General features: G+C 49.1%; 2 protein-coding genes across 4 annotated transcripts in view; one reads left to right on the top strand and one right to left on the bottom strand.

The window, feature by feature from the left end:
- Window positions 1–89,991, bottom strand: part of LOC140467991 (adhesion G protein-coupled receptor E3-like) — a 91,785-nt gene extending 1,794 nt beyond the window's left edge. Inside the window, exons 1-16 of one of the 2 annotated variants that reach the window (XM_072564114.1) lie at window positions 89,887–89,991; window positions 79,278–79,608; window positions 63,238–63,315; window positions 45,728–45,844; window positions 41,491–41,607; window positions 38,055–38,089; window positions 33,222–33,344; window positions 31,710–31,884; window positions 29,901–29,996; window positions 28,321–28,508; window positions 24,641–24,823; window positions 22,980–23,171; window positions 16,935–17,155; window positions 15,953–16,019; window positions 3,724–3,815; window positions 18–186 (exon numbers count right to left, since the gene is read on the bottom strand). In XM_072564114.1, the coding sequence (XP_072420215.1) occupies window positions 18–186; window positions 3,724–3,815; window positions 15,953–16,019; window positions 16,935–17,155; window positions 22,980–23,171; window positions 24,641–24,823; window positions 28,321–28,508; window positions 29,901–29,996; window positions 31,710–31,884; window positions 33,222–33,344; window positions 38,055–38,089; window positions 41,491–41,607; window positions 45,728–45,844; window positions 63,238–63,315; window positions 79,278–79,308 (1,884 nt within the window). In that variant the 5' untranslated portion in view covers window positions 79,309–79,608; window positions 89,887–89,991. Of the gene's footprint in view, window positions 1–17; window positions 187–3,723; window positions 3,816–15,952; window positions 16,020–16,934; window positions 17,156–22,979; window positions 23,172–24,640; window positions 24,824–28,320; window positions 28,509–29,900; window positions 29,997–31,709; window positions 31,885–33,221; window positions 33,345–38,054; window positions 38,090–41,490; window positions 41,608–45,727; window positions 45,845–63,237; window positions 63,316–79,277; window positions 79,613–89,886 lie in introns of those variants that run through there. The other variant, XM_072564115.1, reaches the window with a different exon arrangement.
- Window positions 89,992–134,176: 44,185 nt separating this feature from the next.
- On the top strand, window positions 134,177–284,859 carry LOC140467989 (adhesion G protein-coupled receptor E3-like). 2 transcript variants are annotated; one of them, XM_072564113.1, is made up of 19 exons: window positions 134,177–134,244; window positions 136,157–136,274; window positions 149,827–149,889; window positions 153,985–154,019; window positions 154,182–154,266; window positions 155,383–155,493; window positions 161,337–161,527; window positions 164,581–164,748; window positions 166,462–166,639; window positions 169,180–169,296; window positions 171,414–171,595; window positions 175,515–175,685; window positions 177,206–177,406; window positions 179,950–180,170; window positions 182,612–182,678; window positions 182,869–182,960; window positions 186,176–186,344; window positions 189,549–189,617; window positions 284,355–284,859. In XM_072564113.1, the coding sequence occupies exons 2-19, from the start codon at window positions 136,211–136,213 to the stop codon at window positions 284,391–284,393; spliced, it is 2,223 nt and encodes a 740-aa protein (XP_072420214.1). In that variant the 5' UTR covers window positions 134,177–134,244; window positions 136,157–136,210; the 3' UTR covers window positions 284,394–284,859. The 2 variants fall into 2 exon arrangements, with proteins under 2 accessions (XP_072420214.1, XP_072420213.1); XM_072564112.1 differs by having other exon boundaries at window positions 134,225–134,305.
- The last annotated feature ends 3,499 nt before the right edge of the window (window positions 284,860–288,358 follow it).

Here is a 288,358-nt window from a genome sequence, read left to right as displayed (position 1 = left end):
GTATCTAAGCCTGTTACCTGTTTGCTTTTCACACAGTGCAGCAGGAAGATGAATGTTCCCTGGAAACTGTTAACGATGGTGAAGATGTAAGCCAGGGCCGCAGTCCGTGCCTGGAAATGGAAGACTCCGATGATCCAGGTACAGCCCAGCAGGACCAGTTGAGCGAAGGCTGTGACAATGAACATTCTGAAGAAGGTAGAGAAACAGAGGGAGAGAAGTGAATGATGTCTGTGTGAGAGTGTGTGTGTGTGTGTGTGTGTGTGTGTGAGTGAGAGATAGTGGGGGGTTGGATGGGGTACAGTATGTGTGTGAGGGTCGGGGTTTGGATAGGGTACAGTGTGTGTGTGAGGGTGGAGGGTTCGATGGGGTACATTGTGTGTGTGAGGGGTGGGGGATTGTTTGGGGTACAGTGTGTGTGTGTGAAGGTGGGTGGTATGGGTGGGGAAGAATGTGTGTGTGAAGGTGGGGAGTTTGGATGGAGTACAGTGTGTGTGTGAGGGTGGGGGTGAGTGAATGGGGTACAGTGTGTGTGTGAGGGTGGGGAGTTGGATGGGGTACAGTGTGTGTGTGAGGGTGGGGGTGAGTGAATGGGGTACAGTGTGTGTGTGAGGGTGGGGAGTTGGATGGGGTACAGTGTGTGTGTGAGGGTGGGGAGTTGGATGGGGTACAGTGTGTGAGTGAGGATGGGGTATTGGGTGGGGGACAGTGTGTGTGTGAGGGTGGGGAGATGGATGGGGTACAGTGTATGTGTGTGAGGGTGGGGGTTTGGATGGGGTATAGTGAGGATGGGGAGTTGGATGGGGTCCTGTGTGTGTGTGTGTGTGTGTATGTGTGGGCGGTTTGGATGGGGTACAGTGTGTGTGCTAGGGTGTGAGTTTGGATGGGGTAGAGTGTGTGTGTGTGAGAGTGGGGAGTTGGATGGGGTACAGTGTGTGTGTTGAGGGTGGGGAGTTGGATGGGGTCAGGTGTGCATGTGTGTGAGGGTGGGGGTAGGATGGAGTCTAGTGTGTGTGTACGTGCGGGTGGGGGTTGGATGGGGTACAATGTGAGAGTGAGGGTGGGGGGTTTGGATGGGGTATAGTGTGTGTGCGTGAGGGTGGGGAGTTGGATGGGGTACAGTGTGTGTGTGAGGGTGGGGGTTTGAATGGGGCACAGTGTGTGTGTTTGTGAGGGTGGGGGGTTGGATGGGTTACATTGTGTGTGTGCATGTGAGGGTGGGGAGTGGGATGGGGTACATAGTGTGTGTGAGGGTGGGGGTTTGGATGTGGTACAGTGTGTGGGGGGGTGGGGAGTTGGATGGGGTACAGTGTGTGTGAGTGTGAGGGTGGGCAGTTGGATGCGGTACAGTGTGTGTGTGTGAGGGTGGGGGGTTGGATGGGGTACAGTGTGTGTGTGAGGGTGGAGGGTTTGGATGGGGCACAGTGTGAGTGTGAGGGTGGGGGTTTGGATGGGGTACAGAGTTGTGAGGGTGGGGGGTTGGATGGGGCACAGTGTGTGTGCGAGGGTGGGGGTTTGGATGGGGTACAGAGTTGTGAGGGTGGGGGGTTGGATGGGGCACAGTGTGTGTGCGAGGGTGGAGGGTTGGATAGGATACAGTCTGTGTGTGTGAGGGTGGGCAGTTGGATGGGGTACAGTGTGTGTGAGGGTGGGGGTTTGGATGGGGCACAGTGTGTGTGTGTGTGTGTGAGGGTGGGGAGTTGGATGGGGTACAGTGTGTGTGTGAGGGTGGGGAGTTGGATGGGGTACAGTGTGTGTGTGAGGGTGGGGAGTTGGATGGGGTACAGTGTGTGTGTGAGGGGTGGGGGGCTGGATGGGGTATAGTGTGTATGTGTGGGAGGGATTTGGATGGGGTTCCGTGTGTGCGTGGGATTGGGTGGGTTTGATGGCCTACAGTGTTTGAGGGGGTGGGGTGAGTGAATGGGGTACAGTGTGTGTGTGAGGGTGGGGAGTTGGATGGGATACACTGTGTGTGAAGGTGGGGAGTTGGATGGGGTACAGTGTGTGCGTGAGGGTGGGGTGTTCGATGGGGTACATTGTGTGTGTGAGGGTGCGGAGTTGGATGGGATACTGTGTGTGTGAGGGTGGGGAGTTGGATGCGGTACAGTCTGTGTGTTAGGGTGGGGGGTTGGATGGGGTACAGTGTGTGTGAGGTTGGGGGGGTTGGATGGGGTACAGAGTGTGTGTGAGGGTGGGGAGTTGGATGGGATACTGTGTGTGTGAGGGTGGGGAGTTGGATGCGGTACAGTCTGTGTGTTAGGGTGGGGGGTTGAATGGGGTACAGTGTGTGTGAGGTTGGGGGGGTTGGATGGGGTACAGTGTGTGTGTATGTGTGAAGGTCGGGGGTTGGATGGGGTACAGTGTGTATGTGAGGGTGGAGGTTTGGATGGGGTACAGTTTGTGTGTGAGGGTGGTGAGTTGGATCGGGTACAGTGTGTGTGTGAGTGTGGGGTGTTGGATGGGGTACAATGTGTGTGTGAGTGTGGGAATTTGAATGTGGTAAAGTGTGTGTGTGTGTGAGGGATTGGGTAGGTTGGATGGGGTACAGTGTTTTTGGGGGTGGGGTGAGTGAATGGGGTACAGTGTGTGTGAGGGTGGGGAGTTGGATGGGGTACAGTGCGAGTGTGAGGGTGGGGGATTTGGATGGGGTACAGTGTGTGTGTGAGGGTGGAGGGTTGGATGGGGTACAGTGTGTGTGAGGGTGGAGGTTAGTGTATGGGGTACAGTGTGTGTGTGTGAGGGTGGGCAGGTGGATGGGGTACAGTGTGTGTCTGAGGGTGGGGGTGAGTGAACGAGGTACAATGTGTGTGTGAGGGTGGGGGTGAGTGAATGGGGTACAGTGTGTGTGTGAGGGTGGGGATGAGTGAACGAGGTACAATGTGTGTGTGAGGGTGGGGGTGAGTGAATGGGGTACAGTGTGTGTGTTTGGGTGGGGAGTTGGATGAGGAACAATCTATTGCAGTTTGGGTCTGAAGGATTTGGGTGCTCTGCGAAGAGACCCTCTGACTTTGTTAAGTATTTCCCTCCTGACTCTGTTTATTGAGATTAAAACAAGTAAATTTGTGTCACTTCAATAGCTAACTAACTAATTAACTGACTCAATAATCAGGTAAATAACTGCCTCCTTTTAACAGTGACATGATGGATCACTCCTGAACTTTATTCTGTCCTGTGCAATACAGAGGGTTGAGAGGTGCACTGTCCCATAATCATTACTGCACGTTAGATGGTGCTTCCATTCTCAGACTTGGGACATGTTCAAACCAATGGTTTGATGTTGGTAATTGTTTCTTTATTGAATGTGTGATGAAGACATAGAGGTTTTCAGCGCACCGTCCTGTAACAATGCAAGAAACATCCCTGGGCCCAGACTGGTCGAGAATCTGAACTGAAGGTGGACTGAGTTGGACCTTTATCTGTTGCACACAAGATTGACTTTGCTGCATACGGGAACAATTCCCTGGACAGTCACATCCTGCTACCCAACTGACATTTCAGTGAAACCCCCAGGATTTGACACAAATGTGCCTTGGACTTGGGCCTCCCCTGGCTCTGAGATAATGACGCTACCATCACACCGCAATGTTCCTTGATTCACATCGGAATTCACTCCATTTGAATATGGTACCAATCGAAGTGGCTCAGGGTAAACGTCAAGACTTGCAGACATCAGCCTGGCGTGCTGTTTAAATTAGCGGACTTGCGTCGCAGCGTGAACCCTCTTACCTCAGCTTTTGTAAGTTCGAGAGGTCTGGGTTGATGGTGTGAAATTTCTGGGCCAGCCTCCATATCGTCAGAATGAGGAAAACAAGATTACTCTGAAAATGAGGAAGAGTTAATATTAGAACGATTCTAAATTTATCAGTGTGCGTGAGAGTCGGTATTTGTGTGTTAATGGATAGGTTTGTGTGCAGGTTGGTGTTGGTGTTTTTTGTAATTCATTCACAGGATTAAGTTGCCACTGACTAGGCCAGTATTTATTACCCAGAAGGCAGTTACTAGTCAACCACATCACAGTGGGTCTGGAGTCACGTAGGCCAGACCAGGAAAGGATGGCAGTTTCCTTCCCTAATGTGAACTAGATGGGGGTTTTTTTGACAATGGATTCATGGTCATCATTAGACTCTTAATTCCAGATTGTTATTGGATTTAAATTCCAACATCTGCTGTGGCAGGATTTGAACCGAGGTCCCCAGAATATTCCCTGGGTCTGTGGGTTAACAGCCCAGCAATAACGCCAGGAGGCTGTTGCCACTCTTTGTGGATATGTGCACGTGTGAGAGAGAGAGAGAGAGAGAATCAGAGAATCCGGACAGTGTGGCCATTTGGCCCAACAATTCCACACTGAGTCTCCAAAGAGTGTCCTACCCAGTCTCATTCCCCTACCTTTCCCATGCACCGAACCTACACATCCCTGAACACTATCTGGGCAATTTTCCATGGCCGATTCACCTAACCTGAACATTTTTGGACTGTGGGAGGAAACCAGAGCATCCGGAGGAAACCCACGCAGAGAATATGCAAACTCTACACAGACAATTTGCCTGAGGCTGGAATCGAACCCAGGTCCCTGGCGCTGTGAGGCAGCAGTGCTAATTGCTGAGCCACCAGAGAGAGGGACTTCTCTCTGAATTGCCAAATCTCTCTTCAATGACTTAAGAGTGTAATCTTATGTGACATTGTGAAAGATGCTGCACAATCTCAGGACATCTGACATAATTTCACTGCCAATGAAGTACTTTCAAAGCAGGCTTAGTGGTAAAGTACTGTAACAACAACTAATTTGACCATCATAACTCCCAAAAACAGCACCTTATTTGAAAACAGAGCAATATTAGCTCAAACACAGCGATTTACTCCAAGGGAATAGTCACAGAGTTATACAGGAAGGAAACCGACCTATTAGTCCAAAAGGTCCGGGCCGCAAATAATCCCAAACTAAACCATTCCCAACTGCTTGTGCTTGGCCCATATCCCTTTAAATATTCCTTATTGGAGTCATAGAGTCCTCCAGCACAGGGAGAGGGACTGGCCCTTTGGTCCATACTGGCCCACACTGACCAAAATGGCCATCACCGCTAAGCCCATTTCCCTGCACTTGGCCCATAACCTTCTAATCCTTTCCTATCCATGTATTTTCCGAATGCCTTTTAAATGTTGTTAATGTACCCGCCTCAACCACTTCCACTGGCATCTCATTCCATATGCGTGTCACCCTCGGTTTAAAATAGTTACTCCTCAGGTTCTCTTTTATTCTTTCCCCTCTAACCTTAAACTCTCGTCCTCTAACCTGCCCTCTAGTCCTCGATTCCTGAACCCTGGCAAAAAGACTGAGTGCATTCACCCTATCCATGCCTCCCATGATCTCATACACCTGTGTAAGGTCCCCATCAGTCTCCTACTCTCCAAATAAAAACGTCCTAGCTTGTCCAACCTCTCCCTATAACTCAGGCACCCAAGTCCTGGCAACATCCTTGTAAATTTCTTCTGCACTCATCCCAGTATTATAACATCCTTCCTACAACAAGGTGACCAACACTGAACACAATAGTCCAAGTGCAGCCTCACTAACGTCCTGTATAACTGTAATATACCTTCCCAACTTCTATACTCAATGCCCTGACTGATGAAGGCCAGTGTGCCAAAAGCCTCCTTCACTGCCCTGTCTACCTGGGACTCTACTTTCAGGGAAGCATACACCTGAACTCCAAGGCCCCTCTGTTCCACTACACTCCTTAAGGCCCGACCATTCACCATGAAACTCCGACCTGGATTTGACTTTCCAAAATGCAAGACCTCACGCTTATTTATATGAAACTCCATTTGCCATTTCGCTGCCCACTTGCCCAGCTGATCAAGGTCCTGCTGCAATTTCTGAGAACCTTCCACACTGTCCACAATGCTGCCTATTTTAGTGTCACCTGCAAACTTACTAATCATGCCTTGTCCATTCTCATCCGAATCATTGATATCGATAGCAAACATTGATATAGATAAAGCCCCAGTATTGGGACAAGCACCAACCCATGAGGCACTCCACTAGTCACAGGCCTCCAGTCCAACATGCATCCTTCCACTGTTACCCTCTGCTTCCTACCATCGAGCCAATGGCGGATCTAATTTTCTTTTGGGGGAAGCTGGCAAATTGGATACACAATTATTCATGAAATTATCCAAATGTCTTTTAAATGTTGTAACTGGACCTGCATCCACCACATCCTGTGGGAGCTCATTCCACCCACGAACCACTCTGTGCACACTGGTTGGCCCTCATATGTCTTTTTAAAATCTTTTTCCTCTCACCTTAGAAATATTCCCCCTCATCTTGAAATCCCCCACAGTAGAGAAAATATACCTGCATTCACCTTATCTACACCCCTCATGGTTGTATAAACCTCTCTAAGGTCAGCCCTCACCCTCCTATGCTCCAGTGTAAAAAGTACCAGCCTCTCCATATAACTCAGACCCTTCATTCCCGATGCCATCTCTTCTGAAACCTCTCCAATCTGGCAAAGTACGCCCCCCGCTGGCCTAGCAGGGAGGGGTTTCTTGGTGCTGCAATACCAGCCTGCTGCCACTGGCACAGAGACATCCCCCTCTACAGGCCGAAAGAGCTACTGCAGCATTGCTACTCTGAGCTGAGGCAGTCACTCTGGACTCAATCTATAGGCAGAGTGCAGCTCCGTGTGTCTTAGGGAGAGAGAGAGAGAGAGAGTGAGTGACTCTGTGTGTGTGAGAGAGAGAGAGACAGAGAGAGTGTGTACATGTGTGTGTGAGAGAGAGAGAGAGAGACAGAGAGAGTGTGTACATGTGTGTGTGTGAGAGAGAGAGAGATAGAGAGAGTGTGTACATGTGTGTGAGAGAGAGAGTGTCTGTGTGTATGTGTGAAAGGGAGAGGCTCTGTGTCTGTGAGAGTCTGTGTTTGTGTTTGTGAGAGAGAGACTGAGTGTATAGGAGCGATGGGCAGGAGAGGTAAAATGGACATTTTTGGAAGGAAAGTGGGAAAGATTCCTTCACCCACCAACAAAATGAAGCCCACTTAATTCATCATTTCGAGAGTCCAAGGGTTTCTGACTGGACACTCCTCTTTCTAATCCACTCATAGGATGTGGGGCCTTGCTGAATCTTTATTGGCCATCCCCTATTACCCAAAAGGCAGTTTGTTAAAGACAGCTCCCTGCAGGACGTGACTGAACCAGAGGAGTCTTTACAATGGTCAACACTTAGCATTTTATTCCAGGTTCTTTCTCCCCTCCCTCACTCTGTTTAAATCTGACCATCTGCCCTGCTGTGATTTAAACCCACTCCCTCAGAACGTGAACCTGGGGCTCCGGATTCACGAGCCCAGTGACACTACCACCTCCCTCTGTGTGGGGCCGAAGCTGGCTGGATGGAGTAATGATTACCATGTCACCGAGCGATAGAACAGGCAGGAAGGGGACTGAATGGCCTCGTCCAGTTCCCAGGGACCGCCCCCCCCCGCCCCCATAGCAATGACACTGAGCAACCTCATGCCACCCAGGGGGCGCTGGGTCAGAGGGAGACCCCAAATGCTTCAAAGAGAAAGGGTAGATCCAAAATTTGGGGAAAGAGTGAGATTCCGATATTGGATCAACTCTGTCGAGGTATCTCAGAACAGGGCATGCTGTCTGGAAGATCAATTGTGTTTCCTGTTAGTTTCAGCTTGAAAAGTGATTTTTCCTTTGGGCTCGGAACATACGTTTGAAGATGACAAGTTGGTGAAGGTACCTGAGAGAGTGAGGAACTGTCTTGCTCTTTCTGTAACCTCCAAGTCAAAATGTTTCGCAATGTAATGTTTTTGATTAAACGCACCAAATAAAGAATCCTTTTGGACAAAGTGCTCAGATTGTTATAGGGAGGGGCGTAGGTGGATGGTTGATTGCCCCTTACTGACCAATGTGATCCTGGAGGTTTAACAACACTGTAACTGTTGGTCCTTTCCAATCTTGCACACCTCTGTTCACTGCATCTTCACCAGACTAATCCTGAGCAATCCAGCCCTGTCCCTAACCAAACCACCCCACCACCAAAACCTTCGCCTCGGTCTCTCTGTCCTGACTTGCTCTCACCGTCCGGACCCTTACCTCGTGGTCAGACTCAGACAATGTTAACGCACAGCAATCTCCCTGTTGTCAGTGCCCAACATTGACCACTTGTCCCAGTCATGCTGACAGTTTTAAACTTCTTGACATTGTTTGCAAACCCCTTCCCTATCTCCTGTATCGCCCATGTTCCTCCAAGCCCAATCTCTTGTACAAACGCCTTTGACTCACTGTTGAAGGCCGTGCCTTGGGTATTATGTGCTGAACTCTGGATGACCCATCCTGAATTCTGTACGGAGCAAATTACTGTAGATATTCAGAGAGTCATAAAGTCCCACTGCACAGAGACAGGTCCTTTGACCCAAACTGGTCCATGCCGACCAAAATGTCCATCCATCCATCCATCCTAACCCCATTTCCCTGCACTTGGCCCATATCCTTCTAATCCTTTCCTATCCCTGTATTTGTCCAACTGCCTTTTAAATGTTGTTGATGTACCCGCCTCAACCACTTCCACTGGCAGCTCATTCCATGTGCGTACCACCCTCTGTGTAAAAAAGTTACTCCTCAGGTTTCCTTTTATTCTTTCCCCTCTAACCTTAAACTGATGCCCTCTAGTCCTCGATTCCCCAACCCTGGGGAAAAGACTGAGTGCATTCACCCTATCCATGCCTCTCATGATCTTACACACGTCTGTAAGATCCCCCTTCAGTCTCCTACACTCTAAAGAAAAACGTCCTAGCTTGTCTAACCTCTTTGTAGAACTCAGACTCCTGTGTCCAGGCAACATCCTTGTAAATTTCTTCTGCACTCATCCCAGTTTAATAACATCCTTCCTACAACAAGGTGACCAAGACTGAACACAATAGTCCAAGTGCAGCCTCACTAACGTCCTGTATAACTGTAATATACCTTCCCAACTTCTATACTCAATGCCCTGACTGATGAAGGCCAGTGTGCCAAAAGCCTCCTTCACTGCCCTGTCTACCTGGGACTCTACTTTGAGGGAAGCATACACCTGAACTCCAAGGTCCCTCTGTTCCACTCCACTCCTTAAGGCCCTACATTCACCATGAAACACCTACCTGGATTTGACTTTCCAAAATGCAAGACCTCACGCTTATTTATATGAAACTCCATTTGCCATTTCGCTGCCCACTTGCCCAGCTAATCAAGGTCCTGCTGCAATTTCTGAGAACCTTCCTCACTGTCCACGATGCTGCCTATTTTAGTGTCACCTGCAAACTTACTAATCATGCCTTGTCCATTCTCATCCAAATCATTGGTATCGATAACAAACATTGATATAGATAAAGCCCCAGTATTGGGACAAGCACCAACCCCTGAGGCACTCCACTAGTCACAGGCCTCCAGTCCAACATGCATCCTTCCACTGTTACCCTCTGCTTCCTACCATCGAGCCAATGGTGGATCTAATTTTCTTTTGGGGGAAGCTGGCAAATTGGATACACAATTATTCATGAAATTATCCAAATGTCTTTTAAATGCTGTAACTGGACCTGCATCCACCACATCCTGTGAGAGCTCATTCCACCCAAGAACCACTCTGTGCACACTAGTTGGCCCTCATATGTCTTTTTAAAATCTTTTTCCTCTCACCTTAGAAATATTCCCCCTCATCTTGAAGTCACCCACAGTAGAGAAAATATACCTGCATTCACCTTATCTACACCCCTCATGGTTGTATAAACCTCTCTAAGGTCAGCCCTCACCCTCCTATGCTCCAGTGTAAAAAGTACCAGCCTCTCCATATAACTCAGACCCTTCATTCCCGGTGCCATCTCTTCTGAAACCTCTCCAATCTGGCAAAGTATGCCCCCCGCTGGCCTAGCAGGGAGGGGTTTCTTGGTGCTGCAATACCAGCCTGCTGCCACTGGCACAGAGACATCCCCCTCTGCAGGCTGAAAGAGCTACTGCAGCACTGCGACTCTGAGCTGAGGCAGTCACTCTGGACTCAATCTATAGGCAAAGTGCAGCTCTGTGTGTCTTAGGGAGAGAGAGAGAGAGAGTGAGTGACTCTGTGTGTGTGAGAGAGAGAGACAGAGAGTGTGTGTACATGTGTGTAAGAAAGACTGTGCGTGAGACCGTATATGTGTGTGTGTGAGAGAGAGTGTCTGTGTATATGTGTGTGATAGAATCTCTTGTCTGTGAGATAGTCTGTGTGTGTGACAGTGTGAGTGTTTGAGAGTGAGAGAATGAGTGTGTTTGTGTGCAAGAACAAGTGGGAGTGTTTGTGTGTGAGAGAGAGATTGAGAGTGTTTGTGTGTGTGAGAGTGTGTGTGTGAGAGAGAGTGTGTCTGTGTGTGTGAGAGAGAGTGTCTCTGGTCAGTATCTCTGTGTGGGACCTCTCCCTGGTCAGTGACTGTGTGTTGGATCTGTGTCTGTGTGTGTGTGAGAAAGAGTGAGTGTGTCTGTGTGTGTAACAGAGTGTTTGTGTGTGTGAGAGACTGAGACAGTATGCATGTGTGTGAGAGAGAGAGAGAGAGAATGTCTGTGTGTGAGTGAGAGAGGGTGTATGTGTGTGTGAGCATGAATGTTTATGTTTGTGTGTATATGTATGTGCGCATGTGTTTGTGTGTGTGTGTATAAGAGAGTGTGTGTGTGTGTGAGAGCGTGAGTGTTTATAAGTATATGAGTGTGTGTGTCTGTGACTGTGTCTGTATAAGAGAGTGTGTGTGTGTTTATGTGTTGGTCAGGAGCGATGGGCGGGAGAGGTAAAGTGGATAATCTGGAAGGAGAAACTGGGAAAGATACCTTCACCCAACGTATGGAATTCTGATGCCCTCTCGTTCTCGATTCCCCAACCCTGGGAAAAAGACTGAGTGCATTCACCCTGTCCATGACTCCCATGATCTCATACACCTCTATGAGATCCTCCCTCAGTCTGCTACACTCTAAAGAAAAACATCCCGGCTTGTCTAAACTCTCCCCAAAATGCAACATCCTTGTAAATTCCTTCTGCACCCTTTCCAGTTTAATAACATCCCCCCCGTAACAAAGATGGGAAGTGTAGTCAAGTCATCTGGACTCAAACTCTTCACTTGCTCTCTCTCCGCAGATGCTGCCTGACCCTCTGTGATCGCCAGCATTTGTGGTTTTTAGTTCTGGATTCTGCAGGCTTGTCCCCTGTGCAGATTGAGGCCATTTGGCCCCTTGACTGACTATCCAAAGAGCATCCCCCCCCCATAAGGCTGCATTTCCCAGAGTCAATCCACCTGACTTGCACAACTTTGGACTGTGGGAAGAAACCAGAGCACCCGGAGGAAACCCGCCCAGGGGCACAGAGAGAACATGCAAACTCCACACAGTCACCCAAGGCTGGGATCCACCATGCCACCCTCTTTTATTCACTCTCCCTGGTCCAATAGGTTTACTCGATATTACTGACTCCAGGCCGTTCTAACAATAAGATTTATCAAATGCGCTTGATTTAAAGCAATGAAGGCTGAAAGTGCTGCCAAAATCTTACCCAGACAATGTTTACAATCCCAATCCCCTTTTATTTATCTGCCGGGAGGATGTGGGTCCAGTATTTATTACCCGTCTCTAGCTGCCCCTTGAGAAGGTGGTGGTTAGCTGCCTTCTTGAACCGCTGCTGTCCACACTGACACGGGCTTGTCTGAGGACTAGACCAGAGCCGATGCTCAATTCCCCAGTCTGGTCATCCTGCCATCGATCAGAGGACTCCTGTTCCTGAGTATTTAACAGTGCCCAGCTGCAAACTCCCTTTTTTTCCCATTTCCCTTACATTGAAGCCCTTTATTCAATCCATGACGCTCCCCCAGCAGATGGCTGGTTTCACTATTGGCTAGCATTGCAAACGGATTATCTCCCAGTTTGATTAATTAACTCAGGAAGACACGCTGATAGCTTCCTGGAACAAAACTTTTCTCTGGAACGTTGATCTCGGCTTTTGTTTGCTCACCACTTTTATATCGTCGAATCAATATTTACAATTCCATAACAACCACGAATTCACCTGAGAAACAGTCCACAAAATCACCTCCGATTCCATCCTGCTGCTGTAAACAGGACTTGGAGATTCCTGGAATTACTGTGATGGCTCCATCCATTGATGCTGAGTTTGATGTAAACACATACTCAGCGAAACATTAAAAAGCCGCGACCTTTCTAATCGTTAGGGGATCAAGGGTGACAGGGGGAATGAGCTGAGAAACCAATCAGCCATGATCGAATGATGGAGTGGATTCGATGGGCCAAATGGTCTAATTTTTTTCATGTCTATTAAGGTCTTATGACCAGATTTCATGCGATGTTCCTTCTCATTCTAATTTAATTCTAATTAACTTCATTCCTGCTGACCTAGCAAGTTATAATATCTACAATCCTCCACTTTTTCCTTCATCTATCAGCTTCCCCATCACCTTCTTCAAAACCTACCTTGGTCACCATGATCTGCTTGGTCACCTACGGTTAACATTCTCACGTCGCTTCAGAAGGCATATATGATCGCGCTCTTGCGACACACCCCGGAGCATTTTGCCTATCTTTGAAAGATGCTACATAAATGCAGTTGTTTGTTGCTGCAGGCTAACTGGTGATCTGGTTTCCCAGAGATGTGCCTCTCTCAGGTGCTGATTCAAGTCACGTATCAGACAGATCTCGCACACTCACTGACCAGAGAGAGAGCACAGAGAGATCCCACAGAGTCACTGACCAGAGAGAGATCCCACACACAGTCACTGACCAGAGAGAGATCCCACACACAGTCACTGACCAGACAGATCCCACACACAGTCACTGACTAGAGACAGATCCCACACACAGTCACTGACCAGAGACTGATCCCACACACAGTCACTGACCAGAGACTGATCCCACACACAGTCACTGACCAGAGACTGATCCCACACACAGTCACTGACCAGAGACTGATCCCACACACAGTCACTGACCAGAGACAGATCCCACACACAGTCACTGACCAGAGACAGATCTCACACACAGTCACTGACCAGAGAGAGATCCCACACACAGTCACTGACCAGAGAGAGATCCCACACACAGTCACTGACCAGACTGATCCCACACACAGTCACTGACTAGAGACAGATCCCACACACAGTCACTGACCAGACTGATCCCACACACAGTCACTGACCAGACTGATCCCACACACAGTCACTGACCAGACTGATCCCACACACAGTCACTGACCAGACTGATCCCACACACAGTCACTGACTAGAGAGAGATCCCACACACAGTCACTGATCAGAGAGAGATCCCACACACAGTCACTGACCAGACTGATCCCACACACAGTCACTGACCAGAGAGATATCCCACACTCAGTCACTGACCAGAGACTGATCCCACACACAGTCACTGACCAGAGACTGATCCCACACAGTCACTGACCAGAGACAGATCCCACACACAGTCACTGACCAGAGACTGATCCCACACACAGTCCTTGACCAGAGACTGATCCCACACACAGTCACTGACCAGAGAGAGATCCCCCACACAGTCACTGACCAGAGAGAGATCCCACACACAGTCACTGACCAGATAGATCCCACACACAGTCACTGACCAGAGAGAGATCCCACACACAGTCACTGACCAGACTGATCCCACACACAGTCACTGACCAGAGAGATATCCCACACTCAGTCACTGACCAGAGACTGATCCCACACACAGTCACTGACCAGAGACAGATCCCACACACAGTCACTGACCAGAGACAGATCCCACACACAGTCACTGACCAGACTGATCCCACACACAGTCACTGACCAGAGAGATATCCCACACACAGTCACTGACCAGAGACTGATCCCACACACAGTCACTGACCAGAGAGAGATCCCACACACAGTCACTGACCAGAGACTGATCCCACACACAGTCACTGACCAGAGAGAGATCCCACACACAGTCACTGACCAGAGACTGATCCCACACACAGTCACTGACCAGAGAGAGATCCCCCACACAGTCACTGACCAGATAGATCCCACACACAGTCACTGACCAGAGGCTGATCCCACACAGTCACTGACCAGAGACTGATCCCACACACAGTCACTGACCAGACTGATCCCACACACAGTCACTGACCAGACTGATCCCACACACAGTCACTGACCAGACTGATCCCACACATAGTACTGACCAGAGAGATATCCCACACACAGTCACTGACCAGAGACTGATCCCACACACAGTCACTGACCAGAGAGAGATCCCACACACAGTCACTGACCAGAGAGAGATCCCACACATAGTCACTGACCAGAGACAGATCCCACACACAGTCACTGACCAGAGACAGATCCCACACACAGTCACTGACCAGACAGATCCCACACACAGTCACTGACCAGACTGATCCCACACACAGTCACTGACCAGAGGCTGATCCCACACAGTCACTGACCAGAGACTGATCCCACACACAGTCACTGACCAGACTGATCCCACACACAGTCACTGACCAGAGACTGATCCCACACACAGTCACTGACCAGATAGATCCCACACACAGTCACTGACCAGATAGATCCCACACAGTCACTGACCAGAGACAGATCCCACACACAGTAACTTACCAGACTGATCCCACACACAGTTACTGACCAGAGACTGATCCCACACACAGTCACTGACCAGAGACTGATCCCACACACAGGCACTGACCAGAGAGAGATCCCACACACCGTCACTGACCAGAGACTGATCCCACACACAGTCACTGACCAGAGACTGATCCCACACACAGTCACTGACCAGAGAGAGATCCCACGCACAGTCACTGACCAGACAGATTCTACACACAGTCACTGATCAGATAGAGATCCCACACACAGTCACTGACCAGACTGATCCCACACACAGTCACTGACCAGAGAGAGATCCCACACACAGTCACTGACCAGACTGATCCCACACACAGTCACTGACCAGAGAGAGATCCCACACACAGTCACTGACCAGAGAGAGATCCCACACACAGTCACTGACCAGATAGATCCCACACACAGTCACTGACCAGAGAGATATCCCACACACAGTCACTGACCAGAGACTGATCCCACACACAGTCACTGACCAGAGACAGATCCCACACACAGTCACTGACCAGACTGATCCCACACACAGTCACTGACCAGAGAGATATCCCACACACAGTCACTGACCAGAGACTGATCCCACACACAGTCACTGACCAGATAGATCCCACACACAGTCACTGACCAGAGAGAGATCCCACACACAGTAACTGACCAGACTGATCCCACACACAGTTACTGACCAGAGAGAGATCCCACACACAGTCACTGACCAGAGAGAGATCCCACACACAGTAACTGACCAGACTGATCCCACACACAGTTACTGACCAGAGAGAGATCCCACACACAGTCACTGACCAGAGACTGATCCCACACACAGTCACTGACCAGAGACTGATCCCACACACAGGCACTGACCAGAGAGAGATCCCACACACCGTCACTGACCAGAGACTGATCCCACACACAATCACTGACCAGAGACTGATCCCACACACAGTCACTGACCAGAGAGAGATCCCACACACAGTCACTGACCAGACAGATCCCACACACAGTCACTGACCAGAGACTGATCCCACACACAGTCACTGACCAGACAGATTCTACACACAGTCACTGATCAGATAGAGATCCCACACACAGTCACTGACCAGACTGATCCCACACACAGTCACTGACCAGAGAGAGATCCCACACACAGTCACTGACCAGACTGATTCTACACACAGTCACTGACCAGATAGAGATCCCACACACAGTCACTGACCAGACTGATCCCACACACAGTCACTGACCAGAGACAGATCCCACAGAGTAACTTACCAAACAGATTGCGCACAGGGGACCCACAAAGCTCCATCGAAACCCTTTTTCCATCGACAGCCAACAGCTGCGGGGGTTGTGGGTGGGGGTAGGGGTGGGAAGCGAGACAAATGCCTGTTAGTTAAGGAAAGACATCAGAACGGCCTGTTGACTCTAACATCCCTGCTCCCTTCCCCACTGTACCTTACCATCCCCTTCCAGAACTAACCCAGAGAGGGGGAACCAGTTTAAAAACAGAAAGGTTAGATTTGGAAATAGAGGCCTTACACCACTTTGAGGCCTACGACACGAGGTGAGCAATGTATGTCTCAGTTTGAGCGTGGCATGTTTTCCCCTTCTGCAGGAGTTAGCAATTCCCTGAGGACTGGGTCATAGATTCCAACAGTGAGGGAGCAGGCTATTCGGCCCATTGAGTCTGCAGTGACCCTCTGCAGACCATCCCACCCAGACGCAGACCTGCACATCTGTAAACACTATAGGACAATTTAACATGGCCAATCCACCCTAACCTGCACATCCCTGAACACAATGGGCAATTTAGCATGGCCAATTCACCCTAACCTGCACATCCCTGAACACAATGGGCAATTTAGCACGGCTAATACACCTAACCTTTGGACTGTGGGAGTAAACTGGAATAACTTTGAGTAGGTGTTCTGCAAGAAACTGCCCTTTGTCTTTGTAAAACCTAAAGGTTTGTTGCCAGTTATTTTTAGATCAGCTCAGAAGAGTGTGTTTGGGGGGGGGTGGCGGAGGGTGGAAAGGTAAACGAGGTGTACAAGTTTGCAGTACTTGTGGGCAAACCTGATCACCATGATCTCACAATCAAAACCTTTCATGATTATTAAAGAAATGTCTATTAACTCTCTGGAAAGTGGCGTGCATTTGGCAATCACATTTCCACTTGAAATTCCGACTGTGCGGGCGTGGACACGTGTAGCCAAGGTCTAGGTCAGGAAAGGAGAAAAAGATGTTGACTTACTATTCTCTGGTACCGTACCCTCTTGGGTTAGTTGCTGCTGAGATAATGACGATCAGAGCCGGGATGCCATAGGCGATTGGCTGAGTGTATTTCCCTCGGAGACTCTGGACCCAGAAGACCTTGACCACCATCAGGTAAAGCTGGACGCCTTCCAGAAGCATCCACAGAAAACACGCCAGGAAGAGGTAATGAAGGATTCCAGCAATGGCCGCGCACACAGCCTGGGGACAAACAGAATCATTCAAGCAGTTGCTTTACCCAATGGACAAGAGGCTTGGGGCTCCATTTTGAGTCCTTTAGAGTTGGAGGCCTCAAGATGGAGTCTGGTAACCTCGGTGACCATATTCGAGGGTGACGCCATTTTGAAAGGGGGGGGCCGACTCCCCAGGAGGGGGTGTGAAGATCTCAAACCCAATAAATGCTTCACCTCCATGACTCACCACTCTCATGGCTGTGGGTACTACTGCCGGAACATTCCGAGCACTGTGCGGCACCTGGTGGCAAAGCAGGGAAACGTGCCTGGCTGAGAGCCACATGCTCAAAGGTGAGATAAGAAGTCCACGCTAACTTGTCTCTGACTGAGGACTGTGGTGGTGGGGTCAGGGGTCACCATGAAGAAGGATTGGGTAACTGTGAATTGGTGCAGTGAGCAGACCTTGGCACCGCACCTCAGACTGGTCTTGGAGGGAGTACAATGCAGATTTACAAGAATGATACCTGGAATTCAGGGGTTATGACGAGACATTATACATATGAGGCCTGTTTCCTCTAGAATTTAGATGGTTAGAGGGCAATCTGATTGAAGTCTTCAAGATATTAACAGGAAGAGATAGGGGAGGTAAAGATAAACAATTTCCACTGGCTGGGGATTCTCAAACTAGGGGCATAGCCTGAGAGTTAGGACCAGACCGTTCAGGAGAGATGTTAGGAAGCACTTCGACGCACATAGGATGGGAGAACTTTGGTAATCTCTTTCAGTGGATGCAGTTGCTAATTTTTAAACCTGAGATAAATGATTGTTTTGTTAAACAAAGGTAGTGAGGGATAGGGGCCAAAAGCACATTGTATGAATCTAGGCCGCAGATCAGTCATGACCCCATTGGATGGTAGAACAGGCCCGAGGGGCTGAATGGCCTACTCCTGTTCCCATGTTCCCGTGTAACAATCCAGTTCCCACTGGAAGGACCTTCAATGCACCATGGGATACAGCGGTAACTGTGGGGATACAATGTTGAGGTGGATAATCAGCCATGATTGAGAATGGCAGAATAGATTTGATGGCCTGAATGGCCTCCTCCTGTGCTGATTTTACCCCTTCTAGAGGGTGGGCTAGCCTGACATTCAGCTGGATCTGACCAATGAACATCCTATACTGCTTCCTGCTCCGATTCAGGGAGAGTCTGAGTCATGTACCAGGGAACACACTGAGGAAACGATCCGGGAGAAGATTGATAGAAGATGTCCCCTGGGTGACTGTGTGTAGAGGATGTAGAGGGGATTGGGGAGTGGAAACTTTTCTCTAGAGCTTGTTAGACCACGCACAAGGACTCAACAATTTCCAACCTATGTCACTTGAGGACATAGGTTAGGCCACTTGGGGAGATTCACTTCTGGTTTCCCTGGTATAGGAAAGTTGTTGTGAAATTTGAAAGGGTTCAGAAAAGATTGACAAGAATGTTGCCAAGGTTGGAGTTATAGGGAGAGGCTGTTTTCATCGAATCCCCACAGTGTGGAAACAGGCCATTTTGGCCCAATAAGTCCACACCAACTCTCTGAAGAAGAACCCAGCCAGCCCCATTCCCCTACCCTATTACTCTACATTTACCCCTGACTAACCTGAACACTATGGGCAATTTATCAAGGCCAATTCACCTAGCCTGCACATCTTTGGACTGTGGGAGGAAACCGGAGCACCCGGAGGAAACCCACACAGACACGGGGAGAACGTGCAAACTCCACACAGACAGTCACCTGAGGCTGGAATCGAACCTGGGACCCTGGTGCTGTGAGCCACCGTCCCACCCATGGAGTGTCAGAGACTAAGTGGTGACCTGATAGAGGTTTATAAAATCATGAGGAGCATAGATAGGGTGAATACTCAATATCTTTTTCTCAGGGTATGGGAGTCCAAAACTAGAGGGCATAGGATTAGGGTGAGAGGGGAAAGATATAAAAGGGACCTAAGGGGCAACTTTTCCACACAGAGGGTGGTACGTGTATGGAATGAGCTGCCAGAGGAAGTGGTGGAGGCTGGTACAATTACAACATTTAAGCTCAGTGCCGTTCTTACACTGATCCTCTCCTCCAAAGAGTAACTCTTCACACGCATAAAGGATATTGTGAAACTTTGAAAGGGTTCAGAAAAGATTTGCAAGGATGTTGCCAGGGTTGGAGGGTTTGAGCTATAGGGAGAGGCTGAACAGGCTGGGGCTGTTTTCCCTGGAGCGTCGGAGGCTGAGGGGTGACCTTATAGAGGTTTACAAAATTATGAGGGGCATGGATAGGATGAATAGGCAAAGTCTTTTCCCTGGAGTCGGGGAGTCCAGAACTAGAGGGCATAGGTTTAGGGTGAGAGGAGAAAGATATAAAAGAGATCTAAGGGGCAACTTTTTCATACAGAGGGTGGTGCGTGGATGGAATGAGCTGCCAGAGCTTGAACAGGTACAGTGGAGTTTAGAATCACCACAGTGTGGAAGCAGGTCATTCAACCCCTGCAGTCCATAACAACCCTCCACAGAGCATCCTACTCAGACACAGCCTCCACCAACCCCCCCCATCCTATCATTATAACCCTGCATTCTCCATGGCTAATGCACCTAGCCTGCACGCTATGGGTAATTTAGCATGGCCAACCCACCTAACCTGCACAACTTTGAACTGTGGGAGGAAACCAGAGCCCACCCACACAGACACAGAGAGAGTATGCCAACCCCACACAGGTAGTCACCTGATGGTGAAATCGAAATCAGGACCCTGGCGCTGTGAGGCAGCAGTGCTAACCCCTGAACCACCTGAAATCTGATGAGGTGTGAGCTTATTGAAGCTCATAAGATCCTGAGGGGGACTGGACAGGGTGGTTGCTGAGAGGATGTTTGTCCTTGGAAGAGAGACTCGAGTCACCGTTTAAGAGTAAGAGGTCTCATTTTTAAGAAGGCGACAAGGAGAATTTTTTCCTCCTTTTTTTTCACAACAGGTGGCGATAGTGGGGGAGAATATGTTGGCTCCTCAAGGCACTTTCCAGCAGAGGGCAGTGTCTTTGGCAATCTGAGTCAAGTGGAGATTTCCCTCAACCCCTTTGGTGAAGGGCAATTTGTCATCCTTACCTAGCTTGGCCTACCCAACATTCCCTACACTGTCCAAGGGCAATCAGAGACAAATATTGATCTGGCCACTGATGCCCACACCCCATGAAAGAACAAAGGACAATTGGACAGCGCCCAATCATTTGACCACATTTGCATTCTGTTCTGGGGACCGCTACCTGATTAAATTGGAGGTGTAATGGACAGCGAAGAAAGTTACCTCAGAGTGCAATGAGACCTTGATCAGATGGGCCAATGGGCCAACAAATGGCAGGTAGAATGTAGTTTAGATAAACATGGGTATTGCATTTTGGAAAGACCAATCAGGGCAGGACTTACTTAATGGTAAGGTCCTGGGGAGTGTTGCCGAACAACGAGATCTCGGAGTGCAGGTTCATAGCTCCTTGAAAGTGGGGTCGCAGGTAGATAGGATAGTGAAGAAGGTGTTTGGTATGCTTTCCTTTATTGGTCAGAGTATTGAGTATGGGAGTTAGGAGGTCATATTGCGGCTGTACAGGACACTGGTGAGGCCAGGTTTGGAATACCTGTTGAATTTTGCTCTCCCTGCTATCGGAAGGATGTTGTGAAACTTGTAAAGACTTGAGAAAAGATTTACAAGGATGTTGCCAGGGTTGAAGGATTTGAGCTACAGGGAGAGGCTGAACAGGCTGGGGCTGTTTTCCCTGAAGCATCAGACACTGAAGGGTGACCTTATATAAGTTTATAAAAATCGTGAGGGGCGTGGGTAGGTGAGTAGCCAAGAATTTTTTCCCCAGGACAGGGGAGTCCAAAACTGGAGGACATAGGTTTAAAGTGAGAGGGGAAAGATTTAAAAAGGACCGGGGGGTAACTTTTTCACACAGAGGGTGGTGCGTGCATGGAATGAGCTGCCAGATGAAGTGGTGGAGGCTGGTACAATTACAGCATTTAACTTTCTGTCTTCTGCAAAGACCGTTCCCTCCGCGACTACCTGGTCAGGTCCAAGCCCCCAAACAACCCACCCTCCAATCCTGGCACTTTCCCCTGCCACCGCAGGAACTGTAAAACCTGTGCCCACACCTCCTCCCTTACCTCTATCCAAAGCCCTAAAGGAGCCTTCCACATCCATCAAAGTTTTACTTGCACATCCACCAATATCATTTATTGTATCCGTTGCTCCCGATGCGGTCTCCTCTACATTGGGGAGACTGACGCCTCCTAGCAGAGCGCTTTAGGGAACATCTCCGGGACACCCGCACCAATCAACCACACCGCCCCGTGGCCCAACATTTCAACTCCCCCTCCCACTCTGCCGAGGACATGGAGGTCCTGGGCCTCCTTCACCGCCGCTCCCTCACCACCAGCCACCTGGAGGAAGAACGCCTCATCTTCCGCCTCGGAACACTTCAACCCCAGGGCATCAATGTGGACTTCAACAGTTTCCTCATTTCCCCTTCCCCCACATCACCCTAGTTCTAAACTTCCAGCTTAGTAACTGTCCCCTTGACTTGTCCGGACTTGTCCTACCTGCCTATCTCCTTTTCCACCTATCCACTCCACCCTCTCCTCCTTGACCTATCACCTTAATCCCCTCCCCCACTCACCCATTGTACTCTATGCTACTTTCTCCCCACCCCCACCCTCCTCTAGCTTATCTCTCCATGCTTCAGGCTCACTGCCTTTATTCCTGATGAAGGGCTTTTGCCCGAAACGTCGATTTCGAAGCTCCTTGGATGCTGCCTGAACTGCTGTGCTCTTCCAGCAGCACTAATCCAGAATACAGCATTTAAAAGGCATCTGGATGAGTATATGAATATAAAGGGTTTAGAGGGATATGGGCCAGGTGCTGGCAAATGGGACTAGATTAATTTAGGATATCTGGTCAGCATGGACGAGTTGGACTGAAGGGTCTGTTTCTGTCCTGTATGATTCCACGGCTCAAAGTTTAGATTGCTGAGGTAGCAGGTGATAATGATGCAAACTTGAGAGTGACCTTAAATAAAAATGGAAAATGTTGGAGAAACTCAGCAGGTCTGCAAACAGAGAGAAATAGAGTCAACGTTTCCACTCCTGTGTGAAGGGCTCCTGTGTGATTTTCCTGCTCCTCGGATGCTGCCTGAACTGCTGTGCTTTTCCAGCACCACTCTCCCAATTAGGTTAGGCACTTACTTATTGAGGTTTAGAAGAATGAGTGACAACTTAACTGTCAAACAAAATATTCTTCGGGGACTTGTAGGGTGAGGGCGGAGAGGTTGTTTCTCCTTGTGGGACAGTCTGGGATCAGAGTGCAAAATAAGGGTCACACGTTTCAGAGCGGGATGAGGAGGAATTCCCTCCCTCAGAGGGGAGTGAATCTGTGGCTTCCTTTGCCACAGAGAGCTGGGGAGTTAAGTACATTCAAGGCTGAGACAGAGAAACCTTTAATCAGTCGGGGGGTCGAGGGTTCTAGGAATAAAAGTGACGTTGAGGATTATCACGTCGGCCAAGATCTCATTGAATGGCTCGATGGGCTGAATGGTCTCCAGCTAGTGGAGGTGAGGAGAAATGGCCTGACTGTCAGGGAACTTTGGAAGACACTACCCCAGAAGGTTGGCTATGTTTAAGACTGGGGCAGACTGATTTCTGGTCTTACGGTGGGAGCAAGGAGATGGAGGGAGCTGGAGGGAATGCTCAAGGCCAGGCATGATGACAGAGCGGTCTCTGTGGTCTGCTCTGGGTTTCTGACACCTCTGTCACTCACAGTGCACTGTACTCCTTCCCTTACCTTGTTGGTAGTTGCTGAGATCCCAATGAGGAAGAGCAGTTGAGCCACAAACAGACACAGGCACAGGTGGGTGTGGATGGTGGTGCGCGTGCTGTGGATCGCTCGGCACATCGTGAAGGTGACGATAGCGATGGCGAGGCACACCAGTGAGGTAATGATCCCGAGGTAGGTGATGGTGGTTAGAGCAGGACCCTACAGAGGGAAAGAGTGACCGGTCGTTAGACAGACTGACTCTGAGCTCGATGTTTTAACAAAGATGGTGGATTTAGCAGGCAGTCAGTTGTGAAACTGCTGGTCTCCAAGAAACAACTCCATGCTGATCCTCCCTCTCTCTGACATCTCCCCTGTAAGACTCTGTGTTGGATTTTTCCATTTTTTTAACCAAGGGATGTTTAAGACCATAAGACATAGGAGCGGAAGTAAGGCCATTCGGCCCATCGAGTCCACTCTGCCATTCGATCATGGCTGCTGGGCACTTCAACGTCACTTACCTGTATTCTCCCCGTAGCCCTTAATTCCCCGAGACAACAAGAATCTATCAATCTCTGCCTTGAAGACATTTAGCGTCCCCTCCACTGCACTCTGTGGCAATGAATTCCACAGGCCCACCACTCTCTGGCTGAAGAAATGTCTCCGCATTTCTGTCCTGAATTTACCCCTTCTAATTCTAAGGCTGTATCCACGAGTCCTAGTCTCCTCACCTAACGGAAACAATTTCCTAGCATCCACCCTTTCCAAGCCATGTATTATCTTGTACGTCTCTATTAAGTCTCCCCTTAATCTTCTAAACTCCAATGAATACAATCCCAAGATCCACAGCCGTTCCTCATATGTTAGACCTATGGGGATTGTTGCAAGCATTTGGAACAGCATCATTAAGTTGGGTTTTCAGATAGGTTCCGTTATTCCATATTCTGTTTTTCTTTGTTTGTGTTGCATTTGGTAATCTTGTAAATAAACTCTGATTTGTTTAAGACTGAGTGGTTGGAGCAGCTGCATCACCCCTGGAATATCCACTCTACACCTGCTTAAAACAACCAGCCCAGTCAGGGTCCAGGTACATCCCTGAAATGTTTTGAGGGGGTTCTGGCCTGGTTCGTAACACCCAACATTAACAACATCTCAAATAAAAGCAAAAAAACTGCAGGGGCTGGAAATCTGCAACAAACATAGCGTGTGCTGGAGAAACTCATCAGCTCTGGCACCATTTCTGGAGGGAGATACAGAGTTAGCGTTTCAAGTCCAATATGACTCTTTTTCAAAACTGTTCTTCAAAAGGATCAAAACATTAATTCTATTTCTCTCTCTACAGATGCTGCCAGACCTGCTGAATCCTCCATTATGCACTGAACTTGGTTTGTTAACAGCATCTCCCTCTTCAGGTGAGAATCTGATAGCGAATCCAGTTACTATTGGAATACAGGGAACATCCAAAAAAGCAATTTTAAGCCCACACCTCCTGAGCAACTGAGTCGTTTGGAATCGATTCTCGCTCCACATTCCAATCCAATTACCCAGATGTCAGTTCTGTTCAATATATCTGCTTTTGGCCACAACATTAAAAATAGCCTGGGATGGAAGTGGTGAAGAGAGCTGCTATTGTCAGCTACTAACCCCTGATCTGGTTTATACTCATCTTCAGAATTTGCACAAACCCCTACCTCCACCTTGTAGAGAGCGACCAGCACGGCAAAACTGCTGAAGTGGGTGCAGCGACAGACAGTGTGCGACAGAGTCGATGACAATTTGAAACAGCCACTGGTGGACCAGGCATTGATGTGGGTGTTCCAGTACACACAGACAGTGTAATCATCGACATCATCGACATCATCGACATCATCGACCTGTGAACAGACAGCGTTCAGATAACACGACCACAGAACGGGACAGAATAGAACATATAGAACACAAACTGAATTACACCACACACCCTTCTCTGTTAAATCACACACCTCGAACTCTAACTCTCTCATGTACCTCAGGTGCCTTATTGGAACAGTCTCTGATATACCCCACAACCCTCACAGTAAAACTCACTGATAAACCCCACACCCCTCACTGTAACATTCTCTGACATACCCACACCCCTCACTGCAACAAACTCTGATATACCCCATACCCCTCACAGTAAAACTCACTGATAAACCCCACACCCCTCACTGTAACATTCTCTGATATACCCCACACCCCTCACTGCAACAAACTCTGATATACCCCATACCTCTCACAGTAACACTCTCTGATATACCCCACACCTCTCACTGTAACACTCTCTGATATACCCCGCACCCCTCACTGTAACACTCTCTGATATACCCCACACCCCTCACTGTAACACTCTCTGATATAACCCACACCCCTCACTGTAACACTCTCTGATATACCCCACACCCCTCACTGTGACACTCTCTGATATGCCCCACACCCCTCACTGTAACACTCTCTGATATAACACACACCCCTCACTGTAACACTCTGTGATATAACCCACACCCCTCACTGTAACACTCTCTGATATCCCCACACCCCTCACTGTAACACTCTCTGATATACCCCACACCCCTCACTGTAACACTCTCTGATATACCCCACACCCCTCACTGTAACACTCTCTGATATACCCCACACCCCTCACTGTAACACTCTCTGATATACCCCACACCCCTCACTGTAACACTCTCTGATATACCCCACACCCCTCACTGTAACACTCTCTGATATACCCCACACCTCTCACTGTAACACTCTCTGATATAACACACACCCCTCACTGTAACACTCTCTGATATACCCCACACCCCTCACTGTAACACTCTCTGATATAACACACACCCCTCACTGTAACACTCTCTGATAAATCCTGTGTTGGTCTCTTGCTGTATATGATAACTGACTTCCCATTTATGGGGCTGTTTGATAATTGTATACTATTTCATTATATACAAACACCCTATTTGGTGTTGGAATACTAAAGTAATTTTGCCACTTTCTTGAAGTGTTTCGGTGAAAAAAGTTTTCAGAGAGTCTTTTTGGAAGGTTAATCTAACCCTTTACATGTCCAAGAGTAAGTGACTGTGCTCCCCCCCTGCAGTGGGGTTTAGGGCAGGTGAAAGGTGCATTGCAAGGCATTAGCCATCCTTGACTTTGGCTCGACAAAATCTATAGCTTGAAAGCTTTCAGGGCAGTTTTAGAGGTAACACGACTGTGATCTGAATGAAATATAGTTTTTCTCCCACTTTTAGAACAGGATAGTTCAGGCAAAACCCAGATCCCTTCATCTGAAAGCAGCTTGTGATACTTCCAGTTGAGGAATGATCATTCAAATTTTGCAGCCCTTTATGAAGCTAAGAAAGTCTAAGCTCTCAATATGGACTAATGTGAGAAAACTCGCTGTAATAACTCAAGTTGCCCAATTGAAAAGAAACATTGTTTATTGTCAAACACAAAAATAGTGTCACTACTTGCGTATAGGTAGGCTGGTCCCAGTCTGGGACAGACAGTTCTGTACAGCCACCCTGGATCTGCTTTACAAAGGGCTCAGGTGTTGAGTTCTTGCTTATGAATGGAATTGCCTGTTACCAAGAGAACTCATATGCAACAAACTCTACCAGGAGATTAATTTAATGATTCCCCTTGGGCCTTGTAGGAGTTGTTATTAAGAACAGTACAGCACAGGAACAGACCATTCAACCCTCCAAGCCTGCGCTGGCACATCTTCCCCTTCCATACTAAAATAAACTCTTTGCATCTCACAGATCAGAACTGGGGAGTTGCTGTTGAGTCAAACATAATGATTTAATGCAGAAGCATTATACCCCTGGATTTGAATCACTCTAAAGTGATGCATCGGGGACTTTGTGGTTAAAATTTTTCAAACTATGTTTAAGTAGTTTGGTTTGTTGTTTTAAAATTTTCTGTGATGAACATGTATCTTGCAATTACGAAAACCTGCAGCCTTGCGTTCTGTTGGATGACTGTCTTAGAGTCATAGACTCATAGAGCTGTACAGCACGGAAACAGACCCCCTCGGTCCCACTCGTCCATGCCGACCAGATATCCCAACCTAATCTAGTCTCATTTGCCAGCGCCCTGTCCATATCCCTCCAAACCCTTCCTACTCATATACCCAGCCAGATGCCTTTGAAATACTGTAATTGTACCAGCCTCCACCACTTCCTCTGGCAGCTCATTCCATATGCGCACCACCCTCTGCGTGAAAACGTTGCCCATTAAGTCCTATTTAAATATTTCCCCTCTTACCTTAAACCTATGCCCTTTAGTTTTGGACTCTCCCACCCTGGGGAATAGACCTTGTCTATTTATCTTGCCAATTCCCCTCATGATTTTATAAAATCGAAAAGTGTGGTGCTGGAAAAGCACAGCAGGTCAGGCAGCATCACAGGAGCAGGAGAATCGATGTTACAGGCAAAGCCCTTCGTCAGGAATGATAAAGGGCTTATGCCCAAAACGTCGATTCTCCTGCTCCTCAGATGCTGCCTGACCGGCTGTGTTTTTTTTTCCAGCACCACACTTTTCAACTCTGACCTCCAGCATTTGCAGTAAACACTTTCTCCCTGGTTTTATGCGCCTCTATAAGGTCACCCCTCAGCCTCTGATGCTCCAGGGAAAACAGCCCCAGCCTGTTCAGCCTCTCCCTGTAGCGCAAACTCTCTACTCCAAGCAACATGCTTCTCTGAACCGTTCCAAGTTTCACAACGTCCTTCCTGTAGCAGGGAGACCAGAACTGCACACAGTATTCCAAACGCCTTGTTTAATATATATCCTGCCAGATTTCGGTGGTGGCTCAATGGTTAGCACTCACAGCGCTGGGGACATGATTTCGATTCCATCCTCGGGTGACTGTCTGTGTGGAGTTTGCACATTCGCCCCGTGTCTGTGTGGGTTTCCTCCCACTGTCCAAAGATGTGCAGGTTAGGTGAATTGTCCATGCTAAATTGCCCATAGTGTTTAGGGATGTGTGCGTTAGGTGCATTAGTCAGGAGTAAATAGGGTGGGGGAATGGATGTAGGTTGGTGTGGACATGTTGGGCCAAATGGTCTGTTTCCACACTGGAGAGATTCTGTGATATTTCATCCTGGGATCTAATTTGTCCTGCAGCATTATGGATGGGCCAAATGGCCTCCTCTTGCCTCCGTACCTTATGGATATTACATGAGAGTGTGCTTTAACTGAGTTAGTTAACTGGGTTCTGATGAACAGTCACACTGGATTTGAAACACTCACCCTCCCCCTGTGTCTCTGCACAGAAACTGCCTAACTTGTTAAATTTCTCCGGCATTATCATTGCAATGGAAGTGAAGGCTCCCCGAATTTTACCAACCTTTTTGTTCTTGATGGTGAAAGTGGTGTTTTGTTGGGTTTGCTTGGAGCTGGTAACCGTGGCGATTAGCACCTTCGAGTACAGCTGCAAATATTCAGTCCCGTACTTTTTACTGTTCATTTCCAAACCGCTGTCTCCCATGAGTATTTCCATTTTGCTGCAAGTGATGAAGGAAACAGCTGCAAATTCTGTCAGGGGAAGAGGTTCATGGTGTTACTGTCGGCATACAACTTGCCATTGTTTTACTGGGTGGGGTTGGGGGCGGTAGGTATGTGCTGTCTCAGACCTTCTTACAAGTTGCAGTGTTTCTTTATGAAGTGTCTTCTTGGCTCAGTTCACAGCATTCTCCCCTACCTGATTCCAAAGGGTTGTGGGTTTAGATTAGATTAGATTACTTCCAGTGTGAAAACAGGCCCTTCGGCCCAACAAGTCCACACCGCCCCGCCGAAGCGTAACCCACCCATACCCCTACATCTACATCTACCCCTTACCTAACACTACGGACAATTTAACATGGCCAATTCACCTGACCTGCACATCTTTGGACTGTGGGAGGAAACCGGAGCACCCGGAGGAAACCCACGCAGACACGGGGAGAATGTGCAAACTCCACACAGTCAGTCGCCTGAGGCGGGAATTGAACCCAGGTCTCTGGCGCTGTGAGGCAGCAGTGCTAACCACTGTGCCACCGTGCCGCCCACCGTGGGGTTCTAAGTCCCACTTGCGAAATGAGCCCAAAAAACAAGGGCTAACCCTCAGCAAGGGAGTTCTTCACAAAACTGACATCTACTCTCAAAGTTTCTGCCCCTACGGTCTGGAGGGCAGCTATGGTGAAGCAGTGAATGCAGGCCTGGCTAGCTTTTCATAAATTAACAAAACCATTGAAAGACCTTCACGTTTCCTCGGTGTTTGAGAGTCACGTTCAGAAGCCACGTGACGACAGATTGTAGTCCAACAGGTTTATTTGAAACCACAAACATTCAAAGTGCTGCTCCTTGGTCAGCCGAAGGTCACTCTGAAAGCTTATGGTTTCAAATACACAGACACCTTAGAGATTGGTGAGACTGAAGGGGTTTGTAGAGAAAGGGAGGGATGTGTTAGGGCTGCCCCCATGATTGAGCCGTGCAAAATGGCCGATGGCAGCCCATGGCTAATACAGCAGAACATGGCCGACAGTAAAATATTAGGACTATAGCAACTCTATAGCTGAAGCTGCATAATGCATAAGTAATGTCATTTCTTTTTCAAAGTCAGCTGCAGTTCTTTACACACTGGACACAGGTAAGAATATTTCACACTAATCTCTCTTGAATTATTTAATCAATCTGCTACAACCATAACAGCAGGTTTTCATTAAGATTCTTCAGATAATCATAGATATAGGTTCTGAAGTAGTTACAAATCCACATATATATTTAAAAGATCACTAAAAGATTCAAACCACTTTCAGTTAGTAAAAGTGTCCCCTGTATCACTGCAGAGAGGAACAAATACTGAGATTATCAGACATTGGAATGTGCTGTGGAACTTCAAGAGTTATAACTTCTGAGTTTATTTTTCGAGGAGAGGAAAGATCTTACCGTGACTGTATTTTTTCCAGTGAAACTCCATCTCATTCCCATCATCTGATAAGGTCATGGCTCCGTCAATGGTCTGAAGAATCTGAATTTGGACATCTGAAATCCGATAACAGATGACAGTGTTTATCCTTCTCCTTTTCCACCCACTGGCTTAGCCCGGAACGTGGGACTGATTTGAGGTTGACAGGATGAGGCATGCTGAGGGTGGGGGGAGGGGGGGTTGGACAGAGAGAGTGTGAGAGTACTTCTCTGTCCTGCCTGGCTCCCATCTCCTCAAATTCAGGAAGGGTGATTGGCAGCACTCGTAGGGCCAATGGGTGGGTTTGTCCGTGGCCAATACAGAGTCTGGACCTGCACCCCAAAGGGGCAATGTGTGATGATACTGCTCCTTTAAAAAGGCTATGTTGTCCTTGTTTATTTTCGAGAGGGGTTGTAAAGGCAGAGGGACCGATATGTCAGAACTGGCTATGTTAGTATTGGCTAACAGACAACAATCAGGGAGAAGTGCTTTTAAGTCACTTGTATAATGGAAAGGGGGTGACCAGTTCTCCCAGAACAGTTTATTTCTAGCTTGGTTTAGTTTTCACTGGAGACCTGGAGGAACAGCTGCTGGAGTGAAAAGCAGTTCCATTCAGCAAGTGATCCCTGGCTGATTCTCTCTGCCACCCCTCTGTCCTGTAAGAACCTGTGTTTGAATTTACATTTGTTTTTGCCAAGGGATGTGTTTAAGGGAAATCGGAGCAGCTCTTTGTTAAGTTAGATTGCGTTATTCTAACTTCTGTTTTCCTTTGCTTGTGTTTCATTCGGTACCGTGTAAATAAATTCCGTTTTGTTTAAAACTAAGTGGTTGGGCCAGCTGCATCACTCCTGAAATATCCACTCTACACCTACTTAAAACAACCAGCAAAGGTAGGGTCTGGGTTACTTCCATGAGGGGATCAGGCCCGGTCCATAATAAACAGCATTGACAGTGAGCCAGTTGCCACTGCCACTTTAAATCCTACCCCCACCCACTCAGTCTTTGCTTTTAATTAAACTCGCGGTAACCTCGAGATTAGTCAGAGTGGAAACATGCGAACGATGCCAAACCACGGAACCGGCTGCTGCCGGTGGCTCTGGTCCCAGAGCTTTGTTGGCAGAATGACAGAATTGTCACAGTGTAGAATGAGGCCGTTTGTTCCATCCTGCTCTCACTGGTTCTATCCCCTAACGCCAATCTCTTGACTTTTCCCCTTAACCCCGCACATTATTTCTGCCCAAATAAGCATCCAGTCCCCCGTTGTAGACGATAAAGGAACAACGATAGGCCCTCAGTTATAGACCATTGAGATCCAATAGGAAGGCGACCATTTTTGAATGCAGTATTCCAAAAGAGGAGAAGTTTATGTTGAGAAAAGATCTCCAGACTGAGTCTTTGTCGAACACTTTGTCTTGCATTTCAATGGTACACACTTTGATACCAGTTAATCCATGGTTTCCCAGCCTCTAAATAGCTATTCCTTTACAAACCTCAAATCTCAAAATCTCAATTGCCCACAATCAATCAAATCTAACCCTAATCAATCTGAATTGAACTTGACTCTGACTAGTTCCGCCCACACTGTGCTATTTATACCCAGATGAGGAGTTGCTCATAGACTTTATTGCTTGAGGGTCCTAAAGAATGAGTGAAGACCCGTTCCTCTCACCAGGAGCCGTGAAAGGCAATAGCTTGGTTTCCTATATACTGTCAGTGGGCTGAGAAGGAATTCATTCCAGGACCTTCTCATCTATGCTCCTCCACTTACTCACCACAAGCGAGAAGCTTACCCATGTTATTTGTTGTCAGGTTGTAGTCAGTGGTGTTCAACTGTATCGCGGTCAACATGACAGTGCTCTCGAGCGAGCTGAGGAGTCGCGTCACGGTCTTGAGTCTCTGATTGCTGTTCATGTCGAACCATTTGGACTCCCTGTGGCTCATGTTGCTAACAAACTCTGCGATGTCCTGCGGAGTGAGAAGGAGCTCCTGACAGACTTGGGAACTGCCTAGTGGCATTATCACTGCATTGTTAATCCAGAGACCCAAGTAATGCCCCAGGTTCAAATCCCGTCATGGCAGATGGTGGATTTGGAATTCAATAAGTATCTGGAATTGGGAATCTAATATTGACCATGAATCCATCGTCAATTGTTAGAAATCCCTATCTAGGTCACTAATGACATTTAGGGAAGGAAACTGCCATCCTTACCTGGTCTGGCCTACATGTGACTCCAGACCCACAGTAATGTGGTTGACTCTTAACTGCCCAATGGGCAATTAGGGATGGGCAATAAATGCTGGCCTAGTCAGTGCTGCTCTCATCTTGTGAATGAATTTTAAAAAAAATCAGGGGCAGATCATAGCCTTAAGGAATGAGACACCAGGACAACTTGGAGCCCAGGGGGATTTGGGTGGGGTTAGTTTCTGCCCTTTGGCAAGCCATGGGTAAGAGGGTCTATGCTTACGGCATTCAAGGGTTGGAGCACACTGGGTGGGGAGTCTCCAGTGACCAAGGCTGCTCCTTTGAGAAGAAGGCTGGTTCTGTCTCAGTCACCCATGAGGAAGATTGGGCAACAAGCCCCTGTCATCTCTCCAACAGTCATTGGTGCCTCAACAGGGAGAAATCCACGGGGAGCTGGAGAGGAAATGACAGAACCACAAGGAAGAGGGGAAATAAGGAGAGACTCTGCCCTTTGTAGGAGACAGAGGAAGCAGGGACACGGGAGGGGGAAGGAGCAAGGGAGGAAGGAGGACAGAGGAGGAAGGAGGGGATGGGGGAGGTTAAGGGTAGGGGCAGGTGGGAGGGGGAGGAGAGAGGGATGGGTAAAGGGGAGAGCAAGGGATGAAGGAGGGGCAGGTGGGAGGGGGAGGAGAAAGGGATGGGTAAAAGGGAGAGACGGGGACAAAAAAGGCATGGTAAAGGGGAGGGGGTGAAGGGATAATGAGGGGGAGGACGGAGGGATGGGTAAAGGGGAGAGGTAGAAAGAAGGGATGAGTGGAAGGGAAGGGATGGAGTGGGGGAGGGGGAAAAGAAAGGACAGGTGTGGGGAAGGGAGAAAGGCTGCCTGAGGATCTTTGGTGAATTTCTGCAATGCATCTTGAAAATGATACACTCTGCTGCTACTGAGCATCGGCGGTGGAGTGAGTGAACGCTGAAGGTGGTTGGGAAAGTGTCGTCTGAGGAACTTTGGTGTGTTGCAATCAAAGTGACCCTGTGAGCAATGAATGGATTTTCCAAATGCCAGTGAAACAAAGTACCTGAACATAAGATCTTAATAAAAGAAGGTAGCGAGGGAACTCACCGGCAGTGAAGTTTGACTCTTACTGTTGCTATGATTTTGACAATTCATATTGATACCAGAGGCGAATGTTAGGATGGAACAGTAGGGATTATTGGTTGTTTCTTCACTTTGATTGTCATCATCCTAAAATATAAAGAGAAACAATTTAAACATCAGTTTAAGAAACATGCGGAAAAGTTTCAGCGAAACTTCCTTTCTTTTCTAGTTTTCCCGAAATGAGGTTTAAAATTCATCAGAAGTCGAGAGGAAACCTTACACTCTCCTCAAAGGATCAAGGACAAGAGGGCACGGGTTTCATGGAATTTGCAGCGGGCGCAAATGTGGCTTGAGAAATGAACATTTTTACGCAGTGCGTGATTCAAATCTGCCCAGAGATGGTTTCATGTGAGGTGCTCAGTAAGACATCCTTTGTCAATGAGACGTAGTTGCTACGCTCAGTTGGAGAGCAAATGTGAGGGGCCGAATGGCCTCTTTCTGCCTCAGAGCGCTCTACAATTCTGTGGTACCTTCAGCAACTGTGGACGAGACAGCTTGGTTTCTCGTTCCCTGAGGCAAAGTACGAAACTCATTCAATCTTTCCCAATAATTACACAATCTCAGCCCTGCTGACTTTCTTCAAAACTTTTCCCTGACTTTCCCCAGTGAATCTTGACCCCGGTTGCTTAGGTAAGGAACTCTGTGTTTTTGTCGAAAGCAACAGATCAGAATTTTATCGTGACCACATGGAATCAAAATTTCTTTCACACAGTGAGCTTGGGACAGACAACTCTTTGGGATATTCCTCTGAGTATTTGCAAGGCTGAGATAGGTTAGATTCAGAAGGAAATGCTATGAAATTGAAGGCATGTATTATACCTTTAAGAGACAGAGAATGCTGTTCTGAACTTACAAGCACCTGTCTACATGACTGAATGGCAGTCCCAGAGTGTACTGGGAATTTGAAAATATGTAACATTTGGTTGTGAAATGGATACCTGAGCTTTGGTTGCTGTCGTGACAGCAATTCAAATTTAACCAATTAGTTTAAACTATGCCCAGGATACCAGAAGCCAATGGGATTTGAATTTTATTGTTTCGACATCTGAAAATCAGTCAAATTATAAGAATCTAATGTGTCATGGGGGGTTTATAAACCAGGTATTTTGAAAATTAGAGGGAGAGCCATAGAGAGAGAAACTGCTGGAAAGCTAATTGCTAATCTAGCATCTTGCCATCAAAGAAGTTAGAAATTAGTGGGCGGCATGGTAGCCCAGTGGTCAGCACTGCTACCTCACAGCGCCAGAGACCCGGGTTCAATTCTCCCCTTGGGCAACTGTCTGTGTGGAGTTTGCACATTCTCCCCGTATCCGTGTGGGTTTGCTCTGGTTTCCTCCCACAGTACAAAGATGTGCAGGTTAGGGTGGATTGGCCATACTAAATTGCCCGTAGTATTAGGTGAAGGGGTAAATGTAGGGGAATGGGTCTAGGTGGGTTGCTCTTTGGAGGGTCACTGTGGACTTGTTGGGCCGAAGGGCCTGTTTCCACACTGTAAGCGATCTAATCTAAGGTACCATTTCACATGAAACCTACTCACAATGAAAAGAAAGAAGACAACCAGGGAGATCAGCAGTGAGAAGAGTGCAAACACAGAAGAAGACTGAGATTAGTATAATTTTAATAAGTGTCTTATTGGAAGAGCATATTTTTACAGAGTTGGAGGAGTGAATAGCAAGTAGTGAAGAGAAAAAGGGGGTTTGGATTTGTGAATAGTTTTATTTTTGCTTAACATTCACTGTTAGAATTAGAAAAATGAATTGATTTTTTTCTTTAAATAGTCGAATTTGGGTGTTCTCCGTCGCAGACATTTTAAGATTAAAAGGTTGAGGTGAGCCTTTCTGGGTGTCTGGCTTATTTAACAGAGGGATTCAACTTAGCACTTCGCAGCTGAAGAAAGGATGGAAGGTCAAGTGGGAAACTAGAGAATGATGGGAAGGACAGCTATGACCATATGCAATGATGGGATAGGCTGGAGGGTGCCGAATGGCCTACGGTTACCCCTGTTTCTTCAATGTGCATGACCGACACAGAAGGGGAAAGGGATTTTCCAAGGTATCTCAAAGGCTAAAAGACTTCCGACAACGCTCATCCCCCATCATGAGCTTGGGAGAGACACGTACTTGGGGGAAGGTTGTTGCTTGAGGAAGGATTTTGGGGGGGGGGGGCGGTTCTGTTTAATTGTGCAGCTCTGAGAGAAGCGAACATGCCAAGTTCATTGATCAGGGGAACACCCCACGCCAAGGGGTGGAAGTGTGAGTTGGGTGGCTCGTCAGAATGGTGGAGTGCAGCTAGATCTCTTTGCTAGAGTTTGGGGCTCCCTTCGACGGTCTGTGATGAGGCATCCTGAGTAAAGTTCCACAAAGGTTAGATTAAATGAGGAAAAGATCTGGAATGGTGCCTGATGAACAAAAGTCCAGCTCACAGGACCACAGGTCAACACACAATGGCCATGGCGTGGTCAAAGTATCTTATACAGACACAGCCCATAGATTAAACCCAGGACCATCTAAAACTCCAATTCATAGCTTTCTAACTGAACAATCGCAGGAGCTATATACAGGAATTATGACTTTAAAATCATCCCTTTATAATGTCTGGTGTGTAAATTTAACTGCGTTTAAAAGAAAGCTGTGCTAAAAGAAATTGTCTCAACACATTCCCAACGAATCTTGTGTCTTACGTCCTGACTTTACCTGCTAACCCTTCTTAGGTGGGTCCCCTGAGTGTATCTGTCCTGTTCCCTGACCTGCTCTAACCTCGCTTCCCTCCCGATATTCTGGGTAGATTGTCATGCTCACAGCTTCCACCTGGTTTAGCCGGAGTGATTCGTGAACTGGCTGGGTAAGCGATTGATTGGAACACCCAGACCGCGCCTCTGAATGAGAAGAATCAAGTCCCACTCCAGAGCCCTGACCCCATGACCCAGACCCCTCTGCCACTGCACCACTGAGGGAGTGCTACATTATCGGAGCTGCTGACATGTGGATAGGAAGCTCTTACCTGGCTTCTCAGGTGGATTTAGAACATCTTGCACGACTATTTACAAGAAGAGGGGAAGTTACTCCAGTGTCATAGCCCATAGTTAGCCCTTAGTCAACACCATGAAAATGATGATCATGCAAGTTATGAAATATATCGCCATTCCTTCAGTGTCACTGGGTCAAACTCCTGGAGTTCCCTCCCTAAGGGCATTGTGGATCTACCTACAGCAGGTGGACTGCAGCGGTTCAAGAAGGCAGCTCACCCCCACCTTCTCAAGGGGCAACTAGGGATGGGCAATAAATGCTGGGCCCAGCCAGTGATGCCCACATCCCATAAGTGAATTGACTTGCTTCTCTCATTATATTTGTGGGCGGTGTATATGGACAAATTAAAGAGATGGTAGTGTGTTAGAAATAACATAACAACACAGAGTCCCAGGCTGATGCATCTGGCATTAGAATTCAATTAATTAGACATCTGAAACTGAAAGTTAGTCTCCGTAATGATGACCATGACAGCTCTTACTGATTAATACAAATCCAAGAAAAAAATACTCCTTCACTAATGTCCTTTGGGGAAGGAAATCTGCCACCCTTACAGATTTAGGGAAGCACGGTGGCTCAGTGGTTAGCACTGCTGCCTCACAGTGCCAGGGACCCAGGTTTGATTCCACCCTCGGGTGACTGTCTGTGTGGAGTTTGCACATTCTCCCCCGTGTCTGTATGGGTTTCCTCCGGGTGCTCCGGTTTCCTCCCACAGTCCACAGATGTGCAGGTTAGGGTGGATTGGCTGTGCTAAATTGTCCATAGCGATTAGGCTAGACAGGATTATGGGGTCGTTATGGGTAGGATGTTCTTTGGAGGGTTAGTGTAAACTCAATGGGCCAAATGGACTGCTTCCACACTGTGGGGAGTCTGTGATTTTATGACTGGTCTTTATTCAGTTACACAAACTGAATTTGGATGTAATGGGAGGCAATTGTTAGTCTTTTTTTTAACCTAGGCATCTTAGAACGGAGCATGATTGAAATCATAGAATCCTCACAAAGTAGATAGAGGCCATTTGGCCCTTTGAGTTTGCACTGATGCCCCTGAAGAGCAACCTACCCTAACCCTGTAACCCCATATTCCCCATGGCTAAACTATCTAACCTACACTGAGCACTATGGGTAATTTAGCATGGCCAATCCACCTGGCCTGCGCATCTTTGGACCAGTATGAGTTTTGAAGTAGCAATTGTTTGACAATATCTCTGCATAAGCATCATTCACAAAGAAGAGGGACAGACTCAGAGGTTATTGTCCTACAGTCAAATAGCTAATGCTCTATATGGGCATGATAAATAAATAGAAACAGAAACACGTAGAAAATAGGTGCAAGTGTAAGTCATTGAGCCTCTCCAGTAAGTATGATTAGGGTCAATTCTCCATCTCAATGCCATACTCCTGTGCTCTCCCTTTACCCAATAACACCTTTGACATCTTGAAATTTACCTATTTCTTGCTTCACCACACTCCGTAGCCTGTCCTCCACCGTATTACGTGGTACCAAATTCCAAAGGTACACAAACCTCTGAGTGAAGATATTGCTCTCCTCCTCAGAGCTAAACTGGTCTTGCCCCATCCCGAGACCATCCTGGGCTTTCCCAATCCCGGGAGAACATCATTCCAATATCAGGGCCAGCCCTCTCTGTGTTTTGCACAATTTCCTGAGGTCAAGTGGTTGTGATGCCAATGGAAGGCATCTACCGTCAAGGACAGAATAAAACAAGAAACAAATGGCGGTAGAATTGATTATAAATACACCACTGGCCTACCTGATCACACTCTTGATCTGAAGGGCAAGGTAGGCCTAAAACAAAACAGAAATCAACATGTGATGACCTGGGTTTTATTCCATTGGTTTCTCTGAAGCAACGAATGTAAATTGGAGAGGCGGTGGGCGTAGGGATGAAGTCAATAATTCATAAACCATGTGCTAGTGATCTCCAGATGTTTCAGGAGAATTTGGAATTCATGGTGACTCCGGGATGAGTCTTACATTGTTTTGGCTCAGTCCAGGAGGTGTGGGAGGGGTTTTCACTGAGAGGCTGAGCACGTTTTCTCACCGGGACTTACCAAAGGCCCCACGTTGATTACTGACCTCCATACTACTCCCACTCCTCCCCCATGGCATCACTCCAGCCTCTGTCTTACCATACACCATTCCTGGAATAATGCACCAGGTATCTGACACTTTTAAAAAGGCACCCGGGCATTCTGAAGGTGCAGGGTCCATTGGCAGATGGAATCTCAACATGTTGGAGAAGGGGAAGATGGCATTGCGATCCTCCGAGTGTATCGTAGAGGGGTCAGTGTAGCTGCGACAGGTTGACAGAGGCCGGATAACATAGAGAACGACACATGAGCCCACTTGACAAGAGCTCATGGTGTTGGAGGTGGCATGGATTGACGATTGGCTAACAAAATAGAAGACAGAGTTGGGATAAAGGGGGTGGCAGTGACCTATCAGTGGACTGTTAATGCAGAGACCTGGGTAATGTTCCGGGGACCTGGGTAGGAATCCTGCCACGGCAGATGGTGGAATTTGAATCCAATGGAAATCTGGAATTAAGAGTCTAATGGGACCACAAATCTGTTGTTGATTGTTGGAAAAGTCCATCTAGTTCATTAATGTACTTTTGGGATGGAAACTGCCCTAGCCTGGGTTACATGTGACTCCAGGCCCATAACAATGTCATTGACTTTTAACTGCCCTCTGGCCAACAAATATTGGCCTAGCCAGTGACACCCACATCCCAAGAATGCTTTTAAAAAATATTAAGGAATGTAACCTTTAGCCACAAGGTTCAGTGCTGGGATTATAAGTATTTACAATTTATATTAATGACTCAAATGATGGAAGTGAATATACAATAATCTCAAGGACAGAAAAGTAGGAAGGAAAACAAGTGGTGAAGATATAGACAGGGATATAGACAGGGATATAGACAGGGATATAGACAGGGATATAGACAGGGATATAGACAGTGATATAGACAGGGATGTAGACAGGGATATAGACAGGGATATAGACAGGGATATAGACAGGGATATAGACAGGGATATAGACAGGGATGTAGACAGGGATATAGACAGGGATATAGACAGGGATGTAGACAGGGATGTACACAGGGATATAGACAGGGATATAGACAGGGATATATACAGGGATATAGACAGGGATGTAGACAGGGATGTAGACAGGGATATAGACAGGGATATAGACAGGGATATAGACAGGGATGTAGACAGGGATATAGACAGGGATATAGACAGGGATATAGACAGGGATGTAGACAGGGATGTAGACAGGGATGTAGACAGGGATATAGACAGGGATATAGACAGGGATATAGACAGGGATATAGACAGGGATATAGACAGGGATGTAGACAGGGATGTAGACAGGGATATAGACAGGGATGTAGACAGGGATGTAGACAGGGATGTAGACAGGGATGTAGACAGGGATGTAGACAGGGATGTAGACAGGGATATAGACAGGGATATAGACAGGGATATAGACAGGGATATAGACAGGGATGTAGACAGGGATATAGACAGGGATATAGACAGGGATGTAGACAGGGATGTAGACAGGGATGTAGACAGGGATGTAGACAGGGATGTAGACAGGGATGTAGACAGGGATGTAGACAGGGATATAGACAGGGATGTAGACAGGGATGTAGACAGGGATGTAGACAGGGATGTAGACAGGGATGTAGACAGGGATATAGACAGGGATATAGACAGGGATGTAGACAGGGATATAGACAGGGATATAGACAGGGATATAGACAGGGATATAGACAGGGATGTAGACAGGGATGTAGACAGGGATGTAGACAGGGATATAGACAGGGATATAGACAGGGATATAGACAGGGATATAGACAGGGATATAGACAGGGATGTAGACAGGGATGTAGACAGGGATATAGACAGGGATATAGACAGGGATATAGACAGGGATGTAGACAGGGATGTAGACAGGGATGTAGACAGGGATATAGACAGGGATATAGACAGGGATGTAGACAGGGATGTAGACAGGGATGTAGACAGGGATGTAGACAGGGATATAGACAGGGATATAGACAGGGATATAGACAGGGATATAGACAGGGATGTAGACAGGGATGTAGACAGGGATATAGACAGGGATGTAGACAGGGATATAGACAGGGATATAGACAGGGATGTAGACAGGGATGTAGACAGGGATATAGACAGGGATATAGACAGGGATATAGACAGGGATATAGACAGGGATATAGACAGGGATGTAGACAGGGATATAGACAGGGATATAGACAGGGATATAGACAGGGATATAGACAGGGATGTAGACAGGGATATAGACAGGGATGTAGACAGGGATATAGACAGGGATATAGACAGGGATGTAGACAGGGATATAGACAGGGATATAGACAGGGATGTAGACAGGGATATAGACAGGGATATAGACAGGGATATAGACAGGGATATAGACAGGGATATAGACAGGGATATAGACAGGGATATAGACAGGGATGTAGACAGTGGGCGGCACGGTGGCACAGTGGTTAGCACTGCTGCCTCACACTGCCAGAGACCCGGGTTCAATTCCCGCCTCAGGCGACTGACTGTGTGGAGTTTGCACGTTCTCCCCGTGTCTGCGTGGGTTTCCTCCGGGTGCTCCGGTTTCCTCCCACAGTCCAAAGATGTGCAAGTCAGGTGAATTGGCCATGCCAAATTGCCCATAGTGTTAGGTAAAGGGTAAATGTAGGGGTATGGGTGGGTTGCGCTTTGGCGGGGCGGTGTGGACTTGTTGGGCCGAAGGCTTGTTCCCACACTGTAATGTAATGTAATCTAAAAATGAATGAGCAAAAACCTACATGTAGGAAAATGTACTTTGGCTTGAAGAATAAAAGAGCAGAATATTATTTAAATGGAGAAAGTGAGCAGAAAGCTGTTGTACAGAGGGACTTGGAGAATCTCGAGCGCTGCAGATAGCACCTTCCAAACCCATGACCCTCAACACCCAGAGGGACGAGGGTAGCAGATACATGGGAACACAGCCATTTGCAAGCTTCTGTCCATCCTGACTTTTATTAGAAATTGTGCAAGGCACCTTTCCCCCTGAATGTTGACCCCTCTCTCCTTCAGATTTGTGAAACCCTGCACAATCCAACATTGAGAAACAGATATAAAACAATCCATTACTTATGCAGTCTTGTGTATTTCCAAGTTTTTCATTTTCTTTACAGATGCAGACGTGACCAATTGTCCTCAAATCACATCCAGTGGTGTTTCCACACGTGTATTTTTTAGCACAGCCATCTGCAAGTATTAAAAAAAAGCGACACATAATTGACAAGCACGTATTGTCACTTACAGGAACAGGAGGATGACTTTCTGCTTATAACTCCCTAAACTCTCCATCTCTGATGTTTTCCTTGCTTCATCAGTTCACCTCCACCCTCGGGTGACTGTCTGTGTGGAGTTTGCGAATTCGCACTGTGTCTGCGTGGGTTTCCTCCGACTGCTCCGGTTCCCTCCAAAGGTATGCCGGTTAGGTTGGATTGGCCGTGCTACATGGCCCACGGTGTGCAGGCAGGACGGATGGGTGAGGGAAGGTTATGGGGATAGGGTTGGTCTGGATGGGGTGCTCTGTGGAGGGTCAGTGTGGACTCAATGGGCTGAATGGCCTGCTTCCACACTGTAGGGGTTCTATGATAACAAATTTATGGGCTGCATCTGAAAGCTAATGCAGCCTGGCTGGACGAGCTACAAGGCACAGTCTATCTATATCTCATCCAGCTGCATGTCAGTTGGAATTCAAAAACTGACCATCGTGTTAAGAGAACAAATCTTGGAGGGTTTGTCTACACATCCCTGAAGGTGGCAGGACAGGTTAAAAAGAGAAACTTGTCTTTATCATTCGTGGTCTGGATTATGAGAGCAGGGAGCTTATTGTTGGAACCGTTTAGTGCTTTGGTGAGGCCACAGCTGGAGTACTGTGTGCAGTTCTGGTCCCCACACTACAGGAAGGATGTGATTGTATTGGAGGGGGTGCAGAGGAGATTCACCAGGACGTTCCCTGGGATGGAGCATTTCAGTGATGGAAAGAGGCTGGATTCGCTGGGGTTGTTTTCTTTGGAGCAGGGATGGTTGAGGGGGGACCTGATAGGGGTGTGTAAGATTATGGAGGGGAATGGACAGGGGAGATAGGAAGCAACTGTTCCCATGAATTGCAGGAATGATACCAAGGGGGTCAAAATATTAAAATGAAAGGCATGAGGTATAGAGGGATTTTGCAGAAAAACATTTTTACCCAGAGATGGTGGGGATCATCGTGTCATACAGCACGGAAATAGACCCTTCGGTCTCACCAGTCCATTTCAACCATAATCCCAACCTGAACTAGTCCCACCCACCTGCACTTGGCCCATATCCTTCCACATCCTTGTCACTGTACCCACATCCAACACTTCCTCTAGAAGGTCACTCCACACACGAACCACTCTCGGGGTAAAAAGGTTGTCCCTCGTGTTTGCTTGAGCTCCTTCTCCTCTCACCAAAAAAAATGTGTCCTCTACTCTGGAAATGCCCAGTCTGGAACAGACTTCCTGGGAGGGTAATGGGAAACCTCGCAAACGTTTTAAAAAGTTAAAAACTTGAAAGGGTTCAGAAAAGATTTCTAAAATCATGAGGGGCATGGAAAAGGGAAATAGACAGAGGCTTCTATTCCCAAGATAGGGGAATCCAAAATTAATGGGCATAGGTTTAAGGTAAGAGGGGAAATATTTAAATGGACTTAAGGGGTAATTTTTTCACGCAAAGGGTGATGTGTGTATGGAATGAGCTGCCAGAGGAAGTGGTGGAGGATGGTACAATTACAGCATTTAAAAGGCATCTGGTTGGGGATATGAATAGGAAGGGTTTGGAGGGGTATGGACAGGGTGCTGGCAAATGAGACTAGATTAGGTTGGGATATCTGCTCGGCATGGACGAGTGGGACTAAAGGGTTTGTTTCCAAGCTGTACAGCTCTATGACTGCAAGTGTTGGGATAGCCAGTGACATCCACATCCTGTGAATGAATACAAAATAGGGTATATTTACAGGAAGGTAACCTTTAACTACAAGGATCAGTGTTGAGATTATCACTATTTACAATGTGTATTTAATGACTTCAATGATGGAAGTGAATGTACAATGGTGTTGAGGACACAGAGGTGGATGGGGAAACAAGTGGTGAGAATGAATAGTCAACAGAGGCATGTAGAGAGTTAAGTGAATGAGCAAAAACCTACAGGTGGGAAAATGTACTTCGGCTTGAAGAATAAAAGAGCAGTATGTTATTTAAAAGGAGAAAGAGAGAAGAAAGCTGTAGCACAGAGGGACTTGGAGAATCTCGTGTATAAGTTGCAAGATGTTAGCACACAAGTTCAGCAAGTAATCCAGAAGGTAATTGAAATATTCTGGCCTTTATTTGGAAGGGAATGGAGGACAATAATGGGGAGGTCTTGTTAAAACAATACAAGGTATTAGTGAGACCACAGCTGGAATACAGTGAACACTCTTGGTTTCTTTGTCAAAGGATAGATAAACCAACCACACAGGCAGTCCAGAGAATGCTCACTCAGCTATCCCAGGTGTGAAGGGGTTTTCCAGTGAGGAGACGTTGAAGAAATTTGCTTGTACTCAGTGAAGTTGAATGAATGAGAGGTGACCTTACTGATCCATACGAGATCCATAGGGAGCTTGGCAGGGTAGATGCAGAGATGCTGTTTCTGCCTGTGAGATAGTCCAGGAGCAGGGGGGGTATCATCTTTGAGAAAGGAGACGCACGTTTACAACAGAGATGAGGAGGAAAATCTTTTCTCAGAGCCTAGGGAATCTGTGGAGTTCTTTACTGCAGAGGGTTGTCGAGGCTGGGGCATTCGGGATGATGTAGGCAGATTTTTGATCAGGAAGGGAATCAACTGTTACAGGAAAACAACAGTAGTGCGGGGTTGAGGATTCTCAGATCAGCCACGATCTCATTGAATGGCAGAGCAGACTCAATGGGCCGAATGGTCTACTTTTACTCTACAATCGTACAATCTTACACATTGGGTGTGGGACACAGGTCAGCAGGACCTCATAATCTGCTCACATTTCATGATGTATCATTAAAGCTGCTTCTGTTCAGGACTTTGAGTTCAACAAAGACTGATAGAGGAGAAGTCAATGGCAAGAGCGATATTCAGGTTTGGTCTTCTTTGTTACACTGATAAGTGAGTACTGAGACTATATACAACACCACCGGTGGAGTTACGGCCTGGAAGGTGGATAATCTGGACCTGAGAATGCTAGGGAGTCACCATCTTGTCCATGGATGTATCACCGTACTCTGACTGATCTGTGAAGCAGACTGCCAGAGTGCTGTGGTGTCTTCAGAGGAGTGTCCTAGTCTCAGCCATCTTCGGCTGCTTTCGTCAATGACCTTCCCCCCCATCAGAAGGTGGGGATGTTCACCAATGACTGCTCCACTAGCAACTCAGATACTGGGCCAGTCCATGGGTTAAAAACTGACAAGTCACATTCATCCCACACAAGTGGCAGGCACTGACCATCCCTAATACAAGACAACCCCTTGACATTCACTGAGGTCACCAATACTGAGGTCCCCCCCACTATCTACATCCTGGGGGTCACCATTGACCAGAACCTGAACTGGACTCTCCACATCAACACGATGGCTACAAGAGTGGGTTCAGAGGCTAGGAATCCTGCAGCAAGTAACTCACTTCCTGGACTTCCCAAATCCTGACGAGGCAGAGGTCAGGAGTGTGATGGAATACTCCCTACTTTCCGAACGTCACAGCAAATTACAGCAGATGCTGGAATCTGTACTAGAAACGACAATTGCTGGAGATCAGAACAGGTCCGACAGCATCTGTGGACAGAGAGTAAGCTAACGTTTCAAATCTCGATGACTCTTCACCAGAGCGAGACTGAAAGGTGGAGGGAGCAACTGTTGTGCTAAATTTGTGTGTGTGTGTGTGTTTTGGGGGTGGGGGGGGTGGGGGCTGGCCTGGATGAGTGCTGATCGAACAACACTCAAGAAGCTCTCCACCATCCAGTACAAACCAGCCCACTTGATTGGCACCACACCCACAAACATCCATCCGTCCATCTCCAATGTTTAGTAGCAATTCCATCTACAAGATGTACTGCGGAAAACTGCTAAAGCTCCTTAGTTCGCACCTTCCAAACCCATGAGCCTCATCACCCAGAGGGACGAGGGTAGCAGATACATGGGAACACCGCCATTTGCAAGCTTCTCTCCGTCCTGACCTTTATTAAAAATGGTGCAAGGCATCTTTCCCCCTGAATTTTGACCCCTCTCTCCTTCAGGTGTGTGAAACTCCCCGCAATCCAACATTGAGAAGCAGATATTAAACAATCCATTACCTAGGCAGGGTTTTGGTTTCACAGACTTTTTGTTTCCACCACAGACACAGATGTAATGAGCTGGCACCCGTCGACATACACCATAGTCACCGCAAATACGTTTTTCACCACAAATATCTTCAGTTGTTAAAAAAGAAACGAGACATGTAATTGACATGCATGTAGTTTCTAAACTTGTCACTTACAGGAACAGGTGAATGACTTTCTTCTTAGAGCTGTCTAAACTCTCCATCTTAGATGTTTTCCTTGCTTCGTGTCTGGGTCTGTTTTAGACTCATGGGTAAAGACTGATTAATCAGAATCCCATCACTATTGTATGCTGTGATTGGTGAGAACGGAGAGAGAACTGAGCTGAATCACATGACAGAGAACTTGAACTGAGGCAACATGGTGGCTCAGTGGTTAGCACTGCTGCCTCACAGCACCAGGGACCTGGGTTCGATTCCAGCCTCGGGTGACCGTCTGCGTGATGTTTGTACATTCTCCCCCATGTCTGAGTGGGTTTCTTCCATGTGCGCCGATTCCCTCCCAAAACCCAAATTTGAGTCGGGTGGGTTGGATTGGCCATGCTAAATCGCCCACAGTGTGTAGGCAGGATGGATTAGCCATGGGGAAGGTTATGGCGATTGGGTGGGATGCTCTTCGGAGGGTCAGTGTGGACTCATTGGGCTGAATGGACAGCGTTCACACCGGAGGGGCTCTACAATAGCAAATGTATGAACTGCATCTGAAAGCTAATACAGTTGGATGAGCTACAAGGCACAGTCCATCTATACCTGATCCAGCTACATGTAGGTTCAACTTCCAAAACTGACCATTGTCTTAATGCTGTTGGGGGGTTTGTCTCCAGACCCCTAAAGGTGGCAGGACAGGTTAATAGGCTGATTAAGAAGGCATATGGAAAACTTGGTTTTGACCAGACATGATGAGAGCAGGGAGGTTAATGTCGGAGCTGTATGGGACTTTGGTGAGGCTACAGCTGGAGGGCTGAGTGCACTTCTGGTCCCCACACTACAGGAAGGATGTGATTGCACTGGAGAGGGTGCAGAGGAGATTCACCTGGATGTTCCCTGGGATGGAGCATTTCAGCAATGGAGAGAGGCTGGATTAGCTCGGCTTGTTTCTTTGGAACAGAGAAAGTGGAGGGGAGGCACCTGATAGAGAGGTGTGTAAGATTATGGAGGGGCACAGACAGGGGAGACAGGAAGCAGCTGTTCCACTGAATTGCAGAAAGGCTATCAAGGGGGTCAAAATATTAAAGTGAAAGGCATGAGGTATAGAGGGATTTTGCAGAAAAAAACCTTTTTACCCAGAGATGGTGGGGATCACAGAGCATGGAAATAGACCAATCCATTTCATCCAATCCTATTCAGCCTCTCCCTATAACTCAAACCCTCTCAAGCTGCGGCTGTTTTCCTGGAGCATCGGTGTCTTTGTAAAGGTTTATAAAACCATGAGGGGCATCAATAGGGTGAATAACCAAGGTATTTTTCCCTGGATAGGGGAGTCCGAAATTAGGGGGCAGAGGTTTAGGGCGAGAGGGGAAAAGATTTAAAAGGGATCTAAGGGGCAACTTTTTCACACAGAGGGTGGTGCGTCTGTGGAATGAGCTGCCAGAGGAAGTGGTGGAGGCTGGTACAATTGCAACATTTAAAAGGCATCTGGATGGGGATATGAATAGGAAGGGTTTGGAGGGATATGGGCCAAGTGCTGGCAAATGGGACTAGATTAGGTTAGGATAACCGGTCGGTGTGGACAAGTTGGACCGAAGGGTCTGTTTCTGTGCTGTACATCTCTCTGACTCTATGACTCTAAGTACTTGAATGAGCACTTGAAGTGTCATAACATTTAAGGCTATGGGCCAAATGCAGGAAAGTGGTCTTAGTGTAGATAGGTTGGCACAGACGGGCCAAAGGGCCTCTTCTGTCCTCTGTGGCTCTACTTTCTCATAGCTTTTGAGTGCAATTGGTTTAAACTGACTCTCGCCAGGGAGGCACCTGAAACAGGTGTATTTTAATCTCAATTGGGTGAGTTTTTAAGTTGATGCAAGTGAGGTACAGGAAGGAAGGGAACAAAAGGTTTCCCTTTCTCAGTGAGTGTTTTTGCAGTATTGCATAAGGTGAAACATCCTGTGTTACAACAACAGGAAGGTTGCTCTCTGTAATGCCGTTACTGAACTGGAATGTTTCTCTGCAAACTGGACAGATGAAAAGGCTTCAGCAGCACTAAGCAATAGTGAGGGGTGGATGGTATGGGGTTAAGTGGTTACGTGCTGAAAATGTGTTGCTGGAAAAGCGCAGCAGGTCAGGCAGCATCCAAGGAGCAGGAGAATCGACGTTTCGGGCATGAGCCCTTCTTTAGGAATGAGGAAAGTGTCTCCAGCAGGCTAAGATAAAAGGGAGGAGGGACTTGGGGGAGGGGCGTTGTGAATGCGATAGGTGGAGGGAGGTCAAGGTGAGGGGTGATAGGCCGGAGTGGGGGTGGGGGGCAGAGAGGTCAGGAAGAAGATTGCAGGTTAGGAAGGCGGTGCTGAGTTCGAGGGACTTGACTGAGACAAGGTGGGGGGGGAGGGGAAATGAGGGGTGGGTGGTTCAGATGCTCACGCACTGCATTTGCACAACATCGGCTGATGAGCACTGGGTTAAGGAGCTGGGTGGGATCGCTTCAACCCCACGATGAACTTGGTTAGAGTTGGTGTGGCAATTACTCCCTTGGTCACCCTGCCCTCCCAGCCCTGACAGTGCCAATTGTCTGCCCTAGGTGGGATCATCACGTTTTGGACACACACTGGAGAAAGTACAGAAGCGATTCGCAGGAATGGTCGCGGAGATTGAAGAGGTTGGGACTGTCGTTCTCGGCGAGTGGAGGATAAAGCTCCTCAAAAGTGGGCTGGAAAGAGTAAAAAAGGGACAAGCTTTTTCTCATGCTTCGTTAGAAAGAGCAAGAGTGAGAGAGGGAGTCGGTTCCAAATGATGTGCAAGAGAAGTAACTTCTTCACACATAGCAATTGGTGAGGGTGTGGAACGGACTGTCTGGGAATGTGGTTGAGGCAAATCCCATTCAAGTGGGAATTTAGATGGTTAGTCAAATAAAATTAATGGGCAAGAGTATTGGAAGAAAGCAAAAGATTGGTATGACGCTCATTTGAAGAACCCCGATGGGCCAAACAGCCTTCTTCTGTGCCGCAACACCGTGATATTTATCAAGTCCACCTCAGTGACACTGGGATTAATTATGAAGAGGATGATGTCACTTGCCTTGCTTTCTCTCATGTCATTGGAGATCGAGGGCTGATCTGATCGAAGTGGTTGAACTGTTCAAGCTATTTGATGGGGCAAACACATTGAAATTGTTCCCTCTCATGGAGCAATTGAAAATTGAAACAACTACCCAGAGGCCGATGTCCCATCACTAAGTCACCCTTTATTTATTTACTAGTGCAGAGAATGCTGGCTGTGGCCAAACAGCTCTAAGTCAGTCCTCAACTGAGGAGACTCTAATCCTCTGGTTATATTGGTCCAGGAGGTTGCCAGATGGAAACAACCCCAGTCAATAACCTTGTAATTTTAGCAAGGTCAATCTGGTTCCACTTCCTACAAGAATATGGGCACCTTAGCTCAGATTTCTGATCCCAAGGTGGGCGAAAATCTGCCACACTTCCAACTGAGGTAGGCCTCAGGAGGTATGATGAGATGAAATAAAACAAAGGTCTAAATATGTACGGTAGCCTTTGTTATATTAAAAAAATCCTCCCAGTCATGAAAGCCCATTGAAAACCTCTTCATCCCCTCAAAGGCTTAATTATCTATAGGAATAAGGGAACCTCCATCCATAACCTTATATCAAAGATAGGTAATTTATAATACCTTATTTAGACTGTCATTCAAACTGTATGCTTAAGACAGCTGATTATAATAATTGTAGCTTGTGAAATGCAGCTGAGCTTTCATAATAAAACAATGATAGCCCTTAAGAAATGTCAACAAACAACTATTGTAATTGCGAGAACAGAAGGTTTTTTTTTCTTTCACCCTCACTGACACAGTCAGTCTATCGTTTAAACTTTTTAAAGGGTTGGGGATTTATGTAACTTCACATCATGCTAGCTGTCCAGACCTTCATTGGTCGACATTTAACTCAATGCTGGGAAGTTTGTGACTTCAACACTGCATGTGCCGGGCCAGGCTACAGAGATGATGGAGGGGTTCTGTTTGAACTCAACAGTGAAAATGTTTCCCTGAGTGTCAGTCTTCCCTCTCTGTCAATCGTACCCCGCCTCCCTTATAATTGTCAGAAAGTGGGGGTGGAATTTCAACACACTGGGCGCTCGCCACTTATAAAGGTCCATGGAGTCTCCTCAAAATCATACTCATAGCGATATACCTCACGGAAACAGACCCTTCAGTCAAACTCATCCATGTCATTAATTTAGAAGTCCTACATTAATCTAGTCCTATTTGCCAGCACTTGGCCCATCTCCCTCTAAACCCTTTTTTTACTCTCGTACCCATTTGGAGATGCCTTTTTCTTCAACACAGAGGCAGGCCACCAGGATTAAAAACCTGGAAGTGCGTTTTCCATAGAAAAGGTAGGCGAGTTCTAATGGAGGGAGCCAAGACTGAGATCAATAACCAAAAGAGAAAATGCTGGAAAATCTCAGCAGGTCTGGCAGCATCTGGAAGGAGAGAAAAGAGCTGACGTTTTGAGTCTAACTGACCCTTTGTTAAAGCTAAAAAAAGGGGGAGAAATAGGGAGGTATTTATACTAGGCTGAGAGAAGGTGAGTCATGGCTCCGGAAGCAAAGGTAGCAATAAAAAGGTGATAATGGCGGTGCACTGAGAGTTTATAGGGAGATTAGGAGCTGTGAGTGACCAAGGCTGAAGCCAGTGCTATGTGATAAAATATATGGGGGGTGGGGGAGGATGGGTCCAGCAGAGGCAAAATGGAAAACAGGGGAGAAGGGTAGCAAAGGGGGAAGAGAAGAGGAAAAAGGTGATGAGAGACTGGGGAGCTAGAGAAAGAGAGAGAGACAATCAAGAAATAAGAGGTACAGAACAGCGGAAGAAATATATAAAAAAAGGTAAATAAAATAAATGAAATAAAATTACGGAGCAGAATGAAAACAGAGGGGTCGAGATGGGATAATCATCTGAAGTGTTGAATTCAGTGTTGAGACCGGCAGGCTGTAACGTGTCGAATCGGAAGATGAGATGCTGTTCCTCCAGTTTGCAATGAGCTTCACTGGAACATTGCGGCAGGCCAAGGACAGACATGTGGGTATGAGAGCAGGACTGTCAACACAGTCAGACTTTTGGAGGTAGGACTCATTTTACGATATTGCCCAGTCAGTGCCGAGGAGATCAAAGTGAAACATGTCCCGTTGATGCAACAGAGGTGATGCTACTCATCTCTTTGGGTTGTTTGTCATGTCAATTGGGGGGGTTATTCTCAGTTTTTGCTCCCAGATATGTCGAGGATAGCTATACTTGTGGATGTTTTTGATTTACGTGCAGATCCATGGGAATGTTAGGGAGGTAGTTCCAGGACTTTTACCCAGTGACACTGAAGGTGTTTTTAAGTCAAGATGGTGAGTGACTTGGAGGGGAACTTGCACGTCATTGATATTTCCACGTATCTACTACCCTTGTCCTTCCAGAGGGAAGTGATCATGAATTTGGAAGGTGTGAACTGGTGAGAATTATGTTTAGGGTTAGGGTCAGCGTTAGATTTAGGGTTTAGGTGAGGGTGAGGGTTCAATTTATGGTTAGGATTAAGGTTACAGTTAAGGTTAGGATTAAGGTTAGATTTAGGGTTAGGGTTAGAATTTAGGTCACGATTAACATTAGGCTGATGGTTAGATTTTGCGTTAGATTTAGGGATGGGGTTAGAGGTAGGGTTAGATTTAATGTTAAAATTAGGATTTGGGTTAAGTTCAGGGTTACGGTTAGATTTAGAGTTTGAGTTAGGGTTAGGGTTACGTTTAAGAATCGGGTTCAGGTTAGATTTAGATAATGGCTTAGCTTTCAGGAGTGCTGGTGAATTCCCGCAATGCATCTTGTAACAGAATGGAAACAATTCCCTTTGCCTTCAGTTAGTGTGAACCCTCTTTATGCAATGTGGGCCCTCAAGACTGAAGACCCCTCATCCAGGTAAAGGATCATTCCCCAGGATTCCTGCTATCCTTTTGACCAGGAGATTGGAACATGTCAAGTTAGTGATGGTGCCTTTCGATGTGGTTGAGGGTTAGGGTTAGGGTTAGGGTTAGGGTTAGGATTCCGGTTAAAGTAAGAGTTAGGTTTAAGGAGCAATGGTGAATGTCTGCAGTGCGTCTTGTAGATGGGAAACATTGTTTCGACCAAGTGCCAGTGTTGGAGGGAGTGGGGGTTTGTGGATGTTTGAGCCAATTAAGTGGAGGCTGCTTTATCCTGGATGGTGTTGAGCTTCTTGAGTGTTGTTGGAGCTGTACTCATCCAGGCCAATCGGGAGTATTCAATCCCACTCCTGACTTGTGCCTTGTCAATGGTGGACAGGCTTTGAGGAGTCAGGAGTTACTCGCTGCACCATTCATGTCTCTGACATGCTGTGGTAACCAGCTGTGTTTCTGTGGTGGGTCTGGCTCACCCTCTGGTCAATGGTAACACCTAGGACGCTATTAGTAGGAGTTTCAGTGATGGCAACACAACTGACTATCAACAGGCAATACTTTGATTGTCTCTTGATGGAGGTTATTGTTGGTCATTACTTGGCACTTGTTTGGTATGAAGGTTATTTCTCAATCATCCCACCCCAAACCCAAGATGGTGAGTAGTTGTGAAGGAACGGTTACATCAGGAGAAGTGATGAGAATCGATGGACACAGATTTACGATATTAGGCAAAAGAAACAGGAGAAAGCTAAGGGAGATGTTTTTGACACAGTGAGATTTGCTGTCTGTAATGGGAATAGGAAAAGATTCTGTAGTCACTGTCAGAAAGGTAGTTAATATTTGCTTGGAGAGAAATCAACTTGAGGGCAATGGAAAGAACAGAGGAATGGCGATATAAGGCAGTTCCTTCAAAGGACTGGCACAAGACAGATAGGCCAAATGGCCTCTTCCTTTCCTGAAGGATTGTACAATCCTATCACAATATGTTGGGCTCCACAGGTAGGAAGGATGAGTGCAGTAATATTATCAGTGCAGCGGATTTTATAGGCACAACGCAGGGGATTTTAGAGACACAATGTAGGGGATTTTATAGGCACAATGTAGGGGATTTTATAGGCACAACGCAGGGGATTTTATAGACACAATGCAGGGGATATTATAGACACAATGTAGGGGATATTATAGACACAATGCAGGGGATTTTATAGACACAATGCAGGGGATATTATAGACACAATGCAGGGGATATTATAGACACAATGCAGGGGATTTTATAGACACAATGCAGGGGATATTATAGACACAATGCAGGGGATATTATAGGCACAATGTAGGGGATATTATAGGCACAACGCAGGGGATTTTATAGACACAATGCAGGGGATATTATAGACACAATGTAGGGGATATTATAGACACAATGCAGGGGATTTTATCGGCACAATGCAGGGGATTTTATAGACACAATGCAGGGGATTTTATAGACACAATTTAGGGGATTTTATAGGCACAATGTAGGGGATATTATAGACACAATGCAGGGGATATTATACACACAATGCAGGGGATTTTATAGGCACAATGTAGGGGATTTTATAGACACAATGTAGGGGATTTTATAGGCACAATGCAGGGGATTTTATAGACACAATGCAGGGGATTTTATAGACACAATGCAGGGGATTTTATAGACACAATTTAGGGGATTTTATAGGCACAATGTAGGGGATATTATAGACACAATGCAGGGGATATTATAGACACAATGTAGGGGATTTTATAGGCACAATGTAGGGGATTTTATAGGCACAATGTAGGGGATTTTATAGACACAATGTAGGTGATTTTATAGACACAATGTAGGTGATTTTATAGGCACAATGTAGGGGATTTTATAGGCACAATGTAGGGGATTTTATAGGCACAATGTAGGGGATTTTATAGGCACAATGTAGGGGATTTTATAGGCTCAATGTAGGGGATTTTATAGGCACAATGTAGGGGATTTTATAGGCACAATGTAGGGAATTTTATAGACACAATGTTGGGGATTATATAGGCACAATATAGGTGATTTTATAGATACAATGTAGGTGATTGTATAGGCAAAACGTTGGGGATGTTATAGGAACAATGTAAGGGATTTTATAGGCACAATGTCGGGGATTCTTTAGACACAATGTAGGTGATTTTATAGGCACCATGTAGGGGATTTTATGGGCACAATGTAAGGGATTTTATAGACAGCATATAGGGGAATTTATAGACACAATGCAGGGGATATTATAGACACAATGTAGCGGATTTAAAGGCACATTGCAGGGGATTTTAAAGACACAATGTAGTGGATTTTATAGACACAATGTAGGGGATTTTATTGGCACAATGTAGGGGATTTTATAGACACAATGTAGGGGATTTTATAGACACAATGTAGGGGATTTTATAGGCACAATGTAAGGGATTTTATAGACACAATGTAAGGGATTTTATAGACACAATGTAGGGGATTTTATAGACACAATGTAGGGGATTTTATAGACACAATGTAGGGGATTTTATAGGCACAATGTAGGGGATTTTATAGGCACAATGTAGGTGATTTTATAGGCACAATGTAGGGGATTTTATAGACACAATGTAGGGGATTTTATATACACAATGTAGGGGATTTTATAGACACAATGTAGGTGATTTTATAGACACAATGTAGGGGATTTTATAGACACAATGTAGGGGATTTTATAGACACAATGTAGGTGATTTTATAGACACAATGTAGGGGATTTTATAGACACAATGTAGGGGATTTTATAGGCACAATGTAGGTGATTTTATAGACACAATGTAGGGGATTTTATAGGAACAATGTAGGGGATTTTATAGGCACAATGTAGGGGATTTTATAGACACAATGTAGGGGATTTTATAGACACAATGTAGGGGATTTTATAGACACAATGTAGGGGATTTTATAGGCACAATGTAGGGGATTTTATAGGAACAATGTAGGGGATTTTATAGGCACAATGTAGGGGATTTTATAGACACAATGTAGGTGATTTTATAGACACAATGTAGGGGATTTTATAGGCACAATGTAGGGGATTTTATAGGAACAATGTAGGGGATTTTATAGGCACAATGTAGGGGATTTTATAGACACAATGTAGGGGATTTTATAGACACAATGTAGGTGATTTTATAGACACAATGTAGGGGATTTTATAGACACAATGTAGGGGATTTTATAGGCACAATGTAGGTGATTTTATAGACACAATGTAGGGGATTTTATAGGAACAATGTAGGGGATTTTATAGGCACAATGTAGGGGATTTTATAGACACAATGTAGGGGATTTTATAGACACAATGTAGGTGATTTTATAGGCACAATGTAGGGGATTTTATAGACACAATGTAGGGGATTTTATAGGCACAATGTAGGCAATTTTATAGGCACAATGTAGGGAATTTTATCGACACAGTGTAGCGAATCTTATAGGCACAATGTCGGTGATTTTATAGACACAATGTAGGTGATTTTATAGACACAATGTAGGTGATTTAATAGGCAAAATGTAGGGGATTTTATCGGCACAATGTAGGGGATTTTATAGACACAACGTAGGGGATTTTATAGGCACAATGTAGGGGATTTTATAGACACAACGTAGGGGATTTTATAGGCACAATGTAGGGAATTTTATAGACACAACGTAGGGGATTTTATAGGCACAATGTAGGGAATTTTATCGACACAGTGTAGCGAATTTTATAGGCACAATGTCGGTGATTTTATAGACACAATGTAGGGGATTTTATAGACACAATGTAGGTGATTTTATAGACACAATGTAGGGGATTTTATAGGCACAATGTAGGGGATTTTATAGACACAATATAGGGGATTTTATAGGCACAATGTCGGTGATTTTATAGACACAATCTGGGCGATTTTATAGTCACAATGTAGGGGATTTTATAGGCACAATGTAGGGGATTTTACAGGCAGAATGTAAGGGATTTTATAGGCACAATGTGGGCGATTTTATAGGCACAATGTAGGGGATTTTATAGGCAGAATGTAGGGGATTTTATAGGCACAATGTAGGGGATTTTATCGGCACAATGTAAGGGATTTTATCGGCACAATGTAAGGGATTTTATAGGCACAATGTAGGGGATTTTATAGGCACAATGTAGGGGATTTTATCGGCACAATGTAAGGGATTTTATAGGCACAATGTGGGCGATTTTATAGGCACAATGTAGGGGATTTTATAGGCAGAATGTAGGGGATTTTATAGGCACAATGTAGGGGATTTTATAGGCACAATGTGGGCGATTTTATAGGCACAATGTAGGGGATTTTATAGACACGATGTAAGGGATTTTATAGGCACAATGTAGGGGATTTTATAGGCACAATGTAGGGGATTTTATAGGCACAATGTAAGGGATTTTATAGACAGCATATAGGGGAATTTATAGACACAATGCAGGGGATATTATAGACACAATGTAGCGGATTTAAAGGCACATTGCAGGGGATTTTAAAGACACAATGTAGTGGATTTTATAGACACAATGTAGGGGATTTTATTGGCACAATGTAGGGGATTTTATAGACACAATGTAGGGGATTTTATAGACACAATGTAGGGGATTTTATAGGCACAATGTAAGGGATTTTATAGACACAATGTAAGGGATTTTATAGACACAATGTAGGGGATTTTATAGACACAATGTAGGGGATTTTATAGACACAATGTAGGGGATTTTATAGGCACAATGTAGGGGATTTTATAGGCACAATGTAGGTGATTTTATAGGCACAATGTAGGGGATTTTATAGACACAATGTAGGGGATTTTATATACACAATGTAGGGGATTTTATAGACACAATGTAGGTGATTTTATAGACACAATGTAGGGGATTTTATAGACACAATGTAGGGGATTTTATAGACACAATGTAGGTGATTTTATAGACACAATGTAGGGGATTTTATAGACACAATGTAGGGGATTTTATAGGCACAATGTAGGTGATTTTATAGACACAATGTAGGGGATTTTATAGGAACAATGTAGGGGATTTTATAGGCACAATGTAGGGGATTTTATAGACACAATGTAGGGGATTTTATAGACACAATGTAGGGGATTTTATAGACACAATGTAGGGGATTTTATAGGCACAATGTAGGGGATTTTATAGGAACAATGTAGGGGATTTTATAGGCACAATGTAGGGGATTTTATAGACACAATGTAGGGGATTTTATAGACACAATGTAGGTGATTTTATAGACACAATGTAGGGGATTTTATAGACACAATGTAGGGGATTTTATAGGCACAATGTAGGGGATTTTATAGGAACAATGTAGGGGATTTTATAGGCACAATGTAGGGGATTTTATAGACACAATGTAGGGGATTTTATAGACACAATGTAGGTGATTTTATAGACACAATGTAGGGGATTTTATAGACACAATGTAGGGGATTTTATAGGCACAATGTAGGTGATTTTATAGACACAATGTAGGGGATTTTATAGGAACAATGTAGGGGATTTTATAGGCACAATGTAGGGGATTTTATAGACACAATGTAGGGGATTTTATAGACACAATGTAGGTGATTTTATAGGCACAATGTAGGGGATTTTATAGACACAATGTAGGGGATTTTATAGGCACAATGTAGGCAATTTTATAGGCACAATGTAGGGAATTTTATCGACACAGTGTAGCGAATCTTATAGGCACAATGTCGGTGATTTTATAGACACAATGTAGGTGATTTTATAGACACAATGTAGGTGATTTAATAGGCAAAATGTAGGGGATTTTATCGGCACAATGTAGGGGATTTTATAGACACAACGTAGGGGATTTTATAGGCACAATGTAGGGGATTTTATAGACACAACGTAGGGGATTTTATAGGCACAATGTAGGGAATTTTATAGACACAACGTAGGGGATTTTATAGGCACAATGTAGGGAATTTTATCGACACAGTGTAGCGAATTCTATAGGCACAATGTCGGTGATTTTATAGACACAATGTAGGGGATTTTATAGACACAATGTAGGTGATTTTATAGACACAATGTAGGGGATTTTATAGGCACAATGTAGGGGATTTTATAGACACAATATAGGGGATTTTATAGGCACAATGTCGGTGATTTTATAGACACAATCTGGGCGATTTTATAGGCACAATGTAGGGGATTTTATAGGCACAATGTAGGGGATTTTACAGGCAGAATGTAAGGGATTTTATAGGCACAATGTGGGCGATTTTATAGGCACAATGTAGGGGATTTTATAGGCAGAATGTAGGGGATTTTATAGGCACAATGTAGGGGATTTTATCGGCACAATGTAAGGGATTTTATCGGCACAATGTAAGGGATTTTATAGGCACAATGTAGGGGATTTTATAGGCACAATGTAGGGGATTTTATCGGCACAATGTAAGGGATTTTATAGGCACAATGTGGGCGATTTTATAGGCACAATGTAGGGGATTTTATAGGCAGAATGTAGGGGATTTTATAGGCACAATGTAGGGGATTTTATAGGCACAATGTGGGCGATTTTATAGGCACAATGTAGGGGATTTTATAGACACGATGTAAGGGATTTTATAGGCACAATGTAGGGGATTTTATAGGCACAATGTAGGGGATTTTATAGGCACAATGTAAGGGATTTTATAGGCACAATGTAGGGGATTTTATAGGAACAATGTAGGGGATTTTATAGGAACAATGTAGGGGATTTTATAGGAACAATGTAGGGGATTTTATAGGCACAATGCAGGGGATTTTATAGACACAATGTAGGTGATTTTATAGACACAATGTAAGGGATTTTATATACACAATGTAGGGGATTTTATAGGCACAATGTTGGGGATTTTATAGACACAATGTAGGTGATTTTATATACACAATGTAGGGGATTTTATAGGCACAATGTAGGGGATTTTATAGACACAATGTAGGTGATTTTATAGGCACAATGTAGGGGATTTTATAGGCACAATGTAGGGGATTTTATAGACACAATGTAGGGGATTTTATAGGCACAATGTAGGGGATTTTATAGGCACAATGTAGGGGATTTTATAGGCACAATGTAGGGGATTTTATAGGCACAATGTAGGGGATTTTATAGGCACAATGTAGGGGATTTTATAGGCACAATGTAGGGGATTTTATAGGCACAATGTAGGGGATTTTATAGGCACACTGTAGGGGATTTTATAGGCACAATGTAGGTGATTTTATAGGAACAATGTAGGGGATTTTATAGGCACAATGTAAGGGATTTTATAGGCACAATGTAGGGGATTTTATAGGAACAATGTAGGGGATTTTATAGGAACAATGTAGGGGATTTTATAGACATAATGTAGGGGATTTTATAGGCACAATGTAGGGGATTTTATAGACACGATGTAAGGGATTTTATAGGCACAATGTAGGGGATTTTATAGGCACAATGTAGGTGATTTTATAGGAACAATGTAGGGGATTTTATAGGCACAATGTAAGGGATTTTATAGGCACAATGTAGGGGATTTTATAGGAACAATGTAGGGGATTTTAGAGGCACAATGTAGGGGATTTTATAGACATAATGTAGGGGATTTTATAGGCACAATGTAGGGGATTTTATAGACACGATGTAAGGGATTTTATAGGCACAATGTAGGGGATTTTATAGGCACAATGTAGGGGATTTTATAGGCACAATGTAAGGGATTTTATAGGCACAATGTAGGGGATTTTATAGGAACAATGTAGGGGATTTTATAGGAACAATGTAGGGGATTTTATAGGAACAATGTAGGGGATTTTATAGGCACAATGCAGGGGATTTTATAGACACAATGTAGGTGATTTTATAGACACAATGTAAGGGATTTTATATACACAATGTAGGGGATTTTATAGGCACAATGTTGGGGATTTTATAGACACAATGTAGGGGATTTTATAGGAACAATGTAGGGGATTTTATAGGCACAATGCAGGGGATTTTATAGGCACAATGTAAGGGATTTTATAGGCACAATGTAGGGGATTTTATAGGAACAATGTAGGGGATTTTATAGGAACAATGTAGGGGATTTTATAGGAACAATGTAGGGGATTTTATAGGAACAATGTAGGGGATTTTATAGGCACAATGTAGGGGATTTTATAGGCACAATGTAGGTGATTTTATAGGCACAATGTAGGGGATTTTATAGGCACAATGTAGGGGATTTTATAGGAACAATGTAGGGGATTTTAGAGGCACAATGTAGGGGATTTTATAGACATAATGTAGGGGATTTTATAGGCACAATGTAGGGGATTTTATAGACACGATGTAAGGGATTTTATAGGCACAATGTAGGGGATTTTATAGGCACAATGTAGGGGATTTTATAGGCACAATGTAAGGGATTTTATAGGCACAATGTAGGGGATTTTATAGGAACAATGTAGGGGATTTTATAGGAACAATGTAGGGGATTTTATAGGAACAATGTAGGGGATTTTATAGGCACAATGCAGGGGATTTTATAGACACAATGTAGGTGATTTTATAGACACAATGTAAGGGATTTTATATACACAATGTAGGGGATTTTATAGGCACAATGTTGGGGATTTTATAGACACAATGTAGGTGATTTTATATACACAATGTAGGGGATTTTATAGGCACAATGTAGGGGATTTTATAGACACAATGTAGGTGATTTTATAGGCACAATGTAGGGGATTTTATAGGCACAATGTAGGGGATTTTATAGGCACAATGTAGGGGATTTTATAGGCACAATGTAGGGGATTTTATAGGAACAATGTAGGGGATTTTATAGGCACAATGTAGGGGATTTTATAGGCACAATGTAGGTGATTTTATAGGCACAATGTAGGGGATTTTATAGGCACAATGTAGGGGATTTTATAGGCACAATGTAGGGGATTTTATAGGCACAATGTAGGTGATTTTATAGGAACAATGTAGGGGATTTTATAGGCACAATGTAGGGGATTTTATAGACACAATGTAGGGGATTTTATAGGCACAATGTAGGGGATTTTATAGGCACAATGTAGGGGATTTTATAGACACAATGTAGGGGATTTTATAGACACAATGTAGGTGATTTTATAGACACAATGTAGGTGATTTTATAGGAACAATGTAGGGGATTTTATAGGCACAATGTAGGGGATTTTATAGGCACAATGTAGGGGATTTTATAGACACAATGTAGGTGATTTTATAGGAACAATGTAGGGGATTTTATAGGAACAATGTAGGGGATTTTATAGACACAATGTAGGGGATTTTATAGACACAATGTAGGGGATTTTATAGGAACAATGTAGGGGATTTTATAGGCACAATGCAGGGGATTTTATAGACACAATGTAGCTGATTTTATAGACACAATGTAGGGGATTTTATAGACACAATGTAGGGGATTTTATAGGCACAATGTAGGGGATTTTATAGGCACAATGTAGGGGATTTTATAGGCACAATGTAGGGGATTTTATAGGCACAATGTAGGGGATTTTATAGGCACAATGTAGGGGATTTTATAGGAACAATGTAGGGGATTTTATAGACACAATGTAGGGGATTTTATAGACACAATGTAGGGGATTTTATAGACACAATGCAGGGGATTTTATAGACACAATGTAGGGGATTTTATAGACACAATGTAGGGGATTTTATAGACACAATGCAGGGGATTTTATAGACACAATGTAGGGGATTTTATAGACACAATGTAGGTGATTTTATAGGAACAATGTAGGGGATTTTATAGGAACAATGTAGGGGATTTTATAGACACAATGTAGGGGATTTTATAGACACAATGTAGGGGATTTTATAGGAACAATGTAGGGGATTTTATAGGCACAATGCAGGGGATTTTATAGACACAATGTAGCTGATTTTATAGACACAATGTAGGGGATTTTATAGACACAATGTAGGGGATTTTATAGGCACAATGTAGGGGATTTTATAGGCACAATGTAGGGGATTTTATAGGCACAATGTAGGGGATTTTATAGGCACAATGTAGGGGATTTTATAGGCACAATGTAGGGGATTTTATAGGAACAATGTAGGGGATTTTATAGACACAATGTAGGGGATTTTATAGACACAATGTAGGGGATTTTATAGACACAATGCAGGGGATTTTATAGACACAATGTAGGGGATTTTATAGACACAATGTAGGGGATTTTATAGACACAATGCAGGGGATTTTATAGACACAATGTAGGGGATTTTATAGACACAATGTAGGGAATTTTATAGACACAATGTAGGGGGATTTATAGACACAATGTAGGGGATTTTATAGACACAATGTAGGGGATTTTATAGACACAATGTAGGGGATTTTATAGACACAATGTAGGGGATTTTATAGGCACAATGCCGTGGCTTTTATAGGAACAATGTAGGGGATTTTACAGGCATAATGTAATGGATTTTATATACACAATGTAGGGGATTTTATAGACACAATGCAGGGGATTTTAATACCACAATGTAGGGGATTTTATCGGCACAATGTAAGGGATTTTAATACCACAATGTAGGGGATTTTATTGGCACTGTATGAGGAATGTTTTTTCTCACTTGGTGGTATGTAGTTTAAGAAGCCAAGCACAGAGTTCATGTTTGCGGGCCAACTGATTCACAAATGCTGTCTCCTGGATTATCCCTGGAGAGGGGCCAGCATTGTTTCACCCATGAGTATCAGACATCTGACCAGTATACAGCTCCCAATGAATCATAGGGCAATCAGTTCATGGTCTGCAGACCACACATGAATGAACAAATGTGACATGATGTTCCTACAGAGTTAAAGATCACGCAACACCATGTCATCCTCCAACAGATTTATTTGGAAGCAGTAGCTTTCGAAGCACTGTTCCTTCACCACCTGATGAAAGAGCGTCGCTCCGAAAGCTCGTGCTTCCAATTAAACCTGTTGGACTATAACCTGGTGTTGTGTGATTTTTAACTTTGTCCACTGCAGTCCACCTCTGGCACGTAGACATTATGTTTAAACAGAAGTCCCATTCTATTTTACAAGAGCTGTAGTGATAAGGATTCCATGTATCTTCTTTGATCTAATGGACTTTAACAACTTCACGTTTGCAAGGAGGGTTCAGAAAATAAAAAGTAAAATTCACAATTAATTTATTCCACTCTGTTGTGTCATATGGGAATATTATGTTATAATAGTAATGCCATGTTTTTAATCAACAGTTAATTCTTCGCTACTTACCAATGTCGCTCTCCTGATTATTTGATCTTCCGTTGGAATGACATCCAGGAATGTTCCAAATTATACAAATGCTGAAAACTGGCAATGGATGTTGGGAAAGGCAAGGAAGAGAATCAAACATCTTCAGTTTAATAACAGTTGTATTGAGCAATTGTTGTATTTTAGCTTTGATTCTTGACCAGACAGGCCTGGACCTTTAAGACAGTTACATGACCTCCTGGTGGACAAGGTCAGAGGTCACATGACACCCAGGTTATAGTCCAACAGGTTTGCAATCACACACTTTTGGAGTGTGTTTAAATCACTGACATTGTAGTACAAACAAATAAGATTGATTTAGTTTATTTTATCTTAATTTCCTTTGCTCAATAAACTAATGGCTTATTATTAAAGCTAGGTCTGCAGTGTCAGCAACCATGTCAAACAACACACCAGGACTTCCGTTTCCACTGGTTGGTTGAACCTGAATCTACCTCAGCACGGCAATCCTCACTCCCTCCCCCAACTGGTCTCTCCCTCCCCTCCACCTCCTTTTCTAACTCCGCACCTCCCTCTCCCTCCCCCAACCTCTCTCCCTATCCCCACATCCCTCTCCCAGCTTTCTCACCCAACTCCCCCACCTCTCTCTCCCTCCTCCATCTCTCTCTCCCTCTCCCATCTCTCTGTCCCTCCCCATCTCTCTCTCCCTCCCCCATCTCTCTCTCTCCCTCCCCATCTCCCTCTCTCCCTCCCCCATCTCTCTCTCCCTCCCCCATCTCTCTCTCCTTCCCCCATCTCTCTCTCTCCCTCCCCCATCTCTCTCTCTCCCTCCCCCATCTCTCTCTCTCCCCCCATCACTCTCTCTCCCTCCCCCATCTCTCCCTCTCCCTCCCCATCTCTCTCTCTCTCCCTCCCCATCTCACTCTCCCTCCTCTATCTCTCTCTCCCTCCCCATCTCTCTCTCTCCCTCCCCATCTCTCTCGCTCCCTCCCTCCCCCATCTCACTCTCTCCCTCCTCCTCTCTCTCCCCTCCCCCATCTCTCTCACCCTCCCCCATCTCTCTCTCTCCCTCCTCCATCTCTCTCCCTCCTCCACTCTCTCTCTCCCTCCCCATCTCTCTCTCTCCCTCCCCCACTCTCTTCTCTCTCCTTCCTCCATCTCTCTCTCTCCCTCCCACATCAACTCTCTCCCCTGCCTCATCTCTCTCTCTCCCTCCCCCATCCCTCTCTCCCTCCCCATCTCTCTCTCTCTCCCTCTCCCATCTCTCTCTCTCACTCCCCCATCTCACTCACTCTCCCTCCTCCATCTCTCTCTCTCCCTCCCCCATCTCTCTCTCTCTCTCCCCCATCTCTCTCTCTCTCCCCCATCTCTCTCTCCCTCCCCCATCTCTCTCTCCCTCCCCCAATTCTCTCGCTCTCCCTTCTCCATCTCTCTCTCCATCCCCATCTCTCTCCCTCCCCATCTCTCTCTCCCTGCCCCATCTCTCTCTCTCCCTCCCCATCTCTCTCTCTCCCTGCCCCATCTCTCTCTCTCCCTCCCCCATCTCTCTCTCCCTCCCCCATCTCTCTCTCTCCCTCCCCCATCTCACTCTCCCTCCTCTATCTCTCTCTCCCTCCCCATCTCTCTCTCTCCCTCCCCACCTCTCTCGCTCCCTCCCTCCCCCATCTCTCTCTCTCTCCCTCCTCTATCTCTCTCTCTCCCTCCCCATCTCTCCCTCCCTCCCCCATCTCTCTCTCTCCTTCCCCCATCTCTCTCTCCCTCCCCCATCTCTCTCTCCCTCCTCCATCTCTCTCCCTCCTCCATCTCTCTCTCTCCCTCCCCATCTCTCTCTCTCCCTCCCCCATCTCTCTCTCTCCCTCCCTCCCCCATCTCTCTCTCTCCTTCCTCCATCTCTCTCTCCCTCCCCCATAACTCTCCCTCCCCCATCTCTCTCTCTCCCTGCCCCATCTCTCTCCCTCCCCCATCTCTCTCTCTCCCTCCTCCATCTCTCTCCCTCCCCATCTCTCTCTCTCCCTCCCCCTTCTCTCTCTCTCCCTCCCTCCCCCATCTCTCTCTCTCCCTCCGCCATCGCTCTCTCTCCCTGCCCCATCTCTCTCCCTCCCCCATCTCTCTCTCTCCCTCCTCCATCTCTCTCCCTCCCCATCTCTCTCTCTCCCTCCCCCTTCTCTCTCTCTCCCTCCCTCCCCCATCTCTCTCTCTCCCTCCGCCATCGCTCTCTCTCCCTGCCCCATCTCTCTCCCTCCCCCATCTCTCTCTCTCTCCCTCCTCCATCTCTCTCCCTCCCCCATCTCTCTCCCTCCCCCATCTCTCTCTCTCCCTCCCCCATCTCTCTTCCTCTCTCCCTCCTCCATCTCTCTCTCCCTCCCCCATCTCTCTCTCTCTCCTTGCCCCATCTCTCTCTCTCCCTCCCCCATCTCTCTCTCCCTCCACATCTCTCTCTCTCCCTCCCCCATCTCTCTCTCTCTCACTCCCCCATCTCACTCACTCTCCCTCCTCCATCTCTCTCTCTCCCTCCCCCATCTCTCTCTCACTCCCCCATCTCTCTCTCTCCCTCCCCCATCTCTCTCTCCCTCCCCCAATTCTCTCGATCTCCCTCCTCCATCTCTCTCTCCCTCCCCCATCTCTCTCCCTCCCCATCTCTCTCTCTCCCTCCCCATCTCTCTCTCTCCCTCCTCCATCTCTCTCTCCCTCCCCCATCTCTCTCTCTCTCCCTGCCCCATCTCTCTCTCTCCCTCCCCCTTCTCTCTCTCTCCCTCCCTCCCCCATCTCTCTCTCTCCCTCCGCCATCGCTCTCTCTCCCTGCCCCATCTCTCTCCCTCCCCCATCTCTCTCTCTCTCCCTCCTCCATCTCTCTCCCTCCCCCATCTCTCTCCCTCCCCCATCTCTCTCTCTCCCTCCCCCATCTCTCTTCCTCTCTCCCTCCTCCATCTCTCTCTCCCTCCCCCATCTCTCTCTCTCTCCTTGCCCCATCTCTCTCTCTCCCTCCCCCATCTCTCTCTCCCTCCACATCTCTCTCTCTCCCCTCCCCATCTCTCTCTCTCACTCCCCCATCTCACTCACTCTCCCTCCTCCATCTCTCTCTCTCCCTCCCCCATCTCTCTCTCACTCCCCCATCTCTCTCTCTCCCTCCCCCATCTCTCTCTCCCTCCCCCAATTCTCTCGCTCTCCCTCCTCCATCTCTCTCTCCCTCCCCCATCTCTCTCTCTCTCCCTGCCCCATCTCTCTCTCTCGCTCCCCATCTCTCTCTCTCTCCCTGCCCCATCTCTCTCTGTCCCTCCCCCATCTCTCTCTCTCTCTCTCTTCCTGCCCCATCTCTCTCTCTCCCTCCCCCATCTCTCTCTCTCCCCCATCTCTCTCTCTCTCCCTCCCCCATCTCTCTCTCTCTCCCTCCCCCATCTCTCTCTCCCTACATTTCCAGCGCTGCTGGGTTCAGTTTGATTTTGACTTCTTTATTGTCACATGTATCTTGTTACAAAATACAAGTGTTGTATAGTGTCACCATGCTCTGTGCCATCTTAAAACACAGAAAAATAAACCAAAACATAAAATTTAAAGGCAGAAAAATGGAGAAATAAAGAAAAAGTGTCTAATTTTACAGTTCTTCTAGTTAAGCGCCCACCCTGGGCCATTGGAATGGTGGGGGGAGGTGGGATAGGGTGGGTCCAAGCCTCCTTTGCTGCTCTTTGCCGCCATCTTGCATCCTCCAGCAGCCGCATCACTGGGAGTACTTGATGAACCTCACCAATGCAGTCCCCACTGATGCCGCTGGGTACCATTGCGACCCAAACTTGACTCCGCCATCACTATGAGTCCACTTCAGGCCCATCTTGCCGATGCAGCCACTGCCAATGTTACCAAGTCTCATACTGGGCCCAAACTTGTCTCCACAGAACTAACCATTAGTCAGGACTAGGACCACCTCATCGATGCAGAAGCTGCTCGGAACACAAACTCTTTCTGGCACCGTCGACATAAGGCCACATTGGGCCCACAAGGGTCTGTACTGGGCCCACAAGGGTCTGTACTGGGCTGGCTCGAGTCCACTCCAGCCCACACTGGGCCCACTCGAGTCCTTACTGGGCCCACTCAGGTCCACACTGGGCCCACTCGAGTACACACTGGGCCCACTCGAGTCCTTACTGGGCCCACTCGAGTCCACACTGGGCCCACTCGAGTCCACACTGGGCCCACTCGAGTCCACACTGGGCTCACTCCAGTCCACACTGGGCCCACTCGAGACCACACTGGGGCAGACTCGAGTCCACACTGGGGCCGACTCGAGTCCACACTGGACCCACTCCAGTCCACACTGGGCCCATTCCAGTCCACACCAGGCCCACTCCAGTCCACACTGGGGCCGACTCGAGTCCACACTGGGCCCATTCCAGTCCACACCGGGCCCACTCCAGTCCACACTGGGCCCACTCGAGTCCACACTGGGCCCACTTGAGTCCACACTGGGCCCACTCGAGTCCACACTGGGCCCACTCGAGTCCATACTGGGCCCACTCGAGTCCACACTGGGCCCACTCGAGTCCATACTGGGCCCACTCGAATCCACACTGGTCCACTTGAATCCACACTGGGCTCAATCTAGTCCATACTGGGCCCACTCGAGTCCACACCAGGCCCACTCCAGTCCACACTGGGCCCACTCCAGTCCACACTGGGCCCACTCCAGTCCACACCGGGCCCACTCTAGTCCACACCGGGCCCACTCCAGTCCACACCAGGCCCACTCGAGTCCACACTGGGCCCACTCCAGTCCACACCGGGCCCACTCCAGTCCACACCGGGCCCACTCCAGTCCACACCGGGCCCACTCCAGTCCACACTGGGCCCACTCCAGTCCACACTGGGCCCACTCGTGTCCACACTGGGCCCACTCCAGTCCACACTGGGCCCACTCCAGTCCACACTGGGCCCACTCCAGTCCACACTGGGCCCTCTCGTGTCCACACTGGGCCCACTCCAGTCCACATTGGGCCCAATCGAGTCCGCACTGAGCCCACTCGAGTCCATACTGGGGTCATTCGAGTCCACACTGGGCCCACTCGAGTCCACACTGGGCCCACTCCAGTCCACACCGGGCCCACTCCAGTCCACACCGGGCCCACTCCAGTCCACACTGGGCCCACTCCAGTCCACACCGGGCCCACTCCAGTCCACACTGGGCCCACTCCAGTCCACACCGGGCCCACTCCAGTCCACACTGGGCCCACTCCAGTCCACACTGGGCCCACTCGTGTCCACACTGAGCCCACTCGAGTCCATACTGGGGTCATTCGAGTCCACACTGGGCCCACTCGAGTCCACACTGGGCCCACTCGTGTCCGTACTGGAACCACTCGAGTCCACACTGGGCTCACTCGAGTCCGTACTGGGGTCATTCGAGTCCACACTGGGCCCACCCGAGTCCACACTGGGACCACTCGTGTCTGTACTGGGCCCACTCGAGTCCGTACTGGGGTCAGTCGAGTCCACAATGGGACCGCTCGAGTCCGGACTGAGCCCACTTGAGTCTACACTGGGATCAGTCGAGTCCACACTGGGCCCACTCCAGTCCACACCAGGCTCACTCCAGTCCACACTGGGCCCACTCCAGTCCACACCAGGCTCACTCCAGTCCACACTGGGCCCACTCCAGTCCACACCAGGCTCACTCCAGTCCACACTGGGCCCACTCCAGTCCACACCAGGCTCACTCCAGTCCACACTGGGCCCACTCCAGTCCACACCAGGCCCACTCCAGTCCACACTGGGCCCAATCGAGTCCGCACTGAGCCCACTCGAGTCCACACTGGGCCCTCTCGTGTCCGTACTGGAACCACTCGAGTCCACACTGGGCCCAATCGAGTCCGCACTGAGCCCACTCGAGTCCACACTGGGCTCATTCGAGTCCACACTGGGCCCACCCGAGTCCACACTGGGACCACTCGTGTCTGTACTGGGCCCACTCGAGTCCGTACTGGGGTCAGTCGAGTCCACAATGGGCCCACCCGAGTCCACACTGGGACCACTCGAGTCCACACTGGGCCCACTCGAGTCCGTACTGGGGTCAGTCGAGTCCACAATGGGCCCACCCGAGTCCACACTGGGACCACTCATGTCCGTACTGGGCCCACTCGAGTCCGTACTGGGGTCAGTTGAGTCCACAATGGGACCGCTCGAGTCCGGACTGAGCCCACTTGAGTCTACACTGGGATCAGTCGAGTCTACACTGGGACCACTCGAGTCCACATTAGGACCACAACTGTCCACAATGGGGTCACTCGAGTCCATACAGGGATCACTCGAGTCCGTACTGGGGTCAGTCGAGTCCACAATGGGCCCACCCGAGTCCACACTGGGACCACTCATGTCCGTACTGGGCCCACTCGAGTCCGTACTGGGGTCAGTTGAGTCCACAATGGGACCGCTCGAGTCCGGACTGAGCCCACTTGAGTCTACACTGGGATCAGTCGAGTCTACACTGGGACCACTCGAGTCCACATTAGGACCACAACTGTCCACAATGGGGTCACTCGAGTCCATACAGGGATCACTCGAGTCCACACTGGGACCACTTGAGTCCATACCGGGACCACTCGAGCCCACACTGGGGTCACTCGAGTCCACACTGAGCACACTCGAGTCCACACTGGGGTCACTCGAGTCCACACTGGGGTCACTCGAGTCCACACTGAGCACATTCAAGTCCACACTGAGCCCACTCGAATCCATACTGGGCCCACTCGAGTCCATATTAGGCTTACTGGAGTCCACACTGGGACCACATGAGACCGCATTGGGCCCACCCGAGTCCATACTGAGCCCAACCGACTCCACACTAAGCCCACTCAAGTCCACACTGGGCCCACTTGAGTCCACACTGGACACACTCGAGTCCACACTGGACACACTCGAGTCCACACTGGGGTCACTCGAGTCCACACTGGACACACTCGAGTCCACACTGGGCCCACTTGAGTCCACACTGGACACACTCGAGTCCACACTGGGGTCACTCCAGTCCACACTGCGCCCACTCCAGTTCACATTGTGTCCACTCGAGTCCACTCTGGGGTCACTCAAGTCCACACTGGGACCACTATTGTCCACAAGGGGGTCACTAGAATCCATACTGGGATCACTCGAGTCTACATTGGGACCACTCGAGTCCACACTGGGACAACTCGAGTCCACTCTGAGCCCACTCGAGTCCATACTGGACCGCTTGAGTCCACACTGGGCCCACTCGAGTCTGTACTGGGCCCACTCGAGTCCACACTGGGCCCACTCGAGTCCACACTGGGCCCATTCCAGTCCACACTGGGACCACGCGTGTCCGTACTGAGCCCACTCGAGTCCACACTGGGGTCACTCGAGTCTGTACTGGGCCGACACGAGTCCGTACTGAGCCCACCTGAGTCCACACTGGGCCCACTACTGTCCACACTGGGGTCACTCGAGTCCATACTGGGCCCGCCTGAGTCCACACTGGGGTCACTCGAGTCCGCACAGGGACCACTCGAGTCCATACTGAGCCCATTAGAGTCCACACTGGGGTCACTCGAGTCCACACTGGGCCCATTCCAGTCCACACTGGGACCACGCGTGTCCGTACTGAGCCCACTAGAGTCCAAACTGGGGTCACTCGAGTCCATACTGGGCCCGCCCGAGTCCACACTGGGGTCACTCGGGTCCACACTGGGGTCACTCGAGTCCCCACTGGGCCCACTCGAGTCCCCACTGGACCCCCTCAGGTCCACACTGGGCCCACTCGGGTCCACACTGGGGTCCACTCGAGTCCACTCTGGGGTCACTCAAGTCCACACTGGGACCACTACTGTCCACAATGGGGTCACGCGAATCCATACTGGGATTACTCGAGTCCACACTGGGTCCACTCGGGTCCACACTGGGCTCATTCCAGTCCACACTGGGCCCACCTGAGTCCACACTTGGACCACGCGAGTCCATACTGGGCCCACACGGGTCAGTACTGGGCCCACCCGAGTCCACACTGGGACCACTCGAGTCCGCACTGGGCCCGCCTGAGTCCACACAGGGGTCACTCGAGTCCACACTGGGCCCGCCTGAGTCCACACTGGAGTCACTCGAGTCCACACTGATCCCACTCGAGTCCGTACTGGGACCACTCGACTCCATACTGGGCCCACTCGAATCAACACTGGGCCCACTTGAGTCCACACTGGGCCCACTCCAGTCCACACTGCGCCCACTCCAGTCCACACTGGGCCCACTCGTGTCCACTCTGGGGTCACTCAAGTCCACACCGGGACCACTACTGTCCACAATGGGGTCATTCGAATCCATACTGGGATCACTCGAGTCCACACTGGGACCACTCGAGTCCACACTGAGCCCGCTCGAGTCCACACTGGGTCCACTTAAATCCACTCTGAGCCCACTCGAGTCCATACTGGACCACTTGAGTCCACACTGGGCCCACTCGAGTCCACACTGGGACAACCCGAGTCCATATTGGGCTCACTTGAGTCCGCACTGGGCCCACTCGAGTCCGCACTGGGCCCACTCGAGTCTGTACTGGGCCCACTCGAGTCCACACTGGGCCCATTCCAGTCCACACTGGGACCACACGTGTCCGTACTGAGCCCACTCGAGTCCACACTGGGGTCACTCGAGTCTGTACTGGGCCGACACGAGTCCGTACTGGGCCCACTCGAGTCCACACTGGGGTCACTCGAGTCCACACTGGGGTCACTCGAGTCCATACTGGGCCCACCCGGGTCCACACTGGGGTCACTCGAGTCCGCACAGGGCCCACTCGGGTCCACACTGGGGTCACCCGAGTCCACACCGGGACCACTCGAGTCCATACTGAGCATGTTCGAGTCCACACTGGGCCCACTGAAGTCCGCACTGGGCCCACTCGAGTCCACACTGAGTACATTCGAGTCCACACTGGGGTCACTCGAGTCCACACTGAGCCCACTTGAGTCCACACTGGGTTCACTCGAGTCCACACTGAGCCCACTCGTGTCCACTCTGGGATCACTCAAGTCCACACTGGGACCACTACTGTCCACAATGGGGTCACTCGAATCCATACTGGGATCACTCAAGTCTACATTGGGACAACTCGAGTCCACACTGAGCCCACTCGAGTCCACACTGGGCCCACTCGGGTCCACAATGGGGTCACTCGAGTCCACACTGGGCTCATTCCAGTCCATACTGGGCACACTCGAGTCCACACTGGGGTCACTCGAGTCCACACTGATCCCACTCGAGTCCACACTGGGCCCACTCGGGTCCACAATGGGGTCACTCGAGTCCACACTGGGCTCATTCCAGTCCATACTGGGCCCACTCGAGTCCACACTGGGCACACTCGGGTCCACACTGGGCTCATTCCAGTCCACACTGGGCTCATTCCAGTCCACACTGGGCCCACTCGGGTCCACACTGGGGTCACTCGAGTCCACACTGGGCTCATTCCAGTCCACACTGGGCCCACTCGAGTCCACACTGGGCCCACTCAAGTCCACACTGGGACCACGCGCGTCCGTACTGAGCCCACTCGAGTCCAAACTGGGACCACTCGAGTCCACACTGGGCCCACTTGAGTCCACACTGGGACCACGCGCGTCCGTACTGAGCCCACTAGAGTCCATACTGGGGTCACTCGAGTCCATACTGGGCCCACACGAGTCCGTACTGGGGTCACTCGAGTCCACACTGGGACCACTCGAGTCCACACTGGGCCCACTTGAGTCCACACTGGGACCACGCGCGTCCGTACTGAGCCCACTCGAGTCCATACTGGGGTCACTCGAGTCCATACTGGGCCCACACGAGTCCGTACTGAGCCCACTCGAGTCCATACTGGGGTCACTCGAGTCCATACTGGGCCCACACGAGTCCGTACTGAGCCCACTCGAGTCCATACTGAGCCCACTCGAGTCCATACTGGGGTCACTCGAGTCCATACTGGGCCCACACGAGTCCGTACTGGGGTCACTCGAGTCCATACTGGGCACACACGAGTCCATACTGGGCCCACACGAGTCCGTACTGGGGTCACTCGAGTCCACACTGGGCCCACTACTGCCCACACTGGGCCCACTCAAGTCCGCACTGGGGTCACTCGAGTCCACACTGGGCTCATTCCAGTCCACACTGGGCCCACTCGAGTCCACACTGGGCCCACTCAAGTCCACACTGGGACCACGCGCGTCCGTACTGAGCCCACTCGAGTCCACACTGGGACCACGCGCGTCCGTACTGAGCCCACTCGAGTCCACACTGGGCCCACTCAAGTCCACACTGGGACCACGCGCGTCCGTACTGAGCCCACTCAAGTCCGCACTGGGCCCACTCAAGTCCACACTGGGACCACGCGCGTCCGTACTGAGCCCACTCAAGTCCGCACTGGGCCCACTCGAGTCCACACTGGGCCCACTCCAGTCCGCACTGGACCCCCTCAAATCCATACTGGACACACTCGAATCCACACTGGCCCACTCCAGTCCACACTGCGCCCACTCCAGTCCACACTGGGCCCACTCGTGTCCACTCTGGGGTCACTAGAATCCATACTGGGATCACTCGAGTCTACATTGGGACCACTCGATTCCACACTGGGACAACTCGAGTCCACTCTGAGCCCACTCGAGTCCATACTGGACCACGTGAGTCCACACTGGGCCCACTCGAGTCCACACTGGGACAACCCGAGTCCATATTGGGCTCACTTGAGTCCACACTGGGCCCACTCGAGTCCACACTGGGACAACCCGAGTCCATATTGGGCTCACTTGAGTCCACACTGGGCCCACTCGAGTCCACACTGGGCCCATTCCAGTCCACACTGGGACCACTCCAGTCCACACTGGGCCCACTAGGGTCCACACTGGGTCCACTCGAGTCCACTCTGGGGTCACTCAAGTCCACACTGGGACCACTACTGTCCACAATGGGGTCACTCGAATCCATACTGGGATCACTCCAATCCACATTAGGACCACTCGAGTCCACACTGGGCCCACTCCAGTCCACACTGGGCCCACTCCAGTCCACACTGGGCCCACTCCAGTCCACAATGGGGTCACTCGAGTCCACACTGGACCCACTCGAGTCCACACTGGGCCCACTCGGGTCCACACTGGGCCCACTCCAGTCCACACTGGGTCCACTCGAGTCCACTCTGGGGTCACTCAAGTCCACACTGGGACCACTACTGTCCACAATGGGGTCACTTGAATCCATACTGGGGTCACTCGAGTCCACACTGATCCCACTCGAGTCCGTACTGGGACTACTCGAGTCCACACTGGGCCCACTCGAGTCCACACTGATCCCACGCGAGTCCATACTGGGCCCACACGGGTCCGTACTGGGCCCACCCGAGTCCACACTGGGACCACTCGAGTCCACACTGGGCCCGCCTGAGTCCACACTGGGGTCACTCGAGTCCACACTGGGCACACTTGAGTCCACACTGGGCCCACTCAAATCAACACTGGGCCCACTTGAGTCCACACTGGGACCACGCGAGTCCACACTGGGCCCACTCGAGTCTGCACTGGGACCACTCGAGTCCACACTGATCCCACTCGAGTCCGTACTGGGATCACTCGACTCCACACTGGGCCCACTTGAGTCCATACTGGGCCCACTCAAATCAACACTGGGCCCACTTGAGTCCACACTGGGACCACGCGAGTCCACACTGGGCCCACTCGAGTCTGCACTGGGACCACTCGAGTCCACACTGGGCCCACTTGAGTCCACACTGGGACCACGCGAGTCCGTACTGAGCCCACTCGAGTCCACACTGGGGTCACTCGAGTCCACACTGGGCCCACTCGTGTCCACTCTGGGGTCACTCAAGCCCACACTGGGACCACTACTGTCCACACTGGGCACACCCGAGTCCACACTGGGCACACTCGAGTCCACACTGGGGTCACTCTAGTCCACACTGATCCCACTCGAGTCCACACTGGGCCCACTTGAGTCCACACTGGGCCCACTTGAGTCCACACTGGGACCACTTGAGTCCACACTGGGACCACGCGGGTCCGTACTGAGCCCACTCGAGTCCACACTGGGCCCACTTGAGTCCACACTGGGACCACTTGAGTCCACACTGGGACCACGCGGGTCCGTACTGAGCCCACTCGAGTCCATACTGGGCACACACGAGTCCGTACTGGGCCTACCCGAGTCCACACTGGGACCACTCGAGTCCACACTGGGCCCACTATTTTCCACACTGGGCCCACTCAAGTCCGCACTGGGCCCACTCGAGTCCACACTGGACCCACTCGAATCCACACTGGCCCACTCCAGTCCACACTGCGCCCACTCCAGTCCACACTGGGCCCACTCGTGTCCACTCTGGGGTCACTCAAGCCCACACTGGGACCACTACTGTCCACAATGGGGTCACTCAAATCCATACTGGGATCACTCGAGTCCACACTGGGACCACTCGAGTCCACACTGAGCCCGCTCGAGTCCACACTGGGTCCACTTGAATCCACTCTGAGCCCACTTAAAGCCACTCTGAGCCCACTTAAAGCCACTCTGAGCCCACTCGAGTCCATTCTGGACCACTTGAGTCCACACTGGGCCCACTCGAGTCCACACTGGGACAACCCGAGTCCATATTGGGCTCACTTGAGTCCACACTGGGCCCATTCCAGTCCACACTGGGACCACGCGTGTCCGTACTGAGCCCACTCGAGTCCAAACTGGGGTCACTCAAGTCTGTACTGGGCCGACACGAGTCCGTACTGAGCCCACCCGAGTCCACACTGGGCCCACTACTGTCCACACTGGGGTCACTCGAGTCCTTACTGGGCCCACCCGGGTCCACACTGGGGTCACTCGAGTCCACACTGGGCCCACCCGGGTCCACACTGGGGTCACTCGAGTCCACACTGGGACCACTCGAGTCCATACTGAGCCCACTTGAGTCCACACTGGGTTCACTCGAGTCCACACTGGGGTCACTCGAGTCCACACCGGGCCCACTCGAGTCCACACTGAGCCCACTCGTGTCCACACTGGGTTCACTCGAGTCCACACTGGGCCCACTCCAGTCCACACTGTGTCCACCCGTGTCCACTCTGGGGTCACTCAAGTCCACACTGGGACCACTACTGTCCACAATGGGGTCACTCGAATTCATACTGGGATTACTCGAGTCCACACTGGGCACACTCGAGTCCACACTGGCCCACTCGAGTCCACACTGGGCTCATTCCAGTCCACACTGGCCCACTCGAGTCCACACTGGGCACACTCGAGTCCACACTGGGGTCACTCGAGTCCACACTGATCCCACTCGAGTCTGCACTGGGACCACTCGAATCCGTACTGGGCCCACCCGAGTCCACACTGGGACCACGCGAGTCCACACTGGGCCCACTCGAGTCCACACTGGGGTCACTCGAGTCCATACTGGGCACACACGAGTCCGTACTGGGCCCAGCCGAGTCCACACTGGGCCCACTCGAGTCCACACTGGGGTCACTCGAGTCCATACTGGGCACACACGAGTCTGTACTGGGCCCAGCCGAGTCCACACTGGGACCACTACTGTCCACAATGGGCCCACTCGAGTCCGCACTGGGCCCACTTGAGTCTACACTGAGTCTGCTCGAGTCCACACTGAGCCCACTCAAGTCCACACTGGGCCCACTTGAGTCTACACTGAGTCTGCTCGAGTCCACACTGAGCCCACTCAAGTCCACATTGGGCCCACTCAAGTCCACACTGGGCCCACTCCAGTCCACACTGGGCCCACTCGAGTCCGCACTGGGCCCACTTGAGTCTACACTGAGTCTGCTCGAGTCCACACTGAGCCCACGCGAGTCCACACTGGGCCCACTCGAGTCCACACTGAGCCCACGCGAGTCCGCACTGGGCCCACTCGAGTCCGCACTGGGCCCACTCGAGTCCGCACTGGGCCCACTCGAGTACGCACTGGGCCCACTCGAGTCCGCACTGGGCCCACTTGAGTCTACACTGAGTCTGCTCGAGTCCACACTGAGCCCACTCGAGTCCGCACTGGGCCCACTTGAGTCTACACTGAGTCTGCTCGAGTCCACACTGAGCCCACGCGAGTCCACACTGGGCCGACTTGAGTCTGTTCTGGGCCCACTCAGGTCCACACTTAGCCCACCGATTCCACACTGGGGTCACCCAAGTCCACGCTGGGCCCACTGAATCCACACTGGGCCCCATCACCGACTGCTCTGATACTGCGCTGGGCCGACTGCATAATGCCATTGCCACAACCGAACTCTTTATCAAGCGGCAGGTAAAATTAATGAGGAAATAAAAACAAGAGAAAAGAAAAGAAACAAAAAGCATAGCAGATGGAGCAAACAAGCCCTGGACTCAGACACCCTGATCTTGAATGAGCTGTCATCATTTTCAATTAAATATTGGCAAGTTCAACAACCTTGCACAGTTTCATTGTTAAAGTACAGATTTCTCCCACCTTCCTGACCTGGTTATTAATCAGTGCTGACCCAGATCACTCACAACCCATGATACTCAATTTGCTCCTGGGTTGATTTTCTGCTCCCATCTTCTCTTATTCTCAAAGCCCATCCACTATCACAGGACCACCAGCTGTCTTCACCATTGCCTGAGTTCGCATGTTCCCAATGCTGGTCTGTGCTTGTCTTATCCTCAGAGTCAACCATTCCAGCTCTTTCCTGGCCAGTGTCCTACCCTTTGCAAACTTGCAAGAGCTCTCAGTCCCTCTTATTTTGGTCGTGGAATCGTACAGGCTTCCAGCACAGAAACAGGTCCTTCCACTCAACTTGTCCACTCCAACCTGGTTTCCTAAACTGAACTAGTCCCATTCACCAGCATTTGGCCCATACCTCTCTCAATCTTTCCGAAATGTTAAATATCTTTTAAATGTTGTAATCATACCAGCCTCTACCACTTCCTCTGGCAGCTCGATCCATACAGGCACCACCCTCTGTGTGAATAAGTTACCCCTTTTAGCTGCCATTTCAATCTTTCCCTTCTCACCCTCTCGTTTTGGATTCCCTCCCACCCTGGAAAAAAAAGGTGTAGGCTATTTACCTCGTCCTTGAATTTCCAGAAGGTCACCCCTCAGCCTCTGACAACTTCAAGGGAAAAAAAGCCCTCACCTATCCAACCTCTCCTTATAACTCAAACCTTCCAGTCTAAGTAACATCCTTGTATGCCTGTTTTACACCCTTTCCAGTTTAATAGCATCCTACCTATAGTAGGCCAGCCAATATTGAATGCAGCACTCCAAATTTAGTTTTACCAATGTCTTGCATAGCAGTGACATAACACCTCAACTCCTGTACTCAGTGCTCTGAACAATCAAGGCCAGTGTGCCAAACGCCTTCTTCACCACAGTGTCGACCTGCGACTCCACTTTCAGGGGAACTATGTACCAGCACACCGAGGTCCCTTTGTTCGGCAAAACTCCACAGGGCCCTACCATTAGCTGTGCAAGTCCTGCCCTGGTTTGTCTTACCAAAACGCAACAAGCCCCCCCCTTTATCAAAATTCAACTCTGCCTGCCCTGGTCACTTGTGTAAGCCCCAATTTGTCACCCCATCAAAGGTGAGCAAGTCTTCAACCACAATCTCTGAGCTTCCTTCCCTATTCCTTTTTCAAGGAACGACTCAGCTTGAAATCTATCTCTTTTACAAAACTCTTGGTCCCCTTCTGCCTTTCCTCTGTCACCCGTTCACTGGTTATGGAGCTTTGAAATGTTTTGGGTTGCGTCGAAGACAAACTAAACACTCCACTTTGCCGGAGTGGCACTCACCCTGTCCTTTAGTATGATCTGTCTTTGTGACTTGGATGATTTGTTCAACATATCCCTGCAGCAAATTGCTTCCTTTTCCCTTGCAATCCAATGGGACCTTGTGTCACTGACAGTTCGTCCCTTCTAGCAATACTTAAGCTTCTGTCAGAAAACAGTTCATAATTCCACCACATCTACCTGGCCTAGCTCTGAATGCAACCGACCACTAACAAACTTCTCGACTTAACTTCGGACGCATTTGACAAGCAGGACTTACTCATTACGATCGGGAATCGAGCTGGCCTCATGTTGACGACACCTGGAGCTTGTCAGATCTCAAGAAAGCGTCCACGGCAGCCTCGGCTTTGCAACTTTGAGAGCTGAGGTCTCCACCAGCTCTCGGGTGAACAGATGTTATCACGACACAGGAAGGAAGGGGAACTGAGTGTGTAACCAACTCACCCACTGCAGAATATTCTTTGCCATCGAAACCAAGTGACATTTGGAAAAAAAATTATTGGCAGCCAGTTCCCACTGAGTAGAACATTCAACTTGCCGACGGAGATCAGGGATTCGGAACGAGAGACTTTCAGATCGATTATTTAGCCCTTTCAACAGAAAAGCGGCAAAAACAAAAGTCAACTACTCCTGACACAAGGTTAAGCAACACTGGTGCAAGCGATTTGGCCCAACCCATCAGTAGAATCCTATAGTGTGGAAACAGGCCTTTTGGCCCAATACGTCCACACTGACCCTCTGAAGAGTAACCCACCCAGACCCATCCCCCTAACCTATTGGTCTACGTTTACCCTTGACTAACACATACTATGGGTAATTTAGCATGGCCAATCCACTCTAACCTGCACACCTTTGGACTGTGGGAGGAAACCAGAGCACCCGGAGGAAACCCACACAGACATGGGGAGATTGTGCAAACTCCACACAGCCTGAGGCTGGAATTGAACCTGGGTCCCTGGTGCTGTGAGGCTGCACCGCTGAGCCACCATGTCACCTTACTGCTCATGTTCAGTTTGGTGTCAAGCCTCCTCCCATATTTTTCTAACCGATATTATCAACTTCTTTTCTCTTTTCTCTCATAAACAATCTCATTCCCCTGAAACACATCAATGTTATTGACTTCAACCACTGCCGTGTCATCAAGTTCCACATCTCTGAGTAAGGAGGTTTCTTCTGAATTTCCGGTCGGATTTCTTGGTGACTATCTTATATTGACGGCGCCTCTTACTCGTGAGAGGATGTGTTCTCTCTGTCTCCATGCTGCCAAAGGGCGTTTCTTCAGTCTAAATCCCTCTGTTAGACTTGTCTCTCTTCCTTTCTGCTTCACAGGATAGGACACACAACCTGTCAATCACATCATCCACCAATCCACCTCACTGGGGTGTTCAAACACAGAAACGTATGTGTAGGAGTAGGCCATTTGACCCTTCAAGTCTGCTGTTCAGTACGATACGTGGTTGCTCTCATTGTAACCTCAATTCCACCTTCCTCCTCAAGGGCTTGCATTCTTCTTCTTTATTCACCCATGTGACCCAGGGATCGCCAATATTCATCGCCCATCCCTAAACGCCCTTCGAAACATGGTGGTGAGCTGCCCTTCAGAATGACAATTGTGAGCTGCCTTCTTCAATCACTGCTAACACACAGAGTGAGAGAATCCTTCCACCTACAGTGCAGGGGTGACAAGTGGGCGACTGTGGTCTTCAGAGCATGCCAATGCTTGAATCTGGGCTGATATCCATGCTCCTCAAGTCAACTTTCTTTCAATGACATGCTCAGACCAGAAGGTTGTCACACTGTATGGATTCTATTGATGGGTTGGGCCAAATCGCCTGCACCAGTGTTGCGTTATCTTGTGTCAGGAGTAGTTGACTTTTGCTTCTGTCACTTTTCTGTTGAAAGGGCTATTGTTTAGGATATTCTTGGAAGGGTCAGATAGTAAAGTAAAGTCTGCAAGAAGGTGATTTGTTGCAAAAGAGGGAAAGATAGTTACCCCCATCATTATGTCTTTCTGCTCTGTCTGTCTTTCTCTTTCTCTCCCTGAGCTGTTCTGGCCTATACGTGACTCCAGACCATGTGGTTGAATCTAAACAGCCCTCTGGAACGACCCCGGTTAGAGACAAATAAAAAACATCGACTTCTCCACCTCCTGATGGCTCGCTGTGCTCTTCCAGCCTCCTGCCTGTCTCCTCTAGAATGATGTTAGCAAGTTACTCCCCTTAAAGGTGATTAGGGGATGGGTGTGAAATCCTGGCTTTATCCAGCAAAGCCCACAACCCTCGAAAAAAAAACAGTGGTAGACAAAATTACCTTTTTCAGGTTCTTACACTCAGTGATGCCACAAGGCAGCCGATTGAGGGAGAAACACCCTTTGGCAGCATGGATACAGAGAGAACACATTCTCTCACGAGTAAGAGGGGCCATCAATATAAGATAGTCACCAAGAAATCCGACTTCAGAAGAAATCAGAAGAAACCTCCTTACTCAGAGATGTGGAGCTCAGGGTTGTGTAAAGATTTCTAGCTCAGGTGCCCGTTGCCATGGTTGCGGGTTGTTGGGAGCTGGGAAGTTGATTTGCAGACATTTTGTCCCCTGTCTCGGTGACACCCTCAGTGATTTGGAGCCTCCTGTTAAGAGCTGCTGTATTGTCTCTTCTGGAATTTATTTGGTTCCATTCCTGCTGCTTCCTGTCAGTGGTTCCGGTTGGCATATTAGGCCAAGGTCTTTGCCGATGGAGACTGTGGCTGAGGGCCAGGCTTCTAGAAATTCTCTGGCTGGCCTCTGTTTGGCTTGTCCCATGGTCGTTATGTTGTCCCAGACCAGATGCCCCTTCCCAGGCAGGAGAGGACCCTCTGGTGGTGGCATTCACCAAAGGGGCTGCGAGACAATGAGGTGGGTTTGAACAAGACCTGCAGCTAACATGGGCGGCATGGTGGCTCAGTGGTTAGCACTGCTGCCTCACAGCACCAGGGTCCCAAGTTCGATTCCAGCCTCGGGTGACTGACTGTGTGGAGTTTGCACATTCTCCCCATGTGGGTTTCCTCCCACAATCCAAAGATGTGCAGGTTAGGGTGGATTGACCATGCTAAATTGCCCATAATGTTAGGTGTATTAGTCAGAGGGAAATGGGTCTGGGTGGGTTACTCTTCGGTGGGTCAGTGTTGACTTGTTGGGCTGAAGGGCCTGTTTCCACACTGTAGGGAATCTAATCTAACTGCCCATCACCCTCCACCCAACTGGATTCAGCATCTGCCTTCCTCCAGGGTTGGCAGTTGCCATGGAAACATCGGCCCAGTGGATAGCCCAACATGGGCAGCAAGAGGGGAGGGGAAGGGTGGGGCTGAGAACGTAGACCTATTCCAGCTGTCCCTTCCTCTCTTAAGAAGAGAGGGCAGTGCCACAGGCTGAGGAGAAAGTGAGGACTACAGATTCTGGAGATCAGAGTCGAGAATGTGGTGCTGGAAAAGCACAGCCAGTCAGGCAGCATCCGAGGAGCAGGAGAATCGACGTTACGGGCATCAGCCCTTCCTCAGGAATGAGGGGAAATAAGGAAATAAGGGGAAATCAGGGGAAATAAGGAAACTGGTGAAATCCATATTGATGCCATGGGGTTGGAGGGTCACAAGGTGGAAGATGAGGGGTTCTTCCTCCAGGCGTCGAGTGGTTAGGGAGTGGTGATGGAGGAGGCCTAGGACTTGCATGTCCTCGGTGGAGTGGGAGGGGGAGTTGAAGTGTTCGGTCATGGGGCAGTGGGGTTGGTTGGTGCGGGTGTCCCGGAGGTGTTCTCTGAAGCGCTCTGCGAGTAGGCGTCCTGTCTCCCCAATGTATACGAGACCGCTTTGGGAGCAAGGGATACGGTAAATGACATGTGGAGGTGCAGGTGAAATGTTGATGGATGTGGAAGGCTCCTTTGGAGAACTCGCAAACAACACCCACCTCAGCCACTCTGACAGAGGTCCCCTGTCAGGACAGTCATAGAACATGGAACAGTCCAGCACAGTACAGGCCCTTCGGCCCACGATGTGTCGAGCATTTATCTTAATCTCAGATCAACCTCACCTACACACCCCTCAATTTACTGCCGTCTATGTGCTTGTCCAGTAGTCACTTAAATGTCCCTAATGTCTCTGACTCTCCTACCACCGCTGCCAGTGCATTCCACACACCCACCACTCTCTGTGTAAAATATCTACCTCTGACATCTCCCCCATACCTTCCTCCAATCACCTTAACATTATGACCCCTCGTGACAGCCATTTCTGCCCTGGGGAAAAGTCTCTGGCCAGTCACTCTCTCTATACCTCTCATTACCTTGTACATCTCGATCAAGTCACCTCTCTTCATTTTTTTCTGCAGTGTGTAAAGTCCTAACTCACTCAACCTCTCATCATAAGAGCCTCTCTACCACCATCTTGCCAAAGGCAGTGGAATTTTGCAACTGAAAAAGGAAAGCTGACATCTACACTGGTCACTCTTACTGGATAGACCCTCCAGCCACAAATCGCCTTGATGAGGTAGACTCATCTGCTGCCTCACAGCGCCAGGGACCTGGGTTCGATTCCACCCTTGGGTGACTGTCTGTGTGGAGTCGTTCTCCCTGTGTCTGCGTGGGTTTCCTTTGGATGCTCTGTGTTTCCTCTCACAGTCCGAAGATGTCCAGATTGGGTTGTGCTAAATTGCCCATAGTGTCCATGGATGTCTGGGTTAGCCATGGGAAACATGGGGTTATAGGGTCTGGGTGGGGTGCTTTTCGGAGGTTCGATGTGGGCCGAATGGCCTGCTTCCACACTGTAGGGATTCTATAACAGCAGGGCAGGTTCCATTTTGTTTCCCATCGTCTCCTCCCCCCCCCCCCCCCCCCACCACAGCTGCAAACCCTGGAACTGCACCCAACTGGAATGGGAAGGGTCAGGGGCAAAAAATGTCTCTGAGGACACATGGGTTCAATTGAAACTGGGTCTCAACATCTATAGCCAGGTGTGTGCTTTCGTTCTTTACTGCTCTTGGGTGAGAGTGAAAATGGCTGGCCATTCCTGAGTTAAGCAGCCTCCTTGCTCACCCCAATGAGGGCAGGAGTTATACTGTCATGGCATCATTCCTGTCACAGAAACATCCTGGATAGCAAATCATTTCACATGTCCTTCAGCCCTGATATGCACGTCTGCAGCCAGGATGCAATTCTTTGCTGATGAGATGACTGATTGTAAAACTAATGGGTATGCTGTCCAATAGACCGATGGTTGCATGGCTCTGGTAACTTTTTGTGTGTGTGGTTGTGGTCATTCATGCCTGCACACTTCCCCAGGACCAACGGTTCATTTGAGTTATGTGTCTTACGACAGAGTTGGGTGGCGTCCAGTACTTCATTGGTGCCCGATCTTGTTGTGTGTTCTTTTGCTGGGAGAAGCAGATGTCAAGGGTACACTCCGTCACCGCAGATGTTGGAGTCTGCTAAAGCATTCCATTCCAGTTTAGCAGCGCCCGCAAATTCCCAGACTCGATGGGTGGGGGAGAGGTATCTGTGTCAGGGCGCCTCAGTTGCTGTGGGTAAAACAGCTCTCAGATTCCTGCCCATGGAGGGAGACTCTGAAGCTGACATTCCTCAGCTCCCTGCCAATCCCCGATCTCTGCCTGAATGGGAGCCAGGCTTTCCCCGAAACTCAGTGACAGACAATACTGGCGTCCTGGACTGTGGGAGCAAGAGGTGTCGTGAAGCTATCAGACAGAAGCTTTTGTCAAACTTATCTTTTGTTGCACAACAGGAAAGGTGGTGCAAGAGCAAGTGAAGAAGTTGCATTTGATTTTGTAATGATGCTGAGGCCCTCAGAACAACAACAACAAAATCAGTATTCACTTGATGATGGCTTTGCCCAGTGTAGGTGGTTCCGGTCTCCATCAACTTACATAAGAACCAGGAGCAGGAGTAGGCCATCTGGCCCAACTGAGCCTACTCTGACATTTGATAAGCTCATGGCTGGACTGAGCTCCACTTCCCCACACTCTCACCCCAACCCTTAACTCATTTCCTGTTCAAACGTTTATCTTTGCCTTAAAAACACTCAACGAGGTAGCATCAAAATGCTTCACTGGTCAGGGACTTCCACAGATTCACAACCCCCCTGGGTGAAGAGGTTCCTCCTCAACTCCATCCTAAACCTGCTCCCCGTTATTTGGAGGCAATGCCCCCTTGTTCTAGTTTCACCTAACAGTGGAACCAACCTCCCTGCTTCCATCTTATCTGTTCCCTTCATAACTTTATATGTTTCTGTAAGATCCCCCCTCATGCTTCTAAATTCCAAAGAGTATAGTCCCAGTATAATTAATCTCTGCTCAGGGTTAAAGGGAAGGCTGGTAGGTATAGGGAATGCTGGATGACAAAAGAAATTGAGGGTTTGGTTAAGATAAAGAAGGAAGCATATGTCAGGTACAGACAGGATAGATCGAGTGAATCCTTAGAAGAGTATAAAGAAAGTAGGAGTATACTTAAGAGGGAAATCAGGAGGGCAAAACAGGGACATGTGATAGCTTTGGCAAATAGAATTAAGGAGAATCCAAAGAGTTTTTACAAATATATTAAGGACAAAGGGTAACTAGGGAGAGAATAGGGTCCCTCAAAGATCAGCAAGGCGGCCTTTGTGTGGAGCCACAGAAAATGGGGGAGATACTAAATGAATATTTTGCATCAGTATTTACTGTGGGAAAGGAAATGGAAGATATAGACTGTAGGGAAATAGATGGTGACATCTTGCTAGATTACAGAGGAGGTAGTGAAACGGTTAAAGGTGGATAAATCCCCAAGACCTGATCAGGTGTACCTGAGAACTCTGTGGGAAGCTAGAGAAGTGATTGCTGGGCCTCTTGCTGAGATATTTGTATCATCGACAGTCACAGGTGAGGTGCCAGAAGACTGGAGGTTTGCAAACGTGGTGCCACTGTTTAAGAAGGGTGGTAAGGACAAGCCAGGGAACTATAGACCAGTGAGCCTGACCTCGGTGGTGGGCAAGTTGTTGGAGGGAATCCTGAGGGACACGATGTACATGTATTTGGAAAGGCAAGGACTGATTCAGGATAGTTAACATGGCTTTGTGCATGGGAAATCATGTCTCATAAACTTGATTGAGTTTTTTGAGAAAGTAACAAAGAGGATTGATGAGGACAGAGCAGTAGATGTGATCTATATGGACTTCAATAAGGCGCTCGACAAGGTTTCCCATGGGAGACTGATTAGCAAGGTTAGATCTCATAGAATACAGGGAGAACTAGCCACTTGGATACAGAACTGGCTCAAAGGTAGAAGACAGAGGGTGGTGGTGGAGGGTTGTTTTTCAGACTGGAGGCCTGTGACCAGTGGAGTGCCACAAGGATCGGTGATGGGCCCCCTACTTTTTGTCAATTCCATAAATGATTTGGATGCGAGCATAAGAGGTACAGTTAGTAAGTTTGCAGATGACCCCAAAATTGGAGGTGTAGTGGACAGCGAAGAGGGTTACCTCAGATTACAACAGGATCAGGATGGGCCAATGGCTGAGAAGTGGCAGATGGAGTTTAATTCAGATAAATACGAGGTGCTGCGTTTTTGGAAAGCAAATCTTAGCATGACTTATACACTTAATGGTAAGGTCCTAGGGAGTGTTGCTGAACAAAGGGACCTTGGAGTGCAGGTTCATAGCTCCTTGAAAGGGGAGTCGCAGGTAGATGGGATAGTGAAGAAGGTGTTTGGTACGCTTTCCTTTCTTGGTCAGAGTATTGAGTACAGGAGTTGGGAGGTCATATTAAGGCTGTACAGGACATTAGTTAGGCCACTTTTGGAATATTGCATGCAGTTCTGGTCTCCTTCCTCTTAGAAAGATGTTGCGAAACTTGAAAGGGTTCAGAAAAGATTTACAAGGATGTTGCCAGGGTTGGAGGATCTGAGCTACAGGGAGAGGCTGAACAGGCTGGGGCTGTTTTCCCTGGAGCGTCGGAGGCTGAGGGGTGACCTTATAGAGGTTTACAAAGTTATGAGGGGCATGGATAGGATAAATAGACAAAGTCTTTTCCCTGGGGTCAGGGAGTCCAGAACTAGAGGGCGTAGGTTTAGGGTGAGAGGGGAAAGATATAAAAGAGACCTAAGGGGCAACTTTTTCACTCAGAGGGTGGTACGTGTATGGAATGAGCTGCCAGAGGATGTGGTGGAGGCTGGTACAATTGCAACATTTAAGAGGCATTTGGATGGGTATATGAACAGGAAGGGTTTGGAGGGATATGGGTAGGGTGCTGGCAGGTGGGACTAGTTTGGGTTGGGATATCTGATCGGCATGGACGGGTTGGATGGAAGGGTCTGTTTCCATGCTGTACATCTCTATGACTCTATAAACCAATCCTCTCAACTCTGGAATCCACCCACTGAACCTCCTCTGTACCCCCTCCAGTGTTGGTACATCCTTTCTCAAGCCTACATTCTGTCAGGCTTCTTGGCCCTGATGCTGGCCCGTTCTATTATGCTGATGGTGATGTTCCTCCAGCTCCAATGCCCCATCACCTTCCTCGGAAGACTGTTACCATATTCCCAACTTTTCAGTATCCATCACATTCGCTCTTGGCCTGCTCCGGTCATGTACGATGAGAAGGCCCACTCTATCGGAAGTGTGCCTCAAGGAATGGACCCTAGCATCGGAATCTCGCACAGTCATCTGAAGAGGTCTTTCAGCCATCAAGTCTCTATCTACAGAAAAAAAAGCCATTGAGTTTTATCTACTCTAATCCCACTTTCCCACACTAGCCTTCAATGCTATTCCATTTTAAGGGCACAACCAAGCACTTTTTAAAAATGTTGTGAGGTTTCTTGACTCAACTATCCTTGCAGGTAGTGTATGACAGACCCCCACCATCTTCTGAATGACAAAAAACTTTTCCTCAAATCCCCTCCATCTTTCCTGCCTTTTACTCTAACATTATGCCCTCTTACTAATGTGTGACTATCAGCTGCTTTCTATCCCCCCTATCCATACCCCTCCATAATCTTACACACACCTATCAAGTCTCCCCATCACCCTCTCTGTTCCTACCTCTGGAGTTTAGAACAGTAGGTAAAACCCTGAGGGGAGTTGACTGGCTGGATGTGGAAAGGACGTTTCCTCTTTCAGGAGAATCTAGAGCCAGGGATCATGGCTTCAATATAAAGGAGGACCATTGAACAGAGAAATGTGGAAATGTTTCATCGTCTCAAAGGGTCGTGCGTCTTTGGAATTCCCTACCCCTGAAGGCAGTGGATGCAACGTCATTAAATAATTTCAAGGTTAAGCTGGATGGATTCTTAATGGCCAAGGGGATGGATTATTATCCAGGGACGTGTAGGAATACAGAGGTGAGGTTAAGATCAGATCAAACACGATCTTATTGAATGGCAGAGCAGGTTCAAAGGGCCAGATGCCCTCCTGATGTTACTTCGAACATAGAACATTCCAGTGCAGTACAGGCCCTTCGGCCCTCGATGTTGTGCCAACCTGTGGAACCAATCTGAAGCCCATCTATCCTACACCATTCCATTCTCATCCATATGTCTGTCCAGTGACCATTTAAATGCCCTTAAAGTTGGCGAGTGTACTACTGTTGCAGGCAGTGCGTTCCACACACCTACCACTCTCTGAGTAAGGAAACTACCTCAGTCATCTGTCCTATATATATCACCCCTCAGTTTAAAGCCATGTCCCCTCATGCTAGCCATCACCATCCGAGGAAAAAGGCTCTCACTGTCCACCCTATCTAACCCTCTGATTATCTTGTATGTCTCAATTAAGTCACCTCTTAACCTTCTTCTCTCTAACAAAAACAGCCTCAAGTCCCTCAGCCTTTCCTTGTAAGACCCTCCCTCCATACCAGGCAACATCCTAGTAAATCTCCTCTGAACCCTTTCCACTGCTTCCACATCCTTCCTATAATGCGGTGACCAGAACTGTCCACAATACTCCAAGTGAGGCTGCACCAGAGTTTTGTACAGCTTCAGCATGACCTCATGGCTCCGAAACTCAATCACTCCACCAATAAAAGCTAACACACTGTATGCCTTCTTAACAACCCTCACAACCTGGGTGGCAACTTTCAAACATCTATGTACCTGGACACTGAGATCTCTCTGTTCATCTGCACTACCATTATGAACTAGGCCAGACCACTCAAAACATCCTTAAGCAGGCAGCCCAGACCATAATTTTGCAATTGGTTTCAATAAGTGCACAGTGAAAATTGCCCGGATTAAGTTAGCTAGGTTGGTCTACCGGGTTTAAACAGACAAAAATTTTATTCACAAAATTACACAATGAAACATGAAGAACAGAATAAAAAAACCCTACAGAACTCAATCTATCCAAACTGGACTTAAGCATGCTGTTCCGAATATACACAGCAGTCCCAATAAACAAACCCCTTTAAAAACCAGTACACATGCTTACAGGTTGAAGTTAGAAGAGAGAGAGAGAGAGAGAGAGTTTCCACACAGCTCACTGTTGAACTCCCAACCAGCTAGAGAGCTGGCCATACCCCTTTCATTCTACAGGTCACTTCTAAAACATGACCACTTTAGCCTGAAGCCTCATCTGTTTACATGTAAACAAAAGGCCTCTCAAAGTCCTTTTCATCTCTGCACCAAACCCATCTGATCGGAGCCCGGCCCGGTTTATTACCCTTCAGAAAAAAAAAATCAAGGACACAGTCTCCTTGAGCCAAGGAAAAGCTTTTAGAAAAAAAGGAACCAGCAATACCAAAAGATGGCTTCCCATTTTTAACCCTTCAAAACCCGGTTAGTAATCTATACACATGTATACGCTATACTGATTATAGGTATGCAAACATGCACAACCACATGCAAATTCAGACCATGGCACACCCACCACCAAAAGCCTTTGTATCTCATCCGAGTCTCGATAACGCATCGGCAATCACATTTTCGTGACCTGCCACCTGCACAATTGTCCAACTGAACGGCTACGACAAGCTCCATTTAAACAGTCTGGCAGCTTTGTCCTTAAATCTTTCCACAAGTGTCAATGGGCTGCGATCAGTGCGTACAATCGTCTCAGATCCACTGCTGCTAATGTAGACACTGAAATGTTGTCATGCCAACACCAAGATTAAAGTCTCCTTCTCCACCGTTGAATATTTCTGTTGATGAACGTTCAACTTCCTGGAAAAATACCCGATGGGTCTTTCTATTCCCTTGTCATCCTCCTGCAGGAGCACCACACCGACACCCACATCACTGGCATCGATAGCCACTTTGAAAGGCTTCATGTAATCCAGTGTGGCTAATACTGGGGCAGTGGTTAACACAGTTTCCAGGCTGTCGAATGCCTTTTGACAGTCCACTGTCCACTGAAACTTCTTGCCCTTTTTAGCAATTCAGTGAGTGGAACAGACACGCTGCTGAAGTTCAACACAAACTTTCAGTAAAATCCACTCCATCCCAGGAACGGCAGTACTGCTTATCTTGTCGACGGTGTGGGAAATTCCCCAATTACTTTGTTTTTGCATCTCATGGGGCCGTTTGTCCACGTCCAATAACACAGCCCAGGAAGGTGACTTGGACTTTGGCAGATTCATGTTTATCACCAAGCCTGTCTTCCAAAGTCAATCAAACAAGTCCGATATATCCTTCCATGAGTGACTAAAAATCACCAGGCCATCAATATGCACCACACAGTTGGGTAATGACCTTATTAGTCAGTCTCTGAAATGTGGCTGGAGCGTTTTTCATACCAAATGGCATGACTTTGGGCTGATATTGCCCATTTGGCGTTATGAAAGATGACATTGCCTTTGCTCTCTCAGGTATTTGCCAGTAGCCTTTGAGCAAGTCCAGCTTAGAAATGTAAGTTGCTTGTCCCACTTTGTTGACACGGTCCTCCAACCATGGAACTAGATATGCATCGGTCTTTGTAACAGTGTTTCACTCCCCTTGGATTATACAGCTCTCACTTCTAAAACATCACCACTTTGGCCTGGAGTCTCACCTGTTTACATAGAAATAAAAGGCCTCCCAAAATCCTTTTCAGGTCTGTACCAGACCAGTCTCATGGGAGCCTGGTCTGGTGTATTACCCCTCTGAAAAAAAATCAAAGACAGAGTATCTTTGAGCCAAGGAACAGCTTTTAGAAAAAAGAGAACCAGCTTTGTGACGTGACCATTAGCCGAGTACTCTGTATTTCTGTTGCTCCTTCCAAAGTGAATCACCTCACACTTTTCCACATTAAACTCCATTTGCCACCTCTCAGCCCAGCTCCTCAGCTCAGTCCCTCTGTAACTTCCAACATCCTCCATCAATATCCACAACACTACTGACCTTAGTGTCATCCGCAAATTTACTAACCCATCCTTCATCCAAGTCATTTATAAAAATGACAAACAGCAGTGGACCCAAAACCTATCCTTACAGTATCCCACAAGGTAACTGAACTCCAGGATGAATATTTCCCATCAACCACCACTTTCTGTCTTCTTTCAGCTGGCCAATTTCTGATCCAAACCACTAAATCACCCTCAATCCCATGCCTCTGTATTTTGTGCAATAACTTACCTTGGGGAACCTTATCAAATGCTTTACTGAGATCCATATACACCACATCAACCACTTTACCCATATCCACCTGTTTGGTCACCTTCTCAAAGAACTCAACAAGGTTTGTGAGGCATGACCTACCCTTCACAAAACCGTGTTGACTATCCCTAATCAAATTATTCCTCTGTGGATGGTTATAAATCCTATCTCTGATAACCTTTTCCAACACTTTACCCACAACCGAAGTAAGGCTCACTGGTCTGTAATTACCAGAGTTGTCTCTACTCCCTTTCTTGAACAAGGGGACAACATTTGAAATCCTCCAGTCTTCTGGGTCTATTCCTGTAGACAATGATGACATGAAGATCAAAGCCAAAGGCTCTGCAATCTCCTGCCTGGCTTCCCAGAGAATCAGAGAGTAAATCCCACCCAGCCCTAGCAATTTATCTATTTTCACACTTCCCAGAATTGCTAACACCTCCTCCTTGTGAACCTCAATCCCGTCTAGTCTAGTAGCCTGTATCTCAGTATTCTCCTCGACAACATTGTCTTTTTCCAGGGTGAATACTAATGAAAAATATTCATTTAGCGTTTCCCCTATCTCTCTGACTCCAAGCACAACTTCCCACTACTACCCTTGATTGTTCCTAATCTTACTCTAATTATTCTTTTCTTCCTGATATTGCTATAGTATGCCTGAGGGTTTTCCTTGATCTTATCCGCCAATGAGTTCTCATGTCTCCTCCTGGCTCTTCTTAGCTCTCTCTTTAGGTCTTTCCTGCACCCTAACTGAGCCTTCACATCTCATCCTAATATCAGCTGCCTTCTTCGTCTTGACACGAGATTCAACTTCTTTAGTAAACCACAGTTCCCTCACTCGACCACTTCCTCCCTGCCTGACAGGTACATGCTTATCAAAGACACACAGTAGCTGTTCCTTAAATAAACTGCACATTTCAACTGTGTCCATCCCCTGCAGTTTCCTTCCCTATCCTATGCATCCTAAATCTTGCCTAATCACATCATAATTGCCTTTCCCCCAGCTATAACTCTTTCCCTGCATTATATACATATCCCTTTCCATTGCTGAAGTAAATATAACTGAATTGTGGTCACTATCACTAAAGTGCTCACCTACCTCCAAATCTAATACCTAATCTAATTTCATTACCCAGTACCAAATCTAATGTGGCCTCACCCCTTGTTGGCCTGTTGACATATTGTTTAGATTAGATTCCCTACAGTGTGGAAACAGGCCCTTCGGCCCAACAGGTCCACACTGACCCAGACCCATTTCCCCTCTGACTAATATACCTAACACTATGGGCAATTTAGCATGGTCAATTCACCTGACCTGCACATTTTTGGACTGTGGGAGGAAACCGGAGCACCCGGAGGAAACCCACGCAGACACGGGGAGAATGTGCAAACTCCACACAGTCAGTCGCCTGAGGCAGGAATTGAACCCCGGTCTCTGGCGTTGTGAGGCAGCAGTGCTAGCCACTGTGCCACCATGCCACCTGTCAGGAAACACTCCTGCATGCATTGAACAAAAACTGACTCATCGAAAGCTCATGAACTATAATTTTTCCACTCAATATTTGGAAAGTTGAAGTCCCCCATAACAACTCCCGTGTCTCTCTCACTCCTATCGAGGATCATCTTTGCTATCCTTTCCTCTACATCTCTGGAACTATTTGGAGGCCTATAGAAAACTCCCAACAGGGTGACCTCTCCTTTCCTGTTTCTAACCTCAGTAGATGAGTCCTCAAAAGTCCTTTCTGCCACCGTGATACTGTCCTTGACTAACAATGCCACACGTCCCCCTCTTTAACAACCTTCCCTGAACTTACTTAAACATCTAAACCCTGGAACCAACAACAACCATTCCTGTCCCTGTTCTATCCATGTCTCCGCTATGGTCACAACGTTAAAATCCCAGGTACCAATCCATGCTGCAAGTTCACCCGCCTTATTCTGGATGCTCCTGGCGTTGAAGTAGACACACCTCAATCTAACTTCCTGCCTGCCAGTGCCTTCTTGCGATCTTGAAATCTTAGTTCTGACTTCCCTACTCTCATCCTCCCATGTACTTGAACTACAATCCCGGTTCCCATCCCCCTGCTGCGTTAGTTTAAACCCACCCAAAGAGCACGAGCAAATTTCCCTCCCAGGATATTGGTACCCCTCTGATTCAGGTGATCCCATTCTTGCTTGTTGAGGTCTCACCTACCACAGAAAGAGCCCCAATTATCCAGGAATCCAAAACCCTCCCTCCTGCACCATCCCTGTAGTCACGTGTTCAACTCCTCTCTCTCCCTATTCCTTGCCTCACTAGCACGTGGCACGGGCAACAAACCAGAGATAACAACACTGCTTGTCCTAGCTGTAAGCCTCCAGCCTAGCTCCCTGCATTTCTGCCTTAAATCTCCACCTCACTTCCTACCTATGTCATTGGTGCCTATGTGGACCATGACTTGGGGTGGCTCCCCCTCCCCTTCAAGGATCCCAAAAACACGATCAGGGGCATCATGGCCCCTGGCACCACCCCAACCGTGAGTCTCTCTTGTGCCCACAGAATCTCCTACTAGTCCCCCTAAAGATGGAGTCCCCAGTAGCGAATGCACTGCTCATCTCCCCTCTCCCCTTCTCAGCAACAGGGACAGACTCTGTGCCAGAGACCTGTACCCCATTACTTATCCCAGGTCAGTTGCTCCCCACAACAGTATCCAAAACGGTACACTTGAGGGGAACGGCCCCAGGAGATCCCTGCACTGCCTGCTGTTTCCCTTTCCGTCCCCTGACAGCAACACCTCTACATTTTCCTTGCGGGCAAACGTGAGGACTGCAGATGCTGGAAACCAGAGTTTACAACAGAGCGGTGCTGGAAAAGCACAGCAGGTCAGGCAGCATCCGAGGAGCAGGAAACATCGACGTTTCGGGCAAAGGCCCTTCGTCAGGAATGAGGCAGGGAGCCTCCAGGGTGGAGAGATAAATGGGGGGTGGGGCTGGGGAGAAGGTAGCAAAGAGTACAATAGGTGGATGGGGGTGGGGATGAAGGTGATAGGTCAGAGAGGAGGGTGGGGGAAGGTAGCAAAGGGTAAGAGCCCAGGAGATGAACTGGGAGGCTTCCTGCCTCCATTCATGATGAAGGGCTTTTGCCTGCTCCATCTACCTTTTTCTTGTACCTGAGTTGTGACTACCTCCCTGTAAGTCCTCTTGGTAACCCCTCCAACTCCCGAATGATCCGGAATTCGTTCAGCTCCAGCTGTAATGCAGGTTTCGAGGGGTGGGTGCAATTCCTGCAGTCAGCATGTTCACGGCTGGTGACCCTTACCGCCCACATTCTGCAGGAGGAACATTCACCTGCCTTAACCTCCCGCTGTTCGAAATTCCCAAAAAGACGACTGAAAAACGACAAAAAAAAATAAAGAAACCAGTCTTGCTCGTATGTTCTACGTCTGAGTACAGAATCAGAATGGGAAAGGGAGAGTGTCCAGCTGTAACAGTTCGAGGTCACAAGGCCGTCCATCACATAGCCCTCGCACATTTACACTTCATTGGCAGATCCATATCGAATCGATGATCAGTCCCCAACCTCACTCAAGGACCTCACTGATGGATTAGCTTTGCTGACTAATAGCTCCCCGCCTGCCACGGTGCTGTTGCCTGTCAAATTGCCAGGTGCTCTATCTTTTACGGCCAGAGCATTCTCCACACATTACCTTTCCTGAAGGATGACAGGTCACTATCCCACCAGACACCTACCGAGAGACAAAGGGTTGACCACCCCCGCCACATCCCATTACTGTGGAACCATGTGAGAAAGATGACGACACTTTCAGGAACAGAGGGACGGGAGAAATTATTTGCTGCACAACATCTACATTGCGTTGAGAGGATAAGTAAACAGGAAAGCTGAGAATCTGTTTGGGAGTGCAATTGATTTCTGCATTGAGGGTTAGTTAATGTGTAATTAGCAGTTCCATACCAGTAATGTCGAAATTTCATTCATCACAAACAGTTCCTGCAACTGTAATCAACTTGCAGTTCATATGATTCAAAATATATTTGCATAATTCCTCACAACAAACCATTTCCTGTTGTATTCCTTTCCAATTGCTTCCTTAAGGTCTCCTTCATCACCAATTCTTCCTGTTCTTTTTCCTTGTGTTTTCTGCTGTTTCTCTCTCTGCATCTCCCTCAGTTGCTCGCTCAATCTTTTCCTGTCTCTCAACTTCTTATCATCTCACACACACTCGATCACATTTCCTTGTTCATGCATTTCATCTCTCTCACACATACACTCTCACACTTTCTCTCCCTCTCTCACACATACACTCTCACACTTTCTCTCCCTCTCTCACACATACACTCTCACACTTTCTCTCCCTCTCTCACACATACACTCTCACACTTTCTCTCCCCCTCACACACACATACACTCTCACACTTTCTCTCCCTCTCTCACACATACACTCTCACACTTTCTCTCCACCTCACACACACATACACTATCACACATTGTCTCCCTGTCTCACACATACACTCTCACACTTTCTCTCCCTCTCTCACACACACATACACTCTCTCACTTTCTCTCCCTCTCTCTCACACATATACACTCTCTCACTTTCTCTCCCTCTATCACACACACATACACTCTCTCACTTTCTCTCCCTCTCACACACATATACACTCTCACACTTTCTCTCCCTCTATCACACGTACACTCTCTCACTTTCTCTCCCTCTCTCACACACACATACACTCTCTCACTTTCTCTCCCACTCACACACACATACACTCTCTCACTTTCTCTCCCCCTCACACACACATACACTCTCTCACTTTCTCTCCCTCTCTCACACACACATACACTCTCTCACTTTCTCTCCCTCTCACACACATATACACTCTCACACTTTCTCTCCCTCTATCACACACACATACACTCTCTCACTTTCTCTCCCTCTCTCACACACATACACTCTCTCACTTTCTCTCCCTCTCTCACACACATACACTCTCTCACTTTCTCTCCCTCTCTCACACACATACACTCTCTCACTTTCTCTCACCCTCACACACACATACACTCTCGCACTTTCTCTCCCTCTCTCACACACACATACACTCTCTCACTTTCTCTCCCTCTCTCACACACACATACACTCTCTCACTTTCTCTCGCTCTCTCACACACATACACTCTCTCACTTTCTCTCCCTCTCTCACACACACATACACTCTCTCACTTTCTATCCCTCTCTCACACACATATACACTCTCTCACTTTCTCACCCTCTCTCACACACACGTACACTCTCTCACTTTCTCTCCCTCTCTCACACATACATACACTCCCTCACTTTCTCTCCCTCTCACACACACATACACTCTCTCACTTTCTCTCCCCCTCTCACACACATACACTCTCTCACTTACTCTCCCTCTCACACACATATACACTCTCACACTTTCTCCCCCTCTATCACACACATACACTCTCTCACTTTCTCTCCCTCTCACACACATATACACTCTCACACTTTCTCCCCCTCTCTCACACACATACACTCTCTCACTTTCTCTCCCTCTATCACACGTACACTCTCTCACTTTCTCTCCCTCTCACACACGCATACACTCTCACACTTTCTCTCCCTCTCTCACACACATACACTCTCTCACTTTCTATCCCCCTCACACACACATACACTCTCACACTTTCTCTCCCACTCACACACACATATACACTCTCTCACTTTCTCTCCCTCTCACACACACATACACTCTCTCACTTTCTCTCCCTCTCACACACATACACACTCACACTTTCTCCCCCTCTCTCACACACATACACTCTCTCACTTTCTCTCCCTCTCACACACACATACACTCTCTCACTTTCTCTCCCTCTATCACACGTACACTCTCTCACTTTCTCTCCCTCTATCACACATACACTCTCTCACTTTCTCTCCCTCTCACACACATACACTCTCACACTTTCTCCCCCTCTCTCACACACATACACTCTCTCACTTTCTCTCCCTCTCACACACACATACACTCTCTCACTTTCTCTCCCTCTCTCACACACACATATACACTCTCTCACTTTCTCTCCCGCTCACACACACATACACTCTCTCACTTTCTCTCCCTCTCTCAGACACATACACTCTCTCACTTTCTCCCCCGCTCACACACACATACACTCTCTCACTTTCTCTCCCTCTCTCAGACACATACACTCTCTCACTTTCTCTCCCTCTCTCACACATACATACACTCCCTCACTTTCTCTCCCTCTCCCACATACATACACTCTCTCACTTTCTCTCCCACTCTCACACATACATACACTCTCTCACTTTCTCTCCCTCTCTCACACACATACACTCTCTCACTTTCTCTCCCTCTCTCACACACATACACTCTCTCACTTTCACTCACCCTCACACACACATACACTCTCGCACTTTCTCTCCCTCTCTCACACACACATACACTCTCTCACATTCTCTCCCTCTCTCACACACACATACACTCTCTCACTTTCTCTCCCTCTCTCACACACATACACTCTCTCACTTTCTCTCCCTCTCTCACACACACATACACTCTCTCACTTTCTATCCCTCTCTCACACACATATACACTCTCTCACTTTCTCACCCTCTCTCACACACACGTACACTCTCTCACTTTCTCTCCCTCTCTCACACATACATACACTCTCTCACTTTCTCTCCCTCTCACACACACATACACTCTCTCACTTACTCTCCCTCTCACACACATATACACTCTCACACTTTCTCCCCCTCTATCACACACATACACTCTCTCACTTTCTCTCCCTCTCACACACATATACACTCTCACACTTTCTCCCCCTCTCTCACACACATACACTCTCTCACTTTCTCTCCCTCTATCACACGTACACTCTCTCACTTTCTCTCCCTCTCACACACGCATACACTCTCACACTTTCTCTCCCTCTCTCACACACATACACTCTCTCACTTTCTATCCCCCTCACACACACATACACTCTCACACTTTCTCTCCCACTCACACACACATATACACTCTCTCACTTTCTCTCCCTCTCACACACACATACACTCTCTCACTTTCTCTCCCTCTCACACACATACACACTCACACTTTCTCCCCCTCTCTCACACACATACACTCTCTCACTTTCTCTCCCTCTCACACACACATACACTCTCTCACTTTCTCTCCCTCTATCACACGTACACTCTCTCACTTTCTCTCCCTCTATCACACATACACTCTCTCACTTTCTCTCCCTCTCACACACATACACTCTCACACTTTCTCCCCCTCTCTCACACACATACACTCTCTCACTTTCTCTCCCTCTCACACACACATACACTCTCTCACTTTCTCTCCCTCTCTCACACACACATATACACTCTCTCACTTTCTCTCCCGCTCACACACACATACACTCTCTCACTTTCTCTCCCTCTCTCAGACACATACACTCTCTCACTTTCTCTCCCGCTCACACACACATACACTCTCTCACTTTCTCTCCCTCTCTCAGACACATACACTCTCTCACTTTCTCTCCCTCTCTCACACATACATACACTCCCTCACTTTCTCTCCCTCTCCCACATACATACACTCCCTCACTTTCTCTCCCTCTCACACACATACACTCTCTCACTTTCGCTCCCCCTCACACACACATACACTCTCTCACTTTCTCTCCCTCTCTCACACACACATACACTCTCTCACTTTCGCTCCCCCTCACACACACATACACTCTCTCACTTTCTCTCCCTCTGTCACACACACATACACTCCCTCACATTCTCTCCCTCTCTGACACACACATACACTCTCTCACTTTCTCTCCCTCTCTCACACACACATACACTCTCTCACTTTCTCTCCCTCTCTCACACATACATACACTCTCTCACTTTCTCTCCCTCTCTCACACACACATACACTCTCTCACTTTCTCTCCCTCTCTCACACATACACTCTCTCACTTTATCTCCCTCTCTCACACACATACACTCTCTCACTTTCTCTCCCCCTCACAGACATACACTCTCTCACTTTCTCTCCCTCTCTCACACATATACACTCTCTCACTTTTTCTCCCTCTCTCACACACATACACTCTCTCACTTTCTCTCCCCCTCACACACATACACTCTCTCACTTTCTCTCCCTCTCTCACACATATACACTCTCTCACTTTATCTCCCTCTCTCACACACATACACTCTCTCAATTTCTCTCCCCCTCACACACATACACTCTCTCACTTTCTCTCTCTCTCACACATATACACTCTCTCACTTTATCTCCCTCTCTCACACACATACACTCTCTCACTTTATCTCCCTCTCTCACACACATACACTCTCTCACTTTCTCTCCCTCTCTCACACACATACACTCTCTCACTTTCTCTCCCTCTCTCACACACATACACTCTCTCACTTTCTCTCCCTCTCTCACACACATACACTCTCTCACTTTCTCTCTCTCTCACACACACATACACTCTCTCACTTTCTCTCCCTCTCTCACACACATACACTCTCTCACTTTCTCTCCCCCTCACACACACATACACTCTCTCACTTTCTCTCCCCCTCACACACACATACACTCTCTCACTTTCTCTCCCTCTCTCACACACATACACTCTCTCACTTTCTCTCCCTCTCTCACACACATACACTCTCTCACTTTCTCTCCCTCTCTCACACACACATACACTCTCTCATATTCTCTCCCTCTCTCACACACTTACACTCTCTCACTTTCTCTCCCTCTCTCACACATATACACTCTCTCACTTTCTCTCCCACTCACACACACATATACACTCTCTCACTTTCTCTCCCCCTCACACACACATACACTCTCTCACTTTCTCTCCCTCTCACACACACATACACTCTCTCACTTTCTCTCCCTCTCTCACACACATACACTCTCTCACTTTCTCTCCCTCTCTCACACATATACACTCTCTCACTTTCTCTCCCTCTCTCACACATACATACACTCTCTCACTTTCTCTCCCTCTCTCACACATACACTCTCTCACTTTATCTCCCTCTCTCACACACATACACTCTCTCACTTTCTCTCCCTCTCTCACACATATACACTCTCTCACTTTCTCTCCCTCTCTCACACATACACTCTCTCACTTTATCTCCCTCTCTCACACACATACACTCTCTCACTTTCTCTCCCTCTCTCACACATATACACTCTCTCACTTTCTCTCCCTCTCTCACACACATACACTCTCTCACTTTCTCTCCCTCTCTCACACATATACACTCTCTCACTTTCTCTCCCTCTCTCACACACACATACACTCTCTCACTTTCTCTCCCTCTCTCACACATACACTCTCTCACTTTATCTCCCTCACTCACACACATACACTCTCTCACTTTCTCTCCCTCTCTCACACACACATACACTCTCTCACTTTCTCTCCCTCTCTCACACACATACACTCTCTCATTTTCTCTCCCTCTCTCACACACATACACTCTCTCACTTTCTCTCCCTCTCTCACACACACATACACTCTCTCACTTTCTCTCCCACTCACACACACATATACACTCTCTCACTTTCTCTCCCCCTCACACACACATACACTCTCTCACTTTCTCTCCCTCTCTCACACACATACACTCTCTCACTTTCTCTCCCTCTCTCACACACATACACTCTCTCACTTTCTCTCCCTCTCTCATACACATACACTCTCTCACTTTCTCTCCCTCTCACACACACATACACTCTCTCACTTTCTCTCCCTCTCTCACACACATACACTCTCTCACTTTCTCTCCCTCTCTCACACATATACACTCTCTCACTTTCTCTCCCTCTCTCACACACACATACACTCTCTCACTTTCTCTCCCTCTCTCACACATACTCTCTCTCACTTTATCTCCCTCTCACACACACACATTCACTCTCTCACTTTCTCTCCCTCTCTCACACATATACACTCTCTCACTTTCTCTCCCTCTCTCACACACACATACACTCTCTCACTTTCTCTCCCTCTCTCACACATACTCTCTCTCACTTTATCTCCCTCTCTCACACACATACACTCTCTCACTTTCTCTCCCTCTCTCACACATATACACTCTCTCACTTTCTCTCCCTCTCTCACACACACATACACTCTCTCACTTTCTCTCCCTCTCTCACACATACACTCTCTCACTTTATCTCCCTCTCTCACACACATACACTCTCTCACTTTCTCTCCCCCTCACACACATACACTCTCTCACTTTCTCTCCCTCTCTCACACATATACACTCTCCCACTTTCTCTCCCACTCACACACACACATACACTCTCTCACTTTCTCTCCCCCTCACACACACATACACTCTCTCACTTTCTCTCCCTCTCTCACACACATACACTCTCTCACTTTCTCTCCCCCTCACACACACATACACTCTCTCACTTTCTCTCCCACTCACACACACATACACTCTCTCACTTTCTCTCCCACTCACACACACATACACTCTCTCACTTTCTCTCCCTCTCACACACATATACACTCTCTCACTTTCTCTCCCTCTCGCACACACATACACTCTCTCACTTTCTCTCCCTCTCACACACACATACACTCTCTCACTTTCTCTCCCTCTCTCACACACATACACTCTCTCAGTTTCTCTCCCTCTCTCACACACATACACTCTCTCACTTTCTCTCCCTCTCTCACACACATACACTCTCTCACTTTCTCTCCCTCTCTCACACATACATACATTCTGTCACTTTCTCTCCCTCTCTCACACACATACACTCTCTGACTTTCTCTCCCTCTCACACACACATACACTCTCTCACTTTCTCTCCCTCTCTCACACACATACACTCTCTCACTTTCTCTCCCTCTCTCACGCACATACACTCCCTCACTTTCTCTCCCTCTCACACATACATACACTCTCTCACTTTCTCTCCCTCTCTCACACATACATACACTCTCTCACTTTCTCTCCCTCTCTCACACACATACACTCCCTCACTTTCTCTCCCTCTCACACATACATACACTCTCTCACTTTCTCTCCCTCTCTCACACACACATACACTCTCTCACTTTCTCTCCCTCTCTCACACACACATACACTCTCTCACTTTCGCTCCCCCTCACACACACATACACTCTCTCACTTTCTCTCCCTCTCTCACACGAACATACACTCCCTCACTTTCTCTCCCTCTCACACATACACTCTCACAATTTATCTCCCTCTCTCACACGTACATACACTCTCTCACTTTTCTCCCTCTCTCACACATACATACACTCCCTCACTTTCTCTCCCTCTCACACATACATACACTCTCTCACTTTCTCTCCCTCTCTCACACACACATACACTCTCTCACTTTCTCTCCCTCTCTCACACACACATACACTCTCTCACTTTCTCTCCCTCTCTCACACGTACAAACACCCCCTCACTTTCTCTCCCTCTCACACATACATACACTCTCACACTTTATCTCCCTCTCTCACACGTACATACACTCTCTCACTTTTCTCCCTCTCTCACACATACATACACTCCCTCACTTTCTCTCCCTCTCTCACACACATACACTCTCTCACTTTCTCTCCCTCTCTCACACACACATACACTCTCTCACTTTCTCTCCCTCTCTCACACATACACTCTCTCACTTTCTCTCCCACTCACACACACATACACTCCCTCACTTTCTCTCCCTCTCTCACACACACATACACTCTCTCACTTTCTCTCCCACTCACACACACACATACACTCTCACACTTTCTCTCCCTCTCTCACACACATACACTCTCTCACTTTCGATCCCCCTCACACACACATACACTCTCTCACTTTCTCTCCCTCTCTCACACATATACACTCTCTCACTTTCTCTCCCTCTCACACACATACACTCTCTCACTTTCTCTCCCACTCTCACACACACATACACTCTCTCACTTTCTCTCCCTCTCTCACACACATACACTCTCTCACTTTCGATCCCCCTCACACACACATACACTCTCTCACTTTCTCTCCCTCTCTCACACATATACACTCTCTCACTTTCTCTCCCTCTCACACACATACACTCTCTCACTTTCTCTCCCACTCTCACACACACATACACTCTCTCACTTTCTCTCCCTCTCTCACACATATACACTCTCTCACTTTCTCTCCCTCTCTCACACATACATACACTCTCTCACTTTCTCTCCCTCTCTCACACACATACACTCTCTCACTTTCTCTCCCACTCACACACACATACACTCTCTCACTTTCTCTCCCCCTCTCACACATATACACTCTCTCACTTTCTCTCCCTCTCTCACACATACATACACTCCCTCACTTTCTCTCCCTCTCACACATACATACACTCTCTCACTTTCTCTCCCTCTCTCACACACACATACACTCTCTTACTTTCTCTCCCTCTCTCACACACACATACACTCTCTCACTTTCTCTCCCTCTCTCACACGTACATACACCCCCTCACTTTTTCTCCCTCTCACACATACATACACTCTCACACTTTATCTCCCTCTCTCACACGTACATACACTCTCTCACTTTTCTCCCTCTCTCACACATACATACACTCCCTCACTTTCTCTCCCTCTCTCACACACATACACTCTCTCACTTTCTCTCCCTCTCTCACACACACATACACTCTCTCACTTTCTCTCCCTCTCTCACACATACACTCTCTCACTTTCTCTCCCACTCACACACACATACACTCCCTCACTTTCTCTCCCTCTCTCACACACACATACACTCTCTCACTTTCTCTCCCACTCACACACACACATACACTCTCACACTTTCTCTCCCTCTCTCACACACATACACTCTCTCACTTTCGATCCCCCTCACACACACATACACTCTCTCACTTTCTCTCCCTCTCTCACACATATACACTCTCTCACTTTCTCTCCCTCTCACACACATACACTCTCTCACTTTCTCTCCCACTCTCACACACACATACACTCTCTCACTTTCTCTCCCTCTCTCACACATATACACTCTCTCACTTTCTCTCCCCCTCTCACACATATACACTCTCTCACTTTCTCTCCCTCTCACACACATACACTCTCTCACTTTCTCTCCCTCTCTCACACATACATACACTCTCTCACTTTCTCTCCCTCTCTCACACACATACACTCTCTCACTTTCTCTCCCACTCACACACACATACACTCTCTCACTTTCTCTCCCCCTCTCACACATATACACTCTCTCTCTTTCTCTCCCTCTCTCACACATACATACACTCTCTCACTTTCTCTCCCTCTCTCACACACACATACACTCTCTCACTTTAGCTCCCCCTCACACACTCATACACTCTCTCACTTTATCTCCCTCTCTCACACGAACATACACTCCCTCACTTTCTCTCCCTCTCACACATACACTCTCACACTTTATCTCCCTCTCTCACACGTACATACACTCTCTCACTTTTCTCCCTCTCTCACACATACATACACTCCCTCACTTTCTCTCCCTCTCACACATACATACACTCTCTCACTTTCTCTCCCTCTCACACATACATACACTCTCACACTTTCTCTCCCTCTATCACACGTACACTCTCTCACTTTCTCTCCCTCTCTCACACACACATACACTCTCTCACTTTCTCTCCCACTCACACACACATACACTCTCTCACTTTCTCTCCCTCTCTCACACATACATACACTCTCTCACTTTCTCTCCCTCTCTCACACACATACACTCTCTCACTTTCTCTCCCACTCACACACACATACACTCTCTCACTTTCTCTCCCCCTCTCACACATATACACTCTCTCACTTTCTCTCCCTCTCTCACACATACATACACTCCCTCACTTTCTCTCCCTCTCACACATACATACACTCTCTCACTTTCTCTCCCTCTCTCACACACACATACACTCTCTTACTTTCTCTCCCTCTCTCACACACACATACACTCTCTCACTTTCTCTCCCTCTCTCACACGTACATACACCCCCTCACTTTTTCTCCCTCTCACACATACATACACTCTCACACTTTATCTCCCTCTCTCACACGTACATACACTCTCTCACTTTTCTCCCTCTCTCACACATACATACACTCCCTCACTTTCTCTCCCTCTCTCACACACATACACTCTCTCACTTTCTCTCCCTCTCTCACACACACATACACTCTCTCACTTTCTCTCCCTCTCTCACACATACACTCTCTCACTTTCTCTCCCACTCACACACACATACACTCCCTCACTTTCTCTCCCTCTCTCACACACACATACACTCTCTCACTTTCTCTCCCACTCACACACACACATACACTCTCACACTTTCTCTCCCTCTCTCACACACATACACTCTCTCACTTTCGATCCCCCTCACACACACATACACTCTCTCACTTTCTCTCCCTCTCTCACACATATACACTCTCTCACTTTCTCTCCCTCTCACACACATACACTCTCTCACTTTCTCTCCCACTCTCACACACACATACACTCTCTCACTTTCTCTCCCTCTCTCACACATATACACTCTCTCACTTTCTCTCCCCCTCTCACACATATACACTCTCTCACTTTCTCTCCCTCTCACACACATACACTCTCTCACTTTCTCTCCCTCTCTCACACATACATACACTCTCTCACTTTCTCTCCCTCTCTCACACACATACACTCTCTCACTTTCTCTCCCACTCACACACACATACACTCTCTCACTTTCTCTCCCCCTCTCACACATATACACTCTCTCTCTTTCTCTCCCTCTCTCACACATACATACACTCTCTCACTTTCTCTCCCTCTCTCACACACACATACACTCTCTCACTTTAGCTCCCCCTCACACACTCATACACTCTCTCACTTTATCTCCCTCTCTCACACGAACATACACTCCCTCACTTTCTCTCCCTCTCACACATACACTCTCACACTTTATCTCCCTCTCTCACACGTACATACACTCTCTCACTTTTCTCCCTCTCTCACACATACATACACTCCCTCACTTTCTCTCCCTCTCACACATACATACACTCTCTCACTTTCTCTCCCTCTCACACATACATACACTCTCACACTTTCTCTCCCTCTATCACACGTACACTCTCTCACTTTCTCTCCCTCTCTCACACACACATACACTCTCTCACTTTCTCTCCCACTCACACACACATACACTCTCTCACTTTCTCTCCCCCTCACACACACATACACTCTCTCACTTTCTCTCCCTCTCTCACACACACATACACTCTCTCACTTTCTCTCCCTCTCACACACATATACACTCTCACACTTTCTCTCCCTCTATCACACACACATACACTCTCTCACTTTCTCTCCCACTCTCACACATACATACACTCTCTCACTTTCTCTCCCTCTCTCACACACATACACTCTCTCACTTTCTCTCCCTCTCTCACACACATACACTCTCTCACTTTCTCTCACCCTCACACACACATACACTCTCGCACTTTCTCTCCCTCTCTCACACACACATACACTCTCTCACTTTCTCTCCCTCTCTCACACACACATACACTCTCTCACTTTCTCTCGCTCTCTCACACACATACACTCTCTCACTTTCTCTCCCTCTCTCACACACACATACACTCTCTCACTTTCTATCCCTCTCTCACACACATATACACTCTCTCACTTTCTCACCCTCTCTCACACACACGTACACTCTCTCACTTTCTCTCCCTCTCTCACACATACATACACTCTCTCACTTTCTCTCCCTCTCACACACACATACACTCTCTCACTTTCTCTCCCCCTCTCACACACATACACTCTCTCACTTACTCTCCCTCTCACACACATATACACTCTCACACTTTCTCCCCCTCTATCACACACATACACTCTCTCACTTTCTCTCCCTCTCACACACATATACACTCTCACACTTTCTCCCCCTCTCTCACACACATACACTCTCTCACTTTCTCTCCCTCTATCACACGTACACTCTCTCACTTTCTCTCCCTCTCACACACGCATACACTCTCACACTTTCTCTCCCTCTCTCACACACATACACTCTCTCACTTTCTATCCCCCTCACACACACATACACTCTCACACTTTCTCTCCCACTCACACACACATATACACTCTCTCACTTTCTCTCCCTCTCTCACACACATATACACTCTCTCACTTTCTCTCCCTCTCTCACACACATATACACTCTCTCACTTTCTCTCCCTCTCACACACACATACACTCTCTCACTTTCACTCCCTCTCACACACACATATACACTCTCTCACTTTCTCTCCCTCTCTCACACACACATACACTCTCACACTTTCTCTCCCTCTCTCACACACATATACACTCTCTCACTTTCTCTCCCTCTCACACACACATACACTCTCTCAATTTCTCTCCCTCTCACACACATACACACTCACACTTTCTCCCCCTCTCTCACACACATACACTCTCTCACTTTCTCTCCCTCTCACACACACATACACTCTCTCACTTTCTCTCCCTCTATCACACGTACACTCTCTCACTTTCTCTCCCTCTATCACACATACACTCTCTCACTTTCTCTCCCTCTCACACACATACACTCTCACACTTTCTCCCCCTCTCTCACACACATACACTCTCTCACTTTCTCTCCCTCTCACACACACATACACTCTCTCACTTTCTCTCCCTCTCTCACACACACATATACACTCTCTCACTTTCTCTCCCGCTCACACACACATACACTCTCTCACTTTCTCTCCCTCTCTCAGACACATACACTCTCTCACTTTCTCCCCCGCTCACACACACATACACTCTCTCACTTTCTCTCCCTCTCTCAGACACATACACTCTCTCACTTTCTCTCCCTCTCTCACACATACATACACTCCCTCACTTTCTCTCCCTCTCCCACATACATACACTCTCTCACTTTCTCTCCCACTCTCACACATACATACACTCTCTCACTTTCTCTCCCTCTCTCACACACATACACTCTCTCACTTTCTCTCCCTCTCTCACACACATACACTCTCTCACTTTCACTCACCCTCACACACACATACACTCTCGCACTTTCTCTCCCTCTCTCACACACACATACACTCTCTCACTTTCTCTCCCTCTCTCACACACACATACACTCTCTCACTTTCTCTCCCTCTCTCACACACATACACTCTCTCACTTTCTCTCCCTCTCTCACACACACATACACTCTCTCACTTTCTATCCCTCTCTCACACACATATACACTCTCTCACTTTCTCACCCTCTCTCACACACACGTACACTCTCTCACTTTCTCTCCCTCTCTCACACATACATACACTCTCTCACTTTCTCTCCCTCTCACACACACATACACTCTCTCACTTACTCTCCCTCTCACACACATATACACTCTCACACTTTCTCCCCCTCTATCACACACATACACTCTCTCACTTTCTCTCCCTCTCACACACATATACACTCTCACACTTTCTCCCCCTCTCTCTCACACATACACTCTCTCACTTTCTCTCCCTCTATCACACGTACTCTCTCTCACTTTCTCTCCCTCTCACACACGCATACACTCTCACACTTTGTCTCCCTCTCTCACACACATACACTCTCTCACTTTCTATCCCCCTCACACACACATACACTCTCACACTTTCTCTCCCACTCACACACACATATACACTCTCTCACTTTCTCTCCCTCTCACACACACATACACTGTCTCACTTTCTCTCCCTCTCACACACATACACACTCACACTTTCTCCCCCTCTCTCACACACATACACTCTCTCACTTTCTCTCCCTCTCACACACACATACACTCTCTCACTTTCTCTCCCTCTATCACACGTACACTCTCTCACTTTCTCTCCCTCTATCACACATACACTCTCTCACTTTCTCTCCCTCTCACACACATACACTCTCACACTTTCTCCCCCTCTCTCACACACATACACTCTCTCACTTTCTCTCCCTCTCACACACACATACACTCTCTCACTTTCTCTCCATCTCTCACACACACATATACACTCTCTCACTTTCTCTCCCGCTCACACACACATACACTCTCTCACTTTCTCTCCCTCTCTCAGACACATACACTCTCTCACTTTCTCTCCCGCTCACACACACATACACTCTCTCACTTTCTCTCCCTCTCTCAGACACATACACTCTCTCACTTTCTCTCCCTCTCTCACACATACATACACTCCCTCACTTTCTCTCCCTCTCCCACATACATACACTCCCTCACTTTCTCTCCCTCTCACACACATACACTCTCTCACTTTCGCTCCCCCTCACACACACATACACTCTCTCACTTTCTCTCCCTCTCTCACACACACATACACTCTCTCACTTTCGCTCCCCCTCACACACACATACACTCTCTCACTTTCTCTCCCTCTGTCACACACACATACACTCCCTCACATTCTCTCCCTCTCTGACACACACATACACTCTCTCACTTTCTCTCCCTCTCTCACACACACATACACTCTCTCACTTTCTCTCCCTCTCTCACACATATACACTCTCTCACTTTCTCTCCCTCTCTCACACACACATACACTCTCTCACTTTCTCTCCCTCTCTCACACATACACTCTCTCACTTTATCTCCCTCTCTCTCACACATACACTCTCTCACTTTCTCTCCCACTCACACACACATACACTCCCTCACTTTCTCTCCCTCTCTCACACACACATACACTCTCTCACTTTCTCTCCCACTCACACACACACATACACTCTCACACTTTCTCTCCCTCTCTCACACACATACACTCTCTCACTTTCGATCCCCCTCACACACATACACTCTCTCACTTTCTCTCCCTCTCTCACACACACATACACTCTCTCACTTTCTCTCCCTCTCTCACACACACATACACTCTCTCACTTTCGCTCCCCCTCACACACACATACACTCTCTCACTTTATCTCCCTCTCTCACACGTACATACACTCCCTCACTTTCTCTCCCTCTCACACATACACTCTCACACTTTATCTCCCTCTCTCACACGTACATACACTCTCTCACTTTTCTCCCTCTCTCACACATACATACACTCCCTCACTTTCTCTCCCTCTCACACATACATACACTCTCTCACTTTCTCTCCCTCTCACACATACATACACTCTCACACTTTCTCTCCCTCTATCACACGTACACTCTCTCACTTTCTCTCCATCTCTCACACACACATACACTCTCTCACTTTCTCTCCCACTCACACACACATACACTCTCTCACTTTCTCTCCCCCTCACACACACATACACTCTCTCACTTTCTCTCTCTCTCTCACACACACATACACTCTCTCACTTTCTCTCCCTCTCACACACATATACACTCTCACACTTTCTCTCCCTCTATCACACACACATACACTCTCTCACTTTCTCTCCCTCTCTCACACACATACACTCTCTCACTTTCTCTCCCACTCTCACACATACATACACTCTCTCACTTTCTCTCCCTCTCTCACACACATACACTCTCTCACTTTCTCTCCCTCTCTCACACACATACACTCTCTCACTTTCTCTCACCCTCACACACACATACACTCTCTCACTTTCTCTCCCTCTCTCACACACACATACACTCTCTCACTTTCTCTCGCTCTCTCACACACATACACTCTCTCACTTTCTCTCCCTCTCTCACACACACATACACTCTCTCACTTTCTATCCCTCTCTCACACACATATACACTCTCTTACTTTCTCACCCTCTCTCACACACACGTACACTCTCTCACTTTCTCTCCCTCTCTCACACATACATACACTCTCTCACTTTCTCTCCCTCTCACACACACATACACTCTCTCACTTTCTCTCCCCCTCTCACACACATACACTCTCTCACTTACTCTCCCTCTCACACACATATACACTCTCACACTTTCTCCCCCTCTATCACACACATACACTCTCTCACTTTCTCTCCCTCTCACACACATATACACTCTCACACTTTCTCCCCCTCTCTCACACACATACACTCTCTCACTTTCTCTCCCTCTATCACACGTACACTCTCTCACTTTCTCTCCCTCTCACACACGCATACACTCTCACACTTTCTCTCCCTCTCTCACACACATACACTCTCTCACTTTCTATCCCCCTCACACACACATACACTCTCACACTTTCTCTCCCACTCACACACACATATACACTCTCTCACTTTCTCTCCCTCTCTCACACACATATACACTCTCTCACTTTCTCTCCCTCTCTCACACACATATACACTCTCTCACTTTCTCTCCCTCTCACACACACATACACTCTCTCACTTTCTCTCCCTCTCACACACACATATACACTCTCTCACTTTCTCTCCCTCTCTCACACACACATAAACTCTCACACTTTCTCTCCCTCTCTCACACACATATACACTCTCTCACTTTCTCTCCCTCTCACACACACATACACTCTCTCACTTTCTCTCCCTCTCACACACATACACACTCACACTTTCTCCCCCTCTCTCACACACATACACTCTCTCATTTTCTCTCCCTCTCACACACACATACACTCTCTCACTTTCTCTCCCTCTATCACACGTACACTCTCTCACTTTCTCTCCCTCTATCACACATACACTCTCTCACTTTCTCTCCCTCTCACACACATACACTCTCACACTTTCTCCCCCTCTCTCACACACATACACTCTCTCACTTTCTCTCCCTCTCACACACACATACACTCTCTCACTTTCTCTCCCTCTCTCACACACACATATACACTCTCTCACTTTCTCTCCCGCTCACACACACATACACTCTCTCACTTTCTCTCCCTCTCTCAGACACATACACTCTCTCACTTTCTCCCCCGCTCACACACACATACACTCTCTCACTTTCTCTCCCTCTCTCAGACACATACACTCTCTCACTTTCTCTCCCTCTCTCACACATACATACACTCCCTCACTTTCTCTCCCTCTCCCACATACATACACTCTCTCACTTTCTCTCCCACTCTCACACATACATACACTCTCTCACTTTCTCTCCCTCTCTCACACACATACACTCTCTCACTTTCTCTCCCTCTCTCACACACATACACTCTCTCACTTTCACTCACCCTCACACACACATACACTCTCGCACTTTCTCTCCCTCTCTCACACACACATACACTCTCTCACTTTCTCTCCCTCTCTCACACACACATACACTCTCTCACTTTCTCTCCCTCTCTCACACACATACACTCTCTCACTTTCTCTCCCTCTCTCACACACACATACACTCTCTCACTTTCTATCCCTCTCTCACACACATATACACTCTCTCACTTTCTCACCCTCTCTCACACACACGTACACTCTCTCACTTTCTCTCCCTCTCTCACACATACATATACTCTCTCACTTTCTCTCCCTCTCACACACACATACACTCTCTCACTTACTCTCCCTCTCACACACATATACACTCTCACACTTTCTCCCCCTCTATCACACACATACACTCTCTCACTTTCTCTCCCTCTCACACACATATACACTCTCACACTTTCTCCCCCTCTCTCACACACATACACTCTCTCACTTTCTCTCCCTCTATCACACGTACACTCTCTCACTTTCTCTCCCTCTCACACACGCATACACTCTCACACTTTGTCTCCCTCTCTCACACACATACACTCTCTCACTTTCTATCCCCCTCACACACACATACACTCTCACACTTTCTCTCCCACTCACACACACATATACACTCTCTCACTTTCTCTCCCTCTCACACACACATACACTGTCTCACTTTCTCTCCCTCTCACACACATACACACTCACACTTTCTCCCCCTCTCTCACACACATACACTCTCTCACTTTCTCTCCCTCTCACACACACATACACTCTCTCACTTTCTCTCCCTCTATCACACGTACACTCTCTCACTTTCTCTCCCTCTATCACACATACACTCTCTCACTTTCTCTCCCTCTCACACACATACACTCTCACACTTTCTCCCCCTCTCTCACACACATACACTCTCTCACTTTCTCTCCCTCTCACACACACATACACTCTCTCACTTTCTCTCCCTCTCTCACACACACATATACACTCTCTCACTTTCTCTCCCGCTCACACACACATACACTCTCTCACTTTCTCTCCCTCTCTCAGACACATACACTCTCTCACTTTCTCTCCCGCTCACACACACATACACTCTCTCACTTTCTCTCCCTCTCTCAGACACATACACTCTCTCACTTTCTCTCCCTCTCTCACACATACATACACTCCCTCACTTTCTCTCCCTCTCCCACATACATACACTCCCTCACTTTCTCTCCCTCTCACACACATACACTCTCTCACTTTCGCTCCCCCTCACACACACATACACTCTCTCACTTTCTCTCCCTCTCTCACACACACATACACTCTCTCACTTTCGCTCCCCCTCACACACACATACACTCTCTCACTTTCTCTCCCTCTGTCACACATACATACACTCCCTCACATTCTCTCCCTCTCTGACACACACATACACTCTCTCACTTTCTCACCCTCTCTCACACACACATACACTCTCTCACTTTCTCTCCCTCTCTCACACATATACACTCTCTCACTTTCTCTCCCTCTCTCACACACACATACACTCTCTCACTTTCTCTCCCTCTCTCACACATACACTCTCTCACTTTATCTCCCTCTCTCACACACATACACTCTCTCACTTTCTCTCCCCCTCACAGACATACACTCTCTCACTTTCTCTCCCTCTCTCACACATATACACTCTCTCACTTTATCTCCCTCTCTCACACACATACACTCTCTCACTTTCTCTCCCTCTCTCACACATATACACTCTCTCACTTTATCTCCCTCTCTCACACACATACACTCTCTCACTTTCTCTCCCCCTCACACACATACACTCTCTCACTTTCTCTCCCTCTCTCACACATATACACTCTCTCACTTTATCTCCCTCTCTCACACACATACACTCTCTCACTTTATCTCCCTCTCTCACACACATACACTCTCTCACTTTCTCTCCCTCTCTCACACACATACACTCTCTAACTTTCTCTCCCTCTCTCACACACATACACTCTCTCACTTTCTCTCCCTCTCTCACACACACATACACTCTCTCACTTTCTCTCCCACTCACACACACATATACACTCTCTCACTTTCTCTCCCCCTCACACACACATACACTCTCTCACTTTCTCTCCCTCTCTCACACACATACACTCGCTCACTTTCTCTCCCTCTCTCACACACATACACTCTCTCACTTTCTCTCCCTCTCTCATACACATACACTCTCTCACTTTCTCTCCCTCTCTCACACACATACACTCTCTCACTTTCTCTCCCTCTCTCACACATATACACTCTCTCACTTTCTCTCCCTCTCTCACACACACATACACTCTCTCACTTTCTCTCCCTCTCTCACACATACTCTCTCTCACTTTATCTCCCTCTCTCACACACATACACTCTCTCACTTTCTCTCCCTCTCTCACACATATACACTCTCTCACTTTCTCTCCCTCTCTCACACACACATACACTCTCTCACTTTCTCTCCCTCTCTCACACATACACTCTCTCACTTTATCTCCCTCTCTCACACACATACACTCTCTCACTTTCTCTCCCCCTCACACACATACACTCTCTCACTTTCTCTCCCTCTCTCACACATATACACTCTCCCACTTTCTCTCCCACTCACACACACACATACACTCTCTCACTTTCTCTCCCTCTCACACACACGTACACTCTCTCACTTTCTCTCTCCCTCTCACACACATACACTTTCTCACTTTCTCTCCCTCTCTCACACACATACACTCTCTCACTTTCTCTCCCCCTCACACACACATACACTCTCTCACTTTCTCTCCCTCTCTCACACACATACACTCTCTCACTTTCTCTCCCCCTCACACACACATACACTCTCTCACTTTCTCTCCCTCTCTCTCACACACATACACTCTCTCACTTTCTCTCCCTCTCTCACACACACATACACTCTCTCACTTTCTCTCCCCCTCACACACACATACACTCTCTCACTTTCTCTCCCTCTCTCACACACATACACTCTCTCACTTTCTCTCCCTCTCTCACACACACATACACTCTCACTTTCTCTCCCTCTCACACACACATACACTCTCTCACTTTCTCTCCCTCTCACACACATATACACTCTCTCACTTTCTCTCCCTCTCTCACACACATACACTCTCTCACTTTCTCTCCCTCTCACACACACATACACTCTCTCACTTTCTCTCCCTCTCTCACGCACATACACTCTCTCAGTTTCTCTCCCTCTCTCACACACATACACTCTCTCACTTTCTCTCCCTCTCTCACACACATACACTCTCTCACTTTCTCTCCCTCTCTCACACATACATACATTCTGTCACTTTCTCTCCCTCTCTCACACACATACACTCTCTGACTTTCTCTCCCTCTCACACACACATACACTCTCTCACTTTCTCTCCCTCTCTCACACACATACACTCTCTCACTTTCTCTCCCTCTCGCACACACATACACTCCCTCACTTTCTCTCCCTCTCACACATACATACACTCTCTCACCTTCTCTCCCTCTCTCACACATACATACACTCTCTCACTTTCTCTCCCTCTCTCACACACATACACTCCCTCACTTTCTCTCCCTCTCACACATACATACACTCTCTCACTTTCTCTCCCTCTCTCACACACACATACACTCTCTCACTTTCTCTCCCTCTCTCACACACACATACACTCTCTCACTTTCGCTCCCCCTCACACACACATACACTCTCTCACTTTCTCTCCCTCTCTCACACGAACATACACTCCCTCACTTTCTCTCCCTCTCACACATACACTCTCACAATTTATCTCCCTCTCTCACACATACATACACTCCCTCACTTTCTCTCCCTCTCACACATACATACACTCTCTCACTTTCTCTCCCTCTCTCACACACACATACACTCTCTCACTTTCTCTCCCTCTCTCACACACACATACACTCTCTCACTTTCTCTCCCTCTCTCACACGTACATACACCCCCTCACTTTCTCTCCTTCTCACACATACATACACTCTCACACTTTATCTCCCTCTCTCACACGTACATACACTCTCTCACTTTTCTCCCTCTCTCACACATACATACACTCCCTCACTTTCTCTCCCTCTCTCACACACATACACTCTCTCACTTTCTCTCCCTCTCTCACACACACATACACTCTCTCACTTTCTCTCCCTCTCTCACACATACACTCTCTCACTTTCTCTCCCACTCACACACACATACACTCCCTCACTTTCTCTCCCTCTCTCACACACACATACACTCTCTCACTTTCTCTCCCACTCACACACACACATACACTCTCACACTTTCTCTCCCTCTCTCACACACATACACTCTCTCACTTTCTCTCCCACTCACACACACATACACTCTCTCACTTTCTCTCCCTCTCTCACACATATACACTCTCTCACTTTCTCTCCCTCTCACACACATACACTCTCTCACTTTCTCTCCCACTCTCACACAGACATACACTCTCTCACTTTCTCTCCCTCTCTCACACATATACACTCTCTCACTTTCTCTCCCACTCACACACACACATACACTCTCTCACTTTCTCTCCCTCTCTCACACATATACACTCTCTCACTTTCTCTCCCTCTCTCACACATACACTCTCTCACTTTCTCTCCCTCTCTCACACACATACACTCTCTCACTTTCTCTCCCACTCACACACACATACACTCTCTCACTTTCTCTCCCCCACTCACACATATACACTCTCTCACTTTCTCTCCCTCTCACACACATACACTCTCTCACTTTCTCTCCCTCTCTCACACATACATACACTCTCTCACTTTCTCTCCCTCTCTCACACACATACACTCTCTCACTTTCTCTCCCACTCACACACACATACACTCTCTCACTTTCTCTCCCCCTCTCACACATATACACTCTCTCACTTTCTCTCCCTCTCTCACACATACATACACTCCCTCACTTTCTCTCCCTCTCACACATACATACACTCTCTCACTTTCTCTCCCTCTCTCACACACACATACACTCTCTTACTTTCTCTCCCTCTCTCACACACACATACACTCTCTCACTTTCTCTCCCTCTCTCACACGTACATACACCCCCTCACTTTCTCTCCCTCTCACACATACATACACTCTCACACTTTATCTCCCTCTCTCACACGTACACACACTCTCTCACTTTTCTCCCTCTCTCACACATACATACACTCCCTCACTTTCTCTCCCTCTCTCACACACATACACTCTCTCACTTTCTCTCCCTCTCTCACACACACATACACTCTCTCACTTTCTCTCCCTCTCTCACACATACACTCTCTCACTTTCTCTCCCACTCACACACACATACACTCCCTCACTTTCTCTCCCTCTCTCACACACACATACACTCTCTCACTTTCTCTCCCACTCACACACACACATACACTCTCACACTTTCTCTCCCTCTCTCACACACATACACTCTCTCACTTTCGATCCCCCTCACACACACATACACTCTCTCACTTTCTCTCCCTCTCTCACACATATACACTCTCTCACTTTCTCTCCCTCTCACACACATACACTCTCTCACTTTCTCTCCCACTCTCACACACACATACACTCTCTCACTTTCTCTCCCTCTCTCACACATATACACTCTCTCACTTTCTCTCCCACTCACACACACACATACACTCTCTCACTTTCTCTCCCTCTCTCACACATATACACTCTCTCACTTTCTCTCCCTCTCTCACACATACACTCTCTCACTTTCTCTCCCTCTCTCACACACATACACTCTCTCACTTTCTCTCCCACTCACACACACATACACTCTCTCACTTTCTCTCCCCCTCTCACACATACATACACTCTCTCACTTTCTCTCCCTCTCTCACACACACATACACTCTCTCACTTTCTCTCCCTCTCTCACACACACATACACTCTCTCACTTTCGCTCCCCCTCACACACACATACACTCTCTCACTTTCTCTCCCTCTCTCACACGAACATACACTCCCTCACTTTCTCTCCCTCTCACACATACACTCTCACAATTTATCTCCCTCTCTCACACATACATACACTCCCTCACTTTCTCTCCCTCTCACACATACATACACTCTCTCACTTTCTCTCCCTCTCACACACACATACACTCTCTCACTTTCTCTCCCTCTCTCACACACACATACACTCTCTCACTTTCTCTCCCTCTCTCACACGTACATACACCCCCTCACTTTCTCTCCTTCTCACACATACATACACTCTCACACTTTATCTCCCTCTCTCACACGTACATACACTCTCTCACTTTTCTCCCTCTCTCACACATACATACACTCCCTCACTTTCTCTCCCTCTCTCACACACATACACTCTCTCACTTTCTCTCCCTCTCTCACACACACATACACTCTCTCACTTTCTCTCCCTCTCTCACACATACACTCTCTCACTTTCTCTCCCACTCACACACACATACACTCCCTCACTTTCTCTCCCTCTCTCACACACACATACACTCTCTCACTTTCTCTCCCACTCACACACACACATACACTCTCACACTTTCTCTCCCTCTCTCACACACATACACTCTCTCACTTTCGATCCCCCTCACACACACATACACTCTCTCACTTTCTCTCCCTCTCTCACACATATACACTCTCTCACTTTCTCTCCCTCTCACACACATACACTCTCTCACTTTCTCTCCCACTCTCACACAGACATACACTCTCTCACTTTCTCTCCCTCTCTCACACATATACACTCTCTCACTTTCTCTCCCACTCACACACACACATACACTCTCTCACTTTCTCTCCCTCTCTCACACATATACACTCTCTCACTTTCTCTCCCTCTCTCACACATACACTCTCTCACTTTCTCTCCCTCTCTCACACACATACACTCTCTCACTTTCTCTCCCACTCACACACACATACACTCTCTCACTTTCTCTCCCCCACTCACACATATACACTCTCTCACTTTCTCTCCCTCTCACACACATACACTCTCTCACTTTCTCTCCCTCTCTCACACATACATACACTCTCTCACTTTCTCTCCCTCTCTCACACACATACACTCTCTCACTTTCTCTCCCACTCACACACACATACACTCTCTCACTTTCTCTCCCCTCTCACACATATACACTCTCTCACTTTCTCTCCCTCTCTCACACATACATACACTCCCTCACTTTCTCTCCCTCTCACACATACATACACTCTCTCACTTTCTCTCCCTCTCTCACACACACATACACTCTCTCACTTTCTCTCCCTCTCTCACACACACATACACTCTCTCACTTTCTCTCCCTCTCTCACACGTACATACACCCCCTCACTTTCTCTCCTTCTCACACATACATACACTCTCACACTTTATCTCCCTCTCTCACACGTACATACACTCTCTCACTTTTCTCCCTCTCTCACACATACATACACTCCCTCACTTTCTCTCCCTCTCTCACACACATACACTCTCTCACTTTCTCTCCCTCTCTCACACACACATACACTCTCTCACTTTCTCTCCCTCTCTCACACATACACTCTCTCACTTTCTCTCCCACTCACACACACATACACTCCCTCACTTTCTCTCCCTCTCTCACACACACATACACTCTCTCACTTTCTCTCCCACTCACACACACACATACACTCTCACACTTTCTCTCCCTCTCTCACACACATACACTCTCTCACTTTCGATCCCCCTCACACACACATACACTCTCTCACTTTCTCTCCCTCTCTCACACATATACACTCTCTCACTTTCTCTCCCTCTCACACACATACACTCTCTCACTTTCTCTCCCACTCTCACACAGACATACACTCTCTCACTTTCTCTCCCTCTCTCACACATATACACTCTCTCACTTTCTCTCCCACTCACACACACACATACACTCTCTCACTTTCTCTCCCTCTCTCACACATATACACTCTCTCACTTTCTCTCCTCCCTCTCTCACACATACACTCTCTCACTTTCTCTCCCTCTCTCACACACATACACTCTCTCACTTTCTCTCCCACTCACCACACACATACACTCTCTCACTTTCTCTCCCCCACTCACACATATACACTCTCTCACTTTCTCTCCCTCTCACACACATACACTCTCTCACTTTCTCTCCCTCTCTCACACATACATACACTCTCTCACTTTCTCTCCCTCTCTCACACACATACACTCTCTCACTTTCTCTCCACTCACACACACATACACTCTCTCACTTTCTCTCCCCCTCTCACACATATACACTCTCTCACTTTCTCTCCCTCTCTCACACATACATACACTCCCTCACTTTCTCTCCCTCTGCACACATACATACACTCTTCTCACTTTCTCTCCCTCTCTCACACACACATACACTCTCTTACTTTCTCTCCCTCTCTCACACACACATACACTCTCTCACTTTCTCTCCCTCTCTCACACGTACATACACCCCCTCACTTTCTCTCCCTCTCACACATACATACACTCTCACACTTTATCTCCCTCCTCTCACACGTACATACACTCTCTCACTTTTCTCCCTCTCTCACACATACATACACTCCCTCACTTTCTCTCCCTCTCTCACACACATACACTCTCTCACTTTCTCTCCCTCTCTCACACACACATACACTCTTTCACTTTCTCTCCCTCTCTCACACATACACTCTCTCACTTTCTCTCCCACTCACACACACATACACTCCCTCACTTTTCTCTCCCTCTCTCACACACACATACACTCTCTCACTTTCTCTCCCACTCACACACACACATACACTCTCACACTTTCTCTCCCTCTCTCACACACATACACTCTCTCACTTTCGATCCCCCTCACACACACATACACTCTCTCACTTTCTCTCCCTCTCTCACACATATACACTCTCTCACTTTCTCTCCCTCTCTCACACATACACTCTCTCACTTTCTCTCCCACTCTCACACACACATACACTCTCTCACTTTCTCTCCCTCTCTCACACATATACACTCTCTCACTTTCTCTCCCACTCACACACACACATACACTCTCTCACTTTCTCTCCCTCTCTCACACATATACACTCTCTCACTTTCTCTCCCTCTCTCACACATACACTCTCTCACTTTCTCTCCCTCTCTCACACACATACACTCTCTCACTTTCTCTCCCACTCACACACACATACACTCTCTCACTTTCTCTCCCCTCTCACACATACATACACTCTCTCACTTTCTCTCCCTCTCTCACACACACATACACTCTCTCACTTTCTCTCCCTCTCTCACACTCACATACACTCTCTCACTTTCGCTCCCCCTCACACACACATACACTCTCTCACTTTCTCTCCCTCTCTCACACGAACATACACTCCCTCACTTTCTCTCCCTCTCACACATACACTCTCACAATTTATCTCCCTCTCTCACACATACATACACTCCCTCACTTTCTCTCCCTCTCACACATACATACACTCTCTCACTTTCTCTCCCTCTCTCACACACACATACACTCTCTCACTTTCTCTCCCTCTCTCACACACACATACACTCTCTCACTTTCTCTCCCTCTCTCACACGTACATACACCCCCTCACTTTCTCTCCTTCTCACACATACATACACTCTCACACTTTATCTCCCTCTCTCACACGTACATACACTCTCTCACTTTTCTCCCTCTCTCACACATACATACACTCCCTCACTTTCTCTCCCTCTCTCACACACATACACTCTCTCACTTTCTCTCCCTCTCTCACACACACATACACTCTCTCACTTTCTCTCCCTCTCTCACACATACACTCTCTCACTTTCTCTCCCACTCACACACACATACACTCCCTCACTTTCTCTCCCTCTCTCACACACACATACACTCTCTCACTTTCTCTCCCACTCACACACACACATACACTCTCACACTTTCTCTCCCTCTCTCACACACATACACTCTCTCACTTTCGATCCCCCTCACACACACATACACTCTCTCACTTTCTCTCCCTCTCTCACACATATACACTCTCTCACTTTCTCTCCCTCTCACACACATACACTCTCTCACTTTCTCTCCCACTCTCACACAGACATACACTCTCTCACTTTCTCTCCCTCTCTCACACATATACACTCTCTCACTTTCTCTCCCACTCACACACACACATACACTCTCTCACTTTCTCTCCCTCTCTCACACATATACACTCTCTCACTTTCTCTCCCTCTCTCACACATACACTCTCTCACTTTCTCTCCCTCTCTCACACACATACACTCTCTCACTTTCTCTCCCACTCACACACACATACACTCTCTCACTTTCTCTCCCCCACTCACACATATACACTCTCTCACTTTCTCTCCTCTCACACACATACACTCTCTCACTTTCTCTCCCTCTCTCACACATACATACACTCTCTCACTTTCTCTCCCTCTCTCACACACATACACTCTCTCACTTTCTCTCCCACTCACACACACATACACTCTCTCACTTTCTCTCCCCCTCTCACACATATACACTCTCTCACTTTCTCTCCCTCTCTCACACATACATACACTCCCTCACTTTCTCTCCCTCTCACACATACATACACTCTCTCACTTTCTCTCCCTCTCTCACACACACATACACTCTCTTACTTTCTCTCCCTCTCTCACACACACATACACTCTCTCACTTTCTCTCCCTCTCTCACACGTACATACACCCCCTCACTTTCTCTCCCTCTCACACATACATACACTCTCACACTTTATCTCCCTCTCTCACACGTACATACACTCTCTCACTTTTCTCCCTCTCTCACACATACATACACTCCCTCACTTTCTCTCCCTCTCTCACACACATACACTCTCTCACTTTCTCTCCCTCTCTCACACACACATACACTCTCTCACTTTCTCTCCCTCTCTCACACATACACTCTCTCACTTTCTCTCCCACTTACACACACATACACTCCCTCACTTTCTCTCCCTCTCTCACACACACATACACTCTCTCACTTTCTCTCCCACTCACACACACACATACACTCTGACACTTTCTCTCCCTCTCTCACACACATACACTCTCTCACTTTCGATCCCCCTCACACACACATACACTCTCTCACTTTCTCTCCCTCTCTCACACATATACACTCTCTCACTTTCTCTCCCTCTCACACACATACACTCTCTCACTTTCTCTCCCACTCTCACACACACATACACTCTCTCACTTTCTCTCCCTCTCTCACACATATACACTCTCTCACTTTCTCTCCCACTCACACACACACATACACTCTCTCACTTTCTCTCCCTCTCTCACACATATACACTCTCTCACTTTCTCTCCCTCTCTCACACATACACTCTCTCACTTTCTCTCCCTCTCTCACACACATACACTCTCTCACTTTCTCTCCCACTCACACACACATACACTCTCTCACTTTCTCTCCCCCTCTCACACATATACACTCTCTCACTTTCTCTCCCTCTCACACACATACACTCTCTCACTTTCTCTCCCACTCACACACACATACACTCTCTCACTTTCTCTCCCCCTCTCACACATATACACTCTCTCACTTTCTCTCCCTCTCTCACACATACATACACTCTCTCACTTTCTCTCCCTCTCTCACACACATACACTCTCTCACTTTCTCTCCCACTCACACACACATACACTCTCTCACTTTCTCTCCCCCTCTCACACATATACACTCTCTCACTTTCTCTCCCTCTCTCACACATACATACACTCTCTCACTTTCTCTCCCTCTCTCACACACACATACACTCTCTCACTTTCGCTCCCCCTCTCACACACATACACTCTCTCACTTTATCTCCCTCTCTCACACGTACATACACTCCCTCACTTTCTCTCCCTCTCACACATACACTCCCTCACTTTCTCTCCCTCTCACACATACATACACTCTCACACTTTATCTCCCTCTCTCACACGTACATACACTCTCTCGCTTTTCTCCCTCTCTCACACATACATACACTCCCTCACTTTCTCTCCCTCTCTCACACACATACACTCTCTCACTTTCTCTCCCTCTCTCACACACACATACACTCTCTCACTTTCTCTCCCTCTCTCACACACATGCACTCTCTCACTTTCTCTCCCACTCACACACACATACACTCTCACACTTTCTCTCCCTCTCTCACACACATACACTCTCTCACTTTCGATCCCCCTCACACACACATACACTCTCTCACTTTCTCTCCCTCTCTCACACATATACACTCTCTCACTTTCTCTCCCTCTCACACACATACACTCTCTCACTTTCTCTCCCTCTCTCACACATATACACTCTCTCACTTTCTCTCCCGCTCACACACACATACACTCTCTCACTTTCGCTCCCTCTCACACACACATACACTCTCTCACTTTCTCTCCCTCTCTCACACACATACACTCTCTCACTTTCGATCCCCCTCACACACACATACACTCTCTCACTTTCTCTCCCTCTCTCACACATATACACTCTCTCACTTTCTCTCCCTCACACACACACATACACTCTCTCACTTTCTCTCCCTCTCTCACACATATACACTCTCTCACTTTCTCTCCCTCTCTCACACACACATACACTCTCTCACTTTCTCTCCCTCTCTCACACATACACTCTCTCACTTTCTCTCCCTCTCTCACACACATACACTCTCTCACTTTCTCTCCCACTCACACACACATACACTCTCTCACTTTCTCTCCCCCTCTCACACATATACACTCTCTCACTTTCTCTCCCTCTCACACACATACACTCTCTCACTTTCTCTCCCTCTCTCACACACACATACACTCTCTCACTTTCTCTCCCACTCTCACACACACATACACTCTCTCACTTTCTCTCCCTCTCACACACACATACACTCTCTCACTTTCTCTCCCCCTCTCACACATATACACTCTCTCACTTTCTCTCCCTCTCACACACATACACTCTCTCACTTTCTCTCCCTCTCTCACATACATACACTCTCTCACTTTCTCTCCCTCTCTCACACACACATACACTCTCTCACTTTCTCTCCCTCTCTCACACACATACACTCCCTCACTTTCTCTCCCTCTCACACATACATAAACTCTCTCACTTTCTCTCCCTCTCTGACACACATACACTCCCTCACTTTCTCTCCCTCTCACACATACATACACTCTCTCACTTTCTCTCCCACTCACACACATATACACTCTCTCACTTTCTCTCCCTCTCTCACACACACATACACTCTCTCACTTTCTCTCCCTCTCTCACACACTTATACACTCTCACACTTTCTCTCCCTCTCTCACACACATACACTCTCTCACTTTCTCTCCCTCTCTCACACACATATACACTCTCTCACTTTATCTCCCTCTCTCACACACATACACTCTCTCACTTTCTCTCCCTCTCTCACACACACATACACTCTCTCACTTTCTCTCCCTCTCTCACACACATATACACTCTCACACTTTCTCTCCCTCTATCACACATGCACTCTCTCACTTTCTCTCCCTCTCTCACACACACATACACTCTCTCACTTTCTCTCCCTCTCTCACACATATACACTCTCTCACTTTCTCTCCCTCTCTCACACACATATACACTCTCTCACTTTCTCTCCCTCTCTCACACACATACACTCTCTCACTTTCTCTCCCTCTCACACACACATACACTCTCTCACTTTCTCTCCCTCTCTCACACACATATACACTCTCTCACTTTCTCTCCCTCTCTCTCACACACATACACTCTCTCACTTTCTCTCCCTCTCTCACACACACATACACTCTCTCACTTTCTCTCCCTCTCTCACACACATACACTCTCTCACTTTCTCTCCCTCTCTCACACACATACACTCCCTCACTTTCTCTCCCTCTCACACATACATACACTCTCTCACTTTCTCTGCCACTCACACACACATACACTCTCTCACTTTCTTTCCCTCTCTCACACACATATACTCTCTCACTTTCTCTCCCTCTCTCTCACACATACACTCTCTCACTTTCTCTCCCTCTCACACACATACACTCTCACACTTTCTCTCCCTCTATCACACACATACACTCTCTCACTTTCTCTCCCTCTCTCACACACACATACACTCTCTCACTTTCTCTCCCTCTCTCACACACATACACTCTCTCACTTTCTCTCCCTCTCTCACACACATACACTCTCTCACTTTCTCTCCCTCTCTCACACACATACACTCTCTCACTTTCTCTCCCTCTCTCACACGCATACACTCTCTCACTTTCTCTCCCTCTCACACACACATACACTCTCTCACTTTCTCTCCCTCTCACACACACATACACTCTCTCACTTTCTCTCCCTCTCTCACACATACACTCTCTCACTTTCTCTCCCTCTCTCACACATACATACACTCTCTCACTTTTGCTCCCTCTCTCTCACACATACACTCTCTCACTTTCTCTCCCTCTCTCACACACATACACTCTCTCACTTTCTCTCCCTCTCACACACACATACACTCTCTCACTTTCTCTCCCTCTCTCACACACACATACACTCTCTCACTTTCTCTCCCTCTCTCACATATACACTCTCTCACTTTCTTTCCCTCTCTCACACACATACACTCTCTCACTTTCTCTCCCTCTCTCACACACACATACACTCTCTCACTTTCTCTCCCTCTCTCACACACACATACACTCTCTCACTTTCTCTCCCTCTCTCACACACATACACTCTCACACTTTCTCTCCCTCTCACACACACATACACTCTCTCACTTTCTCTCCCTCTCACACACACATACACTCTCTCACTTTTGCTCCCTCTCTCTCACATATACACTCTCTCACTTTCTCTCCCTCTCTCACACATATACACTCTCTCACTTTCTCTCCCTCTATCACACGTACACTCTCTCACTTTCTCTCCCACTCACACACACATATACACTCTCTCACTTTCTCTCCCCCTCACACACATATACACTCTCACTTTCTCTCCCCCTCACACACACATACACTCTCTCACTTTTTCTCCCTCTCACACACACATACACTCTCACTTTCTCTCCCCCTCACACACACACATACACTCTCTCACTTTCTCTCCTTCTCACACGCATTCATTCTCTCTCACTCACCCATACTATATTACACATTCTCCCTCTCTCCAACACATTCACTCTCTCACACAAACTGATTCATGCAATCTCTCACACTAATATTTTCTCGTTCTCACTCTCACACATTCTATCTCATTCTAACAGACGTTTTCTCTCTCATTTTGTCTCTCACTGTTACGCACCATCTCACACATTCTCTCTCTCCCCCACTCACATGCACTGTAGCTCACCCTCACATATTTCCTCTCTCTCTCATTCTCACACACTCTCACTCTGACACATTTTCACTCTCTCTCACTCTCACACCCATTCACTCTCTCACTTGCTCAATGCCTGGCCTGGCCTATGTGTGACTCCAGTCACACAGCAATGTGGTTAACTCCTAACTGGCCTGGGTCCCCATTGGAGCTGAGAAGAATGAGAGATGATGTTATTGGGACATGTAAGGTCTTGAGAGGAAGGCAGATACTGAGAGGCAGTTCCCCTTGTAGGACTAAAGAAGGCATATGGCATACTGGGCTTTATTGGTAGAGGAATTGAGTTCCGGAGTCCTGAGGTCATGCTGCAGTTGTATAAGACTCTGGTGCGGCCTTATCTGGAGTATTGTGTACAGTTTTGGTCGCCATACTATAGGAAGGATGTGGAGGCACTGGAACGGGTGCAGAGGAGGTTTACCAGGATGTTGCCTGGTATGGTAGGGAGATCGTATGAGGAAAGGCTGAGGCACTTGGGGCTTTTCTCATTGGAGAAAAGAAGGTTTAGGGGAGATTTGATAGAGGTGTACAAGATGATTAGGGGTTTAGATAGGGTTGACAGTGAGAACCTTTTTCCGCGTATGGAGTCAGCTATTACGAGGGGACACAGCTTTAAATTATGGGGTGGTAGGTATAGGACAGATGTTAGGGGTAGATTCTTTACTCAGCGGGTTGTGAGTTCATGGAATGCCCTGCCAGTAGCAGTGGTGGACTCTCCCTCTTTATGGTCATTTAAGCGGGCATTGGACAAGCATATGGAGGTTATTGGGCTAGTGTAGGTTAGGTAGGCTTCGGTCGGCGCAACATCGAGGGCCGAAGGGCCTGTACTGCGCTGTATTTTTCTATGTTCTATGTTCTATTAAATACAACGAGGGACATAGTTTAAGCACCATGAGGTAAATTCACATTATGGAACATCCTGTAGGCCAGAGCAGGGAAGGATGACAGTTTCCTTCCCTCAAGGACATCAGTGAACCAGCTGGGTGTTTACAAAAAATGACCATGAATTCATAATCGTCATTAGATTCTTAATTCCAGATTGTTAATGAATTCAAATTCCACCATCTACCATCGCGACAAAAGAGCCTGCAGATGATGGACTCCGAGGTAGACAAGCAGGAGGTGCTCAGGCTGCATCAGGAGGTACTCTGGCTTGCTGTGTTCTCCCAGCTTCTTGCTTGGCCACCATCTACCATGGCAGGATTGGAAACCAGAACGTTACTTGAGTTTCCAGATTAATTTGTGATAATCCCACCGAGCCATCGCTTCCCCATTTGAAACCTCGTCCCCAGTCTGGGTCCATCGTATCATTCAACGAGAATGCAGTCAGGGAATGGTTACAGCATCGAAGAAGGAGCCATTCTGCCTGCTGTGTCTGTGCTAGCCCTTTGGAAGACCAATGTGATGTTGGTGTTTATTGGAAGGCGATGTTTTCTGAACTTTGCGTCACTGTGACCTCAGTTCCTGGTTTGATAAGAATCATTTACCTCCTCGGTGAGAACTTAGAGATGGGGATGGGGGAGTTGTGAGGGTAGAGTACCGTGAGAGAGCAGGAACCACAATGGGCACCGTTGTCTTAGAGTGACAAGACTCTGAAATTCCAATAAATAGGATCAATAACTCAATAATGATTTCAGCAAATGACGCCCCATATCCTGTGAATGAATCATAAAGAATTGGTGTTTGAACAGGAAGGGTTTAGGGGGATGTGGGCCAGGTGCCGGCAAATGGGTCTAGACTGGGTTAGTATATCTGGTCAGCATAGACGAGTTGGACTGAAGGGTCTGTTTGTGTGCTGTACATTTCTATGACTCTGTGATCCTCAGATCAAATGTCCTGTGTGACACCTTCACTAATAAAAGCACTGTTCTCTTTCATCTCTGCTTTGTCTCGTGTGCAAACACCCCTCCACAATGATGTGCCGGACATATTTCAACACTGACCTGCTGACTGATGGTTACTAAGATACAGTTCACTGGAAGGATCAGCAAGGCCTCTGGTTCCTGTGGCTGTGAAACAACATCTCCACAACTTCCACCCAAGAGAGTGATAGGATCAGCATCAGAATTTGCACATTCTTGCTCACAAGGAGTCTCAAGAAATAATCTGTTTGGGGAGGGCTGTCTGCGCAGCCTGGAGGAGTAGGCCGCATGTGTCTAGCCTGCAGCAGGCTTCATGTACCACAGCCTGTTTCCAGGCCTCAAGCATCTCAGCCACCCCATGCCTCATGAGTACAGTCTGTTTGATCAGGATCTGCAGGTGTAATCTGTTCATCAGGCTGCACGGTCACTGTCTGACGGGGAGGCCCTTTAAGCTGCCAACTCACACAGCCATATTGTGAAGGAATAAACAGCAAAACTTGTCAATGGTACGGGCTGATCTGACTTGTACCTCAGAACTATGCTCCAGTGTGACCTGTCTGTTCACACCCAGTATTACTGTTTTGTTCAGTGCGTTTAATCTAATGGGTTGACAAATGCACACACATCCTGGCTTATGCAGAATACTGAAATACACTCCATTTCTTTACTGCATTGCTCTCACCTCTGTCACACAGTGTCTCTCCATCTCACTCTCATGACTCTCATGCAGTCTCTCTCTCTCTCTGACTCTCATAGTCTCTCTCTCTCTCTCTCTCTGTGACCCTCACACAGTCTCTGATTCTCATACAGTCCCTTTTTCTCTCTGTCTCTGACTCTCACACCGTCTCTCTCTCTCTCTCTCTCTCTGACTGTCACTCTCATGCAGTCTCTCTCTCTCTGACTCTCATAGTCTCTCTCTCTATCTCTGACTCTCACACACCCTCTTTCTCTGTCTCTGACTCTCACACCGTCTCTCTCTCTCTCTCTCTGACTGTCTGTGACTCTCATGCAGTCTCTCTCTCTATCTCTGACTCTCACACAGTCTCTCTCTCTTTCTCCCACTCTGACTCTCACACACCCTCTTTCTCTGTCTCTGACTCTCACAAATTCTCTCTTTTTTTTCTCTCAGTCTGACTTTCATAAATTCTCTGTCTCTCTGACTCTCATGCAGTCTTTCTTTGACTCTCACACAATCTGTCTGTCTCTCTCTGACTGTCACGCAGTCTCTCTTTCGCTTTCTCTCGATGTTCACACTGTCTCTGTCTCTCTAAGTCTCACTCTTTCTCTCTCACATTCTCTTTCCCTCTCACACTCACATTCTCACTCTCTCTCTCTCTCTCACACAGTGTCTTTCTCTCTCACTTCTTCCCTGGAACAAACACGAGGAATGTTATCCCAAAAGGGAAAATCAGCAAACCTGGTGAAAAAGGCAGTATTGGTCCATCTTGTCTGACGTGCATCAACACGGAGGTCTGGGATAACCAGAATATTCATTTCTCACTCTTATTGGTCCATCACTCTGTGTGTGAACCAAAATGTATGGTTTATATCAGATAGAGAGGGAGAGGGAGAGTGTGTGTGTGTGTGTGACAAGAACTGGAACTTAGCATTGTAAAATTCATGCAACATAGCTGGACACGAGTTCATACAGTATAGACTCGTAGTCTGTTTATGTCACAAGACCAGGAATCTTAATGCCTGAATGGATGATTCAAAAATGTGATTCTGGTCCCATCCAGGACAATGAGAATTGGAAAACTGATGTTATTTAAGAAAGACCAAATATCAAATTTATGAATAAATAAAATAAATAACTCTAGTGAGGCAACTATGAAACTTTAAATTGTCCTAAAAACCCATCTAGTTCAGTAATGTCCTTGAGGAGATGAAACTCACCTTTGGTGGTGCAGTGAACAGGGACGAAGGTTCTCTCAGAGAGCAACGGGACCTTGATCAGACGGGCCGATTGGCCGAGGAGAGGCAGATAGAGTTTAATTTAGATAAATGTGAGGTGCTGCATTTTGGAAAGGCAAATCAGGGCAAGATATACATTTAATGGTCGGACCCTGAGGACATGTTGCTGAACAAAGAGACCTTAGAGTGCAGGTTCATAGCTCCTTGAAAGTGGAGTTGCAGGTAGATAGGATAGTGAAGAGGACGTTTGGTATGCTTTCCTTTATTGGTCAGAGCATTGAGTACAGGGGTTGGGAGGTCATGCTGAGGCTGTACAAGACATTGGTTGGGCCACTTTTGGAATATTGAATGCAATTCTAGTCTCCCTGCTAGAGGAAGGATGTTGTGAAACTTAAAAGGGTGCAGAAAAGATTCTAGGAAAAAGTGAGGACTGCAGATGCTGGAGATCAGAGCTGAAAATGTGTTGCTGGAAAAGCACAGCAGGTCAGGCAGCATCCAAGGAGCAGGAGAATCGACGTTTCGGGCATGAGCCTGAAGAAGGGCTCATGCCCGAAACATTGATTCTCCTGTTCCTTGGATGCTGCCTGACCTGCTGCGCTTTTCCAGCAACACATTTTCAGCTGCAGAAAAGATTCACAAGGATGTTTACAGGATTGGAGGGTTTGAGCTACCGGGAGAGGCTATAAAGGCTGGGGCTGTTTTCCCTGGAGCGTCGGAGGCTGAGGGGTGGTCTTATAGAGATTTATAAAATCAGGAGGGGCATGGATAAGGTGAATAAAGTTTGGTTTCCCAGGAAAGGGGAATCCAGAACAAGAGGGCACAGGTGAAAGATGGAGGGGGGAGCATTTAAAAGGGGATTAAGGGTTAACATTTTCTTGTGGAGGATGATGCATGGATGGAATGAGCTGCCAGAGGAAGTTATGGGGTCATAGGGTCTTGTAGAATGGAAACAGACCCTTCGGCCCAACCAGTCCATGCCAAAAATAACCCCAAACCAAACTAGTCCCACCTGCCTGCTCCTGGCCCATATCCCTCCAAACCTTTCCTGTTCATGTCCTTATCCAAATGTCTTTTAAACATTGGATTTGTACCAGCATCCACCACTTCCTCTGGAAGTCCGTTCCACATGTGAACCACCCTCTGTGTAAAGAAAATTGCCCCTCATGTCTTTTACAGCATTTCAAATGCATCTGGATGGGTATATGAATAGGAATGGTTTAGAGGGATATGGGGCAGGTGCTGGCAAATGGGATTAGATTGGGTTAGGATATCTGGTCGGTGTGGACGAGTTGGACCAAAGGGAATGTTTCCATGCTGTACATCTCTATGACTCGAGCCGTTCATACCCTGTCTGGCCTACGTGTGGTTGAAACCCCTCTGTCCATGTCTTTTATTCTGATAGCGCTACCCTTTGATTGTAATTAGAGTGGGACTGATCCATTAGCTCCACTGAAGAACATCACGGTCATATATCGGGCCATGTGCTGCATCGTCCTGTGATTCCATGTTCTGTCCAGCTGCCATTACCTGTCTGTAAAATAGGACCATAGTCCCAGTGGACCATAGTCCTGCACTCCCATGAGAGAGAGTGAGGGACGCTACTGGTGGGTTAACCCGAGGGTGACCATACCTCAGGCGAGGGGAGAGGGTGAGAAGGAGCATCCTTCATGGTAACCTCAGCTGGTGCAGGAATTGAACCCCTGACGTTGACATCCCTCTGGATCGGACATTTGCATATGCAAAACATTCCACAGGAGTATGGGCAGGTCATGGAATTCAGCTTAGGCCGTGTTTTGCATAGCTGCCAGAACTGCGTATGGGGCTGTCCCCTTCTCAGTCTGAAGAGAGCTCTTTTCCCATTTGGGGAAATCACATGACCTCCGCGTCACTCTTATCACCATGGAGACCCAAACAAAGAGAAGAATTTGCATTTCTGCAGCCCTTAGAAAACATTCGCACATCCAACGGCATCAAAGCCAGGAATTGCTGGAGGAACTCAGCAGCTCTGCCAGCATCAGTGCAGAGAGAAACAGAGTTAACATCTTGGATCAGGTGACCCTCCTTCAGAGCCGAAAGAAGTTAACACTGAACCAGGTTGGAACGAAGGATTGAGGTGAAAGATGGCAAACCCTATCAGTTTTCTGTTTGGTTTTGCAGTCTAAGGATGGGTTGATGTTTGCCCGAGCTGCCCAGCAGTGTGTGTGAAAAATAGATGATTGATTTGACACCCAATCGAAGTTCATCCCAGCCACAAAGGTCGGCTGTGCCCAAAGCCATTGGCTTCCCCCAGCAAAAACCAAAAGAACCTGCCAAAACCGGGGAAGGGATGGGATCGGCCATTTTGAAACCCCAATGTTGGGGTGCAGAAAACATGGCAGGTGATAGGTTTGGGTATTCCGTGTGGCAGGTTTGGCCAATTCCTGGCAAAGCAGGAAAGATGATCTGGACAGGTTCCCTTCTTGTTGAAGGAGAATCCGGTGAATTGAGCAAGACCTAGGTTTGGAAGCTGACACACTCCCTGGCCAACATCAAGGCTGTCAGGCCCACTTGGGGTTCTTGATGTTTGAGGCTGGGCTGTTTTGGTCAGTCACCTACAAAAGGCAGCAATTTTAATCCTGACTTTATTTCCTTGTTTCCGGATTAGTCATTGCTGTTCATCATCCGAGTGGAAATTGGCTGAACCCTGTCTTCAGTCACGGTATGTTAAGATCCGAATGATTGACTTTTCCATTTGAAGTTGGTTTGTAGCCTTGTATGTTTGAGGTGAGCGGGGGAAGGTTTCAAAGGGATCTGAGGGGTTCCTTTTTCACGCAGTTAGCTGCAGTTGTCAAGTTATCAGAGTGTCTATTAATGTCTTCAGCACATTGACCAAGCCTGAGTTAGACTCCAGGCTGTGTGCAGTTCGGCCTTCTGCAGATCGGGCAAGACATTCTTTATCGGCAAGATGGTTCCTGGTGAGCCGATGGCTTCACTTTTTATGATGCCTCGATTGTGCGTCATATTAGATATCTTCATGCAATTGTACAGGACCTCATTGAGACCACACCCAGAGCAGTGTGTGCAGTTTTGGTCCCTGTATCTGAGGAAGGGTGCTCTGGTTACGGAGGGAGGGGAACAAAGGACTCCCAGAAGTTCCCTGGGATGGCAGGATTGACGTATGAAGAGAGACTGGATCGGTTAGGACTATATTCTCTGGAGTTTATAAGAATGAGGAGGAATCTCATAGAAACGTATAACATTCTAACAGGATGAGACAGTGTAAACACAGGAAGGATGTTCCTGATGACGGGGGAGTCCAGAACCAGGGGGTGACAGTCTAAGGATAAGGGGTGGACCGTTTAGGGTCATAGTCATAGAGATGTACAGCACAGAAACAGGGCCTTTGGTCCTAATCACCCATGACAACCAGATATCCGAACCTAATCTAGTCCCATTTACTAGGACTTGGCCCGTATCCCTTCACACCCTTCCTGTTCATACACTCATCCAGATGCCTTCTGAATGCTGTAATTGTACCAGCCTCCACCACTTCCTCTGGCAGCTCCTTCCATACACGTACCACCCACTATGTGAAAATGTTGTCCCTCAGGTCCTTTTTGAATCTTTCCCCTCTCACCCTAAACCTACGCCCTCTAGTTCTGGACTCCCCCACCACAGGGAAACGACGTTGTCTATTTACCCCATCCATGCCCCTCATGATTTTATAAACCTCTATTCGGTCACACGGGTATCCCACCCAGTCACCAACGCACATGTGACACCCTTTGCCTGGGAGGGCGAAGACCAGCTAAACTGAGCATGTGCAAGAAAACTCCTCCAAACCCAATTCAGTAGCAGAGAGCTGTCTTTGTTGTCATGCTGCAATCAAGACTAACATGGAAATAACCACCAGCTCCATCCCAACTTGATTAGAATCTGATCTAACACAGAGATCTCTGTTCATATAATCTCATTTCTCCCTCAGTTGCCTTCGGACTGGGAGAAACGTTGAGTGACACGTCTAGTGAGGAGACTATCAATGGATTCACAGTGGTGTGTCCTGGATGCAGCCATGAAGTGGAAATATTGTGTCCTCATACTGGGTGAGTCTTGTTGGCTTTGTTGCAAGATTGCCTGTTTGGACGAGAACATCGAATCTCTGGAGTTGTGCATAACTTGGTTTCACGAGGGTTGGAAAACAATGCATGGAATTGAGGAAGGGCTAGGGGAGATCACGAGATGTTGACTTATTTCATCGCGGACGAACAGAGAAATGCAACCTGCAGGAGGTCTCTCAATGTAAAGTCTACACCAGGAGTCTGAACCAGAGCGCGGTGAAATAATTTTACACAGAGGCACCAATCTTACTTTGATGTGTGAGTGAAATAAAACGCAAGCAGTGGGTTGGGATCTTGTTTTGCATTTCTCTACATTTTTGTCTCTGTTCACATTCCAATATCGCCAGATGGATGAGTTTGGGATTGTGTAGGGTTGCAGAGACAGCAGTGGGATTAGTACCGGAGAAATACAGGGTTCTGCACAAAATGGGACAGTGGGTGAATTTGGAATTGATACAGGGGCTGTGGAAAGAGTGAGTCACTGATAAAGAGACAACTGAAGAAAAGTGGCAAATATTGGGACTGGTAAACAGAGCTGTGGGAAGAGATAGATGAAGTGGGATAAGGATCGGATTGATGCAGGGGTATGGATAATGTACAGTCCTGAAGAAGGGTATACAGCTGAAATGCTGACCTCTCCACCTTCTGATGCTGCCTGGCTTGCTGTGTTCTTCCGGCCTCCTGCCTGTGCAGGATGGATGATGTGGGCAGTGGGATTAGTATCGAGCTGTTGGAAGAGAGAGAAGCAATGGGTTAAGTTTCGGAATTTCTATCCTTGCTGCGGAGAAAGAGAGGACACTGGGATTAGCTCAGGATTCATATTTGGCCATGGAGGAAGAGTTTGTGCGGAGGCACTAGTTTGGGGATTGATACAGGGCTATAGGCAGAGAGTGGGGCAGTGGGATTAGTTTGGGGATTGATACAGGGCTATGGGGAGAGAGTGGGGTAGTCGGATTAGTTTGGGGATTGATACAGGGCTATTGGAGAGAGTGGGGCAGTGGGATTAGTTTGGGGATTGATACAGGGCTATTGGAGAGAGTGGGGCAGTGGGATTAGTTTAGAGATTGATACAGGGCTATAGGGAGAGAGTGGGGCAGTGGGATTAGTTTGGGGATTGATACAGGGCTATTGGAGAGAGTGGGGCAGTGGGATTAGTTTGGGGATTGATACAGGGCTATTGGAGAGAGTGGGGCAGTGGGATTAGTTTGGGGATTGATACAGGGCTATAGGGAGAGAGTGGGGCAGTGGGATTAGTTTGGGGATTGATACAGGGCTATTGGAGAGAGTGGGGCAGTGGGATTAGTTTGGGGATTGATACAGGGCTATAGGGAGAGAGTCGGGCAGTGGGATTAGTTTGGGGATTGATACAGGGCTATTGGAGAGAGTGGGGCAGTGGGATTAGTTTGGGGATTGATACAGGGCTATTGGAGAGAGTGGGGCAGTGGGATTAGTTTAGAGATTGATACAGGGCTATAGGGAGAGAGTGGGGCAGTGGGATGAGTTTGGGGATTGATACAGGGCTATTGGAGAGAGTGGGGCAGTGGGATTAGTTTGGGGATTGATACAGGGCTATGGGGAGAGAGTGGGGCAGTGGGATTAGTTTAGAGATTGATACAGGGCTATAGGGAGAGAGTGGGGCAGTGGGATTAGTTTGGGGATTGATACAGGGCTATGGGGAGAGAGTGGGGCAGTGGGATTAGTTTGGGGATTGATACAGGGCTATGGGGAGAGAGTGGGGCAGTGGGATTAGTTTGGGGATTGATACAGGGCTATGGGGAGAGAGTGGGGCAGTGGGATTGGTTTGGGATTGATACAGGGCTATGGGAGAGAGTGGGGCAGTGGGATTAGTTTGGGGATTGATACAGGGCTATTGGAGAGAGAGGGGCAGTGGGATTAGTTTGGGGATTGATACAGGGCTATGGGAGAGAGTGGGGCAGTGGGATTGGTTTGTGGATTGATACAGGGCTATGGGGAGAGAGTGGGGCAGTGGGATTAGTTTGGGGATTGATACAGGGCTATGGGGAGAGAGTGGGGCAGTGGGATTGGTTTGGGATTGATACAGGGCTATGGGAGAGAGTGGGCCAGTGGGATTGGTTTGGGATTGATACAGGGCTATTGGAGAGAGAGGGGCAGTGGGATTAGTTTGGGGATTGATACAGGGCTATTGGAGAGAGAGGGGCAGTGGGATTAGTTTGGGGATTGATACAGGGCTATGGGAGAGAGTGGGGCAGTGGGATTAGTTTGGGGATTGATACAGGGCTATTGGAGAGAGAGGGGCAGTGGGATTAGTTTGGGGATTGATACAGGGCTATTTGAGAGAGAGGGGCAGTGGGATTAGTTTGGGGATTGATACAGGGCTATGGGAGAGAGTGGGGCAGTGGGATTGGTTTGGGATTGATACAGGGCTATGGGAGAGAGTGGGGCAGTGGGATTAGTTTGGGGATTGATACAGGGCTATGGGGAGAGAATGGGACAGTGGGATTAGTTTGGGGATTGATAAAGGGCTATGGGATAGAGAGGGAAGTGGGGTTAGTTTGGGGATTGATACAGGGCTATAGGGAGAGAGTGGGGTAGTCGGATTAGTTTGGGGATTGATACAGGGCTATAGGGAGAGAGTGGGGCAGTGGGATTAGTTTGGGGATTGATACAGGGCTTTGGGGCAAGAGTGGGGCAGTGAGATTAGTTTGGGGACTGATACAGGGCTATGGGGAGACATTGGGGCAGTGGGATTAGTTTGGGATTGATACAGGACTATAGGCAGAGAGTGAGGCAGTGGGATTAGTTTGGGGATTGATACAGGGCTATGGGGAGAGAGTGGGGCAGTGGGATTAGTTTGGGGATTGATACAGGGCTATGGGAGAGAGTGGGGCAGTGGGATTAGTTTGGGGATTGATACAGAGCTATGGGGAGAGAGTGGGGCAGTGGGATTAGTTTGGGGGTTGATACAGGGCTATGGGGTGAGAGTGGGGCAGTGGGAATAGTTTGGGGATTGATACAGGGCTATGGGAGAGAGAGGGGCAGTGGGATTAGTTTGGGGATTGATACAGAGCTATGGGAGAGAGAGGGGCAGTGGGATTAGTTTGGGGATTGATACAGGGCTATGGGAGAGAGTGGGGCAGTGGGATTAGTTTGGGGATTGATACAGGGCTATGGGGAGAGAGTGGGGCAGTGGGATTAGTTTGGGGATTGATACAGGGCTATTGGAGAGAGTAGCCCAGTGGGATTAGTTTGGGGATTGATACAGAGCTATGGGAGAGAGAGGGGCAGTGGGATTAGTTTGGGGATTGATACAGGGCTATGGGAGAGAGTGGGGTAGTGGGATTAGTTTGGGATTGATACAGGGCTATGGGAGAAGGTGAGGCAGTGGGATTAGTTTCGGGATTGCTCCAGGGCTATGGGAGAGAGTGGGGTAGTGGGATTAGTTTGGTGATTGATACAGGGCTGTGGGGAGAGAGTGGGGCAGTGGGATTAGTTTGGGGACTGACACAGGCCTATGGGGAGTGAGTGTGGCAGTGGGATGAGTTTGGGGATGGATACAGAGCTACGGGAGAGAGTAGGGCAGTGGGATTAGTTTGGGGATTGATACAGGGCTATGGGGAGAGAGTGGGCAGTGGGATTAGATTGGGGGTTGATACAGGGCTATGGGGAGAGAGGGGCAGTGGGATTAGTTTGGGGATTGATACAGGGCTATGGGAGAGAGTGGGGCAGTGGGATTAGTTTGGGGATTGATACAGGGCTATGGGGAGAGAGGGGCAGTGGGATTAGTTTGGGGATTGATACAGGGCTATGGGAGAGAGTGGGGCAGTGGGATTAGTTTGGGGATTGATACAGGGCTATGGGGAGAGAGGGGCAGTGGGATTAGTTTGGGGATTGATACAGGGCTATGGGAGATGGTGGGGCAGTGGGATTAGTTTGGGGATTGATGCAGGGCAACGGGGAGAGAGTGGGGCAGTGGGATTAGTTTGGGGATTGATACAGGGCTATGGAAGAGAGAGTGGGGAAGTGGGATTAGTTTGGGGATTGATACAGGGCTATGGGAGAGACAGTCGGGAAGTGGGATTAGTTTGGGGATGATACAGGGCTATGGGGAGAGAGTGGGGCAGTTGGATTAGTTTGGGGATTGATACAGAGCAATGGGGAGAGAGTGGGGCAGTGGGATAAGTTTGGGGATTGATACAGGGCTATAGGGAGAGAGTGGGGCAGTGGGAATAGTTTGGGGATTGATACAGGGCTATAGGGAGAGAGTGTGGCAGTGGGATTAGTTTGGGGATTGATACAGGGCTATTGGAGAGAGAGGGGCAGTGGGATTAGTTTGGTGATTGATACAGGGCTATGGGAGAAGGTGAGGCAGTGGGATTAGTTTGGGGATTGATACAGGGCTATAGGGAGAGAGTGGGGCAGTGGGAATAGTTTGGGGATTGCTCCAGGGCTACGTGGAGAGAGTGGGGCAGTGGGAATAGTTTGGGGATTGATACAGGGCTATGGGGAGAGAGTGGGGAAGTGGGATTAGTTTTGGGATTGATACAGGGCTATGGGAGAGAGAGGGTCAGTGGGATTATTTTGGGGATTGATACAGGGCTATAGGGAGAGAGTGGGGCAATGAGATTAGTTTGGTGATTGATACAGGGCTATCGGAGAAAGTGAGGCAGTGGGATTAGATTGGGGGTTGATACAGGGCAATGGGAGAGAGTGGGGCAGTGTGATTAGTTTGGGGATTGATACAGGGCTATGGGAGGTGGTGGGGCAGTGGGATTAGTTTGGGGATTGACACAGGGATATGGGAGGTGGTGGGGCAGTGGGATTAGTTTGGGGATTGATACAGGGATATGGGGAGAGAGTGGGACAGTGGGATTAGTTTGGGGATTGATACAGGGCTATGGGCAGAGAGTGGGTCAGTTGGATCAGTTTGGGGATTGATGCAGGGCTATGGGGAGAGAATGGGGCATTGGGATTAGTTTGGGTATTGATACACGGCTATGGGGAGTGAGTGGGGCCATTGGATTAGTTTGGGGATTGATACAGGGCTATGGGGAGAGAGTGGGGCAGTTGGATTAGTTTGGGGATTGATTCAGGGCTATGGGGAGAGAGTCGGGCAGTGGGATTAGTTTGTGGATTGATGCAGGGCTATGGGGAGAGAGTGGGGCAGTGGGATTAGTTTGTGGATTGATGCAGGGCTATGGGGAGAGAGTGGGGCAGTGGGATTAGTTTGTGGATTGATACAGGGCTATGGGGAGAGAAGTGCCCAGTGTGATGAGTGGGGATGAATGCAGTGTTATATAGTGGGTGTGGAACATTGGGATTAACTTCGGGCTGATTCAGGGCCGTGAAGAGAGCATGGATTTGTGATTATTAATGTATGATTCTCCCACAGAGTTGGTACTGCTGCATTGGGTTTGAACATAATATTAGCCCTTCTGGCCCATCGGGGTTATTTTCCAAACTTCCTGATACAATCCTGGGAAAACTGGTGTGCATGTTTTCCATAACCTTTCCTGCTTCCTGAACAGGGTGACTAACTGTATCCCTGGGGTTTTACATTCCGTCCTGTATGTTGGCTTCTCCCAGGCGGCCATTGTTCTGGCAGTACAGAAGAGGTTGCTGGGAGATTGTGGGCACTGTCCTTATATCCCTGGTTTTTGTGAAGCTGATGAGAGTAGCGAGAGAACTTGGAGAAGGAGGAATGATCCGAACCAGAGGAGAGAACACCTCAGCTGGACAGAGAGAGCTTTCTGTTGGAAATTCGGGTGTGGGAACTGTGTGAGCTGAGGATCAGTGTGGGCCTGGAAAAGTGCAGAGTCGCACAATGCTGTGTTGAGGATCTGAAGTGTTGGCCTCGGAATTTGACCCCATTTCTGGAGCTGAGCTTCAATGAATGATACATGAAGGTCTAGCATGACCTTTTTAAAGTTCTGTTTCTAAATCCACCTGCATTTACAACCTTATTAGCTTTCCGTGCGACCTTCTCTTTGATGCTTGTTTGATTATGCGATGGGAATACATCCTTGCAAATGTCACCATTTATTCCTGGCTCTGAACAGCCTTTGAGCTGAGTGACTTGTTGATTCCCTATGTGGCATGGGGCTGGATTGGCTATGGAAGACCAATGACAGGGAGAGATATCAGATGGAGTGCCCCCTTCCTGACCCACCACCAGCACAGCTGCCCCTTTCCCACTGGCCTGACCCTGTATCCCACTGGCAGCAGACCCCCACCCTGAGAACTATACTGGGAGCCCCAGTCCCACTGATGGACCTTCCTTTGACCGTAGAGGAGGATGAGATGGGTTTTGATGACAACAATTTGTCATTGCCAAACTATCAAATTTAGCTCCACCACGCTTGATGGGAGAATGAATCCATGTTCCCACAGCATTCACCTCTGGATGGCTAATCCAGAGAAATTACCACTAATCCACCATCTCTGAGATCTCTTTCCCCATCAACATGTTGGTAATATCCACAGATTCCCTCCAGGGTGAAAACATTCGGCCCAACATGTCGCTCCTACCCAGACCCATCCCCTTAACCTATAGCCCTGCACTGCCCAAGGCTAACCCAGTCAGCCTGCACATCCCTGAACACTATAGCCACTCCACCCTGCACATCTTTGGACTGTGGGAGGAAACCCACACAGACACGGGGAGAATGTACAAACTCCACACAGACAGTCACCCGAGTGTGGAATCGAACCCATGTTCCTAACGCTGTGAGGCAGCAGTGCTAATCACTGAGCCACTGTACCACCAACAAGTGCCTTAGCTTTTTGTGGTCATCCTCCCAAAGTGAATTCCTTTGCTCTTTCCCACATTGAGCTCCACTGACCGTGTTTCTGCCCATTTCCCCGGCCTATCAGTCACTCTGCAGCTTGTAAATATCCTCGTCATTCCCTGCTTTACACTGCCCTGTCATCTCTCCAGTGTTCCTCCCGAGCCCTGGGCCTGAAGGATTCACGTGTCTGGAGGTGCTGGCGGAGGTAGTGGTCATCGCACTGGGCGAGCACACCTGAAGCTCAGGCTAATGTGGCTGGGAAATAGTTAGAATCCCACCAGGGCAGATGGAACCATCTGGATGTAAATACTAGCTAAATGGTGACAATATAAACGCTGTCCAGAATCATTAACAAAGACATGATTACGTTCATTAATGGTTTTACTCAGTCTGGCCGATATGTGACTCCAGGGCCATAGCAATGAGGAAATAGGACAGGGGTAGGCCTTGGGCCTGCCCCACCATTCAATATGATCACAGCTGATCATCCAACTCAGTCTCCTCTTCCCGTTTTAACCCTAAGGAGGACTATTGAATTGTGGAATTGCTGCAGTGCTAGGACAGGCCTGCTGGCTCAGTGGTTAGCACTGCTGCCTCACAGCATCTGGTGACCCAGGTTCAGTTCCCCCCTCAGGCAACTGTCTGTGTGGAGGTTCGACGTTCTCCCTTTGTCTGTATGGGTTTCCTCCGGATGCTCTGTTTTTTTCCCCACAATCCAAGGTGTGCAGATTCGGTGGAATTGGCCATGAGAAATTACCCATGGTTTCAGGGATGTGCAGGCTAGGTGGGTTAGCCATGGTGGGGGCATGGGTCTGGTGGGATGCTCTCCAAATGGTCAGTGTGGACTCACTGGCCTGCTTTCACACGGTAGTGATTCTGTATGACATCTTCTTGAAAATATTCAATGCTTTGGCTTCCATTACTTCCCGGGGCACAGAATTCCACTGCCCCCCCCCGCCACTCTCTGGGTGAAGACATTTCTCCTCAGCTGAATACTAGATGGCCCTGAGACTGGTAGATTGATGAGATGTGAGACTGAATAGAAAAGCCTTCAGAAACATGAGAGGCAATCTGACTGAAGATGTCAAGAGGGTTTGATGACTGTGATGCTGAGAGGCTACATCTTCTGGATTAGATTGTCAAGAATGATGTAACGCGGTCTCAGGATAAAGGGTCAGGCACTTTGGACAGAGATGAGTCAAGATTCCTTTACTCAGAGGACTATGAATCGTTGGAATTCTGTTCTCAGGAGGGTGCTCTGATATTGAGCATTTTCATAGCTGAGCTGTCTGGACTCTTAAACCAGAATGCCCAAGAATTCGATGAGATTATGGAATGTTATTTGTAGGTCAGCCATGTTCTTATTGACTGGTTCAACAGCCGTAAGCTCTTGGATGACTGACTCCTGTTCCTATTTTGTTGTGCTTCACCCTGGCTCACTTAGTGATGCGTCTCTCTCCTCTGAGACAGCATGTTGCTTGTGGGGCACCTACCTTAGTTTGATGAGTCTTCGCAATGCTGGGGGAGTGCAGCTCTGTTGGGTGAGCCAGTAATACCCAGGCTCTCATCCCATCCTCTCTAGCAGAACTCCAAAAAAAAAAGCCGGAACATTCTTTTGCAAAAGAGTAAGCGAGTTACTCAGGCGACCTCACATGATCGTAGAATTGTTACAGCCAAGAGGACATTCAGCACATACCACCTCTTCACACGAGTGATGTTGCCTAGCACACCACTTCTGTCCAAATAGAGTCCTAGAGTCATAGAGATGTACAGTGCGGAAAGAAACCCTTCGGTCCAACTTGTCCATGCTGACCAGAAATCCTAAACTAATCCAATCCCATTTGCCAGCATTTAGCCCATATTCCTCTTAACCTCTTGAGGGGCAGCACGGTGGCACAGTGGTTAGCACTGCTACCTCACAGCTCCAGAGACCTGGATTCAATTCCCGCCTCAGGCGACTGACTGTGTGGAGTTTGCACGTTCTCCCCGTGTCTGCGTGGGTTTCCTCCGGGTGCTCTGGTTTCCTCCCACAGTCCAAAGATGTGCAGGTCAGGTGAATTGGCCATGCTAAATTGCCCGTAGTGTTAGGTAAGGGGTAGATGTAGGGGTATGGGTGGGTTGCGCTTCGGCGGGTCGGTGTGGACTTGTTGGGCCGAAGGGCCTGTTTCCACACTGTAAGTAATCTAATCTAATCTTAACCCTTCCTATTCATGTACCCATCCAGATACCTTTTACATGCTGTAATTGTACCAGCCTCCACCACTTCCTCTGGCAGCTCATCCCATACACACAGCATCCTCTGTGTGAAAAAGTTGCCCCTCAGCTCCCTTTGAAATCTCTCCCCTCTCCCCTTAAACCTATGCCCTTTAGTTTTGACTCCCCCCCCATCCCGGTAACCATGCTGTCCCCTGTTGAATACCTCAACTGAACCTGCATCTACCTCAGTGCATTCCCTACCCTCATGACTCACTCTATGGACATATTGTTTACTCAGAGCACCCTTACTTTGTTCACAGAGTTTTTAAATCCAAAATGCATCACCTCACACTTATCCAAATTAAATTCGACCTGCCACTCCTCAGCCCATTGACCTAATCGATCAAGATCCTGTTGTAATCTTTGATAACCGTCTTCACTGTCCACTGCATTTAACAAATGCGGTTTTCCACAAAATCCACAGGGCGCAGGAATAGTGGCTCCAAGATGTGCGAAAGGATGGGGTCTGCACGTGGAGAGGGTTTGCAAATTCCTTAAGCTGCTCGATAACCTTCCCCCTCTGTCGGCTCCATCCTGACACCGAAATACAAGAAGTGTTCAAGGATAATGGCGGCCTTAGCATGGGCTCACGGTTTGATCTCGAACCTGTGTCGAGACAGCGCGTGGCCGCTGGAGTTAGAATTTGGAAACGCCAATGGGCTTCAACTGAGATCCCCCTCCTCCCCCATTCCCAAACGGTACCCAGTGAATCCTGCTGCCAAGGAAGAATCAGACTGAAATGCATTGAGCCCATGAACTGGACTGACATCACATTAGGTTACAACAGGAAAAAGACATTTGGACAGCTAATCAGAGTGGAAAAGGTTTCGAGGGATGTGGGCCAAATGCTGACAAACAGGACTAGTTTAGATATGGACTTGGTCATAGATACAGAACAGTATGGCACAGGAACAGGCCCTTCAACCCATCATGTTGTGCCGAACATGATGCTACGTTAAACTAATCCCTTCTGACTGCCCTGGGTCCATATCCCTCCCTTCCTTGCATATTCACATACTCATCTAAAAGCCCCTTAAACACCCTGTCTTCACTGTCCCCACCACCATCCCGGCAGGACATTCCAGCCTCCTACCACTCCCTGTGTAAAAAACCTGCCCCTCACATCTCCTTTGAACTTGCCCCCTCACCTTAAACACATGCTCCTTATATTAGACATTTCAACTCTGAGAAAAAGATTCTGACCATCAACCCTGCATAAGCATCTTATGATGTTGCAGTATTCTATCAAGTCTCCCCTCAGCCTCTGCTGCTTCAGAGCAAACAACTTGAGTTTTTCTATCCTTTTCCTAATAGCTCATACCCTCTAATCCAGGCAGCATCCTGGTAAACCTTTCCTGCACCCTCTTCAAAGCCTTCACATCCTTCCTGTAATGTGGCGAGCAGAACTGAATGTAATTCTTTAACCAGTTTGGGAAGTCTGATCAACATGGGTGAGTTAGATTGAAGGATTTGTTTCTGTGCTGTATGATTCTGTGACTGGACACCATACTTATGCAGATTGATGAGCATTTATTAACTATTTACATCACATACAGAGATATTGTACCTTCCTCATTCAGGTCCCAGTTCCATGTGCAAGTCATATTTCCAAATTTGCCTATCATACAATGATAAGTGGTATTATAGATAGTGTAGATGATTGCATAAAATAACAAACAGACCAGTAAGCAGAACTGTGGTACATAGAGTTCAATGGAAGCAAATGTGAGGTTATCTATTTTGAACACACAAAATAAAATAGATCAGTGTACTTTCCACATGGTTAAGCACAGCGGATGTTAAAGACACTGATAGGTTCTGATTCACTGATCTTTAAAATGCGACAAACAGGTACAGAAAATAATCAAGAAGGTTCATGGAACGCTGAGTGAAAATGCTGGAAAAGTCCAGCCAGTCAGGCAGCATCCGAGGAGCAGGAGAGTTGCTGTTTCGGGCATAAACCGCCCCCCCCATCAGGAATTAGATTAGATTAGATTACTTACAGTGTGGAAACAGGCCCTTCGGCCCAACAAGTCCACACCGCCCCGCCGAAGCGTTACCCACCCATACCCCTACATCTGCATCTACCCCTTACCTAACACTATGGGCAATTTAGCATGGCCAATTCACCTGACCTGCACATCTTTGGACTGTGGGAGGAAACCGGAGCACCCGGAGGAAACCCACGCAGACACAGGGAGAACGTGCAAACTCCACACAGTCAGTCGCCTGAGGCGGAGAATTGAACCCGGGTCTCTGGCGCTGTGAGGCAGCAATGCTAACCACTGTGCCACCGTGCCGCCCACTGCTGTGCTGTGCTTTTCCCGCGCCACACTTTTTGACCCTGACTCTCTAGCCTCTGCAGTCCTCACTTCCTCCTTACAGAATGTTGGCCTTTCTATCGAGAGGACTGGACACACAGTCAGACAAAACCCTAGCTGGATCCCACTTGGAATACTGTGAGCAGATCTGGGGATCACACCTTCGGAAGGACACACTGGCCTTGGTCAATATAGGTTTGCACGAATGATACCTGGGCTTCAGGGGTTATGTTATCAGGACAGATTATTCAAATGAGGCCTGATTTGTCTCAAATTTAGAAGGTAAGCTGTTTGATAAAGTTCCCCACAATAGGCGACTACCCAAAATATGGGATTGAGGGTGATTTGGCGGTTTGGATCAGAAGTTGATCTGAAAGAAATCAGAGGATGATGGTTGATGGGAAATATTCATCCTGGAGTTCAGTTATTACTGGGGTACCGCAAGGATCTGTTTTGAGACCACCGCTGTTTGTCATTTTTGTAAATGACATGGCTGAGGGCATAGAAGGACGGGTTAGTAAATTTGCGGACGACACTCAGGTCAGTCAAGTTGTAGATAGTGACGAAGGATGTTGTAGGTTACAGAGGGACATAGATAAGCTGCCGAGCTGGGCTGAGAGGTGGCAAATGGAGTTTAATGTGGTAAGGTATGAGGTGATTCACTTTGGAAGGAGCAACAGGAATGCAGGGGACTGGGCTCATGGTAAGATTCTTGGCAGTGTAGGTGAGCAGAGAGAGCTCAGTGTCCATGTACATAGATCCCTGAAAGTTGCCACCCAGGTTGATAGGGTTGTTAAGAAGGCATACGGTGTGTTATCTTTTATTGGTAGAGGGATTGAGTTTTGTAGCCAGGAAGTCATGCTGCAGCTGTACAAAACTCTGGTGCAGCTGCACTTGGAATATTGCATACAGTTCTGGTCACCGCATTATAGGAAGGATGTGGAAGCTTTGGAAAGGGTTCAGAGGAGATTTACGAGGATGTTGCCTGGTATGGAGGGAAGGTCTGATGAGGAAAGGCTGAGGGCCTTGAGGCTGTTTTCTTTGGAGAGCAGAGGGTTAAGAGGTGACTTAATTGAAACATATAAGATAATCAGAGGGTTAGATAGGGTGGACTGGGAGAGCCTTTTTCCTTGGATGGCGATGTCTAGTATGAGGGGACATGGCTTTAAACTGAGGGGTGATAGATATAGGACAGATGTCAGAGGCAGTTTCCTTACTCAGAGAGTAGTAGGGGCATAGAACGCTCTGCTTACAACAGGAATAGACTCGCCAACTTTAATGGCATTTAAATGGTCACTGGATAGACATATGGATGAGAATGGAATGGTGTAGGATAGATGGGCTTCAGATTGGTTCCACAGGACGATGCAACATCGAGGGCCGAAGGGCCTGTACTGCGCTGGAATGTTCTATGTTCTATGAAAAGTAGCTACCTGACTGTAACCTGTAGTTGTGTGGTTTTTAACTTAGTGCACTCCAATTGAACAGCAGCTCTTCCACATCATGACATTGAACGGTGTACAAGCGGACCTCAAAAACCGCAAAAAATGTTTCACTGAGCAATGAAGGTGCAAGCTGACAGCTGTACTGTCATTACAATCACCGAGAACAGGCCAATATCAGGGAATCCCCATGGCATGGAAAGAGGCCATTTGACCCATCAAGTCCACACTGACCCTCTGAAAATCATCCCACCCAGAGCCATATCCCTACATTTTCCAAGGCTAACCCACTTAGCCTGAAAGCTCTGCGGGCATGGCCAACCCACCTGACCTGCACACCTTAGGATTGTGGGAGGAAACCAGAGGAAACCCACACAGACATGGGGAGAATGTTCAAACTCCACACAGGCAGTCACCAGAGGGTGGAATCGAACCTGGGTCCCTGGCGCTGTGAGGCAACAGTGCTAACCACTGAGCTGCATCCAATATGTAATCACTCCCACAATTGGCACATTATTCACTGATTAGGTTTGCATTTGATGCCGATCACGTCTAACTTAATAACAAAAGGAAAGCATTCTCATAACAAATGTGATGCCTTTGTACTTCCCTTTCCAGTAACTGCTTGAGCTGATTGTTATGTCTTAATCGTTCAATTCCATGCAACAGAAGATCAATTTATTTTGGGTTTTGAGTTGATATGAGCTTGAAGATCCATTCAATCATCAAGTACTGTTTTTCTCTCCTTCAGTGTTGCTCTGCTGCTGTGTCTGTGATCCTTCCTCATACTTCAAGCAGGAATACACATGTGCACGTAAGTCCCAACCTTTTCAGAAATGCATTGCTCATGTTTAGTCGGCTCTGCCAGTGAACGCAAAAGCAGAATGCAGGACATCTCCAGAAAAGGCTGGAAGATGGCGGTGAGGAGAGAGGTGGGTAAACGTGACAGGGCGACAGGTTTACATCTCGTAACCCCGGGGAGCTGGAATGGTGTGCTGATGGGCACAGTTGGGTTGGAGTCCATCGGCAAGTTAACTTGTCGGAAATGTCAGCCAAACCTGCCCCCTTGCAGTTTTGACGAGGGATGGGAGAGTTGGATGGCGTCCAGGCCTATCTGTGGGGTTGGCCGCATGATTGTTCTCTCATTCCACATTGGCACGCCGAGGTGTTGGAGAGCTGGAACGGAAATGGAGACGAGGGCCTTGGGATCTGAGATGTGAGAGATGGAGGACCGTGCTGGTTCTAACGTCTCTGTCATGACATTTCCTTCAAAACTCTGATCTTTCAGATCCCACCCTGAACTTTCCCCTCCTGAAGCCTCTAACAGCTACCCCCAACCTCCGAGAAAAGACACAGAGAACCTGGTAAATGATCCACACTGGTCCAATTTGTCTTGCCTTGATCAGAGAATAGATGGTCGCCATGATGTAGAGGAGCCAGTCTTGCACCAGGGTGGTGGCTGTGTTCTACCTCTGTCTTAGGAGCAGCGCTCCGAAAGCTAGTGCTTCCAACTACACCCGTGGGACTCTAACTTAGTGTTGTATAGTTTTAAACTTGGGGAATGGATTACAAGAGCAAAGAGATGATTGGAATATGTTAGCTGTACGGAGAGTTTGAACAAACTTGATTCATTTAAGGTGCATCTGGACAGATGCATGAGTGGGTGGGGAGCAGAGTGATACAGATGCTTAGGAATTTGGCGACAGGTTCAGATACGTGATTTGGATCGGCACAGGCTTGGAGGGCCGAAGGGCCTGTTCCTGGGCTGTAAATTTTCTTTGCCCTTTGTTCTTTTCACTGGAGTGTCGGAGGCTGAGGGCCGACCTAGTCTATTAAATGGGGAGAGGCGTGGACAGGGTGGAAACACCAAATACCAGGCAGCGTGAGTTTAAGGTGGGGGGGGGGGCAAGTTGAAAGATGGCGTGCGAGGGAATTTTATTTTGACAGAGAGTGGGAGGTTCCTAAAAAGTGATGCCATGGGGCAGCTGGGAGAAGTAGAAACAACAGCAATTGCAAGCAGCATTCAGGCAGATACATGAACAGGCAGAGAGCAGAGAGACAGGCAGATGGGATTAGTTTGGAACAGTATCGTGGTTAGCCCAGATACGGTAGGCCCAAGGGGTCTGTTCCTGAGCTGTACTTGTTCGAACTCCCCTGGAGTATTGAGTACATTTGTGTGCGCCACACTACAGGAAGGGTGTGAACACTTTGGAGAGAGAATGCATTGACAGGAATGATTCCGGGGATGAGGAATTTCAGTGATGAGGATAGATTGAAATGGCTGGGACTGCTCTCCTTGGAGAGAGGAAGGCTGAGGGAAATCTAAAAGAGGTTTTCAAAATCATAAGCTGGGGCACGACAGAGTAAATAAGGAAACGTTGTTCCTGCCCGAAAAGAAGAAAGAATATTGTGTGCAATTCTGGTCTTCCCCCAGCCCCCCTGCAATGGAAGGATATTAGATTATATTATATTTGCTACAGTGTGGAAACAGGCCCTTCAGCCCAACAAGTCCACACAGACCCTCCAAAGAGGGTCCCTATATTTCCCTATATTTACCCCTGACTAATGCACCTACCACAATGTTCAATTTAGCACAGCCAATCCACCCAACCTGCTGGACTGTGGGAGGAAACCCACGCAGACACGGGGAGAATGTGCAAACTCCACACAGACAGTCGCCCAAAGCAGGTATCGAACCTGAGTCCCTGACGCTGTGAGGCAGCAACGCTAACCACTGAGCCACTGTACTGTGAAACTTAAAAGGGTGCGGAAACATTGACAAGGACGTTGCCAGGGTTTGAGCTATAGGGAGAGACTGAAGAGGCTGGGGCTGTTTTCCCTGGAGCGTCGGAGGCTGAGGGGTGACCTTGTAGAGGTTTATAAAATCATGAGGGGCGTTGTTAGGGTGAGTAGACAAGGTCTTTTCCCTGGGGTCAGGGAGTCCAGAACTAGAGGGCAGAGGTTTAGGATGAGAGGGGAAAAATTTAAGGGGCAAGTTTTTCAAACAGAGGGTGGTACGTGTATGGAATGAGCTGCCAGAGACGGCTGGTACAATTACAGCATTTAAAAGGCATCTGGATGGATAAATGATTGGGAAGGGTTTAGAGGGATACGGGCCAAGTGCTGGCAAATGGGACTAGATTAGATTAGGATATCCGGACAGCAAGGATGAGTTGGACTGAAAAGTTTGTTACTCTGCTGTATATCTCTGTGACTCTAACAAGACGGCATTGAAGTAAAGTGATGGGTAAAAGAAGTAAGGGTGATGTGAGGTAATGTTTTTCACTCAGACAGTAGTTCGGGCATGGAAGGCACTGCCTGGAAATGTGGAGGGAGGTTCAGTTGAGAAATTCGAGAGAGCATTAGATGGTTTTTGGATAAAAGTCACACACAACGGTATGGGGAAGGTTGGCATGAGTTAACGATGTTCTGTTTGTGAGCTGGAACGGGTGTGATGGGACGAATGGCCTCTGCGATTCTGTACCCTTCGAAGTGGAGGAGCAGTGTGACTGGTCCGTTTCCCCTGTATTATTGATTTATTTTCCTCTCTGGGCCAGGCCCCCAACTCCACCCCACACGCACAGCCCCAGGTCTTGCCTCTGCCACGCCCTCTTCAGCCTCCCATCAGCCCTCACTCCTACCTCACAAGGTTCCGCCTCTGATTTATGTCGCGGGGGAAACAGGAGCGGGTCATTCGGCTCCTTGAACCTGCTCCACAATTCAGTTTAACCAAGGCCAATCTGAGGCCTAGCCACATGTCCCTGCCTTTGGCAAATATCTCTTGAAACTTTGCGTCGCAACCAATTTTATTTGTGGAATTTGCTCACCCGAAACGAACAACTGATCCAGCATCCACTGCCATTTGAGGAAGAGAGTCCCACATCTCTCCCACCGCTTGGTGTGTCGAAGTGCTTCCTATCATTTTCCCTGAACGGTCTGGCCCGAATTCTCAGGCTATGCCCCTTAGTTCTCAAATCCTCAACCGATGGAAATAGTTTATCCACCCTGTCCTTTCCTGTTAATATCTTGAAGACTTTGCCTGGATCATAGAATCAGTGGATCCCTCCAGTGTGGGAGTGACCATTCGGTCCATCGAGTCCACACCAACCCTCCAAAGAACATTCCACCCAGACCCACCTACCCTGCACATTCCATTTGCTCCTCCACCAAGCCTGTTCAGATGTTCATAGATTCTAGACTTGTGTTTATTCAATGTTATAAGCCAGTAGTCTGAGATATTGTTTATATATCATTCAGATTTGATCATGAGTTTCTGAAATGTCCATATAGTTCTTAGGGCTGAACGGATCAAAGGGTATGGGGGGAGAAAGTGGGAGCAGGATATTGAATTGAATGAGCCGCAATGATCACATTGAACAACAGAGTTAAAAATCACACAACACCAGGTTATAGTCCAATAGGTTTAATTGGAAGCACACTAGCTTTCGGAGCGACGCTCCTTCATCAGGTGATTGCCTCAAAATCATTGAACAACAGAGCAGACTCGATGGTCATAGAATCCCTACAGTGTGGAAACAGGCCATTTGGCCCAACTGATCCACACCAACCATCAGAAGAGTTATCCTTCCAGACCAATTCCCATCCTACTCTGCGTTGCCCCCTGACCAATGTACCTGAGGTACACATCCCTGAACCCAATGGGCAATTTAGCTTGACCACTCCACCCAACCTGTGTACCTTTGGACTGTGGGAGGAAACCGGGGCAGCCGGAGGGAACCCGTGCAGACGCAGACAATTGCCCGAGGCTGGAATCGAACCTGGGACCCCTGGCGCTGTGGGACAGCAGTGCTAACCACCGAGCCACCTCAACGCCAGCTCTTAGTCTTAATGTTGCTATCTTACAAATCCCTAGCACATTAATCTCAGACACGTTCTTTTTCTGTTCAAGGGTCGAACTTCATTCCAACAAACGACAAAAGTTACGTAAGTGTTGAAGATTGAATGTCGCGTTGCTTTATTGCGCCCAGTCGTGCTCGCTCACCGCAGTTTTCATTCCCTGTTTCAACTCTTCTTTATGTACCACTGGTCTGTCTTCACTTCGATCTTTCTCCTCACCTTCACTAACACACTTTCCTGTGTCGACAGAACAACACGAGTAATCCAGGATTGACTTCATCAGAAGCAAATGCCTGGATTTTGAAATTTTCTTGTGAGTCCCCAAACTCTCCAGGTGAGAATGAGAATTTGTTACCACAGAGAGTGGTTGAAAACGAGGCCTTGAATACATTTAGGAGGAGGAGAGAGAAGTGCAAGAGGGAAAGGAAAATTGACCAGGATGTTGCCTGGTATGGTAGGAAGATCGTATGAGGAAAGGCTGAGGCACTTGGGGCTGTTTTCATTGGAGAAAAGAAGGTTTAGGGGTGACTTGATGGAGGTGTACAAGATGTTTAGGGGATTAGATAGGGTTGACCATGAGAATCTTTTTTCCACGTATGGAGTCAGCTATTACGAGGGGGCATAGCTTTAAATTAAGGGGAGGTTGGTATAGGACAGATGTTAGGGGTAGATTCTTTACTCAGCGAGTCGTGAGTTCATGGAATGCCCTGCCAGTAGCAGTGGTGGACTCTCCCTCTTTATGGGCATTTAAACGGGCATTGGATAGGCATATGGAGGATAGTGGGCTAGTGTAGGTTAGGTGGGCTTGGATCAGCACAACATCGAGGGCCAAAGGGCCTGTACTGCGCTGTATTGTTCTATGTTCTATGTTCTATGTTCTATGTAACCAGAAGGTAGTGAGAGTAACAACCCTTGACATCAAGGCTGTATTTGACCAAGTGTGGCATCAAGGAGCCCCAGGCAAAACTGGAATCAATGAGCACTGGAGGCAAATTCTCCACCACTTGGAGTCATACTGGGCACAAAGGAAGATGGGTGTTATTGTCAGTTACCCCAGCTCCAGGATCTCTCAGCAGGACTCCCTCAGGGTAGTGTCCTAGGCCCAACCATCGTCAGCTGCTTCATCAGTGACCTTCCCTCCATCACAAGGTCAGAAGTGGGGGATGCTCGCCGGGGATTGCACAATGCTCAGCAACCGTTCGCGACTCCTCAGACACTGAAGCAGCCTGTGTTCAAACGCAGCCAGATGTGGACAGTATCCAGGCTTGGGCTGACAAGTGACGAGAAGCATTCACCTCAGATCGGTGCTCGATGATGACTAGCAAAGGTACAAAGTAGGTTGGAGGAGGTCTGGATGCAGAGGAATAGTGTGTGCCATGTATATGTGTCATAGATATGGTTGGTCCACTGTTTAAAAAAAAATGATGCTCTGTACCATTCCATTTTCTAGTTCCTTTCAATCCAAACTCAAATTGTTTGAAGCATGAATCGACGAAGCTCTTTTCTAGAAGTAACAGGTTGGAAATTCCTTGGCGTGCAATGAAACAAGCGACAGAACATGGTAAATGAATTTCATTGTTGGTGTTCCTTGAGTCTCTTTGTCCACCAGGTGAAGTTTGTCCCTCTAGAATGCTATCCCTTATTCCCAATTCCTCCGGCTCAGCTGCTCCCAGAAGGACCAGTTCCACTACAGAACATCCCAGATGGCCTCCTTCTTCAAAGACCGCAATTTCCCCTCCCATGTGGTCCCCTCCAGCGCATCTCCTCCACTTCCCACACCTCTGCCCGTGAACCCCGCCCCTCCCAACACAACAAGGATAGATCCCCCCCCCCAGTCCTCACCTTCCACCCCACCAACCTCCAGATACAACGCATCATCCTCCACCATTTCCACCACCTACAACCAGACCCCATCACCAGGAATATATTTCCCTCCCTACCCCTATCTGCGTTCCTTAAAGACCATTCCCTCTGCGACTTCCTTTGTCAGGTCCATGGCCCCCACCAATGCAGCCTGCCCTCCCAGTACCTTCCCCTGCCACCGCAGGAATTGTAAAACCTGTGCCCATACCTCCTCCCTCACCTCCATCCAAGGCCCCAAAGCAGCCTTCCACATCCATCAAAGTTTCACCTGCACTTCCACACATGTCATTATCTGTATCCGTTGCTCCCGATGAAGTCTCCTATACACTTCAGAGAACAACTCTGGGACACCCGCACCAACCAACCCCACTGCCCTGTGGCTGTACACTTTAACTTCCCCTCCCACTCCCCCACGGACGTGCCATTCCTGGGCCTCCTCCATAGCCAAACACTAACCACCTGATGCCTGGAGGAAGAACTCCTCAAATCCCACCTTGAGACCGTCCAACCCCAGGGCATCACTGTGTATTTCACCAGTTTCCTCATTTACCCTCCCGCCCCCAACCTTATCCCAGATCCAACCTTCCAACTCGACACCGCCCTCTTGACCTGTCCTACCTGTCCTTCTTCCTTCCCATCTGTCAGCTTCACCATGCCCTTCAACCTATCACAAACATCCCCACTCCAACCACCTATCCTATTGACAGCTACCTTCACCCCAGTCCGACACCCCCCTCCCATTTATCACTCAGCCTCCTTGGCCCACAAGCCTCATTCCAGATGAAGTGCTTTTGCCTGAAACGTCGATTCTCCTGCTCCTCAGATGCTGCCTGACTGGCTGTGCCTTTTCAGTGGCCCTCTCTCAACTCTGATCTCAGCTGCTGCAGTCCTCACTTTCTCCCTGGGACTGGATGGAATTGTGTGTGACTGAATATTTTGAGAGAGCGCATGTCTGTGTGCGTGTTTGTGAGAGAGTGTGTGTCTGTGTGTGTGTTTGTGAGAGAGTGTATGTCTGTGTGTGTGTTTGTAAGAGAGTGTGTGTCTGTGTGTGTTTGTGAGAGAGTGCATGTCTGTGTGTGTGTTTGTGAGAGAGTGTATGTCTGTGTGTGTGTTTATGTGTGAGCGGATGTCTGTGTGTGTGTTTGTGAGTAAGTGTATGTCTGTGTCCGTGTTTGTGAGAGAGTGTATGTCTGTGTGTTTGTGAAAAAGTTTGTGTCTGTGTGTGTTTGTGAGAAAGTTTGTGTCTGTGTGTGTTTGTGAGAGAGTGCATGTCTGTGTGTGTGTTTGTGAGAGAGTGTGTGTCTGTGTGTGTGTTTGTGAGTGAGTGCGTGTCTGTGTGTGTTTATGTGTGAGCGGATGTCTGTGTGTGTGTTTGTGAGTAAGTGTATGTCTGTGTGCGTGTTTGTGAGAAAGTTTGTGTCTGTGTGTGTTTGTGAGTAAGTGTGTATCTGTGTGCGTGTTTGTGACAGAGTGTATGTCTGTGTGTGTTTGTGAGAATGTTTGTGTCTGTGTGTGTGTTTGTGAAAGAGTGCATGTCTGTGTGTGTGTTTGGGAGAGAGTATGTGTCTGTGTGTGTTTGTGAGAGAGTGTGTGTTGGTGTGTGTGTTTGTGAGAGAGTGCGTGTCTGTGTGTGTGTTTGTGAGTGAGTGTATGTCTGCGTATGTGTTTGTGAGAGAGTGCGGTGCGTGTCTGTGTGTGTGTGAGTGAGTGTATGTCTGTGTTTGTGAGTGCGTGTCTGTGTGCGTGTTTGTGAGAGAGTGTATGTCAGAGTGTGTGTTTGTGAATGAGTGGATGTCTGTGTGTGTTTGTGAGAGAGTGCATGTCTGTGTGTGTGTTTGTGAGTGAGTGTGTGTCTGTGTGTGTGTTTGTGAATGAGTGTATGTCTGTGTGTGTGTTTGTGAGAGAGTGTGTGTCTGTGTGTGTTTGTGAGTGAGTTCGTGTCTATGTGTGTTTGTGAGTGCGTGCATATCTGTGTGTGTTTGTGAGAGAGTGCATGTCTATATGTGTGTTTGTGAGTGAGTGCAAGTCATTGTGTGAGTTTGTGAGAGAGTGCATGTCTGTGTGTGTGTTTGTGAGAGAGTGTGTGTCTGTGTGTGTTTGTGAGAGAGTGTGTGTCTATATGTGTTTTTGTTGGAGAGTATGTGTCTGTGTGTGTTTGTGAGAGAGTGTGCGTCTGTGTGTGTGTTTGTGGGAGAGTGTGTGTCTGTGTCTGTTTGTGGGAGTGTGTGCTTGCGTGTGCTTGTGAGTAAGTGCATGTCTGTGTGTGTGTTTGTGAGTGAATGTGTGTCTGCGTGTGTGTTTGTGAGCGAGTGTGTGTCTGTGTGTCTGTTTGGGAATAAATATATGTCTGTGTGTGTTTGTGGGAGAGATTGTGTCTGTGTGTGTTTGTGAGTGAGTGCATGTCTGTGTATGTTTGTGGGAGAGTGCGTGTGTGTGTGTGTTTGTGAGTCAGTGTGTGTCTGTGTGTCTGTTTGGGAATAAATATATGTCTGTGTGTGTTTGTGGGAGAGATTGTGTCTGTGTGTGTTTGTGAGTGAGTGCATGTCTGTGTGTGTTTGTGAGAGATTGCATGTCTGTGTGTGTGTTTGTGTGAGTGTATGTCTGTGTTTGTGAGTGCGTGTCTGTGTGAGTGTTTGTGAGAGAGTGTGTATCTGTGTGTGTTTGTGAGTGAGTTCGTGTCTGTGTGTGTGTTTGTGAGAGAGTGTGTATCTGTGTGTGTTTGCGAGTGAGTTCGTGTCTATGTGTGTTTGTGAGTGCGTGCATATCTGTGTGTGTGTTTGTGAGAGAGTGCATGTCTGTGTGTGTGAGTGAGTGCAAGTCATTGTGTGTATTTCTGAGAGAGTGCATGTCTGTGTGTGTGTTTGTGAGAGAGTGTATGTCTGTGTGTGTGTTTGTGAGTGTGTGCATGTCTGTGTGTGTGTTTGTGAGTGAGTGCAAGTCATTGTGTGTATTTCTGAGAGAGTGCATGTCTGTGTGTGTGTTTGTGAGAGAGTGTATGTCTGTGTGTGTGTTTGTGAGTGTGTGCATGTCTGTGTGTGTGTTTGTGAGTGAGTGCAAGTCATTGTGTGTATTTCTGAGAGAGTGCATGTCTGTGTGTGTGTTTGTGAGAGAGTGTATGTCTGTGTGTGTGTTTGTGAGAGAGTGCATGTCTGTGTGTGTGTTTATGTGTGAGCGGATGTCTGTGTGTGTGTTTGTGAGAGAGTGTGTCTGTGTGTATTTGTGAGAGAGTGTGTGTCTGTGTGTGTTTGTGAGTGAGTGTGTCTGTGTGTGTGTTTGTGAGCGAGTGCATGTCTGTGTTTGTGAATGAGTGTGTGCCTGTGTGTGTTTGTGAGTGAGTGTGTGTATGTGTTTGTGAGTGAGTGTAGTCTGTGTGTATGTTTGTGCGTGAGTGCATGTGTGTATGCGTGTTTGTGAGAGTGCATGTCTGTGTATGTGTGGTTGTGAGAGAGTGTGTGTCTGTGTGTGTTTGTGAGTGAGTGTGTCTGTGTGTTTGTGAGAGAGTGTGTGTCCGTGTGTGTGTTTGTGAGAGAGTGTGTGTCTGTGCGTGTTTGTGAGTGAGTGTATGTCTGTGTGTGTGTTTGTGAGTCAGTGTATGTCTGTGTGTGTTTGTGAGTGAGTACGTGTCTGTGTGTGTTTGTGAGTGAGTGCATGTCTGTTAATGTTTGTGAAAGAGTGCAAGTCTTTGTGTGTGTTTGTGAGAGTGTATGTCTGTGTGTGTTTGCGAGAGAGTGTGTGTCTGTGTGTGTGTTTGTGAGTGTCTGTCTATGTATGTGTTTGTGAGAGAGTGTGTGTCTGTGTGTGTTTGTGAGTGAGAGTGTGTCTGTGTGTGTTTGTGAGAGAGTGCATGTCTGTGTGTGTGTTGGTGCATGAGTGAATGCATGTCTGTGTGTATGTTTGTGAGTGAGTGCATATCTGTGTGTGTGAGAGTGTGTGTCTGTGTGTGTTTGTGAATGAATGTATATCTGTGTGTGTGTTTGTGAGAGAGTGTATGTCTGTGTGTGTTTGTGAGTGAGTATATGTCTGTGTGTGTGTGAGAGAGTGTATGTCTGTGTGTGTTTGTGAGTATATGTCTGTTTGTGTGTTTGTGAGAGAGTGTGTCTCTGTGTGTGTGTTTGAAAGAGTATGTTTGTGTGTTTTTGAGAGAGTGCATGTCTGTGTGTATAGTTGTGAGTGCATGTCTGTGTGTGTGTTTGTGAGAGTGTGCATCTGTGTGTGTTTGTGAGTGAGTGTATGTCTGTTTGTGTGTTTGTGAGTGATTCCATGTCTGTGTGTGTTTGTGAGCGAATTCATGTCTGCATGTGTTTGTGAGAGAGTATCTGTGTGTGTCTATGTATGTGTATGCTTTTATATCTGTGTGTGAGTGTATCTGTGTGAGAGACCGTGTCTATATGTCTGTGTGTGAGAGTGTGTTTTGTGTGTGAGTGCCTGTGTGTGTAAGAACGTATGTGTGTGTACGAGTGTATGTGTGTGTACGAGTGTATGTGTGTGTATGAGTGTATGTGTGTGTGCATGCGTGAGACAGAGAGTGTTTTGTGTCTCTTTACATATGAAAGAATGGGAGTGAGAGGGAGTTTGTGTGTATTTGGGTGTTAGTATGTGTATGTTTGGGTGTTTGTGTGTGAGTGAGTGTGTGTGAGTGTATGTGGATGTGTGAGTGAGTGTGTATGTGTTTGGGTTTGTGTGTCTGAGCGAATGCGTGAGTGTGTGACTATGTGTGTTTGGATGGGTGTGTGTGTGTTTGGGTGTGTGTGTGAGTGTGTGTGTGTTTGGGTGTTATATGTGAGTTTGGGTGAGAGTATGTGTGTTTGGGTGTGTGTGTGTGTATGAGTGAGTGTGTGAGTGAGTGTGTATGTGTGTTTGGATGTGAGTCTATGTGAGTGAGTGTGTATTTTGGTGTGATGTATGTGCCTGTCTGTGAGTGTGAGTCTGTGTAAGTGTGTGCAAGTGAGTGTGTATGTTTGGTGTGTTGTATGTGCCTGTCTGTGAGTGTGTGTGAATGTGTGTGTGTATGTGTGTTTGGGTGTGAGTGTGTGTGAGTGTGTGCAAGTGAGTGTGTATGTTTGGTGTGATGTATGTGCCCATCTGTGAGTGTGTGTGAATGAATGCGTATGTGTGTTTGGGTGTGAGTGTGTGAGTGAGTGTGTATGTTTGGTGTGATGTATGTGCCCATCTGTGAGTGTGTGTGAATGTGTGTGTATGTGTGTTTGGGTGTGAGTGTGTGAGTGAGTGTGTATGTATGTGTGTTTGGGTGTGAGTGTGTGTGTATGTTTGGTGTGATGTATGTGCCTGTCTGTGAGTGTGTGTGAGTGTGTGTGTATGTGTGTTTGGGTGTGAGTGTGTGTGAGTGAGTGTGAGTCTGTGTTGGGGAGCTGGGATGCGAGTCCCCGTTGAATTGTACCCACCACGTGCAGCTCTTGCATTGGGAGCCGGTTAAATGGGACATTCCTGGACATGCCTCTACCGAGCGGACCCTGACACTGTGTATCCCTTCTATGTGCCTCTACCGAGCGGACCCTGACACTGAATCCCTTCTATGTGCAGAGAATGCTCACTTTGTCTTCTTCACCTTTGATGCACTTTCTGCACCGGGACACGTCAAGAATATAATGTACTCATCGGGCAAACTGAAGTACCACCTGCCGTTTGTCACTGACTTGGCAATTGTGATCGGCAACATCACACCAACTTTGGAGATGTCTGTCCCCATTAACGTCACCTTGTCCATCAACCAGGTTTGTAGATCTTGCAGTCTCCCCCACAGCAGAGATTACTGGCTTGGAGTTTATTGCTGATAAATATGTGGTCTTGCATTTTGGCAAGGCAAACCAGGGCAGGACTTATTCAGTTAATGGCAGGGCCTTGGGGACTGTTGTCAAACAGAGAGACAGGTGTAAGGTTGCAGCTATAAGGCTGCTTGAAAGTTGGCAGGGTGGTGAAGAAGGTATTTGGTACACTTGCCTTCATTTCCCAGACCATTGGGTCGAGGAGTTAGGATGTCATGGTGCAGTTATACAGGACTTCGATGAGGCCTGTTCTGGACTGTGTCCAGTTCTGGTCCCCCTGTTACAGGAAGGATATTATTAAGCTGGAGCGGGGACAAAAGAGATTTACCAGTGTTTTGCCGAGAGTGGAAGGTTTGAGTTATAAGGAGAGGCCGGATAGGCTGGGACTTTGTTCACTGGAGCATAGGATGCTGAGGGGTGACCTTATAGAGGTTTATAAAATCATGAGGGGCTTGGATAGGGTGAATAGCGAAGGCCTTTTCCCAGAGGTGGGGGAGACCAAAACTAGAGGGCATAGGTTGAAGGTGAGAGGGGAAAGATTTAAAAGGGAGCTGAGGGGCAACTTTTTCACACAGAGGGGGGTGCGTGTATGGAATGAGCTGCCAGAGGAAGGGGTGGAGGCTGGTACATTTACAACATTTAAAAGGCATCTGGATGGGGAGATGAATAGGAAGGGTTTGGAGGGACATGGGACAAACATGAGCAAATAGGACTAGATTAGGTTGGGCAAACCTGGTCAGCATGGACGAATTGGGCCAAATGGGTCTGTTTCCGCGCTGTATGATTCCATGACTCTATAAGAAAGCCTAAAAAATCCACTTGATGCTCTCAATCTTGTTGGATGCAGAGCAGTTTCTTAAAGTAGTGATGACCAGGGAAAGATATTAAAAAAAAACAGCCCCTTGTCTGATGGAGAGGGGAGGAATCAGAAGGTAAGCCGAACGGTACTCCTCAAAAAGCCACATTTGACACTGGGGGAGTCTTTGACCCCTTCTCCCATAACGTAAACATCCAGTATGTGCCCTCCTTACTCCAATGCCCCTCCTCAATTGTCCCACAGCAGTTTATCCAGGGTGGTGTCCAACCAGCTCAGGGCAAGCTGACAGTCTGTGTGTGCTCCCAATTGCAGAGGAGTTTGCTCCTGTTGGAGTTGCCCATCGCTGTCTCCTAGTACTCCAGCACTGGTATCTCTGCAGTATCCCAGCTTACCCAGCCTGCATTTCCCCTTGACATCAGTCACACTTGGGGAAAGTGAGGCCTGCAGATGATGGAGATCAGAGTCGAGAGTATAGTGCTGGAAAAGCACAGCCGGTCAGGCAGCATCCAAGGAGCAGGAGGGTCGATGTTCCAGACAAGAGACCTTCATCAGGAATGAGGCTGTGGGCTATGGGTGCTCAAGAGATAAGTCAGAGGTGGGGGTGGACACTGGGGGGAAGGTAGCTGGGAATGTGATAGGTAGATGAAGGTAGGGGGGGTGATAGTTTGGAGAGGAGGCTGGAGCAGGTAGGTGGAAAGAATGATGGACAGGTCAAGAGGGTGAAGCCAAGTTGGAGGCTTGGGACTGGGATAAGGTGGCGGGAGGGGAATTGCCCTCTCACATTTTCCCTCAAAAAGCCCTCAGCCTGAAAACCAACCCCGAATATCATTCTGTGTTCACTCAATGATCACACCCTTATCTCTGAGTTAGACTTTTGCGGATTCACTGGAACTTCATTTCCCATCTGGTGGTGCTGGGGCAGTCGGGGCAGTGGTGCATTATGGGAAGGTAGGCCTCTGGCTTTACAACACCAAGATCCAGAAAACAGGATCAATCCAACAAAATCTTTCAAAGGAAACCAGGACTTTTTGTTTAATGCAAACAGAAATTGCCAGAAAGACTCAGCATGTCTGGCAGTAAGGAATCATACTGCACAGAAACAGACCCTTTGGACCCAACCAGTCCATGCCGATCATAATCCCAAATTAAACTAGTCCAACCTGCCCGCTCCTGGCCCATATCCCTCCAAACCTTTCCTATTCACATACCTGTCCAAATGCCTCTTAAACATTGTAACTGTCCCCACACCCACCACTTACTCTGGAATTTCATTCCACACACGAACCACCCTCAGTATAAAAAATGTTGCACCTCAGGCCCTTTTAAAGTTTTTCTCCTTTCACCTTAAAAGTGTGCCCCCTAGTCTTGAAATTCCCCCCATCCTAGGGAAAAGACAGCAGTCATTCACTTTATTGATACCCCTCATGATTGTATAAACTTTTATAAAGTCACTCCTCAGCCTCTTACCTTCCAGTGAAAGAAAATCTCTGAAGAGAAAGCAGGCTTAACATTTCGGGGTCCAGTGACCCTCCTCCAGAACTGATAGTAACTGGGAAAATGTTGGTATGAATGAGGAAGGAGGGGTAAACTACAGGTGGAGACGGGCCCCAGAGACAGAGAAAAACATTTGGAGTGACAAAAGAGTCAAAGGTCAGCTTGGGAGAATGATTGGCTGCTAATGGGGACCATTAATGGCTGACAATGGGTTGTTTGTGATGGTGGTCCATGTGATGACAAGGCCTGGTGTGTGGGGGGGTTGTGGGAGGGAGGTTGTGGTAAGGACACAGGAGAAGGTGCTCAAATCCCAAAATTATTCAACTCAATATTGAGTCCGGAAGGTTGCAGGTTTCCCAAGCGGAAAATGAGGCGCTCTTCTTTCAGCTTTCACTGATCTTTGCTGGAGCACTGCAGCAAGCCTGAGACACAGATGTTGGCCAGGGATCAGGGTGAGGTGTCAAAGGGGGCAGGCAATTGGAAGCTCAAGGTGGTTTTTTTGTGGACCGAGTGTAGGTATTCTGTATTGCATCTCCCTGCTGTAGAAGAGACCAGATTGTGGACCGCGAATACATTAACTCGAGTGAAGTGCAGGTAAATTGCTGCTTGTTTTCGCAACCCCAGTAATTTTTGCCTCCAGTATACTTTGCCCTTGAGTCACTGAGATCTTAATATATTCCAATTTGAACAGGATCTGGCTCCAGAAAATCTACTGTGTGTTCGCTTGAGTGTTGAAAATTGTTCGAAGGTTTGGACTTCAGAAGGCTGCGAGGTGTATTATACAAACAACACCCACATTGGTTGCACATGCCCAGAATTATCCACATTCACCGTACTGAAGAGGATACAGTCAATTGAGGTACAGGCTGTGTTCTGGGTTTGAGTGGGTGGAGGATCAGGGAGATTTGTTTCTGACACTGACCTGATTTGCCTGCTTGTGTCGATTCAGCTGACACTGGATAGATTTCCCATTTGACTTTTTTGAAGTCGGTGCCAGATCTTCAAAAGCAGCTTTCAATTCACACCCCTGTTTTCTCTGCCTGTTGTCTCCCTCCAGTATGGATCCAGCTCCCTGTTGAAGGTTCCTCTCGGTTCAGTTTCCCTCTCCCCTTTCAGACACAGCATTCCACGTTTATACTAACTTGCTTCTAACATAACCAGGAACTCCCTCTCACAGTCTACCTGTGTCGCCATTTTTGGGAAATGCGCCCTCAGCTGCTTCTGTTGCCTTCCCCAACCCCCCCCCCCCCACAGTGTGTGCCAATCCTTCACCCTCATAGACAGAAGCACATTGTGGTCAGGAGCAAATCCAGAGCACTCCCACTTGCTATCCACTTCCGATATCCCTCGGATCATGAGGAATCTGTCTCCCAGCCTGATACATCTTCAGCAATGGAGTTGCCACAACTCACTGGGGTAAAGGATTCCATACCTTCTCAATCCTTTGAGTGATGACATTCCTCCTTGTCTCAGTATTAAGACAAAAGATCAGTGCCTGGCCCTGAGGATGTTCCAGATTGGCCAAGCCATTGAAAACCAATTCACCATGTCCCCCCTTCAGAATCATGAACATCTCAATAAGATGACCTTTCAATCCTCTGGGGCTTTAGAAGTGGAATTCAACTAATCTCCCTTCACAGACCGTTGCTAGGGACCAGGTGGCTCAGCTGGTCATGTGGGTGGCATGGGTATGGACTGAGGTGCCAGAAGAAGTGGTGGAGGCTGGCACAATTACAGCATTTAAAAGGCATCTGGATGGGTATATGAATAGGAAGGGTTTAGAGGGATATGGGCCAAGTTCTGGCAAATGGAACTAGATTAGGTTTGGATATCTGGTCAGCATGGGCGTGTTGGACCGAAGGGTCTGTTTCCGTGCTGTACGACTCTGTGACTCTACGGCTAACTTGTTAACACAAACAGTCATGCCACCAGCATGGGTTCGATTCCCGAAATGGCTGAAGTTACCGCGAAGGTTTGTAACCTGTTCCCCTCTGACCTGAGCTGTGGTGACCACCACCACCAGTCATCTCTCTCTCTAATGAGGAAGTGGGATGGTGGGACTTGGATATCTCAGGAACCCATGCAGTGACCTTTTCCCCACCAGCTCCAATGGAAGAATATTCTTAGAGAAACTAGAAAGCAACAGTCATTGTCATAGACATGTAGAGCTGTACAGGACAGAAGTAGACCATTTGGCCCAACCCTGTCTCTCCCTCTGTCTCTTTCTCCCTCTATCCCTCTCTCTCTTTCTCACTCACTCTTTCTTTTGCACTGTCTCCTTTTCTCTCCCTCTCTCTCAATGTCTCCCTCTCCCTCACTCTTCTATCTCTCTCCCTCACACTCAGTCTCCCACTTTTGCACTCTCTTTTTCTCTCCCACTCTCTCTCACACACACACACACTTGCTCTCCCTCATTGTTTCTTCCCCTGTAGCTGACCCCATGTGTCATTTGCACTGAGGGCCTGATTAACCTGGCCATTGTTTGCCTGTTGTGTTCTGTAGCTGCCCTCAGATATTCTGGCACTGTTAAAAGCTGCACGGTTCACTAATCCAACTCTGTCTTTGGCTGCAGAATGCTGCCGAAATCCTCTCCTCGTTTCCAGGCAAAGCGCTGTCATCCGATGAGGGGAATAAAGCCGAAGTCTACGCTATCATCACGCAACACCTCACCCATTTAGAAGATGCTGCCCAGATGATGGCGGCTGATGCAGTCACTCAAGGAGAGCTGAAAGTAGTCTCAGACATTCAAGGTAACCTCATCGAATTCAAAACTCTCTGCAAGACGTGCCGGTAATTGGGGTTAGGTCTTCAATGGCCGGAACGGACATGATGGGCTGAAGGGCCTCTTTCTGACCAGGGAGACCAGAACACCAAGGGCTCACTCCCTAAGGATATACAGAGTAGACCATTGAGGACTGAGATGGGGAGAAATGTCTTCGCCCAGAGGGTGTGGAGCCTGTGGAACTCTCTCCCCCCCCATTCCCCCCCCTCCCCACCTCAGTAAGTGGTTGAGACCAAACCCAGTGAATGTTTCCAAGAAAGAACTAGATATAATTCTTAGGGCTAAAGGGATCAAAGGGATGGAATTAGGAACAGGGTCAGCCATTATGGTATTGAACGGTGGAGCAGGCTCAAAGGCCTACCCCTGCTCCTAGTTAACATGTCAACCCCCAAATAACTGGGACCCTGGAGTAACATATAGGCCAAACTGAGTAAAAACAGCAGATTCCCTTCCCTATCACCATGAATGAAGCTAAAGAGATCCAAGGGTTTGAGGAGAAAGTGGGAACAAGGCACGGAGTTGGATAATCAGACATGAGGAGTGTAGCAGGACTGAATGGCCTACTCCTCCACTTGTTTCCTACATGGATATGATTCTGTGTTGTAAATCAACAACATCCCAAAATCCTTCTGAGCCAATAAAGCCAGCTTGGTGAAGGAAGCAGAAAGGCTGAGGCCTACAAGACCCGACAGACAGCAAGGAGCCAGACGGTGTTCACTCTGGGTTAGCGGAGGGCTCAATGTTTGGCCTGGACTGCAGCTTGACCTTTCTCCCCCAGAGTGCTGTTGTAATTCCTTACCACAACCTGAACCATTGAGGACCCATTTCGGCTCACAGACAACCCCCGCCTCACGACGGCTGTCAAAACACAGGACCACGGTATCCCCTTCAGACGGGGACCATCAGAATGGCTAAAACTGAGCTTCTTCCCAAGAATACCCCAAGTGAGGCCTGCAGGAGGATGGGCAAGGGCTCACTTTGTACATCCACATGCCCCACCCATAAAGGGGGCAGCTTTGGGGAAGGTAATGTGCAGTGATAACCTGAGGTACCTTTAGCTGTAACACTGTCAGAATCACCCTCACCTCGCAGTGTAGTGGCTGCAGGTTCAAGTGCCATTCTAAAGGCTGGTCTACATCCGTCCTGGGGGACAATCTGGTGTAGGCCATTCAGCCCCTGCTACACTCCTCATGGCTGATCATCCAACTCTATGCCCAGTTCCCACTTCCTTTCCGTGACCTTTAATCACCTCAGGTTCATGAATGGATTCAAGGAAGAAAACCTGGTCTGACCTGTACGTGACTTCACGATCCCTCTTTTAAGGAGAGATGGTTGCATGGTAACGTTCACTGTAGCACCACTCTCTCATCAGAGAGAGAGAGAGAGAGAGAGTCAGACAACTGTTGATGGCTCAGTCGAAGTGTCTTCAGGTGATGTTGAGGAAGTAAGAGTCTTTGTGGTAACCTCAGCCAACACAGGGATTGAACCCACGCTGTTAGCATCCCCTTGCATTACAAACCAGCCAACTGATCCAATCAATTCACTCATGATGAGTAACCCAGGCCAAGGCTCCAGGTACAAGTTCTCAAATCCCACCATAGTAGCTGTTGGAGTTTATATACAAATGACAAATCTGAAATGATAAAACTGCTCTCAATTCATGGTGACCATGAAAACCAACGCCAAAAGTTGTAGAAAACCATCTGGTTAGATGCTGCCCAGTGAAATCTGCCATCCTTACCCTGCCGATGATATAGAATGTAACAACTATTCCCACCAGCCTATTCCACAGGTTATAGATCATGTTTAGTCAATCTTTCTCCCTCTTTTGCTATACTGAGTCCCATTCCCAATCGGCGATCAAAGACAAGGAGCTTAAATATCAAGGAAGTCTGGATGGGTTGAAGGGCCAATTTCAATCCTGTATATTTGATCTAAGTGTGCTGTATTCAAGAGCAAAGGTCTGTTTATGATGGTCATCTAGAGTTAGAGCAGACCAATGGGAATGGACATTTACGATGAACAGGGATACGAGAATTTGATCGATCATCCGGCCCTCCCTTAACATCCATTTGAGGCCTGGGTCATGAGGTTAGTCCTTAAGTAACTCTTGAAGCAAAGCATTGGTGTTCTCATTTTGTTCTTCTCATGTCAGCCATCGTGTTCTCGGGGGCTGGTGGATGTCCAAGGCCTTTACGGTCTTGCTTTTGGGGATGGGTCAGTTCTACTGTGTTCAACTTGGCAAAGTGGGCTCTTCCGGAGACAGCGGTCTCACTTGGAGGTCATCTCCATTAAATATCTCCATCTGGAGAGACTCAAAGTTAATTTGGATCAAGGCATGAAGGGAAGGAAAAGGGTTTTGAGATAAATGGGGAGAAAGTGGCCAAACGTGATTGGGACTGTATGGGGGATGAGTATTTTGGACAAATGGGTGAACTGATTGAGTAATGCGATTCTAAGGTGTTTCCACACAATAATCTACCGATCCTGTTGCATCTTGTTTTCCAGAACTCACAGTCCAGGCGTTGCCAATAAATAGTTCCCTGAGTGGAGAAGCGACGTTATCAACTGTAACGACACACGTGACAATACCTTGGGACACCGTGAGGGGAAACCAAACCTCTGGTTAATATTAACCTCTGCTTGAAATATCCAACATCAAGAGCAAATCCTCTTCACTGAGGGACCGTCTCTCCTCACCAACCTGCACTGGTTTCAAAACATGATGTGGAATTGCCAGTGTTGGACTGGGGTGGACAAAGTTAAAGATCACTCAACACCCAGCTTCGAGTCCAAGAGGTTTATTCGGAGGCACTAGCTTTCGAGGGGCTCCTTCCTCATCAGGTGGTCGATGGAGGAGCAGCGCTTTGAAAACTAATGCCTCAGGATAAAGCCGTCGGGCTATAATCTGATGTTTGTGTGATTTCAAAACGTGTCGCGCAAGATATTTCCTTTCGTGGCCTGAGTCCCAAAAAGGCCTCTTTATCGGAATAATCATTTCCAAATCCCATAAGGAATTCTGGAGGATTGTCCACATTCAGAAAGTGGATTATGCGTCTCGGCCCATTGAGTCTGTTCTGCCATTCAATAAGGTCATGGCTGATCTGATCATCCTCAACTCCACTTTCCTGCCTTTCTCCCTGAACTCTCGATTCCCTGAATGATTAGAAATCTGTCTGTCTCAGCCTTGAATGATCTTAATGACCCAGCCTCGACAGCCCTCTGCAATAAAAACATTCCACAGATTCTCTCTCCCCCAAGGGAAGAAATTCCTTCTCCTCTCTTTCTTGAAGGGGTGTCCGAGATGATGCCCTCTGGCCCTAGAGTCTCTCACAAGGAGAAACTATCTCTCCCCATCACTTGTACATTTCAATTATGTCACCTCTTGGGATTCGCCATTTGAACCTTCTCAGGACTGTTTTAGAATTTTAAAATTAGATTCCCTACAGTGTGGAACACGACCATTTGGCCCAACAAGTCCACACCGACACTCTAGAGAATAACCCACCCAGACCCATTCCCCTACCCTATTACTCTACATTTACCCCTGACTAATGCATCTAACCTACACATCCCTGAACACTGTGGGGTAATTTAGCATGGCTAGTCCACCTAACCTGCACATCTTTGGACTGTGGGAGGAAACCGGAGCACCCATTGTCTCCAATGCCAGTAAATCTTTCCTTTGATTACTGTAACTGTTCACGGTATTCCAGCTGTGGCCTAGCTAACACTTTGCACAGTTTCAGAAAAACCTCCCTACGTTTATCCACCATTCCCTTTGAATTCCATTGGCCTTTCCTTTTACCTGCTAAACCTCAATGTTAGCTTCATGTGATTTAGGCATGAGGAATCCTGGATCTCTCTGTGATGCAGTTTTCCATTTCAATAATAGTCAGCTCCTCTATTCTTGCTGGTCAAGTTTGGAACCTTACGTTTGCCAATATTATATCCCATCTGGCAGGTTTCTGCACATGCCCTTAATCTATCGATATCCCTTTACAGTCCCATTAGTGTCCCCCTCACCACTTGCCTTCCCACCTACACGTGCCATCAGCACACCTGGCTGTAGTACTTTTGCTTCCCTCATCCAAGTCATTCATATGAGAGATTGAGTAGACTGGGATTATACTCATTGGAATTTAGAACATTCGGATGTGGGGGGGGGTTGATGGTGGAATCTTAGAGAAACATCTAAAGTTATGAAGGGAACAGATAAGATGGAAGCAGGGAGGTTGGTTCCACAGGTGGGTGAAACTAGAACAAGGGGGCATCGCCTCCAAATAACGGGGAGCCGGTTTAGGATGGAGTTGAGGAGGAACCTCTTCACCCAGGGGGGTTGTGAATCTGTGGACGTCCCTGCCCAGTGAAGCAGTTTGAGGCTGCCTCGTTGGATGGTTTTAAGGTGAAGGTAGGTGTTTGAACAGGAAATGAGTTAAGAGTTAGGGTGAGAGGGCGGGGAAGTGGAGCTGAGTTCATGTCAGGATCAGCCATGATCTTATTGAATGGTGGAGCAGGCTGGAGGGGACAGATGGCCTACTCCTACTCCCAGTTCTTCTGTACAAATCGAAGAGTAAATCAGCAGATAAAGCGTGTGGTTCCAAACAGAACAAAAGACTCTGGATGTGAATTCAAACTAAAACAGATGAACTGATGGCGCAAATCAGTACGATCTGGTGTCAGTTTGTTCCGGGTGTGCTCTTGTGTTGAATACAGTGTAAATATCCACCCTCCTTTTCTAGGAATCGCCTGCGTAGCCACCATTGTTCTCAGGGGCTCACGATCTGGAATGGACGCTGACCATTTGGAAAACAAATACAAAGTGAAGCCAAGGCTGGTTTCTGACGTACTGACCATCAGTATCAGTGGCTTCAAGAAAGGGAAGCTCTCCACTGCTGTCAGCTTACAGTTTACACAGAGTGAGGTTCGTTATTCTCTGCTCTACCGTCACTGAGATTACGTCTGTTCTTCCTGTGTGATTCCATGTGCATCTGTTGATGTGATCAACAGAGACATCCCTGTTTTCGACCGGAACATGTTCCAACCCATAGTTCCAATTCAACATGTTCCAAACCATTAAGTTATCCAGACAGATACACCGCGCTGTTAGAGACGGAGTAAAACTCCTCATCAAACTCTCCCAGGCCAGGTACAGCACAGGGTTAGATAGGGAGTAAAGCTCCCTCTACACCGTTCCCCATCAAACTCTCCCAGGCCAGGTACAGCACAGGGTTAGATAGGGAGTAAAGCTCCCTCTACACCGTTCCCCATCAAACTCTCCCAGGCCAGGTACAGCACAGGGTTAGATAGGGAGTAAAGCTCCCTCTACACTGTTCCCCATCTAACTCTCCCAGGCCAGGTACAGAACAGGGTTAGATAGGGAGTAAAGCTCCCTCTACACCGTTCCCCATCAAACACTCCCAGGCCAGGTACAGCACAGGGTTAGATAGGGAGTAAAGCTTCCTCTACACTGTTCCCCATCAAACTCTCCCAGGCCAGGTACAGCACAGGGTTAGATAGGGAGTAAAGCTCCCTCTACACCGTTCCCCATCAAACTCTCCCAGGCCAGGTACAGCACAGGGTTAGATAGGGAGTAAAGCTCCCTCTACACCGTTCCCCATCAAACACTCCCAGGCCAGGTACAGCACAGGGTTAGATAGGGAGTAAAGCTCCCTCTACACTGTTCCCCATCAAACACTCCCAGGATAGGTACAGCACAGAGTTACATACAGAGTAAGGCTCCCTCTGCATAGTCCTTTTAATCCCTCCCAGTATACAGTTGATGAGTTGGAGGTGCCAGTGTTGGACTGGGGTGTGCAAAGTTAAAAATCACACAACACCAGGTTATTGTCCAACAGGTTCAATTGGAAGCAATTAAACCTGTTGGACTATAACCCAGTGTTGTGTGATTTTTAACTTACAGTTGATGAGGACACTATCTGCATGGGATATTTTTCTTGCACTGTGGATGAAATTGTACCCCAGCCCTAGAGGAACAAGTGTAATGGCGAATGGGGGGGGGTTCAGTAGGGTGGAAAATGTGAAGAATTTGATTTTCAACATCACCAACATTTTCCCGAATCTATCCCCTCCAGTGTTACAGGGAATGTTCAGAATCCCGGGCCTGATAGAGAGACAGCTTATTCCTGTGCATTGAAGTGCAACTCACTGAATCAAATCCCCCTTTCGCTTCCTCTTTACTCCATCGAGAAATTAAATGCAAATTCCGCAGGGAAGTACAGAGCGGGTAGCTGGTGGTTACAGCTTGGCCAGTCTCCGTCTCGGCCATTAATCCACCATTTCTCCTCAATGATGTCCCCACACGGACTGTGACCACCGTTCTCCTCGAGAGTACATCCAGGCAAGCTGGCATCAGAGAGCTACCAGCCTCTCACATCACCCTGCCCTCTTCTCAGACCACCTCAGTCCCCACTTTGGGGTCTTCAGCATTTTAAATGTTGCAGCCCCGAGATGCTTATTGCTTGGCCGTTCCTGCCATGATGGCCCAGTGGCATTACCGCTGCACTGTTAATCCAAAGACCCTGACAATGTTCGGGTTTCGAATCTTACAGATGGTGGAATTTGGGTTCAAGCAAAATCTGAAATTCAGAGCCCAATGATGACCATGTTGTCAATTGTTGGAAAAACCCACCTGTTTCACAAGTGTGAAGGAAATCTGCCATCCTTATCTGGTCTGGCCTACACGTGACTCCAGACCCACAGCAATGTGGTTGAGGGTTGGTGAGCTTGAGCTCCAGGGAGAGGCTGGGGCTGTTTTCCCTGGAGCATTGGATACTAAAGGGTTTACAGAGGTTATAGAGGTTTATAAAATCATGATGGGCATTGATAGTTTCAATGGGTCTTTGTTCCAGGGTAGGAGAGGAACATAGGTTTAGGGTGAGAGGGGAAAGATATAAAAGAGACCTAAGGGGCAACTTTTTCACACAGAGGGTGGTGCGTGTATGGAATGAGCTGCCAGAGGAAATGGTGGAGGCTGGTACAATTACAACGTTTAAAAGGCATTTGGATGGGTATATGAATAGGAAGGGTTTGGAGGGATATGGGCCAAGTGCTGGTAAATAGGACTAGATTAGTTTAGGATATCTGTTTGGAGTGAAGGGTCTGTTTCCGTTGTTGTACATCTCTATACCTCTATGAGTCTCAACTGGTTTCTGGCCAATAAATGCTGGTGATGCCCTCATTCTGTGAATGAACAATAAAAGCAGGGTTGCTTTGTGAGCAAGGACGGCCAAACCGTAGCGTGCATCTACACAAGATGCTTTAGGGGGGACATGGACACTCATGGCTGCTTGCTGATCTTCTTAATGTGGCCTCCTTTCTCCAGCCAGCCTCTGGGGTTCAGTTCAGTGAGCGGGTCAGAGTGAGGAGGGAACACTGAACATGTCAGGCAGACACTATCCTGTTGTAACATGTGCTGACATCAATGCCTGAGTGACACCCAGGCAAACACACTGTACCTGATCCCAGCTAAACTGGCAGAGGGTACAACTGAGAGCGGAGCTGTCCTTGCTGAGCTGAAAGGAGACCGCACTCCATCTTAGTTATAATTCTCCAGCTGAAGATCTGTAGCCACTTGAGCCAGGACCCAGAAGTGGGCGGCATGGTAGCTCAACGGTTAGCACTGCTGCCTCACAGCGCCAAGGACCCAGGTTCGATCCCACCCTCGGATGACTCTCTGTGTGGAGTTTGCACATTCTCCCCGTGTCTGCGTGGGTTTCCTCCGGGTGCTCCGGTTTCCTCTCACAGTTCAAAGATGTGCAGGTTAGGTGGATTAGCCATGGGAAAGTATCCATAGTGTCCAGGGATATTCAGGTCAGGTGGATTAGCCATGGGAAAGTATCCATAGTGTCCAGGGATATTCAGGCTAGGTGGATTAGCCATGGGAAAGTATCCATAGTGTCCAGGGATATTCAGGTCAGGTGGATTAGCCATGGGAAAGTATCCATAGTGTCCAGGGATATTCAGGTCAGGTGGATTAGCCATGGGAAAGTATCCATAGTGTCCAGGGATATTCAGGTCAGGTGGATTAGCCATGGGAAAGTATCCATAGTGTCCAGGGATATTCAGGTCAGGTGGATTAGCCATGGGAAAGTATCCATAGTGTCCAGGGATATTCAGGTTAGGTGGATTAGCCATGGGAAAGTATCCATAGTGTCCAGGGATATTCAGGTCAGGTGGATTAGCCATGGGAAAGTATCCATAGTGTCCAGGGATATTCAGGTTAGGTGGATTAGCCATGGGAAAGTATCCATAGTGTCCAGGGATATTCAGGCTAGGTGAGTTGGCCGTGGGAAATGCAAGGTTACAGGGATTGGGTGGGATGCTCTTCAGAGGGTTGGATTGGACTCGATGAGCTGAATGGCCTGCTTTCACACTGTAAGGATTCCATTAGAGCTTCATTCCCGCTCCTCCGAGACAGTGGGACTCACAGCCTAATGGGGAATTTGTTGAGCCATTGGAGTGATTACCAGCCAGCCCCTCTCAGCCAGTACAAAATACTGGGATAGTGCACCTGGACTGGGTACTGGGCTAGATAGACCAGGAATGGCCCGGTTAGCTCTGACGCAGGTACAATTGGCCAAATCCCCCACTGTGCTCTGGATGCTCTCTCTGTGATACACACACAAAGAGGAAAGCAATGGGCACATCGATGTTGCTGGAGTACTTGGACCCGCTTCCACTCCAGAGGAATATGAGCAACAACAGCCTGCTTTTGAATTGTGGTATTTTAATATTTGTCATATTTTACAAACGCGATGCAAAACTCTGTCAAGTGCCAATCCCTCATTGAAACTTTCCTCTCTCTCTGTTTCTGACTGCAGAGTAAAGGCCAGACAAATGTCCCCATCTGTGTCTACTGGGCCAGTGCCGCCAACCAGAGTGGCTGGTTATCAGATGGTTGCACGGTTCAAAGCTCCAAAGGGAATCGAACAGTCTGCAGTTGTAACCACTTGACCAGCTTCGCCGTGCTGATGTCACCCACAGAAATCCCGGTACAATCTCCATTCGGTAAAAATATCTCTCCATCACGTGTAATAAACAAGTAAATGATACCTCCGAATCAACAGCTTATCAAGGGATTGGGGAACCAAGGCTGTTGCATTATTCATTGACTGAAAATGTACCAACTGAGTACTGGTAAAACAATAATCAAGATCCAATCCCTGTGTCCCCACATTTCCCCACGGCAAATCCACCTAATCTGCATTTCCCTGGAGACTATGGGGCAATTTAGCACGGCCAGTCCATCTAATCTACACAACCCTGGAAATTACAGAGCAATTTAGCGTTGCCAATCCACCTAGCCTGCACATCGTGGACGCTATTGGACAATTTAGCATCGCCAATCCACCTAGCTTGCACATCCTGGACACTTTGGTCAATTTAACATGTCCAATCCACCTAACCTGCACATCCCTGGAACCTATGGGCAATTTAGCATCACCAATCCACCTAAACTATACATTCCTGGATTATTTGGGGCAACTTAGCTTGGTTAAAGCACCTCATCTACACATCCCTAGCCGTGACAGAGCAACTTAGCACGGCCAATCCACCTGACCTGCACACCTATGGATTGTGGGGGGGAGTCTGGAGCACCCAGAGGAAACCCACACAGACAAGGAGAGAATGTGCAAACTCCACACAGACAGTCGCCCGAGGCTGGAATCGAACCCGGGACCCTGGCACTGTGAGGCAGCAGTGCCAACCACTGAGCCACCGTGTCCATAAGAAAGTCTATCTGGGCCTAGCTCATGGTACACACACCCCATGAGGGACACCCACAGCAACACCTATGACTTGGGAGTAAAGGGGTTCAATTCCAGCTCACCTCCAAGGGAGAGGAGTGATCATGGGGGCATGGGCTGGGGTTCTATTCAGTGAAAAACAGAGATCGCAGCTCTTTAATATCCACGCTGGACAGGAAACAGGAAACTGGAGGGTTAGTTAAAGAGTCAGAGGTGGGGGTAGGAGGGACTAGTGAGGGAAGGAGAGAGGAGAGTTGAGATAAGGAAGAAACCAATAGAGTTGAGTGGGGGTCCAGGAAGAGATAGAGACATTGACTCTGGTCTTGGAAAGGAAGTAGAGTGGGGCTGAAGGATGAGCTCAAAGTCAGTGAGGTAACGCAATCAGGGAGAAAGTGAGGCCTGCAGATGCTGGAGCTCAGAGTCGAAGGGTGCGGTGCTGGAAAAACACAGCAGGTCAGGCAGCATCCGAGGAGCAGGAGAATCGACGTTTCAGGCAAGAGCTCTTCATCAGGAATGAGGGGGTGAGCCAAGGGGGCTGAGAGATAAACGGGAGAGGGGTGTGGCTGGGAGGGAAGGCGATCAGAGGAGAGCCAATCGGTGATTACCTGTAAAATGCCAAGATGAGTCACAATGTAAAGGGAGGTCAATGTTGGAGACAGGGCTGGCAGGCTCCTGAGCTGCCGGGCTCAGTTCCTCCCTGGGGTAACTTCCTGAGGTTTGGATGCTCCCTGCTTCACTGCGTTGTTCTCCTTTCTCTCTACCAGGATTCCCAAGAAAACATCCTGCAAAAAATCACCTATGTCGGAATAGCGGTGTCCTTGTTCTGTCTCCTGCTCTCCCTCATCAGCTTCACCGTGTGTCGTTCGAGTAACAACATTCGGATCACCTTACATACCCACCTGACCCTCAGCCTGTTCCTGGCTGAATTCCTGTTTGTGATTCATATTGACCAGGTCACCAACGAGGTAAGTCCCCGAGATGTTACACAGAGACATGGGATTGGCTCAGTATGTAGCCCTTGCACTATAGAGGTCAGGTGTGCTTGAGTCTCTCTTGATCCAAGGGTAATTCTAGGAAGAGGGAAAACCCGGGGAAAAACTAAACCTAATACTTGGAAATAAATGCATCAGAGCACTGTTCTGCGATAGACGAGATGAACCAGTAAATGTCATTCGCAAGTTTTACTGGTTATTCCTACCCAGTGCAGCATTGGAATAGAATCCCCATCTGTGTGGGAGCAGGCCACTCAGCCCATCTAGACCCAACAAAGAGACCCCACCCAGACCCTGTAACTCCACATTTCCCACAGCCAATCCATCTAACCTGCACATCTTTGTACTGTGAGAAAAAAACCAGAGAGAATGAGCTAACTCCACACAGACAGTCACCCAAGGCTGGAATTGAACCTGGGTCCCTGGTGCTGTGAGGCAGCAGTGCTAACCACTGAGCCACCGTGCCACTCACAGGATGTCTATTGGATGACAGATTCAATTGTCTGCCTTTTGACTGTTGGTGGACGATCCCATGGTTCTGTCTGAACGAGACACTGGCCAACGCTCACCCCTTAACCTCGAACGCTCAAAATGTGATGGAACTTAGTGGGAAGATGGTGGCAATGTCCCTGAACTCGCATGGCCAGGCTGATGCTGTGGGGGCACAGTTTCAAATCCCAGTGTGCCATCGAATGGAATTTAAATTCAATTAATAAATCTGGAATTATACAGTACGTGACCTTATCGGTAACTCAAGGCGACTTCACTGCTGATTCTCGGGAACAATCTGATATCCTGATAGGCAAGCATGGGCGGAGCTACTTTGGAGGGAGATTGTTGGCTGTGTGAAAGGTCACAGAGAGTTGGCAGAGGGCACACCGTGAGAGTGCGCCACTCTCACAGTCAGGTAGGGACTTGTTGGGATGATTCCAACACTTCGGCGAGAGACACTCAAACCTGGACTGCGGGGAAGTTGTTCACAGGAGGGTGCCCCCTGGCTCGGCTTGGCATTTATTGCCTCTTCCCTAATTGTCCTGAGGGCAGTGAAGAGTCAACCGCATGGCTGTGGGTCTGGAGTCACATGTAGGCCAGACCAGGCAAGGATGGCAGATTTCCTTCCCGAAAGGACTTTAGTGAAGGAGATGAATTTTTACAATCAGCAATCGTGATTATTAGAATCAGCAGGTGGTGGTATTTGAATTCTCTATTTTTAAAAAAATAGGTCTGGAATTAAGATTCTAAATGATAACAATGTGCTGGTTGTCACGAAAACCCTGTTGAAGGAAGGAAACTGCCATCCTTCTGGTCTCCAAATTTGAGGAAAGACATTCTGGCTATTGAGGGAGTGCAGCGTAGGTTCACGAGGTCAATTCTTGGAATAGTGGGATTACCTTACACTGAAAGACTGGAGCGACTGGGCTTGTATACCCTTGAGTTCAGAAGACTAAGAGGGGATCTGATTGAGACATATAAGATTATTAAAGGATTGGACACTCTGGAGGCAGGAAACATGTTTCCGCTGATGGGTGAGTGCCGAACCAGAGGACACAGCTTAAAAATACGGGGTAGACCATTTAGGACAGAGATGAGGAGAAACTTCTTCACCCAGAGAGTGGTGGCTGTGTGGAATGCTCTGCCCCAGAGGGCAGTGGAGGCCCAGTCTCTGGATTCATTTAAGAAAGAGTTGGATAGAGCTCTCAAGGATTGTGGAATTAAGGTTATGGGGATAAGGCAGGAACAGGATACTGATTAAGGATGATCGGCCATGATCATATTGAATGGTGGTGCAGGCTCGATGGGCAGAATGGCCTACTCCTGCACCTATTGTCTATTGTCTATTATCCTTACCTGGTCTGGCCTACAAGTGATTCCAGACCCACAGCCAATATGGTTGATGCTGAACTACGCCCTGTGTAATTAGGGAAGGGCAATAAATGCTTACCTCGTGTCACCCTGGTCCCATGAATGAATAAAAAAGTAACTTCCAACTGGAAATCAAAGTGGAATTTGAGTTCTGGGTCATCGGACATAGAACAGAGAACATTATAGCACAGTACAGGCCATTCGGCCCTCGATGCTCTGCCGACCTGTGGAACCAGTCTGAGGCCTATTTATCCTACACAATTCCATTTTCATCCATATGTCTATCCAGTGCCCATTTAAATACCCTTAAAGTTGGCGAGTCTACTCCTTTTGCAGGCAGGGTGTTCCACACCCCCACTATTCTCTGAGTAAAGAACCTCCCTCTGACATCTGTCCTATATCTATCACCCCTCAGTTTAAAGCTATCTACCCTTGTGCTAGCCATAAATCACGAGTCACTGAAACATTAACTCTGATTTCTCTCCTCATATACTGCCAGACCTGCTGAGCTTCTCCACCCATTTCTGCTTTCGTTTCTGATTTCCAGCATCCGCAGTTCTTTCGATTTTCCATTTGGTTTTTGCTCTGAATGAATGATGGTCGGTCATTTCGAGGTTGATCTCACCCTTTCTTAAAGCACGTGACTCTTTCAGATTGCGTGTAAGATCGTCGCCATTTTACTTCACTACCTCTTCTTGGCCTGTTTCGCCTGGATGCTTCTCGAAGGAGTTCAGCTTTACCTCATGGTGGTGAAAGTCTTCCACTCCAGGAGTCTGCAGCGGAAATACCTGTACCTCATTGGCTATGGCTTCCCTTTAGTCATTGTCGTCACGACAACAGCGATTGACGTGAACGCTTATGGGACCAAAACGTAGTAAGTGTAACTTGGCTCATTCATGAGGATATCATTTGAGTGAAACATTGTCTTTAAGGAAGGGATCTACCAGTTGTTACCCTCTTTGAAGAAAGAATATTGTACAGATTACAGAAGGGATTCAATTCTTCCATCCACTGCAGTTATGAGGGGTCTGCTCACCCAATCACTGGCTGGCTGTTGACATCTGACTGATGAGATTTTGGAAGATTGGTTGAAGTTGTTATTGGAAAACATTTGATTTTTTTTAACCCCTTTAATGATGGGCAAGCACATTGAGCAACCACGTGCAGGCAGATTGGATAGTTTGGAATGACATCATGGTTAGCACATACATGATGGGCTGAAAGGTCTGGGCTACATTATTCTATGTGCTTTGTTCTGTGAGAGGGAGTGAGTGTGAGAGTGTGTGAGGGAGAGAGAGAGAGACTGTGAGAATGAGAGAGAGGTTTTGTGTGTGTGTGTGTGAGAGAGAGAGAAAGAGACAGCGTGTGTCAGAAATTGTGTGTGAGAGCTGGAGATTGTGTCTGTGAGTAAAATTGTGTGCCTGCAAGAGATTGTGTAAGAGTGTGTGAACATGAGGGAGCGTGTGTTTGTGAGAGACAGTTTGTGTGTGCGAGGGATTTTGGGGGTGAGAGTGTGTTCGTGAGGAAGAGTGTCAAAGATAGAGACAGTGTGTGAGAGAGATTTTATGAAAGAGATTATGTGTGTTTATGAGAGACAGTTTGTGTGAGAGAGATCATGCGTGTGAGGCTGAGAAACTTTACTTGTGAGAGTGTGTGCGTGTGTGAGAGTGTGAGAGAGAATGTGTGTGAGAGTGTGAGAGAGAATATGTGTGCGTGTGTGAGAGTGTGAGAGAGAATATGTGTGTGTGAGTGTGAGAGAGAATGTATGTGTGTGAGTGTGAGAGAGAATGTGTGAGTGTGAGAGAGAATGTGTGTGCGTGAGAGTGTGAGAGAGATAATGTGTGTATGAGAGAGAATGTGTATGTGTGAGTGTGAGAAAGAATGTGTGTGTGAAAGTGTGTGTGTGAGTGTGAGAGAATGTGTGTGTGTGAGTGTGAGAGAGAATGTGTGTGTGTGTGAGAGTGTGAGAGAGAATGAGTGTGTATGTGAGAGTGTGAGAGAGAATGTGTGTGTGTGAGAGTGTGAGAGAGAGTGTGTGTGTATGTGAGAGTGTGTGCATGTATGAGTGTGTGTGTGTGTATGAGAGTGTGAGAGAGAATGTGTGTGTGTGTGAGTGTGTGTGTGTGAGTGTGAGAGAGAATGTGTGTGTGTGCGAGTGTGTGTGTGTGAGTGTGAGAGAGAATGGGTGTGTGTGAGAGTATGTGCGTGTGTGAGAGTGAGAGAGAATGTGTGCGTGTGTGAGAGTGTGAGAGAGAATGTGTGTGTGAGAGTGTGTGCAGGTGTGAGTGTGATAGAGAATGTGTGTGTGTGAGAGAATGTGTGCGTGTGAGAGAGAATGTGTGTGTGAGAGAGAGTGTGAGAGAGTGTGAGAGAGAATGTGTGTGTGTGAGAGAGTGTGAGAGAATGTGTGCGTGTGAGAGAGAATGTGTGTGTGAGAGAGAGTGTGAGAGAGTGTGTGTGAGAGAGTGTGAGAGAGAATGTCTGTGTGAGAGAGTGTGAGAGAGAATGTGAATGTGTGAGAGAGAATGTGTGCATGAGAGTGTGAGAGAGAATGTGTGTGTATGCGCGCATGTGTGTGAGAGTGTGAGAGAGAATGAGTGTGTGATAGAGTGGGAGAGAGAATATGTGTGTGAGAGAGTGTGAGAGAGAATGTGAATGTGTGAGAGAGAATGTGTGCATGAGAGTGTGAGAGAGAATGTGTGTGTATGCGCGCATGTGTGTGAGAGTGTGAGAGAGAATGAGTGTGTGAGAGAGTGTGAGAGAGAATATGTGTGTGAGAGAGTGTGAGAGAGAATGTGAATGTGTGAGAGAGAATGTGTGCGTGAGAGTGTGAGAGAGAATGTGTGTGTATGCGCGCATGTGTGTGAGAGTGTGAGAGAGAATGAGTGTGTGATAGAGTGGGAGAGAGAATGTGTGTGTATGTGAGAGTGTGAGAGAGAATGTGTGTGTGTGTGAGTGTGTGTGTGTGAGTGTGAGAGAGAATGTGTGCGTGTGAGAGAGATTGTGTGTGAGAGTGTGAGAGAGAATGTGTGCGTATGAGAGAGAATGTGTGTATGTGAGAGTGTGAGAGAGAATGTGTGTATGTGAGAGTGTGAGAGAGAGTGTGTGTGTGAGTGTGAGAGAGAATGTGTGTGTGTGTGAGAGTGTGTGTGTGAGTGAGTGTGAGAGAGTATGCGTGTGTGAGTGTGAGAGAGAATGTGTGTGTGTGTGTCTGCACTAAACAGTTAAAGCAGAAGCTTTATTCTCTGACAAAACCATCAGTGAATATTTAGTTTGTACAATGAGAATCATTTCTAACTTTCCTTTCCCTTCAAGTTGCTGGTTGACTCTCACCTCTGGATTTATCTGGGCTTTCCTGGCACCAGTCTGTGCAATTATTGGGGTAAGTTCAATGGAATCAGCTTTGACTTGTCCCAAGTATGTCAACAGTCTGACAGGTCAGCAATGAGAAACTGAATTTGGTGCATCTTGGAGAGATAAAGGCAATGAGTGAGACAGTGGTATTAGATAGCAGAGTGTGCTTTAAGGGCTAAATGTTTGAGTGTCTCAGGCACTGATGTTCTTGTTTGCAGATTAATGCAATGTTCTTCATCATCACTGTGTGGAAGTTGATTGGCAAGTTTTCAATGCTCAGTACAGACGTCCCATATTTTAAGAAAGTGAGGTATGTTTTTCTAAAACGTTAATTTATCGTCAATATTTCGGTCCCCTTTTTTGTCTCAGGAAATTGAATGTTCCCGATGCAATGTGAAACATGCAGCGAATGAAGCCAGCCTGCTATTACAAAGGAACACCTCACTGGTTCATTAATGTTCTGTTTGTACATGTACTCACTGCCTGAGGGAGCTACTGACGGGAGAAGCAATGTAATGGGAAGTGAGGGATCCGGTGGCTGGAGTAACAATGAAGTATGGAGTGTGGGATCTGGTGTCTGGAGTAACAATGTATCAGGGAGTGAGGGATCCAGTGACTGGAGTAACAATGTAGTATGGAGTGTGGGATCTGGTGTCTGGAGTAACAATGTATCAGGGAGTGAGGGATCCAGTGACTGGAGTAACAATGTAGTATGGAGTGTGGGATCTGGTGTCTGGAGTAACAATGTATCAGGGAGTGAGGGATCCAGTGACTGGAGTAACAATGTAGTATGGAGTGTGGGATCTGGTGTCTGGAGTAACAATGTATCAGGGAGTGAGGGATCCAGTGACTGGAGTAACAATGTAGTATGGAGTGTGGGATCTGGTGTCTGGAGTAACAATGTATCAGGGAGTGAGGGATCCAGTGACTGGAGTAACAATGTAGTATGGAGTGTGGGATCTGGTGTCTGGAGTAACAATGTATCAGGGAGTGAGGTATCCAGTGACTGGAGTAGCAATGTAGTATGGAGTGTGGGATCTGGTGTCTGGAGTAGCAATGTATCAGGGAGTGAGGGATCCAGTGACTGGAGTAGCAATGTAGTATGGAGTGTGGGATCTGGTGTCTGGAGTAGCAATGTATCAGGGAGTGAGGTATCCAGTGACTGGAGTAACAATGTAGTATGGAGTGTGGGATCTGGTGTCTGGAGTAGCAATGTATCAGGGAGTGAGGTATCCAGTGACTGGAGTAGCAATGTAGTATGGAGTGTGGGATCTGGTGTCTGGAGTAGCAATGTATCAGGGAGTGAGGTATCCAGTGACTGGAGTAACAATGTAGTATGGAGTGTGGGATCTGGTGTCTGGAGTAGCAATGTATCAGGGAGTGAGGGATCCAGTGACTGGAGTAGCAATGTATCAGGGAGTGAGGGATCCAGTGACTGGAGTAACAATGTAGTATGGAGTGTGGGATCCGGTGTCTGGAGTAGCAATGTATCAGGGAGTGAGGGATCCAGTGACTGGAGTAACAATGTAGCAGGGAGTGAGGGATCTGGTGTCTGGAGTAACAATGTAGTATGGAGTGTGGGATCCGGTGTCTGGAGTAGCAATGTATCAGGGAGTGAGGGATCCAGTGACTGGAGTAACAATGTAGTATGGAGTGTGGGATCTGGTGTCTGGAGTAGCAATGTATCAGGGAGTGAGGGATCCAGTGACTGGAGTAGCAATGTATCAGGGAGTGAGGTATCCAGTGACTGGAGTAGCAATGTAGTATGGAGTGTGGGATCCGGTGTCTGGAGTAGCAATGTATCAGGGAGTGAGGGATCCAGTGACTGGAGTAACAATGTAGTATGGAGTGTGGGATCTGGTGTCTGGAGTAGCAATGTATCAGGGAGTGAGGGATCCGGTGACTGGAGTAACAATGTAGCGGGAGTGAGGGATCCGGTGACAGGAGTAACAATGTAGCAAGGAGTGAGGTGTCTGTTGACTGGAGTAACAATGTAGCAGGGAGTGAGAGATCTGGTGACTGGAGTAACAATGTATCAGGGAGTGAGGTATCCGGTGACTGGAGTAACAATGTAGCAGGGAGTGAGGGATCCGGTGACTGGAGTAACAATGTAGCAGGGAGTGAGGGATCCGGTGACTGGAGTAACAATGTAGCAGGGAGTGAGGTATCCGGTGACTGGAGTAACAATGTAGCAGAGAGTGAGGGATCCGGTGTCTGGAGTAACAATGTAGCAGGGAGTGAGGGATCCGGTGTCTGGAGTAACAATGTAGCAGGAGTGAGGGATCCGGTGACTGGAGTAACAATGTAGCAGGAGTGGGGGATCCGGTGTCTGGAGTAGCAATGTAGCAGGAGTGGGGGATCCGGTGACTGGAGTAACAATGTAGCAGGGAGTGAGGGATCCGGTGACTGGAGTAACAATGTAGCAGGAGTGAGGGATCCGGTGACTGGAGTAACAATGTAGCAGGAGTGGGGGATCCGGTGTCTGGAGTAACAATGTAGCAGGAGTGGGGGATCCGGTGTCTGGAGTAACAATGTAGCAGGGAGTGAGGGATCCGGTGACTGGAGTAACAATGTAGCGGGAGTGGGGGATCCGGTGACTGGAGTAACAATGTAGCAGGAGTGGGGGATCCGGTGTCTGGAGTAACAATGTAGCAGGGAGTGAAGGATCCGGTGTCTGGAGTAACAATGTAGCAGGAGTGGGGGATCCGGTGTCTGGAGTAACAATGTAGCAGGGAGTGAGGGATCCGGTGTCTGGAGTAACAATGTAGCAGGGAGTGAAGGATCCGGTGTCTGGAGTAACAATGTAGCAGGGAGTGAGGGATCCGGTGTCTGGAGTAACAATGTAGCAGAGAGTGAAGGATCTGATAACTAGGGTAGCAATGTTGCAGTCAGTATGGGATCTCGTAACTGGAACAGCAATGTAGTTGGGAGTGAGGGATATGATAAATGGAATAGCAGTTTTGGTGGGAGTGAGGTTCTTGTAACGGAAGTAGCAATGTAGTGGAGAGTGAGGGTTCTGGAAACTGGAGTAACAAATGAAGACGGGAATGAGGGATCTGGAAATGGGAGCAACAACAGAGGCAGGAATGAATCTGATCAGATCCCCCCCCCCCCTCAGATCCCCTCCAGTCCAGTGCCTCAGGGCTGTAGACGTGCTGCCTATGATTATTGAACTCTCTAAACCCCCATAGGGCAGTCCATAACGGTCGCTGTTCATAATAACATCCGATACCCTGCTTTTCCCAAGCTCTCCTGATTATTATCAGGAGAGTTGGCTCCATCGAGATGGAGTTTGTGGGAAGATCACCCTGCAGATTATGAAGGTGACAGGATTACTGAGGCCAACACACGCGCTCACAATGCCACTGACGGGCAAGATGTCAAGTTACCCTCCACGGGATGGGCTGGGGGGTAGATGGGAAATGAAGGTAAACAGCTGTCTCAGTTCGCAGATGTGTGCCAAAGGGGGAGGAGAAAGAGCCACTTAAATCCTTTGGTTGATTTTTTCTTCTCTCTTCTTGGTAGGTCTTTCACCTGCACAGCAATTGCCCAGTTGGTTCTGTTGGGTGGCACCTGGATTTTCGGCATTTTTCACATCACCGGAGACACCATCTTTATGTCCTACATATTCACCATATTCAACAGTTTGCAAGGGCTTTTCATTTTCATCCTGCACTGCGTCCTGAACAAGCAGGTAGGTGCCTACCTGGGGTTGGGTCAGGCAAGGCCAGGGGTACCCAGGAACAACGGCCAGGGCACACTCACCCAACCGTTGGTGCCCGTGCTCATTTCAGGGGTAGTTGAGCGGGAGGAGAGGGTCTGGAATCGGGACAATGTCCCTTTCTGGAGCTTCTCAGGATGTTGCTTGTTGAGGAGAGGGGGCTCTCTCTGTCATGAGGAACACATCCAGATTCAGGATGGACCTGAACACTGAAGGTTTACAATCTGTCTCAGTGAGTGTCACACTGCTGCCTCACAGCGCCAGAGACCCGGGTTCAATTCCCGCCTCAGGCGACTGACTGTGTGGAGTTTGTACGTTCTCCCCGTGTCTGCGTGGGTTTGCTCCGGTTTCCTCCCACAGTCCAAAGATGTGCAGGTCAGGTGAATTGGCCATGCTAAATTGCCCGCAGTGGTAGGTGAAGGGGTAAATGTAGGGGTATGGGTGGGTTACGTTTCGGCGGGTCGGTGTGGACTTGTTGGGCTGAAGGGCCTGTTTCCACACTGTAAGTAATCTAATCTAATCTAACCCAGATGACCACTGGCTTCAGTCCCATTCCACAGCTGATGATATTTTCATTGACAGAGTGGGGACCCATTTTAAGCTGACGAGGATGTGAGAGCCTCCCTTTGAAAATGTGTATGAGGGTTATTTTGGCAGCCTCTGCGATCCCTCAGCGATACCTCAAAGCAGACTCTCTGCTCATCATCCTATTGGTGCTGGATGAGGAATGCTTCCTTGGAGGGGGACGTGGTGGCTCAGTGGATAGTACTGCTACCTCACGGGACCTGGGTTCAATTCCAGCCTCGGGTGACTGTGTGGAGTTTGCCCATTCACCCCTTGTCTGTGTGGGTTTTCTCTGGGTACATGTTTGGATGATTGGCCAAGCTAAATTGACTATAGTGTCCGGGGATATGTAGGTTAAGCACATTAGTCAGGGGAAATGTGGAATAATAGGGCTGGGGAATGGATCTGGGTGGATTATTTATGCAGTAGTCATTATGAAGAGCAAATAGATATCCAGCAGCCTTTTGTGTGGCACCTTCTCAAGTGTCTTTTGGAAATTTACATACACCACATCTACTGGTTCCCCATTGTCCACCATGTTCATAATGTCGCCATAGAATTCCAAGAGATTAGTTAAGCGTGGCTTGCCTTTTATGAACCCATGTTGTGTCTGCCCAATGGGACTATCTCTGTCCAGATGCCTTACTATTTCTTCCTTGATAACAGACTCAAGCTTTCTCCCCCCAACAGAAGTTAAGTCTATAATTCCCCAACTTTTGTCTGCCTCTCTTTTTTGACAACTGTGGCATCACATTTGCTGTTTTCCAATCTGCTGGGACTGCCCCAGAATCCAACGAATTTTGGAAAATTCCTTACAAATGCACTCGCCATTTCTCCCACCACCACATTGAGCACAGTGGGATGTGCTCCATCATGGCCTATAGCCCTGTCTGCCTTTAGCTCCATTGGCTTGCCCAACACCACCTCTTTCATGACAATGATTGTTTCCAGGACCTCACCTACCTTAGTCTCTTTGTCAATATTGTGCAATAATATAACAATAAAAATGGTGAAGTGGAAAGTTCAGTATATAAGTTGTGGGGTCATGATAGAGCCTCAAGGAGAAACCACTAAAAGGGGAAGAGGGTGCCTGGAGAGACTGAAGACTTCAGTGGGGTCCATGGGTTTGGCATGTTTACTTGATATGTTTAGGACTAACCTACAGGATTAATGGGAAGGGGCCATTAGTTAGGGAATGGTAATCTTTAGATTGTTCACCCATTCTCAAGAAGCCCATTTTAAGACTCTGAGCCAGAGACTCCTGCCTGAGGAATGACTGCATTTTTAAAAAGAAGTGTCAATCGATGATAATTCCATGGTCTAGCTTTAACTTCCAGATTTTATTAACGGTATTTAAGTTCCAGCATTTGAACTCGTATGCCCATGTACCAAAGTATTTGGGTTCTGGATTACTTGTGCAGACATATTGCCTCGCAATCTCTCCCCACAGGACTGACAGTGATCAGTAGACATTATATTGAACAAGAGTCAGTGATGCCAACCACGCAGAAAAAGGCCATCTACCTGTGCCAATCAAAAACAAGTATCAGGCTATTCTAATCCAAATTCCAGCACTTGAGCCAAAGCCTCACATGTCTTGGGATTGTAAATCCACATCGAAATATTTAGGCAGTCATAGAGCCAGAGACATCCAGCATGGAAACGACTCTTGGGACTAACCAGTCCATGCTGACCATAATCCCAAACTCAACTAGTTCCCCTTGCCTCAGCTTGGCCCATATCCCTCCAACCATTTCTTATTCACGGACTGATCTAAATGTCTTTTAAATGTTGTAACTGTATCCAAATCCACCACTTTCCCTGAAAGTTCATTCCACACACGAACCTCTCTCTCTGTGAAAAAGAATCTTTCTACTCTCACCTTAAAAAGCTGAGGAGGAATTTCTTCCCTCAGAGGGGAGTGAACCTTTACCGCAGAGAGCTGTCAAGGCTGGATCTCTCAGTGTACTTAAGGCTGAGGTGGACAGACATTTGGGGTTGAGGATTATCAGATCCATCCTGATCTCGTGGAGTGGGAGGGCAGACTCGATGGGCTGAATGGCTGATGCCTGTTCCTATGTCTTACTCTGCCTCTCACAAATAGGCCAAGGATGGTAGGATTCCTTATTGAACCAGCTGGATGTCTGCAACAAGCAGCGACAACTCGAAGGTCACCATTATTAAGGCTGGCCTGAGCGTTGGGGATTGAACCACTCCCTCCAGTGGGGCTCGACTCCACTAACCCAGTAACATTACCCATCCGCTACTTCCCATTGCTGGCTCAAAGACCAAGGGAGCAGGCCCACAATGGACCTTATCTCCAGTTCCAACATGTGGCTGTAACACCGAGTCAAGTCCATGACCGCGTACCCCCCACCCCACCCAGAAACGGGCTGGTAGTGCTGGCTGACCTGTTTGGGTCTGAGACATAGTGAGTGTCAGGGTGTGTTCGGGAGAGCACTGTGGGGTAGGGGAGTGTGGGGATGGTGAACGGGAGATGGTGTGAAGACAATGCAGCCAATGCAGGTTCGGCACTGTACAGACAGAGCAGGCAGCAGTGCGAGTATTGAACCAGCCCTCAGTCACTGGAGCCCCTCTCTCCTGTTCCAACAGGTTCGCAGTGAGATCCTCAATACTGCATCGAAGATCACCAAGGACTCCAGCATTTGGAAATCTTCCAATGTAAGGAGCTGATTCTCCAACACACAGGGTTTACCAGAGGCTGTGAGGCTGGGGGAGAAAGGGAGAGGGGGAGAAAGTGCCATAGGGGGTAGTTAGGGAGGGGCAGTCATTTGTGGGGCAGACATCTGTTGGGGGGCAGGAATTTGTGTGCGGGACATTAGAGTGAGGAAGGGGCCTTAGAGTGAGGGTGGGACATTAGAGTGAGGATGGGAGATTAGAGTGAGGATGGGAGATTAGAGTGAGGATGGGAGATTAGAGTGAGGATGGGAGATTAGAGTGAGGCTGGGGCATTAGAGTGAGGTTGGGTCATTAGAGTGAGGGTGGGCATTAGAGTGAGGTTGGGTCATTAGAGTGAGGAAGGGGCCTTAGAGTGAGGGTGGGACATTAGAGTGAGGATGGGAGATTAGAGTGAGGATGGGAGATTAGAGTGAGGCTGGGGCATTAGAGTGAGGTTGGGTCATTAGAGTGAGGGTGGGCATTAGAGTGAGGTTGGGTCATTAGAGTGAGGGTGGGCATTAGAGTGAGAATGGGACATTAGAGTGAGGATGGGGCATTAGAGTGAGGTTGTGGCATTAGAGTGAGGATGGAACATTAGAGTGAGGGTGGGGCATTTGAGTGAGGGTGGGGCATTAGAGTCAGGGTGGGACATTAGAGTGAGAGTATGGCATTAGAGTGAGGGTGGGGCATTAGAGTCAGGGTGGGACATTAGAGTGAGGTTGGGATATTAGAGTGAGGGTGGGGCATTAGAGTGAGGATGGGGACATTTGAGTGAGGATGGGGCATTAGATTGAGTGTGGGGCATTAGTGTGAAGAAGGGGAATTAGAGTGAGGGTGAGGCATTAGAGTGAGGGTGGGACATTAGAGTGAGGGTGGGATATTAGAGTGAGGGTGGGGCATTAGAGTGAGGGTGGGACATTAGAGTGAGGGTGAGGCATTAGAGTGAGGGTGGGACATTAGAGTGAGGATGGGAGATTAGAGTGAGGCTGGGCATTAGAGTGAAGGTGGGGCATTAGAGTGAGGGTAGGACATTAGAGTGAGAATGGGACATTAGAGTGAGGATGGGAGATTAGAGTGAGGCTGGGGCATTAGAGTGAAGGTGGGGCATTAGAGTGAGGGTAGGACATTAGAGTGAGGGTGGGACATTAGTGTGAGGGTGGTGCATTAGATTGAGGGTGGGACATTAGAGTGAGGGTGGGGCATTAGAGTGAGGGTGGGACATTAGAGTGAGGATGGGAGATTAGAGTGAGGCTGGGGCATTAGAGTGAGGGTGGGACATTAGAGTGAGGATGGGAGATTAGAGTGAGGCTGGGGCATTAGAGTGAAGGTGGGGCATTAGAGTGAGGGTGGGACATTAGAGAGAGGGTGGGACATTAGAGTGAGGGTGGGGCATTTGAGTGAGGATGGGACATTAGAGTGAGGGTGGGGCATTTGAGTGAGGGTGGGACATTAGAGTGAGGGTGGGGCATTAGAGTGAGGGTGGGGCATTAGAGTGAGGGTGGGACATTAGAGTCAGGGTGGGGCATTAGCGTTAAGATGGGGCATTTGAGTGAGGATGGGGCATTAGAGTCAGGGTGGGACATTAGAGTGAGGGTGGGATATTAGAGTGAGGGTGGGACATTAGAGTGAGGGTGGGGCATTAGAGTGAGGGTGGGACATTAGAGTGAGGGTGGGGCATTTGAGTGAGGATGGGACATTAAAGTGAGGGTGGGGTATTTGAGTGAGAGTATGGCATTAGAGTGAGGCTGGGACATTAGAGTGAGGATGGGACATTAGAGTGAGGGTGGGGTATTTGAGTGAGAGTATGGCATTAGAGTGAGGCTGGGACATTAGAGTGAGGGTGGGGCATTAGAGTGAGGGTGAGGCATAAGAGTGAGGGTGGGACATTAGAGTGCGGATGGGGCATTAAAGTGAGGGTGGGGCATTAGAGTGAGGTTGGGACATTAGAGTGAGGTTGGGACATTAGAGTGAGGGTGGGATATTAGAGTGAGGTTGGGGCATTAGAGTGAGGGTGGGGTATTTGAGTGCGGATGGGGCATTAGAGTGAGGGTGGGGCATTAGAGTGAGGGTGGGGCATTAGAGTGCGGGTGGGACATTAGAGTGAGGGTGGGGCATTAGAGTGAATGTGGGACATTAGAGTGAAGATGGGGTATTTGAGTGAGGATGGGGCATTAGAGTCAGGGTGGGGCATTAGAGTGAGGTTGGGACATTAGAGTGAGGTTGGGGCATTAGAGTCAGCGTGGGACATTAGCGTTAAGATGGGGCATTTGAGTGAGGATGGGGCATTAGAGTGAGGGTGGGACATTAGAGTGAGAATGGGGCAATGGTGTGAGGGTGGGGCATTAGAGTGAGGATGTGGCATTAGAGTGAGGATGGGACATTAGAGTGAGGGTGGGGCATTAGAGTGAGGGTGGGACATTAGAGTGAGGGTGGGGCATTAGAGTCAGGGTGGGGCATTAGAGTGAGGTTGGGACATTAGAGTGCGGATGGGGCATTAGAGTGAGAGTATGGCATTAGAGTGAGGGTGGGGCATTAGAGTGAGGATGGGGCATTAGAGTGAGGGTGGGGCATTAGAGTGAGGGTGGGATATTAGAGTGAGGGTGAGGCATTAGAGTGAGGGTGGTGCATTAGAGTGAGGGTGGGACATTAGAGTGAGGGTGGGGCATTAGAGTGAGGATGGGGCATTAGAGTGAGGGTGGGGCATTAGAGTGAGGATGGGGCATTAGAGTGAGGGTGGGACATTAGAGTGAGGGTGAGGCATTAGAGTGAAGGTGGGACATTAGAGTGAGGTTGGGTCATTAGAGTGAAGGTGGGATATTAGAGAGAGAGGGTGGGACATTAGAGTGAGGGTGGGACATTAGAGTGAGGGTGAGGCATTAGAGTGAGGGTGGGGCATTAGAGTGAGGGTGGGGCATTAGAGTGAGGGTGAGGCATTAGAGTGAGGTTGGGGCATTAGAGTGAGGGTGGGGCATTAGAGTGAGGATGGGACATTAGAGAGAGAGGGTGGGACATTAGAGTGAAGGTGGGACATTAGAGTGAGGGTGGGGCATTAGAGTGAGGGTGGGGCATTAGAGTGAGGGTGGGACATTAGAGTGAGGATGGGGCATTAGAGTGAGGGTGGGACATTAGAGTGAGGGTGGGGCATTAGAGTGAAGGTGGGACATTAGAGTAAGGTTGGGACATTAGAGTGAGGGTGGGGCATTAGAGTGAGGTTGGGACATTAGAGTGAGGGTGGGGCATTAGAGTGAGGGTGGGACATTAGAGTGAGGATGGGACATTAGAGTGAGGATGGGACATTAGAGTGAGGATGGGACATTAGAGTGATGGTGGGGCATTAGAGTGAGGTTGGGACATTAGAGTGAGGGTGAGGCATTAGAGTGAGGATGGGACATTAGAGTGAGGGTGAGGCATTAGAGTGAGGATGGGACATTAGAGTGAGGATGGGTCATTAGAGTGAGGTTGGGTCATTAGAGTGAGGTTGGGACATTAGAGTGAGGATGGGACATTAGAGTGAGGATGGGACATTAGAGTGATGGTGGGGCATTAGAGTGAGGTTGGGACATTAGAGTGAGGGTGAGGCATTAGAGTGAGGATGGGACATTAGAGTGAGGGTGAGGCATTAGAGTGAGGATGGGACATTAGAGTGAGGATGGGTCATTAGAGTGAGGTTGGGTCATTAGAGTGAGGTTGGGACATTAGAGTGAGGGTGGGGCATTAGAGTGAGGGTGGGACATTAGAGTCAGGGTGGGACATTAGTGTGAGAGTATGGCATTAGAGTGAGGGTGGGGCATTAGAGTGAGGGTGGGACATTAGAGTGAGGGTGGGACATTAGAGTGAGGGTGGGACATTAGAGTGAGGATGGGACATTAGAGTGAGGGTGGGATATCAGAGTGAGGGTGGGGCATTAGAGTGAGGGTGGGGTATCAGAGTGAGGGTGGGGCATTAGAGTGAGGGTGGGACATTAGAGTCAGGGTGGGGCATTAGTGTGAGGGTGGGGCATTAGAGTGAGGATGGGGCATTAGAGTGAGGGTGGGACATTAGAGTCAGGGTGGGGCATTAGAGTGAGGGTGGGACATTAGAGTGAGGGTGGGGCATTAGAGTGAGAGTATGGCATTAGAGTGAGGGTGGTACATTGGAGTGAGGCTGGGACATTAGAGTGAGGTTGGGGCATTAGAGTCAGGGTGGGACATTAGAGTGAGAATGGGGCAATGGTGTGAGGGTGGGGCATTAGAGTGAGGATGGGACATTAGAGTGAGGGTGGGGTATTAGAGTGAGGGTGGGACATTAGAGTGAGGGTGGGGTATTTGAGTGAGGGTGGGGCATTAGAGTGAGGGTGGGACATTAGAGTGAGGGTGGGATGTTAGAGTGAGGGTGGGGCATTAGAGTGAGGGTGGGACATTAGAGTGAGGGTGGGGCATTAGAGTGAGGGTGGGGCATTAGAGAGAGAGGGTGGGACATTAGAGTGAGGTTGGGACATTAGAGTGAGGGTGGGGCATTAGAGTGAGGGTGGGACATTAGAGAGAGAGGGTGGGACATTAGAGTGAGGTTGGGACATTAGAATGAGGGTGGGACATTAGAGTGAGGGTGGGGCATTAGAGTGAGGGTGGGGCATTAGAGTGAGGATGGGACATTAGAGTGAGGATGGGACATTAGAGTGAGGGTGGGGCATTAGAGTGAGGGTGGGGCATTAGAGTGAAGATGGGACATTAGAGTGAGGATGGGACATTAGAGTGAGGGTGGGGCATTAGAGTGAGGGTGGGACATTAGAGTGAGGGTGGGGCATTAGAGTGAGGTTGGGACATTAGAGTGAGGGTGGGGCATTAGAGTGAGGGTGGGACATTAGAGTGAAGATTGGACATTAGAGTGAGGGTGGGGCATTAGAGTGAGGGTGGGACATTAGAGAGAGAGGGTGGGACATTAGAGTGAGGGTGGGACATTAGAGTGAGGGTGGGGCATTAGAGTGAGGGTGGGACATTAGAGTGAAGATGGGACATTAGAGTGAGGGTGGGGCATTAGAGTGAGGGTGGGACATTAGAGAGAGAGGGTGGGACATTAGAGTGAGGGTGGGACATTAGAGTGAGGGTGGGACATTAGTGTGAGGGTGGGGCATTAGAGTGAGGACGGGACATTAGAGTGAGGATGGGACATTAGAGTGAAGGTCGGGCATTAGAGTGAGGGTGGGGCATTAGAGTGAGGGTGGGACATTAGAGTGAGGGTGGGGCATTAGTGTGAGGGTGGGACATTAGAGTGAGGTTGGGACATTAGAGTGAGGGTGGGGCATTAGAGTGAGGATGGGGCATTAGAGTGAGGGTGGGGCATTAGTGTGAGGGTGGGATATTAGAGTGAGGGTGAGGCATTAGAGTGGGGGTGGGACATTAGAGTCAGGGTGGGGCATTAGAGTGAGGGTGGGACATTAGAGTGAGGGTGAGGCATTAGAGTGAGGGTGGGGCATTAGAGTGAGGGTGGGACATTAGAGTGAGGACGGGACATTAGAGTGAGGGTGGGGCATTAGTGTGAGGGTGGGATATTAGAGTGAGGGTGAGGCATTAGAGTGAGGGTGGGGCATTAGAGTGAAGATGGGGCATTAGAGTGAGGGTGGGGCATTAGTGTGAGGGTGGGGCATTAGAGTGAGGGTGAGACATCAGAGTGAGGATGGGGCATTAGAGTGAGGGTGGGGCATTAGTGTGAGGGTGGGGCATTAGAGTGAGGGTGGGGCATTAGAGTGAGGATGGGGCATTAGAGTCAGGGTGAGACATTAGAGTGAGGGTGGGGCATTAGTGTGAGGGTGGGACATTAGTGTGAGGGTGGAACTTCAGTGTGAGGGTGGGGCATTAGAGTGAGGGTGGGACATTAGAGTGAGGGTGGGGCATTAGTGTGAGGGTGGGACATTAGTGTGAGGGTGGAACTTCAGTGTGAGGGTGGGGCATTAGAGTTAGGGTGGGATATTAGAGTGAGGGTGAGGCATTAGGGTGAGGGTGGGATATTAGAGTGAGGGTGAGGCATTAGAGTGAGGGTGGGACATTAGATTGAGGATGGGACATTAGAGTGAGGGTGAGGCATTAGAGTGAGGGTGGGATATTAGGGTGAGGGTGAGGCATTAGAGTGAGGGTGGGATATTAGAGTGAGGGTGAGGCATTAGAGTGAGGGTGGGACATTAGAGTGACGGTGGGGCATTAGAGTGAGGGTGGGATAATAGGCTGAGGGTGGGGCATTAGAGTGAGGGTGGGACATTAGAGTGAGGGTGAGGCATTAGAGTGAGGGTGGGATATTAGAGTGAGGGTGAGGCATTAGAGTGAGCGTGGGATATTAGAGTGAGGGTGAGGCATTAGAGTGAGGGTGGGACATTAGAGTGAGGGTGGTGCATTAGAGTGAGGGTGGGACATTAGAGTGAGAGTGGGGCATTAGAGTGAGGGTGGGATATTAGAGTGTGATGGGACATTAGAGGGAGGGTGGGATATTAGAGTGAGGATGGGGCATTAGAGTGAGGGTGGGGCATTAGAGTGAGGTTGGGACATTAGAGTGAGGGTGGGGCATTAGAGTGAAGATGGGACATTAGAGTGAGGGTGGGATAAAGTAGTGAGGGTGAGGCATTAGAGTGAGGGTGGGGCATTAGAGTGAGGGTGGTGCATTAGAGTGAGGGTGGGACATTAGAGTGAGAGTGGGGCATTAGAGTGAGGGTAGGGCATTAGAGTGAAGATGGGACATTAGAGTGAGGGTGGGATATTAGAGTGAGGATGGGGCATTAGAGTGAGGGTGGGGCATTAGAGTGAGGTTGGGACATTAGAGTGAGGGTGGGGCATTAGAGTGAAGATGGGACATTAGAGTGAGGGTGGGATATGAGAGTGAGGGTGAGGCATTAGAGTGAGGGTGGGGCATTAGAGTGAGGTTGGGATATTAGAGTGAGGGTGGGGCATTAGAGTGAGGACGGGACATTAGAGTGAAGGTGGGGCATTAGAGTGAGGGTGGGTCATTAGAGTGAGGGTGGGACATTAGAGTGACGGTGAGGCATTAGAGTGAGGGTGGGACATTAGAGTGAGGGTGGGATATTAGAGTGAGGGTGGGGCATTAGAGTGAGGTTGGGATATTAGAGTGAAGATGGGACATTAGAGTGAAGGTGGGGCATTAGAGTGAGGGTGGGTCATTAGAGTGAGGGTGGGACATTAGAGTGAGGGTGAGGCATTAGAGTGAGGGTGGGACATTAGAGTGAGGGTGGGGCATTAGAGTGAGGGTGGGACATTAGAGTGAGGGTGGGGCATTAGAGTGAGGGTGGGATATTAGTGTGAGGGTGGGGCATTAGAGTGAGGGTGGGACATTAGAGTGAGGACGGGACATTAGAGTGAAGGTGGGGCATTAGAGTGAGGGTGAGGCATTAGAGTGAGGGTGGGACATTAGAGTGAGGGTGGGGCATTAGAGTGAGGGTGGGACATTAGAGTGAGGATGGGGCATTAGAGTGAGGGTGAGGCATTAGAGTGAGGGTGGGGCATTAGAGTGAGGGTGGGACATTAGAGTGAGGGTTGGACATTAGAGTGAGGGTGGGACATTAGAGTGAAGGTGGGGCATTAGAGTGAGGGTGAGGCATTAGAGTGAGGGTGGGACATTAGAGTGAGGGTGGGATATTAGAGTGAGGGTGGGGCATTAGAGTGAGGGTGGGGCATTAGAGTGAGGGTGGGATATTAGAGTGAGGGTGAGGCATTGGAGTGAGGGTGGGGCATTAGAGTGAGGGTGGGACATTAGAGAGAGAGGGTGGGACATTAGAGTGAGGGTGGGGCATTAGTGTGAGGGTGTGATATTAGAGTGAGGGTGAGGCATTAGAGTGAGGGTGGGATATTAGAGTGAGGGTGAGGTAATAAGATTGAGGGTGGGACATTAGAGTGAGGGTGAGGCATGAGAGTGAGGGTGGGATATTAGAGTGAGGGTGAGACATTAGAGTGAGGGTGGGACATTAGAGTGAGGGTGGGGCATTAGAGTGAGGGTGGGATAATAGAGTGAGGGTGGGACATTAGAGTGAGGGTGGGGCATTAGAGTGAGGGTGGGATATTAGAGTGAGGGTGAGGCATTAGAGTGAGGGTGGGATATTAGAGTGAGGGTGAGGCATTAGAGTGAGGGTGGGATATTAGAGTGAGGGTGAGGCATTAGAGTGAGGGTGGGATATTAGAGTGAGGGTGAGGCATTAGAGTGAGGGTGGGACATTAGAGTGAGGGTGGGGCATTAGAGTGAGGGTGGGATAATGGGCTGAGGGTGGGGCATTAGAGTGAGGGTGGGACATTAGAGTGAGGGTGAGGCATTAGAGTGAGGGTGGGATATTAGAGTGTAGGGTGAGGCATTAGAGTGAGCGTGGGATATTAGAGTGAGGGTGAGGCATTAGAGTGAGGGTGGGACATTAGAGTGAGGGTGGTGCATTAGAGTGAGGGTGGGACATTAGAGTGAGAGTGGGGCATTAGAGTGAGGGTAGGGCATTAGTGTGAAGATGGGACATTAGTGTGAGGGTGGGATATTAGAGTGAGGATGGGGCATTAGAGTGAGGGTGGGGCATTAGAGTGAGGTTGGGACATTAGAGTGAGGGTGGGGCATTAGAGTGAAGATGGGACATTAGAGTGAGGGTGGGATAAAGGAGTGAGGGTGAGGCATTAGAGTGAGGGTGGGGCATTAGAGTGAGGTTGTGATATTAGAGTGAGGGTGGGGCATTAGAGTGAGGGTGGTGCATTAGAGTGAGGGTGGGACATTAGAGTGAGGGTGGGGCATTAGAGTGAGGGTAGGGCATTAGAGTGAGGGTGGGACATTAGAGTGAGGTTGGGACATTAGAGTGAGGGTGGGGCATTAGAGTGAGGGTGGGATATTAGAGTGAGGTTGGGACATTAGAGTGAGGGTGGGGCATTAGAGTGAGGGTGGGGCATTAGAGTGAGGGTGGGATATTAGAGTGAGGGTGAGGCATTAGAGTGAGGATGGGGCATTAGAGTCAGGGTGAGACATTAGAGTGAGGATGGAACATCAGTGTGAGGGTGGGACATTAGAGTAAGGGTGGGGCATTAGAGTGAGGGTGGGGCATTAGTGTGAGGGTGAGGCATTAGAGTGAGGGTGGGACATTAGAGTGAGGGTGAGGCATTAGAGTGAGGGTGGGGCATTAGTGTGAGGGTGGGATATTAGAGTGAGGGTGGGGCATTAGAGTGAGGGTGGGATATTAGAGTGAGGACGGGACATTAGAGTGAAGGTGGGGCATTAGAGTGAGGGTGGGGCATTAGAGTGAGGGTAGGGCATTAGAGTGAGGATGGGACATTAGAGTGAGGGTGGGGCATTAGAGTGAGGGTGGGACATTAGAGTGAGGTTGGGACATTAGAGTGAGGGTGGGGCATTAGAGTGAGGGTAGGGCATTAGAGTGAGGGTAGGGCATTAGAGTGAGGATGGGACATTAGAGTGAGGGTGGGGCATTAGAGTGAGGATGGGGCATTAGAGTGAGGGTGGGATATTAGAGTGAGGGTGAGGCATTAGAGTGAGGGTGGGGCATTAGAGTGAGGATGGGGCATTAGAGTGAGGGTGGGGCATTAGTGTGAGGGTGGGGCATTAGAGTGAGGGTGGGGCATTAGAGTGAGGATGGGGCATTAGAGTCAGGGTGAGACATTAGAGTGAGGATGGAACATCAGTGTGAGGGTGGGACATTAGAGTAAGGGTGGGGCATTAGAGTGAGGGTGGGGCATTAGTGTGAGGGTGGGACATTAGTGTGAGGGTGAGGCATTAGATTGAGGGTGGGACATTAGAGTGAGGGTGAGGCATTAGAGTGAGGGTGGGATATTAGAGTGAGGGTGAGGCATTAGAGTGAGGGTGGGACATTAGATTGAGGATGGGACATTAGAGTGAGGGTGGGATATTAGAGTGAGGGTGAGGCATTAGAGTGAGGGTGGGATATTAGAGTGAGGGTGAGGCATTAGAGTGAGGGTGGGATATTAGAGTGAGGGTGAGGCATTAGAGTGAGGGTGGGACATTAGAGTGAGGGTGGGGCATTAGAGTGAGGGTGGGATAATAGGCTGAGGGTGGGGCATTAGAGTGAGGGTGGGACATTAGAGTGAGGGTGAGGCATTAGAGTGAGGGTGGGATATTAGAGTGAGGGTGAGGCATTAGAGTGAGTGTGGGATATTAGAGTGAGGGTGAGGCATTAGAGTGAGGGTGGGACATTAGAGTGAGGGTGGTGCATTAGAGTGAGGGTGGGACATTAGAGTGAGGGTGAGGCATTAGAGTGAGGGTGGGACATTAGAGTGAGGGTGGTGCATTAGAGTGAGTGTGGGATATTAGAGTGAGGGTGAGGCATTAGAGTGAGGGTGGGACATTAGAGTGAGGGTGGTGCATTAGAGTGAGAGTGGGGCATTAGAGTGAGGGTAGGGCATTAGAGTGAAGATGGGACATTAGAGTGAGGGTGGGATATTAGAGTGAGGATGGGGCATTAGAGTGAGGGTGGGGCATTAGAGTGAGGTTGGGACATTAGAGTGAGGGTGGGGCATTAGAGTGAAAATGGGACATTACAGTGAGGGTGGGATAAAGGAGTGAGGGTGAGGCATTAGAGTGAGGGTGGGGCATTAGAGTGAGGTTGTGATATTAGAGTGAGGGTGGGGCATTAGAGTGAGGGTTGTGCATTAGAGTGAGGGTGGGACATTAGAGTGAGGGTGGGGCATTAGAGTGAGGGTAGGGCATTAGAGTGAAGATGGGACATTAGAGTGAGGTTGGGACATTAGAGTGAGGGTGGGGCATTAGAGTGAAGATGGGACATTAGAGTGAGGGTGGGATATTAGAGTGAGGATAGGGCATTAGAGTGAGGGTGGGGCATTAGAGTGAGGTTGGGACATTAGAGTGAGGGTGGGGCATTAGAGTGAAGATGGGACATTAGAGTGAGGGTGGGATATTAGAGTGAGGATGGGGCTTTAGAGTGAGGGTGGGGCATTAGAGTGAGGTTGGGACATTAGAGTGAGGGTGGGGCATTAGAGTGAGGACGGGACATTAGAGTGAAGATGGGACATTAGAGTGAAGGTGGGGCATTAGAGTGAGGGTGGGGCATTAGAGAGAGGGTGGGATAATAGAGTGAGGGTGGGACATTAGAGTGAGGGTGGGACATTAGAGTGAGGGTGGGATATGAGAGTGAGGGTGAGGCATTAGAGTGAGGGTGGGGCATTAGAGTGAGGTTGGGATATTAGAGTGAGGGTGGGGCATTAGAGTGAGGACGGGACATTAGAGTGAAGATGGGACATTAGAGTGAAGGTGGGGCATTAGAGTGAGGGTGGGTCATTAGAGTGAGGGTGGGACATTAGAGTGACGGTGAGGCATTAGAGTGAGGGTGGGACATTAGAGTGAGGGTTTGGATATTAGAGTGAGGGTGGGGCATTAGAGTGAGGTTGGGATATTAGAGTGAGGGTGGGGCATTAGAGTGAAGATGGGACATTAGAGTGAGGGTGGGATATGAGAGTGAGGGTGAGGGATTAGAGTGAGGGTGGGGCATTAGAGTGAGGTTGGGATATTAGAGTGAGGGTGGGGCATTAGAGTGAGGACGGGACATTAGAGTGAAGATGGGACATTAGAGTGAAGGTGGGGCATTAGAGTGAGGGTGGGTCATTAGAGTGAGGGTGGGACATGAGAGTGACGGTGAGGCATTAGAGTGAGGGTGGGACATTAGAGTGAGGGTGGGATATTAGAGTGAGGGTGGGGCATTAGAGTGAGGTTGGGATATTAGAGTGACGGTGAGGCATTAGAGTGAGGGTGGGACATTAGAGTGAGGGTGGGATATTAGAGTGAGGGTGGGGCATTAGAGTGAGGTTGGGATATTAGAGTGAGGGTGGGGCATTAGAGTGAAAATGGGACATTAGAGTGAAGGTGGGGCATGAGAGTGAGGGTGGGTCATTAGTGTGAGGGTGGGACATTAGAGTGAGGGTGAGGCATTAGAGTGAGGGTGGGACATTAGAGTGAGGGTGGGGCATTAGAGTGAGGGTGGGACATTAGAGTGAGGGTGGGGCATTAGAGTGAGGGTGGGATATTAGAGTGAGGGTGGGGCATTAGAGTGAGGGTGTGATATTAGAGTGAGGACGGGACATTAGAGTGAAGGTGGGGCATTAGAGTGAGGGTGAGGCATTAGAGTGAGGGTGGGGCATTAGTGTGAGGGTGGGGCATTAGAGTGAGGGTGGGACATTAGAGTGAGGATGGGGCATTAGAGTGAGGGTGAGGCATTAGAGTGAGGGTGGGGCATTAGAGTGAGGGTGGGACATTAGAGTGAGGGTGGGGCATTAGAGTGAGGGTGGGACATTAGAGTGAGGGTGGGACATTAGAGTGAAGGTGGGGCATTAGAGTGAGGGTGAGGCATTAGAGTGAGGGTGGGACATTAGAGTGAGGGTGGGGCATTAGAGTGAGGGTGGGGCATTAGAGTGAGGGTGGTGCATTAGAGTGAAGATGGGACATTAGAGTGAGGGTGGGATATTAGAGTGAGAGTGAGGCATTAGAGTGAGGGTGGGACATTAGAGTGAGGGTGAGGCATTAGAGTGAGGGTGGGACATTAGAGTGAGGACGGGACATTAGAGTGAGGGTGGGGCATTAGTGTGAGGGTGGGATATTAGAGTAAGGGTGAGGCATTAGAGTGAGGGTGGGGCATTAGAGTGAGGGTGGGGCATTAGTGTGAGGGTGGGGCATTAGATTGAGGGTGAGACATTAGAGTGAGGGTGGGGCATTAGAGTGAGGGTGGGGCATTAGTGTGAGGGTGGGGCATTAGAGTGAGGGTGGGGCATCAGAGTGAGGATGGGGCATTAGAGTCAGGGTGAGACATTAGAGTGAGGATGGAACATCAGTGTGAGGGTGGGGCATTAGAGAAAGGGTGGGGCATTAGAGTGAGGGTGGGGCATTAGTGTGAGGGTGAGGCATTAGAGTGAGGGTGGGGCATTAGAGTGAGGATGGGACATTAGAGTGAGGGTGAGGCATTAGAGTGAGGTTGGGATATTAGAGTGAGGGTGAGGCATTAGAGTGAGGGTGGGATATTAGAGTGAGGGTGAGGCATTAGAGTGAGGGTGGGACATTAGAGTGAGGGTGGGGCATTAGAGTGAGGGTGGGATAATAGAGTGAGGGTGGGACATTAGAGTGAGGGTGGGACATTAGAGTGAGGGTGAGGCATTAGAGTGAGGGTGGGATATTAGAGTGAGGGTGAGGCATTAGAGTGAGGGTGGGATATTAGAGTGAGGGTGAGGCATTAGAGTGAGGGTGGGACATTAGAGTGAGGGTGGGGCATTAGAGTGAGGGTGGGATAATAGAGTGAGGGTGGGGCATTAGAGTGAGGGTGGGATATCAGAGTGAGGGTGAGGCATTAGAGTGAGGGTGGGGCATTAGAGTGAGGGTGGGATATTAGAGTGAGGGTGAGGCATTAGAGTGAGGGTGGGGCATTAGAGTGAGGGTGGGGCATTAGAGTGAGGGTGGGATATTAGAGTGAGGGTGAGGCATTAGAGTGAGGGTGGGGCATTAGTGTGAGGGTGGGATATTAGAGTGAGGGTGAGGCATTAGAGTGAGGGTGGGGCATTAGAGTGAGGTTGGGACATTAGAGTTAGGACGGGACATTAGAGTGAGGGTGGGGCATTAGTGTGAGGGTGGGATATTAGAGTGAGGGTGAGGCATTAGAGTGAGGGTGGGATATTAGAGTGAGGGTGGGGCATTAGAGTGAGGGTGGGATATTAGAGTGAGGGTGGGATATTAGAGTGAGGGTGGGATATTAGAGGGAGAGTGGGACATTAGAGTAAGGGTGGGGCATTAGAGTGAGGGTGGGATATTAGAGTGAGGGTGGGGCATTAGAGTGAGGGTGGGACATTAGAGTGAGCGTGGGGCATTAGAGTGAGGGTAGGATATTAGAGTGAGGGTGAGGCATTAGAGTGAGGGTGGGATATTAGAGTGAGGGTGGGACATTAGAGTAAGGGTGGGGCATTAGAGTGAGGGTGGGATATTAGAGTGAGGGTGGGACATTAGAGTGAGGGTGGGAGATTAGAGTGAGGGTGGGACATTAGAGTGAGGGTGAGGCATTAGAGTGAGGGTGGGACATTAGAGTGAGGGTGGGATATTAGAGTGAGGGTGGGATATTAGAGTGAGGGTGGGGCATTAGAGTGAGGGTGGGGCATTAGTGTGAGGGTGGGGCATTAGATTGAGGGTGAGACATTAGAGTGAGGGTGGGGCATTAGAGTGAGGGTGGGGCATTAGTGTGAGGGTGGGGCATTAGAGTGAGGGTGGGGCATCAGAGTGAGGATGGGGCATTAGAGTCAGGGTGAGACATTAGAGTGAGGATGGAACATCAGTGTGAGGGTGGGGCATTAGAGTAAGGGTGGGGCATTAGAGTGAGGGTGGGGCATTAGTGTGAGGGTGAGGCATTAGAGTGAGGGTGGGGCATTAGAGTGAGGATGGGACATTAGAGTGAGGGTGAGGCATTAGAGTGAGGTTGGGATATTAGAGTGAGGGTGAGGCATTAGAGTGAGGGTGGGATATTAGAGTGAGGGTGAGGCATTAGAGTGAGGGTGGGACATTAGAGTGAGGGTGGGGCATTAGAGTGAGGGTGGGATAATTGAGTGAGGGTGGGACATTAGAGTGAGGGTGGGACATTAGAGTGAGGGTGAGGCATTAGAGTGAGGGTGGGATATTAGAGTGAGGGTGAGGCATTAGAGTGAGGGTGGGATATTAGAGTGAGGGTGAGGCATTAGAGTGAGGGTGGGACATTAGAGTGAGGGTTGGGCATTAGAGTGAGGGTGGGATAATAGAGTGAGGGTGGGGCATTAGAGTGAGGGTGGGATATCAGAGTGAGGGTGAGGCATTAGAGTGAGGGTGGGGCATTAGAGTGAGGGTGGGATATTAGAGTGAGGGTGAGGCATTAGAGTGAGGGTGGGGCATTAGAGTGAGGGTGGGGCATTAGAGTGAGAGTGGGATAATAGAGTGAGGGTGGGACATTAGAGTAAGGGTGGGGCATTAGAGTGAGGGTGGGATATTAGAGTGAGGGTGAGGCATTAGAGTGAGGGTGGGGCATGAGTGTGAGGGTGGGATATTAGAGTGAGGGTGAGGCATTAGAGTGAGGGTGGGGCATTAGAGTGAGGTTGGGACATTAGAGTTAGGACGGGACATTAGAGTGAGGGTGAGGCATTAGAGTGAGGGTGGGATATTAGAGTGAGGGTGAGGCATTAGAGTGAGGGTGGGATATTAGAGTGAGGGTGAGGCATTAGAGTGAGGGTGGGACATTAGAGTGAGGGTGGGGCATTAGAGTGAGGGTGGGATAATAGGGTGAGGGTGGGGCATTAGAGTGAGGGTGGGATATCAGAGTGAGGGTGAGGCATTAGAGTGAGGGTGGGGCATTAGAGTGAGGGTGGGATATTAGAGTGAGGGTGAGGCATTAGAGTGAGGGTGGGGCATTAGAGTGAGGGTGGGGCATTAGAGTGAGAGTGGGATAATAGAGTGAGGGTGGGACATTAGAGTAAGGGTGGGGCATTAGAGTGAGGGTGGGATATTAGAGTGAGGGTGAGGCATTAGAGTGAGGGTGGGGCATTAGTGTGAGGGTGGGATATTAGAGTGAGGGTGAGGCATTAGAGTGAGGGTGGGGCATTAGAGTGAGGGTGGGGCATTAGAGTGAGAGTGGGATAATAGAGTGAGGGTGGGACATTAGAGTAAGGGTGGGGCATTAGAGTGAGGGTGGGATATTAGAGTGAGGGTGAGGCATTAGAGTGAGGGTGGGGCATTAGTGTGAGGGTGGGATATTAGAGTGAGGGTGAGGCATTAGAGTGAGGGTGGGGCATTAGAGTGAGGGTGGGGCATTAGAGTGAGAGTGGGATAATAGAGTGAGGGTGGGACATTAGAGTAAGGGTGGGGCATTAGTGTGAGGGTGGGATATTAGAGTGAGGGTGAGGCATTAGAGTGAGGGTGGGATATTAGAGTGAGGGTGGGGCATTAGAGTGAGGGTGGGATATTAGAGTGAGGGTGGGATATTAGAGTGAGGGTGGGATATTAGAGGGAGAGTGGGACATTAGAGTAAGGGTGGGGCATTAGAGTGAGGGTGGGATATTAGAGTGAGGGAGGGGCATTAGAGTGAGGGTAGGACATTAGAGTGAGCGTGGGGCATTAGAGTGAGGGTAGGATATTAGAGTGAGGGTGAGGCATTAGAGTGAGGGTGGGATATTAGAGTGAGGGTGGGACATTAGAGTAAGGGTGGGGCATTAGAGTGAGGGTGGGATATTAGAGTGAGGGTGGGATATTAGAGTGAGGGTGGGAGATTAGAGTGAGGGTGGGACATTAGAGTGAGGGTGAGGCATTAGAGTGAGGGTGGGACATTAGAGTGAGGGTGGGATATTAGAGTGAGGGTGGGACATTAGAGTGAGGGTGAGGCATTAGAGTGAGGGTGGGACATTAGAGTGAGGGTGCGACATTAGAGTGAGGGTGAGGCATTAGAGTGAGGGTGGGATATTAGAGTGAGGGTGAGGCATTAGAGTGAGGGTGGGACATTAGAGTGAGGGTGGGGCATTAGAGTGAGGGTGGGATATTAGAGTGAGGGTGGGATATTAGAGGGAGGGTGGGACATTAGAGTGAGGGTGGGGCATTAGAGTGAGGGTGGGGCATTAGAGTGAGGGCGGGCCATTAGAGTGAGGTTGGGATATTAGAGGGAGGGTGGGACATTAGAGTGAGGGTGGGCCATTAGAGTGAGGGTGGGGCATTAGAGTGAGGGTGGGGCATTAGAGTGAGGTTGGGACATTAGAGTGAGGGTGGGATATTAGAGTGAGGGTGAGGCATTAGAGTGAGGGTGGGATATTAGAGTGAGGGTGAGGCATTAGAGTGAGGGTGGTGCATTAGAGTGAAGATGGGACATTAGAGTGAGGGTGGGGCATTAGAGTGAGGGTGGGACATTAGAGAGAGAGGGTGGGACATTAGAGTGAGGGTGGGACATTAGAGTGAGGGTGGGACATTAGAGTGAGGATGGGGCATTAGAGTGAAGATGGGACATTAGAGTGAGGGTGGGGCATTAGAGTGAGGGTGGGATATTAGAGTGAGGGTGAGGAATTAGAGTGAGGGTGGGACATTAGAGTGAGGGTGGGGCATTAGAGTGAAGATGGGACATTAGAGTGAGGGTGGGGCATTAGAGTGAGGGTGGGACATTAGAGAGAGAGGGTGGGACATTAGAGTGAGGGTGGGACATTAGAGTGAGGGTGGGACATTAGAGTGAGGATGGGGCATTAGAGTGAGGGTGAGGCATTAGAGTGAGGGTGGGGCATTAGAGTGAGGGTGGGACATTAGAGTGAGGGTGGGTCATTAGAGTGAGGGTGGGACATTAGAGTGAGGGTGGGACATTAGAGTGAAGGTGGGGCATTAGAGTGAGGGTGAGGCATTAGAGTGAGGGTGGGACATTAGAGTGAGGGTGGGATATTAGAGTGAGGGTGGGGCATTAGAGTGAGGGTGGGTCATTAGAGTGAGGGTGGGACATTAGAGTGACGGTGAGGCATTAGAGTGAGGGTGGGACATTAGAGTGAGGATGGGATATTAGAGTGAGGGTGGGGCATTAGAGTGAGGTTGGGATATTAGAGTGGGGGTGGGGCATTAGAGTGAGGACGGGACATTAGAGTGAAGATGGGACATTAGAGTGAAGGTGGGGCATGAGAGTGAGGGTGGGTCATTAGAGTGAGGGTGGGACATTAGAGTGAGGGTGAGGCATTAGAGTGAGGGTGGGACATTAGAGTGAGGGTGGGGCATTAGAGTGAGGGTGGGACATTAGAGTGAGCGTGGGGCATTAGAGTGAGGGTAGGATATTAGAGTGAGGGTGAGGCATTAGAGTGAGGGTGGGATATTAGAGTGAGGTTGGGACATTAGAGTAAGGGTGGGGCATTAGAGTGAGGGTGGGATATTAGAGTGAGGGTGGGACATTAGAGTGAGGGTGGGAGATTAGAGTGAGGGTGGGACATTAGAGTGAGGGTGAGGCATTAGAGTGAGGGTGGGACATTAGAGTGAGGGTGGGATATTAGAGTGAGGGTGGGATATTAGAGTGAGGGTGGGGCATTAGAGTGAGGGTGGGGCATTAGTGTGAGGGTGGGGCATTAGATTGAGGGTGAGACATTAGAGTGAGGGTGGGGCATTAGAGTGAGGGTGGGGCATTAGTGTGAGGGTGGGGCATTAGAGTGAGGGTGGGGCATCAGAGTGAGGATGGGGCATTAGAGTCAGGGTGAGACATTAGAGTGAGGATGGAACATCAGTGTGAGGGTGGGGCATTAGAGTAAGGGTGGGGCATTAGAGTGAGGGTGGGGCATTAGTGTGAGGGTGAGGCATTAGAGTGAGGGTGGGGCATTAGAGTGAGGATGGGACATTAGAGTGAGGGTGAGGCATTAGAGTGAGGTTGGGATATTAGAGTGAGGGTGAGGCATTAGAGTGAGGGTGGGATATTAGAGTGAGGGTGAGGCATTAGAGTGAGGGTGGGACATTAGAGTGAGGGTGGGGCATTAGAGTGAGGGTGGGATAATAGAGTGAGGGTGGGACATTAGAGTGAGGGTGGGACATTAGAGTGAGGGTGAGGCATTAGAGTGAGGGTGGGATATTAGAGAGAGGGTGAGGCATTAGAGTGAGGGTGGGATATTAGAGTGAGGGTGAGGCATTAGAGTGAGGGTGGGACATTAGAGTGAGGGTGGGGCATTAGAGTGAGGGTGGGATAATAGAGTGAGGGTGGGGCATTAGAGTGAGGGTGGGATATCAGAGTGAGGGTGAGGCATTAGAGTGAGGGTGGGGCATTAGAGTGAGGGTGGGATATTAGAGTGATGGTGAGGCATTAGAGTGAGGGTGGGGCATTAGAGTGAGGGTGGGGCATTAGAGTGAGAGTGGGATAATAGAGTGAGGGTGGGACATTAGAGTAAGGGTGGGGCATTAGAGTGAGGGTGGGATATTAGAGTGAGGGTGAGGCATTAGAGTGAGGGTGGGGCATTAGTGTGAGGGTGGGATATTAGAGTGAGGGTGAGGCATTAGAGTGAGGGTGGGGCATTAGAGTGAGGTTGGGACATTAGAGTTAGGACGGGACATTAGAGTGAGGGTGGGGCATTAGTGTGAGGGTGGGATATTAGAGTGAGGGTGAGGCATTAGAGTGAGGGTGGGATATTAGAGTGAGGGTGGGGCATTAGAGTGAGGGTGGGATATTAGAGTGAGGGTGGGATATTAGAGTGAGGGTGGGATATTAGAGGGAGAGTGGGACATTAGAGTAAGGGTGGGGCATTAGAGTGAGGGTGGGATATTAGAGTGAGGGTGGGGCATTAGAGTGAGGGTAGGACATTAGAGTGAGCGTGGGGCATTAGAGTGAGGGTAGGATATTAGAGTGAGGGTGAGGCATTAGAGTGAGGGTGGGATATTAGAGTGAGGGTGGGACATTAGAGTAAGAGTGGGGCATTAGAGTGAGGGTGGGATATTAGAGTGAGGGTGGGATATTAGAGTGAGGGTGGGAGATTAGAGTGAGGGTGGGACATTAGAGTGAGGGTGAGGCATTAGAGTGAGGGTGGGACATTAGAGTGAGGGTGGGATATTAGAGTGAGGGTGGGACATTAGAGTGAGGGTGAGGCATTAGAGTGAGGGTGGGACATTAGAGTGAGGGTGCGACATTAGAGTGAGGGTGAGGCATTAGAGTGAGTGTGGGATATTAGAGTGAGGGTGAGGCATTAGAGTGAGGGTGGGACATTAGAGTGAGGGTGGGGCATTAGAGTGAGGGTAGGATATTAGAGTGAGGGTGGGATATTAGAGGGAGGGTGGGACATTAGAGTGAGGGTGGGGCATTAGAGTGAGGGTGGGGCATTAGAGTGAGGGCGGGCCATTAGAGTGAGGGTGGGATATTAGAGGGAGGGTGGGACATTAGAGTGAGGGTGGGCCATTAGAGTGAGGGTGGGGCATTAGAGTGAGGGTGGGGCATTAGAGTGAGGTTGGGACATTAGAGTGAGGGTGGGATATTAGAGTGAGGGTGAGGCATTAGAGTGAGGGTGGGGCATTAGAGTGAGGGTGGGATATTACAGTGAGGGTGAGGCATTAGAGTGAGGGTGGTGCATTAGAGTGAAGATGGGACATTAGAGTGAGGGTGGGGCATTAGAGTGAGGGTGGGACATTAGAGTGAGGATGGGGCATTAGAGTGAAGATGGGACATTAGAGTGAGGGTGGGGCATTAGAGTGAGGGTGGGATATTAGAGTGAGGGTGAGGAATTAGAGTGAGGGTGGGACATTAGAGTGAGGGTGGGGCATTAGAGTGAAGATGGGACATTAGAGTGAGGGTGGGGCATTAGAGTGAGGGTGGGACATTAGAGAGAGAGGGTGGGACATTAGAGTGAGGGTGGGACATTAGAGTGAGGGTGGGACATTAGAGTGAGGATGGGGCATTAGAGTGAGGGTGAGGCATTAGAGTGAGGGTGGGGCATTAGAGTGAGGGTGGGACATTAGAGTGAGGGTGGGTCATTAGAGTGAGGGTGGGACATTAGAGTGAGGGTGGGACATTAGAGTGAAGGTGGGGCATTAGAGTGAGGGTGAGGCATTAGAGTGAGGGTGGGACATTAGAGTGAGGGTGGGATATTAGAGTGAGGGTGGGGCATTAGAGTGAGGGTGGGTCATTAGAGTGAGGGTGGGACATTAGTGTGACGGTGAGGCATTAGAGTGAGGGTGGGACATTAGAGTGAGGATGGGATATTAGAGTGAGGGTGGGGCATTAGAGTGAGGTTGGGATATTAGAGTGAGGGTGGGGCATTAGAGTGAGGACGGGACATTAGAGTGAAGATGGGACATTAGAGTGAAGGTGGGGCATGAGAGTGAGGGTGGGTCATTAGAGTGAGGGTGGGACATTAGAGTGAGGGTGAGGCATTAGAGTGAGGGTGGGACATTAGAGTGAGGGTGGGGCATTAGAGTGAGGGTGGGACATTAGAGTGCGGGTGGGGCATTAGAGTGAGGGTGGGATATTAGAGTGAGGGTGGGGCATTAGAGTGAGGGTGGGACATTAGAGTGAGGACGGGACATTAGAGTGAAGGTGGGGCATTAGAGTGAGGGTGAGGCATTAGAGTGAGTGTGGGGCATTAGTGTGAGGGTGGGGCATTAGAGTGAGGGTGGGACATTAGAGTGAGGATGGGGCATTAGAGTGAGGGTGAGGCATTAGAGTGAGGGTGGGGCATTAGAGTGAGGGTGGGACATTAGAGTGAGGGTGGGTCATTAGAGTGAGGGTGGGACATTAGAGTGAGGGTGGGACATGAGAGTGAAGGTGGGGCATTAGAGTGAGGGTGAGGCATTAGAGTGAGGGTGGGACATTAGAGTGAGGATGGGGCATTAGAGTGAGGGTGAGGCATTAGAGTGAGGGTGGGGCATTAGAGTGAGGGTGGGACATTAGAGTGAGGGTGGGTCATTAGAGTGAGGGTGGGACATTAGAGTGAGGGTGGGACATTAGAGTGAAGGTGGGGCATTAGAGTGAGGGTGAGGCATTAGAGTGAGGGTGGGACATTAGAGTGAGGGTGGGATATTAGAGTGAGGGTGAGGCATTAGAGTGAGGGTGGGACATTAGAGTGAGGGTGGGATATTAGAGTGAGGGTGAGGCATTAGAGTGAGGGTGGGACATTAGAGTGAGGACGGGACATTAGAGTGAGGGTGGGGCATTAGTGTGAGGGTGGGATATTAGAGTGAGGGTGAGGCATTAGAGTGAGGGTGGGGCATTAGAGTGAGGATGGGGCATTAGAGTGAGGGTGGGGCATTAGTGTGAGGGTGGGGCATTAGAGTGAGGGTGAGACATTAGAGTGAGGGTGGGGCATTAGAGTGAGGGTGGGGCATCAGAGTGAGGGTGGGGCATCAGAGTGAGGATGGGGCATTAGAGTGAGGATTGGGCATTAGAGTCAGGGTGAGACATTAGAGTGAGGATGGAACATCAGTGTGAGGGTGGGACATTAGAGTAAGGGTGGGGCATTAGAGTGAGGGTGGGGCATTAGAGTGAGGGTGGGACATTAGAGTGAGGGTGGGACATTAGAGTGAGGGTGGGATGTAATTGTGAGGGTGAGGCATTAGAGTGAGGGTGGGATATTAGAGTGAGGGTGAGGCATTAGAGTCAGGGTGGGACATTAGAGTGAGGGTGGGGCATTAGAGTGAGGGTGGGGCATTAGAGTGAGGGTGGGACATTAGAGTGAGGGTGGGACATTAGAGTGAGGGTGGGATATAATTGTGAGGGTGAGGCATTAGAGTGAGGGTGGGATATTAGAGTGAGGGTGAGGCATTAGAGTGAGGGTGGGACATTAGAGTGAGGATGGGACATTAGAGTGAGGGTGAGGCATTAGAGTGAGGGTGGGATATTAGAGTGAGGGTGAGGCATTAGAGTGAGGGTGGGATATTAGAGTGAGGGTGAGGCATTAGAGTGAGGGTGGGGCATTAGAGTGAGGGTGGGGCATTAGAGTGAGGGTGGGGCATTAGAGTGAGGGTGGGACATTAGAGTGAGGGTGAGGCATTAGAGTGAGGGTGAGGCATTAGAGTGAGGGTGGGGCATTAGAGTGAGGGTGGGGCATTAGAGTGAGGGTGGGACATTAGAGTGAGGGTTAGGCATTAGAGTGAGGGTGAGGCATTAGAGTGAGGGTGGGGCATTAGAGTGAGGGTGGGGCATTAGAGTGAGGGTGGGACATTAGAGTGAGGGTGGGGCATTAGAGTGAGGGTGGGACATTAGAGTGAGGGTGGGGCATTAGAGTGAGGGTGAGGCATTAGAGTGAGGGTGGGGCATTAGAGTGAGGGTGGGGCATTAGAGTGAGGGTGGGACATTAGAGTGAGGGTGGGGCATTAGAGTGAGGGTGGGACATTAGAGTGAGGGTGAGGCATTAGAGTGAGGGTGGGACATTAGAGTGAGGGTGAGGCATTAGAGTGAGGGTGGGATATTAGAGTGAGGGTGAGGCATTAGAGTGAGGGTGGGGCATTAGAGTGAGGGTGGGACATTAGAGTGAGGGTGGGGCATTAGAGTGAGGGTGGGACATTAGAGTGAGGGTGGGACATTAGAGTGAGGGTGGGATATAATTGTGAGGGTGAGGCATTAGAGTGAGGGTGGGATATTAGAGTGAGGGTGAGGCATTAGAGTGAGGGTGGGACATTAGAGTGAGGATGGGACATTAGAGTGAGGGTGAGGCATTAGAGTGAGGGTGGGATATTAGAGTGAGGGTGAGGCATTAGAGTGAGGGTGGGATATTAGAGTGAGGGTGAGGCATTAGAGTGAGGGTGGGACATTAGAGTGAGGGTGGGGCATTAGAGTGAGGGTGGGATAATAGAGTGAGGGTGGGACATTAGAGTGAGGGTGGGACATTAGAGTGAGGGTGAGGCATTAGAGTGAGGGTGGGACATTAGAGTGAGGGTGAGGCATTAGAGTGAAGATGGGATATTAGAGTGAGGGTGAGGCATTAGAGTGAGGGTGGGACATTAGAGTGAGGGTGGGGAATTAGAGTGAGGGTGGGATAATAGAGTGAGGGTGGGGCATTAGAGTGAGGGTGGGATATTAGAGTGAGGGTGAGGCATTAGAGTGAGGGTGGGATATTAGAGTGAGGGTGGGACATTAGAGTGAGGGTGGGACATTAGAGTGAGGGTGAGGCATTAGAGTGAGGGTGGGATATTAGAGTGAGGGTGGGACATTAGAGTAAGGGTGGGACATTAGAGTGAGGGTGAGGCATTAGAGTGAGGGTGGGATATTAGAGTGAGGGTGAGGCATTAGACTGAGGGTGGGGCATTAGAGTGAGGGTGGGATATTAGAGTGAGGGTGGGATATTAGAGGGAGGGTGGGACATTAGAGTGAGGGTGGGATATTAGAGTGAGGGTGGGGCATTAGAGTGAGGGTGGGGCATTAGTGTGAGGGTGGGATATTAGAGTGAGGGTGGGGCATTAGAGTGAGGGTGGGACATTAGAGTGAGGGTGGGATATTAGAGTGAGGGTGGGATATTAGAGGGAGGGTGGGACATTAGAGTGAGGGTGGGATATTAGAGTGAGGGTGGGATATTAGAGTGAGGGTGCGATATTAGAGGGAGGGTGGGACATTAGAGTGAGGGTGGGGCATTAGAGTGAGGGTGGGGAATTAGAGTGAGGGTGGGATAATAGAGTGAGGGTGGGGCATTAGAGTGAGGGTGGGATATCAGAGTGAGGGTGAGGCATTAGAGTGAGGGTGGGACATTAGAGTAAGGGTGGGGCATTAGTGTGAGGGTGGGATATTAGAGTGAGGGTGGGGCATTAGAGTGAGGGTGGGATATTAGAGTGAGGGTGGGACATTAGAGTGAGGATGGGACATTAGAGTGAGGGTGGGACATTAGAGTGAGGGTGGGATATTAGAGTGAGGGTGGGATATTAGAGGGAGGGTGGGACATTAGAGTGAGGGTGGGATATTAGAGTGAGGGTGGGATATTAGAGTGAGGGTGCGATATTAGAGGGAGGGTGGGACATTAGAGTGAGGGTGGGGCATTAGAGTGAGGGTGGGGCATTAGAGTGAGGGTGGGATATTAGAGGGAGGGTGGGACATTAGAGTGAGGGTGGGGCATTAGAGTGAGGGTGGGGCATTAGAGTGAGGGTGGGATATTAGAGTGAGGGTGGGGCATTAGAGTGAGGGTGGGATATTAGAGTGAGGGTGGGATATTAGAGGGACGGTGGGACATTAGATTAAGGGTGGGGCATTAGTGTGAGGGTGGGGCATTAGAGTGAGGGTGGGATATTAGAGTGAGGGTGAGGCATTAGAGTGAGGGTGGGGCATTAGAGTGAGGGTGGGGCATTAGAGTGAGGGTGGGACATTAGAGTGAGGGTGGGATATCAGAGTGAGGGTGAGGCATTAGAGTGAGGGTGGTGCATTAGAGTGAGGGTGGGACATTAGAGTGAGGGTGGGGCATTAGAGTGAAGATGGGACATTAGAGTGAGGGTGGGATATTAGAGTGAGGGTGAGGCATTAGAGTGAGGGTGGGGCATTAGAGTGAGGGTGGGGCATCAGAGTGAGGGTGGGGCATCAGAGTGAGGATGGGGCATTAGAGTGAGGATGGGGCATTAGAGTCAGGGTGAGACATTAGAGTGAGGGTGGGACATTAGAGTGAGGGTGGGGCATTAGCGTGAGGGTGGGGCATTAGAGTGAGGGTGGGGCATTAGAGTGAGGGTGGGACATTAGAGTGAGGGTGGGACATTAGAGTGAGGGTGGGATATAATTGTGAGGGTGAGGCATTAGAGTGAGGGTGGGATATTAGAGTGACGGTGAGGCATTAGAGTGAGGGTGGGACATTAGAGTGAGGGTGGGGCATTAGAGTGAGGGTGGGGCATTAGAGTGAGGGTGGGGCATTAGAGTGAGGGTGGGACATTAGAGTGAGGGTGGGATATAATTGTGAGGGTGAGGCATTAGAGTGAGGGTGGGATATTAGAGTGAGGGTGAGGCATTAGAGTGAGGGTGGGACATTAGAGTCAGGATGGGACATTAGAGTGAGGGTGAGGCATTAGAGTGAGGGTGGGATATTAGAGTGAGGGTGAGGCATTAGAGTGAGGGTGGGATATTAGAGTGAGGGTGAGGCATTAGAGTGAGGGTGGGGCATTAGAGTGAGGGTGGGGCATTAGAGTGAGGGTGGGACATTAGAGTGAGGGTGGGACATTAGAGTGAGGGTGGGATATAATTGTGAGGGTGAGGCATTAGAGTGAGGGTGGGATATTAGAGTGAGGGTGAGGCATTAGAGTGAGGGTGGGACATTAGAGTGAGGATGGGACATTAGAGTGAGGGTGAGGCATTAGAGTGAGGGTGGGATATTAGAGTGAGGGTGAGGCAATAGAGTGAGGGTGGGATATTAGAGTGAGGGTGAGGCATTAGAGTGAGGGTGGGACATTAGAGTGAGGGTGGGGCATTAGAGTGAGGGCGGGATAATAGAGTGAGGGTGGGACATTAGAGTGAGGGTGGGACATTAGAGTGAGGGTGAGGCATTAGAGTGAGGGTGGGACATTAGAGTGAGGGTGGGGCATTAGAGTGAGGGTGGGATATTAGAGTGAGGGTGAGGCATTAGAGTGAGGGTGGGGCATTAGAGTGAGGGTGGGACATTAGAGTGAGGGTGGGGCATTAGAGTGAGGGTGGGGCATTAGAGTGAGGGTGGGACATTAGAGTGAGGGTGGGACATTAGAGTGAGGGTGGGATATAATTGTGAGGGTGAGGCATTAGAGTGAGGGTGGGATATTAGAGTGAGGGTGAGGCATTAGAGTGAGGGTGGGACATTAGAGTGAGGATGGGACATTAGAGTGAGGGTGAGGCATTAGAGTGAGGGTGGGATATTAGAGTGAGGGTGAGGCATTAGAGTGAGGGTGGGATATTAGAGTGAGGGTGAGGCATTAGAGTGAGGGTGGGACATTAGAGTGAGGGTGGGGCATTAGAGTGAGGGTGGGATAATAGAGTGAGGGTGGGACATTAGAGTGAGGGTGGGACATTAGAGTGAGGGTGAGGCATTAGAGTGAGGGTGGGACATTAGAGTGAGGGTGAGGCATTAGAGTGAAGATGGGATATTAGAGTGAGGGTGAGGCATTAGAGTGAGGGTGGGACATTAGAGTGAGGGTGGGGAATTAGAGTGAGGGTGGGATAATAGAGTGAGGGTGGGGCATTAGAGTGAGGGTGGGATATTAGAGTGAGGGTGAGGCATTAGAGTGAGGGTGGGATATTAGAGTGAGGGTGGGACATTAGAGTGAGGGTGGGACATTAGAGTGAGGGTGAGGCATTAGAGTGAGGGTGGGATATTAGAGTGAGGGTGGGACATTAGAGTGAGGGTGGGACATTAGAGTGAGGGTGAGGCATTAGAGTGAGGGTGGGATATTAGAGTGAGGGTGAGGCATTAGAGTGAGGGTGGGACATTAGAGTGAGGGTGGGGAATTAGAGTGAGGGTGGGATAATAGAGTGAGGGTGGGGCATTAGAGTGAGGGTGGGACATTAGAGTGAGGACGGGACATTAGAGTAAGGGTGGGGCATTAGTGTGAGGGTGGGATATTAGAGTGAGGGTGGGGCATTAGAGTGAGGGTGGGATATTAGAGTGAGGGTGGGACATTAGAGTGAGGGTGGGGCATTAGAGTGAGGGTGGGATATTAGAGGGAGGGTGGGACATTAGAGTGAGGGTGGGATATTAGAGTGAGGGTGGGATATTAGTGGGAGGGTGGGACATTAGAGTGAGGGTGGGGCATTAGAGTGAGGGTGGGGCATTAGAGTGAGGGTGGGATATTAGAGGGAGGGTGGGACATTAGAGTGAGGGTGGGGCATTAGAGTGAGGGTGGGATATTAGAGTGAGGGTGGGATATTAGAGGGACGGTGGGACATTAGATTAAGGGTGGGGCATTAGAGTGAGGGTGGGGCATTAGAGTGAGGGTGGGACATTAGAGTGAGGGTGGGATATTAGAGGGAGGGTGGGACATTAGAGTGAGGGTGGGATATTAGAGTGAGGGTGGGATATTAGAGTGAGGGTGGGATATTAGAGGGAGGGTGGGACATTAGAGTGAGGATGGGGCATTAGAGTGAGGGTGGGGCATTAGAGTGAGGGTGGGATATTAGAGGGAGGGTGGGACATTAGAGTGAGGGTGCGGCATTAGAGTGAGGGTGGGATATTAGAGTGAGGGTGGGATATTAGAGGGACGGTGGGACATTAGATTAAGGGTGGGGCATTAGAGTGAGGGTGGGGCATTAGAGTGAGGGTGGGACATTAGAGTGAGGGTGGGACATTAGAGTGAGGGTGGGGCATTAGAGTGAAGATGGGACATTAGAGTGAGGACGGGACATTAGAGTGAGGGTGGGATATTAGAGTGAGGGTGAGGCATTAGAGTGAGGTTGGGACATTAGAGTAAGGGTGGGACATTAGAGTGAGGGTGGGACATTAGAGTGAGGGTGAGGCATTAGAGTGAGGGTGGGATATTAGAGTTAGGACGGGACATTAGAGTGAGGGTGGGGCATTAGTGTGAGGGTGGGATATTAGAGTGAGGGTGAGGCATTAGAGTGAGGGTGAGGCATTAGAGTGAGGGTGGGATATTAGAGTTAGGACGGGACATTAGAGTGAGGGTGGGGCATTAGTGTGAGGGTGGGATATTAGAGTGAGGGTGAGGCATTAGAGTGAGGGTGGGACATTAGAGTGAGGGTGGGGCATTAGAGTGAGGGTGGGATATTAGAGTGAGGGTGAGGCATTAGAGTGAGGGTGGGACATTAGAGTAAGGGTGGGACATTAGAGTGAGGGTGGGGCATTAGAGTGAGGGTGGGATATTAGAGTGAGGGTGGGGCATTAGTGTGAGGGTGTGATATTAGAGTGAGGGTGAGGCATTAGAGTGAGGGTGGGATATTAGAGTGAGGGTGAGGCATTAGAGTGAGGGTGGGACATTAGAGTGAGGGTGGGGCATTAGAGTGAGGGTGGGATATTAGAGTGAGGGTGGGATATTAGAGGGAGGGTGGGACATTAGATTAAGGGTGGGGCATTAGAGTGAGGGTGGGTCATTAGAGTGAGGTTGGGACATTAGAGTGAGGGTGGGATATTAGAGTGAGGGAGAGGCATTAGAGTGAGGGTGGGATATTAGAGTGAGGGTGAGGCATTAGAGTGAGGGTGGTGCATTAGAGTGAAGATGGGACATTAGAGTGAGGGTGGGATATTAGAGTGAGGGTGGGATATTAGAGTGAGGGTGGGATATTAGAGTGAGGATGGGGCATTAGAGTGAGGGTGGGGCATTAGAGTGAGGTTGGGACATTAGAGTGAGGGTGGGGCATTAGAGTGAAGATGGGACATTAGAGTGAGGGTGGGATATGAGAGTGAGGGTGAGGCATTAGAGTGAGGGTGGGGCATTAGAGTGAGGTTGGGATATTAGAGTGAGGGGGGGGAATTGGAGTGAGGACGGGACATTAGAGTGAAGGTGGGGCATTAGAGTGAGGGTGGGTCATTAGAGTGAGGGTGGGACATTAGAGTGAGGGTGAGGCATTAGAGTGAGGGTGGGACATTAGAGTGAGGGTGGGGCATTAGAGTGAGGGTGGGACATTAGAGTGAGGGTGGGGCATTAGAGTGAGGGTGGGACATTAGAGTGAGGGTGGGGCATTAGAGTGAGGGTGGGACATTAGAGTGAGGACGGGACATTAGAGTGAGGGTGGTGCATTAGAGTGAGGGTGAGGCATTAGAGTGAGGGTGGGACATTAGAGTGAGGGTGGGGCATTAGAGTGAGGGTGGGACATTAGAGTGAGGATGGGGCATTAGAGTGAGGGTGAGGCATTAGAGTGAGGGTGGGGCATTAGAGTGAGGGTTGGACATTAGAGTGAGGTTGGGGCATTAGAGTGAGGGTGGGACATTAGAGTGAGGGTGGGACATTAGAGTGAAGGTGGGGCATTAGAGTGAGGGTGAGGCATTAGAGTGAGGGTGGGACAATAGAGTGAGGGTGGGATATTAGAGTGAGGGTGGGGCATTAGAGTGAGGGTGGGGCATTAGAGTGAGGGTGGGATATTAGAGTGAGGGTGAGGCATTAGAGTGAGGGTGGTGCATTAGAGTGAAGATGGGACATTAGAGTGAGGGTGGGGCATTAGAGTGAGGTTGGGACATTAGAGTGAGGGTGGGACCTTAGAGTGAGGACGGGACATTAGAGTGAGCGTGGGGCATTAGTGTGAGGGTGGGATATTAGAGTGAGGGTGAGGCATTAGAGTGAGGGTGGGGCATTAGAGTGAGGATGGGGCATTAGAGTGAGGGTGGGGCATTAGTGTGAGGGTGGGGCATTAGAGTGAGGGTGAGACATTAGAGTGAGGATGGGGCATTAGAGTGAGGGTGGGGCATTAGTGTGAGGGTGGTGCATTAGAGTGAGGGTGGGGCATTAGAGTGAGGATGGGGCATTAGAGTCAGGGTGAGACATTAGAGTGAGGATGGAACATCAGTGTGAGGGTGGGACATTAGAGTAAGGGTGGGGCATTAGAGTGAGGGTGGGGCATTAGAGTGAGGGTGGGGCATTAGTGTGAGGGTGTGATATTAGAGTGAGGGTGAGGCATTAGAGTGAGGGTGGGATATTAGAGTGAGGGTGAGGCATTAGAGTGAGGGTGGGATATTAGAGTGAGGGTGGGGCATTAGAGTGAGGATGGGACATTAGAGTGAGGATGAGGCATTAGAGTGAGGATGGGACATTAGAGTGAGGGTGGGATATTAGAGTGAGGGTGAGGCATTAGAGTGAGGGTGGGATATTAGAGTGAGGGTGAGGCATTAGAGTGAGGGTGGGACATTAGTGTGAGGGTGGGACATTAGAGTGAGGGTGAGGCATTAGAGTGAGGGTGGGATATTAGAGTGAGGGTGAGGCATTAGAGTGAGGTTGGGATATTAGAGTGAGGGTGAGGCATTAGAGTGAGGGTGGGACATTAGAGTGAGGGTGGGGCATTAGAGTGAGGGTGGGATAATAGAGTGAGGGTGGGGCATTAGAGTGAGGGTGGGACATTAGAGTGAGGGTGGGGCATTAGAGTGAGGGTGGGATATTAGTGTGAGGGTGAGGCATTAGATGAGGGTGGGATATTAGAGTGAGGGTGAGGCATTAGAGTGAGGGTGGGACATTAGAGTGAGGGTGGGGCATGAGCGTGAGGGTGGGATAATAGAGTGAGGGTGGGGCATTAGAGTGAGGGTGGGATATCAGAGTGAGGGTGAGGCATTAGAGTGAAGATGGGACATTAGAGTGAGGGTGGGATATTAGAGTGAGGGTGAGGCATTAGAGTGAGGGTGGGGCATTAGAGTGAGGGTGGGATATTAGAGTGAGGGTGGGGCATTAGAGTGAAGATGGGACATTAGAGTGAGGGTGGGATATTAGAGTGAGGGTGAGGCATTAGAGTGAGGGTGGGCCATTAGAGTGAGGGTGGGATATTAGAGTGAGGGTGAGGCATTAGAGTGAGGGTGGGACATTAGAGTGAGGGTGGGGCATTAGAGTGAGGGTGGGATATTAGAGGGAGGGTGGGACATTATAGTAAGGGTGGGGCATTAGTGTGAGGGTGGGGCATTAGTGTGAGGACGGGACATTAGAGTGAGGGTGGGGCATTAGAGTGAGGGTGGGGCATTAGAGTGAAGATGGGACATTAGAGTGAGGGTGGGATATTAGAGTGAGGGTGAGGCATTAGAGTGAGGGTGGGATATTAGAGTGAGGGTGGGGCATTAGAGTGAAGATGGGACATTAGAGTGAGGGTGGGATATTAGAGTGAGGGTGAGGCATTAGACTGAGGGTGGGATATGAGAGTGAGGGTGAGGCATTAGGGTGAGGGTGGTGCATTAGAGGAGGTTGGGACATTAGAGTGAGGACGGGACATTAGAGTGAGGGTGGGGCATTAGAGTGAGGTTGGGACATTAGAGTGAGGTTGGGACATTAGAGTGAGGGTGGGGCATTAGTGTGAGGGTGGGATATTAGAATGAGGGTGGGGCATTAGAGTGAGGGTGGGACATTAGAGTGAGGGTGGTGCATTAGAGTGAAGATGGGACATTAGAGTGAGGGTGGGATATTAGAGTGAGGTTGAGATATTAGAGTGAGGGTGGGGCATTAGAGTGAGGGTGGTGCATTAGAGTGAGGGTGGGACATTAGAGTGAGGGTGGGGCATTAGAGTGAGGGTAGGGCATTAGAGTGATGATGGGACATTAGAGTGAGGGTGGGATATTAGAGTGAGGATGGGGCATTAGAGTGAGGGTGGGGCATTAGAGTGAGGTTGGGACATTAGAGTGAGGGTGGGGCATTAGAGTGAAGATGGGACATTAGAGTGAGGGTGGGATATGAGAGTGAGGGTGAGGCATTAGAGTGAGGGTGGGGCATTAGAGTGAGGGTGGGGCATTAGAGTGAGGTTGGGATATTAGAGTGAGGTTGGGACATTAGAGTGAGGACGGGACATTAGAGTGAAGATGGGACATTAGAGTGAAGGTGGGGCATTAGAGTGAGGGTAGGGCATCAGAGTGAAGATGGGACATTAGAGTGAGGGTGGGTTATTAGAGTGAGGTTGGGACATTAGAGTGAGGGTGGGACATTAGAGTGAGGGTGGGATATTAGAGGGAGGGTGGGACATTAGAGTGAGGGTGGGATATTAGAGTGAGGGTGGGATATTAGAGTGAGGGTGGGATATTAGAGGGAGGGTGGGACATTAGAGTGAGGGTGGGGCATTAGAGTGAGGGTGGGGCATTAGAGTGAGGGTGGGATATTAGAGGGAGGGTGGGACATTAGAGTGAGGGTGGGGCATTAGAGTGAGGGTGGGATATTAGAGTGAGGGTGGGATATTAGAGGGACGGTGGGACATTAGATTAAGGGTGGGGCATTAGAGTGAGGGTGGGGCATTAGAGTGAGGGTGGGATATTAGAGTGAGGGTGAGGCATTAGAGTGAGGGTGGGGCATTAGAGTGAGGGTGGGGCATTAGAGTGAGGGTGGGACATTAGAGTGAGGGTGGGACATTAGAGTGAGGGTGGGGCATTAGAGTGAAGATGGGACATTAGAGTGAGGACGGGACATTAGAGTGAGGGTGGGATATTAGAGTGAGGGTGAGGCATTAGAGTGAGGGTGGGACATTAGAGTAAGGGTGGGACATTAGAGTGAGGGTGGGACATTAGAGTGAGGGTGAGGCATTAGAGTGAGGGTGGGATATTAGAGTTAGGACGGGACATTAGAGTGAGGGTGGGGCATTAGTGTGAGGGTGGGATATTAGAGTGAGGGTGAGGCATTAGAGTGAGGGTGAGGCATTAGAGTGAGGGTGGGATATTAGAGTTAGGACGGGACATTAGAGTGAGGGTGGGGCATTAGTGTGAGGGTGGGATATTAGAGTGAGGGTGAGGCATTAGAGTGAGGGTGGGACATTAGAGTGAGGGTGGGGCATTAGAGTGAGGGTGGGATATTAGAGTGAGGGTGAGGCATTAGAGTGAGGGTGGGACATTAGAGTAAGGGTGGGACATTAGAGTGAGGGTGGGGCATTAGAGTGAGGGTGGGATATTAGAGTGAGGGTGGGGCATTAGTGTGAGGGTGTGATATTAGAGTGAGGGTGAGGCATTAGAGTGAGGGTGGGATATTAGAGTGAGGGTGAGGCATTAGAGTGAGGGTGGGACATTAGAGTGAGGGTGGGGCATTAGAGTGAGGGTGGGATATTAGAGTGAGGGTGGGATATTAGAGGGAGGGTGGGACATTAGATTAAGGGTGGGGCATTAGAGTGAGGGTGGGTCATTAGAGTGAGGTTGGGACATTAGAGTGAGGGTGGGATATTAGAGTGAGGGAGAGGCATTAGAGTGAGGGTGGGATATTAGAGTGAGGGTGAGGCATTAGAGTGAGGGTGGTGCATTAGAGTGAAGATGGGACATTAGAGTGAGGGTGGGATATTAGAGTGAGGTTGGGATATTAGAGTGAGGGTGGGATATTAGAGTGAGGGTGGGATATTAGAGTGAGGATGGGGCATTAGAGTGAGGGTGGGGCATTAGAGTGAGGTTGGGACATTAGAGTGAGGGTGGGATATGAGAGTGAGGGTGAGGCATTAGAGTGAGGGTGGGGCATTAGAGTGAGGTTGGGATATTAGAGTGAGGGGGGGGAATTGGAGTGAGGACGGGACATTAGAGTGAAGGTGGGGCATTAGAGTGAGGGTGGGTCATTAGAGTGAGGGTGGGACATTAGAGTGAGGGTGAGGCATTAGAGTGAGGGTGGGACATTAGAGTGAGGGTGGGGCATTAGAGTGAGGGTGGGACATTAGAGTGAGGGTGGGGCATTAGAGTGAGGGTGGGACATTAGAGTGAGGGTGGGGCATGAGAGTGAGGGTGGGACATTAGAGTGAGGACGGGACATTAGAGTGAGGGTGGTGCATTAGAGTGAGGGTGAGGCATTAGAGTGAGGGTGGGACATTAGAGTGAGGGTGGGGCATTAGAGTGAGGGTGGGACATTAGAGTGAGGATGGGGCATTAGAGTGAGGGTGAGGCATTAGAGTGAGGGTGGGGCATTAGAGTGAGGGTTGGACATTAGAGTGAGGTTGGGGCATTAGAGTGAGGGTGGGACATTAGAGTGAGGGTGGGACATTAGAGTGAAGGTGGGGCATTAGAGTGAGGGTGAGGCATTAGAGTGAGGGTGGGACAATAGAGTGAGGGTGGGATATTAGAGTGAGGGTGGGGCATTAGAGTGAGGGTGGGGCATTAGAGTGAGGGTGGGATATTAGAGTGAGGGTGAGGCATTAGAGTGAGGGTGGTGCATTAGAGTGAAGATGGGACATTAGAGTGAGGGTGGGGCATTAGAGTGAGGTTGGGACATTAGAGTGAGGGTGGGACCTTAGAGTGAGGACGGGACATTAGAGTGAGCGTGGGGCATTAGTGTGAGGGTGGGATATTAGAGTGAGGGTGAGGCATTAGAGTGAGGGTGGGGCATTAGAGTGAGGATGGGGCATTAGAGTGAGGGTGGGGCATTAGTGTGAGGGTGGGGCATTAGAGTGAGGGTGAGACATTAGAGTGAGGATGGGGCATTAGAGTGAGGGTGGGGCATTAGTGTGAGGGTGGTGCATTAGAGTGAGGGTGGGGCATTAGAGTGAGGATGGGGCATTAGAGTCAGGGTGAGACATTAGAGTGAGGATGGAACATCAGTGTGAGGGAGGGACATTAGAGTAAGGGTGGGGCATTAGAGTGAGGGTGGGGCATTAGAGTGAGGGTGGGGCATTAGTGTGAGGGTGTGATATTAGAGTGAGGGTGAGGCATTAGAGTGAGGGTGGGATATTAGAGTGAGGGTGAGGCATTAGAGTGAGGGTGGGATATTAGAGTGAGGGTGGGGCATTAGAGTGAGGATGGGACATTAGAGTGAGGATGAGGCATTAGAGTGAGGATGGGACATTAGAGTGAGGGTGGGATATTAGAGTGAGGGTGAGGCATTAGAGTGAGGGTGGGATATTAGAGTGAGGGTGAGGCATTAGAGTGAGGGTGGGACATTAGTGTGAGGGTGGGACATTAGAGTGAGGGTGAGGCATTAGAGTGAGGGTGGGATATTAGAGTGAGGGTGAGGCATTAGAGTGAGGTTGGGATATTAGAGTGAGGGTGAGGCATTAGAGTGAGGGTGGGACATTAGAGTGAGGGTGGGGCATTAGAGTGAGGGTGGGATAATAGAGTGAGGGTGGGGCATTAGAGTGAGGGTGGGACATTAGAGTGAGGGTGGGGCATTAGAGTGAGGGTGGGATATTAGTGTGAGGGTGAGGCATTAGATGAGGGTGGGATATTAGAGTGAGGGTGAGGCATTAGAGTGAGGGTGGGACATTAGAGTGAGGGTGGGGCATGAGAGTGAGGGTGGGATAATAGAGTGAGGGTGGGGCATTAGAGTGAGGGTGGGATATCAGAGTGAGGGTGAGGCATTAGAGTGAAGATGGGACATTAGAGTGAGGGTGGGATATTAGAGTGAGGGTGAGGCATTAGAGTGAGGGTGGGGCATTAGAGTGAGGGTGGGATATTAGAGTGAGGGTGGGGCATTAGAGTGAAGATGGGACATTAGAGTGAGGGTGGGATATTAGAGTGAGGGTGAGGCATTAGAGTGAGGGTGGGCCATTAGAGTGAGGGTGGGATATTAGAGTGAGGGTGAGGCATTAGAGTGAGGGTGGGACATTAGAGTGAGGGTGGGGCATTAGAGTGAGGGTGGGATATTAGAGTGAGGGTGGGATATTAGAGGGAGGGTGGGACATTATAGTAAGGGTGGGGCATTAGTGTGAGGGTGGGGCATTAGTGTGAGGACGGGACATTAGAGTGAGGGTGGGGCATTAGAGTGAGGGTGGGGCATTAGAGTGAAGATGGGACATTAGAGTGAGGGTGGGATATTAGAGTGAGGGTGAGGCATTAGAGTGAGGGTGGGATATTAGAGTGAGGGTGGGGCATTAGAGTGAAGATGGGACATTAGAGTGAGGGTGGGATATTAGAGTGAGGGTGAGGCATTAGACTGAGGGTGGGATATGAGAGTGAGGGTGAGGCATTAGAGTGAGGGTGGTGCATTAGAGGAGGTTGGGACATTAGAGTGAGGACGGGACATTAGAGTGAGGGTGGGGCATTAGAGTGAGGTTGGGACATTAGAGTGAGGTTGGGACATTAGAGTGAGGGTGGGGCATTAGTGTGAGGGTGGGATATTAGAATGAGGGTGGGGCATTAGAGTGAGGGTGGGACATTAGAGTGAGGGTGGTGCATTAGAGTGAAGATGGGACATTAGAGTGAGGGTGGGATATTAGAGTGAGGTTGAGATATTAGAGTGAGGGTGGGGCATTAGAGTGAGGGTGGTGCATTAGAGTGAGGGTGGGACATTAGAGTGAGGGTGGGGCATTAGAGTGAGGGTAGGGCATTAGAGTGATGATGGGACATTAGAGTGAGGGTGGGATATTAGAGTGAGGATGGGGCATTAGAGTGAGGGTGGGGCATTAGAGTGAGGTTGGGACATTAGAGTGAGGGTGGGGCATTAGAGTGAAGATGGGACATTAGAGTGAGGGTGGGATATGAGAGTGAGGGTGAGGCATTAGAGTGAGGGTGGGGCATTAGAGTGAGGGTGGGGCATTAGAGTGAGGTTGGGATATTAGAGTGAGGTTGGGACATTAGAGTGAGGACGGGACATTAGAGTGAAGATGGGACATTAGAGTGAAGGTGGGGCATTAGAGTGAGGGTAGGGCATCAGAGTGAAGATGGGACATTAGAGTGAGGGTGGGTTATTAGAGTGAGATTGGGACATTAGAGTGAGGGTGGGGCATTAGAGTGAAGATGGGATATTAGAGTGAGGGTGAGGCATTAGAGTGAGGGTGGGACATTAGAGTGAGGGTGGGGCATTAGAGTGAAGATGGGACATTAGAGTGAGGGTGGGATATTAGAGTGAGGGTGAGGCATTAGACTGAGGGTGGGACATTAGAGTGAGGGTGGGGCATTAGAGTGAGGTTGGGACATTAGAGTGAGGGTGAGATATTAGAGTGAGGGTGGGACATTAGAGTGAGGGTGGGGCATTAGAGTGAGGGTGGGATATTAGAGTGAGGGTGGGGCATTAGAGTGAGGGTGGGATATTAGAGTGAGGGTGGGGCATTAGAGTGAGGGTGGGATTATAGAGTGAGGGTGGGGCATGAGAGTGAGGGTGGGATATGAGAGTGCGGGTGAGGCATTAGAGTGAGGGTGGTGCATTAGAGGAGGTTGGGACATTAGAGTGAGGACGGGACATTAGAGTGAGGGTGGGGCATTAGAGTGAGGTTGGGACATTAGAGTGAGTTTGGGACATTAGAGTGAGGGTGGGGCATTAGTGTGAGGGTGGGATATTAGAGTGAGGGTGAGGCATTAGAGTGAAGATGGGACATTAGAGTGAGGGTGGGACATTAGTGTGAGGGTGGGGCATTAGAGTGAGGGTGGGATATTAGAGTGAGGGTGGGATATTAGAGTGCGGTTGGGACATTAGAGTGAGGGTGGGGCATTAGAGTGAAGATGGGACATTAGAGTGAGGGTGGGATATGAGAGTGAGGGTGAGGCATTAGAGTGAGGGTGGGGCATTAGAGTGAGGGTGGGGCATTAGAGTGAGGTTGGGATATTAGAGTGAGGTTGGGACATTAGAGTGAGGACGGGACATTAGAGTGAAGATGGGACATTAGAGTGAAGGTGGGGCATTAGAGTGAGGATGGGACATTAGAGTGAGGGTGAGGCATTAGAGTGAGGGTGGGATATAAGAGTGAGGGTGTGGCATTAGAGTGAGGGTGGGATATTAGAGTGAGGGTGAGGCATTAGAGTGAGGGTGGGACATTAGAGTGAGGGTGGGGCATTAGAGTGAGGGTGGGATAATAGAGTGAGGGTGGGACATTAGAGTGAGGGTGGGACATTAGAGTGAGGGTGAGGCATTAGAGTGAGGGTGGGATATTAGAGTGAGGGTGAGGCATTAGAGTGAGGGTGGGATATTAGAGTGAGGGTGAGGCATTAGAGTGAGGGTGGGACATTAGAGTGAGGGTGGGGCATTAGAGTGAGGGTGGGATAATAGAGTGAGGGTGCGGCATTAGAGTGAGGGTGGGATATCAGAGTGAGGGTGAGGCATTAGAGTGAGGGTGGTGCATTAGAGTGAGGGTGGGACATTAGAGTGAGGGTGGGGCATTAGAGTGAAGATGGGACATTAGAGTGAGGGTGGGATATTAGAGTGAGGGTGAGGCATTAGAGTGAGGGTGGGGCATTAGAGTGAGGGTGGGATATTAGAGTGAGGGTGAGGCATTAGAGTGAGGGTGGGGCATTAGAGTGAGGTTGGGACATTCGAGTTAGGACGGGACATTAGAGTGAGGGTGGGGCATTAGTGTGAGGGTGGGATATTAGAGTGAAGGTGAGGCATTAGAGTGAGGGTGGGATATTAGAGTGAGGGTGAGGCATTAGAGTGAGGGTGGGACATTAGAGTGAGGGTGGGGCATTAGAGTGAGGGTGGGATATTAGAGTGAGGGTGGGATATTAGAGGGAGGGTGGGACATTAGAGTAAGGGTGGGGCATTAGAGTGAGGGTGGGGCATTAGAGTGAGGTTGGGACATTAGAGTGAGGGTGGGATATTAGAGTGAGGTTGAGGCATTAGAGTGAGGGTGGGATATTAGAGTGAGGGTGAGGCATTAGAGTGAGGGTGGTGCATTAGAGTGAAGATGGGACATTAGAGTGAGGGTGGGATATTAGAGTGAGGGTGAGGCATTAGTGTGAGGGTGGGACATTAGAGTGAAGGTGGGGTATTAGAGTGAGGGTGAGGCATTAGACTGAGGGTGGGGCATTAGAGTGAGGGTGGGACATTAGAGTGAGGGTGGGGCATGAGAGTGAGGTTGGGACATTAGAGTGAGGGTGGGATATTAGAGTGAGGGTGAGGCATTAGACTGAGGGTGGGGCATTAGAGTGAGGGTGGGACATTAGAGTGAGGGTGGGGCATGAGAGTGAGGTTGGGACATTAGAGTGAGGGTGGGATATTAGAGTGAGGATGGGGCATTAGAGTGAGGGTGGGGCATTGGAGTGAGGTTGGGACATTAGAGTGAGGGTGGGGCATTAGAGTGAAGATGGGACATTAGAGTGAGGGTGGGATATGAGAGTGAGGGTGAGGCATTAGAGTGAGGGTGGGGCATTAGAGTGAGGTTGGGATATTAGAGTCAGGGTGGGGCATTAGAGTGAGGACAGGACATTAGAGTGAAGGTGGGGCATTAGAGTGAGGGTGGGTCATTAGAGTGAGGGTGGGACATTAGAGTGAGGGTGAGGCATTAGAGTGAGGGTGGGACATTAGAGTGAGGGTGGGGCATTAGAGTGAGGGTGGGACATTAGAGTGAGGGTGGGGCATTAGAGTGAGGGTGGGACATTAGATTGAGGGTGGGGCATTAGAGTGAGGGTGGGACATTAGAGTGAGGACGGGACATTAGAGTGAAGGTGGGGCATTAGAGTGAGGGTGAGGCATTAGAGTGAGGGTGGGACATTAGAGTGAGGGTGGGGCATTAGAGTGAGGGTGGGACATTAGAGTGAGGATGGGGCATTAGAGTGAGGGTGAGGCATTACAGTGAGGGTGGGGCATTAGAGTGAGGGTGGGACATTAGAGTGAGATTGCGGCATTAGAGTGAGGGTGGGACATTAGAGTGAGGGTGGGACATTAGAGTGAAGGTGGGGCATTAGAGTGAGGGTGAGGCATTAGAGTGAGGGTGGGGCATTAGAGTGAGGGTGGGATATTAAAGTGAGGGTGAGGCATTGGAGTGAGGGTGGTGCATTAGAGTGAAGATGGGACATTAGAGTGAGGGTGGGATATTAGAGTGAGGGTGAGGCATTAGAGTGAGGGTGGGACATTAGAGTGAGGGTGGGACATCAGAGTGAGGACGGGACATTAGAGTGAGCGTGGGGCATTAGTGTGAGGGTGGGATATTAGAGTGAGGGTGAGGCATTAGAGTGAGGGTGGGGCATTAGAGTGAGGATGGGGCATTAGAGTGAGGGTGGGGCATTAGTGTGAGGGTGGGGCATTAGAGTGAGGGTGAGACATTAGAGTGAGGATGGGGCATTAGAGTGAGGGTGGGGCATTAGTGTGAGGGTGGTGCATTAGAGTGAGGGTGGGGCATTAGAGTGAGGATGGGGCATTAGAGTCAGGGTGAGACATTAGAGTGAGGATGGAACATCAGTGTGAGGGTGGGACATTAGAGTAAGGGTGGGGCATTAGAGTGAGGGTGGGGCATTAGAGTGAGGGTGGGGCATTAGTGTGAGGGTGGGACATTAGAGTGAGGGTGGGACATTAGAGTGAGGATGGGATATTAGAGTGAGGGTGAGGCATTAGAGTGAGGGTGGGATATTAGAGTGAGGGTGAGGCATTAGAGTGAGGGTGGGACATTAGAGTGAGGGTGGGGCATTAGAGTGAGGGTGGGATAATAGAGTGAGGGTGGGGCATTAGAGTGAGGGTGGGACATTAGAGTGAGGATGGGACATTAGAGTGAGGGTGGGATATTAGAGTGAGGGTGAGGCATTAGAGTGAGGATGGGATATTAGAGTGAGGGTGAGGCATTAGAGTGAGGGTGGGACATTAGAGTGAGGGTGGGACATTAGAGTGAGGGTGAGGCATTAGAGTGAGGGTGGGATATTAGAGTGAGGGTGAGGCATTAGAGTGAGGGTGGGATATTAGAGTGAGGGTGAGGCATTAGAGTGAGGGTGGGACATTAGAGTGAGGGTGGGGCATTAGAGTGAGGGTGGGATAATAGAGTGAGGGTGGGGCATTAGAGTGAGGGTGGGACATTAGAGTGAGGGTGAGGCATTAGAGTGAGGGTGGGATATTAGAGTGAGGGTGAGGCATTAGATGAGGGTGGGATATTAGAGTGAGGGTGAGGCATTAGAGTGAGGGTGAGGCATTAGAGTGAGGGTGGGACATTAGAGTGAGGGTGGGGCATTAGAGTGAGGGTGGGATAATAGAGTGAGGGTGGGGCATTAGAGTGAGGGTCGGATATCAGAGTGAGGGTGAGGCATTAGAGTGAAGATGGGGCATTAGAGTGAGGGTGGGATATTAGAGTGAGGGTGGGGCATTAGAGTGAAGATGGGACATTAGAGTGAGGGTGGGATATTAGAGTGAGGGTGAGGCATTAGAGTGAGGGTGGGGCATTAGAGTGAGGGTGGGGCATTAGAGTGAGGGTGGGGCATTAGTGTGAGGGTGAGGCATTAGTGTGAGGACGGGACATTAGAGTGAGGGTGGGGCATTAGAGTGAGGGTGGGGCATTAGAGTGAAGATGGGACATTAGAGTGAGGGTGGGATATTAGAGTGAGGGTGATGCATTAGAGTGAGGGTGGGACATTAGAGTGAGGGTGGGGCATTAGAGTGAAGATGGGACATTAGAGTGAGGGTGGGATATTAGAGTGAGGGTGAGGCATTAGACTGAGGGTGGGACATTAGAGTGAGGGTGGGGCATTAGAGTGAGGGTGGGGCATTAGAGTGAGGGTCGGGCATTAGAGTGAGGGTGGGATATTAGAGTGAGGGTGGGGCATTAGAGTGAGGGTGGGATATTAGAGTGAGGGTGGGGCATTAGAGTGAGGGTGGGATTATAGAGTGAGGGTGGGGCATTAGAGTGAGGGTGGGATATGAGAGTGAGGGTGAGGCATTAGAGTGAGGGTGGTGCATTAGAGGAGGTTGGGACATTAGAGTGAGGACGGGACATTAGAGTGAGGGTGGGGCATTAGAGTGAGGTTGGGACATTAGAGTGAGGTTGGGACATTAGAGTGAGGGTGGGGCATTAGTGTGAGGGTGGGATATTAGAGTGAGGGTGGGGCAATAGAGTGAAGATGGGACATTAGAGTGAGGGTGGGATATTAGAGTGAGGTTGGGATATTAGAGTGAGGGTGGGGCATTAGAGTGAGGGTGGTGCATTAGAGTGAGGGTGGGACATTAGAGTGAGGGTGGGGCATTAGAGTGAGGGTAGGGCATTAGAGTGAAGATGGGACATTAGAGTGAGGGTGGGATATTAGAGTGAGGATGGGGCATTAGAGTGAGGGTGGGGCATTAGAGTGAGGACGGGACATTAGAGTGAGCGTGGGGCATTAGTGTGAGGGTGGGATATTAGAGTGAGGGTGAGGCATTAGAGTGAGGGTGGGGCATTAGAGTGAGGATGGGGCATTAGAGTGAGGGTGGGGCATTAGTGTGAGGGTGGGGCATTAGAGTGAGGGTGAGACATTAGAGTGAGGATGGGGCATTAGAGTGAGGGTGGGGCATTAGTGTGAGGGTGGTGCATTAGAGTGAGGGTGGGGCATTAGAGTGAGGATGGGGCATTAGAGTCAGGGTGAGACATTAGAGTGAGGATGGAACATCAGTGTGAGGGTGGGACATTAGAGTAAGGGTGGGGCATTAGAGTGAGGGTGGGGCATTAGAGTGAGGGTGGGGCATTAGAGTGAGGGTGAGGCATTAGAGTGAGGGTGGGATATTAGAGTGAGGGTGAGGCATTAGAGTGAGGGTGGGATATTAGAGTGAGGGTGGGGCATTAGAGTGAGGATGGGACATTAGAGTGAGGGTGAGGCATTAGAGTGAGGGTGGGACATTAGAGTGAGGGTGGGGCATTAGAGTGAGGGTGGGATAATAGAGTGAGGGTGGGGCATTAGAGTGAGGGTGGGACATTAGAGTGAGGGTGAGGCATTAGAGTGAGGGTGGGATATTAGAGTGAGGGTGAGGCATTAGATGAGGGTGGGATATTAGAGTGAGGGTGAGGCATTAGAGTGAGGGTGGGACATTAGAGTGAGGGTGGGGCATTAGAGTGAGGGTGGGATAATAGAGTGAGGGTGGGGCATTAGAGTGAGGGTCGGATATCAGAGTGAGGGTGAGGCATTAGAGTGAAGATGGGACATTAGAGTGAGGGTGGGATATTAGAGTGAGGGTGAGGCATTAGAGTGAGGGTGGGGCATTAGAGTGAGGGTGGGATATTAGAGTGAGGGTGGGGCATTAGAGTGAAGATGGGACATTAGAGTGAGGGTGGGATATTAGAGTGAGGGTGAGGCATTAGAGTGAGGTTGGGACATTCGAGTTAGGACGGGACATTAGAGTGAGGGTGGGGCATTAGTGTGAGGGTGGGATATTAGAGTGAAGGTGAGGCATTAGAGTGAGGGTGGGATATTAGAGTGAGGGTGAGGCATTAGAGTGAGGGTGGGACATTAGAGTGAGGGTGGGGCATTAGAGTGAGGGTGGGATATTAGAGTGAGGGTGGGATATTAGAGGGAGGGTGGGACATTAGAGTAAGGGTGGGGCATTAGAGTGAGGGTGGGGCATTAGAGTGAGGTTGGGACATTAGAGTGAGGGTGGGATATTAGAGTGAGGTTGAGGCATTAGAGTGAGGGTGGGATATTAGAGTGAGGGTGAGGCATTAGAGTGAGGGTGGTGCATTAGAGTGAAGATGGGACATTAGAGTGAGGGTGAGATATTAGAGTGAGGGTGAGGCATTAGAGTGAGGGTGGGACATTAGAGTGAAGGTGGGGTATTAGAGTGAGGGTGAGGCTTAGACTGAGGGTGGGGCATTAGAGTGAGGGTGGGACATTAGAGTGAGGGTGGGGCATGAGAGTGAGGTTGGGACATTAGAGTGAGGGTGGGATATTAGAGTGAGGGTGAGGCATTAGACTGAGGGTGGGGCATTAGAGTGAGGGTGGGACATTAGAGTGAGGGTGGGGCATGAGAGTGAGGTTGGGACATTAGAGTGAGGGTGGGATATTAGAGTGAGGATGGGGCATTAGAGTGAGGGTGGGGCATTGGAGTGAGGTTGGGACATTAGAGTGAGGGTGGGGCATTAGAGTGAAGATGGGACATTAGAGTGAGGGTGGGATATGAGAGTGAGGGTGAGGCATTAGAGTGAGGGTGGGGCATTAGAGTGAGGTTGGGATATTAGAGTCAGGGTGGGGCATTAGAGTGAGGACAGGACATTAGAGTGAAGGTGGGGCATTAGAGTGAGGGTGGGTCATTAGAGTGAGGGTGGGACATTAGAGTGAGGGTGAGGCATTAGAGTGAGGGTGGGACATTAGAGTGAGGGTGGGGCATTAGAGTGAGGGTGGGTCATTAGAGTGAGGGTGGGGCATTAGAGTGAGGGTGGGACATTAGATTGAGGGTGGGGCATTAGAGTGAGGGTGGGACATTAGAGTGAGGACGGGACATTAGAGTGAAGGTGGGGCATTAGAGTGAGGGTGAGGCATTAGAGTGAGGGTGGGACATTAGAGTGAGGGTGGGGCATTAGAGTGAGGGTGGGACATTAGAGTGAGGATGGGGCATTAGAGTGAGGGTGAGGCATTAGAGTGAGGGTGGGGCATTAGAGTGTGGGTGGGACATTAGAGTGAGATTGCGGCATTAGAGTGAGGGTGGGACATTAGAGTGAGGGTGGGACATTAGAGTGAAGGTGGGGCATTAGAGTGAGGGTGAGGCATTAGAGTGAGGGTGGGGCATTAGAGTGAGGGTGGGATATTAAAGTGAGGGTGAGGCATTGGAGTGAGGGTGGTGCATTAGAGTGAAGATGGGACATTAGAGTGAGGGTGGGATATTAGAGTGAGGGTGAGGCATTAGAGTGAGGGTGGGACATTAGAGTGAGGGTGGGACATCAGAGTGAGGACGGGACATTAGAGTGAGCGTGGGGCATTAGTGTGAGGGTGGGATATTAGAGTGAGGGTGAGGCATTAGAGTGAGGGTGGGGCATTAGAGTGAGGATGGGGCATTAGAGTGAGGGTGGGGCATTAGTTTGAGGGTGGGGCATTAGAGTGAGGGTGAGACATTAGAGTGAGGATGGGGCATTAGAGTGAGGGTGGGGCATTAGTGTGAGGGTGGTGCATTAGAGTGAGGGTGGGGCATTAGAGTGAGGATGGGGCATTAGAGTCAGGGTGAGACATTAGAGTGAGGATGGAACATCAGTGTGAGGGTGGGACATTAGAGTAAGGGTGGGGCATTAGAGTGAGGGTGGGGCATTAGAGTGAGGGTGGGGCATTAGTGTGAGGGTGGGACATTAGAGTGAGGGTGGGACATTAGAGTGAGGATGGGATATTAGAGTGAGGGTGAGGCATTAGAGTGAGGGTGGGATATTAGAGTGAGGGTGGGGCATTAGAGTGAGGATGGGACATTAGAGTGAGGATGAGGCATTAGAGTGAGGATGGGACATTAGAGTGAGGGTGGGATATTAGAGTGAGGGTGAGGCATTAGAGTGAGGATGGGATATTAGAGTGAGGGTGAGGCATTAGAGTGAGGGTGGGACATTAGAGTGAGGGTGGGACATTAGAGTGAGGGTGAGGCATTAGAGTGAGGGTGGGATATTAGAGTGAGGGTGAGGCATTAGAGTGAGGGTGGGATATTAGAGTGAGGGTGAGGCATTAGAGTGAGGGTGGGACATTAGAGTGAGGGTGGGGCATTAGAGTGAGGGTGGGATAATAGAGTGAGGGTGGGGCATTAGAGTGAGGGTGGGACATTAGAGTGAGGGTGAGGCATTAGAGTGAGGGTGGGATATTAGAGTGAGGGTGAGGCATTAGATGAGGGTGGGATATTAGAGTGAGGGTGAGGCATTAGAGTGAGGGTGAGGCATTAGAGTGAGGGTGGGACATTAGAGTGAGGGTGGGGCATTAGAGTGAGGGTGGGATAATAGAGTGAGGGTGGGGCATTAGAGTGAGGGTCGGATATCAGAGTGAGGGTGAGGCATTAGAGTGAAGATGGGGCATTAGAGTGAGGGTGGGATATTAGAGTGAGGGTGGGGCATTAGAGTGAAGATGGGACATTAGAGTGAGGGTGGGATATTAGAGTGAGGGTGAGGCATTAGAGTGAGGGTGGGGCATTAGAGTGAGGGTGGGGCATTAGAGTGAGGGTGGGGCATTAGTGTGAGGGTGAGGCATTAGTGTGAGGACGGGACATTAGAGTGAGGGTGGGGCATTAGAGTGAGGGTGGGGCATTAGAGTGAAGATGGGACATTAGAGTGAGGGTGGGATATTAGAGTGAGGGTGATGCATTAGAGTGAGGGTGGGACATTAGAGTGAGGGTGGGGCATTAGAGTGAAGATGGGACATTAGAGTGAGGGTGGGATATTAGAGTGAGGGTGAGGCATTAGACTGAGGGTGGGACATTAGAGTGAGGGTGGGGCATTAGAGTGAGGGTGGGGCATTAGAGTGAGGGTCGGGCATTAGAGTGAGGGTGGGATATTAGAGTGAGGGTGGGGCATTAGAGTGAGGGTGGGATATTAGAGTGAGGGTGGGGCATTAGAGTGAGGGTGGGATTATAGAGTGAGGGTGGGGCATTAGAGTGAGGGTGGGATATGAGAGTGAGGGTGAGGCATTAGAGTGAGGGTGGTGCATTAGAGGAGGTTGGGACATTAGAGTGAGGACGGGACATTAGAGTGAGGGTGGGGCATTAGAGTGAGGTTGGGACATTAGAGTGAGTTTGGGACATTAGAGTGAGGGTGGGGCATTAGTGTGAGGGTGGGATATTAGAGTGAGGGTGGGGCAATAGAGTGAAGATGGGACATTAGAGTGAGGGTGGGATATTAGAGTGAGGTTGGGATATTAGAGTGAGGGTGGGGCATTAGAGTGAGGGTGGTGCATTAGAGTGAGGGTGGGACATTAGAGTGAGGGTGGGGCATTAGAGTGAGGGTAGGGCATTAGAGTGAAGATGGGACATTAGAGTGAGGGTGGGATATTAGAGTGAGGATGGGGCATTAGAGTGAGGGTGGGGCATTAGAGTGAGGACGGGACATTAGAGTGAGCGTGGGGCATTAGTGTGAGGGTGGGATATTAGAGTGAGGGTGAGGCATTAGAGTGAGGGTGGGGCATTAGAGTGAGGATGGGGCATTAGAGTGAGGGTGGGGCATTAGTGTGAGGGTGGGGCATTAGAGTGAGGGTGAGACATTAGAGTGAGGATGGGGCATTAGAGTGAGGGTGGGGCATTAGTGTGAGGGTGGTGCATTAGAGTGAGGGTGGGGCATTAGAGTGAGGATGGGGCATTAGAGTCAGGGTGAGACATTAGAGTGAGGATGGAACATCAGTGTGAGGGTGGGACATTAGAGTAAGGGTGGGGCATTAGAGTGAGGGTGGGGCATTAGAGTGAGGGTGAGGCATTAGAGTGAGGGTGGGATATTAGAGTGAGGGTGAGGCATTAGAGTGAGGGTGGGATATTAGAGTGAGGGTGGGGCATTAGAGTGAGGATGGGACATTAGAGTGAGGATGAGGCATTAGAGTGAGGATGGGACATTAGAGTGAGGGTGGGATATTAGAGTGAGGGTGAGGCATTAGAGTGAGGGTGGGATATTAGAGTGACGGTGAGGCATTAGAGTGAGGGTGGGACATTAGAGTGAGGGTGGGACATTAGAGTGAGGGTGAGGCATTAGAGTGAGGGTGGGATATTAGAGTGAGGGTGAGGAATTAGAGTGAGGGTGGGATATTAGAGTGAGGGTGAGGCATTAGAGTGAGGGTGGGACATTAGAGTGAGGGTGGGGCATTAGAGTGAGGGTGGGATAATAGAGTGAGGGTGGGGCATTAGAGTGAGGGTGGGACATTAGAGTGAGGGTGAGGCATTAGAGTGAGGGTGGGATATTAGAGTGAGGGTGAGGCATTAGATGAGGGTGGGATATTAGAGTGAGGGTGAGGCATTAGAGTGAGGGTGGGACATTAGAGTGAGGGTGGGGCATTAGAGTGAGGGTGGGATAATAGAGTGAGGGTGGGGCATTAGAGTGAGGGTCGGATATCAGAGTGAGGGTGATGCATTAGAGTGAAGATGGGACATTAGAGTGAGGGTGGGATATTAGAGTGAGGGTGAGGCATTAGAGTGAGGGTGGGGCATTAGAGTGAGGGTGGGATATTAGAGTGAGGGTGGGGCATTAGAGTGAAGATGGGACATTAGAGTGAGGGTGGGATATTAGAGTGAGGGTGAGGCATTAGAGTGAGGGTGGGGCATTAGAGTGAGGGTGGGGCATTAGTGTGAGGGTGAGGCATTAGTGTGAGGACGGGACATTAGAGTGAGGGTGGGGCATTAGAGTGAGGGTGGGGCATTAGAGTGAAGATGGGACATTAGAGTGAGGGTGGGATATTAGAGTGAGGGTGATGCATTAGAGTGAGGGTGGGACATTAGAGTGAGGGTGGGGCATTAGAGTGAAGATGGGACATTAGAGTGAGGGTGGGATATTAGAGTGAGGGTGAGGCATTAGACTGAGGGTGGGACATTAGAGTGAGGGTGGGGCATTAGAGTGAGGGTGGGACATTAGAGTGAGGGTGGGGCATTAGAGTGAGGGTGGTATATTAGAGTGAGGGTGGGGCATTAGAGTGAGGGTGGGATATTAGAGTGAGGGTGGGGCATTAGAGTGAGGGTGGGATTATAGAGTGAGGGTGGGGCATTAGAGTGAGGGTGGGATATGAGAGTGAGCTGAGGCATTAGAGTGAGGGTGGTGCATTAGAGGAGGTTGGGACATTAGAGTGAGGACGGGACATTAGAGTGAGGGTGGGGCATTAGAGTGAGGTTGGGACATTAGAGTGAGGTTGGGACATTAGAGTGAGGGTGGGGCATTAGTGTGAGGGTGGGATATTAGAGTGAGGGTGGGGCATTAGAGTGAAGATGGGACATTAGAGTGAGGGTGGGATATTAGAGTGAGGTTGGGATATTAGAGTGAGGGTGGGGCATTAGAGTGAGGGTGGTGCATTAGAGTGAGGGTGGGACATTAGAGTGAGGGTGGGGCATTAGTGTGAGGGTAGGGCATTAGAGTGAAGATGGGACATTAGAGTGAGGGTGGGATATTAGAGTGAGGATGGGGCATTAGAGTGAGGGTGGGGCATTAGAGTGAGGTTGGGACATTAGAGTGAGGGTGGGGCATTAGAGTGAAGATGGGACATTAGAGTGAGGGTGGGATTATAGAGTCAGGGTGGGGCATTAGAGTGAGGGTGGGATATGAGAGTGAGGGTGAGGCATTAGAGTGAGGGTGGTGCATTAGAGGAGGTTGGGACATTAGAGTGAGGACGGGACATTAGAGTGAGGGCGGGGCATTAGAGTGAGGTTGGGACATTAGAGTGAGGTTGGGACATTAGAGTGAGGGTGGGGCATTAGTGTGAGGGTGGGATATTAGAGTGAGGGTGGGGCATTAGAGTGAAGATGGGACATTAGAGTGAGGGTGGGATATTAGAGTGAGGTTGGGATATTAGAGTGAGGGTGGGGCATTAGAGTGAGGGTGGTGCATTAGAGTGAGGGTGGGACATTAGAGTGAGGGTGGGGCATTAGAGTGAGGGTAGGGCATTAGAGTGAGGGTGGGACATTAGAGTGAGGGTGGGGCATTAGAGTGAGGGTCGGACATTAGAGTGAGGGTGGGGCATTAGAGTGAGGTTGGGACATTAGAGTGAGGGTGGGACATTAGAGTGAGGGTGGGGCATTAGAGTGAGGGTGGGACATTAGAGTGAGGGTGGGGCATTAGAGTGAGGTTGGGACATTAGAGTGAGGGTGAGGCATTAGAGTGAGGGTGGGGCATTAGAGTGAGGGTGGGGCATTAGAGTGAGGATGGGGCATGAGAGTGAAGGTTGGGCATTAGAGTGAGGGTGGGGCATTAGAGTGAAGATGGGACATTAGAGTGAAGGTGGGGCATTAGAGTGAGGGTGAGGCATTAGAGTTAGGTTGGGACATTAGAGTGAGGGTGGGACATTAGAGTGAGGGTGGGGCATTAGAGTGAGGGTGGGACATTAGAGTGAGGGTGGGGCATTAGAGTGAGGGTGGGGCATTAGAGTGAGGGTGGGACATTAGAGTGAGGGTGGGGCATTAGAGTGAGGGTGGGACATTAGAGTGAGGGTGCGACATTAGAGTGAAGGTGGGGCATTAGAGTGAGGGTGAGGCATTAGAGTGCGGGTGGGACATTAGAGTGAGGGTGGGATATTAGAGTGAGGGTGGGGCATTAGAGTGAAGATGGGACATTAGAGTGAGGGTGGGGCATTAGAGTGAGGGTGAGGCATTAGAGTGAGGGTGGTGCATTAGAGTGAAGATGGGACATTAGAGTGAGGGTGGGATATTAGAGTGAGGGTGAGGCATTAGAGTGAGGGTGGGGCATTAGAGTGAGGGTGGGACAATAGAGTGAGGTTGGGACATTAGAGTGAGGGTGGGGCATTAGAGTGAGTGTGGGGCATTAGAGTGAGGGTGAGGCATTAGAGTGAGGGTGGGGCATTAGAGTGAGGTTGGGACATTAGAGTGAGGGTGGGGCATTAGAGTGAGGATGGGACATTAGAGTGAGGGTGGGGCATTAGCGTGAGGGTGGGGCATTAGAGTGAAGATGGGACATTAGAGTGAGGGTGGGACATTAGTGTGAAGGTAGGGCATTAGAGTGAGGGTGAGGCATTAGAGTGAGGGTGGTGCATTAGTGTGAGGGTGGGGCATTAGAGTGAGGGTGGGACATTAGAGTGAGGGTGGGACATTAGAGTGAGGATGGGGCATTAGAGTGAGGATGGGGCATTAGAGTGAGGGTGGGGCATTAGTGTGAGGGTGGGACATTAGAGTGAGGGTGGGGCATTAGTGTGAGGACGGGACATTAGAGTGAGGGTGGGGCATTAGAGTGAGGGTGGCACTCTAGAGTGAGGTTGGGACATTAGAGTGAGAGTGGGGCATTAGAGCGAGGGTGGGGCATTAGTGTGAGGACGGGACATTAGAGTGAGGGTGGGGCATTAGAGTGAGGGTGGCACTCTAGAGTGAGGTTGGGACATTAGAGTGAGGGTGGGGCATTAGTGTGAGGGTGGGGCATTAGTGTGAGGACGGGTCATTAGAGTGAGGGTGGGGCATTAGAGTGAAGGTGGGACTCTAGAGTGAGGTTGGGACATTAGAGTGAGAGTGGGGCATTAGAGCGAGGGTGGGGCATTGGAGTGAGGTTGGGATATTAGAGTGAGGACGGGACATTAGAGTGAGGGTGGGGCATTAGAGTCAGGGTGGCACACTAGAGTGAGGTTGGGACATTAGAGTGAGAGTGGGGCATTAGAGCGAGGGTGTGGCATTAGAGTGAGGATGGGGCATTAGAGTGAGGGTGGGATATTAGAGTGAGGGTGGGGCATTAGAGTGAGGGTGGGACATTAGAGTGAGGGTGGGGCATTAGAGTGAAGGTGGGACATTAGAGTGAGGATGGGACATTAGAGTGAGGGTGGGACATTAGAGTGAGGGTGGGGCATTAGAGTGAGGGTGGGACATTAGAGTGAGGGTGGGGCATTAGAGTGAGGTTGGGACATTAGAGTGAGGGTGGGGCATTAGAGTGAGGGTGGGGCATTAGAGTGAGGGTGGGACATTAGAGTGAGGGTGGGACATTAGAGTGAGGGTGGGGCATTAGAGTGAAGATGGGACATTAGAGTGAAGGTGGGGCATTAGAGTGAGGGTGGGACATTAGAGTGAGGGTGGGACATTAGAGTGAGGGTGGGGCATTAGAGTGAGGGTGGGACATTAGAGTGAGGGTGGGGCATTAGAGTGAGGGTGGGACATTAGAGTGAGTGTGGGGCATTAGAGTGAGGGTGGGGCATTAGAGTGAGGGTGGGACATTAGAGTGAGGGTGCGACATTAGAGTGAAGGTGGGGCATTAGAGTGAGGGTGAGGCATTAGAGTGAGGGTGGGACATTAGAGTGAGGGTGGGGCATTAGAGTGAAGATGGGACATTAGAGTGAGGGTGGGATATTAGAGTGACGGTGAGGCATTAGAGTGAGGGTGGGGCATTAGAGTGAGGGTGGGACATTAGAGTGAGGTTGGGACATTAGAGTGAGGGTGGGGCATTAGAGTGAGTGTGGGGCATTAGAGTGAGGGTGAGGCATTAGAGTGAGGGTGGGGCATTTGAGTGAGTTTGGGACATTAGAGTGAGGGTGGGGCATTAGAGTGAGGGTGGGACATTAGAGTGAGGGTGGGGCATTAGAGTGAAGGTGGGATATTAGAGTGAGGGTGGGATATTAGAGGGAGGGTGGGACATTAGAGTAAGGGTGGGGCATTAGAGTGAGGGTGGGGCATTAGAGTGAGGTTGGGACATTAGAGTGAGGGTGGGATATTTGAGTGAGGTTGAGGCATTAGAGTGAGGGTGGGATATTAGAGTGAGGGTGAGGCATTAGAGTGAGGGTGGTGCATTAGAGTGAAGATGGGACATTAGAGTGAGGGTGGGATATTAGAGTGAGGGTGAGGCATTAGAGTGAGGGTGGGACATTAGAGTGAAGGTGGGGTATTAGAGTGAAGATGGGACGTTAGAGTGAGGGTGGGATATTAGAGTGAGGGTGAGGCATTAGACTGAGGGTGGGGCATTAGAGTGAGGGTGGGACATTAGAGTGAGGGTGGGGCATGAGAGTGAGGTTGGGACATTAGAGTGAGGGTGGGATATTAGAGTGAGGATGGGGCATTAGAGTGAGGGTGGGGCATTGGAGTGAGGTTGGGACATTAGAGTGAGGGTGGGGCATTAGAGTGAAGATGGGACATTAGAGTGAGGGTGGGATATGAGAGTGAGGGTGAGGCATTAGAGTGAGGGTGGGGCATTAGAGTGAGGTTGGGATATTAGAGTCAGGGTGGGGCATTAGAGTGAGGACAGGACATTAGAGTGAAGGTGGGGCATTAGAGTGAGGGTGGGTCATTAGAGTGAGGGTGGGACATTAGAGTGAGGGTGAGGCATTAGAGTGAGGGTGGGACATTAGAGTGAGGGTGGGGCATTAGAGTGAGGGTGGGACATTAGAGTGAGGGTGGGGCATTAGTGTGAGGGTGGGACATTAGATTGAGTGTGGGGCATTAGAGTGAGGGTGGGACATTAGAGTGAGGACGGGACATTAGAGTGAAGGTGGGGCATTAGAGTGAGGGTGGGGCATTAGTGTGAGGACGGGACATTAGAGTGAGGGTGGGGCATTAGAGTGAGGGTGGCACTCTAGAGTGAGGTTGGGACATTAGAGTGAGGGTGGGGCATTAGTGTGAGGGTGGGGCATTAGTGTGAGGACGGGTCATTAGAGTGAGGGTGGGGCATTAGAGTGAAGGTGGGACTCTAGAGTGAGGTTGGGACATTAGAGTGAGAGTGGGGCATTAGAGCGAGGGTGGGGCATTGGAGTGAGGTTGGGATATTAGAGTGAGGACGGGACATTAGAGTGAGGGTGGGGCATTAGAGTCAGGGTGGCACACTAGAGTGAGGTTGGGACATTAGAGTGAGAGTGGGGCATTAGAGCGAGGGTGTGGCATTAGAGTGAGGATGGGGCATTAGAGTGAGGGTGGGATATTAGAGTGAGGGTGGGGCATTAGAGTGAGGGTGGGACATTAGAGTGAGGGTGGGGCATTAGAGTGAAGGTGGGACATTAGAGTGAGGATGGGACATTAGAGTGAGGGTGGGACATTAGAGTGAGGGTGGGGCATTAGAGTGAGGGTGGGACATTAGAGTGAGGGTGGGGCATTAGAGTGAGGTTGGGACATTAGAGTGAGGGTGGGGCATTAGAGTGAGGGTGGGGCATTAGAGTGAGGGTGGGACATTAGAGTGAGGGTGGGACATTAGAGTGAGGGTGGGGCATTAGAGTGAAGATGGGACATTAGAGTGAAGGTGGGGCATTAGAGTGAGGGTGGGACATTAGAGTGAGGGTGGGACATTAGAGTGAGGGTGGGGCATTAGAGTGAGGGTGGGACATTAGAGTGAGGGTGGGGCATTAGAGTGAGGGTGGGACATTAGAGTGAGTGTGGGGCATTAGAGTGAGGGTGGGGCATTAGAGTGAGGGTGGGACATTAGAGTGAGGGTGCGACATTAGAGTGAAGGTGGGGCATTAGAGTGAGGGTGAGGCATTAGAGTGAGGGTGGGACATTAGAGTGAGGGTGGGGCATTAGAGTGAAGATGGGACATTAGAGTGAGGGTGGGATATTAGAGTGACGGTGAGGCATTAGAGTGAGGGTGGGGCATTAGAGTGAGGGTGGGACATTAGAGTGAGGTTGGGACATTAGAGTGAGGGTGGGGCATTAGAGTGAGTGTGGGGCATTAGAGTGAGGGTGAGGCATTAGAGTGAGGGTGGGGCATTTGAGTGAGTTTGGGACATTAGAGTGAGGGTGGGGCATTAGAGTGAGGGTGGGACATTAGAGTGAGGGTGGGGCATTAGAGTGAAGGTGGGATATTAGAGTGAGGGTGGGATATTAGAGGGAGGGTGGGACATTAGAGTAAGGGTGGGGCATTAGAGTGAGGGTGGGGCATTAGAGTGAGGTTGGGACATTAGAGTGAGGGTGGGATATTTGAGTGAGGTTGAGGCATTAGAGTGAGGGTGGGATATTAGAGTGAGGGTGAGGCATTAGAGTGAGGGTGGTGCATTAGAGTGAAGATGGGACATTAGAGTGAGGGTGGGATATTAGAGTGAGGGTGAGGCATTAGAGTGAGGGTGGGACATTAGAGTGAAGGTGGGGTATTAGAGTGAAGATGGGACGTTAGAGTGAGGGTGGGATATTAGAGTGAGGGTGAGGCATTAGACTGAGGGTGGGGCATTAGAGTGAGGGTGGGACATTAGAGTGAGGGTGGGGCATGAGAGTGAGGTTGGGACATTAGAGTGAGGGTGGGATATTAGAGTGAGGATGGGGCATTAGAGTGAGGGTGGGGCATTGGAGTGAGGTTGGGACATTAGAGTGAGGGTGGGGCATTAGAGTGAAGATGGGACATTAGAGTGAGGGTGGGATATGAGAGTGAGGGTGAGGCATTAGAGTGAGGGTGGGTCATTAGAGTGAGGTTGGGATATTAGAGTCAGGGTGGGGCATTAGAGTGAGGACAGGACATTAGAGTGAAGGTGGGGCATTAGAGTGAGGGTGGGTCATTAGAGTGAGGGTGGGACATTAGAGTGAGGGTGAGGCATTAGAGTGAGGGTGGGACATTAGAGTGAGGGTGGGGCATTAGAGTGAGGGTGGGACATTAGAGTGAGGGTGGGGCATTAGTGTGAGGGTGGGACATTAGATTGAGTGTGGGGCATTAGAGTGAGGGTGGGACATTAGAGTGAGGACGGGACATTAGAGTGAAGGTGGGGCATTAGAGTGAGGGTGAGGCATTAGAGTGAGGGTGGGACATTAGAGTGAGGGTGGGGCATTAGAGTGAGGGTGGGACATTAGAGTGAGGATGGGGCATTAGAGTGAGGGTGAGGCATTAGAGTGAGGGTGGGGCATTAGAGTGAGGGTGGGACATTAGAGTGAGATTGCGGCATTAGAGTGAGGGTGGGACATTAGAGTGAGGGTGGGACATTAGAGTGAAGGTGGGGCATTAGAGTGAGGGTGAGGCATTAGAGTGAGGGTGGGGCATTAGAGTGAGGGTGGGATATTAAAGTGAGGGTGAGGCATTGGAGTGAGGGTGGTGCATTAGAGTGAAGATGGGACATTAGAGTGAGGGTGGGATATTAGAGTGAGGGTGAGGCATTAGAGTGAGGGTGGGACATTAGAGTGAGGGTGGGACATCAGAGTGAGGACGGGACATTAGAGTGAGCGTGGGGCATTAGTGTGAGGGTGGGATATTAGAGTGAGGGTGAGGCATTAGAGTGAGGGTGGGGCATTAGAGTGAGGATGGGGCATTAGAGTGAGGGTGGGGCATTAGTGTGAGGGTGGGGCATTAGAGTGAGGGTGGTGCATTAGAGTGAGGGTGGGGCATTAGTGTGAGGATGGGATATTAGAGTGAGGGTGAGGCATTAGAGTGAGGTTGGGGCATTAGAGTGAGGATGGGGCATTAGAGTGAGGGTGGGGCATTAGAGTGAGGATGGGGCATTAGAGTCAGGGTGAGACATTAGAGTGAGGATGGAACATCAGTGTGAGGGTGGGACATTAGAGTAAGGGTGGGGCATTAGAGTGAGGGTGGGGCATTAGAGTGAGGGTGGGGCATTAGTGTGAGGGTGGGACATTAGAGTGAGGGTGGGACATTAGAGTGAGGGTGAGGCATTAGAGTGAGGGTGGGATATTAGAGTGAGGGTGAGGCATTAGAGTGAGGGTGGGATATTAGAGTGAGGGTGGGGCATTAGAGTGAGGATGGGACATTAGAGTGAGGATGAGGCATTAGAGTGAGGATGGGACATTAGAGTGAGGGTGGGATATTAGAGTGAGGGTGAGGCATTAGAGTGAGGGTGGGATATTAGAGTGAGGGTGAGGCATTAGAGTGAGGGTGGGACATTAGAGTGAGGGTGGGACATTAGAGTGAGGGTGAGGCATTAGAGTGAGGGTGGGATATTAGAGTGAGGGTGAGGCATTAGAGTGAGGGTGGGATATTAGAGTGAGGGTGAGGCATTAGAGTGAGGGTGGGACATTAGAGTGAGGGTGGGGCATTAGAGTGAGGGTGGGATAATAGAGTGAGGGTGGGGCATTAGAGTGAGGGTGGGACATTAGAGTTAGGGTGAGGCATTAGAGTGAGGGTGGGATATTAGAGTGAGGGTGAGGCATTAGATGAGGGTGGGATATTAGAGTGAGGGTGAGGCATTAGAGTGAGGGTGAGGCATTAGAGTGAGGGTGGGACATTAGAGTGAGGGTGGGGCATTAGAGTGAGGGTGGGATAATAGAGTGAGGGTGGGGCATTAGAGTGAGGGTCGGATATCAGAGTGAGGGTGAGGCATTAGAGTGAAGATGGGGCATTAGAGTGAGGGTGGGATATTAGAGTGAGGGTGGGGCATTAGAGTGAAGATGGGACATTAGAGTGAGGGTGGGATATTAGAGTGAGGGTGAGGCATTAGAGTGAGGGTGGGGCATTAGAGTGAGGGTGGGGCATTAGAGTGAGGGTGGGGCATTAGTGTGAGGGTGAGGCATTAGTGTGAGGACGGGACATTAGAGTGAGGGTGGGGCATTAGAGTGAGGGTGGGGCATTAGAGTGAAGATGGGACATTAGAGTGAGGGTGGGATATTAGAGTGAGGGTGATGCATTAGAGTGAGGGTGGGACATTAGAGTGAGGGTGGGGCATTAGAGTGAAGATGGGACATTAGAGTGAGGGTGGGATATTAGAGTGAGGGTGAGGCATTAGACTGAGGGTGGGACATTAGAGTGAGGGTGGGGCATTAGAGTGAGGGTGGGGCATTAGAGTGAGGGTCGGGCATTAGAGTGAGGGTGGGATATTAGAGTGAGGGTGGGGCATTAGAGTGAGGGTGGGATATTAGAGTGAGGGTGGGGCATTAGAGTGAGGGTGGGATTATAGAGTGAGGGTGGGGCATTAGAGTGAGGGTGGGATATGAGAGTGAGGGTGAGGCATTAGAGTGAGGGTGGTGCATTAGAGGAGGTTGGGACATTAGAGTGAGGACGGGACATTAGAGTGAGGGTGGGACATTAGAGTGAGGGTGGGACATTAGAGTGAGGATGGGGCATTAGAGTGAGGATGGGGCATTAGAGTGAGGATGGGGCATTAGAGTGAGGGTGGGGCATTAGTGTGAGGGTGGGACATTAGAGTGAGGGTGGGGCATTAGTGTGAGGATGGGACATTAGAGTGAGGGTGGGGCATTAGAGTGAGGGTGGCACTCTAGAGTGAGGTTGGGACATTAGAGTGAGAGTGGGGCATTAGAGCGAGGGTGGGGCATTAGTGTGAGGACGGGACATTAGAGTGAGGGTGGGGCATTAGAGTGAGGGTGGCACTCTAGAGTGAGGTTGGGACATTAGAGTGAGGGTGGGGCATTAGTGTGAGGGTGGGGCATTAGTGTGAGGACGGGTCATTAGAGTGAGGGTGGGGCATTAGAGTGAGGGTGGCACTCTAGAGTGAGGTTGGGACATTAGAGTGAGAGTGGGGCATTAGAGCGAGGGTGGGGCATTAGAGTGAGGTTGGGATATTAGAGTGAGGACGGGACATTAGAGTGAGGGTGGGGCATTAGAGTCAGGGTGGCACACTAGAGTGAGGTTGGGACATTAGAGTGAGAGTGGGGCATTAGAGCGAGGGTGTGGCATTAGAGTGAGGATGGGGCATTAGAGTGAGGGTGGGATATTAGAGTGAGGGTGGGGCATTAGAGTGAGGGTGGGACATTAGAGTGAGGGTGGGGCATTAGAGTGAAGGTGGGACATTAGAGTGAGGATGGGACATTAGAGTGAGGGTGGGACATGAGAGTGAGGGTGGGGCATTAGAGTGAGGGTGGGACATTAGAGTGAGGGTGGGGCATTAGAGTGAGGTTGGGACATTAGAGTGAGGGTGGGGCATTAGAGTGAGGATGGGGCATTAGAGTGAGGGTGGGGCATTAGAGTGAGGGTGGGACATTAGAGTGAGGGTGGGACATTAGAGTGAGGGTGGGGCATTAGAGTGAAGATGGGACATTAGAGTGAAGGTGGGGCATTAGAGTGAGGGTGGGACATTAGAGTGAGGGTGGGACATTAGAGTGAGGGTGGGGCATTAGAGTGAGGGTGGGACATTAGACTGAGGGTGGGGCATTAGAGTGAGGGTGGGACATTAGAGTGAGTGTGGGGCATTAGAGTGAGGGTGGGACATTAGAGTGAGGGTGCGACATTAGAGTGAAGGTGGGGCATTAGAGTGAGGGTGAGGCATTAGAGTGAGGGTGGGACATTAGAGTGAGGGTGGGGCATTAGAGTGAAGATGGGACATTAGAGTGAGGGTGGGATATTAGAGTGACGGTGAGGCATTAGAGTGAGGGTGGGGCATTAGAGTGAGGGTGGGACATTAGAGTGAGGTTGGGACATTAGAGTGAGGGTGGGGCATTAGAGTGAGTGTGGGGCATTAGAGTGAGGGTGAGGCATTAGCGTGAGGGTGGGGCATTTGAGTGAGTTTGGGACATTAGAGTGAGGGTGGGGCATTAGAGTGAGGATGGGACATTAGAGTGAGGGTGGGGCATTAGATTGAGGGTGAGGCATTAGAGTGAGGGTGGGGCATTAGATTGAAGATGGGACATTAGAGTGAGGGTGGGACATTAGTGTGAAGGTAGGGCATTAGAGTGAGGGTGGGGCATTAGAGTGAGGGTGGCACTCTAGAGTGAGGTTGGGACATTAGAGTGAGAGTGGGGCATTAGAGGGAGGGTGGGGCATTAGTGTGAGGACGGGACATTAGAGTGAGAGTGGGGCATTCTAGTGAGGGTGGCACTCTAGAGTGAGGTTGCGACATTAGAGTGAGGGTGGGGCATTAGTGTGAGGGTGTGGCATTAGTGTGAGGACGGGTCATTCGAGTGAGGGTGGGGCATTAGAGTGAGGGTGGCACTCTAGAGTGAGGTTGGGACATTAGAGTGAGAGTGGGGCATTAGAGCGAGGGTGGGGCATTAGAGTGAGGTTGGGATATTAGAGTGAGGACGGGACATTAGAGTGAGGGTGGGGCATTAGAGTGAGGGTGGCACACTAGAGTGAGGGTGGGACATTAGAGTGAGAGTGGGGCATTAGAGTGAGGGTGGCACACTAGAGTGAGGGTGGGACATTAGAGTGAGGGTGGGACATTAGAGTGAGAGTGGGGCATTAGAGCGAGGGTGGGGCATTAGAGTGAGGGTGGGACATTAGAGTGAGGGTGGGATATTAGAGTGAGGGTGGGGCATTAGAGTGAAGGTGGGACATTAGAGTGAGGATGGGGCATTAGAGTGAGGGTGGGGCATTAGAGTGAGTGTGGGACATTAGAGTGAGGGTGGGGCATTAGAGTGAGGATGGGGCATTAGAGTGAGGGTGGGGCATTAGAGTGAGGGTGGAACATTAGAGTGAGGGTGGGGCATTAGAGTGAGGATGGGGCATTAGAATGAGGGTGGGGCATTAGAGTGAGGGTGGGATATTAGAGTGAGGGTGAGGCATTAGTGTGAGGGTGGGGCATTAGAGTGAGGGTGGGGCATTAGAGTGAGTTTGGGACATTAGAGTGAGGGTGGGGCATTAGAGTGAGGTTGGGACATTAGAGTGAAGATGGGACATTAGAGTGAGGGTGAGGCATTAGAGTGAGGGTGAGGCATTAGAGTGAGGGTGGGGCATTAGAGTGAGGGTGTGATATTAGAGTGAAGATGGGACATTAGAGTGAGGGTGGGACATTAGAGTGAGGGTGAGGCATTAGAGTGAGGGTGTGATATTAGAGTGAGGGTGAGGCATTAGAGTGAGGGTGGGATATTAGAGTGAGGGTGGGGCATTAGAGTGTGGGTGGGATATAAGAGTGAGGGTGGGATATTAGAGTGAGGGTGGGGCATTAGAGTGTGGGTGGGACATTAGAGTGAGGGTGGGGCATTAGAGTGAGGGTGGGATATTAGAGTGAGGGTGGGATATTAGAGTAAGGGTGGGGCATTAGTGTGAGGGTGGGGCATTAGAGTGAGGGTGGGGCATTAGAGTGAGGGTGGGACATTAGAGTGAGGGTGGGGCATTAGAGTGAGGGTGGGACATTAGAGTGAGGGTGGGACATTAGAGTGAGGGTGGGGCATTAGTGTGAGGGTGAGGCATTAGAGTGAGGTTGGGACATTAGAGTGAGGGTGGGACATTAGAGTGAGGGTGGGATATTAGAGTGAGGGTGAGGCATTAGACTGAGGGTGGGACATTAGAGTGAGGGTGGGGCATTAGAGTGAGGGTGGGACATTAGAGTGAGGGTGGGGCATTAGAGTGAGGGTGGGGCATTAGAGTGAGGGTGGGGCATTAGAGTGAGGGTGTGATATTAGAGTGAGGGTGAGGCATTAGAGTGAGGGTGGGATATTAGAGTGAGGGTGGGGCATTAGAGTGAGGGTGGGATATTAGAGTGAGGGTGGGATATTAGAGTAAGGGTGGGGCATTAGTGTGAGGGTGGGGCATTAGAGTGAGGTTGGGACATTAGAGTGAGGTTGGGACATTAGAGTGAGGATGGGACATTAGAGTGAGGTTGGGACATTAGAGTGAGGATGGGACATTCGAGTGAGGTTGGGACATTAGAGTGAGGATGGTACATTAGAGTGAGGTTGGGACATTAGAGTGAGGATGGGACATTAGAGTGAGGTTGGGACATTAGAGTGAGGATGGGACATTAGAGTGAGGGTGGGATATTAGAGTGAGGGTGGGACATTAGAGTGAGGGTGGGGCATTAGTGTGAGGGTGAGGCATTAGAGTGAGGTTGGGACATTAGAGTAAGCGTGGGACATTAGAGTGAGGGTGGGGCATTAGAGTGAGGGTGGGGCATTAGAGTGAAGATGGGACATTAGAGTGAGGATGGGACATTAGAGTGAGGGTGGGACATTAGAGTGAGGGTGGGGCATTAGAGTGTGGGTGGGATATTAGAGTGAGGGTGGGACATTAGAGTGAGGGTGGGGCATTAGTGTGAGGGTGAGGCATTAGAGTGAGGTTGGGACATTAGAGTGAGGGTGGGACATTAGAGTGAGGGTGGGGCATTAGAGTGAGGGTGGGGCATTAGACAGAAGATGGGACATTAGAGTGAGGATGGGACATTAGAGTGAGGGTGGGACATTAGAGTGAGGGTGGGGCATTAGAGTGTGGGTGGGATATTAGAGTGAGGGTGGGACATTAGAGTGAGGGTGGGGCATTAGTGTGAGGGTGAGGCATTAGAGTGAGGTTGGGACATTAGAGTGAGGGTGGGACATTAGAGTGAGGGTGGGGCATTAGAGTGAGGGTGGGGCATTAGAGTGAAGATGGGACATTAGAGTGAGGGTGGGATATTAGAGTGAGGGTGGCACACTAGAGTGTGATTGGGACATTAGAGTGAGAGTGGAATATTAGAGTGAGGGTGAGGCATTAGAGTGAGGGTGGGACATTAGAGTGAGGGTGGGGCATTAGAGTGAAGATGGGACATTAGAGTGAGGGTGGGATATTAGAGTGAGGGTGAGGCATTAGACTGAGGGTGGGACATTAGAGTGAGGGTGGGGCATTAGAGTGAGGGTGGGACATTAGAGTGAGGGTGGGGCATTAGAGTGAGGGTGGTATATTAGAGTGAGGGTGGGGCATTAGAGTGAGGGTGGGATATTAGAGTGAGGGTGGGGCATTAGAGTGAGGGTGAGGCATTAGAGTTAGGTTGGGACATTAGAGTGAGGGTGGGACATTAGAGTGAGGGTGGGGCATTAGAGTGAGGGTGGGACATTAGAGTGAGGGTGGGGCATTAGAGTGAGGGTGGGGCATTAGAGTGAGGGTGGGACATTAGAGTGAGGGTGGGGCATTAGAGTGAGGGTGGGACATTAGAGTGAGGGTGCGACATTAGAGTGAAGGTGGGGCATTAGAGTGAGGGTGAGGCATTAGAGTGCGGGTGGGACATTAGAGTGAGGGTGGGATATTAGAGTGAGGGTGGGGCATTAGAGTGAAGATGGGACATTAGAGTGAGGGTGGGGCATTAGAGTGAGGGTGAGGCATTAGAGTGAGGGTGGTGCATTAGAGTGAAGATGGGACATTAGAGTGAGGGTGGGATATTAGAGTGAGGGTGAGGCATTAGAGTGAGGGTGGGGCATTAGAGTGAGGGTGGGACAATAGAGTGAGGTTGGGACATTAGAGTGAGGGTGGGGCATTAGAGTGAGTGTGGGGCATTAGAGTGAGGGTGAGGCATTAGAGTGAGGGTGGGGCATTAGAGTGAGGTTGGGACATTAGAGTGAGGGTGGGGCATTAGAGTGAGGATGGGACATTAGAGTGAGGGTGGGGCATTAGAGTGAGGGTGGGGCATTAGAGTGAAGATGGGACATTAGAGTGAGGGTGGGACATTAGTGTGAAGGTAGGGCATTAGAGTGAGGGTGAGGCATTAGAGTGAGGGTGGTGCATTAGTGTGAGGGTGGGGCATTAGAGTGAGGGTGGGACATTAGAGTGAGGGTGGGACATTAGAGTGAGGATGGGGCATTAGAGTGAGGATGGGGCATTAGAGTGAGGGTGGGGCATTAGTGTGAGGGTGGGACATTAGAGTGAGGGTGGGGCATTAGTGTGAGGACGGGACATTAGAGTGAGGGTGGGGCATTAGAGTGAGGGTGGCACTCTAGAGTGAGGTTGGGACATTAGAGTGAGAGTGGGGCATTAGAGCGAGGGTGGGGCATTAGTGTGAGGACGGGACATTAGAGTGAGGGTGGGGCATTAGAGTGAGGGTGGCACTCTAGAGTGAGGTTGGGACATTAGAGTGAGGGTGGGGCATTAGTGTGAGGGTGGGGCATTAGTGTGAGGACGGGTCATTAGAGTGAGGGTGGGGCATTAGAGTGAGGGTGGCACTCTAGAGTGAGGTTGGGACATTAGAGTGAGAGTGGGGCATTAGAGCGAGGGTGGGGCATTGGAGTGAGGTTGGGATATTAGAGTGAGGACGGGACATTAGAGTGAGGGTGGGGCATTAGAGTCAGGGTGGCACACTAGAGTGAGGTTGGGACATTAGAGTGAGAGTGGGGCATTAGAGCGAGGGTGTGGCATTAGAGTGAGGATGGGGCATTAGAGTGAGGGTGGGATATTAGAGTGAGGGTGGGGCATTAGAGTGAGGGTGGGACATTAGAGTGAGGGTGGGGCATTAGAGTGAAGGTGGGACATTAGAGTGAGGATGGGACATTAGAGTGAGGGTGGGACATTAGAGTGAGGGTGGGGCATTAGAGTGAGGGTGGGACATTAGAGTGAGGGTGGGGCATTAGAGTGAGGTTGGGACATTAGAGTGAGGGTGGGGCATTAGAGTGAGGATGGGGCATTAGAGTGAGGGTGGGGCATTAGAGTGAGGGTGGGACATTAGAGTGAGGGTGGGACATTAGAGTGAGGGTGGGGCATTAGAGTGAAGATGGGACATTAGAGTGAAGGTGGGGCATTAGAGTGAGGGTGGGACATTAGAGTGAGGGTGGGACATTAGAGTGAGGGTGGGGCATTAGAGTGAGGGTGGGACATTAGAGTGAGGGTGGGGCATTAGAGTGAGGGTGGGACATTAGAGTGAGTGTGGGGCATTAGAGTGAGGGTGGGGCATTAGAGTGAGGGTGGGACATTAGAGTGAGGGTGCGACATTAGAGTGAAGGTGGGGCATTAGAGTGAGGGTGAGGCATTAGAGTGAGGGTGGGACATTAGAGTGAGGGTGGGGCATTAGAGTGAAGATGGGACATTAGAGTGAGGGTGGGATATTAGAGTGACGGTGAGGCATTAGAGTGAGGGTGGGGCATTAGAGTGAGGGTGGGACATTAGAGTGAGGTTGGGACATTAGAGTGAGGGTGGGGCATTAGAGTGAGTGTGGGGCATTAGAGTGAGGGTGAGGCATTAGAGTGAGGGTGGGGCATTTGAGTGAGTTTGGGACATTAGAGTGAGGGTGGGGCATTAGAGTGAGGGTGGGACATTAGAGTGAGGGTGGGGCATTAGAGTGAGGGTGGGATATTAGAGTGAGGGTGGGATATTAGAGGGAGGGTGGGACATTAGAGTAAGGGTGGGGCATTAGAGTGAGGGTGGGGCATTAGAGTGAGGTTGGGACATTAGAGTGAGGGTGGGATATTAGAGTGAGGTTGAGGCATTAGAGTGAGGGTGGGATATTAGAGTGAGGGTGAGGCATTAGAGTGAGGGTGGTGCATTAGAGTGAAGATGGGACATTAGAGTGAGGGTGGGATATTAGAGTGAGGGTGAGGCATTAGAGTGAGGGTGGGACATTAGAGTGAAGGTGGGGTATTAGAGTGAAGATGGGACGTTAGAGTGAGGGTGGGATATTAGAGTGAGGGTGAGGCATTAGACTGAGGGTGGGGCATTAGAGTGAGGGTGGGACATTAGAGTGAGGGTGGGGCATGAGAGTGAGGTTGGGACATTAGAGTGAGGGTGGGATATTAGAGTGAGGATGGGGCATTAGAGTGAGGGTGGGGCATTGGAGTGAGGTTGGGACATTAGAGTGAGGGTGGGGCATTAGAGTGAAGATGGGACATTAGAGTGAGGGTGGGATATGAGAGTGAGGGTGAGGCATTAGAGTGAGGGTGGGGCATTAGAGTGAGGTTGGGATATTAGAGTCAGGGTGGGGCATTAGAGTGAGGACAGGACATTAGAGTGAAGGTGGGGCATTAGAGTGAGGGTGGGTCATTAGAGTGAGGGTGGGACATTAGAGTGAGGGTGAGGCATTAGAGTGAGGGTGGGACATTAGAGTGAGGGTGGGGCATTAGAGTGAGGGTGGGACATTAGAGTGAGGGTGGGGCATTAGTGTGAGGGTGGGACATTAGATTGAGTGTGGGGCATTAGAGTGAGGGTGGGACATTAGAGTGAGGACGGGACATTAGAGTGAAGGTGGGGCATTAGAGTGAGGGTGAGGCATTAGAGTGAGGGTGGGACATTAGAGTGAGGGTGGGGCATTAGAGTGAGGGTGGGACATTAGAGTGAGGATGGGGCATTAGAGTGAGGGTGAGGCATTAGAGTGAGGGTGGGGCATTAGAGTGAGGGTGGGACATTAGAGTGAGATTGCGGCATTAGAGTGAGGGTGGGACATTAGAGTGAGGGTGGGACATTAGAGTGAAGGTGGGGCATTAGAGTGAGGGTGAGGCATTAGAGTGAGGGTGGGGCATTAGAGTGAGGGTGGGATATTAAAGTGAGGGTGAGGCATTGGAGTGAGGGTGGTGCATTAGAGTGAAGATGGGACATTAGAGTGAGGGTGGGATATTAGAGTGAGGGTGAGGCATTAGAGTGAGGGTGGGACATTAGAGTCAGGGTGAGACATTAGAGTGAGGATGGAACATCAGTGTGAGGGTGGGACATTAGAGTAAGGGTGGGGCATTAGAGTGAGGGTGGGGCATTAGAGTGAGGGTGGGGCATTAGTGTGAGGGTGGGACATTAGAGTGAGGGTGGGACATTAGAGTGAGGGTGAGGCATTAGAGTGAGGGTGGGATATTAGAGTGAGGGTGAGGCATTAGAGTGAGGGTGGGATATTAGAGTGAGGGTGGGGCATTAGAGTGAGGATGGGACATTAGAGTGAGGATGAGGCATTAGAGTGAGGATGGGACATTAGAGTGAGGGTGGGATATTAGAGTGAGGGTGAGGCATTAGAGTGAGGGTGGGATATTAGAGTGAGGGTGAGGCATTAGAGTGAGGGTGGGACATTAGAGTGAGGGTGGGACATTAGAGTGAGGGTGAGGCATTAGAGTGAGGGTGGGATATTAGAGTGAGGGTGAGGCATTAGAGTGAGGGTGGGATATTAGAGTGAGGGTGAGGCATTAGAGTGAGGGTGGGACATTAGAGTGAGGGTGGGGCATTAGAGTGAGGGTGGGATAATAGAGTGAGGGTGGGGCATTAGAGTGAGGGTGGGACATTAGAGTGAGGGTGAGGCATTAGAGTGAGGGTGGGATATTAGAGTGAGGGTGAGGCATTAGATGAGGGTGGGATATTAGAGTGAGGGTGAGGCATTAGAGTGAGGGTGAGGCATTAGAGTGAGGGTGGGACATTAGAGTGAGGGTGGGGCATTAGAGTGAGGGTGGGATAATAGAGTGAGGGTGGGGCATTAGAGTGAGGGTCGGATATCAGAGTGAGGGTGAGGCATTAGAGTGAAGATGGGGCATTAGAGTGAGGGTGGGGTATTAGAGTGAGGGTGGGGCATTAGAGTGAAGATGGGACATTAGAGTGAGGGTGGGATATTAGAGTGAGGGTGAGGCATTAGAGTGAGGGTGGGGCATTAGAGTGAGGGTGGGGCATTAGAGTGAGGGTGGGGCATTAGTGTGAGGGTGAGGCATTAGTGTGAGGACGGGACATTAGAGTGAGGGTGGGGCATTAGAGTGAGGGTGGGGCATTAGAGTGAAGATGGGACATTAGAGTGAGGGTGGGATATTAGAGTGAGGGTGATGCATTAGAGTGAGGGTGGGACATTAGAGTGAGGGTGGGGCATTAGAGTGAAGATGGGACATTAGAGTGAGGGTGGGATATTAGAGTGAGGGTGAGGCATTAGACTGAGGGTGGGACATTAGAGTGAGGGTGGGGCATTAGAGTGAGGGTGGGGCATTAGAGTGAGGGTCGGGCATTAGAGTGAGGGTGGGATATTAGAGTGAGGGTGGGGCATTAGAGTGAGGGTGGGATATTAGAGTGAGGGTGGGGCATTAGAGTGAGGGTGGGATTATAGAGTGAGGGTGGGGCATTAGAGTGAGGGTGGGATATGAGAGTGAGGGTGAGGCATTAGAGTGAGGGTGGTGCATTAGAGGAGGTTGGGACATTAGAGTGAGGACGGGACATTAGAGTGAGGGTGGGACATTAGAGTGAGGGTGGGACATTAGAGTGAGGATGGGGCATTAGAGTGAGGATGGGGCATTAGAGTGAGGATGGGGCATTAGAGTGAGGGTGGGGCATTAGTGTGAGGGTGGGACATTAGAGTGAGGGTGGGGCATTAGTGTGAGGATGGGACATTAGAGTGAGGGTGGGGCATTAGAGTGAGGGTGGCACTCTAGAGTGAGGTTGGGACATTAGAGTGAGAGTGGGGCATTAGAGCGAGGGTGGGGCATTAGTGTGAGGACGGGACATTAGAGTGAGGGTGGGGCATTAGAGTGAGGGTGGCACTCTAGAGTGAGGTTGGGACATTAGAGTGAGGGTGGGGCATTAGTGTGAGGGTGGGGCATTAGTGTGAGGACGGGTCATTAGAGTGAGGGTGGGGCATTAGAGTGAGGGTGGCACTCTAGAGTGAGGTTGGGACATTAGAGTGAGAGTGGGGCATTAGAGCGAGGGTGGGGCATTAGAGTGAGGTTGGGATATTAGAGTGAGGACGGGACATTAGAGTGAGGGTGGGGCATTAGAGTCAGGGTGGCACACTAGAGTGAGGTTGGGACATTAGAGTGAGAGTGGGGCATTAGAGCGAGGGTGTGGCATTAGAGTGAGGATGGGGCATTAGAGTGAGGGTGGGATATTAGAGTGAGGGTGGGGCATTAGAGTGAGGGTGGGACATTAGAGTGAGGGTGGGGCATTAGAGTGAAGGTGGGACATTAGAGTGAGGATGGGACATTAGAGTGAGGGTGGGACATTAGAGTGAGGGTGGGGCATTAGAGTGAGGGTGGGACATTAGAGTGAGGGTGGGGCATTAGAGTGAGGTTGGGACATTAGAGTGAGGGTGGGGCATTAGAGTGAGGATGGGGCATTAGAGTGAGGGTGGGGCATTAGAGTGAGGGTGGGACATTAGAGTGAGGGTGGGACATTAGAGTGAGGGTGGGGCATTAGAGTGAAGATGGGACATTAGAGTGAAGGTGGGGCATTAGAGTGAGGGTGGGACATTAGAGTGAGGGTGGGACATTAGAGTGAGGGTGGGGCATTAGAGTGAGGGTGGGACATTAGACTGAGGGTGGGGCATTAGAGTGAGGGTGGGACATTAGAGTGAGTGTGGGGCATTAGAGTGAGGGTGGGACATTAGAGTGAGGGTGCGACATTAGAGTGAAGGTGGGGCATTAGAGTGAGGGTGAGGCATTAGAGTGAGGGTGGGACATTAGAGTGAGGGTGGGGCATTAGAGTGAAGATGGGACATTAGAGTGAGGGTGGGATATTAGAGTGACGGTGAGGCATTAGAGTGAGGGTGGGGCATTAGAGTGAGGGTGGGACATTAGAGTGAGGTTGGGACATTAGAGTGAGGGTGGGGCATTAGAGTGAGTGTGGGGCATTAGAGTGAGGGTGAGGCATTAGAGTGAGGGTGGGGCATTTGAGTGAGTTTGGGACATTAGAGTGAGGGTGGGGCATTAGAGTGAGGATGGGACATTAGAGTGAGGGTGGGGCATTAGATTGAGGGTGAGGCATTAGAGTGAGGGTGGGGCATTAGATTGAAGATGGGACATTAGAGTGAGGGTGGGACATTAGTGTGAAGGTAGGGCATTAGAGTGAGGGTGGGGCATTAGAGTGAGGGTGGCACTCTAGAGTGAGGTTGGGACATTAGAGTGAGAGTGGGGCATTAGAGGGAGGGTGGGGCATTAGTGTGAGGACGGGACATTAGAGTGAGAGTGGGGCATTCTAGTGAGGGTGGCACTCTAGAGTGAGGTTGCGACATTAGAGTGAGGGTGGGGCATTAGTGTGAGGGTGTGGCATTAGTGTGAGGACGGGTCATTCGAGTGAGGGTGGGGCATTAGAGTGAGGGTGGCACTCTAGAGTGAGGTTGGGACATTAGAGTGAGAGTGGGGCATTAGAGCGAGGGTGGGGCATTAGAGTGAGGTTGGGATATTAGAGTGAGGACGGGACATTAGAGTGAGGGTGGGGCATTAGAGTGAGGGTGGCACACTAGAGTGAGGGTGGGACATTAGAGTGAGAGTGGGGCATTAGAGTGAGGGTGGCACACTAGAGTGAGGGTGGGACATTAGAGTGAGGGTGGGACATTAGAGTGAGAGTGGGGCATTAGAGCGAGGGTGGGGCATTAGAGTGAGGGTGGGACATTAGAGTGAGGGTGGGATATTAGAGTGAGGGTGGGGCATTAGAGTGAAGGTGGGACATTAGAGTGAGGATGGGGCATTAGAGTGAGGGTGGGGCATTAGAGTGAGTGTGGGACATTAGAGTGAGGGTGGGGCATTAGAGTGAGGATGGGGCATTAGAGTGAGGGTGGGGCATTAGAGTGAGGGTGGAACATTAGAGTGAGGGTGGGGCATTAGAGTGAGGATGGGGCATTAGAATGAGGGTGGGGCATTAGAGTGAGGGTGGGATATTAGAGTGAGGGTGAGGCATTAGTGTGAGGGTGGGGCATTAGAGTGAGGGTGGGGCATTAGAGTGAGTTTGGGACATTAGAGTGAGGGTGGGGCATTAGAGTGAGGTTGGGACATTAGAGTGAAGATGGGACATTAGAGTGAGGGTGAGGCATTAGAGTGAGGGTGAGGCATTAGAGTGAGGGTGGGGCATTAGAGTGAGGGTGTGATATTAGAGTGAAGATGGGACATTAGAGTGAGGGTGGGACATTAGAGTGAGGGTGAGGCATTAGAGTGAGGGTGTGATATTAGAGTGAGGGTGAGGCATTAGAGTGAGGGTGGGATATTAGAGTGAGGGTGGGGCATTAGAGTGTGGGTGGGATATAAGAGTGAGGGTGGGATATTAGAGTGAGGGTGGGGCATTAGAGTGTGGGTGGGACATTAGAGTGAGGGTGGGGCATTAGAGTGAGGGTGGGATATTAGAGTGAGGGTGGGATATTAGAGTAAGGGTGGGGCATTAGTGTGAGGGTGGGGCATTAGAGTGAGGGTGGGGCATTAGAGTGAGGGTGGGACATTAGAGTGAGGGTGGGGCATTAGAGTGAGGGTGGGACATTAGAGTGAGGGTGGGACATTAGAGTGAGGGTGGGGCATTAGTGTGAGGGTGAGGCATTAGAGTGAGGTTGGGACATTAGAGTGAGGGTGGGACATTAGAGTGAGGGTGGGATATTAGAGTGAGGGTGAGGCATTAGACTGAGGGTGGGACATTAGAGTGAGGGTGGGGCATTAGAGTGAGGGTGGGACATTAGAGTGAGGGTGGGGCATTAGAGTGAGGGTGGGGCATTAGAGTGAGGGTGGGGCATTAGAGTGAGGGTGTGATATTAGAGTGAGGGTGAGGCATTAGAGTGAGGGTGGGATATTAGAGTGAGGGTGGGGCATTAGAGTGAGGGTGGGATATTAGAGTGAGGGTGGGATATTAGAGTAAGGGTGGGGCATTAGTGTGAGGGTGGGGCATTAGAGTGAGGTTGGGACATTAGAGTGAGGTTGGGACATTAGAGTGAGGATGGGACATTAGAGTGAGGTTGGGACATTAGAGTGAGGATGGGACATTCGAGTGAGGTTGGGACATTAGAGTGAGGATGGTACATTAGAGTGAGGTTGGGACATTAGAGTGAGGATGGGACATTAGAGTGAGGTTGGGACATTAGAGTGAGGATGGGACATTAGAGTGAGGGTGGGATATTAGAGTGAGGGTGGGACATTAGAGTGAGGGTGGGGCATTAGTGTGAGGGTGAGGCATTAGAGTGAGGTTGGGACATTAGAGTAAGCGTGGGACATTAGAGTGAGGGTGGGGCATTAGAGTGAGGGTGGGGCATTAGAGTGAAGATGGGACATTAGAGTGAGGATGGGACATTAGAGTGAGGGTGGGACATTAGAGTGAGGGTGGGGCATTAGAGTGTGGGTGGGATATTAGAGTGAGGGTGGGACATTAGAGTGAGGGTGGGGCATTAGTGTGAGGGTGAGGCATTAGAGTGAGGTTGGGACATTAGAGTGAGGGTGGGACATTAGAGTGAGGGTGGGGCATTAGAGTGAGGGTGGGGCATTAGACAGAAGATGGGACATTAGAGTGAGGATGGGACATTAGAGTGAGGGTGGGACATTAGAGTGAGGGTGGGGCATTAGAGTGTGGGTGGGATATTAGAGTGAGGGTGGGACATTAGAGTGAGGGTGGGGCATTAGTGTGAGGGTGAGGCATTAGAGTGAGGTTGGGACATTAGAGTGAGGGTGGGACATTAGAGTGAGGGTGGGGCATTAGAGTGAGGGTGGGGCATTAGAGTGAAGATGGGACATTAGAGTGAGGGTGGGATATTAGAGTGAGGGTGGCACACTAGAGTGTGATTGGGACATTAGAGTGAGAGTGGAATATTAGAGTGAGGGTGAGGCATTAGAGTGAGGGTGGGACATTAGAGTGAGGGTGGGGCATTAGAGTGAAGATGGGACATTAGAGTGAGGGTGGGATATTAGAGTGAGGGTGAGGCATTAGACTGAGGGTGGGACATTAGAGTGAGGGTGGGGCATTAGAGTGAGGGTGGGACATTAGAGTGAGGGTGGGGCATTAGAGTGAGGGTGGTATATTAGAGTGAGGGTGGGGCATTAGAGTGAGGGTGGGATATTAGAGTGAGGGTGGGGCATTAGAGTGAGGGTGAGGCATTAGAGTTAGGTTGGGACATTAGAGTGAGGGTGGGACATTAGAGTGAGGGTGGGGCATTAGAGTGAGGGTGGGACATTAGAGTGAGGGTGGGGCATTAGAGTGAGGGTGGGGCATTAGAGTGAGGGTGGGACATTAGAGTGAGGGTGGGGCATTAGAGTGAGGGTGGGACATTAGAGTGAGGGTGCGACATTAGAGTGAAGGTGGGGCATTAGAGTGAGGGTGAGGCATTAGAGTGCGGGTGGGACATTAGAGTGAGGGTGGGATATTAGAGTGAGGGTGGGGCATTAGAGTGAAGATGGGACATTAGAGTGAGGGTGGGGCATTAGAGTGAGGGTGAGGCATTAGAGTGAGGGTGGTGCATTAGAGTGAAGATGGGACATTAGAGTGAGGGTGGGATATTAGAGTGAGGGTGAGGCATTAGAGTGAGGGTGGGGCATTAGAGTGAGGGTGGGACAATAGAGTGAGGTTGGGACATTAGAGTGAGGGTGGGGCATTAGAGTGAGTGTGGGGCATTAGAGTGAGGGTGAGGCATTAGAGTGAGGGTGGGGCATTAGAGTGAGGTTGGGACATTAGAGTGAGGGTGGGGCATTAGAGTGAGGATGGGACATTAGAGTGAGGGTGGGGCATTAGAGTGAGGGTGGGGCATTAGAGTGAAGATGGGACATTAGAGTGAGGGTGGGACATTAGTGTGAAGGTAGGGCATTAGAGTGAGGGTGAGGCATTAGAGTGAGGGTGGTGCATTAGTGTGAGGGTGGGGCATTAGAGTGAGGGTGGGACATTAGAGTGAGGGTGGGACATTAGAGTGAGGATGGGGCATTAGAGTGAGGATGGGGCATTAGAGTGAGGGTGGGGCATTAGTGTGAGGGTGGGACATTAGAGTGAGGGTGGGGCATTAGTGTGAGGACGGGACATTAGAGTGAGGGTGGGGCATTAGAGTGAGGGTGGCACTCTAGAGTGAGGTTGGGACATTAGAGTGAGAGTGGGGCATTAGAGCGAGGGTGGGGCATTAGTGTGAGGACGGGACATTAGAGTGAGGGTGGGGCATTAGAGTGAGGGTGGCACTCTAGAGTGAGGTTGGGACATTAGAGTGAGGGTGGGGCATTAGTGTGAGGGTGGGGCATTAGTGTGAGGACGGGTCATTAGAGTGAGGGTGGGGCATTAGAGTGAGGGTGGCACTCTAGAGTGAGGTTGGGACATTAGAGTGAGAGTGGGGCATTAGAGCGAGGGTGGGGCATTGGAGTGAGGTTGGGATATTAGAGTGAGGACGGGACATTAGAGTGAGGGTGGGGCATTAGAGTCAGGGTGGCACACTAGAGTGAGGTTGGGACATTAGAGTGAGAGTGGGGCATTAGAGCGAGGGTGTGGCATTAGAGTGAGGATGGGGCATTAGAGTGAGGGTGGGATATTAGAGTGAGGGTGGGGCATTAGAGTGAGGGTGGGACATTAGAGTGAGGGTGGGGCATTAGAGTGAAGGTGGGACATTAGAGTGAGGATGGGACATTAGAGTGAGGGTGGGACATTAGAGTGAGGGTGGGGCATTAGAGTGAGGGTGGGACATTAGAGTGAGGGTGGGGCATTAGAGTGAGGTTGGGACATTAGAGTGAGGGTGGGGCATTAGAGTGAGGATGGGGCATTAGAGTGAGGGTGGGGCATTAGAGTGAGGGTGGGACATTAGAGTGAGGGTGGGACATTAGAGTGAGGGTGGGGCATTAGAGTGAAGATGGGACATTAGAGTGAAGGTGGGGCATTAGAGTGAGGGTGGGACATTAGAGTGAGGGTGGGACATTAGAGTGAGGGTGGGGCATTAGAGTGAGGGTGGGACATTAGAGTGAGGGTGGGGCATTAGAGTGAGGGTGGGACATTAGAGTGAGTGTGGGGCATTAGAGTGAGGGTGGGGCATTAGAGTGAGGGTGGGACATTAGAGTGAGGGTGCGACATTAGAGTGAAGGTGGGGCATTAGAGTGAGGGTGAGGCATTAGAGTGAGGGTGGGACATTAGAGTGAGGGTGGGGCATTAGAGTGAAGATGGGACATTAGAGTGAGGGTGGGATATTAGAGTGACGGTGAGGCATTAGAGTGAGGGTGGGGCATTAGAGTGAGGGTGGGACATTAGAGTGAGGTTGGGACATTAGAGTGAGGGTGGGGCATTAGAGTGAGTGTGGGGCATTAGAGTGAGGGTGAGGCATTAGAGTGAGGGTGGGGCATTTGAGTGAGTTTGGGACATTAGAGTGAGGGTGGGGCATTAGAGTGAGGGTGGGACATTAGAGTGAGGGTGGGGCATTAGAGTGAGGGTGGGATATTAGAGTGAGGGTGGGATATTAGAGGGAGGGTGGGACATTAGAGTAAGGGTGGGGCATTAGAGTGAGGGTGGGGCATTAGAGTGAGGTTGGGACATTAGAGTGAGGGTGGGATATTAGAGTGAGGTTGAGGCATTAGAGTGAGGGTGGGATATTAGAGTGAGGGTGAGGCATTAGAGTGAGGGTGGTGCATTAGAGTGAAGATGGGACATTAGAGTGAGGGTGGGATATTAGAGTGAGGGTGAGGCATTAGAGTGAGGGTGGGACATTAGAGTGAAGGTGGGGTATTAGAGTGAAGATGGGACGTTAGAGTGAGGGTGGGATATTAGAGTGAGGGTGAGGCATTAGACTGAGGGTGGGGCATTAGAGTGAGGGTGGGACATTAGAGTGAGGGTGGGGCATGAGAGTGAGGTTGGGACATTAGAGTGAGGGTGGGATATTAGAGTGAGGATGGGGCATTAGAGTGAGGGTGGGGCATTGGAGTGAGGTTGGGACATTAGAGTGAGGGTGGGGCATTAGAGTGAAGATGGGACATTAGAGTGAGGGTGGGATATGAGAGTGAGGGTGAGGCATTAGAGTGAGGGTGGGGCATTAGAGTGAGGTTGGGATATTAGAGTCAGGGTGGGGCATTAGAGTGAGGACAGGACATTAGAGTGAAGGTGGGGCATTAGAGTGAGGGTGGGTCATTAGAGTGAGGGTGGGACATTAGAGTGAGGGTGAGGCATTAGAGTGAGGGTGGGACATTAGAGTGAGGGTGGGGCATTAGAGTGAGGGTGGGACATTAGAGTGAGGGTGGGGCATTAGTGTGAGGGTGGGACATTAGAGTGAGGGTGGGACATTAGAGTGAAGGTGGGGCATTAGAGTGAGGGTGAGGCATTAGAGTCAGGGTGGGGCATTAGAGTGAGGGTGGGTCATTAGAGTGAGGGTGGGACATTAGAGTGAGGGTGGGGCATTAGAGTGAGGGTGGGACATTAGAGTGAGGGTGGGGCATTAGTGTGAGGGTGGGACATTAGATTGAGTGTGGGGCATTAGAGTGAGGGTGGGACATTAGAGTGAGGACGGGACATTAGAGTGAAGGTGGGGCATTAGAGTGAGGGTGAGGCATTAGAGTGAGGGTGGGACATTAGAGTGAGGGTGGGGCATTAGAGTGAGGGTGGGACATTAGAGTGAGGATGGGGCATTAGAGTGAGGGTGAGGCATTAGAGTGAGGGTGGGGCATTAGAGTGAGGGTGGGACATTAGAGTGAGATTGCGGCATTAGAGTGAGGGTGGGACATTAGAGTGAGGGTGGGACATTAGAGTGAAGGTGGGGCATTAGAGTGAGGGTGAGGCATTAGAGTGAGGGTGGGGCATTAGAGTGAGGGTGGGATATTAAAGTGAGGGTGAGGCATTGGAGTGAGGGTGGTGCATTAGAGTGAAGATGGGACATTAGAGTGAGGGTGGGATATTAGAGTGAGGGTGAGGCATTAGAGTGAGGGTGGGACATTAGAGTGAGGGTGGGACATCAGAGTGAGGACGGGACATTAGAGTGAGCGTGGGGCATTAGTGTGAGGGTGGGATATTAGAGTGAGGGTGAGGCATTAGAGTGAGGGTGGGGCATTAGAGTGAGGATGGGGCATTAGAGTGAGGGTGGGGCATTAGTGTGAGGGTGGGGCATTAGAGTGAGGGTGGTGCATTAGAGTGAGGGTGGGGCATTAGTGTGAGGATGGGATATTAGAGTGAGGGTGAGGCATTAGAGTGAGGTTGGGGCATTAGAGTGAGGATGGGGCATTAGAGTGAGGGTGGGGCATTAGAGTGAGGATGGGGCATTAGAGTCAGGGTGAGACATTAGAGTGAGGATGGAACATCAGTGTGAGGGTGGGACATTAGAGTAAGGGTGGGGCATTAGAGTGAGGGTGGGGCATTAGAGTGAGGGTGGGGCATTAGTGTGAGGGTGGGACATTAGAGTGAGGGTGGGACATTAGAGTGAGGGTGAGGCATTAGAGTGAGGGTGGGATATTAGAGTGAGGGTGAGGCATTAGAGTGAGGGTGGGATATTAGAGTGAGGGTGGGGCATTAGAGTGAGGATGGGACATTAGAGTGAGGATGAGGCATTAGAGTGAGGATGGGACATTAGAGTGAGGGTGGGATATTAGAGTGAGGGTGAGGCATTAGAGTGAGGGTGGGATATTAGAGTGAGGGTGAGGCATTAGAGTGAGGGTGGGACATTAGAGTGAGGGTGGGACATTAGAGTGAGGGTGAGGCATTAGAGTGAGGGTGGGATATTAGAGTGAGGGTGAGGCATTAGAGTGAGGGTGGGATATTAGAGTGAGGGTGAGGCATTAGAGTGAGGGTGGGACATTAGAGTGAGGGTGGGGCATTAGAGTGAGGGTGGGATAATAGAGTGAGGGTGGGGCATTAGAGTGAGGGTGGGACATTAGAGTGAGGGTGAGGCATTAGAGTGAGGGTGGGATATTAGAGTGAGGGTGAGGCATTAGATGAGGGTGGGATATTAGAGTGAGGGTGAGGCATTAGAGTGAGGGTGAGGCATTAGAGTGAGGGTGGGACATTAGAGTGAGGGTGGGGCATTAGAGTGAGGGTGGGATAATAGAGTGAGGGTGGGGCATTAGAGTGAGGGTCGGATATCAGAGTGAGGGTGAGGCATTAGAGTGAAGATGGGGCATTAGAGTGAGGGTGGGATATTAGAGTGAGGGTGGGGCATTAGAGTGAAGATGGGACATTAGAGTGAGGGTGGGATATTAGAGTGAGGGTGAGGCATTAGAGTGAGGGTGGGGCATTAGAGTGAGGGTGGGGCATTAGAGTGAGGGTGGGGCATTAGTGTGAGGGTGAGGCATTAGTGTGAGGACGGGACATTAGAGTGAGGGTGGGGCATTAGAGTGAGGGTGGGGCATTAGAGTGAAGATGGGACATTAGAGTGAGGGTGGGATATTAGAGTGAGGGTGATGCATTAGAGTGAGGGTGGGACATTAGAGTGAGGGTGGGGCATTAGAGTGAAGATGGGACATTAGAGTGAGGGTGGGATATTAGAGTGAGGGTGAGGCATTAGACTGAGGGTGGGACATTAGAGTGAGGGTGGGGCATTAGAGTGAGGGTGGGGCATTAGAGTGAGGGTCGGGCATTAGAGTGAGGGTGGGATATTAGAGTGAGGGTGGGGCATTAGAGTGAGGGTGGGATATTAGAGTGAGGGTGGGGCATTAGAGTGAGGTTGGGATTATAGAGTGAGGGTGGGGCATTAGAGTGAGGGTGGGATATGAGAGTGAGGGTGAGGCATTAGAGTGAGGGTGGTGCATTAGAGGAGGTTGGGACATTAGAGTGAGGACGGGACATTAGAGTGAGGGTGGGACATTAGAGTGAGGGTGGGACATTAGAGTGAGGATGGGGCATTAGAGTGAGGATGGGGCATTAGAGTGAGGATGGGGCATTAGAGTGAGGGTGGGGCATTAGTGTGAGGGTGGGACATTAGAGTGAGGGTGGGGCATTAGTGTGAGGATGGGACATTAGAGTGAGGGTGGGGCATTAGAGTGAGGGTGGCACTCTAGAGTGAGGTTGGGACATTAGAGTGAGAGTGGGGCATTAGAGCGAGGGTGGGGCATTAGTGTGAGGACGGGACATTAGAGTGAGGGTGGGGCATTAGAGTGAGGGTGGCACTCTAGAGTGAGGTTGGGACATTAGAGTGAGGGTGGGGCATTAGTGTGAGGGTGGGGCATTAGTGTGAGGACGGGTCATTAGAGTGAGGGTGGGGCATTAGAGTGAGGGTGGCACTCTAGACTGAGGTTGGGACATTAGAGTGAGAGTGGGGCATTAGAGCGAGGGTGGGGCATTAGAGTGAGGTTGGGATATTAGAGTGAGGACGGGACATTAGAGTGAGGGTGGGGCATTAGAGTCAGGGTGGCACACTAGAGTGAGGTTGGGACATTAGAGTGAGAGTGGGGCATTAGAGCGAGGGTGTGGCATTAGAGTGAGGATGGGGCATTAGAGTGAGGGTGGGATATTAGAGTGAGGGTGGGGCATTAGAGTGAGGGTGGGACATTAGAGTGAGGGTGGGGCATTAGAGTGAAGGTGGGACATTAGAGTGAGGATGGGATATTAGAGTGAGGGTGGGACATTAGAGTGAGGGTGGGGCATTAGAGTGAGGGTGGGACATTAGAGTGAGGGTGGGGCATTAGAGTGAGGTTGGGACATTAGAGTGAGGGTGGGGCATTAGAGTGAGGATGGGGCATTAGAGTGAGGGTGGGGCATTAGAGTGAGGGTGGGACATTAGAGTGAGGGTGGGACATTAGAGTGAGGGTGGGGCATTAGAGTGAAGATGGGACATTAGAGTGAAGGTGGGGCATTAGAGTGAGGGTGGGACATTAGAGTGAGGGTGGGACATTAGAGTGAGGGTGGGGCATTAGAGTGAGGGTGGGACATTAGACTGAGGGTGGGGCATTAGAGTGAGGGTGGGACATTAGAGTGAGTGTGGGGCATTAGAGTGAGGGTGGGACATTAGAGTGAGGGTGCGACATTAGAGTGAAGGTGGGGCATTAGAGTGAGGGTGAGGCATTAGAGTGAGGGTGGGACATTAGAGTGAGGGTGGGGCATTAGAGTGAAGATGGGACATTAGAGTGAGGGTGGGATATTAGAGTGACGGTGAGGCATTAGAGTGAGGGTGGGGCATTAGAGTGAGGGTGGGACATTAGAGTGAGGTTGGGACATTAGAGTGAGGGTGGGGCATTAGAGTGAGTGTGGGGCATTAGAGTGAGGGTGAGGCATTAGAGTGAGGGTGGGGCATTTGAGTGAGTTTGGGACATTAGAGTGAGGGTGGGGCATTAGAGTGAGGATGGGACATTAGAGTGAGGGTGGGGCATTAGATTGAGGGTGAGGCATTAGAGTGAGGGTGGGGCATTAGAGTGAAGATGGGACATTAGAGTGAGGGTGGGACATTAGTGTGAAGGTAGGGCATTAGAGTGAGGGTGGGGCATTAGAGTGAGGGTGGCACTCTAGAGTGAGGTTGGGACATTAGAGTGAGAGTGGGGCATTAGAGGGAGGGTGGGGCATTAGTGTGAGGACGGGACATTAGAGTGAGAGTGGGGCATTCTAGTGAGGGTGGCACTCTAGAGTGAGGTTGCGACATTAGAGTGAGGGTGGGGCATTAGTGTGAGGGTGTGGCATTAGTGTGAGGACGGGTCATTCGAGTGAGGGTGGGGCATTAGAGTGAGGGTGGCACTCTAGAGTGAGGTTGGGACATTAGAGTGAGAGTGGGGCATTAGAGCGAGGGTGGGGCATTAGAGTGAGGTTGGGATATTAGAGTGAGGACGGGACATTAGAGTGAGGGTGGGGCATTAGAGTGAGGGTGGCACACTAGAGTGAGGGTGGGACATTAGAGTGAGAGTGGGGCATTAGAGTGAGGGTGGCACACTAGAGTGAGGGTGGGACATTAGAGTGAGGGTGGGACATTAGAGTGAGAGTGGGGCATTAGAGCGAGGGTGGGGCATTAGAGTGAGGGTGGGACATTAGAGTGAGGGTGGGATATTAGAGTGAGGGTGGGGCATTAGAGTGAAGGTGGGACATTAGAGTGAGGATGGGGCATTAGAGTGAGGGTGGGGCATTAGAGTGAGTGTGGGACATTAGAGTGAGGGTGGGGCATTAGAGTGAGGATGGGGCATTAGAGTGAGGGTGGGGCATTAGAGTGAGGGTGGAACATTAGAGTGAGGGTGGGGCATTAGAGTGAGGATGGGGCATTAGAATGAGGGTGGGGCATTAGAGTGAGGGTGGGATATTAGAGTGAGGGTGAGGCATTAGTGTGAGGGTGGGGCATTAGAGTGAGGGTGGGGCATTAGAGTGAGTTTGGGACATTAGAGTGAGGGTGGGGCATTAGAGTGAGGTTGGGACATTAGAGTGAAGATGGGACATTAGAGTGAGGGTGAGGCATTAGAGTGAGGGTGAGGCATTAGAGTGAGGGTGGGGCATTAGAGTGAGGGTGTGATATTAGAGTGAAGATGGGACATTAGAGTGAGGGTGGGACATTAGAGTGAGGGTGAGGCATTAGAGTGAGGGTGTGATATTAGAGTGAGGGTGAGGCATTAGAGTGAGGGTGGGATATTAGAGTGAGGGTGGGGCATTAGAGTGTGGGTGGGATATAAGAGTGAGGGTGGGATATTAGAGTGAGGGTGGGGCATTAGAGTGTGGGTGGGACATTAGAGTGAGGGTGGGGCATTAGAGTGAGGGTGGGATATTAGAGTGAGGGTGGGATATTAGAGTAAGGGTGGGGCATTAGTGTGAGGGTGGGGCATTAGAGTGAGGGTGGGGCATTAGAGTGAGGGTGGGACATTAGAGTGAGGGTGGGGCATTAGAGTGAGGGTGGGACATTAGAGTGAGGGTGGGACATTAGAGTGAGGGTGGGGCATTAGTGTGAGGGTGAGGCATTAGAGTGAGGTTGGGACATTAGAGTGAGGGTGGGACATTAGAGTGAGGGTGGGATATTAGAGTGAGGGTGAGGCATTAGACTGAGGGTGGGACATTAGAGTGAGGGTGGGGCATTAGAGTGAGGGTGGGACATTAGAGTGAGGGTGGGGCATTAGAGTGAGGGTGGGGCATTAGAGTGAGGGTGGGGCATTAGAGTGAGGGTGTGATATTAGAGTGAGGGTGAGGCATTAGAGTGAGGGTGGGATATTAGAGTGAGGGTGGGGCATTAGAGTGAGGGTGGGATATTAGAGTGAGGGTGGGATATTAGAGTAAGGGTGGGGCATTAGTGTGAGGGTGGGGCATTAGAGTGAGGTTGGGACATTAGAGTGAGGTTGGGACATTAGAGTGAGGATGGGACATTAGAGTGAGGTTGGGACATTAGAGTGAGGATGGGACATTCGAGTGAGGTTGGGACATTAGAGTGAGGATGGTACATTAGAGTGAGGTTGGGACATTAGAGTGAGGATGGGACATTAGAGTGAGGTTGGGACATTAGAGTGAGGATGGGACATTAGAGTGAGGGTGGGATATTAGAGTGAGGGTGGGACATTAGAGTGAGGGTGGGGCATTAGTGTGAGGGTGAGGCATTAGAGTGAGGTTGGGACATTAGAGTAAGCGTGGGACATTAGAGTGAGGGTGGGGCATTAGAGTGAGGGTGGGGCATTAGAGTGAAGATGGGACATTAGAGTGAGGATGGGACATTAGAGTGAGGGTGGGACATTAGAGTGAGGGTGGGGCATTAGAGTGTGGGTGGGATATTAGAGTGAGGGTGGGACATTAGAGTGAGGGTGGGGCATTAGTGTGAGGGTGAGGCATTAGAGTGAGGTTGGGACATTAGAGTGAGGGTGGGACATTAGAGTGAGGGTGGGGCATTAGAGTGAGGGTGGGGCATTAGACAGAAGATGGGACATTAGAGTGAGGATGGGACATTAGAGTGAGGGTGGGACATTAGAGTGAGGGTGGGGCATTAGAGTGTGGGTGGGATATTAGAGTGAGGGTGGGACATTAGAGTGAGGGTGGGGCATTAGTGTGAGGGTGAGGCATTAGAGTGAGGTTGGGACATTAGAGTGAGGGTGGGACATTAGAGTGAGGGTGGGGCATTAGAGTGAGGGTGGGGCATTAGAGTGAAGATGGGACATTAGAGTGAGGGTGGGATATTAGAGTGAGGGTGGCACACTAGAGTGTGATTGGGACATTAGAGTGAGAGTGGAATATTAGAGTGAGGGTGAGGCATTAGAGTGAGGGTGGGACATTAGAGTGAGGGTGGGGCATTAGAGTGAAGATGGGACATTAGAGTGAGGGTGGGATATTAGAGTGAGGGTGAGGCATTAGACTGAGGGTGGGACATTAGAGTGAGGGTGGGGCATTAGAGTGAGGGTGGGACATTAGAGTGAGGGTGGGGCATTAGAGTGAGGGTGGTATATTAGAGTGAGGGTGGGGCATTAGAGTGAGGGTGGGATATTAGAGTGAGGGTGGGGCATTAGAGTGAGGGTGGGATTATAGAGTGAGGGTGGGGCATTAGAGTGAGGGTGGGATATGAGAGTGAGGGTGAGGCATTAGAGTGAGGGTGGTGCATTAGAGGAGGTTGGGACATTAGAGTGAGGACGGGACATTAGAGTGAGGGTGGGGCATTAGAGTGAGGTTGGGACATTAGAGTGAGGTTGGGACATTAGAGTGAGGGTGGGGCATTAGTGTGAGGGTGGGATAGTAGAGTGAGGGTGGGGCATTAGCGTGAAGATGGGACATTAGAGTGAGGGTGGGATATTAGAGTGAGGTTGGGATATTAGAGTGAGGGTGGGGCATTAGAGTGAGGGTGGTGCATTAGAGTGAGGGTGGGACATTAGAGTGAGGGTGGGGCATTAGAGTGAGGGTAGGGCATTAGAGTGAAGATGGGACATTAGAGTGAGGGTGGGATATTAGAGTGAGGATGGGGCATTAGAGTGAGGGTGGGGCATTAGAGTGAGGTTGGGACATTAGAGTGGGGGTGGGGCATTAGAGTGAAGATGGGACATTAGAGTGAGGGTGGGATTATAGAGTCAGGGTGGGGCATTAGAGTGAGGGTGGGATATGAGAGTGAGGGTGAGGCATTAGAGTGAGGGTGGTGCAATTAGAGGAGGTTGGGACATTAGAGTGAGGACGGGACATTAGAGTGAGGGTGGGGCATTAGAGTGAGGTTGGGACATTAGAGTGAGGTTGGGACATTAGAGTGAGGGTGGGGCATTAGTGTGAGGGTGGGATATTAGAGTGAGGGTGGGGCATTAGAGTGAAGATGGGACATTAGAGTGAGGGTGGGATATTAGAGTGAGGTTGGGATATTAGAGTGAGGATGGGGCATTAGAGTGAGGGTGGTGCATTAGAGTGAGGGTGGGACATTAGAGTGAGGGTGGGGCATTAGAGTGAGGGTAGGGCATTAGAGTGAAGATGGGACATTAGAGTGAGGGTGGGATATAAGAGTGAGGATGGGGCATTAGAGTGAGGGTGGGGCATTAGAGTGAAGATGGGACATTAGAGTGAGGGTGGGATATGAGAGTGAGGGTGAGGCATTAGAGTGAGGGTGGGGCATTAGAGTGAGGGTGGGGCATTAGATTGAGGTTGGGATATTAGAGTGAGTTTGGGACATTAGAGTGAGGACGGGACATTAGAGTGAAGATGGGACATTAGAGTGAAGGTGGGGCATTAGAGTGAGGGTGAGGCATTAGAGTGAGGGTGGGACATTAGAGTGAGGGTGGGGCATTAGAGTGAGGGTCGGACATTAGAGTGAGGGTGGGGCATTAGAGTGAGGTTGGGACATTAGAGTGAGGGTGGGACATTAGAGTGAGGGTGGGGCATTAGAGTGAGGGTGGGACATTAGAGTGAGGGTGGGGCATTAGAGTGAGGTTGGGACATTAGAGTGAGGGTGGGGCATTAGAGTGAGGGTGGGGCATTAGAGTGAAGATGGGACATTAGAGTGAGGGTGGGATATTAGAGTGAGGGTGAGGCATTAGACTGAGGGTGGGACATTAGAGTGAGGGTGGGGCATTAGAGTGAGGGTGGGACATTAGAGTGAGGGTGGGGCATTAGAGTGAGGGTGGTATATTAGAGTGAGGGTGGGGCATTAGAGTGAGGGTGGGATATTAGAGTGAGGGTGGGGCATTAGAGTGAGGGTGGGATTATAGAGTGAGGGTGGGGCATTAGAGTGAGGGTGGGATATGAGAGTGAGGGTGAGGCATTAGAGTGAGGGTGGTGCATTAGAGGAGGTTGGGACATTAGAGTGAGGACGGGACATTAGAGTGAGGGTGGGGCATTAGAGTGAGGTTGGGACATTAGAGTGAGGTTGGGACATTAGAGTGAGGGTGGGGCATTAGTGTGAGGGTGGGATAGTAGAGTGAGGGTGGGGCATTAGAGTGAAGATGGGACATTAGAGTGAGGGTGGGATATTAGAGTGAGGTTGGGATATTAGAGTGAGGGTGGGGCATTAGAGTGAGGGTGGTGCATTAGAGTGAGGGTGGGACATTAGAGTGAGGGTGGGGCATTAGAGTGAGGGTAGGGCATTAGAGTGAAGATGGGACATTAGAGTGAGGGTGGGATATTAGAGTGAGGATGGGGCATTAGAGTGAGGGTGGGGCATTAGAGTGAGGTTGGGACATTAGAGTGGGGGTGGGGCATTAGAGTGAAGATGGGACATTAGAGTGAGGGTGGGATTATAGAGTCAGGGTGGGGCATTAGAGTGAGGGTGGGATATGAGAGTGAGGGTGAGGCATTAGAGTGAGGGTGGTGCAATTAGAGGAGGTTGGGACATTAGAGTGAGGACGGGACATTAGAGTGAGGGTGGGGCATTAGAGTGAGGTTGGGACATTAGAGTGAGGTTGGGACATTAGAGTGAGGGTGGGGCATTAGTGTGAGGGTGGGATATTAGAGTGAGGGTGGGGCATTAGAGTGAAGATGGGACATTAGAGTGAGGGTGGGATATTAGAGTGAGGTTGGGATATTAGAGTGAGGGTGGGGCATTAGAGTGAGGGTGGTGCATTAGAGTGAGGGTGGGACATTAGAGTGAGGGTGGGGCATTAGAGTGAGGGTAGGGCATTAGAGTGAAGATGGGACATTAGAGTGAGGGTGGGATATAAGAGTGAGGATGGGGCATTAGAGTGAGGGTGGGGCATTAGAGTGAAGATGGGACATTAGAGTGAGGGTGGGATATGAGAGTGAGGGTGAGGCATTAGAGTGAGGGTGGGGCATTAGAGTGAGGGTGGGGCATTAGATTGAGGTTGGGATATTAGAGTGAGTTTGGGACATTAGAGTGAGGACGGGACATTAGAGTGAAGATGGGACATTAGAGTGAAGGTGGGGCATTAGAGTGAGGGTGAGGCATTAGAGTGAGGGTGGGACATTAGAGTGAGGGTGGGGCATTAGAGTGAGGGTCGGACATTAGAGTGAGGGTGGGGCATTAGAGTGAGGTTGGGACATTAGAGTGAGGGTGGGACATTAGAGTGAGGGTGGGGCATTAGAGTGAGGGTGGGACATTAGAGTGAGGGTGGGGCATTAGAGTGAGGTTGGGACATTAGAGTGAGGGTGGGGCATTAGAGTGAGGATGGGGCATTAGAGTGAGGTTGGGACATTAGAGTGAGGGTGGGACATTAGAGTGAGGGTGGGGCATTAGAGTGAGGGTGGGACATTAGAGTGAGGGTGGGGCATTAGAGTGAGGGTGGGACATTAGAGTGAGGGTGGGACATTAGAGTGAGGGTGGGGCATTAGAGTGAGGTTGGGACATTAGAGTGAGGGTGCGACATTAGAGTGAAGGTGGGGCATTAGAGTGAGGGTGAGGCATTAGAGTGAGGGTGGGACATTAGAGTGAGGGTGGGATATTAGAGTGAGGGTGGGGCATTAGTGTGAGGGTGAGGCATTAGTGTGAGGACGGGACATTAGAGTGAGGGTGGGGCATTAGAGTGAGAGTGAGGCATTAGAGTGAGGTTGGGACATTAGAGTGAGGGTGGGACATTAGAGTGAGGGTGGGGCATTAGAGTGAGGGTGGGACATTAGAGTGAGGGTGGGGCATTAGAGTGAGGGCGGGGCATTAGAGTGAGGGTGGGACATTAGAGTGAGGGTGGGGCATTAGAGTGAGGGTGGGACATTAGAGTGAGGGTGCGACATTAGAGTGAAGGTGGGGCATTAGAGTGAGGGTGAGGCATTAGAGTGAGGGTGGGACATTAGAGTGAGGGTGGGACATTAGAGTGAGGGTGGGACATTAGAGTGAGGGTGGGGCATTAGAGTGTGGGTGGGGCATTAGAGTGAGGGTGGGACATTAGAGTGAGGGTGAGGCATTAGAGTGAGGGTGGGACATTAGAGTGAGGGTGGGACATTAGAGTGAGGGTGGGATATTAGAGTGAGGGTGAGGCATTAGAGTGAGGGTGGGACATTAGAGTGAGGGTGGGGCATTAGAGTGAAGATGGGACATTAGAGTGAGGGTGAGGCATTAGAGTGAGGGTGGGACATTAGAGTGAGGGTGGGACATTAGAGTGAGGGTGGGGCATTAGAGTGTGGGTGAGATATTAGAGTGAGGGTGGGACATTAGAGTGAGGGTGGGACATTAGAGTGTGGGTGGGATATTAGAGTGAGGGTGGGATATTAGAGTGAGGGTGAGGCATTAGAGTGAGGGTGGGGCATTAGAGTGAGGGTGGGGCATTAGAGTGAAGATGGGACATTAGAGTGAGGGTGGGATATTAGAGTGAGGGTGAGGCATTAGAGTGAGGGTGGGACATTAGAGTGAGGGTGGGGCATTAGAGTGAGGGTGGGACATTAGAGTGAGGGTGGGGCATTAGAGTGAGGGTGGGGCATTAGAGTGAAGATGGGACATTAGAGTGAGGGTGGGATATTAGAGTGAGGGTGAGGCATTAGAGTGAGGGTGGGACATTAGAGTGAGGGTGGGGCATTAGAGTGAAGATGGGACATTAGAGTGAGGGTGGGATATTAGAGTGAGGGTGAGGCATTAGACTGAGGGTGGGACATTAGAGTGAGGGTGGGGCATTAGAGTGAGGGTGGGACATTAGATTGAGGGTGGGGCATTAGAGTGAGGGTGGTATATTAGAGTGAGGGTGGGGCATTAGAGTGAGGGTGGGATATTAGAGTGAGGGTGGGGCATTAGAGTGAGGGTGGGATTATAGAGTGAGGGTGGGGCATTAGAGTGAGGGTGGGATATGAGAGTGAGGGTGAGGCATTAGAGTGAGGGTGGTGCATTAGAGGAGGTTGGGACATTAGAGTGAGGACGGGACATTAGAGTGAGGGTGGGGCATTAGAGTGAGGTTGGGACATTAGAGTGAGGTTGGGACATTAGAGTGAGGGTGGGGCATTAGTGTGAGGGTGGGATATTAGAGTGAGGGTGGGACATTAGAGTGAAGATGGGACATGAGAGTGAGGGTGGGATATTAGAGTGAGGTTGGGATATTAGAGTGAGGGTGGGGCATTAGAGTGAGGGTGGTGCATTAGAGTGAGGGTGGGACATTAGAGTGAGGGTGGGGCATTAGAGTGAGGGTAGGGCATTAGAGTGAAGATGGTACATTAGAGTGAGGGTGGGATATTAGAGTGAGGATGGGGCATTAGAGTGAGGGTGGGGCATTAGAGTGAGGTTGGGACATTAGAGTGAGGGTGGGGCATTAGAGTGAAGATGGGACATTAGAGTGAGGGTGGGATTATAGAGTCAGGGTGGGGCATTAGAGTGAGGGTGGGATATGAGAGTGAGGGTGAGGCATTAGAGTGAGGGTGGTGCATTAGAGGAGGTTGGGACATTAGAGTGAGGACGGGACATTAGAGTGAGGGTGGGGCATTAGAGTGAGGTTGGGACATTAGAGTGAGGTTGGGACATTAGAGTGAGGGTGGGGCATTAGTGTGAGGGTGGGATATTAGAGTGAGGGTGGGGCATTAGAGTGAAGATGGGACATTAGAGTGAGGGTGGGATATTAGAGTGAGGTTGGGATATTAGAGTGAGGGTGGGGCATTAGAGTGAGGGTGGTGCATTAGAGTGAGGGTGGGACATTAGAGTGAGGGTGGGGCATTAGAGTGAGGGTAGGGCATTAGAGTGAAGATGGGACATTAGAGTGAGGGTGGGATATAAGAGTGAGGATGGGGCATTAGAGTGAGGGTGGGGCATTAGAGTGAAGATGGGACATTAGAGTGAGGGTGGGATATGAGAGTGAGGGTGAGGCATTAGAGTGAGGGTGGGGCATTAGAGTGAGGGTGGGGCATTAGAGTGAGGTTGGGATATTAGAGTGAGTTTGGGACATTAGAGTGAGGACGGGACATTAGAGTGAAGATGGGACATTAGAGTGAAGGTGGGGCATTAGAGTGAGGGTGAGGCATTAGAGTGAGGGTGGGACATTAGAGTGAGGGTGGGGCATTAGAGTGAGGGTCGGACATTAGAGTGAGGGTGGGGCATTAGAGTGAGGTTGGGACATTAGAGTGAGGGTGGGACATTAGAGTGAGGGTGGGGCATTAGAGTGAGGGTGGGACATTAGAGTGAGGGTGGGGCATTAGAGTGAGGTTGGGACATTAGAGTGAGGGTGGGGCATTAGAGTGAGGATGGGGCATTAGAGTGAGGGTGGGGCATTAGAGTGAGGGTGGGACATTAGAGTGAGGGTGGGACATTAGAGTGAGGGTGGGGCATTAGAGTGAAGATGGGACATTAGAGTGAAGGTGGGGCATTAGAGTGAGAGTGAGGCATTAGAGTGAGGTTGGGACATTAGAGTGAGGGTGGGACATTAGAGTGAGGGTGGGGCATTAGAGTGAGGGTGGGACATTAGAGTGCGGGTGGGGCATTAGAGTGAGGGTGGGGCATTAGAGTGAGGGTGGGACATTAGAGTGAGGGTGGGGCATTAGAGTGAGGGTGGGACATTAGAGTGAGGGTGCGACATTAGAGTGAAGGTGGGGCATTAGAGTGAGGGTGAGGCATTAGAGTGAGGGTGGGACATTAGAGTGAAGGTGGGATATTAGAGTGAGGGTGGGGCATTAGAGTGAAGATGGGACATTAGAGTGAGGGTGGGGCATTAGAGTGAGGGTGAGGCATTAGAGTGAGGGTGGTGCATTAGAGTGAAGATGGGACATTAGAGTGAGGGTGGGACATTAGTGTGAAGGTAGGGCATTAGAGTGAGGGTGAGGCATTAGAGTGAGGGTGGGGCATTAGTGTGAGGGTGGGGCATTAGAGTGAGGGTGGGACATTAGAGTGAGGATGGGGCATTAGAGTGAGGATGGGGCATTAGAGTGAGGGTGGGGAATTAGTGTGAGGGTGGGACATTAGAGTGAGTGTGGGGCATTAGTGTGAGGACGGGACATTAGAGTGAGGGTGGGGCATTAGAGTGAGGGTGGCACTCTAGAGTGAGGTTGGGACATTAGAGTGAGGGTGGGGCATTAGTGTGAGGGTGGGGCATTAGTGTGAGGACGGGTCATTAGAGTGATGGTGGGGCATTAGAGTGAGGGTGGCACTCTAGAGTGAGGTTGGGACATTAGAGTGAGAGTGGGGCATTAGAGCGAGGGTGGGGCATTAGAGTGAGGTTGGGATATTAGAGTGAGGACGGGACATTAGAGTGAGGGTGGGGCATTAGAGTGAGGGTGGCACACTAGAGTGAGGTTGGGACATTAGAGTGAGAGTGGGGCATTAGAGCGAGGGTGGGGCATTAGAGTGAGGGTGGGACATTAGAGTGAGGGTGGGATATTAGAGTGAGGGTGGGGCATTAGAGTGAAGGTGGGACATTAGAGTGAGGATGGGACATTAGAGTGAGGGTGGGACATTAGAGTGAGGGTGGGGCATTAGAGTGAGGTTGGGACATTAGAGTGAGGATGGGGCATTAGTGTGAGGGTGGGGCATTAGAGTGAGGGTGGGACATTAGAGTGAGGGTGGGACATTAGAGTGAGGGTGGGGCATTAGAGTGAAGATGGGACATTAGAGTGAAGGTGGGGCATTAGAGTGAGGGTGGGACATTAGAGTGAGGGTGGGACATTAGAGTGAGGGTGGGGCATTAGAGTGAGGGTGGGACATTAGAGTGAGGGTGGGGCATTAGAGTGAGGGTGGGACATTAGAGTGAGGGTGGGGCATTAGAGTGAGGGTGGGACATTAGAGTGAGGGTGCGACATTAGAGTGAAGGTGGGGCATTAGAGTGAGGGTGAGGCATTAGAGTGAGGGTGGGACATTAGAGTGAGGGTGGGACATTAGAGTGAGGGTGGGGCATTAGAGTGAAGATGGGACATTAGAGTGAGGGTGGGGCATTAGAGTGAGGGTGAGGCATTAGAGTGAGGGTGGTGCATTAGAGTGAAGATGGGACATTAGAGTGAGGGTGGGATATTAGAGTGAGGGTGAGGCATTAGAGTGAGGGTGGGGCATTAGAGTGAGGGTGGGACATTAGAGTGAGGTTGGGACATTAGAGTGAGGGTGGGGCATTAGAGTGAGTGTGGGGCATTAGAGTGAGGGTGAGGCATTAGAGTGAGGGTGGGGCATTAGAGTGAAGTTGGGACATTAGAGTGAGGGTGGGGCATTAGAGTGAGGATGGGACATTAGAGTGAGGGTGGGGCATTAGAGTGAGGGTGAGGCATTAGAGTGAGGGTGGGGCATTAGAGTGAAGATGGGACATTAGAGTGAGGGTGGGACATTAGTGTGAAGGTAGGGCATTAGAGTGAGTGTGGGGCATTAGAGTGAGGGTGGCACTCTAGAGTGAGGTTGGGACATTAGAGTGAGAGTGGGGCATTAGAGCGAAGGTGGGGCATTAGTGTGAGGACGGGACATTAGAGTGAGGGTGGGGCATTAGAGTGAGGGTGGCACTCTAGAGTGAGGTTGCGACATTAGAGTGAGGGTGGGGCATTAGTGTGAGGGTGGGGCATTAGTGTGAGGACGGGTCATTCGAGTGAGGGTGGGGCATTAGAGTGAGGGTGGCACTCTAGAGTGAGGTTGGGACATTAGAGTGAGAGTGGGGCATTAGAGCGAGGGTGGGGCATTAGAGTGAGGTTGGGATATTAGAGTGAGGACGGGACATTAGAGTGAGGGTGGGGCATTAGAGTGAGGGTGGCACACTAGAGTGAGGTTGGGACATTAGAGTGAGAGTGGGGCATTAGAGCGAGGGTGGGGCATTAGAGTGAGGGTGGGACATTAGAGTGAGGGTGGGATATTAGAGTGAGGGTGGGGCATTAGAGTGAAGGTGGGACATTAGAGTGAGGATGGGGCATTAGAGTGAGGGTGGGGCATTAGAGTGAGTGTGGGACATTAGAGTGAGGGTGGGGCATTAGAGTGAGGATGGGGCATTAGAGTGAGGGTGGGGCATTAGAGTGAGGGTGGAACATTAGAGTGAGGGTGGGGCATTAGAGTGAGGATGGGGCATTAGAGTGAGGGTGGGGCATTAGAGTGAGGGTGGGATATTAGAGTGAGGGTGGGGCATTAGAGTGAGGGTGGGGCATTAGAGTGAGTTTGGGACATTAGAGTGAGGGTGGGGCATTAGAGTGAGGGTGGAACATCAGTGTGAGGGTGGGATATTAGAGTGTGGATGGGGCATTAGAGTGAGGTTGGGACATTAGAGTGAGGGTGGGACATTAGAGTGAGGTTGGGACATTAGAGTGAGGGTGGGACATTAGAGTGAGGGTGGGGCATTAGTGTGAGGGTGGAACATTAGAGTGAGAATGGGGCAATGGTGTGAGGGTGTGACATTATAGTGAGGATGGAGCATTAGAGTGAGGGTGGTACATTAGAGTGAGGGTGGGGTATCAGTGTGAGGGTGTGGCATTAGAGTGAGGATCGTTCATTAGAGTGAGGGTGGCGCATTAGAGTGAGGATTGGTCATTAGAGTTAGTGTGGGGCATTAGAGTGAGGATGGGACATTAGAGTGAGGGTGGGGCATTAGAGTGAGGATCGTTCATTAGAGTGAGGGTGGTTCATTCGAGTGAGGATTGGTCATTAGAGTGAGGGTGGGGCATTAGAGTGAGGATGGGACATTAGAGTGAGGGTGGGGCATTAGAGTGAGGATGGGGCATTAGAGTCAGGGTGGGACATTAGAGTGAGAGTATGGCATTAGAGTGAGGGTGGGGCATTAGAGTGAGGGTGGGACATTAGAGTGAGGATGGGACATTAGAGTGAGGGTGGGATATCAGAGTGAGGGTGGGGCATTAGAGTGAGGGTGGGGTATCAGAGTGAGGGTGTGGCATTAGAGTGAGGAGGGGGGATTAGAGTGAGGGTGGGGCATTAGAGTGAGGATCAGTCATTAGAGTGAGGGTGGTTCATTAGAGTGAGGGTGGTTCATTAGAGTGAGGGTGGTTCATTAGAGTGAAGGTGGGAGATTAGAGTTCTGATGGGTGATTCGAGTGAGGGTGTGGCATTAGGCAATAGACAATAGATAATGGACAATTTGTGCAGGAGGAGGCCATTCTGCCCTTCGAGCCTGCACCACCATTCAATATGATCATGGTTGATCATCCTTAATCAGTATCCTGTTCCTGCCTTATCTCCATAACCCTTGATTCTACAGTCCTCGAGAGCTCTATCCAACTCTTTCTTAAATAAATCCAGAGACTGGGCCTCCACTGCCCTCTGGGGCAGAGCATTCCACACAGCCACCATTCTCTGGGTGAAGAAGTTTCTCCTTATCTCTGTCCTAAATGGTCTACCTGTAATTTTAAGCGGTGTCCTCTAGTTCGGGACTCACCCATCAGCGGAAACATGTTTCCTGCCTCCAGAGTGTCCAATCCTTTAATTATCTTATATGTCTCAATCAGATCCCCTCTCAGTCTTCTAAACTCAAGGGTATACAAGCCCAGTCGCTCCAGTCGTGTAGGGTAATCCCGCCAATCCAGGAATTGACCTCGTGAACCTATACTGCACTCCCTCAATAGCCAGAATGTCTTCCCTCAAATTTGGAGACCAGAACTACACACAGTACTCCAGGTGTGGTCTCACCAGGGCCCTGTACAGCTGCAGAAGAACCTCTTTGCTTCTATACTCAATCCCTCTTGTTACGAAGGCCAGCATGCTATTAGCCTTCTTCACTACCTGCTGTACCTGCATGCTTACCTTCAATGACTGGTGTACAAGAACACCCAGATCTCTCTGTACTGCCCCTTTACCTAAATGGATTCCATTTAGGTAGTAATCTGCCTTCCTGTTCTTGCCACCAAAGTGGATAACCATACATTTATCCACATTAAACTGCATTTGCCATGCATCTGACCACTCACCTAACTTGTTCAGGTCACCCTGTAATCTTCTAACATCCTCATCACATTTCACCCTGCCACCCAGCTTTGTATCATCAGCAAATTTGCTAATGTTATTGCTGATACCATCTTCTATATCATTAATATATATTGTAAAAAGCTGCGGTCCCAGCACGGATCCCTGCGGTACCCCACTGGTCACTGCCTGCCATTCCGAAATGGAGCCGTTTATCAGAACTCTTTGTTTCCTATCAGCCAACCAACTTTCAATCCAAGTTAGTACTTTGCCCCCAATACCATGTGCCCTAATTTTACTCACTAACCTCCTATGTGGGACTTTATCAAAAGCTTTCTGAAAGTCCAGGTACACCACATCTACTGGATCTCCCTCGTTCATCTTCAGAGTTACATCCTCAAAACATTCCAGAAGATTAGTCAAGCATGATTTCCCCTTCATAAATCCATGCTGACTCTGACCTATCCTGTTACTAATATCCAGATGTGTCGTAATTTCATCCTTTATAATAGACTCCAGCATCTTCCCCACCACTGAGGTCAGACTAACTGGTCTATAATTTCCTGTTTTCTCTCTCCCACCTTTCTTAAAAAGTGGTACAACATTAGCCACCCTCTAATCCGCAGGAACTGATCCCGAATCTATCGAACTCTGGAAAATAATCACCAACGCATCCACGATTTCCCGAGCCACCTCCTTCAGTACCTTGGGATGTAGACCATCAGGCCCCAGGGACTTATCAACCTTCAGACCTAACAATCTCTCCAACACCAATTCCTGGCAAATATAAATTCCCTTAAGTTCAGGTCCTTCAGCCACTGTTACCTCAGGGAGATTGCTTGTGTCTTCCCCAGTGAACACAGATCTGAAGTACCAATTCAATTCTTCTGCCATTTCTTTGTTCCCCTGTAATATATTCCCCTGTTTCTGTCTTCAAGGGCCCAATTTTAGTCTTAACCATTTTTTTTTGCTTTTCACATACCTAAAAAATCTTTACTATCCTCTTTTATATTATTGGCTAGTTTACCTTCGTACTTCATTTTTTCTCTGCGTATTTAGAGTGAGTATGGGGCATTAGAGTGAGGTTGGGGCATTAGAGTGAAGAAAGGGCATTAGAGTGAGGGTGGGGCATTAGAGTGAGTGTGGGACATTAGAGTGAGGTTGGGGCATTAGAGTGAGGTTGGGGCATTAGAGTGAAGAAAGGGCATTAGAGTGAGGGTGGGGCATTAGAGTGAGGTTGGGGCATTAGAGTGAGTGTGGGATATTAGAGTGAGGTTAGGGCATTAGAGTGAGGGTGGGACATTAGAGTGAGGTTGGGGCATTAAAGTGAGGGTGGGACATTAGAGTGAGGGTGGGGCATTAGAGTGAGGGTGGGGCATTCGAGTGAGGATGGGGCATTCGAGTGAGGATGGGGCATTAGAGTGAGGATGGGGCATTAGAGTGAGAATGGGGCATTAGAGTGAGGATGGGGCATTAGAGTGAGGGTGGGGCATTAGAGTGAGGGTGGGGCATTCGAGTGAGGATGGGGCATTCGAGTGAGGATGGGGCATTAGAGTGAGGATGGGGCATTAGAGTGAGAATGGGGCATTAGAGTGAGGATGGGGCATTAGAGTGAGGGTGGGGCTTTGACAAAGGGTCAGTTTGACTCAAAACGTCAGCTCTCTTCTCTCCTTACAGATGCTGCCTGACTTGCTGAGATTTTCCAGCATTTTCTCTTTTGGTTTCAGATTCCAGCATCCGCAGTAATTTGCTTTTATTAGTCACGACTTGAATGAATTATGAAGTTGGCTTGAAGGATCTGAATAGCTTCCTTCTGTTACTTCCTACCTCTCCTTAATAATTGCATTTACTTCAATAGACTGTACCAATATAATCATGGCTTGCCAATGGTCATTCTTTTAATTCACTGTTGGGACTTGGGTCCCATTGGCTGGACCAGCATTTATTGCCCATCCCTAGTTGCCCCTTGCGAAAGTGGTGGCAATCAGGAAGTTAACAGGAAGAGGGGTACCTTGTTAATGTTTAATTGCAATGCGCAGAAACAGACCATTCAGCCCAAAGGAGCCATGAGGATGTCCACATCTCCATTGTTTTCATTCCCAGCCCACCAACACATTCCTTTTGACCATCTGGATTCCTGGTCATTCGTCTCAAGCACCCACGGTGCCAGTGAGTTCCACATTCCAGGCACAGACTGATTGGTGGTTATCTGGTCTCCCTCCCATTGGAAACTGACCAGGTTCCCATAAACCCCTCTGGAGCAGAAGGATGTAGCAATGTGTCAAAATCAATTCGGAGCAGGCGGCAGGCCAACTTCGAACGATACCGTTGCGATGTTGGAAAGTGAGATTTCTGACAGTTATTGATGAGAAGGTGTTGCAAGTGAATAAGACAGTTTTCAGGGTGAAGCTCTGTTTGTAACCTTCACTTTTCAATCCAGGTTAAGTCCCCTTCAAGACTGGATGGCGATATACAGTGATGCCAACATCATGGGTTCAATTCCCACATCGACTTGAAGGACTCTCTTTCTGAACCATTCCCCTCAGGTGTGACATGGTGACCCTGAGGATTAAACCCCCACCAAGTTGTCTCTCATTACACTCACTTATTCTTCAAAGAGAGACAGATTGGCGATGGTCTGACCTGAGGGTTACCATGATACAGGGGATCGGAAAAGTTCCGAAACAGTCTCTCTCTAATGCGAGACAGCCTTTTTAAGACTGTGGTATCTTTAGTTTTTGCTTCAATAATTCCATCGTCAATTTGTTTGCTTTAATTTTTATAATTACTGTGTGATTATAGACACTTAGATGATATTACTTTATTTACAATTGAGTTTGAGGCAATTCAATGTTACAGCAATGTGTGGCTTAATTGTGTTTCGTAATATCTCTTGTTTGCTTTAAAATTGAGTACCTTTCAAAATTAAAAACTGATAATTTGCTGATTTTCGCCGTGTTTATCTCAGGTTTAAGGGTTCTAGATTTGTTCCTGGTTTTGTTTTGTTGACGCCATTTTTTTGCAACAATCTACAGTTTTTAAATCAACAACAGAGGTCCTTTAATCCCAGAAACTGGATATGACTTGATCAGGGAAGGAACATGGAATGTTGGTCTTTATTTCAAAAAGAATGGAATTGAAAAATGGGGAGCTTTTGTGAAAACTCTCCCAGGCACTAGTCAGAGCCCAGATGGAATACATTGTGAAGGTCTGGGTCCCTTATCGAAGGAAGTGTATTCTGGCATCGGAGGCAGCCCAGAGAAGGTTCACTATGTTCATACAGGGATGGAGGGAATGTCTTATGAGGAGAGGTTGAGTAGATTGGGCTGTTACTCATTGGAATGTAGAATAATGAGAGATGACCTTCTGGGACTTTGACAGGTTAGATGTGGAATGTCTCCCCCTTGTGGGACAGTCTAGAACAGTCTCAGAATAAGAAGGCACCCATATCAGACAAAGTTAAAAATCACACAACACCAGGTTATAGTCCAACAGGTTTAATTGGAAGCACTAGCTTACGGAGCCACACTCCTTCATCAGGTGATTGTGGAGGACACAATTCTAAGGCACAGAACATATAGCAAAGGCTTATAGTGTGATGTAACTGAAATTATACATTGAAAAATACCTTGATTATCTGTTGAGTCTTTCATCTGTTTGAATACCATGATAGTTTCACTTCTTTCATGTGTAAATCACAAAACATTTTTTAACAAGTTGCATTCTCAGGTTAGCTGTAACAATGGGCGTTAGCTCGACAATATATTGAAAGTGAGGTAAAAACAATGACTGCAGATGCTGGAAAGCAAATACTGGATTAGTGGTGCTGGAAGAGCACAGCAGTTCAGGCAGCATCCCTGAACTGCTGTGCTCTTCCAGCACCACTAATCTAATATATTGAAAGTGTTGGCCCCCTGTGTTCTCTGTCTATGCCATAATGTTTAGATTGATTCTAATCTAAAAAGTGAGGTAACAGAGTTTTACATGAATTCGTGCAGTTTTTGAGCAAACTACAATGTAACTCTGCAAGTACAAATTCAGCCCACAAAATATATGTGCACATGTGGGTCTTTGTCTGTGTGTGTGTGTCTGGGGTGGGGGGTTGTGAGTGTGAGAGAGAGTGTATATGTGTGCGTAGTGAGTGTAGAGTGTCTTAAGTCTGTGAGTGTGGGAGTGTGTGTGCATGTCTGGGCTGGGGGGTTGTGAGTGTCTGTGAGAGAGATGTATATGTGTGTGCATGAGTGTAGCGTGGTCTAAGTCTCCAAATCATAGCAGACAAAGATCAGGAGGAATTTCCTCTTTCAGTGGGTTGTGAATCTGTGGAGTGTTTTACTGCAGAGGGCTGTTGAAGTTGGGTCATTAAGTATATTCAAGGCTGAGACAGAGAGATTTTTAATGAGTGAAAGGGATCAAGGGTGAAACTACAAAAACGTTGTATCATTGACATCCGTGCCATGAAGTTGCACAAGATTTGTTTGATGTAGAATGAGGCATTGTTATATGATTTTGTTGCTTCAGATCACCCTTTACCTCTGCAAGTGATATTAGTTTGTTAAGGATGCAGTCGGTCTATTGACCCTGCGTTGGGACAATTATTGCCTTGTGAACACTGAATCCCTCAGCACACCAACCGACTCTGTTCAATATGATGTAGGATGCATGATTTAAATCTACAGGTTATTCTGCTACAACGCGTGTTTCATTAGTGCAAATTCACTATAATGCAATTGACAAATTGGGGACATGGTTTCGAATGTGCAAATTTTTAAAATGTGTGTTGGCTGTAACACGATTCCATCACCAACAACTATAAACGCTGTTTCTAAAGCTTGATTTTTCTAGAACACAGGTTTGCACAACAATGCTACAATTGCATTGCAAAAGAACTATCTGTATCTTAATATCATTTGCTTTTGAGTTTGTGTTTTGAGATTGGAACTAGTGGGTTTTCTGTGAGTCTGAAGGAGGTTTAATGATTAACTTGTAAGAGTTTCTGTCGCCATGATTTCTTTTAAAACACAGACTTCCTGAAGAGGCAAGAGATTTTATATGTAGGGAGAGTTTAACAGGCAAGCACAACTTTCAAATACAAGATTCTGGAATGTTTTTGGGAGTGACCTTGGAATAAACTTGTTTCACTTTGGCACAGGGTTCTTATCTGAAGTTAAAAGTGTAACGCAATTATTCCTGAGAAAGGGAGAAGATGGGTTAGAATTGTAAAGATCAATTAGTGTGAGGAGTTCAGTAAAATTTTCAGACCAGTAGTGTTCCTTTAAAATCCCTGAAGAATATATTTGAAGCTGAGAAAGTTCAAGCTCAGTTGTATGAAGATTCCAAGCAGGGGGCTATCAGATTCTTAAGACTGGGAACTAGTTAAATTAAGCCCTGTAAGAGTGATAGAAAAGGAATTCTCCTTGGTACAATGGGGTGCTTTTTGGGGTTAATAGGTAGAACAAATAGTAAACAGATTTTTGGAAAGATGTGGAGACAACAGGGTGGTGGCAATGGAAGATTTTAATTTTCCCAAAATTGACTGGGATACACAATGTCAGAGGTCTGGATGGGACAGAATTTGTAAGGATCATTCAGGAAAGCTTTCTAGAGTAATATGTCAATAGTCCAACTAGGGAAGGGGCCATATTGGACCTGGTGTTGGGAATGAGCCAGGTCAAGTGGTAGAAGTTGCAGTGGGGGATTTCTTTGGGAATAGTGACCACAATTCTGTAAGTTTTAGAATAGTCATTGACAAAGATGAGAGTGCTCCTTCGGGAAGAGTACTAAACTGGGCCAAGGCCAATTATGTCAAAATTCGGCAGGAGATAAGGAATGTGGATTGGGGGCAGCTATTTGAAGGGAAGTCCACATTTAAGATGTGGGAGGCTTTCAAAGATAGGTTGAAGATAGTGCAGGATAGACATGCCCCTTTGAAAGCAAGAAATAGGAAAGGCAAGATTTGTGAACCGTGGATGACAGGAGTAATTGTGCGACTAGCCAAGAGGAAAAGGGAAACGTATATAAGGTCCAGGCAGCTAAGAACAGAACGGGTCTTGGAGGAATATTGGGAGAGTAGGACCAATCTTCAACGAGGAATCAAGTGGGCTAAAACGGGTCATGAAATAACTTTAGCGAGCAGAATTAAGAAGAATCCCAAGGCCGTTTATTCATATATAAGAGGCAAGAGGGTAACTAAAGAAAGGGAAGGTCTTTTCGAGGGTAATGAAGGAAGGTTGTGTGGCCAAAACTAAGAAAATGGGTGAGATTCTCAATGATTACTTTGCTTGAGTGTTCACTGAGGAGAGGGAGATGATGAATGTTGATATTAGAAATAGAACTTTGTTTACTCTGGATTATGTTGACATAAGGAGGGAGGATGTGAAGGGTCAACTGTAGGATATTAAGGTGGACAAATCCCCAGGACCGGATGGGATCTATCCCAGGTTGCTG

The sequence above is a fragment of the Chiloscyllium punctatum genome, chromosome 46 (genome assembly GCF_047496795.1).
Source record: "Chiloscyllium punctatum isolate Juve2018m chromosome 46, sChiPun1.3, whole genome shotgun sequence".
NCBI lineage: Eukaryota > Metazoa > Chordata > Chondrichthyes > Orectolobiformes > Hemiscylliidae > Chiloscyllium > Chiloscyllium punctatum.
The sequence above is the reverse complement of the archived record's forward strand: the minus strand, read 5'-3'. Positions and strand labels throughout refer to the sequence as shown.

What these genes read in the sequence shown, in the direction of transcription:
- LOC140467989 (XM_072564113.1), top strand. Translation starts at nt 136,211, where the DNA reads ATGGATTCACAGTGGTGTGTCCTGGATGCAGCCATGAAGTGGAAATAT. An exon ending in AGTAGTCTCAGACATTCAAG is followed by an intron (nt 166,640 to 169,179) that starts GTAACCTCATCG and finishes CTTGTTTTCCAG; the next exon opens with AACTCACAGTCCAGGCGTTG. An exon ending in GCATTTGGAAATCTTCCAAT is followed by an intron (nt 189,618 to 284,354) that starts GTAAGGAGCTGA and finishes TTTTCAATCCAG; the next exon opens with GTTAAGTCCCCTTCAAGACT.